Raw genomic sequence first — 231269 nt, 5'->3', positions numbered from 1 at the left:
TATATTTCAGGAATAAAAAAAAGTCATTTCAACTTAAAAAATGACGAAGTATCTAGTGCTATTTAACATCATCACCCACATACATTGAGGGTAAATATGGAGAAGTGCGCTCTTGTCTTCTGATTCTGAAATACTTTTGGTTTAGGGTGAACCAGTCATTGGTTTAATATGTTATACAGGGTGACCACTGACCACTTATAAAATGTGTTCAATGTGCTGCCCATTGTGATGGATTGCCAATGCAACCCTCTTCTCCCACTCTTCACACACTGATAGCAACACAACAGGAGAAATGCCAGCACAGGCTTCCAGTATCCGTAGTTTCAGGTGCTGCACATCTCGTATCTTCACACCATAGACAATTGCCTTCAGATGACTCCAAAGATAAAAGTCTAAGGGGGTCACATCGGGAGACCTTGGGGGCCATTCAACTGGCCCACGACGACCAATCCACTTTTCAGGAAACTGTTCATCTAGGAATGCTCGGACCTGACACCCATAATGTGGTGGTGCACCATCTTGCTGGAAAAACTCAGGGAACGTGCCAGCTTCAGTGCATAAAGAGGGAAACACATCATCATGTAGCAATTTCAAATATCCAGTGGCCTTGAGGTTTCCATTGATGAAGAATGGCCCCACTATCTTTGTACCCCATATACCACACCATACCATCACTTTTTTTGTTCCAACAGTCTTGGAGGGATCTATCCAATGTGGGTTAGTGTCAGACCAATAGCGGTGGTTTTGTTTGTTAACTTCACCATTCACATAAAAGTTTGCCTCATCACTGAACAAAATCTTCTGCGTGAACTGAGGGTCCTGTTCCAATTTTTGTTTTGCCCATTCTGCAAATTGTGTGCGCCGATCTGGGTCATCCTCGTTGAGATGCTGCAGTAGCTGGAGTTTGTAAGGGTGCCATTTGTGAGTAGCCTATATCCGCCGAAGGGATGTTCGACTAATGCCACTCTCCAGTGACATGCGGCGAGTGCTACGCTGTGGGCTCTTGCTGAATGAAGCTAGGACAGCCACTTATGTTTGTTAGTGACAGTTTTCATGCGTCCACATTTTGGCAAATCCAACACTGAACCAGTTTCACGAAACTTAGCAAGCAGTTTGCTAACTGTAGCATGGGAGATGGGTGGTCTCGTATGGTGTCTTGCATTGAAATCTGCTGCAATGACCCAGTTACTGCGTTCACCAGATATCAACACAATTTCGATCCGCTCATCACGTGTTAACCTCTTCGACATGTCAATGGCTGTGAACAAAGAGAAACTTGTAAATAACTCATGAAAGAATAAAGTTACGTTAAAACCAAGCACACCATTGTTTTTCTTGTGAAATTCCCAATAAGTTTGATGTGTCACATGACCCTCTTCCTATTGAAAAAACAAAAGTTGGATCCAAGATGGCCGACTTCCAAATGGCCACCATGGTCACCACCCATCTTGAAAAGTTTGCCCCCTCACATATACTAATGTGCCACAAACAGGACGTTAATATCACCAACCATTCCCATTTTATTAAGGTGTATCCATATAAATGGCCCACCCTGTACATCAATGAAATGTTGTTTGATAATACTGTAGGACTGTAAACACTTTTACTTCACCAACTGAGTTAAAATGAACCCGGGTACACTTGTTTCACTGCCCTTTTCCACCGACAAAATATTCCCCCTTTTCATCTCCTCACCCCTCCCTTACTCCCTGCCCTCCCCCTCCAGTTTCCCATTAAGAGGGTTGAGCTGGTCCATGAGAATCTATTTTTGTCAGCTTCTCCTGTTGAAGCTGGTGGTATGGGCTGAATTGCCTGGGCGATGATGTAAATAGACACTCAAACACATGCTCTATGTCGTCCGATTTATCATGGCAGAGAGGGGACGGTGCTGAGGTCTACAGCATTATCACAGAAATGTAACTTTAAAATGACATTACATGCACTTTAACTTTTACCCTGCTGGAATACAGCCACATCTGTAACATTGTGATTTTAGTTGAGTACGCAAGTAAAGTACAAAAACTCTGTTGCTATTGAAAGCTACCCATTGTTCATATTCATTGTGCAAGACTTATCACTTATTGCTCCACTAACTGGTGTCACTTTGCAGAATAGAGACCATTTCCTTTTAGGTTCCACTGTCACTGGCAGCTGTCATGTTGGCTGGCTACTGGTATGCCACTATATTCATACTGTAATCATGTACTGTCTTGTCTAATAGAGGAACTGAGAAGCTGTTTCCCAACCCTCTTTCCCAACCCTATCACCCCTTCCTGTGTGTGTGAGGTACACATGCATGGCAGCTATAGTAACTTTACACGTGAATGATGTACATGCAAACTGCATCATCAGGTTATAAAATATAACATTTTTTAGACATGATTCAATAATGTTCACTTCAGTATTAAAATGCTGTATATGATTTAATGCAGCAGGAATTAAATTATTATTCATACTATAATATATATAATTATAACTGTATATATATATAATGCAATATTTACTTAAAGCCTACCCTTCATATTTGTGTTACATTTTGATTAAGATGATTTTTTTATGTGCTGTGTATCTACAAGTACATTCAATAAAGGAACATATATCAATGCATGAGTTTTGCAATATGTGCTTCACTCTCCATGAGCTGTCTAGTCACTGTCCAGCTAAAAACAGCAAAGATACTGACACTGAGTTAAGGGTCAACACGTGCCCAGTGGCTTGGGAGTCATAGCTCTATCCAAATACACAAAAATGGGCTGTTCAGGTATAAACAAATCCAAATGAACCACATACACATTTATATCTTGTTTTATCAGTATTTGTCAAACATGTTTCATACATGAAATTTAAACTTTTCTTATACCAAACCATTATTTTTGTTTTAATGAAAACAGTGCATCAAGTCTGTCTGTAAGTATGTACTTCTGACAGACTGACCAACACATAATAACGTAGAAAATATATCAAATTTTATATATAATAACAAATATTAGCCTGCATGGCAACACGACAGTTTGGTAGCCCCGTGCCAATTTATTATAGTGCAAGAAACTGTCTAAAGAGGCAAACATACTGGGATGAGTCTGACATCTGCTGGGGACAACCAGTAATGCGTTTTACCCAAACATGACTACAATTTGGGAATAAAAACAGTGTTAAACAAAAAAAAAAAAACAATAAACACCCCAACTCTAAATACTTATTAAAATAATACAATAAAAATATCTGCAATACATTCATAATGTATTATATGTAGCACATTTGATATGCTATTGATAATGGAAACTTTCCATAAACCTAACATAAAAAAAAATAATAAGCGGCACAATCGACGTCACTTATTAATGATTAACATTTATTGGTCGTTCCTCGCACTAATGTCGCAGCGGAATTGGTGATGTATACCTTTTTAATCTTTTATCCAGTCAGGTGATCATGAATCGTTTTTTTTCCCTTGACGCCGCCTTAGTCATCGCTCTGGCTTGTGATTGGATGCTGTGAGCAGCGGGCTGTTGCAGCAGCCAATCACATGTTTCGTTGCCCACTCCCCAGTGCATCAAATGACGTTACGTCTAACGAACGCAGATTTCCAGAGAAGAGAGTGTCGGTCATTGCAGAAAAGAAACAATTAAAACGGAAGATAGAAAGAGTTATTTTTATAAACAGACGTCGCTGCTACTTACAACAGGTCGGATTACTCTTCATTTTAAGGTAAGTGGTCCAAAGGTGCCCTTAATATTTGTTTTTTATGTGTTTAGGAGCCTAGTCATCGTGAAGTGAGGGGGCTGGAAAAATGAACAGTGCAAAGAGCGGCCTGCGGATTGCAGGTGCCGCATCTATTTGGCATATGTTAGTAGTTTAAAATATTCCTGAAACACTATATTGACAGTCTAACCTAGTGACTCATAGTAATTCATACCCATGCTACTATCAGTCCTAATATTAATAGGCTCCTAATGTTTTTACCATATTTTTTAAAATTAAATCAATCTTTATTTATATAACGTTAGGAGTTATAAATAACAAAGGGTCAGTTGAAGTCCTTTGCAGGCTCCAAGATTAAAAACATAAGAGTAATCATTAATTGACATAAACACAAAGAACAATTACAACTAACAAAAAGTAAAACAACTCCTATTAGACAAAAAACGCGTTTGAGAATATGTACGCGCTTTTACCCGCTAAGCGGGTATAGAAAATGGATGGATGGATGGATGGATGGAGAATAAGTAGGTCTTTACTTTTGATTTAAAAGAGGCGAGCTCAGTAATGCAGTGTAACTCGAGTGGGAGGGAATCCCATAAATCAAGAGCAGCAACATAAACAGCACAGTCGCCCCATGGCCCATCCTGATCTAGGAACCCCTAGAAGTGACAGACTAGCAGACAGAAGTGTCCTATCAAGGACGAAAATGTAAACGATACAGTAGCTAGCTGGGACCTAGGCCGTTAAAAGCTTGAAAAACAAAAAAGTTTAAAACACCGAAAGCCATTGAAGGGAGTAATGGACGAGGGTGATGTACTCATGCTTCCATTTATTTGTTAAAAGATGAGCAACATTTTGGACAAGGTGAAGATAATTAAGAGAGTTGTGACTCCAGATAGAGCACATTGCAGTGATCCAGTATAGAGCTAATAAAAGCATGAACAGCCTTCTCAAAATCACAACACTGAGAAAAGGTTTTACTTTGTGGCCAACATGGTAATTTGAAAAACGCTTGTCCTGTCAACAGAAATGACTTGTCTGTCAGTTTTCATGTCTTTATTAAACAACACAACAAGATTCCTGATAGCTGAATTTAATTGAGAGATTATAGGCCCAAAGTTTAAATCTGCATTAAGATTAAATATGTGGAGCGGGGGATTTGCAAATTGTCTGCATAGCAACAACTGTATCAATAATTGACCCTAAAGGCAACATGTACAGAGAAAAAGGCAGGACCAAGAATGGAACCTTGTGGCACACCCCAGGAGAGAAGAGCACAGAAAGAAACATCAGGTTTAATAGAAAAGCTCCTATTGGACAAACAAGATCTAACCCAGGCAAGAGCAGTATTCCCATAGACTTGTTGAGTCCAGAATTAAGAACAAAATGGTTGACAGTGCAGCTGTGAGATCCAGGATATTACATGATAAATGTTAGCTTATTTGCCTAGTTATTAATTATGAATGTGTGGTTTCTAAATTCTTGGTATATGACTGTTATGACCAGTTTTAGTTCATATGTTTATGTGTGAGATAGCCTAACTGTGGCTTGTGATTTCTGATTCTTTCTAATTGGGTCCAGTGGGGTGTCTCCATATACACCCAGGCTCTTAGCATTTTGATGTCACTAGGCATATAGAAAGTAAACACAGGCTCCCAGGCAACAGAGCTGCTGTGTAACATCGATAACTTTATATAAACATATATGTGTGTGTGTGTGTTTAAGCATAGTTCGAATTAAACAAAGTTCTGTTTTTTATAAAGTAAGCCAACATGATATTTAGGTCCATAATTTTAGAGATAAAACCAAGAAGTGTGTGTTTAAATCTAAAATCAAATATAAAGAAAAGATGGATTTCTTTATTTTTGTACATCTACAGTACCCTGTTAGATCAGTGTCCTTGTATTTTATAACCAGAAAATGGTCATTTATGTCAGCTTAGCAGCTGATATCAGCAGTCATGGATGTATTTAGATAATGTGTTTTAGATTTATTAGATCAGATACTTAGTTTTGTCCCTTCCTTAGTCTACAAAGGTATTGTTTTGATATAGGTTACTCCCTTTTAGCTAAGTGCTTTGTAATACATTGTTAAATGCTGCAATTAGAAATAACACATTTGTTAGTGAACTGACTATGCCTGCTTATTCTTTTGTCAGTATGTACAAGGCCATTAGGTACAAAAGGATTTAATGGATTCAAAAATGCATTACCTTGCCCACAAACATCTGAGACTGTACGTGATTTTATCATCATGTTGTGCAAACATTGTGTGAGCTCACTGACCTTTTCTTGAAATGAACAGTGGAAAAACAAATCACATGTAAATGAAAAAAAACCTCTCATACAACAAACATAACACACAAACAGAAGCTTGTTCAGTTCTCAGCCAATCTTCATTTGAAAGACTACTGGAAATTTATAAAGGTAATAAAGGCAAGATGGCCTTTGCTGTGTCAAAAAACAGTTTGTTTTTAAGGTCCTTTGAAAGAAACCCTTTCTCAGCCTTTAGCCAGTAATGACTCTCTCATTCACACATTACTTATGTATGAGCAGTTACAATGGTCATCGAAACCTCCCTGTTAATTTGGGGGAGGAGAAATCTGAAAACTGTGTAGTTTTACTACTCCAGGCTGCCTCCAGGTACAACAAAAACAACTCACTGGGGATTATTCTGTTCCTCCCCAGAGCATGGTAACCATAGTTACAAAAGCCTTGCCATCTGTCAGTACACTTTGATTTTAAAGCAATAACATAAACTGGAATATCTAATATTGTGGCGCCAAACAGATATGCTATAATACAGTACAATTCAACAACAGATTATATAGTGCAAAAATTACTGTACAAAATACTGTTAAAATAAAAACCTCTCTTAAATAGTTTTGACAAAGACTATACATTATAACCTTCTTGGAGATAACATTTATTACAGGGCTTTTGTTAGATTGCTTTAATTTTAGCAAGGTGTATCTAATGAACTGCCAAATGTGGAGTCCTGAGAGACAGAGTTTCAGTTTTCACTCTGACCTACTTTTCTTTGTTGGGGTTGTTCTACATTAGCAAAACCAGGGAAGAAGGTTAGCATGAAGGTTGTGATGGACCCGGATCTGCCTTATCAGAAGCCCTGAGCAGTTTGCTGGGAAATGCACTTCCTTCTGTAAGTCTAAAGTGGAACAATAACCTTTAGACATTAACCTGATAACAAACATTTATTGTAGCCTACTTTTCAGAATGGCTCAGAGATTAAAACAGATCCTCCACAGGCAACAGCAAAAGAAATAGTTTCTTAAATTGTATTCTCCTGGCACTGGCTTAGTTTCACATATCTTACAGAAACACAATGTGAACGTGTGATCTTGCTAATATGAGATGTCACATTAGCGTCACGTTTATGTGTTTCTGAGTAAAGAGGAAAACCAAGTGTGAAGCTACAATACAGGCCTGTACGGTTATTTTTTTTTTTCCTATGGTTCCCTTGCTTCGTCTCACCCTGCAACAGTGTGAACCATTTGAAAAGCCGATGGTATGAACAGTAAGATACGGTAAGGCTTATCTCTAGAAGGGCCGATGGAAGTTGTGACTGACCATTCATTTATTCAAGATACCCTCAGCAAACTGTAAAATAATATACAAACACTCCTGTTTGGCTTTGAAGACCATGGTTGTTTGCCATAGGAGTTTGCAAGAGCGCAAAATGGCTGAAGATGGGTTTATACATTATGTACTTCCAAGTTCTGGAAAATGGTTGCATCATTTTTGTACCTGTTTAAAAATGTTGTGGTCTTATACCAGGGATCTGGGAAAATTCCTGCCTAATGTGACTCTAGAGACTGAATTACATACACATGTAGCAATGCATAAACACATTTTTACACAATCCATACAATACTACACATTGATGTGATCTGCCATTTTTATTAAAAGTAGAATTAAGATATATTTACATCTATAAATATGAATAGAACTGCAATAATGATTAATTGCTTTTTGTTTTTTTCCTCTGTATAGTGATAGTTATTTAATAATCCCAACATTTGTATACTCCTATTATAAATTATGATCTATTATATAGTATAGAATGTTACAACAACATATATAAAATTAAAGATTTACTCATTTTAATATTATTATTGTTTGTATTTTTGAAAGACCTACTTCTGGAGTGTCTACATAAAGATAAATATGACATGTGGTACCTGGCTGTGACCTGTAGTATTTTGTATTCACCTCTGTAGTACTCGGCATCGTCTCCCAGCTGTCTGTAGCGTGTCTGCAGACACATTAAAATGAATCACTCTGTTTCTTGAGATTCAGGTGACAGTTCAATCCAAAGATGAATTTTGAGCAGCCTCCTCCATACCCGGGAAGTGGCCCCACTGCTCCAGGCTACCCGGTCCAGGGCCCACCTCCACAAGGTTATCCACCTCAGGCTTATCCTCAACAGGGATACCCTGTGAACATGGAACAGCCTAATCCTGCATACCCTAGCTACCCTGCTGGACCAACATGTGGTGGAGGTCCTTATCCTGGTCCAGGACAGCCTCCTTACCATGGGTACCCTGGACAACCACAGTTTGGTTGGCAGGGGGGACCCCCTCCTGGGCCTATGTATGGGGAAGCTCCCAAAAACACAGGTAAGTGGTTAACAGGGCTACATCTAGAGAGTTTTGACAGACACTATGTTCAAACAAGATAGCAGTAACACTAGTGAGCCAATCTGCTATTTTACTGCTTGCTGACAAGTAATAGCAGACTTTGAGCTTGATCGTGTTTTATATGATTTTTATATTTTAAAAATATTACAACAGATTACTGAAGTTGACAGCATGTGGTGGTAAGTGTTTTGCTATGTGACAGACCCACACATTAAAGAATCTAAGTGAAAATTGGAAAATGTGATTAAAATGGAACTTAATTTATCCATCCATCATCTATACCCGCTTATTCCTTAACCAGGGTTACAGGGATCTGCTGGAGCCTATCCCAGCTCTCTTTCGGTGAAAGGCAGGGGTCCACCCTGGACAGGTCACCAGTCCATCACAGGGCCACATAGAGACACACAACCTCACACACTCACACTCACTCCTATGGGCAATTTAGAGTCACCAATCAACCTGACATACATGTTTTTGGACTGTGGGAGGAAACCAGAGTACCTGGATAAAACCCACACAAGCACAGGGAGAACATGCAAACTCCACACAGAAAGGCCCCTGATGGGTTTCAAACCAGGAACCTTCTAGCTGTGAGGCAACAGTGTTAAACACTCAGCCACCATGCTGCCCTGAACTTAATTTATATTTATGAATATTCATAAAAGAAATGTTGTCTTGCTTTGAAGTGAGGCTGTGTACTGGTCTTCAGTGTGTCTCTCACAGTCAGGTTTAAATATTAAAGTGTTTGTGAAGTCACAGCTGTCTTCTCCACTCTTTCTGGAACTGTAAAATGCTAAAATGTTAGCATGCAGAGTAAGCAATCATGGATTGCAAAGTGTGAAATGAAGGCGGGTTTAAGATAAAAGGTGTATTAATGCGGTAGCACCTTGCAACTGAGCATCCAGAAAAAAAAAAATAGCACAAATTGTGAAACAAAACACATATTGTAAAATATTCATTATGAATATAATGAATATGCAGAGAGAACAAATCTAGAGGAGCACAGTTAACACCTCCAGGTTTTAAAGTAAGCAGTGAGATGAGGTGTTATTGCTCCAGAACCTGAGTTAAGATAAGGCTCCTTTTGGTTGATCAAAGGAGGATGTTCTATTATTGAGGTATTTGGATAGAGCCATATATTGCCCAAATATCGGCCAATCATTAACCAACCAGTATTATAAGTTGTCAGCTAGCCCCATTTTATCTGCTGACCAGGATCTGGTCACCTTGGATACACAGTCACCTATGTCATGAGTCGCTGCACCTGGCTGTTAAATGCTGGATGATGGTTTCCCTCCACATAAATGATTAATCACAAACACAAGAAAGGAGACATGCATCATGTATTTATTCAAGTCTGTTGTTAGACTTTTTTTGTCTGGAAAAGATTAGATAGCATATGAGTAGCATAATCTTTTTAACATGGCTAATTCAGATATATTGACCAAAGGTGAAATAAAGCCTCTGATGCAAATGTGGAGTAGAGGGAAGTGTCTTGTTGGAGAATACACATTTAGTCTTGAAAGCTCTCATTTCATCTCACCAACAAAACCTCCCTGGTGGTGTTACAGTTGCTCAGGTGGACCACTGTCTGATCGTGGCTCTGTCCTGCTATTGTACCATGGATATGTGCCTCCCATTATGAATTTAGAGAAAAATCACAGCAGCCATGGTTCCAATTGAACTCATCGCTGAGGACCTGACAGCATGATTTGGTTCCATGCAGTTTTAGAAAAGAAATCACCAATTGCTTTTCATTATTTTGCCTTCTCTGTCTCGCCTTGTCAACCCTTCCCTTCTCTTTTGGTCTTTCCTCCTGCACTTCTCTCTCTCTCTTTCTCTGCAGTGTACGTGGTGGAGGACAGGAGAAGAGACGACACAGCAGACACATGTCTGACAGCCTGCTGGACTGCTCTGTGTTGCTGCTGTCTTTGGGACATGCTGACATAACCCCATTCCTCAAATGTTCACCCCCATTCTGCCCTTCACCTTCTCCCCCATCTGCCTTATACCTCATATACCCTACAATCACTCCTCCATTTCCTCTAAAAATCGTTTGCTTGTCTATAAATAATAAAGGCTCCAGTCCCATATGGAAGTCCCCTTCCAGCGCCACTTAACTCTGCCTTGATGTGAAGCCCTCAGCACAGACTGATTTGACCCTTTCCAGGGGCTACATTGTAGCAGCTTGTAACTTACGTTTCTAAACATAACATGAATCTCAGGCTCTTCAGTGTAATCACACACAGACAAAGTAGATATACAACAAAACATACACAGTATACTTGGATCTCAGGCTCATCTAGTGTGATGCTCTTCGGCACGTGATTACCTCTGTAAGATACCACTGCTTCCTAGCCTTTCAACCATCTCCAACCCTCCCTAACCCCCTTCAGCTATGCGCCGTACTGTGCTCAAGGACTATTCCACATCCTGGACCTCCCATAAGCCACTCCAACGGCTACTAAGACCCAGTCTGCCAATGAGCAGCAAGCAGGTGCCTGTGACATAACTCTTTGATTTGCACATGAGCTACTTTTGCTGACCTATGTCTTGAGGTGGAATGATATGAAAAAAAGTGAGGAATTTTTAGAGATGACAGCAATTTATGTTTGATTACTGTTATTGTTCGATGGCCGGACTTTTTATTTTTCATGGTGATGTTAATAATAAAAATAATTTCAATATTATATACATACAGGATCTTGGAGACAAAACTTTAAGAATGAAAAGCTGTGATTGCCTAACAAAAGAAACCAAATTGCCTGTTAAATGCCTTTTGCTTTAAGTAATATTCTTGCATTAAATAATTGATTCCCATGAAATAGAAAGCTTTGATTTGTGTTTATTTGGGGGACTGCAGCGGTTTATGTGTTGAGTGGTATGTAGAAGAATAATGTTTATTTTCAGGGTCATGTAATTTATTTAATGGCTCATCAAGAAAATGTTTATGGTATTATTCCATATATCAGCAGCAGCTTTTTTTATTTTCTGTCAATCAATCAATTTAGTTGGGCAACCCAATGGGATGTCAGACAGCTTGACGTTACAGCATGCTCTGTGGGCCTGAAAACCCCGAAGTGTGCAGGATATCTGGGTCATTGCACTCTGTTATAACAGAGTTTGGCTACACTTCTACTGTGATTATCTCCACAATAACCCCATCTAAGCCAAAAACTAAACTGCATGTTTGAGTTGGAGCTGAACACTGGAAACCAAGTTTGCAGTAGTGACTTTACATTACATTACATTACTGACTTAAGGCACATGAATCCTGTATGTCACTCATGTGTCCTTTACCACTTATAATCGGCTTATGGCAATTATTTTCCTGTCTTTGGATAGTGTTTCCCATAGTGCACCCCCTCCGTTGGAGTTGTGTCTTAGGTTCGGTGATTTTTAGGTGTAGCAGAGATATCTGGTTGGGGTCAAGTAAAGATAAGTGATAGGTATTAGGAATAAGGTTTGGGATGAGGTTAAAGTAAGAGGAAGTCCATATCACACTTCAAAATAAAACCAATAGGGATGGCATACAACAGTATGTAGGCAGACACTTGTATCTGTAGGAGAATTAGAGTGATAAACACACACAACACATCAATACACATACAACCACATACCATCAGCCACTTTACAGTCTCAGCACTACTGCATTACAGGTTATCATGATGATTATTCTTTGGTGTTAACACTGCTATCTCTATCTAGACAGTATCTACTGTCTATCTCAGTCCCAAACTTATGCATTATGCGTAAACATTTCAATCTGCAAACATACACTCAGTTTATTTTTGCCTTTTCAGGTACATCTATGAGAAATGACCTACATAGGCCAGTGAAGCGTTTGTTGTTTGTATCATATCAAAATACTGTAGTTAATACTGTAGGATATATTGTGATGTGTCAACACTGTAATGGTGTTTAAATGTCAAACAGAGAAAGGCATTGCGTTGCTTACAGTTACTATTTATGACTGATAGTAAAGGATCAATTGCAAAGTTCTTGTCATTTCTCTCATTCCTAGTCAGAATGTTTAATAATTGTGGATTTTTGACTCTTCAACATGCAGGAAGTTAATTTTACTTGTAAAACAGTGTAATTACATAAAACCTATGTGAAAAAATCCCCAATGAAAATCCAATTGTAAAACCACAGGAACCTTACTAAACTAACTTACTAAATTTAAAACACGAAAAAGCCATATCCTTAAAAATGAAGGAGATTGTTTCTAGCAACTTAAATCTGGGTATATATGTGGATATAGAGGGAGTAAAGACATAATGTACATGTACATAGTCTGGATCATGTAGTTCACTGGTGATAAATGTTTATTGTATGTTGGTTCAGCTGTTAGATTGGTGATTCTCTTAAATTTACCTTTTAAAATACAATGACAGAATACATTTCATTTCTAGATAATTCAGCCATAGCAACTGATATTTAAATATCCATTATTATTCAAAATCCATTTTCTCTAGGGACCACTAACAGTGTTAAAGTAGTCTGATAAATTATTAAAACATTATTACATTTGAACCATTTTTTCAGTTTATTTTGGTATTTGTAGTAATTGTAGTGGGAAAGACCTTTTTATGCGCATTAATTTGAACACTGAAACATACCCTTAACTTTCCATCACATTCTGCATCTTTTAGAAAACATAAAACTGCGTTTAGTTGAGGAGATATATGACTTCCAGGAAAACCAGTAACACACTGTGGCTATTATGAGTATATGTTTACCTCTGACATGTTATTTCTGTGCTTCAGATGTTGTTAGCAGAGGGATCATCTGGCATCAACATGGTGTAATGCAGGGCTCCTGCTGTTATGTACTGCAACAAAGAAACAAAAAAAAAGTTTCACAAGCTGTGGACTCTTCTCAAAACAAAAAGGTCTTGTCAGTGTTAATCACTTCACACATACTGTACTGTTTCTCACAGCTCATTGGCGTAGATGGTAGCAGGTAAGGAAAACTGGCCTTTTTATACTGTGAAAATACTGGAGCTGATCTACAATTGAAATACACTACCAGCCAAAGGTTTGTGGTCACCTCAATTTTCCAGTTGTTATTCAATGTTTTTTTTTATGTTGATTGATTTTATGCTTTTTTATGCTTTTATGTTAAGCGCTTTGTTCTTTTGATGAAAAGTGCTATATAAATAAAATTCATTATTATTATTAGTATTATTCAAATGTATTGCAGTTTACTGTAATGTCACAATATATTCTGAAATCATAAGACAAAGATTTAAAAATTAAAAAAAAAAAAAAAAAACAGTGGAATTTTTTGGTTAAACCAAATCTATTATTAAAATAAATTCAAGAAGCCTAACACACGTATGACACTCTTTCTGAAACTGAAGCCACTGTTCTCACTCCCTTTGTTAATTGCCTTTTCCTTACCATTATAATAGCAATAAACAGCATTACTTCTTGCTGTACTGTATTGTCTAAATAATGCTTCAGAGGGTGTAACACAGTCATTTCTAACACTGTCATACAGAGATTGTTTTAAATACTTAAAAAAGTTGAACACCTGTAGGAGAGAGACAGGGAGTGAAATAAAGCAAGAGAAAGGAGAGGAGAGGAAAGGTGGCTGGCAGAAATAAACAAGTTTAGGGGATTGTTCTACTTTGCACCTGTTTATATGTTGAGTGTGAGTGTGTGTGAGTGTGTGTGTTTGTGTGTGGCTATGTTCTTGAACACAAGAAGAGCCTCTTCATGAATTAGTGTATTAAGTAACATAATCGTTGCAGCTCTGAAAAAACAACAATTGATATTTTAAGATGATTTAGAATGGCAGCATTTTAAAACATGCCATAGATTATATGTTGATAAACCTATATTAATAATGTATGTTCAAAGTATACTGTTCTTGTTATAGGGAGAAATTTCTGTTTCAATATTTTACATTTAACTCCTTTAATCTCTAGCTGTTTTTATTACAGTAGTAATAAATATATTAGAAAATATAGGTATATATATATATATATATTGATTCAATTATATATATATATATATATTATAGATATTAAATATCTATGAATAGTGGCATTTATATATTAGACTCAGTAGTGTGACGATGAAAGCAGAGTCCCCTAGAGATGATTACAAACTTAAATTTTTCTCTTTAGTTTTGTAATATTCATAGAAGACAGTTTTGTTAATATATCATATATCATGTATATTTATGTCATATATTTATGTATATTTGATGTATTTAAATAATGTGTTTAGATGAATGACATATTGACAAGATGCATTTGGATGTCACAGAAATTTTGCCTTACTACAGTGGTGAAATCTATGCCTCAGGCTGATGATGACTGATGAGAATATTCAACATCAGATTCTTCACCAGCTGACTGTTCGAGTTTCCCTTCAAAACGTGCTTTTTGTAAATTAATGTAAGCCACACTTCCGCTCACATGGTTTCTCCAAATTCTCATTTAAGTTGAAATATTTAGGCAGGAATGTCTACAGTTGACACACTGAGACAGTATTGATTAAATGTTAGTTTTTCAGTGTTGAAAGCATGAACAAGTGTTGATTCAATTATTATTTTATATATTTTTTATTAACTAGTAATCACCAACTGTACAGCTACAAGGAACCCTTAACGCAGTATGCAAGTCTCTGCTCAGAACTGCAAGGTAAGGCACAAGACTCTGGTCACAACTGCAAGGTAAGGCACAAGACTCTGGACACAAGTCCAAGTCAAGTTACAAGTCTCTGGTCACAAGACTCTGGTCACAAATCCAAGTCAAGTCTCTGGTGACAACTGTCTAGGCAAGTCACAAGTCTCATGGTTTCATTGAACAATGCTTGTTGCATGCTATGAAGACAAAGCCATGTTCATGACAATATCTCAATTTACTGCAAGGCACCCCACGAATGGTTTGGGCTCACTACCAATAGGGGGCAGCAACAAGCTGGGCTGTGTCCATTCTCATTCACCTGAAGAAGAAAATAGCAAACACACTGCTTGTCAGAAATCTGTTAATAAAATAAAATAAAATAAATAAATAAAATAAAAATAGACAATATAAACACTGTTCACGAGTCCCAAACATAAAATCTGAGTCAAGTCTCAGGTCGAGTTAGTTTGTGTGTGACTCCAGTCTCCATTCTGCTGCTGGCACAGATCAGTTTAAATCCACAGTTTTCCCTAAAAGGAGGAAATCCTTTAGTGACATGCCGACATTTTGGGGGTCTGAATCCTTTGACTGGGCAGCGAGGCTGGACCTACCTGTCCTCCATTAGCAACATACTGTGATGTTTGGCCTAAACAAAGTCATGTCAGAGAGAGAGAGAGAGAGAGAGAGAGAGAGAGAGAATTCCTTTTGCGCCTCTCGCACCTCACACACAGCGTGACTACAACAAACAGGTTTCATTAGCTTCCCTTTTTAACAAAACAACAGCTTCCATGAGCCGCAGGTATTGAAACAGCATGGAAAGCTCAGTCATGGTGGCAAAGTTCCAGCAGTCCTCCACCTGCCCCACTTAGACACACACTCTAACTGGAAATAACACAGGAACGTCATTTTAGACAAGTCATCTAGCTTACTGAGCGCACAAATGACCAAATTATCAGCTACAATACCGACAAGCCTGACGACGACTCGATATAGCTGTAAAAAAAGGTCTTACTTCGGACTGGATCCATGAACTCTGATTCTTGTTGCCTGCTCGTCTTCTCTTCCTCAAACTCGGGTCTTTGTCTTAAAAGGAAACATTTTAACGTGTTCACCTTAGTTTTACAACCAACGTCCAGCTCAGTGTGAGTGAGACAAAGTCACAGAAAGCATCCACTGTGCCTTTTCAAAGAAAAGTAGGGAGTATAGATCAGTAAAAGTGTAGCTGTCGGGGCCTTGATTGGATCAGTTCAGTTATTTTCAGTCCACCTGCCGGTGCAGGTTGTTGCAACATTGCTGCAACAATATGTTTCATAAAGCTAAAGGAAAACACGGGAGAGACTATTTCACAAAATGACTAAATATGTCATGGCTCCTAACGCATGGTAAAGGCAGTAGTGGCAAATAGGCTAGATTTAACAAAGCATTTTGGTGTACTTGTACTTTACATGAGTATTTCCATTTTATGCTACTTTTATGATAGAATTGTACGTACAAAATATGCATCTTTATAGATTTAACAGTATATGAAGAAGTTAAAAAATGGAGTCAACCAGCTATACTGTTGAAGTACTGCTTAGTTTTTTAACAGGGGCCATTCTGCATAAGGAGCAGTTTAGACACTTGTATACAAGTGAAATTAATGGATAGTGTTGTATAGAGCTGTAGAATCTGATGTTAATTGGCCACCTGGGGACAGTGGAAACAAACTGTGAACACAACATTGACACATTATCACCTTCTGATATGGCAAATGTGTTAGCAAGCTGTTGCAATTCCAAATCCAGAAAACATGTGGCAAAATTAGCGTTCATTTGGACTCCTATTTGTTCCACTTGGAGCATCCACCTTTTTTTTGGTCTCTACATCAAATGCTTTAGTGGCTAAATGTTTACTATGACCAAAAGCTGGCTAACTGTGGGTCAAGCTGTAGGTTACAGTGAATTTTTTCAAGGAAAAATGTTGCTGAAAACAAAAAGGATGAATGCTGCCTCACAGCAAAAAGGTTCCTGGTTTGAAACCCAGCAGGCGCCTTTCTGTGTGGAGTTTGCATGTTCTCCCTGAGCTTGTGTGGGTTTTCTCCAGGTACTCTGGTTTCCTCCCACAGTCCAAAAACATGTATGTCAGGTTGATTGGTGACTCTAAATTGCCCATAGGAGTGAGTGTGAGTGTGTGAGGTTGTTTGTCTCTATGTGGCCCTGTGATGGACTGGTGACCTGTCCAGGGTGGACCCCTGCCTTTCACCGAAAGAGAGCTGGGATAGGCTCCAGCAGATCCCTGTGACCCTGGTTAGGAATAAGTGGGTATAGATGATGGATGGATGGATGTTTATACACACTTAATCACTTCCACCACAGCTAAACTGGATTAAGAATTCAAAATTCAAATAGTAAGATTGTCCTAGGTAATAACTTGGCTACTTAAAAGGACGTCAGAATCGATGAACAGTCAGCATCAAAAATATTGGTCTTTCCATATGTGGCCATACAAATCAATACCTCTGGAATAAGAAAAACAGTAGTTGTGCATGGTTGTTTGCTGGTGTGCCATTACGACATCTCTGTATTTATTAAAAAAAAACATCTGGAGAAAAAATGTAACTTATCAGTGAAGTTGATGCACGATTACAAAGAAAAAAATATCTTGCCTGTTAAGTGGAGCTTCAGTATTGGCTGCCACAACGCTCCAAAGATTGCTTTGAAATTCAACCATTGTGAATGTGTGTCATTCTAGTCTGGTGGAACATAAATAGTCTTCCAACACAAAAATGAGATGAAAGCGAAGTACACAATGCTCAGTTGAAGTAAACAATTATGTTTTATTGATAAGGTTCTCAGAAGAGTCTCGTTTCAGCGAATGTATAAGAATCATCCTTTGATAATACTGATTTGGTACATTATGACATCCAGCACGAGTCTCTTCACAGTGAGAAGGATCCATTACTGCTACTGCTGTTGGGATCTAGGACAGAAATATCTCTGCTTCCAAACAAAAACAGTCAAAAACAACAAACTGGGAATTGATATTGTAGATATGGAATATTAGAGTGCCACAAAACTCTAAAGTAGTAAGACCAGCTAAAGATTTTGCACATTACAAGCCACTTCGTTTTAGAAATATAAAACTTGATATTCTGAACAATATTCTACTGTGCTGCATAAAGGTAGGTCTATACACTGTACATCGAAATATATTTCGAAAAAACAGATTTCACAGTTTTAAAGACTTTATTTAAAGTATAAACCGTTTTTTAAAACACTTTATTACATAAATTATTCTTTTTGAGAGTGACTATTATTTGCCCTGGCAGCAAACTGAACATAATACAAAAAACAAAATTAACATTCCTTACATATTTTACAAAAGAAAATAAACATGTTCCTTAATGTTCACTTTGAATAGAACTGGTGACTCATTCATGATTGTCATATAGTACTAAGAATAAATAAATAAAAAAGAATAAAATAAAATAAATACTAAACATGTTTTCCAGACTGTGAGTGGTGTATTTGATCGTTCTGTACAGAAGTGCCTTGGTGAAAGTCTCACAATTCTATCGCGACTGAAACGTACAAAACTACGGCATCTACAGTATACGCAACATCCTGAAATTTAGTGTAGTCGGACACATATGTAGTAATATGATTCTTCTCCCCGTTTCAAAATAAACAATGCTGTGTGATACCACTGTCCACAAATATAGCCATCACTTTTTTTTAACTTAGTTGTTTTTTTTTTTAAAGTTTATTTTCTTGTCCATTAACAGCTTGGATTTGTTGAAGGATGCCATTAACTTGTGTGTTGCTTGGTTGGATGTGCGCTGTCTAAGCAGCAAAGGACCGGTCTGTGGTGGATGATGGGAGGCCTGAGACAGGGAGACAACTCATAGTATTGGATGATCTTTCACCTTGCCTTTTCTGTTGCTGTTTTATGATGTCCTCCGATGATGTGTAGTTGTAATGGCTGATCTCTGGAGCGGCTTTGTCTCCACTTTGGTCCCTCTGCCTTCAGTGTCTATTAGAGACAGACAAGCCTTCACTGCAGATGCCAGCACAGTACAACTGCACCATGTGTTCAATAGCCGTCATGGCCACTCTCAGTGTGACCCAAAAAATATGGGCGAAAATATCTATCTTTTGTAAAAAGGGGAATCTTCTTATTCATTAAGCAACATTTCTTAAAGTTCTTCAGTGCTTTTTCAGTTGTTCAAAGTTTTTTCAGAGAAGAAGAACCGTCTGACTAAACTTTTAATTTTTTGCCTGTGGCAGTAAAATTAATAATAATGTGTTTTGTGATAAGTCATTCTTTTCAAAAGTCCCTGCAGCGTTCCGTGAGTAACCCCATTTGTTGGTTAATTCTCCATGGGTTTTGAGAAGAATAGGGTTGAGGAGGCTGGGTAGGAATAAGGACCAGGATTTAGAGAAGCTGAACTGGGGAAAAGAGAGGAGTCTACCCTTTAAGTTCAGGTGGGCTGTTACCTCTTGCCCATCTCGTTCTGTCTGAGGAACTGGATGTTGTTGCTGCTGTCAGCCAGTTCTGGATACTGCTCCACAGGCAGTACGTAGTACCCATCGTAGCCCTGTACTCTACCTGCTGTTAGGAGCTGCTGTCTCTCCCCCTCAGTCCAAAGGCGACTGCCGCCCTTCCCATCCCTGGCCCTCTGCTGTTCCTTGGCCCAGGCCCCAGCTAAGGCTCTTTGCCTGGCCAGTTCCAATAGTCTTACCTTCTCTTCATCCACCACATCCACAGCCAGCCCATACCGAACACTCAGTACTAATGATGGAACTGCAAACTCCACAGTCACTCCTCTCCTTGATCGGCCACTCACTGTCACGTTGATACCACTCTCCAGTGACTTTCGCCCGTTTGTAAGACCCAGGGCTAACAGGTCACTGTCAGCAGAGCCTACTTTCACAAAGTAGTGACAGTCCTTCCCTTCCTGGGTGTAATGGGTGCCTTCAAGGTACTGGGCGCCATTGAGCACCAGAGCCACTTTGCGGCTATCATCACTGGCCAAAGACGATACGCCAGCCACCACTCGGTCCTCCTTCAATGCCAGCATTACTCCTCGACCTATTATGGGGGTGCTGGTGCCAAACCAGTGACCTGGCTTGTCCTTCCGTCTACGACGTTCCTTGTTGAGGAGACGACCCTCCAGGGCCATGAAAGCCTGGTTGTGACGCTCTGCTGCCTGTTGCACGCCAGTGATGAGCTTTATGGAAAAGTTAGAGAAATTGTTAACGTAAATATTTATGACAGAATATAAATCACTATAATAGGGTTACAGCTGCATTTGATTAAGATGTTGGCTGTACATTTTACTCAGTTGTCTGTACCTGTCCGTTCTCACAGTGCTGGGTGGCCTGCAGCTCATATGGCGGCTCCACAAAGTAGAGCGAGTGTCGAGGGAATCCTGGGATTATGTTACTGAGCTGGAAGCCAAACATCACCAGCCAGCTCTTCACATCTACAGTAGCAGACAGGAGGGACATGACTTTGCTGAATGACACAGCAGAAAATTAAGTTTTTGTGTTATAAAAAAGTAAAACCGTGTTTGCATCTGTGACTCATGCTGTTATGCAAAGCCAACAACTACTGTGCCATCTGTAGTACATTGTTACTATACTTGCATAACAATCTGTTTCTCCTGAATACTAGCTATAGTGACAATGTAGAGCACATTCCTGAGTGATATATATATTTATAACACAAATATATAATTTTATATTTATGCCATTGTTTTACATTATGTGTGCAGATTGTTGTGTTTCTAATATGCTGAAATAAAATAGACAATTTTGAATCCATTACAGCAAACCATCATTCAGACAGCACAAAAATGGCCTAATTAAGTTGAAATATTCATACAACAGATTTAATTTCATAATATTAATAAATATGAATCCTTTACCTGTTACATAGTTCTTGACATCCAGCATGTCACTGAGGGGATTGTTGTTCTTGAACATATACAGATTAAATGGAGAGGGATCCTTTCCTATCTTGGGCCAGATGCTGTAGTCAGGTGAGGTCCAGCGTCCGGCCAAGACATCATAGTCCCGCTGGGTAAAGTGGACCAGCTTAGTCAAGGGATCGTAGAGACCTCCATGGAAGCCAACCACCAGCTGGAACTCTGGATTAGAGTCCAAATACACTTCTCCATAGGCTGTATACTGCACCTGGATGACACAAGCACATGAATTTGCTTTTGGTGATTATTCATACTTCTGATGGGATGGAGCAGGAGCTGATAATGATTTATACTTTGGGCATGTCAGATGCCAGAAACATTTTCCATATAAAGATTTTTTGTTTTTACCTGTTTATTCATGAAAAATGAGCAACAATGCACTTTTTTGTAGGAAAATTCAATTAATTGTGTATTACCTGTTTGATCATCTGTCCATTGCTGCTGAAGACAGCCAGTGGTGTGCCTGTGTTGTCAGAAGCTATGTAGTATTCTTCCCCACTGCTCACCTCCATGGCGAACAAATGTCCCTGAACAGTCAAAAATTCAAGTAACAAGTTTCTTTCTCAGTATTATTCAAACTATGTTAATATGATGAATTACATAAACTGGGTATTGGTGGTAACGGCACATATCTGTACATCCAGCCTACCTGCAGGTCATAATAGAGTGATGAGATGTCTGAGCTGGAGTGGTTGAAGATGTGTGTGACCCTGGTTGGATGGTTGAGGTCAGCATAGAAGAACTGAAGGTGTTGTCCCAGGCTGTTCCTTGTGGACACCCTGCGACCAAGCCCGTCATAATGATACACAACACTCCAGCCCCCGGGGCCTCGATTGTAGGCCCTGACTAGCTGGCCTTTGGAGTTATAGTCAAAAACATCTGAACCACGCTGGCTGAGGAAGCCATCTTCATCTAGACGGTACTGGACATCCCCCAGGCGCGTGATGCGGTCTCTGAGATCATATCGGAGCGGCAAGATCCGGGCGCTGTTCCCAGGATTCAGCAGATGGAGGTTACCGTTCAGGTCATAGCTGTATCGCCAGGTAGACCAGTCATTCACCTGGATAGAACAATGGCACTTATAAATGGGATATAACCAGTTTTTGCCTCTGTTCGAATCATAACTATACTGTGATAATAGGAAAGCTGGATCAAAATAGATGTAGTTGACACCTAAGCGTCTAAAGATAAAATGATTCCTATAATTCCACTCTATTCACGCTTAATATTCACCTTGACCCCACTGAGCTGTCCGTCGCCGTCATAATCATAGCGGTACTGAGTGGTGTTGGCGTATGGCCCGATTTTGAGCTCTCTCTTCACCACCCGTCCCATGCTGTCGTACTGCACTGTCATCCAGTACATAAGTGAACGGAAAATTTCATACTGGACCTCCTTGATGCGACCGTGAGTGTCGAAATGCTTACTCAGTGTCATAACGGCTGTGGTGATGATCTGATTAATGTCATAGTAAATGACCCCAAACTTTCCAAAGTGCTCCACCTATAGAGGAGAGGGAAAAGTTAGGACAAAAGGTAAGTCCTGTCCATCCAAGGAAGGTACATTTACAGACAAAGATAATTTTGTAAATGCACATAACTTGTCAAGACAAAATTTAGCTTAGAACCAAATTTCTGAACCTTTCCGGAGATCTCGTCATATCTGTAGAGGTCAACTGGCAGTGGAGTCTCACTGATGACTGGCTTCATGCTGGCGATACGGAAGCTGTTGTCATGGTAGGTGTAGTCAAACCTTGCATTGACCATTCCCTCCTCACTAAAGCGGTAGATCTGCTTGTCGATAAGCGGGCCCATTTTGCGATATCGAATGGTACACGAGAACCCCCCACTCTGCAGATTGACCATCTTCAGCACACCAGCCGTCTCATCATAACCAAAAGTGACGGCAGTGCTGTCGTACACAATCTCTGACAGCTTTGCCAACTTGCCGTACTTGTAAAGAACACGGCGGCCAGTGCCCAAGTAATGCGTGGCCTGGGGTCTGCCGTCCTCACTGAAGTCGTGGATGATGGAGGCATTGCTCTCTGGGGGGTTGTAGGTGTTGCGAATGTAGCCGACAGACACGTGTGTGAACATGGTGTGGCGGGCCACACTGGGCATGGTGACAGCTGTGACACGACCTGAGGCGTCAAACTCAAAGACATACTGTCTTTGGCTTTGCAGCAGCAGCACCATAGACTGTAAAAAGAGAGGGAAGCAAAATACAGATTAATTTAATAGCATTATCAATGGGTGACTTCCCTCCTGTGAAATAGCACTAGGACTAATTTTCTCTCTGCTGACAAATTTGAATCTTCAAAACCATAAAAATGATGTATTATTTCACTCAGTTCTGCAATCCAACTTAGTGTTCTTTCTTCTTTCTTGCTATTGCCTTGCTTTGGCATTATCTGAGTCTTAGATGATAATGTTAAAGATATTTGTACTTACTTTGTCAAGGTAGCTGTAGCTCCACACCTTCCCGTCCACAAAAGAGCGAGACAGGATGCGGCCCTGGGGGTCAAACTCGGTCCTTTCACTCATGCTCCCCCTCTGCAATCCAACAAGCTGTCCAGTAGTTGAATAGGACACATTGACCACTGCCAAGCTGCTGCTGGGCAACCACATAGCTGGCCGTCCCTGAGCGTCATACATGATGCGCAGCGTGAACTTGCGGTGATCATCATAAATCTTCTCTGTGCGTGTGTTGCGGTCAAAATCAATTGAGAGAAGGTTGCGCCCATGAGCCTATAGAAGAGAAAAATGTTTTTTGGGTTATATTTAAAGTTTAAAGATGGAAGGTTTAGGATCTAGATGTAAATGAGACTATAACTGACTCAGTAACAACAACTCACTCTCAGCTTCCTGCCAAACACGGTGACCTTGCCCTTGGTCTGTTCCTTGCGTAGACGCCACTCAATGGAATTGAGGCCATTGTCGGTGGGCAGGGTGATGTTCCTGCGACCAATTGTAGGGCTGACAGAACCTGCCAAGATATGGGGCTCTGTGTGAAAGCTGATGCCCATTCCATTAGCGTACATCACTCTCAGGGTACCATTGTTGCACAGCTGGTAGCTGTTCCTCACCTGATCTGTGGGGTGAGACAAATAAGCATACTATAAGATGACAAAAATCAGAAAGGCAAGGAACTAAAAATGAGACTTCTGGTCTTTGTATTTAAATCTGGCCTATTTTCAGAAGAAATGTCAGACCTAAAATGTAGCAAATCTATAAACAAAAGCATGGGATTAGGTTCAGACATAAGGTTGCCTAAATGCTGCCTCAATTTATGGAAAAAATCTTGTACCATAAAAGTATCCTTTATCAAGGAAGGATTCTTATTGATAAGGTATGAAATTGATTTAAACAAAAATAGGAGCTGGGATTGTAATATGCTGTGTAAATAGTGGCTAGTTAGTACATTTTCAGTTAGGTTTTGAGGACATTTGAACAGAAATCAAAAGAGATCACAGAAGTGTTTGCCTATCACTCTGACCATAATGATTTTATAGCAAAATTTAGGTTAAATCAAAAGCTTGTAGCACTGTCACTATCGTTATCCGGCATTATTTTTTCTGAAATAATGATTCAGCTTCTGTAAGACATGGCAAACTACAGTTAAGGCAGAGGGGACATGCCCAGATGTTTGCCCCAGCTTCTATCACATGGAATCTAAGTTTAAACCAATGCAGCCAATCAGGGACCACCAAGGCGAATCTTGTAAAACAGCCAATCCAACTTGTCTACCAGCATCTGTCACAATGCCCATGTTGTAGAAAAGCAGTTAAAATTACAAAATTGAAAATGTGTAATTTGTGAAGGATTGGTCCCCAATTTCTTTTACCCATCTACAAGAATATGTTGACTGCTACAAGTTCTGAATAAAAGTAATCAGGCTAAACTGACATCTCTCTACAATTTAATGAGTCCCTCTCAATCACAAGAATGGAAACAGGTAAACCCATGCCTAATGCTGAGGCTACGTTTCTCCTCTGATGTCTAAAAAACAGGTGGCTTGATCACAGTAAAGTGAAAGGTAAGATAAAATTGTTTTCAGCTCAGAAAAAACTGGCAGATTCAGAGGGGAAAGCTGTTTTTATTTCATTTAAAGAAGGTGAGCGGATCAGATGGCGTCTCCCTTTGAAGCCCCGCCATAAATGACAGTAATCCATAAGGCCAATTTGTAATAAAGCTCCAGGCACATTTTAACAATGCCTCAAACAGACAAGTGAAGCTTTTTCCATTGACTTGGCAGCAACAGCCTTTAGATAAATCTTCTCTGCTTGCTCTCTCGCTCTCTGTCTGAACAACCTCGTAATAAAACAGAAGCAAGGGAGAGGGAAAGAGAGAGAGAAATGAGAGCTTGAGGGCCATGGAGAATTCACTGTGTACAAGTTAATGAAGAGAGCGAGAAAGAGCAGAAAGAGAGCGGGATGGTTAAGTGAGTATGTCAGCAGAGGGCTGTGCTGAAACTCTCACAGTGTGGTGGAAACCTTAAATCACTTGCAGTGCTGTGAACAACCCTCCCCTTCTTCTCCTGCAACGCAGGTGAATCACTGAACACATCTACAACTTTTCTCTCTATATATAGTCCACAGTCCATGGCCCACATTTATACATCTGTCACACCACTCGCTGTGGTCAAGGAAAGGGAAGCAATTATTCTCATTCTCCTTCTTCTTCTCTAAACAGACCAAATAAGCTCAGGGATCATGGGAACTAGTTGAGAGCTGTATTTGTATGATGGTGTGTGTGCGCGTGTGTGTAAGAAGAAAGCTTGAGGGACGAGGGGGATTCACTCTACATGAGTTAATGAATTTTGCTGTGATGATATTCAAAAGCAGGATGATCTCAGTTGGGATTAACAGCTATATATTGGTAATTTTACTCTATGAGAGGGAGAGCGAAAGTGTCGGTTGTGGGCACAGAAAGAAAATAATCTCCTGGAGCATGCACATAACTGAGTGAAAATCACAAGACTTTCAATTAGAGTTGGCAAGCCATTGTACATTCAGAGGGTGGCTGGTGTTTGAATACAAAGACAAAGTGATGTATCTCATCAATGCGTGGATGTATATAAATGCACCCATTTTAACTTAATCATATATAGGTTAAATATCGTGAAAAAATATCATTAAGGAGCAGCATTCTAATTTTCACTTCTCTTACTTTATGTGTATGTGTATCTCTCATCCTTTGTGCCACACATTCTGCAGTTTCACAAGTATTTAAAAATTAATTATCAGCATTTTCCCCACTGTTTGTCCTGAAACGTGCTGAGTGGGACTCTACCTTGCACCACAGTGTACGAGGCTTCCACAGAGGACAGGTTGGTGATGACAGTCACATCGTCATCTCTGCTGGAGCTCTCAATGTCAATGTTGATGGAGCGTTCAATCTCTCGGTGGAGACTCATCACCATGCCCGTGGGGTATGTCATGTTGGTCAAACGACCCTCACTGTCGTACCTAGGAGATGGGAGAGGGAGATTTCCATGATGATGACTAGTAAGCCAAGGACAAGTTCCGACTTGTACTGCATATATACTGAAATGTGTGTGCACACTGGGGCAAAAAAGTGCCAGAGAGACATAACAGATCATCTGACAGCAATTAGTTGTAGTTATTAATGCTAACACAGGGGGGCAGTAGTGCACTGTGTGGGGTTGCCAGAAAAAAAACTGCGAATGCAATAGTGAGGAAAAGAAAACCTGCAATACACATTAATTTTGTGTTTCATATATAGAGAAATGCAGTGGAAACACACAAGCAATCAGACAACTTGCTCTATGCTTGTTTTACTTACTGGTAAAATGTGGTCCAGCCTGTCTCATCAGCTTTAGTAGCCAGGAGGCCTGTGTTGCCACTGTAACCCATTAGAGCCACCTCCTGGCCCAGGGCCGACACACTACGTAGCCCTCCAGTGGGGTCCAGTCCCAGGGTCACCACTTGATTCTCTGGCAACAGTACCAGTCTGAGCAGGCCAGCTCCTCCTCCTTGGCCCAAGCTGTCCCTCTTCACTTTAACTGTATTGTTACAGTTGTCAACCAGCATGGCGAGCTCTCCATCAGGACCATAGGTGAAATTGTAAAGTGGCTCCCCAGTTACTAAGCTAATTGTCTGGATGTGAAGCCCCTCACCATTAAAGACATACAGCTCCTGTTCCCTTGGTGATGCAACTTCATACTGTGCAGATCCTGCGTACCCCACACTTGAGACAGCAGGGCCGGGCCGATTGGCTCGTACAGCTCTGATGCGTATATTGTTGAGGTCTGCAATGAAGACTGTCCCATCAGGGGACACAGCCAAGGAAGTGGGCGAGTTCAAGCCAGCATCGGGAGCGTAGCCATCATCACCGTAGAAGCAGTTGCAGTTGACGTCATTCTTGCAATCGCAGTCGGAGGCAACACCAGCCAGGAGAGAGATTTCACCATTAGTGCTCACCTAAAACAAAATAAGATGAAAGATTAAGGAGGACAGCAAGTTAATAATGAAATTGGAAAAAAGGTCACCACTCAATGAAAGCAAATGTATTACCAAAAATAAAGCTACCAAAAGAGAGGACTGGATAATATGTAGAGTCTGGAAATGTGAAACAGTCTCAGATTGTCTTAAAACACACCCACACAGCCTGACCAGATGTGCTCTCCATTTTACTAGCCAAGAAAATAACTTCAGTCTAATAAATATATTCTACAACAACCACACAGCAAACTGTCTACAGTATATCTCCATCTTGTACCTGTCTCACTCTGTTGATCTTTTTCTCATCTGTCTCTGCAATGTAGAGGATACCGGTGTGGGACAGGGCGATGGCTGTGGCACTCTCCAGAGCTGCATGTATGGCCAGCTTACTGAGGCTGTAGTCAATGCCTGGCACTTGACAGTGCATGGGTCGACCTGCGATAATGCTCACCTGTAGGCAGCAGCAGAAAATGGCACAGCTTTGATCAAACAGTGCTTTGCTATTGAAATAGTGCCGCTAACTCCCCATAATAAAGTAAGAGTCCACAAAGTAGAATATTCTCAGTTAATTAATCGTTAATGTTGCCACCACTGCAAAACTTTGGAAACTGTGTTAGAATTTGAACTTTTAAATTGGCTTAAGAAAACCTAATTGGGAATAAATCCTGTCAAAACCCTATAGTGAGTGTTCACCCTAAGGAGTTTGCAGTTGTGATCCTTTTACATGGTACAGACCTGGTGGTTCTCAGTGATGCGTAGGATGACATTGTTTTCAAGGACATATAGAGAGTTGTCCATGGGGTTCACTGCTAAGTCCGTGGGCCACTCCAGACGCACCTGGTTGGCAGAAAAAGAAGATATTCATGAAATCATATCTATTCTGAGTGAGGTGTTTTGAAATGATGCCAAGGTTTAGACAAGTCTCTTCATTTTTTTAAATGACTGCAGTTGTCACTTTCTTTTGATCCATTCATTTATCCATGGAGTCTATAATCCCTCCCTAAATCAGTCTCTCCCTGACCTCTTGGCTGGCTCATTTCCACCCAATTGTCATAGCTCAGCACTCAAAGGACTGGTCGATCAACATCTATCATGCCATCACCTCTTCTCTTCTTCACTTCTTCCTACCTGGCTGACGTCCATGCTGGTGTCACAGCTCAGTGGCCGTACGGCGGTCAGATCATTGGCCCCCAGCAAAGTGGAGATGATGCCGTTCTGGTCCACCTTACGGATCATGGTGGCATCCACAAAGTACATCAGTCCATTTTTATCCACAGCGATACCTGTCAAAGTGGAGGTGAACACCATGAGTGATGATTCATAATAACCCATAGACATTTTAAGTCAATTAAACTTCACTCTTTCCACTGGCTGAAAACGGATAGGAGTCCTGACAGCTGAATTGCTCAATGCTTCATTGAATGAGAGGGAACAGAGTGATGAAACAGTCACTGAAGTGTTAGAGAAGTGTTAGTTTTGGGATGAGTCATCGTGATGCAGAGCTGAGCTCCTACTCCTCCCAGAGGGCAATTGTAGACTGCAAGCAGATTCTTTAGAAAGGAAAGTGATCTGGTGCTCTCTACTTCCTTCCTTGGTTTTTCATCGCAGCTTCTTTTTTTTTTTTTTGCACATCATTACATTACATTTCCTCTATTTCTACCTTTTTCTGTTTTATCATTTACCAGTGAAGCAGTGTCAGCCATGTTGGTCTAACAGGCAGCAGGCATTTAGGCAGGTGCATTTGTTCGAGGCAACTGTGCCCCAAAATAATGCATGGAGACACACGACAACAGATGGAGGATACAGTGAAGGGCACAGTGTAAATGAGAGACCAAAGAGAGAGAGAGAGAGAGAGCACGAGAAACAGAAGAGAAGGGGAGAAGTAGTGGAAGGTGCTGCGAAAAAGAAGGAGAAACAGGCAGCGAGGGTGAGCTGATGTGCGTTAGCTGACTTTGCCTGTGACAGGTAAGAGGGAATCAGTAGTTCATTGCCCTCTATCTCTTCCATCTTCTCTTACAAGCAACCACACACACACACACACAGTGTATGTATATACTAGCATTTGTGCTCTCGGTGGACACGCTTGTGTAACTGACAGGAAATGTGACAGTGTGACATTCTTGACAGTTTGGTGTCACAGTGTTCTAAGATCCAGTGATCCACAAAAATAATTCCATTAATAAGTCTAACATTAACCTGGTTTATAACCTCCTTCTGTCTCTGTCCTGCTTTAGCTGAGACACAGGATGGCGACATCATTAAAAAAAAAAACACTATATTCTGTTTAAAGGAGTTTTAAGGGGCTTTCAATTGACATCTGCTTATATCTCTATATCTGTGGTAAACTGAGAAAAACATTTATAACAGAAAATTACAAAAGTAATTTTTCCTCATTAAATTAACATAAGTAATGAGTAAGATACTAATGGCAATAGTGATTCTGTAATCATGACTAAATTTAATGGAATTTCTGTTACAATGACATAAAACTGAAAAGCAGAAATCCTCATATTTTAGAGGTGAATCCAGCAAATGCCAACATTTTTGCTCGATAATGGACAAATATTCAATTTGACAAAAATATTCAATCATTAAAAAGTGTTTTTCTAGGCTTGTTGTCAGCAGCTCACCTTTGGGGCTCATGAGTGTAGCTTCAGTGGCTTTGCCACCATCGCCACAGCGTTCGTCAAAGGGCAAACACTGCTCCCCTGTCCCAGCCACCACCTCAGCATTGTCCGATAGCAGGCGACCTCCCGTTAATGAGCGAACACGGTAAATTCGTCGGGAGTTTGTGTCTGAGATGAACAATGCCCCAGACACCGGATCCACTGCCAGGAAGTACTTATGGGTTGGGTTATTACTAAGGTGATAGAAAAAATAAAAAATGTCTGTGAATAGACTAATTGTATATTTTCTATGGAGCTGATATCAGGTACTTTTACTGTTGCTGTTGACATGAACTAGAAACTTTGAATTTAGTTATTACCTGTGTCTGAAATCTTTGTTCCTTTAAGGGAGAAAGCAAAATAAAAGCACAACAAAACAAATGTTAATTTACACGTTCTATGGAGGGCAACTTACAGACAACAGATGTGTGATATGAACAGCAACATTTAAACATTGATTAAAAATCTTGCCATCTCTAGTAGTAGTAGTTCTAAATTATTTTACTTGAATGTAATTAACCCTTATTTTTTGTATCAGCAAATTTCTGTGACATATAAAATACCCTCTCTAACTCCCAACCTGCTTTGGGTTTTGGATTTACCTTAATTCCAGGATGCCAGTTGTGTTCATAGATGGAAAAACCCTACGCACAAAGTTGAGATCCCCAACATAGAGGCTGCCATCAGTGCCCATTGCTAGGGCCACTGGTGCCAGCAGCTTGTTGCCGTCCGCGAGGCCATTACAGCTGGGGCAGGAGATACTGCGCCTGCGGCCATTTCCCATGATGCTGGTGATTACTGGGGGCTGCTCTGTCACAAAGATGTTCTCGCCACTTCCTTTGTGAAGGATGCCTGGACAGGTGAGAAAACAGAGAGAAACATAGGGCGAGCAGGATCAAGGTTAATTGTTGCCATCTGCAGTTATTTGGTAAACTTACATGGCCCACCTGATAAATTCACTCATCAAATCAATATAGAGATCGTCATTTTGCTGCAGGGCCGGACAGGGAGGATTTTTAGTAATATTTCACAAGAGTTGTAAATGAAGTTGATGTATTATATAACAGTTTTTTAGCCACACCGTCAGCAAGTACACCTTGTTGGTTAAAAACTGTATTGGTGGTATTGATAGTTTGGTAAAATGCTCCATAGATATATACAGTACACTGGCACATGGAGGCTTCATGGCACTATCAGGGATTTAGTTGTGTTGCTATCAAAAGGAATCCATATATTCCATGTTGACAGTCAACTACCTAAACCTAGATGTTCACTGAAGAACTACACCTGTATCAGTGTCTTCCAACAATGAGACTGAATCCAGGTGCAGATTTCATTAATTATTATAACTTAATCTTACATATTTTATAATTATTAGTGTTAAAATCTATAAAAGATTAAGTGTTTTGGAATAAAAATCCACTTTTTTAATATAACCAACTATCCCATAATGTAAACACTGTTCTGACATTTGCCACAAACCAAACTGCTGTAAAATCAGCTGTAAATTCAGTATGTTATCATTGCTTTGTTATTTTAATTGTGGACTCCTGCCTTCATACACATACAGTACATGCATTAGGAGGCAAGATCTTGTCAGCAGCTGCTCAGGTGGTATCTAAATGTATATATCTATCACAATGCACAGACACAATCAGAATAGTTTACTGGCATAATTTCCACTTCCTTTCATCAGTGCAGTTCACAAAACGATGATGTTGGTGACGTTTTCTTATTGTGCCATAACAGTCTTTTTGATGGGAAAAGTAAAACAGTCTACTATTGGATCATAGTCAGGAAAAACATGACCCTGCTGTACAGCTGGGGAACATCAGGTGCTGGGGACGAGAAAGGCGTGAATGCATTCCCCTACTTCTAAAAATACTTCTGTATGCCACTGGTTCTTCCGTCCGTTCCAATACTACACTGATTGTCACAGTAGGCGACACCAGCTCCTTTATATTCTTGTGCTTTTTAGCTGCACAGAGTGTAGATAATGGTATAGTAGCTGATGCAATAAGAATGATTCTCAGTCGCCCACTGCTATAGAGATCCTGAACAAGTTTTTGGAAAAACTGCCTTTGCTTTCTGAACCCCTGCCTCTGTTTTAGTAGATATTGCTGATTGGTTGGTGCACATTTACTCAGTAGGGCAGGCACGGATGGATGAGGGAGTCAAACTAGGTGAAACAACATGAGCCCTTCCTGTGAAAATCCTCACTGCCAAGTATAAAGAGAAACCTGGCAACTCCACGTGAACCACAGGAAGCTCAGCATGTCCTACACCCTCCTCCCCAAAACAATAGCAAGTTTGGTGAGATATGCAGTACTGCAAACCTGCTACACACAGGGAATAGGCTAAATAAAAACAGGGAAAAACTGTGTTCAATATACTTACCATTGCGTGTGTTAAGTATATGGTGCTTGTCAAGTGACCAGCCACCCAGATTGGTAGGTTCCAGTTCATAGCCTTGCAGAATGGCAGTCCTCTTCTCCCAGAGAATGAGACTAGCACAGGACTCATACTCATAGCCCACGGACACTACATATAAAAAAGAGTCGAGGCAGGAAAAATACAGAATCAAAACATGGCACACGGAAAGTGAGGGAAATAAAAGATCAGAGGCAACAAAAGCTGATACAAACAAGAGACGAAGAGATGCTATGTAAAACTTCAGAGCATAACCCTCCAAGTTCATTTAAGTTGTGAAATCTGTGATACACAGAGAAGCTAGTTAGCACCTGTACCAAAATCTGCACTTACACCTAACTAACACTTCCACATGCTGTTAAATCAATTAAAAACATTGCTAATTGGACAGATTGCCCAGTGGGCCTTTAAACTGCCAGGCTATGGCATTTGCCAAGGTTAAAACACTGCCGGTGAAAACATTATGTCCCAGACATACACATCTGCTTGCCATAGTCTTTGTTGATTTGGACAAATGTACTAGTAAATAAAATGAGCTGGGATGAGGAAAATGCTATATGTTGAGGTGAGGCTACTCCAGAAACTATTAATGCACTCATCCATTTGCCACAGGTGGATTGCAATCAAGTTCTAGACACATCTTAGGGACAATTAAAGAAAACACGATGAAACAGAAAATAATGTCACAGCAAAGCACCTAAATACTTATCTAAATGAGAGATTTCATTTTTTGATGGGCAAAAATGGAAGTATGTCCTTTCAAATAGAATCTAAAACATAATAAAGTGTTCAAAAAAGTGAAGGTGTTTGAACACTTTCAGGCACCACTCTATATATGGTTCCTGCACATGCATGTATGTGCTATTGTGTTCCTACTTGTTAAAAGGAAGTGTGTGTTGACACATCAACTCCCACTTGAGCCACGGTGAGAGTGCTGTTACTAGCACCTTTTCACCTTCACGGCAAAGAAAAACGTAGTATACCTGCATCTGTACTCACTGTTGTCAAAACATAACCTAATCAGAAACCATGCATGAGCTTTATTTCATTTCCAAATAAAATCGCAGTTGCCCTAGAGAACTTTTGGGATCTTTGAGTAAATGTAATTTCCCAAACAGTATGACAGTATGCCCCTCCTGATTGTAGTCCATGCTGAAGTCCCAGATGTCCACTGCATCTGTGGCCTGACAGGTGTGTTTGGCTGAGAGCATCTGTGAGCGACTGTGACAGTAGAATATAATAGCACTGAGGCTGCCCTGGACCTGTGCTTGCTGCTCCAGTAGCTAACTGCTAACTCACCCTAATGGCTAATAACCCTTCACCACAGTTACGGCTGGCTGATTGAACCACACGCAGCCTCAATGAAAAATAGACATCTAAAAAAAAAAAAAAAAAGCACTTAAACGTGGTTATACTGCACAGCGAATGGAGGTTGGGTTTATAGTGTATTAACGCTCCTTAAAGCTTTCTAATTAGTACTCTGTCCCTCTGGTAAAGTTTTCATTTATGCAGGAAGCGCAGGCCTGGAAAAAAATACCCCACCGCCCAAACACAGCTCCTCCATCGATGCCTTCAACTCACCAACAGCTTCAGACAGTCCATAGACCCTTTGCCCATATGCATCAGTCTTATCCCAGATATACGTGTAGGCCAAGTTAGGTGAGGCATGGAACCACTTCTGGAAGAGATGGCCTTCCACTGCCACCATGAGGTGAACCTTCAACAGGCCCATGGACACTATGGCCGGAGTCATGGTCACCTTGAGCAGGGAGCGGTAGCCCTGTGTCCTGGAGCTTAGGTAGCACAGCTTTAGACTTGTGCCAGGCACCTCAATCTGCTCATGCAGCACCTGGAAGACAAAGAGAGGAGATGACAGAAGAGAGGGATTAGAGCGGATTAGACAGTGAGGGAGTAATGGGGGTCACGCTTCCACTGAAGGCTGAAGGACGAAAAAAGAAAAAAGAAAAACAATGGAATAAATAAAGAAATAGAGAAAGAGGGAACAAATGGAGGGATGGCTATAGAAGCGAAAGCAGAAAGAGAGCAATAAGATATACAGGCATACAGGATTGTGGGAAGAGAGCTAGGGAACCAGAAGAAAGATTAGCCGGCTGCCAGAGGTCAGTGGTACTGCACCTGTGTCTCCGGTATGATGGGTTTCTCCCCTGGCTTGGAGCTGAAGAAGGAGGAGAGAGGGGATGCAATCACAAGAGGGTCAGGCCTGACGAAGCCGCTCAGGTCACATCCCGGGATCGTGTTCTCTTCTGTCTTAAGCACCAGAGTGTCCATAGCATAAAACTGGCTCCAGGGCAGCCACACAGTGCGCTCCTGGCTCAGGAAGGGGGCACGCTCGAACCGCAGAGTCAGTGATGCACCACCATTAGCTATCAGGTCAAACCTGGAGAGGTTTGCAAGAAGAGGATGGGAATGAGGTACAGGTGGGGCGTGCTGTGGTGGACGGACTGTTATTTGGACTGTTGGACTCAGTGTTTCTCTTCTTCTAATTTAATATTTACTCCACTGCTTTAGGAGGAATTCAACAACAAAAACACCTGGAATAAATATTTCAACATTACCTCATTATGGTACAACAAACATTTACAATACACTTGTCTAGACAGTCTAGACAACAGTTAAAGGTCTGAAAAATTAATATCAGAGTGTTAGAAAACTGGTCTCAGTATAGACGTGACTTCTTTACAGCATAGGTTCCCCCTTGGTCACTAAAATATGGCTAACAGCTGTAGGGTAATAATTAGTATAGAAAAAGGTCACATTCACATGTTTGTCATTTTCTTCTTTGCAAGTGTCTGGAACGGCTGTGGCCAAGAGCTTCTAACAACTGTAAGAAAATAGCACTCATCAAAACTAAACAAAGTCAGGTAGGGATATTAGAACATGTTCATTCATGTCACAAGTCTGTGAAACTGGTGAGTAACTGCCCCTGAAATACAAGGTAAATTAAATGTTACCAGAAGTTTAGATGTTTCAGTGTCAGCGGGGCCTAAGTGAAACAAAATTCAGCAAAGAAACAATTGATAAAAGGAGGAGAAGAAGGCTTAAAGAACCTGAGACAGGAAACAGAAATTGCAAATTTAATGAGCGGAGGTCAGTCGGAAGAACCAATGAATCAAATTTTAAAATTACATGTTACGGATGTCAGCCAGACTTAAATTCAATAGGTTGGGGAAATTGGATAGAAGAGCCAAATTAAAGTAGCCTAGCAACTCCCAGAAACTTGAATTCCTGTAGAAGATATAGAGAGACATGTCAGGTGAATTAACCAAATGAGTTTGGAAAGTGGCTATTAAAGAAAACGATTTAGGTACTTTAAACACTCACAGTTTCAAGGTTGTTTTTCCTGTAAAACTTTTGCTGACGGCCATCATTTTTGATTTCACATGTAACAATTTGAATTAAACTTCTACTGTCATACTGTGTAAGATCACATGACCTAAAAAAATCTGTTCATTTATGAAAACAACCCTTATATCTAGCAGTTGTTCAACGTTCGACTTGTATGATTATGTATGTATGCATTATTTACAGTTTTCACATTTCACATTTTTGCATTGTTTTCATTGTAATGCAAATGTTTTCACTTTAGCTGTATAATACTTTCACTTAGGAAATGTGTAGTGTTTTAATTCTCAGTTGTGATGTTTTTGTGAAATATGTTAACACTGCTCCTGTTTGAAATCCCCTCTTTACGCTGTGTGTAATTATTTCTGGATTCAACAGTTTAGTTTGCTGTTGGGATAATTAAAGTTCTCTAATCTAATCTAATCTAATCTAATCTAATCTAATCTAATCTAATCTAATCTAATCTAATCTAATCTAATCGAACAGGCTATGTGGTGAGGTAGTTTCAGTTCAGCAAGGCATGCTGGGAAACTGTTGTACATACATTCCATCCTGCCGTGTCAGCGTGTATCCGTAGTGGGGGTAGTTGACAAAAGACACGTTCACCCCAACCAAAGGGGTTCCATCTGTAGTCAACACTTGACCCCGGATAAGAGATGCCAAACTGGAAGAAGATAGAAGAGAGAGCGACAGTCAATCTATCAACCCAATCTTCCTAACCATCAATCATCTGGTTTGATTAATCTCTCCATCTTTCAATCATCCAATTTGCCAATTCATTTATGGCTCTGGTCTTCCATCACTCATTAATTAGAAACAATCAGCAACCCCCGCCATCTAGATTAGCTCATGTCAATCATGTAAACAAACCATGACAATGGCGACAGATATGTGTGAGTGGCTGGTCCTGGAAAGCTGACACACATAGAATAACACTTAAACATTATAGTGCATCAGCACTTTGATGAGTTATTTATGATTAAAATGTCTGATGTCTGTGTGTGTAAATATATGCAGACTGGAATCAGCAGCACCATGGAGCTTCACAGCCCTGCAAAACTCTACGGGAGGATCTTGGCTTGCTCTGCCTTTGGCTCTGGGATTTGTTAAGGTCTTGGCTGGCTCTGAATCATTGTGAAGTCTATTTGAAATCTGTGTTATTAAATCTAAAGTTAGTATAATTTTCAAGGCATATATTTATTTGCATAAGCGCATCAAAGTGGTAATATTCCCTAACAGTCAATCTCACAGACATGTATAATCATTTCTTTTAACATTACTGACAAACATGTACTTTGTGCTTAAAGGATGAAAATTCAAGCAAAAAAGATTCAAAGTTGTTGTCCTGCATTAATTGCTATCTTTTGGTATATGTCCAGTGGTTGTTTAGGATACAACTGGTGGCGTAGATTAATCTGTGTATTGTACGCCTTTGCATATAAGCTTTCCTGCAATACCTGGAGTTGAAAGGGTTTTCTCCAGGGATGATGTGGGTGCTGTCCCGTCCCACAAGCATCTTGACGCGGTCGTAGAAAGAGCGAACGTGTGGCTGTGACATTGGGCTCTGCTGAATGACTTGCAGAGGGTCCCGGGAGCCACGGCACAGTGGGCTGTTCTGACAGGGACTCTGGATGCAGCAGTCCGGGTCCATACAGTCTGTTAGCCCATCTAAAAGACAGGAAAGAGCACCAATGACGAGGTGATCAGTGAAGAATGCAAAAAAGCTACCCTTCTTTGTCGATATAATATTCTGATAATATTTTGGTTCTTTCACCAAGGAGGGTTTAATTTTGGTTTTCCTCTCCTGAGACCACTATCTTAATTCTATTTCTTGTTCTAATTCATTATTTTTTCTCTCTTGTCCTCTGTTTCATCTAAAAGCAATTTCATTTGCAAGAGGCATCTTTAAGTAAAGGCTGCAAAACAAAATTTCTCCTGCTCGCCTTATCTTACCTCCTTCATTGTCCTTGTTGTCAGCGCAGGAGGTCTCCATGGCAACACTACAGCCGGGGCCCCTCCAGCCTGTCTGGCATTCACAGTGCCAGCTCTGCTGTCCCATGGTGCACTGGCCATTCCCATTACACAAGTTAGGACAGCCGTCTGAGAGAAGAGGACAGGAGGAGAGAGGGGGAGGGAAGTGAGGAGGAAGGAAAAGGGGAGAGATGATGGGAGGGTGATGCTTGTTTGTTTTGTCATCAGTGATAAACAGATGAACACAGTGTTACATACACACACACACACACACACACCCGATCACACACATACACACACAAGCTCATATGGTTATGATAAACCAAAGAGCTTCACTCAATTTAATAACCACACAGAAGCATACTCGAAGCATTGATTGTTCAAGAATCAATTTAATTCAGCAGGTAATTTTCATGCACACCTTCCATTTGGTTAGTCTCTACACCTGCGGGATGATTGCTAATGTGTGTGTGTGTGTGTACGTGTGGACATAGGTGGATAGATCACTTGATTCACTTACTTGACAGAGACCCACCCGATCATCGCTCTCTCTTGCAGCCTCACTCTCTCTCTCTCTCTTTCTCTCCCTTACTTATGATTCAGTGTAGGTAATGGGATTCTGATGGCCTGAGTAATGCTTTCTCATGAGAGAATGAGATTATGTTCGACAGTATGTGTGTGTGTGTGTGTGTGTGTATGTGTGCATGTGTAAGTGTGTATGTGTGTGACTGTAGTGGCAGTCTATGAACTAATAAACCTTCACTTCAGCTTATGCAAAAGTCCTACCAGACTCTAAGGCCCTGGAGCCAGGTAAGTTCTGTATCTAGCATAGCGAAGGGAACCCTCAGCTCGGTGACTTTAAGGCAGGGAAAAGCAGACATTTTAGTGCACTCTGGATAAAGAAATTTCCAATTATAGAGCTCAGTACCATTTTTTCAAAGTAACATTTTCTGATAACTTTTCATTGCACAGTGGAGAAAATTTGAAGGAATATTTCAACATTTGAGAAATATGCTGACTTATTTTAATTTCAAGAGTTAGATAAAAAGGTTGATATCCTCTTTCACATTTACTCATTCAGCTACTGGAGCCAGCACTCAGCTAACTTAGCCTAGCATAGAGGTTAGAAACCAGGGGAAACACTAGCCTGGCTCTGTGTGATGGTAATAACATCCAGCTACCATCGCCCTAAAGCACACTCATTAGCATAATATATTTAATTTGTTGAATCTTTGCAAAAACCTGTGTAGAAACTTCAGTTTTGTGGTTTTATGTGAGTTATGGTCAAGACTATTTCTTGGCTGTGAGCTGTGACTTCCTAGAGTCTTGGTGTTGGGTGCCAAGATTGTCAGGCAACCAACACCAAAAACTCAAAGTATTTATTGTGCGCAGCCAAGAAAAATACACACAATTTGTCATTTTTACACTTTGGACAGAATTACGCTAGTCCCCCCGTTTCTGGTCTTTATGCTAAGCTAAGATAAACACCTGCTGGCACAAGCTTTTATATTGAATGGACAGATTTGAGAGTGGTATCAATCTACTCATTTATCTGTCATCAAGAAGGTTAATAAGGATATTTCCTAAAATGTCAAGCTATTCTTTCACCATTACTCCTATATTATCCTCCTACTACTATCCTGTCCTCCTATTTCACTATCTTGGGTCCTAAATGTCAAAAATCTGTATACCTGCTCAGAAAACTTTGCCCATCGATAGCTTTTTTGAAAAGGTCTTTAACTTCTGGACTGCCTCACCATTTTTCTGTATCACCCTAAAATCGCACCTTTCTAGCTCTGGCATGATACCGTGCGTTTGCCACATTATAATCTATCAGGGAGAGGGAAAAAAAGGCATGACGACACACAATGACAATGTTTTCAGCAGCACAAAGAGCCCCAAACAAACTTGTCACAGTGATTTCCTCCTCAATAAATGAAGGAGCGGGATGTGACACTCTTAAGTCTACCCACGGGAGATGGAGGAAAAGACATGGTTGACTGATAAAACAATATGTGCATGCACGCAATGGCGCTTACTTACAAACACGTACGCACACACACACGCTCACACACAGCACGACGCACCCTGGAGATATGACCTGACATTTCCCACTCAGTGGTAGTGTGCCGACAGAGTGAGGAAGGACAAAATAACCCAGTAAGAGATTATGAATATGAAATGCTTTTCATCGAGTCCTGCTCAGTAGATTAATGAACATATTTTCGCTCAAGTTGCACTGTAGGACTTTACCCTCTAACAAATCGCTGCATCAATAAAGCCATGCATTATGAATACAAATAGTGCAATCTAAACCATGGCAGCAGCTAAATTAACAGGCATTTCACCCCGATTGGCATTTTATCATATGGCTCAACCACCAGGCGATGAGGGAAAGTCAACAAAGGACTTTGAGAAAGATGGTGCACCATCTTGTTTCAACTCCCAAGAAGAGGGGACGGAGGGGAGACAGGAGCCTAACCATGTTTACAGCTCAACAAGAGGAATCAAATCAAAGGTTTTTATCTTTAATTATTACCATTTTCTGCATCAGGGGACTGCTCATGACGCTGTATTAACAGTCAGGCTGAAATAGATTGTCCCCAAGTATTGAGCACAGGGAACAAAAGCAGTTAGCAGTGATTGCCTGTTAAATGGAGTTGCATTTAAAGCAGCCAACTACTTATGAAGCACCCAGACAGGACAATCCATAGTGGGCATTGATCGGTTTGCCTGGTCAAACTGGCACGAGGCTCCTCTCTCTTTAATGCCAGGGCCTAGTCGATACCCTCTTTTACTAACTAGAATAAAGTGGGATTTCAGAAACTATTAAGTCCACCCACCCCACTAATGTAGTTGGACTCAGATGAAATCCCCTTAAAAAGGAGAAGAAATTGCCTTGGGTTATGGGTCAGCACACACCCGTGTGAGTTGCAGTGTGTGTGTGGTGGATGTCAGGGTATATGACTGGATAGAGAAAGATACCGTGTAAGACTCCAAGGAAGGAATGAGAAACTGAAAGCGAGAGACAGACAGAGAAATAGAGAAAAAATGAGAACAAAGTATAGAAAAGAAAAGAAGTCAGGACAGTATGTGAAACAGTTCCACCATTCTCTCGATTCCCCTTGATTCCAGCTCTGTCTCCTCTAAAGGTCATAAAGTAAAGGGCACCACCATAAATCCAAGACTGCTGCTTATAGATAAACCACATAATTCTGCACTTTTTCAGAAAACCTCCACTCACCTGCTCCTCTATTTCCTAATAAGCTACCGTAGAAAACACTGATTGTGCTACCCCACATGTTCGTTAACCTGTCTATCTGCTTCCCTTTCTCTCCATCTACTCTTCTTTACTCTCCTCTGTCTCTTGCTCCCTCTTTAACCCTACGATTTACCTTTTCTCTGTGCTGGCTCTTCATAAAACAATGAGAGCTATTCCATTAAGTGTAGAGGGTGAGAGGACACTCTTAACAGTGCTCCGGGGACCTGTACTGTCAGGTAATCTGTGCCGCTCTGTGTAACCTGACAGAGGTTCAGCTGCAGGGCTATCTATTAAGCATTCTTGCAGTGCATGTGAGACAACTCACCCTAGACCTGCACCCTTCTCTGTTTGCATCAATGTGTTAACCTTAGCCATGATTCTATTTATCTTTGTGTGATCTGACTGATCTGTTTCTGTTTCCTTTTCTTAGCCTAGTTTGAAGGGGATGGGTTTGATTAAAGGATAGAAAATCTGGAATTAATACTATATGATGGCTGGTTCGTACACACACAAACACACGCACACACATATGCGCACAAAATAAATTTATTAGCCACTGTACCATGGCCGCAACTGTTGCCACAAATACCCAAATGTAAACACACACACACACTCAACAGCTCTGTATTTTTTGACACCACATTAAGGCCTCGCATCAGTGGCGTATGAAATTCACCAATTACCTCAAAAGTTCTTTACGGCTTTCCTCATTTTCTCCTTGTGTGAAGCAGATGTACATGACTAGAATACCTGAGCAGAGTTATGTGTTTGTGTTTCCACATTAGAAATATGAAGAACACGCACACACGCATGCACATCCACACATTCACAGCACAGCCCCTCAACACTGCTGATGCCACACTAGGCTCTACAGTACCCCACAAAACATCTAGGCTCAATGACAGCTAACCCCTGCTGTAGTGCACCACTGTAAATGAGCGTGCGCTACATGTAGGGAGTTATCATTGAGGCTGGCACCCTAATCTATGAACAGATAGCACCACAGAATCTACAGAGCCAAGCCAGGCCAAAACCCACAAATGCAACAGCTAGCTTCTACCACCACAGGCTAAGAAACAAAACACCAGATTCAGATACGGTACCTGCTTTGTCAACCATGCTCCCATGGTCTGCAGTGGGAGAAAATGTGCAAAAGGTAAGAGATGGGGAGAGTATTTTAAGTAAATGCAAGCAACATCATGCAAAGCTGAAATGAACAACAGGCAGGCTGAGATAAGCTAACACAGAGCATCTGGTGCTAGTGAAGTGTGCTTTGTGCCAAGCTGAGGCCTGACAACTCTTTCATCTTGGGCTGATGCTGCAGTCAAAGCTGCCCTACTTTCTGATGGGGGAAATGGGGAGATCATAAACTGTTTTTCCCCTGTGACTATGTAGCCTATGTGTTGGCATGCATGTGTATGTGAATATAGGTGCTGCTTGGCGTGTGTTTTGTTTCTTTGTGTGTGTATCAGATTGCAATCACAGTGTGGGTGATGACAAGGAAATGAGACTTTGTGTCTAACAGCACTGCGGTTGAATCAAAGGAATCTGGCACTCATCCGTCCAAAGTGACAGTGATGTCAATATGAAACAGTGATTGACTGACACAGAAAGGCACACACACACACACACACACGCACACACACACACACACACACACACACACACACCAGCACAACTATGTGCATGCATACACCCAATGTGAGAGAGGTATATTTTGATCACAGTGAGGTGAAGAGTTTTACCTTTTTACCTTTCATCACATAACTTTGGTGTTTCAAAGGCTGTGGAAACTAAGACTCCTGGGGTCTGCAGTTGAGAGGCAACCTAAAAACGGCTAAATCCTGCTCTTTTGTAATCCTCCCACCCCCACTTCTAAGAAGTTCTCCTCTCTGTTCGCCCACCTCCTACTCAGCCCCCTTCTTCAATTCCCTAAGGTCTCCCTTTTTGCCTCCATTTCTCAATTCCAAATTCTTTTAACAGCGTGGAAAGAAGCTGCCAGTTTAGACTGACTGGGTGCTGGTGTTTCTGTGCACACCCACGTGTTGACACGCAGACGTACATCAAACATACAAACACGCTCCCACACACAAATACACAGAAGTGCTTACCAATGGTGCAGTGCTCTCCATTCCAGCCCTGATGACACTGGCACTTCCCATCCTTGCAGGTGCCGTGTTTGATGCAGAGTGGGTTGCACACACGCTGGTCACAGCTTGTGCCAGTCCAGCCCTCCTCACAGCGACAAGCTCCGCCCATACACACTCCGTGGGTCCCACAGTCAACTGAGCACACCTCTGTAGGAAGCAAGAAAAATGTTGCTCAAAAAAGGAATACTAGACCTAAAGGTTGAGATTTTTTTTTTCTAGCTTTATGCTTCACCAAAGAACAGAAAGAGCTGATTTGCTGACTTGCAGGTCAACAGATGACTAGATGAGCTTTTCAGATGTCTAGGCTACATACAGTATATCTGTTGTTTCAAGAGCATCAAATTGACCATATTTCACTGTGAAGCCAGCTCTGACTACATGTTAGAACTGGAGTCACTAAAATGCCAATCAAACAGGTGTGACATGTAACCAGACATGTACAAACTTTCACAGTTTGAACCTGCAAATCATACAATCAGTGCTTTGTCTGACTTCATCCCATGTGACAATGAGTAACAATGTCAAATTGCCCAGGCAAGTGCACAAAAAGGGCTAGCATCCAAACCTGCAAAACAATAAAAAAACAATCAGACCAGCATTACACTAAATACAATTCTCCACCATGCACCTTAATTTAAAATCAGTGATTATAGTTGTGTACAGACAGGGCTTATTTTCTAAGCCTCCATTATAGTCACTGTTTGGGAGGATCAGATGTTGCAGGCAAAGACAGTGCATGTGGTGAGAAGCGACAATTCTGCTCGTGTGTTCAGGACCCCCGTTGTGCGGGGAATGTAGTATGTACAGATGTTTTGATACACACTCGCTGAGGGATCCTGCAGTGTGGAACAATGTTGTCTTTATTAAAGTTAAGTATTGCTTCTTTCATAGCAAATGCTGGATCCCTGTTTGTGATCCTCAGATGGGAAGCATTCTCAGGCTGGCATACTGGAGTTTGCTGTTTTTCCTGCAGTGGTAGCTTAGCGACTTTATTTTATTGAGATAAAGAACTGTGGAAGTTGAGTATTTTATTATGAAAGGCATTTAGACATGAACTCAGCTAGTTTTATATGCAATATATATTATCATTTTTACTCCATCTGAGGGTGCAGCAGCTTAGAATTATCAGCGTCATGCACAGACTCTAGGCACCCTCCATTTTCCTCAGCGTCCTCCTATACAGGCATTTTTCCATCTTTGGTTAACTGTAAGTGTCACTATCCCCAGTGCAAAAACACCTCCAACATTACATGTACTCCTTGAATTTGCATTTCACATTTCATTATCTCTCCTATGATACAATCACTTCATTACCCTTCAGGACAATACAGAATGAATTTTAAAACTCTAATAATGATCTATAAAGACCATAACAGTTAGGCTCCACCAGTGCATTTTCACACGTTTAATGATTGCTGGCCAGTCACACCTCTCAGGTCATCATGTAATTGTCCTCCAACTGTATCTACAAGAGTCATAGGTAGTGAGTAGCCCTTTACTTTGACTTTGCTCTCTCTGATGTGATCCTGATATCTGTGCAAAAAATGTTTTAAAAGTAAAATTAAAACTTTTCCAGTTTTCAGCCTTATTATTAGTTGTGTGCCTGTGTGTGGATATGTGTTTGCATTTTGTCTCTGTGGGCTGGGTGCGGGGGTTTGTCATGTCTTTTTGTGGGTGTTTTTTTTCTTCATATTTTTCTTTTGTTGTTGTTGCTGCTTTTTATTGTATTTTATCTATTATATTCTGTTATGCATGTGTTGTGCTGTTACAGTTATCTAAAGTCCATTGTAATGAAATGTGCCATATAAATAAAAGTACCTTGCCCTGCCCATTTTGGGCTTTGAGCACTACCCTGATAATCATAAAAAGCTGTCATAACCATACTGTCACCAGCAGTCTACTGAGGGAGATTTTATATAGCATGACAGTAAAACACTTGCCACTTTTTTATTCCTTCTGATTCCAATTTGGCTTAGATAATACAGTTGCTACATCCTATTTCTGAGCAACTTTATGTTGTTTATAGATTTCATCCAAGCACAGTTTGAAACCCAGATCAGTATGAAATAAATTAATTAGCCATGCACCCTTGAGGAACACAAAATATGTTTGGACCATGAGTAGTCAACAACCCACCTCCCAATGATGACACCTCAAACTTCATCTTTCCTGCGTGTACTCTCTCTTGCAAGTGAACCACCAGCTGTGAAGTCATACTCACCCATTGAGCAGTCAGGCCCCATCCAGTTGGGGTCACAGCTGCACAGCCCAGTGTCTGGTATGAAGGCCCCGTGGCCATGGCACTGGTCTGGGCACTGGGCCCTGGGCAGCTCGCAGTGGAGCCCTCCCCAGCCTGGCTTACAGTGGCACTCCCCATTCACACAGATGCCATTGTTGGAACACGTCGGATCCAGGCAATCCACTGAATTAAACAAAAGATACACCAATGTAAAAAAAAAAACACAAGAGAGAGAAAAAAATCAAAATGAACACAAACTAACACAACAACTGATGCTAGAAGCAAATTAAATATTATGAGTTTTTAAAGAAAGAGATGTGACAGAAGACACATTTGTATTCTTTGTGTACACAAAAAGATAATGAGAAATAAAAGAAAACATTAGCAGACATATTACTAAGGCAATTAAAGCACACAATAATGAATAGTGGAGTCTATAATTGGGGCATAGCAGCAAATGTGTTCCACTCTTAAAGAGCAGCAAGTCTCGCTGACACATTATTCTGTGTGTGTTTGCCTGAATACATGAGCATCTGTATGCATTTGTGTGTATGTGTTAATACATGGGGGAAAATCTAACACTGTCAGTCTGCCAGGTTGACAGGCAGCTCTGAGTCCGAGCAGTGAGTGAAAACCAATTTGACAAATTACCTCCTCCTAGCAAAGCGCCCACCCACCCCTCCTCTGGCCTTCTCTTGTTGCTCTGTCCAGGTCGCTCCCTCTCACTCTCTCTCCCTCTGTCTCTCTCCTCATCCTCTTTGTCTGACAAGTCTCTCAACCCCCCAGGCATGATTGACCCTGCCGCACCTCTTCTCACACACACACAGACACACACACAAAGGCACAAGCTTGCACGTAACCTCGGCCCTCCATTTTTGTTCGCCTGGCAGAAACGGCAGATCAAAGTTATTGATTTTCATGTCGCTGGCACTCCAGGTAAATTGTTTGAGGGACTCTGCTGTGATGAATATCAGATTTGAGACCAGAGGAGAAGGAAAAAAAAAATTGGATGAGAGGAAGATGGCGAGAAAAAGAAAAAGAGCAGGAGAGAAAATGCTGACCTTGTTCTCTGGCCCTGTGTCTTGACTTCTTCTTACTGTCACTCTACTCCTTTCTTCCTTATATCTTTTTTCCTCTCTTCATCCACACACTTGGCAATCTCTTTTTGCTCTTCTTTTTCAGTTCTCTCCTTCTTTATACATATTCATCTCACTGTTGCTCTGACTCACCCGCCATCTCTTATCTCTCTTTTTCTCTCCTGCTTTCTATCTTTCTGATGACCAAGAATGTGGCAGGCTGATCCTTCTTAACAAGGATCAATAATAAAATCTCTGATGTGTTTTAGCTGCAGCGCCATACTTCATCTGTAAAAATGGGGGGAACAGACAGTCAGTCATTGTAAGATTGTGCTATAATGAGCTGACTGGAGTTAGGAGGTGAGTGTGTGTATATCTGAATGTGTGAAATGTGTTTTGCTGTGCTCTAAGCATCAATGTTTACTTTAAAAATAATCACTCTGACACACTGAAACCTGCACATAGATTAAAAACAGCTGAAGGACATCAACCCATCACACACCCTTGAGGATCCCCACACCATTAACTCCTCTCACCCTCTGCACAGTTCTGCCCTTTGTAGCCAATGGAGCACACACAGTTGCCATCAGTGCAGGTGCCATGGCCGCTGCAAAGAGGGTCGATGCACTGCGTGACAGGAACATCACACTCGGGTCCCTTCCAACCGCTGTAACACACACAGGAGCCCTTGTCGTATTGGCCGTTGCCACTGCACAACACCGGGCACGCCGCTGAAGGAACGGACAAAAAGGGGAAACATTAAACCCTGTGCATGAAAAAAGAAAAACAATTAGCAGGCTTTTTGGAGATGCTGAAAGGAGGGAAAAGCCAAGCTGCCCACCCACATACACTCACACACCCACCCAACCCCACCAACACTTCACTGTGCGGGAGGGTGAATAGAGTGGTTAAGGGGCTGGAGAGTGGCGATGACATGAAGAGTAATTACAGACAGAGGTAACTAAACTATTCATCAAAGCTGTCTATCTCAGGTGAGAGCAGAGCCAGGAAGGCGTTAGCTGGCAGAACTGCCATTCATCATCACTCATCTTGTCGGCTCCACCTAAGGCCATTCGCCATCTTACTGCTCTTAATCCTCTCTGCTTTCTGCCTGGAAGTGAAATGGGCCTGCTTGTCTGATTAGGTGGTAGAAAAGGCAGAATTTTCTGATGGAAGAAACACATTTGTAAGGGGCTAATACCTTTGGAGCAGTCCATGCCGTGGAATCCTGGGAAGCAGTGGCACACACCAGAATTACACTCTCCGTTACCATGGCAATTGCGCGGGCACTCTTGCACTGAATCTGTGAAGAAGACAAAGTGAGACAGACAGAGAAACAGGGGAGGGGTGAGAGAGCAAGCATCAAAGTGTTTGATTAAATCATTGGCATCATTCATTCTTTAAGATACTTCAAATTAAATCAAGGTGCTCAGAGTCTCACACAGACATCTAAAACAACAAGAGTCCATGCATTTCTTTTTCAGTGCATTTTTCATAGTGTGGGGACAATGCATTTTGAATCAGCCATTCCTCGAGACACTATCCACTACCCATCCGCCACCTTTCTGTGCACTGTATCAGAAAAAACATTCCCCTGCTTTAAACCAGCATCCTTACATTTTTTCTTCTCTACAATCTGGCCCTCTAGTTTACTCCTCACTGTGGTCACACCAAGGTCATTAATACTTCATCCAGTTGTGGCTGTTTGGTGCAACTTGCCAGATTTTAGATGGACTCTGTGTGTGACTACAGTGCTCCATCCAGCTTTTAGTGCCTCTTAACCCACTTAAAAGAGGAGAACAGTTTGGTGGGAAGAAACAAGGTCGATTCGAATGATAAAGAGGCATTTTGGACTTTTATCCATTCTTTCCTTATTCCCTCAAGCTTTTTCCTGCTTCCACTTTTGCCCAAAGCATTACTCAGCCTATCCAGACCGCTTCTACTTCTAACACTTCCTCTCTCTGTCCTCAGCCATTTCCCCCAAATCTCAGCCCCTTGTCTCCCTCTTACCCTAATGCCACCCTCCCTTTCACTCCGCTCTTCAATTCCTCCTCCTCCCGTCCTTCACTCCACTTCATTCCATTCTGGCTTTGCCCCCACCATTATGTCTTTCCTCCAGCTCCCCCTTCCAACTACTCACTCTAATTCTGCCCTCGACGCCTCTGCCTCTCCTTCTCTCTACTTCTCCTACCGCTGAAAGCTCTACCGCCCGATATTGACAGTGAAGGATTCTTTCAATCTGCTTGACTCTTTCTATCCACCCCCCTTGTTCTCACACTTGTGCCTCAAACACAACTCAAATTATTTGCAGCACTGGTTCAGATCCTAAAAACATCCAGTTTACAGGTAACTTTCTGTTTTAGATCTGGTGTTTACCCTCTTCACACATACATACACACAATGGATACAAATTCTAAGCTCTTTGGTGTAATAAGTGGTGCTTTGTTTCTGATTGCACATTATCCAGTTATCATACTACTTTTTGGCTAACACATATTTTAACGCACTAAGTGGCACTGCCTACTTGACAATGTTGCTATAAATCTTTGTCGTGACAACATTGTGCACATGCTGCTGGTGAATGTTTTTGCACCTTGCAGATGTGTAAACATTTAGGGGGGAAAAAAATTTTTAAGTTAAATGCTATTATAGAGTAAAACTGTATGGGGAGTAATACTGCATATGGTAAAAGAAGGGAAAACGTTTCAACAAGGAAGAAGGATGCAACAGATAAAAACTCTGATTCTGCTGCACTGATTCTGATAATTCTGTCCACTGTGTGCCAAGCAGTGTTATAAGTACAATACTAAATATGTCACTGGTAGCGATTAGCTTGGTGTAGCTACTCTTTCCATGTTCTGAATGCTGGTGCTGAATCTCATCGTACCTCTAAACTTGCCCTGCTCTCACCTACATCTTACAAATTCTGACTCACCCATGACATTTGTGCTGAAGGAAACTGTCTCTCTCTCCCGACCATCATTGTAGAAGGCCAGGTGCCAGGCACCGGCGTCCAGGTACTGGACAAACACCGCCTCATTTAGGACCACAGTTTGGATGCTCCTCCTCTCTCGTGGAGACTCCACCACACTCCACTTCTCTTTCCCATCCAGGCGCTCCATGTAGTCATACTGCAGGAGAGTGACAGAAAGAGAAAGTTGAATGGAAGTGAGAATGACACAAGATATCTTTGATTTCACTCTGAAGTGCTGTGATGGCCCCTTTTTAGTCTACAGAAAAATGACCCAAAGTTCTGTATGCAGGAAGACTAAAAGAGAGGGCTGGAAATTGCCAACGAGGCATGAAAAATACAGTAGAGAGAGATCACTGAGGGCTATCATTCTCTGTGGGTTTCTGGAAACACTGCAAGTGTTTTTACTGGCATGCTGAATCAACAAGCTTCCAAATATTCACTTTTTTTAAACCAGTGTAAGCAAGGTCAGCCTGTTATCTGGATGCAATTAATCCATTCCACAAATCAAATCTGCTGTTAACTGAGTAGTTTTTAATTAATAAGCGGCAGTAAAAGTTACATTACTGTGAAATTTAATTAAGTGTAAATCTTAGCCTAAATTAGTTTTTTCAAACAACCATTATAATCAATCACAAATGAATTTTAAAAATCTCCCACGACATAGGGAAGTACATTTAATGTACTCTTCATTTGGCTGATCAATATGAAGATAGAGAGTTACTAATGAATGGAATGATAATTCTGTGAATAGCCCATTCCCCTGCAGGTATAGAATCTAGACTTGCTTGTACTTTGTGTCAGATTTTACCTGTGCGTGTGAGGGAGGCAGGCCCTTGCGAATGTACACTCCGAAGAGGGCGTCCTTGCCAAGGGAAATGTTGAACTTGAGAAATTGGGGTTGGTTCAGGTGGAGCAGGGACCTCCAAAACACTCCTGGAGGAACTTCTTGGGTCACCCGCCTCCCGACCTCGATGTTGCCCGTGTCTATGCTGCTGTTACGACCTGCCCACGGACCTGGAGCGAGGGGAAAAGAAACTGCATAATCTGTGATTAGAGGCATCGATTGTGAGAGTCAATAGTTAATCATTAGTGGAAATAATCCTCTATTAAAATTCATGGACATTGAATAACAGCGGACAAGCACCATTAGCTTTGCAAACTGTGTGCCCACAGTTTATGTTAAAATGAGCATTGTTACATGTGATGTTGGGATGCCTAAGCCTGCAAGACTGTGGACTTTGTTGTCTGGGCTTAAACAAGAGAGAGCCAACAGAACTGCAGGCAGAGCTTCCAAAGCAGATGTGCAAAAACACACAGCATCCGCCAGTCAGTCATCTAACAGCAGCGTGTTGGGGCCCTGACTGAAAAGGTGTTAGAGTGTATGTGTGTATGTGTGCAGAGTAGCGAAGAAATAAAAGTAACAATGAGAAGAACAATGGTAGCATCTGGCCGTGGCGGCTGGGGAACACAACACACCAGTCCTCTCATTAATCCAGAATACAGGCACAGAGCAGCAGCCCACACATACCTATAGTACATGCTGTGCGTGCTACAGATCGAGATTAAGGGAGTGAAAGAAGAATAGATAGAAAACCACATGGGGGCTTTAAAAGAGAGAAGGAAGGAGGGGGGTTGTGCAGTTGCTGTTTTACCTCTGTGCAGAGTGAGATGATAAACTTAGCTTGACACAACTCAGTGGAATGGTTAAACACCATATACTAATAACACGGCTAGTACTGCTTCATATATTATACAAACACTTTAGTTGGTATGAGCCTGTTTGGGCACCAAAAAATCTATTGGTCTGTTTTAGAATGTTTACACGGCAGAAACAAGATTAAAAAATCTTAAAGGACACAGCTGGCACTTTTCTATAGCTTTCTTGCTTGCATCATGTAACACTCAGCATCAAGCCACAGTTTGTTCCTGCTGAAGACATAAATATTCCAAAATAAATGGGTCAAAAATATATCATTTTATTTTAAAATAGTGCTTTTGTTGGGAACTATTTTCAGCTGTGTATTGATACACAATTGGCCAGGTAGGAGTGTTTACAGTAACAGGGTGGTATGTGAACATCCAGTATGTGGGAGTTGACTCGTAATAAACTACAGTACCCATGATTGTCATAATAAAGGAACTTGTCACCCAGTGTGGCTCATTAAGGTGTTTTTAATAAGAATTAAGCTCAGTGGCATCGGGGAAATCGCTACAGTCTGTGACTGCACAGGAAACATGTTTGTTGGTTAAATTCATTTGCTGGTTTAAATATTTTTATGACATAAAAATATATTATAATTTAAAAAAAATATGTAGGCCTATCCTCAGCCTTATTCTTTAAGTTCAACAGTTAGATTTAATATCCCTGCTACGGGCTGTGTAATTCTTAATGTGGGGGGGGGGGGGTGCGCCGTTGTTCATACCTCTGCCTCCAGAGGGCAACGTGGCCACATCGCTGTTGACAGGCAAACCAGTTCCCAGTCCGTTGTTTAACACAGGGCCGTCGGATGGCTTCAGCTGCCATGTCAAACCCAGCAAGTTGATGGCTACACACAAAGGGATGGAGAGGAAGAGAAAAAAAAAGGTAGGGAGAGAGAGAGTGTGAGAGGACACGTGACATGAACAGTGGATTGTCTACAAGTCCAGGATAAAATAAATGAATAAATATATAAATAAATCCACACTTGAAAGCTCATCAAGCCAAAGAAATACAGGAGGCCAACCCTCTAAGCCTGATCTGTCATTTATACGCCAACTACTGCGGCTTTTATAGAATGTTGCTTTTACACTTGTCTTATCAATCAAACACCCTGTTAACAAAGCGGTAGCTAACCTACAGCACAGAAACTGAAGCAAAACAGATATTAAAAAACATATAGATCCTTAAGTTTTTTTTTTTCTGCTTTCTTTACCTCAACCTCTCACAAGCTTCTTTCATCCTGACAGCATCTCTCGCTTTTATTTGGAAGCCTTTACACCAACTCACAGAGAGCAAGTGACAGATTGCTCTCTGAAGAGCTTGCTCTATGACTCTCTTTTCCCTTCTCCTTTTCTTTTGTCCTCTGTTGTGTTATTGTATGCTGGTGGTATAAGACTGCTTGAGTGTGTTCGCTCTTCACTTTGTCAGCTCTTTACTCTTGCCTTGTCTCTTCCCTCCTTAGCTTGCTGCCCCCACCCCCTTCAAAAAAAAAAAAAAAAGAAACCCAAAACAAAACAAAACAAAACAGGAGCAAAGAAACAGAACAGAACCACTGAACAGTAACAAAACAGCCTGTTCCCTTACTGTACAGGAAATTACAGTCATCCTTTTTTCTGGCGGCAGGAATGTTTCTGAGTATGATGGTTTTAAGTCTCTTTCTTGCGTCAAAATGATCTCCTGAGAAGAACAACTGGAGATGCATTGTTTGATTATTTCAAACAGTGTTGCATGGAAAGCATAATGCACCTGGAGTGTAGGATGTATACATGCATGCTGTGATGTGAGGTTTGAGGATGCACGGACATGCAGTGGGTGCATGATTATGTAGCTGCTGTTGCGTGCCTCTCAGCGTTGGCCTCACCTCCACCACATGAGCCTATAACACCTGCATCTAAAGCCTGGGAATCAATTTTCTTCTTGTCAAATTCTATCTCCACATGCCCAGGATTTGCACACGTGGGGATGAGTGTAAAAGTTGCAGGAGTAGGGAATATAGTTTTAGGATTTGCTGCCGGGACACACTCATTCTCACCCATCTTGCCCCCCACACTCCCACCCCTTTCTGTTTCTTTGTTTCTTCCTTTTTATGTCCGCCCGTCCTAGTCAAAGGAAAGCGCTGACACCTCGGCTACTGCCCGGCCTCCACTGTCAGCTGTTTTATATTTTTCATGGGATGGTGGTGGTGGTGGTGTGGGGGAGGGCTAGTATAAAGAACAGGAGAGACAGAGCGAGAGAGAAAACGAAAAGCAGAGGAACTACAGCTTCCTCCCTCCCCAGTCTCTATTCTCTTCTCTCCACCTCTTGCCCTCTCCTCTCTCATTGCGCTGACCTTCATTCCTCTCCCTCTTTTCCTTTTAATTCCCCTTTTTCTTCCTTCTTTTCTTCTTATCTGTGCCTGTCCTTGCTTGTAGATAACGTAGACATGCATCCACGCACACATGCAGGCGCACGGACACGCAAAGATGGTATCACACTGGGAGCAGTCGATGGAAAGATTACCTATTGAATCAGCTGGAGACAGTAAGCAATCGTTACTCTATTGTGACGCCACTCTCAATCTAGGTCATCCCCAAGAACACATCAGACAGCCCTATAGTTAGCTCATTGTGTATGCCTGTTCATTGTACGTGTGTGTGTTGATGAGGGTCGGTGCACATGTGTGGTTTTCCCGAATGACTTTTTTCTTTCCTCCTCTGTTTCCTTTTTTCTGTGGGTAGCTGTGAAAGATTGACCAATAGATGGCACTCTTACTCCTCGGCGACAAGAGCACAAAAGCCAGTGCTTTGTCAACAGGTTTCTTTGCAGCAAGAAACAGAACAGGAGAGATATAGAGAGAAAGAAAGGCAGAGACAAAGAGAGACACTTGTTATCATTCTCTTTACAAGTACCACCCCTCATTTTAACAACACGTCTAACTTTGTTAGGGTGTAATTTTAGCCAAAATGAAACTGCTGAAATTGATGTATTTAGCTTTGTGTTGCCATAATTTTAAGCATTTTCTTTCCGGATCATAATTGCCATAATTACTGTTTTCAAGCTGCATTGGAAGCCTTTATTAAATGCCATGTCAATAAAGTCTATCTGAACTGAATTCAGCTGACAGACAAGGGGAGAACAAGAGAGATAGTCTGACTTAGGCTGTGTTCCTTGTTAATCCTTGTCTTCTCACTCATGTTCACTCACTCACACACACACACACACACAAAAACATGCATATACACACATGGAAAGATCACAGAGAAGCAGGTTTAACAAGCAAACGGATTAAATTAAAAATAGATCAGTTGCTTCATGAGGTTTTTATGTAATCTCGATGCATAATTCAGAGAGGCAAAGTGCTTGCTGGTATCATCATCTCGAAAAGGCAGCATCTTTAAAAGCAGCAGCGCACGTGGTCCTGTGACAAAAAAAAAAAAGGAAAGAAAAGGCCAGACTGAGGCAAGAGAACGGGGGAGATGAAAAGGTGGCCAGGCGCGGAGAGGGTGCAACAGTCAGGAGCTCTTGAAGAATTGGTGACGGACCTCGGCACAGTGGAGGAGAGGAACAGAGAGAATGCTGGAGGACAGCAAGAACTGAGAGAATATTAAACAACACATAAAATCCCCTGAGGATAAAAAGGAGCAGGAAAACAGGCTACAGATGAGGTTGCAGAGAGGAGGTGGAGGGGTGAATAAGCAGCCCCATGGATGAAATGAGGAAAGGAGGAAAAGATGTGGAGATGTGGCAAGAAGAGAGGAATGATTTAAGGGATGAGTGGCCCTGTATTCATTGACTGGTTGGGTAAGAAAAGCTGGTTATGATTCATCCTCTGACAGTAAGTGGTTCACAACACAGGCAATCAGATAAGAAATACAATGCTCATGTGTGTTTTGAGAAATATTTATACATCTTAGAGTTAAAGGGTGTAAATGGATTTCTGTATGAGAAGAAAAAAGAGAGAAGCAGAGATGGAGAAAGGTGACTTTGTGGCAGACTGTGCACTGAGTGTCCTCTGAATGGAAAATATTGTATCATCATCATTCTATTCTCTGGAACATGTTCCAGCTGTTCATCCCCCCCACCACCCACCATGCATATGTCCCTCACCCTTTTCTGTCTCATCTCAACCTTATCATTGTCGATTTAAATAGCAGCATCTCCCACTGAACCAACTGCACTGCTCCTAATTGCACCAGAGGAAGAGAACGGCCTCTTGCATCTCTCGCATGTTTTTGTATTAAATCACTTATAATTTGACCAAAATTACACCAAGAACTCAAGTCTACACACACACACACACACAGGCAAAGCACTTTTCTTTGCATCCCCTGGCCATCCTGATAAACGCATATTAACTGTTCTAATTCACCACTAAATTAACAACTCTGACCTCAATTAGGGCAGTAATTGTAGTGCAGACCAGCCCCCCCATCCTTGGCCTGGCTGCTAAGTGGTTTAGGAAGTCTTTTCCCTGCCTCTCTACGTTTTGTAGCCCCCGCCCCCCCCAAATCCAAAGTGCTCATTTAGCAAGCAAACAGACATTTCGGTGTCCAAAATAAACACAAATGTGCAAAAATCAACCACCTCTAGAAATGACGGTTTCTTTCTGTGCCACTCACACCTTTCTCTCTATTTATGTGACACAGGGGTGCAATGCTAATATTGGTGAGTCTGAGGAAAGAACAGTGTGCTGCCTCAGGTTCTCAATATTCAGGCCATTTGGGATATTTCTTAGAATTTACCACACAATATCTACTTATGTTGTCTATAAATAAAACAGCTAAGTTTTGAAGGCGCTGCTTGTTGAGATCATTTAGACTCTCAGACAGAGGGACGGGGGCGGCGGTTGGCTGCTGCCCTTGGGGGTCATATACACTGAGAGAGACAATTTGTATCCCTCTGAGTGTGTGTGTGTGTGTGTATATATACATATGCATGCTTAAAACCACCTGGTATTAACAACAAGAGAGCATGCACACGGGCATACACACTGCAACCTCCGACGGGACCTCCTCACCCAGCTGATGCAACTAAACTGTAATTGACTGCAACACAAAAGGTTATGTGAGTTGCTCACAGCTCCTACCTGCAAAACAGTGTCTAACGGACACAAGCGGCAACTGACTCAATCATACAGCAGAAATGGCACTGAAATATTGAGACTACCCGTCATGTGCACGTGTGCATGTGTGTGATGGGCTAAATGAAAGGAGATGTGAATCTGAGTGATGTTCTCCTTTCTGAATCCTCATTTCCTCTTCAGATATCTCTACCGTGACCCTCCCACCACTCCCTCACTCCACCTTCTCTTCTCCACATCAACCCACTCTGTCTCGTCTCATCCCTTCCTACCTCGGTCCTTTCCCTCTCATCGATCTGTATTAGAAACAGGATATGAGGAACTATGCTATCTTATCAGAGATCAGAGAGTGAGAGAGGATGAGTGAGGAAGAAAGAAAAGTGAGTTCTGGAGGCCAAGAGACAGAGAAAATGAAAGAAAATGAGATGGAGAAGAGAGGACACCGATTTCTTTCAATTTGCCTTCATACATCTCCTGTTTTGAACACAGGAGTAGTGAAGCACCGTGGGCCTAATTGGACTAACGATCAGACCCAGATAAGCCCCACGCTAATGAATAAATGAATGAGGAAATAAATGAATGAAATGAGCTCATGCACGCTAATGCAGGCTCAGCAATGATGTCAGTGTCAGTGTGGCTGCAACTTCACATCAGCACATTTAATATTTCCTCCATAGTATGTATAGAAACTCCAGGCAGACAACAGAAAGCCAAAGGATGAACATCGTTGTTACCACCAGGTACCGTTTGAATAAGTGTGCACCCTGCTTTGTATTACCTGACCAGCGCAGATGACCCATTTATCCCTCTGGTGCAGATGGTATAGCACCTTGTGCCTGGTCCTGGCCATGCCCTGCCCTTTTCCTGGACTGGCAGCAAGTGGTAAGATCCTAACCTTTATCAGTACGACAGACCCCGCTGCTAAGGACACACGCTCCACGTCTGATCCTTATGCCCAAGTTCCTGAATTCACCATATGTCCAATCATGCCTTCACCTCCTCACAAATGCACCTACACACACACACCAAATATATATGTACATACACCCCCACACTGGCATGAGCGACACATCCTGACCTCTAGCTGTTCCACCTCGGATCGGCAGAAGGGCAGCCACATGCAGAGTGAGAGGGGACTTTGGGGTCAAGGAGCTGGGTTTGGAAAGCAGCCACATTGTGAGACCTGCAGGTCTGACACAACTCAACCAGACAGGCCAAGGGCTCACTATCTTTGTTTATTACATTTAAAAGCTCTGTAATTTGTTTTGTAAAATGGAGAATTATAAAAGAAAATACTTCAAAAATTTTTCAATCTTATTTTGAAACAAAAGTGGCACATAATCAGCAGCCTATCTACATTTTCTTTTCATTTTCTATTACTACTTTACAAGTGTTCCTGCCCACGTAGATGGGCAGTTAATTTCTGCTACATTAAAAAAAAATATAATATTACTCTGCTATTTTATCTAAAATAATGAACTGTTTCACTTCATCATGTATCCAAAACTATTAAAATTAAACAGTCCAATAATGGAACATGGTTAAACTGTCTGTAACCTGTGCAAGTAGATATTGCTTCAGTTAAAAGAGGCCAAAAACAAAAATGGTGGCATGTCACAACAAGACTGTTTACTATAAACTGACATGACTGGTGCCTTGAAATCATGGCTACATAAACTTCGAGAGATAATTGTTTTAAAGTGATCTAGAAAAAATCGGGATGGCACGGTTTTGCGGTGGTTAGCACTGTTGAAAGAAAGGCCCTGAGTCTGAATCCTGTTGGACCCTGGGGTCTTTCTGTGTGCATTTTGCATGTTATCCCTGTTTCTCTGTGGGTTTCCTCTCGCAGTCCAAAGACTTGCAGTTTGTCGAAATTGACTGTAGGTGTCAATGTGGGTGTGAGTGTTTGTCTCGGTGTGCAAGCCCTGTGATAGACCGGTGATCTGTCTAGTGTGTAGTGTACTCCTGCCTCTTGTACAGTGTCAGCTGGGATTGGCTCCCCCCACACCAAAGTTTTAGTTCATTAAATACTGTATGTTAACATGGATAAATTTATACGATGTAATTATATCAAATGTACAGTACTAAATAACTTTTAATTTATTGCTTATCTCCCTACATTCTGATGGCTGACAAAAATATTCAAACATTTTGAAGAAAATGAAAACCACTTTGTTCACCTAGTATTTTTAGCTAAGCTGTATATCTTTGAACAGAGAAAATCATTAACATATTGTTCTGTAAGGAAACAGTGATATGAATGCGCTCAAGTGAGACACTTATAACTGGAAAGAATGGGCAGTAAGTGATTGTGATCAGTCTGGAACAGCAAGACAGCAATGATGGATGGAAAGTGGTCGGCTTAGAGGCATGAAGGTCACACTCGATGACGGTGTGTGTGTCTGCGACTGTGTGAGTACGTGTGGGTCTGTTTAATCAACAGACAGGGGAGTTGAGAGTAAGACTAAAAATACATTGTATCTGTGTGTGTACGTGCATGTGAGTGTGTGTGTGTGTGCTCTCATTCATCAGTGGTGACAATACCATGCGGAGTGTGCCACTGTGCCCGACAAATTCGGCCATCACACACACACACACATTCACACGAAACACCCCTGCAAAGGTGACACATGTGCCCGCTAGCAAGTTTATTCATTGCAGTCAAGGGCACTCCTCTGTGTGTGTGTGTGTGTTTGTGTGTGTGAAAACAGCACCTGAACACAACCAGTCTGATGTGTCCTCGATCTTCCATCTATGTATCAAACTAGCCTCTCCTCTCATTTCTAACCATCCAGTCCATCTATTTTCCTGTCTGGTTTTCTGTCTGTATATTTTCTGTCCTCTGCTCCTGACGTTCTGCTCCTCTTTTCATCCGTTCTAACTTCTTTCACCACAACCCCTCCACGTTCTCAGTCGTTTTTCTTTGTCCCCTCTTCTTCTCTGTCACAGTCCCTCTGTTGTCTGCTCGCTGTGATCAATTAGGAAACATTAGTCCCACAGATATTCCAGGTGACAGAACCTCAGGGGGCCATACTCTCCTTCATCTCTCCCCTTTCTGCCTCTCCTCAGTTTCTCCTCTGTGCACCTGGTTGTCTTGTCACTCCAGCTCCTCCTCCCAGTCAGCTCACCTTCTTTTTCTCTGCAGAGAAAACAACAGACTCTGCTCCTTTCCTGCCCCCCCACCCCACCACCCCCCATACCCACGAACAATCTTGAGCTGTCATCCCTTATGCTGCTGACAGTGACATATCAGACTCAGCCCTTCTCTCCTCCATCCCTTCAGTCATCTATCCTCCTTTTCCTCTCTCCTTTATGCTCTGGCTACATGCTGACAGTGACACATCTCCCTTCTTCCCCTCTGCCCTCTGTGCTCCAACTCTATTTCACCCCTTTCTTTTTTCCCCCTCTCCCTTTGCCGTCCTCTATCTTGCTCTCTCCAGGCTGCCGTTCACAATGACGGACCTCTCTTTCCTCTTGTATGCCAGCCGTTCACCTGTATCCTAGCAACCACCTCTCCTTTGGCTCCGGTGCTCCATGCGGAGCAAGCAAACAAGACGCTGAGGGAATGAAGAACAAGCACTGCCGTTTATCCTCCTTCCTCCATCCGTTCAGTCATTCCTTCACACGTAAAGAGTAGGCCATAATCTACCAGAGTTGGAAGCCAAACATTTAACCAAAATGTGACTATCTGTCCTCCATACAAATAAACTCTCTCAAACACATATACAGGTATAGATATACACAGGCACACAGCTGCATGTTTTTTTTCCATTTTGTGTATCTGTGTGTTCGTGTTTATCGCGTCCCCATGTCGCCATTGTAACAGTAGGACATAATGAATAAGCTTCAAAGAGATATTGTCTACCATGCTCCTGAAGCATGCTGAGTCCTGCCTTTTTAAAAGGTTCTCAGTGGGCATGCATACGTGTTTGTGTTTCTGGAAGATTGTCAAGCAATTTCTGAAGCTTTATTTACAGTCTTAAAAAAAAGAAAAAAAAATATCATTTGAAAGGAGCCTTCAAAGCCACACAATCAGACACACACATTGTACTCACATGGATCTTATAGGTTGTTCTAAGGGAAGAAGTACTTACACAAACACACACACACCCTCACACACACACACACACACACACACACACACACACACACACACACACACACACACACAGAAAAGTGCTGTTCAGGCACATGTGTCCTGGTGTAATTTATGAGTGGGCTCTTGGGCGGACGCCTCGGAGGGGTCCTCTTCACGCTGCATGGCTCTGGGTGCTCTGCACAATCCCCCTAGTGAGCGCCGGCCTCTCTCTCAAACACGTGCACACACACACACACATAAGACACACAACACACACAAGTAAGGTACTACAAAATCCCCCCTATGAGCAGTGAACTCTTCCGACTGAAACTCGCTGCACGATTAACGCTACAAAAAGCTAGGTAAACACAAGGGTTTCAGGCTTGGCAGCATTGCTACAGCTCTGTTCAGCACAGACAGAACACCAGAGCAAAACATTTCCTTACAACAGCTGAAAAAGGGCCTTACTGTTAGCAAAAGTAATGATAACAATAAAGTACCATTTCAGCCTTGTTCCGCTTACTGAATTACAGCCAGTTGGACAATTAAGTTTGGTGGTAAAACACTGACATTTGGCATATTATAAAACAGTAGGAGTAAAGAAAATGGAGTTTAAAGGAAAATGTATTAGCGACTCTTGCTCCTTATTCAGTGAATTCCACTTAAAAAATTACTGCATAGTCACACTGTGTTTGGAGTAGCATGCCTGGTAGTCTTTTTCTTGCTATACAACACCTACAATATGAAGAAAGTAATTTCATAATATATTTAGAGATTATGCTACCATTTATTAAAATAAATGGGCATTATTGTTCTAAGTTGTATGTATATAGCAAGTACCAAGATGGTACACTGATGTATATAAGGCAGCAATTATGTTTTCATAATTAGACCAAACTCTTGCATTTCTCCCTAATTGAATCTGTATTTAACATTCAGTAATTGTATGTTCTTATTAAAACAAATAATTGCGTCATTAAAGCCCCAGGTGATCTCTACGTGGCTAATAACACGAAAAGATGGTTAAACTGATGGATTGGCTAATGCTCCACTTCATCTATGTCCTCTAGTATCTTTGTGGAGGTGCTACGAACTCTGTGTTGGTTGTGGCCTCCCTTCCCCTCCCCACTCTGGCTTTGTGGCTCCATATGTGGCTGTCCAACCCTAGTGTGACCATGTAAAGCTCAGGAGAGGATGGATCTGTCTGTGCGCCCCAGGCAAGAGGCCTTGATGTGCTCTGGAGGACACACACCAATCTCAAGGGCACTCCGAGGTGATGCACACACAAACATGGACTCATGCACACAGGCACAGACCTGCGTGCACACTTGCAATTTGGACACATCCATGCGAGCAAGCTAAGGTGCGTAAAGCCCGCACACACAGATACACACTGGCTGTGGATGAGTAGATTGATGGTGATTTATATATAAATATATATATTTATAAATAATGTAAAATTATATTAATAATGTATGCAGAGGTGATGAGTGGGTTGTTCTTTCTGCTGATGCCACTGCTTCCTAAGATCCCCCCATCTGTTGACTCTGGTCTCTGGGGTAAGAGGCCAATCAAGGGCTCAGTGACACATCTGCCTCCACACACACACACACACACACACACACACACACACACACACACCAATACATATGCTACAGTAAATGAGACACACAAATTCAGACATACATGCATTTTTTTTTGTTCTTCCTCTTTCTATTGTCCAGGTCTCTCACACACATACGCACAGACTTGCATTCTCTTGTCCACTGAAGGAGGTCAAGAAGGAATAAAATCCACACCCACACACCCTCCCACACACTTTGAGCAGTGCTTTTTCTCGCGTCCTGCAGACCCACCAGCAGACAGCCATTAGAATCTGTTCCTGAGGTGCTTGGTAAGTGCTCTCCTCTGTGTATCTGCCATTCATTTAAGTATGACTATCGCTCATTGGCTTCAGATCAGTGAAAAACATCCACTTCCCTTGCTGGGTCTGTTAGGATTCCTACCTTGACTGATACCTGTTCACAGAGACAGCCCCAGTATGCTGTGATTTATGTATCTTTCTGTCTGTCTGCCTGGCTGTTTATGGATGCTGAGGGGAGGCCAGGGCTCCCTCTGAATCTGATTTTGACAGTGCAGCCCAGTGCTACTGTGACAAAGCTCACACCTTGAGAATTTGCTTTGTGCTTATAACGAGCCTTTAGCTTGGCACTTTTTTGTCGTGGTGTGAGATGAATACTAATACTAAAGCAAATTTTGTGTATTGTGGGGCAGCATGAAATAAACAGGATTAACTCACCATAGATAAAATATATTATATGTGACTAAGCATGTGTTTATTCAGAAAAAAAAAAAAAAGTGCCAATTCATCTTTTCAAATAAATTTTCCAACATTTTATTGGCTATATATAAGGTGCGATTCTTTGGCATAACTCCTATAATTAAAACATGAAATGTAATTAGTCCTCTTCATGAATAATAATAATACTTGGTGCGTGTTCACTTACCGATGAAGTAGGACAGTAGGATAGCCAGTAGAGCAGCAGCTGCGATGGCTGTGACTGCGGCACATTTCCAGCTGCAGTACTTGGATGGTTTCTTTAGTTTAAAGGCTGAGCGGGAGAAGGTGTTTCTGGGTAGCAGGCGAGGGGGCGGAGAATACACTGTTCCCGAAGTTAGAGGGTAACCAGGGGAGGAGCTACTGAAGAGAGGGGTGGTCCCAGACGACGTTTTGAACAGGAAATGCCTGAAAAAAAAAAAGAAAAAAAAAAAGGACAAGAGAGAGAAAAGGTCATTCTATGGGTAGAAAAAGATGTTATGATACTAGTTGATTCTGTTCAAAGGCACATCAATCCACCACCCATTCAGAGTCCAGATGATGGGGTCACATATGTGCAAGCTTCTGTTCAATTTCTCTTTCCGATGAACCATTCCTGCCATATGGGTTTGAACATCCTTGAACTGATTGTGTCTCCAATTTAGCTCGTTCCAGTCCAAGGTCTCTTTTTAACTTCCACCTGCTGCACCCTCCTTTTTCCCTCCATCCCTTCACTTCACTCACCTCGTTTCTGCTCTCAGTGGCTGCGGTGGATCATTGCCATTTCCCTTTCCTGTCCTCATTGCCCTGGTGGGGTCAGGGCTCAGGAAGAGGATAAAAGAGGGATTTGAACCATCATCCCTTTACTCATATTACCCATTATCCTTTGCTACCGCTGCACCTGCTCACAGTGCATCCCCTTTGCTACTCTACCTCACCACTTTTTCCCATCCTCCATGCTATAATCTTTCTTCAGCCTACTGCTCCTCCACTCTATCTGACGTGCATTTATATTGCCCATATTCCAGTTATTTAGCATCTCCTTTCTCTTTTTCTTTATCATGTTTTCCATCGTTCACTCATTCTTTCAGATTTCTTTTCTGATGTGGCCTTGAAGGAACCTTGTTGCCGGGGTAAGAAAATAAAACACTGCACTTGAAGAAACTTTCAAGGACACAGTAAGAACCTTCGTGACACCTTTGTGACATCTTTCGACACACACTCACAGCACACACATGGAGCGAGGAGCTGCCTGTACACAGACCCCTGGTGGTACAACAGAAGAAAGCCCTCAGGTGAGTGTGACAGATCAGAGGAGGCAAGGTCACTCTATTACCTCATTGATAAGTGAGGAGAGGGAGTCTTTGTCTGCTCTTTTTGTGGAGTTTGCTTCTCTGTATCTTTGTGAGTGTCCGTCTAGATGCACATGCTCGGACACAGAGGGCATTTCTGCAAGCATTACAAACATTGTGTCTGTTTTTTTGTCTATGCCGTCAGTGTGAGGCATGTTGTAGTGATTAAAGGAAACATCTGCTGTATTACAAATTGATCATTGCTGAGATCTGGAACAGTCTGAGTGAAAAAAAAAAAAACACATCTCAGATATTGAGTCAGATATTACAAAATCCAACAGCTACTCTGGGTTATCTAAATCATTTTATTTAGAAAATAGAGCAGATGTTTCCAGATGTGACCACATTGCTCATTGCAGAGGAATGCTGGAATGGATGTTTAAAGTGCACTGTTTGCATAATTATTTTACTCACTGTAGGTTAACTCTCTACACCATACACTGTCAAATGGTGGGATAAAGTCACTGCTTTGGAAATTGTAAGTGTTGCTGTAAAGACTCCTGAAAACCCGTATTGAGCCAGGTACAGTGGGTACGGAAAGTATTCAGACCCCTTTAAATTTTTCACTCTTTGTGTCATTTCAGCCATTTGCCAAAATCAAAAAAGTTCATTTTATTTGTCATTAATGTACACTCAGCACCCCATCTTGACAGAAAAAAACAGAAATGTAGAAATTTTTGCAAATTTATTAAAAAAGAAAAACTGAAATATCACACGGTCATAAGTATTCAGACCCTTTGCAGTGACACTCATATTTAACTCACATGCTGTCCATTTCTTCTGATCCTCCTTGAGATGGTTCTGCTCCTTCATTGGAGTCCAGCTGTGTTTAATTAAACTGATTGGACTCGATTAGGAAAGGCACACACCTGTCTACATAAGACCTTACAGCTCACAGTGCATGTCAGAGCAAATGAGAATCATGAGGTCGAAGGAACTGCCCAAGGAGCTCAGAGACAGAATTGTGGCAAGGCACAGATCTGGCCAAGGTTACAAAAGAATTTCTGCAGCACTCAAGGTTCCTAAAAGCACAGTGGCCTCCATAATCCTCAAATGGAAAAAGTTTGGGATGACCAGAACTCTTCCTAGACCTGGCCGTCCAGCCAAACTGAGCAATCGTGGGAGAAGAGCCTTGGTGAGAGAGGTAAAGAAGAACCCAAAGATCACTGTGGCTGAGCTCCAGAGATGCAGTAGGGAGATGGGAGAAAGTTCCACAAAGTCAACTATCACTACAGCCCTCCACCAGTCGGGGCTTTATGGCAGAGTGGCCCAATGGAAGCCTCTCCTCAGTGCAAGACACATGAAAGCCTGCATAGAGTTTGCCAAAAAACACATGAAGGACTCCCAGACTATGAGAAATAAGATTCTCTGGTCTGATGAGACCAAGATTGAACTTTTTGGCGTTAATTCTAAGCGGTATGTGTGGAGAAAACCAGGCACTGCTCATCACCTGCCCAATACAATCCCTACAGTGAAACATGGTGGTGGGAGCATCATGTTGTGGGGGTGTTTTTCAGCTGCAGGGACAGGACGACTGGTTGCAATTGAAGGAAAGATGAATGTGGCCAAGTACAGAGATATCCTGGAAGAAAACCTCTTCCAGAGTGCTCAGGACCTCCAACTGGGCCGAAGGTTCACCTTTCAACAGGACAATGACCCTAAGCACACAGCTAAAATAACAAAGGAGTGGCTTCGGAACAACTCTGTGACCGTTCTTGACTGGCCCAGCCAGAGCCCTGACCTAAACCCAATTGAGCATCTCTGGAGAGACCTGAAAATGGCTGTCCACCAACGTTCATCATCCAACCTGACAGAACTGGAGAGGATCTGCAAGGAAGAATGGCAGAGGATCCCCAAATCCAGGTGTGAAAAACTTGTTGCATCATTCCCAAGAAGACTCATGGCTGTACTAGCTTAAAAGGGTGCTTCTACTCAATACTGAGTACAGGGTCTGAATACTTATGACCATGTGATATTTCAGTTTTTCTTTTTTAATAAATTTGCAAAAATTTCTGTTTTTTTCTGTCAAGATGGGGTGCTGAGTGTACATTAATGAGAAATAAAATGAACTTTTTTGATTTTGGCAAATGGCTGCAATGACACAAAGAGTGAAAATTTTAAAGGGGTCTGAATACTTTCCGTACCCACTGTATGTATGAAGTCAGTGATCCATCCTAAACAAATCATTATGCAACAGCAGACTAACTTTGTTGCTATGTATCTATCAAAAATATAGAGAGCCTTAGCCTTAGCCTTTGCAAATGTATTTTAAAAGAAAATGATTAAGGCTTACAAAACTGGACACATATTTTGTTACCTTGCTAAGCAGGATTCATTGATCCTGGCTTTTGGAGTCATTGATGCTACTTTTAGTGTTACAGTCAAGTTTCTTTGGAGTCAAATGGAGGCCTGAGTCACAGGATTTATGACTTGTTTGTCTTGAGTCCAAGACGTGTGACTCACCTTTGGCAGTATGTCAGATAGAGTCCTCAGAAGTACAGTAATATAAAGAGGCTGGTGTGCAGAGATGTGTGTCAGTGCCCACTGTCTCTTTCATTCAGACTAGGCTCATAGGACCAGTAATAACCCAATGCTGTAGCTGAAGCTGGTGATTGCTATTTGGTAAAGTGATAAAGGCTTTTGCTGTGTGGTCTCCAATCCTTTTGATGTCTTTATTCTTACCAGTATGTCTGTACATGCATCTGCTTGTCTAAAACAGTTTGGTGAAAGCAGGTGATGTGCTCCAAGCATAAAGATTTGGGAGCTCTGATCCACTCTTTATCAATTATTCAGTCTGTTCTCTGTCTGTCTCTCTCTTTTTCTCTCTCATCATCTCAAGCGACTGATTGGTGGATAGAAACCTTGCTGCATTCTCCTCTTTTTCTCCATCTTCCACCTATTCTCTTCTCCTTGCTGTCAAGTACGCTGTGTGACTCCAAGGAAAATATGGGAAAGCGATTGGGTGTGGGGAGAATCCTCTAGACAAATAGGGGCAGAAGTAGTGCAAGGAGATGGCATGCAAAGAAATATGAGGTTATTGCCTAAAAATACCAGCCTCTCTATGTCACAGCCATCAATTTTAATATGCATGCATCAACCTACATGCTCCCAAATGCAAAAATACACATGGCAAGCAGGTGTATAAGCACACACAACCCCACAGTCCAAGGTCAGCCAGTGCGTTCTTGCTTCTACTCATTTTCACAGCTGTTGATGCATTTTGTTATGGCAATGACAGAAGTAATTAATTACAATACCTCTATTGTGTGTGTGAGCTGGTGAGTTACTTGCATTCCATGCAACACAATATATGTGATTTAAGGTACTGGTATGTATTTGAACGCATGCCCTGAAATCATTTCCCTCCCTGGCTTTGTTTTGTGTGTGTACAGAAGCTCCACTGTGAGCTTGGAGTGGGATGGGAATATGTCTATGGGCCATACTAATTATGAGTAGGAATGGAAAGTGTCTAATGTGCTCTGGGGAGGTAATTGACATTGATTTATGTTGCGGAGGACTATGGAAGGGTTCTATCATAGCAGGCAGCCGGCAATCACAACTCTGTATCATTAGGCTCTAGTGTGTGTTTGCTTGTATTTGTGTCTGTGTATTTGCGTGTGAATATTGTGGGTTTTCTGACAGTAGTCCAGCATAGAAACGTCACACATAATTAGAGAGCTGACAGAGACCCCCCCCCTTCATCCTACTTCTTCTGAGTTGCCAGCAGCACCAGCCCCCCCGTCCCTCAAGTCTAACCACTGCTACCTCACTGTCATGCATCCTGTCTTACATATGCAACACACACACACACACACACACACACACACACACACACAAAGTACAAGGAGGCACTAACTCACATACTGACACACATTTGCACAGACTACCTCCCACACAGAAACAATGAAAATTTATGTGGGTTTTCTTTCACAAGGTTGCCCTGTATGTGCTGCCAAACATTTAATTTGCATCCACTCAGAGCAAAAAGTGACATAAGAGAAGGATGAAGGATGAAGTGGGAGGCTATAGATTAGAGGACAGAGAGTAAAGGAGGAGGTGTTTTCACTCCTTTCCAACCCTGTTCTCCATTGAGAGAAAAGAGGACCTGGACAATTAACCACAAAACAGAGAGCATGCTGGGTAATTAGCAGGAAGTCAAAGCTCGCATTCCCCTTGAGCGAATGGGCACACGCTTTCACGGGCACACACGCACACACTCATCATTTTCTCAGCTCTCACAAACATGTGGTTGCTTAGGGTAGCACTCTGAGAATCATCATCAGAGGTAGAGAACAATTAACGAAGGTCGACAGTACGGGGGGGTGACTGAAAAACGGTCAGATCTGAGAATGAAACAAAAGGCTCAAGGATGGCATCATGAGAATTGTTCTCTGCTACAATAATAGGAAACAATAAGGGGCAGATGGATGCAGCATAATGGGCATTCATTCTCTGAGTGTTGCTTTGAAGAAGAACATGTACAAATTAGGAAGCTGGATGATGTTTGTAAAAAAGGCATCAAATCTAGTACTGAATAAAAGATACTACATGGATTTTTGATTTATTGTGATTTTGATATACAGGAACTGACCATTTGCATATTGTGTTCCATCTTTACATATCATGAGGATATTTACTGTATAACTGTTCTGCAAACTGTTTCTCACATTGTTTTAGGGTGAAATCACTCCAACTTACCTGATATAAAAAATGCCTCACTGATATAAGAAGATTAATTAAATTTTTTAACTAACAATATTTGGATTATTAAGATTCAGCGAAAACAAACAGTAGTGCTACATCACCTGGCGAAACTCGTGTATTGAATGAGCAGGGTGACTATTTAAACCATCATGAAATAGATGAGATGGATCTGTCAGATTCAACTCACCAAGTAACTGATCGATTGATCACATTGTGCTTTTCCTTTGCAGTATTTAATCAGTGCAGCATGTTGCAACGTTGGCTAAATTTAGCTTGATTATCCCCAGTTGAACACATTTTTCCTTGATTGTGCTGTGTGTCTGTGGATCTTCCTCTCTCTCTGCCATTGTTTGCAAGAGTGCATTTTAAGTTCATGTAAAGATAAAATTTTAAGAGATGAAATCTGTTGTTGCAGGCGGTTTCTGGGCACTGGGAGGAGGGGAGTCTCTTTTCATGTTGTGTAAGGGTGTCCCCTAGGCCAGAGTGAACACTTTTTATTCACTGAAGTCCAACTTTTTCAATCATGCATTTATAACATTCATAGAAGTCTCCCCATAAATGATATGCATGAATAAACTTTTTTTGGAGATTTTAAAATGAATTACTGATACAAGTAAAAGTGCAGTAATGGTTCTACATAACAAAATTATGTTAATTTTTTCATGTATTTTATGTTCACAGTCTATACTCTGTGAAGGGAAAGTCAAATCATTAATAAACCTTGCATGTGAATCTTTTCTCTGTGCTTTTCTTCTTCTTCACACTCTGTAGTTCCCACAGATATAGAAACTTTGAATGTGTCCCCATTGTAATGCATTGGAGAGGAAACTATGCAGGGTAGTCGCCCTCCACTGCACCCTCTCTGCACTGCTCCTTTCAGATAAATTGAGATGCTGCATCCTTCTCAGTGATCTTATTTCTTCCCTAAGGCTGTGGCCCACAGCAGAGTGAGCAGGAGGTGTATGGGAATGTCCTGAGATCACAGAGACAGATTGAAACTGGCATCAACTATCCAAAAGGCTCCCAGGGACCAATTGGAAATCAGCTGCTTTCTAGCAAAATGCCATAATGCATGTACATACATGAGCACTTGCACCCATGCAGAGAAATGCATTATTTCGCTCAGTTTCTTGCTCGCATTCACACACACATAAATACAGATACAAGGAATGGCACTAGCCATCTACAGTCATTTATCTCACACTGGTAAATGTATCCATGTTCTACGGGCCCCAATCTCCCTCTCTGCCTTTCTATCTTCTCTCACACACACACTCCCCAAAACAATCTCCCTCAATCACCACCTTGCTCCATTTCTCTTCCTCTCTCTCCCTCTTTATCTCTCCCTCCTCTACTGTAAACCATTTCTTTCCATTTCCCCCATCTCTTGCTCTCCCGACTTATATTTCTCTATGCTATATCAGTGCCCCTAACACCACCCTCCACCCCACCCCTGTCTGTTTCTATCTCTCTTTTTCTCTGCCAGTCATCTAAGCCCTGGGGTGTTCTGAGGTGATCAGTCTTCATCCTCTCAGCTCTGTCACACTATTGGGTTAAGCCAAAACACACACACTCCTGCACACACATTTATTATATGGAGTGGACAACAAATGCCAAGATTTACATATGATTACAGTGGGGAACAGTTACAGTCAAGGAAAACACATATTGTCGAATGCAAACATGCACACAATCACACGCTCCCCCTATTGCATGCACACATGCGCTCATCATCATCATCACCTAGCTGTGGGCTATAATGAGATGGAGGATGGGCTCTGCCAGCGCAGGGATGGTGTGACTCTCTGGCTCTGCCCGCCTGGCTCAAACCCAGTCACAAGCTCCAGCAGTACCAGCCAGCCTACCCAGCCTCTGCCATCACCAGGAGCAGAGAGGAGGGCTCAAGCTGAGCTTGAGGGTGGAGCTGGAAAACTATGTGTGCTGCTCTGGGGTCCATTCACTGCGGCAGGCTCTGAGCCATGCCCAACCCCAACCTAAACATCACCAAACACTGGCATTGCAGAGTACACAACAGTGTGTGTTGTTTCATTTAAATATGTGAAGATGGCAACCACAGCAGATAACCTCTGAGGAAAGAGAAATCCTCTTTTCCCCTTTATTTTTTGTATCATAAAACATCACCGCATCATTTGCAACTGCAGAAATCACAAAAATCTCCTCTCTCCTCAATATGTCATGGTATATGCATCACCATGGCAACAGAGGTCTAAAACAATTGTGACTCAAAATAGTTTGTGTTTAAAGCTGTGGATATTCTTGTTCAGCATCATGCTTCCTCTTACCAATAATGCATACCTGTGTGATGCAGCACCGGTTGAACCTAACCTGAGATCAGTGCGACTGAATTAAACATGGTCAGGTCTCATAAATACTGCACAGGACTGGCACACTGGGGAGCTTATCTGAGACCATCAGAGCTGGAAGCCCCAGTACTCAGCAGGAGAAACACAAGTACAGCTTGCAGAGTTATTGCTCACAGGGTGAGTCTGCGAAAGCTAGCGAGCATGTAAGCACTGTCCCTCTCACTGCATGTCTCATGAATAGTAATACCCTGCATGAATGCCCTCTTTGCCTGGTAAATGTTCTTTGTATACTGACAAAAGCACATGTGTAAGGTGGTAAATGGTGTGTATTTTCTGCTCCCTCACGCCAAGATACATGTATAACAGCTTTGACACGTGGCAACTTTTTGTATGTGTTGCACTTGGAGATGAGGGCGAGACTGCATTTGAAAAATTAATCAATAAATAAGAGTAATTGTCTTTGTGGTTTGAAGGGTGTATGATGTATGTATGATGTAGGAGCAGCAAACTAATAGTCTAAGTTTTGTCTATTAGATAAACAAATATGTGTAAAAATATACTAGCGTTAAGTGAAAAATATGATAAGTAGACAAGGTATTCTGTGTGGAGCTTTAAGTTTAACTAAGGTCAAATTTATATCTGAATCTATGCTGTTGGACAGTCCTCTGCAGTCATTGCCAATGCATCATACTTTATTCATGCTTAATTCACTTTTTTTTTGCCTGTCTGCCTTTTTATTCACGTCTGGTGAACAACACTTTGTGTACTGGAATAGAGTTGTGCCATGTGTTTTAATTTTGATGGCCCTGCACTGCGGTTAATCCAAATCCATCCAATTTTAGAGCAGTTTGTATCAGAGATTAAACTGCTCCACAGATGTGGCATTGTTTGCTGTCAGTCCTGAGACAGGAGTCAGTGGTACAAAAACATCTCTTGAATACACTTTTATTCTTCTTCCCTGGGGAACGGTTAACTCATTGTCCTTACAGTTACAAAACTACCTAGGCTTGCAAATTGTGGTTAGCAAGTCAGCGAGCTTAGCAGGACATGCAGTCATTTTCTGACTGACCCAGGTACTAAATCCTAATTTTTAGATCAGCAACAATAATGTGTTCCTAACCAAAAAAAAAAAAGCTTTTCTTCTTGTTTGTGTATTGTATGTTTTTGTAACAAATATAATTCCAGCCTGAGTGTGTGAACAGTTCTGTCTCAGCATTACTTCTCGGCCCTTTTTTTCTTCCCTTGTAGTTCTGTGTGACACCATCACTCTGTGCTCATGGGAATGATGTTGAAGCAGCATGGCTCTGACCTTTCCTTCCTTACTATTGATTATTTGAGGACAATTCCACTGCTGTGCTTACTGTAAGTGGCTCCAGATATCAGCATCAGGCTAGACCAGTCAATACAAAGAAATGCTAAGGAAATGTATTCCCGCTGACCTGGTCTCCAGTGGGACGTTACTATTGAGGACCCAGCTGTCTTGTAGTTGGACTGACTCCGGGGTGGTCGGCCCATCCCCGGTGCCTGGAGCTGGGGCATGAATGGGGTTGCGTCCCCCTCTCAGGGTGTTTCTGTTCAGGCTGTTGGCAGACTGGTGGGATACGGTGTGGTGATTGTGTGGAGGAGGCAGCGGAGGTCGTAGCGTGGACTGACTGTGATGGTTAGCAGCCCCTGGAAGAAAGACAAGTAGAGAGAACAATTTAAGATTTACAGATTTACTCTCTAAAGGAAATTAAAGAGAGATCCAGATGAAGCGAATTAAGGATCCCAAAATGCTACAAATCCAGGAATGCTATTTGATATCGGACATTTATTGGTATACCAAAGGAGTAATGCTTCTTGCTACCAAAAAAACATTATTAACATAGCATTATGTGTGGGGAATCAGTTTGTACAATGAAGGTGTCATATTTTCCAAACATTCAATAAATGATTTTAAAGGATAGCTAATATGAAAGATGGACTTCATTTTGTCCATCTTATTTTCAGCCAGATCTGCTATTTATATTCCTCTTTTTGTTTTTCATAACTAAGAGCAAGTGTGTGTGTGTGTCTGTGTGTGTTTGTGCACCTAGTATTATTGATAATGTGGGAACCCAAACTTACTTACACACTAACACTGAGTGGTCTCAATGTTATGGGAACCAAATGTAAATCAATGAATTTTTTGGTGATGGCTTGGTTTATGGTTAGTGGTTATGATATGGTTAGTGAAAAGTTAGGGTTAGGTTAGTGTAATAGTTAGGGTCAGGGCAGCCAGGAGATAAATGTAAGTCTACATTCTGTACTCAGCACAGCATGCATGCTCATTTCTTGTTCTCACAAGGGGGGGGGGGGGACACGTCAGCTAGAATCCAATACCAGTCCTTCCAGCACTGAACTAATGGACTGTTGAGTGAGATAGCTGAAAAACAAACCTGGATGACTCAGACAAGAGCACCCATTCACACATCACCTTTCTTTCTCTGTCTCTCTCTGTGAATCAGTGGGGGGATTCGAGCCTGTTTTAGCATGTGTGTCAGTCTGTAGGTTTATACAGAAAAATCAATAAACCACATACAATACAATAGAGAAGAGGTTGCCACAGTTGTATCACTTCTTGTGCATTAGCATATTTTTTGTGCAGATCGGTGTGTGTACTCAGTGCATCGCTACACAGAAAGAAGTGAAAAACAATACATTAAAAACAAACTCACATCACGACATAACTGTCCACAGATTTATTCTAATGATGTCTAAATTCACATAAAGTCACTGATATTACATTTAGTTTTATAACATAGTTTGCTTTTCCTTTCATCACTACTACATATTGCACTTTCATCATTATTTTACACATCTAAGAGTGGAATGTGTTATAATGATTGATTTGTTTGCACATTGGCTTCTTTATGCTGATCAAAAGGACAGAGTAAGTGCACATATACGCACATACAACGGGGGGTGAGAACAACAAAAGCAACTGCTTTGTCAAGCTGTTCGATCACGCTTAGCTCTTCTCTATCCTGATTGTTTAGAGCAGATAGAGGGCAGCAAGCTCCGTGGCAACTTCAGCTGTAATGGCAACCAGTTTATAAGGTGACCTGATTCCTCCACGCTGCCACCGGAACACAGGTGTCACCCACATGGCCCCCGAAGAACAGATGCACGTGAAAAAAGAGACGAGGGGAAGGAGATGAGAAAAAGATGGAGGGGCCTGACCTTGGAGTCACAAAACATCTGTTTGCACATGCAAGGATGCTCCTGGGAGAAACAGACCTACATGCACACACTCATGCATACACTTACATATGCAAACATACACTTTATGCAATTACGCACCTGCAGGAAAAGCCAAACTCTTGCATCAAAATCTTGCAGAGTAAATTTACATGCAGTGTAAATTGATGTTTAACTATGCAGAGAATTTTATTTCTAGTACTCCCCTCCTCCTTCTCCTTTCTATTCAGCCTCATTTCTTCTTGAGGCTTGTTTGACTCTTTCATCTAGATTTTATTTGCATTTTGTTTGTTTCCTTTCCTGATGTGAAGCACTTTGTGTTAAAAGTACTTTATAAATTGACTTGACTTCAACCTGCAATGTCCCTTTAAATGTGAAAAAGCTCCCACTATGCTTGATCTGCATAAATACCTTAATCAAGCTTAAGCATAGCAACAATACGCACAACACAGTGTCAAATGCTGGGGAACAAAATAAACTTGCGCACACACATGCAGACATAGATATACAGTCCAATAGAAAAACAAAGATAGGTACTCTCATGTTCAAGGAGTACTTCAATGTCTCTACTGCATGCCTTCTGCCTTTGTTCAGGTTCCTGCCATAAATATTCAATATTCATTTAAATTCAGATGGATAATCAAAGTTACACTTTGTATGAAACTGGAATGCATATTTTTGAGCGTCTGTTTTCCATGAACTGCTGTGGCCTTAGTAGGTGCGAATCTCTTGAGGTTTTGTCGCTGTGTCTGACTGTGTGCATATGTACCTGACATCACCGGCAAAACAGTTTTCAACAATCCAGCCATTATACTGTTACACAGGGACTGAGTCATAACCTGCACTGCACAGAGATTCACGTCTGCAACGTTTTGTACTAAAGATTTTAACATTTCCTTTCAAAGAAAATGATGAAAATCCTATTATCTATCATCTAGTAGCAAATGCTATTACATGTCACCAGATGTCAGGAAAATGTAAATGCTGAGAAAAGTACTGCCTGTAATTCTATGCATTTACTCTCTTTATAACCTCCTGACACCACCAGAATTGCTATCTACTGTCAGGTTAACTGACCTGAATTGATAGAAAATGATTGTTTCTTTATTCTTCAATCAATATTTGCAGGATAAAGTACAAAAATGAGTCATTACTAATCTTTACACATGTTATTGTAGAAACATACAGCTGTATAAAATAACTGGTTTAAAAAAGTAAATCACTTTCATTCTTCCCAAAGTCACACAAGAAGGTGTGCAAAAAAGTCTTTTATTCTGCACAAGAGGGACAAGAGAAAGATGTCAGAGAAACTCGTTATTACGTATACTTCAAATTTATATTAAAAAAAAAATTCTCAGAGCTCACCAGTGAAAACAAACACTTAGAGAAGTGGGGTCTGTTTGAGCAGCAAGGTCCAGGTACAAGGTCACTGTATTTTTTTTTTTTTATAAACAGAGAAAAGAAGAAAACTGCAGATTGTTTTGGTCACAGACACAGAAATCTGACTAACCACTGGAACAGAGACAGCACACAGTAACAAGTAGGCTGCAGGTAAATGGGTTCAATAAATTAAGATAGAGGACCTAGTCTGATGAATTGTCCGGTTGCTAAAGTGCAACCCGCAGGTAGGCTAATAGGAACAACCGTTTTACCAGGAACCCAGTCTGATAAAAGACAAAACACGTGGCGAGAAAATAGAGCAATTAAGGAGCAGCCAAGCAGATCACATTTTATTCCACTTTATCTTTCCCCTTCCTTCCTTTCCTCTCACTTTCGCTCATCAGTGTGAGCAAACAGCGATCATGGAAAGATTTTCTCAACAGCTCTCTGTTTTGTTTTCACAGACGCTTTTTGTACAGAAGCTCAGAGCCCGTCTGACTCTTGCTGAAGCCTGACCCAGTTTATTCTGTCCTTGGTCCCCTGCGCCTGGAGAGGGGGGACTATAGCTGTAAGCTGGTGGGTTTGGCTCAGGCTAATCCCTGGAAGTTCATTATGCCGGCCAATTCAAAGCAGCCTCATTCAGCAGAGAGGCATTAGCTTGTCTGCTAACCTGCCGTCCCTGTAAAGCACACTGCGCACACACATCAGAGAGAGGGGCAGGGGCCCGCCACACCGTATTAATCTCAGTGTGTGTGTGTGTGTGTGTGTGTGTGTGTGTGTGTGTGTGTGTGTGTGTGTGTGTGTGTGTGTGTGTGTGTGTGTGAGGCCAACTGGCAGCAGGAACCAAGCAAGGCAGTTTGTTTTGCAGCCCTGGATGGGCAAACTGTTTATTGACATTTTCTGTGGTTAACAGGGAAAAGTCGCAGGGCAGGATGTGCATCTATATGTGTGTGTGTATGTGTGTGCAAGACAGAAATGCCCATTCAGCAGTTAAAAAGGGATCATTGCAGTGCTCCCCCCCCCCCCCGGCCTTCTCCCTCCCTCCCTCTGTCTCTTCATCTCTTTATTTCACGCCCGTGTCTCCACTGCTTCTTTTTTAAAAACCGCCAACTGCCAAGCCACCCTTAATTGTTTTTTCACGCGCTTTCTCTCTGAGCTAATTGCTATGCTTCTCATGTTTTAAGGTGGTATAGGCTATTCCCACGTGCTTCACATGTCCTCCCTCTATGAATGTCACATGCTCCTCATTTGTCATTCTTCTCTGAGCTCGGAGACTGAGCACAATGGAAGGAGAGCTCGAGGTGACACAGAGTCAACACATATGCTGACAAATAGGCTTTATTAAACACGAGCATGCCCACAAACACATATGGGCACAAAAAAGTTTTAAATGTATACATTTACACATGCAGGCATACACACTAATACAAACACACACACATGCATTCACTGCCTCTGCCTTGGCTAGTCATCTCTGTCTAATTAGGAGGCAATAATCCACTAGAGAAGAGTCATCAAATTCAGCCAAAAACAAACAGTCTCCATGAGCAGAAATGCATGTGTGCATTTCACCCACATGTGCACACACACACGCACACACACACGTACACACAAAATTATCCTACTGTTACGCAAATGTCACCCTTACATAAGCACCATTAGGAAGCATAACATTGGTGGAGCAGGCATTGTTGTGCCTTTGTTTCTGTAGATTTGTTTCAACAAAGCCATTAAACATTCATTGCTTCAGCAGTGACTTGAGGTGGCTTCCCTGGCAGCAGATAGCTATAGCCACTTTAGAAGGGGCCCGGGCTAAAAATAGATTAGCGTTCCCTATGCATAATGAATGGCCAGAGACAGCACTAACGCTAGCTCTTTCCAGGAGCGATCTGCTATGCTCCGTTTGGCTGTCTCAGCTCTCCCGGCGTTCCCAGACAGGTGCTCCGAGCCAGACTGTATTCCCATATAAACATCCAACAGAGCCAATTCCCAGCCAATCCTCTGCAACAACGTTCCGTTCCCATTCACCTGTCATGCTTCAGTAAGAACACAAGTCATGTCTGTCCACCTGTTAGCTTAGGTAATGGTGGACCACTTTACAGGAACACATAAACTCAAACACACAGACACAAACAGCATGCAGCTTCCTGAGGATTATCTCGCTGTGGTCAGTTTCTGCCTGGCTTGGTAGGGCTCATTTCCTGCCCAGCGTCCACTCTCTACAGGACCACACAAACACACACATCCAAACTGACATGCACAATCATAAACCGTCGCCGGTTATAGGTGTTTTATTTCCACGCAACCAATGCTGTGAGTTCCTACATGCCAGGGTGTGTTTATGCAGTGCCAGACTGCCACTCTAAACTCATTTAGGTCGGTTTTAATGGACACCCAAAGCCAAGGACTCTCTCTGCACCCATTAGATCAGCAGTCCTGGCTGGAAAATGTGGTAATTTGCAGTTTCATCTCAATGTTGTTCTCCCTCTATCCAAATATCCCTCTTTCACCCTCTAAACACTCATCAGCCCTCTTTTTCCTTTTGTCTCTGACACCCTGTGTCTCTTGGTCTCCATCTTCCATTCAGATGCTTTCTCCATCTATTTTTATTCGTGGGCTTTGGATATCTTTTTTTCCCCCCTTTTGATTTTTTTATGCAAGATGTCTCATTAAACAACTTCAAAAGTCAAAGTTTGCCTTTCTCTCTCTGTGCTCCCATTTGCCTTTTTGCGCCTCTTTTCCCTGCTTCTCATTCATTTCTCTTTTTGTCTCTCCCGCTCGCTGTCTCTGTGTGTACATGCTCAGCAGAGACTGAAAGAAGCCTCAGAACAAAAAAGTGTGGGTGTATGCGAACAAGAATGAGAGAAAGAGAGAGTCTGCCTGTGAGCCTCACTCTACCTCTTTGCCAGTGTCTGCCATTAGGGTGTCAGTGGCAGAGTGAATTTATTTGCTGTGCGGTTACCGGGCTAATGATTGATGTTGCCCCAGCAAACAGTAAACCAATTAGAAGGCTGATGTAACGTCATTTTAAAAGCCTCCTAATCACGTTGCTCTTGAACCTGGGACCCGGGCCTTTCCTAATGAAGATTTATACTGGATCAAAGGAGAGCCTAACGCCATTAACAATAGATTGTATTCCACCAAAAATCACATTAGGACTTCTCTGCCCACCCCGCTCCCTCCCATCAGGCCTCTGCTAAATATATCTGCTGATTACAAGTGCAGATGCACAGAGGAATGGAGAAACAAGGGAAGAGCGGGAAAGAGAGAGGCAGGGAGGGACGGAGAGGCAGAGTGAGCCGGGCCATGGTAGCTAATTGTTGAGAATAAATGTGTATGCTGATGAATAAACTCATCACTGCAAATATGAGCGTGTGTTTATGTGTGTGCTTGCGTGCATATGGGGGAGACAAATAGTTGCGAGGTGCTGATATAAGCACATGGGGCCTCTAACAGCTAACAAGAGAATGTCCAATGATGAAAGAGAAAGCTCAGAGCCAGGGAAACTAACTAGTTTGCCTTTGCTACACTGATCCTCCTGCTGGCACTTAAAATTCATCACCCCCTTACCTTTCACTTTCTGGTGGATTATTAATGTCATATGGAAAATAAGTACAAACACACCTACTCACTAGAAACGAATCTGCACTTTGCACAGTGTAGGGGTTGCTTTTACTTGCATCATTGTTTTGTAATAACAGTCGATAAAGGTGGGAGGTTACATTTAAAATGTAATCCATTAACAAATCACCAGTTGTCTGCAAAAATTAGCTTTTTATGTAGCCACAAAAGAAGTCAAGTTCTGGAAGTGTCTTCTTTTGTTTTTTTTTATTGAATATGCATCTTTGAAAAATAATTTTTGCCACCTACTTTACATGCAATAATCACAGTATACTGTCATTTCTGATTGTTAAATCTACATGAGATTTGTAAACTTATTAATGAATAACAACAATAAAGAATAAAAAATATTTCTCCTCTACTGACACTATACATATTATAACCTGCCATGCATTTAGTCAAAGCCTAACTTAAATATTTAACTGTATGTTTTAAATTTTCTTATTCTTTTCATAATGCAAGCAGTAATTGCTGCAATTCCTTTCGTTTGATTCCCAGTCCTGCAAACAAATGCTGACTTTGAAAGAATGCAAAAAAGCAGAAACAAAATGGACAAAAGAACAAGATGTGACACTGAATTAAAGCAGAGGATTGCTTGGCATTTTACTGAGCAAAGACTAAATCAGATCAGGAAATAGACATATGATGAGGTAATGCAGTGACCCAGGTGATGGATGACACTGATGTATAAAACAAACACACAAACAGAAAGAGTGGATGAATGGAGAGTTCTCTTACCCGTGGAGGGGGGTTGGGCCCGGAGCAAGTATGAGTCATCCGGGTGGGGCTCCAGGTGAGAGTGGGTGGAGTTTTTCTCCAGCAGGGGCATCTGGCATTCCCTGATCGGTGGAGAAGGGCCAGGGGAGGGGTGGTGGGGGGCGGACGAGGAGGACGGAAGGGACGGAGGGAGCAGGGAGGAGGAAGAGGTTGGAGGGAGTGGGCGACCTGGAGGATGGAGGGAGAGAAAGAGGGTAGAGAAGGAGGGAGGAGGGGGGCGTTAGACTTAACAGATGGCAATGACTGACAGTGATACCATGGCCTGTTCCATAAAGCAGGCTAACTGAGATATCTGGATAACTTTGATGAGTAAAACCCAGAATGCCTTAAATGCTCATTTGACCCAACCCATGTTTTTCTCATTGACCTCTGGTGTCTGTGGTCATGCAGATTAGTTTCGGTTTAAAGATAACTTTCTGAGGTGAATGAAAAGGCATGGAAATGAACTGCCGACAGTTTTAACTGGAACTGCTTTCTTTTAAGGAAACGGCTCCTTTGAACACTGCGCACAGCGTCTTCTGTTGAGCATTCAGAATAAATGAGACCTTGTTTCTGGAAAATAATTGCAAAAAAGGATTTACGATGTAAGACTTCAGTGCTGTGAGTAAAAATTTTACATTTTAGGTTAAAAAAAATCTAAACAGTAACTAAAAGTACGTAAATGGCTGCATGTGCGTGAGAAAATGTGTAGGTTTTTTGCATGAATTGACAATATGAAATGATGAAAAAAACAACCCTGCTACAGGTCGTACTCAGAGTTATCCAGTTAACTCATAAGTAAGCCTGTTTCATGAACCAGCCCACTGCTAGCTCCAACGCAAAGCAGCATGGGTACCCAAATACAAAAACTTGAGCATATTGGAGAAACTCAGTAAAGATACATTCACACAAACAGCACATATTTAGCCTACATTGGTTCTTGACCAAAAAAAGATTCAGCTATTTGCAGCACTAAGAATAGATGCTTGACAATCTCTACCACTGTCACCGCACTCATTCAAATATCTATCTAAAATTTAAATAAGCCACCAAAACTTACTGGTCACATCAGACCAAACAAATGCTGTAACAACAAAATTTCTTTAACATCAGTTGTTCTAATGCATTATGGCTCTGGTGCATTTTATTGCTTATGAATTACAATTTTCAGACAAAGACAAAGAAGATTTTATTTCTTTTTCTATTTCCTGCTTTAAATCAAACACTGCGATACGAGTTTTGGGAGGACCTACATCCATTGTTCGATTGTCCTCTACATGGATAAGACAAAAAAAGTTAACAGCCAAGTCTTTAAATAGTAGGAGCCATGGGACATGTGGACACAATCAGGTTGTCCCATACACCAGAGAGACAAGAGAGGGATAGAGAGAATTCACTCTACTCTCCAAAGGTTTGGAATCAAGGACAAAGACAAATCTAATAAATTCTATTTAGAGACGGCTCAAAATATAGAATAATTATGTCTGCCATATTTGCAGCTCAATCAATCAACAATATGGTAAGAATGAGGCCACTGAGTCCAGCCAAACCACTGAAGGACTCGGGTTATTACAATTACTAATTAGAGAGTCAATGAAAGACATTTTGACACACTGATAATCACTTATTTTCTACTGATCCCACATTCAAAATGATAGCCCCAGGCGCCAGCTATGTTTGTCTTTAAGCAGCTTTATAAATATTTTTAAAAATTATTTCTCAGTCACCTCTTGTGCTTCATTTCCCAAAGCTGAAATGTAAAGGGATGGAGAAAAATAGGCTAACCTGCCCCTAGTTTTACAAACTTCACTCTTTCTTTTGCCACTGAAAACTTGAAAATGGAAATGTTTCAACGCTCAGCATTTCGGGTTCTTTCATTGGTCTTCTCTCCTTTTTCACACAGAACCAAAAAGCAGGCATGAACCGAAGAAGAGAAAGAAAGAAAAACTGTGAGACCTTGCAGAAAAAAATCAGATTGCTCATCATGTTTTTTTTCTCTTCTTACTGATAGTTAATCAAAATACAAATGTGGTGTGATTGTAATTCGACAATCTTCACCCTGCCATCACAGAGTATTGATAGAAATCAAACAGGAAAAGACCATGATAGATAGAGGACATTTTTAGGTGTTGGTGATGGCGATGTTGCTTGCATCAGGGAAACGGTACCTGGGTGAGGGAGGATTAATGGAGGTATCACTTAAAAGACAAAGTGGTTGGAAATAGTTGTTGCCTAACTTGGCCATGTTTGCTGTCTCAAAATGAAGCCCATTAATCATGTAAAATACACATTGTAGTGCAGGTACCACCGTGGCTTTGTAGATATATATTTGATAGAAAGAGAGGCAGAGTCATGCCTCTGTCCTGCTGTCCAAACTGCTGCAGCTTACTGCTTTGCGTCATGGAAACCAGAGCTAGGATCGATCCACAGCCCCACGTTAACTACACCCCAGAGAGATGCCAGCCTTGTCTGCTGTTTAGGTATGTGTGTGCTTCTGTGTGTGTGTGCGTGTGTGTGTGTGTGTGTGCGTGTGTGTGTGTGTGTGTGCGTCCGGTCAATCTCATCAGAGCAAACACAGAAAAATGGATAAACAATGGCAAAGCAAACACTGTGACCAACAGGATGAAAAACAAGCGAGGCAGGGAGGGGCAGGAAGAGATGGACGGAGAGCTGGGGGAAGCAACGAGGTCACGGGGGTAACCAGGGGAATGGAGAGTGAGGGAAATGAATGAAGGGAGCAGAGGATGGAGGAAAGAGGACGATCCAGAAGCTATGAGCTGACAAAACTTATTGCCAATAAAAAATGAAAAAAAGGGGAAGAAAGTGATAGAGAAAGGTAATTAGGAGGAGAGGAGGCAATAAGAGGTGAACGAACAGTGGAAGATTGAAGACAGGAAAAGGGAATGAAGCAGTAAAGAGGGAATAAGCCACAGACAGAGGCAAAAAAATCCATTGATCTAAATGAATCGATCACTCACCTCAACTGATGGCAGGAATGGATCTAGATATTTGCATATTTTACAACACCTTTAACAAGGCTGTTCGTGACAACCCGCAATGAGAAATGTCACTGTGTGTGTGTGCCTGTATGTGTCTGTGTGGCAGCATACCTTTAAGATTGTTTTATCACTGTTGCAAGTTTTTATTGCATGTGTACACAATGATGTGGGTGCGAACTCATGCACATAAGGTTATGTGTATGCGAGTGTAGTTATTAATATTTTAAATCACTTTAATTACAAAAAAGGAAAAATTGCACTAGTTGGCCAAAAGCAATTAAGGGAACTCTAATCTCCTTAGCAATTATGCTGTGGGGCATCCTTAACTCAGTCATTTCTGCCCGCTACATTTCTAGAAAGGTCAGTGGAAATTACTTTGTGTTATTAGAACAAAGACTTGGCAATGAGCTCACGTGGTTCTCTTGACGATTTGCTTGTTGCCATCCTTCAGCCGCCTCCCCGGCCATCTGTATACATCTCTCAATCCTTCTCCCTGTGCCTGTCTCTCACTCGTAGAATCTACAGTTCTCTCACAAGTGTTGATTAGTGTGAAAAATAAGTGTATCATGGGGGGGGGGGGGGGGACTAGGCGTCCAAGGACTGTAGAACTGTATTAAAGGCATTAGTGGAGTCCCCGGATGATTTCATTACAATGTAAAAAGAAACATGATCATTATTACTTTGTTGTGAGAGGCTTTGACTTGCTTATATGAGTCATAAAAGTGTATGAGCTGTTGCTGCGTTACTGTCTCTAGTGAATCTTCTCAATATAAGTTTTGTTTAATCTATTGTTTCTCCATGAAGCTGTTCTTTACTGTGCAATGGCATTATTCAACACACACATTTCTGTTCGTTGACTGCTCAATTACTTTTCTTCTCCTCTTCTTTTTTCCTCGTCCTTGTCTCTATTTCTGTCCCTCCTCCCCTCCTCCTCCCTCCTGCCTTGCTCCGTCCATCCGTCCACCCATCTGGCTGAGGTGAGGAGTGGTAGGCTGAGGAGAGTGGAGTGGAGCGAGGGATGGAGCGACAGCTGGAGCCCAGTCAGACAAGGAGAGACAAATTACCCCTCTAACGAGAGCAATTCATCATCTCCTCATCTCTCCCTTCTTTTATCCCTCTCTTCCTCCACACCTCTATTTGAAAACAGTGCACCTGGATGACAACTCCAGAGGGGGAAGTTTTCATCTACCACACAACTTTACACTTTATGTGGTTCTCAGTTAGTTGCTACTCATGTGGCTCGTGCTGCTAAGGCAGTCAGCACGCATTTCTATTAAAATTATAGAAAATAATGAAGGGGGGGGGGGTGTTCAACAAGATAACGGAGACGTGAAATGATTGAATGAGTGGTATGAGGGGAAGAGAGAGGAAAAAGAAGCGACACACCCATGCTGGCACATGCAGAGACTCATTACCATGGCTGCTGTCAGCACAGATGTTGGACTGAGGGGGAGCTGTCAGTCAGTGTGTTTGCGTGTGTAAGTATGCACATATCTGTGTGTGTGCGTGTGTGTGTGTGTGTGTGATAATGTCTGACAGTGATCTGAGGGCTATTTAGTGATGACAGCTGCTGACACAATGGACCCCTTTCTCTATTTATCTATACAGTACTGTCTGTCTCTTCCACCTCTTCCTGTCCCCCGTCTCCTTTCTCAAAATCCTCGCCTCCTCTTTGCTCTTATTCACTCCTTTTTTAATATTTCACATTTAGCCCAGCTGTGGCTAAATGCACACCTGTTGTTGTCTGTATGTGTGAGCAACAAATGGATGTCACAGCCAATCCAGGAATGGTCTGAGTTCATCTGCTTCCAACTCTGAAATCCTCCCCCTCTCACCCGTTCTACCGCAGAAAATGAGTGATAAAATGTGCAAAGGGAGAGGGAGAGATGAGAGGATGATTCAATAGACGTGTGTTTTAATTAATAAAGTTGGGCTTTCACTGCCTAAAGAGATGATTGTATCACAGGCTCTTTCTTTGATGTGTTGCAGAGTGTCTGGGTTCTTCTCTGGCCTAAAGCTCACTCTCAGTTCTTCTTTTTCATCTCGCCTGCATCATTCCATTGCTCCACAACTATGGGGGCCCTCTTCCCAAACTGGCATATGAGCCACACACATTGAACATTTAAAGGGACATAAACTAGGTTCAATGAGTGGTCTATTAGCAGAAATGGAATATACTGTTCATGAATATGTTGTCATGTGTGTAATCCCCAGAACAATACCAGCTGTTGCATTTTCTTAATCTTAGGATGAGACTTTTAAATCTGGGAGCGGGTCTCCTTTCATGGAGGCAGCCATGTAGCACTGCCATATTTCTACAGCAGCTCAGAACAGACAAACCAAACACTGGCTCTAGACAGGGAACTGTGTTTTGTTGTAAACATGATGGCCATCATACGGATGCTCAAAATATTTAATTCTGCAATCTGACCACTAGACTTTTAATAAAAAATAAAAATAAATAAGTTAAAAACTTTTGGAAATCGTATCAAGTAGCTTGTAGCTATTTCAACAATTTATCCATTAGCTAATTATCTAGATTAATCTAATTATCTTTCTAGCTTGCTAACTATTCACTGACTCTCAGTTTCAACTCGTGGCATTACAGATAATGCAGTGTGCTAGTATTTTTAAAATCTGATCAATTTCTGAAACCATTGTGTTTAGTAAACAAAAAGAGAAGAAAGAAAAAGAAGAGAATAGAAATGCAAATCATCAAACTCTCTATTAACTTGCTTATTCCAACACTGGCCTTAAACATGCAAGACAATTTTTTTTAAAAACTGATTTTCATCAACCACTTCTCTAGTCCTTTTCTTACAGCCAGTTCAACAGGATGTGCACATAAAGAGTGCTCTGAAACTGAATTCTTTGAAAAGGAAAAAGATGGACGTGTAGTTGGAATGAAATGAAATGATGAAGGCCTCAAAAAACCTGATTCCATCTTTTCAATCATGTATTAAACCCATCTCAACTGAAGATGGTAGTGACTATGAGGCCATTCATAACTAATAGGTTCTGATGAGTGTTGTCTCTTAATAATATCTTCTGACCTTCATATAATGTGCTGTGTATAGGAATAATGGAGACGAATTATATACTAATACGAACAAATCTTTGAAAAGAAAGGCAAAGAGATGATGACGTGAATAACAGTGTTGTTAGTTTCATCTAAACATTATATAGAACACTGACAAGATCATGGCTTTTCTATAAAAGACATAGACAGAAACCTCAAAACTCCTGTAGGACTGTGTATGACCAGACCTACTAAGACGCTATGTGTTGCTGCAGTGAAAAAAACCCTATGACATAAATTCCAATAAAACCATCATCTGAGTAATTCTAATAGTTGGCTCAAGAGGTCATTCCTCACTCATATCCTCAGTCAAGAGGCTGTTTTTTTTTTTTTTTTGGAGAACAGCAGAGTTGAAGAAGACAGACACGAGTGGGCAATGGGCAATACGTTCACCCTTCTGACCCAGACACACAAATACAGCCCAGCACCTATCTGCCTCTGCTAATTGAAACATGACTCGCCGTTGCTGGGAAGTGCAAGTGTGTGTGCTTGTGTGCAGCAATACATAAGATTAGGATGCTACAGCATACCCATGCTGTCCATTGTCTGAGATGTCCACTGCGTAACATGGGGCAACCATGGAGGCTGCATTACCATATAAATTACATCCATGTTATTGCTGCTGTGGATTGATTGTATTGTTATGGATTCTATGCATTGGACACTCATTGAAACAATTAAAATAAATAGCCCCCTCCTCCCACATAAATGCAATTGCATGCATGGATGCATGATCCCACACACTTAGTTGTTAATGCACACATAAAGAAGCATCTGCATGTGAAAAATACACAACACACCTGAATCCGCAACCCCAGGTGCAGATTGACAGACACCCATCTTCTCAGTCTTCAATTACCTCTAAACCTGGTTTGTAGTGGCTGATATGCAAAAGTGGAAATAACTGTGTGTGTGTGTGTGTGTGTGTGTGTGTGTGTGTGTGTTCACAATGAAAGTCTCAAAGCCAGTAATAATACATAAGCTCTCTGTATCTACTATGTTCAATAAGCTGAAGGGAAAAAAAAACAAAGTCATTTTAAACATCAGAGCTGAAAACATAAAATATAAATCATCACCACCACAACAACAACAACAACAACAACAATAATAATAATAATAATAATAATGATAATAATGATAATAATAATAATAATAATGATAATAATAATAATAATAATGATAATAATAATAATATAAACGTGGTGGTATAAAATATAGTAATGCAGTAACAACAGCCATTAAAAATGAAGTCATTTCTTGACACATGCTGGAGCTTAAAAATGCCACCCAATTATTTCCAAATGTATTATTCAAATTATTAAATGCAGTGACAGCAGCTTTACTGTGTTGAGCAATCCTTTAATACACTTAAGAGCAGACGAAAAAAACATTTTGCTGTATTAAATCCAAGTGTTTCACAAAGTTGGAAGTAGATTTTGTGATACTAGCAAGGCTGCTTCCACATTTTCTCACTTGAGAGAAGGGTTGAGAGTGACATATGGACAAGCTCTTTGATGACTGGAGATAGCACTTGGACTTGGCACTTAGCGGAGACACTAACAAAACAACAGAAACCTGCTTGCAGCTTTGAAAAGACCTTGGATTTATATTGTATCTGTTAGACCAATATCTGTGTGTTTGTTATCTCAACTGGAGAAAGCTGTTAGGTGTTGCAGTGCAAAAATCAGCAGGGTGAGATGCTGGAAAGAGCTTTTCCTCCGATCTGCCATGTTGCTGAATCACTTGCAGAAAGTTTAGTGACATGAGCACAAATTGTGAGCTACAGATAATGTGATACGGACATGAGTTAGGAGAAGATTGCAATCTTTCCACGCCAGATAATTTTCACACTGACGTCTTGTGTAAAAAGGTTAATTACAGTTGAATTTAAGTTTAAAAACTCACTTTGATTAAAGCTCTAATTAATGTTTACTAACAGATTAAGCGAAGACAAACAAACTGTCCTCCAAAAGATCAAGGTAAGGGTTGGGAAAGTAAATAGCAGCGATGAAAAACTAAATTCACCTTTCAAAATATCTTCATTAATTAGCACTTAAATATCACTCGTCGAAGCTTAAATTAAATGTTAACACCTATTCATGACACCCTAAATTTCCAGTCTGATAGTTTCATCTACTGCCTGGTTAAAATCATGTCCCCAGCACACAATTATTTTAGGGTGAATGCATAACATTTTACTTGCAATGAACTGTATTTGCATTTCAGGATTAGACTAATTTCAGGAAGTTTTGGGAGACGGTGGTTCTGCAGAAACCACTGTACATCGCAAACACATGAGTGAAATGGACACACTTTCGTACTGGCACAATTACAGGTGCCTACACAAATACCTATTGAACACAGGGCTTCACTAAAACAACCAGCAATTGCCGAGGTTGCTATGACAATGTAGCTCTGGAAAAAGAACAAAAAAGAACAGAGAAAAAAAAACTGAAAAGCAAAAAGGAAAAAATAAACAAAAGAAAAAGATTTCAGAGAGAAAATAGACCATGGGGAGCAGAGGAAGAGGAGTTCTGCGTTAAACAGGAGATGGTAAGCGATCTGGATTTGTTTGGCGCACGGATCTGCCGGTTTGCGACCTTGTGCAGTCAGAGATAGCGTGTTGTTTTGTAATCTCATGAATAAACTCACTTTTAGCGAAGTCTTTTTTTTTTCTCCTCTCCTGACGTGAAATATGTGTGTGCATGAGAGACAGTGAGCTTGCAACACAGAGAGTCAGCATGGTCTCCTTTGACGATTAGCGAGCACATGCAGGCACAAACACACACACACACACACACACACACACACGCACACACACACACACACACACACACACACAAGGAGAGTCCCTGGTATCCTCTACATTGGGCTCAGCCAAAAGAGGGGTAATGTATTTAGAGCCAGTGGATAATGACTGTACTGTGGCCTGTTGCTGAGAGAAACCTCTTTTCTCTTTGATGTTCTGCATCCTCTATTTATAGTAACAACAGAAAAAAAGGAGAGAGCTTTAAAAACACAGAAAGCCACATTATGTTCCCTCTAACTAGTTTACTGTTCAGGATTGCTCCCTCTTTCTCTCTTAAGGTGAACGGGTTGAAATCTCCACCCTCTGGGCCAAATTTACTGAGACTTTTGAGCCTCGGTCCAGATGCATTTTGCACCTCAGAAATGTGTGTGTTGTTTATCAGAGCATCACGAAGGCGCTGTCCCCTGATGTGCACCTCTTTGTGCCGCTCGCTTTTCTGTTCATGCATTTGATAGAGCACAAACAATAGGAGGAGATATAATGACTGTTGATTTCACTACATTTACCAAGGTTTTTTCAATTTGTGCTGGCTATTGTTGCGGGTATAATTTTCACCTTTAAACAGAACTACTACAAAGAAAAGTTAATCAATCTGTATTATATAGACGTTTCAATGACAGCAAAGTGAAAGGGCACCACAAACAAGTGTGAAGTGGAGCTGACTTCAGTTTGTTCAGGCACAAAAAAGATTGAAGCAGCCAAGAATAAATTAACAGAACATCTGACTTTTATAACTCAATTTTTGTGAGTGCTTTCTTTTGTTGAGGCATCCACACTGTGGTACCTTGTAAAGCAAGCTTTCTTTTGTGCAATTTTAATGCTAAAAATTAACTCTGTGCGTTATTTTCTTCAAAAGTTGGTTTAAATTTAACTGCCTTACTTTTATAAACTGTTCTATAATTAGGTTATTATTACAATTTGATCATAATAGACATCCAATTTATATTCCCATTTAGGATTTAATTGTGGGCTCAGTTAATGGAATTGACATTTCAAGATTTATTTCAATTTTTTTGCCTACTGAACTGTACCTTTTGAGCTCTTCATCAATTGCAGAATGTGCTTAGGAGGCGACCCTAATCACTGATTGCAGTATTAGCTGCTGCCTTAGTAAATCAGATGTTAATAACATGTAGATTGCAAGCTCAAACAAAATGAAGTGCAGCGTAAACCTGTGCGGCACTTTCATGGATGCCACATAAATCTGGCCCACTATCTCCGGGACTTCCTTTTCCTTGAGGTGTGTTTGTGTTTATGATTGTGCAGAGGAGAGCGGAGGGAGGTGATTGGAGATTACCATGCATGTCTAGGCCCTTTGAAGTAGCTGCTGCTTTGGTCATGGATGGCTGAGTGGATATGTGTGTGTGTGTGTGTGTGTGTGTGTGTGTGATGAGGATGAAGCCTCTGAGGCCCACTTCAGCAAAAGAGTTGTTTGATGCAGTTTTGTGCTACATCTCTTTCTCTCTCTCCTCCCTCTATCCATTTATCCATCTTTTTCTGGAAGAACACGCAATCGTCATACAGTCTTACAATTAGCACAGCTTGCATCAGCTGACATCAGCTGACTCAGAGGAATATGGAAGTCCCCGTGCTGATGGACTTCACATACAGTTGTGCATCTAGGTGTATGCCTGAGTGTGTACTTCAATGTGCTTGTTTGTGTGCCCTTTTTGCACAAACACTCTCTTGCAAACGTGATGCAACTCTCCAAGGCACAACCTGCAAAACCATTCCACTCATAAACAGTTGTGCTCAGCCAAGCAAAGGCAAAAGACTTTATTAGGCACTGGAGGAGACAGACAGCCCAGTCAAATGTTTAACATTAGGCTATTAGTCTCAGCCCCTCACTATGAACTACAGACCTCAGAGACAAATAATAAATGCTAATCTTTGTGGGATGAAGCCAAGTCAGTCAGTCTAAGCTGAGAGCGTTGAATGAGATTTTTAATTACTGCATGACCTGGGGTATATTAGCGCATATTAATGAGGATCATTAACCTAGAGGTAACTAAGACCCCTCCTCCTTAACTACAACTGATAGCACCTCTACTGTCTCACAATGAACTATCAGTATGTGCATGTGCCGGTGTGTGCATGTGAATATTTTTGAAAAAAAAAAAATCTTACGATGGCTCATTCTATCCTTTGTAATAAACTGCATGTCTATGGTAAAAGTAAATAACTGGAGTCAGTCTCTTTTTACATCTGAGGAATTATACAGCTGAAAATCTGAACTCTGGGCCAAAAACACCCAGTACTGAATACACAGCCTTGGCTTGTAACTTTAATGTTTCCATTTGTTGCAGAAAGATGGCAAGGGCAGGGATTGTAGAAGAAAATATCTTTTTTTAAAATTTTTTTTAATGCAGCCTCACACATACACACGCACACACACACACACACACACACACACAAATTTCAATGGGCAGCAAGTAGCTACTGTACAGATCAGAATGTAAGGTAAGGACGAGGAAAGAGCTATTTCAATTGACATATTCAAAGGTCAATGTAATTTCAATTGATAAAGGAGAAAAAAGGAGAAAGTTTCTGCTCGTCTCTTCACCTAGATGTAATGTAATGTAGTTGAGGTAGAACAGAGGGCCTATTTTCCACCTCCTGCAGTGTAAATGCCAGGGACGATATTGACGTCATCCAACCATCATTTCTCTAACACCGCCTCCCCATCCGTTTCTCCAACCATGTGTCAGATTGGGTCTTGTAGTGCCATTAGGGCGCAGTCTCAGTGGTATAGAGGCAGACGCTTTTATCTCAGAGGAGGGCGGACCATTCGAATTTGGCTTGTAACATTTGCTAAGCGCATACACACACATGCACGCTTGTGTAAAGACAACTTATGCGCACACAGTTCTTTATCTCTTACTCTGTCCATTTCTCCCCACTCTCCTGTCTCAGCAGTTTATCCTTTCATCTTTACATAACTGTGCGGTCCCTCTGCAACCTGCACTAAAAGTAGTTGTTCCACAGTATACACATGCAACAGCGCTAATCCGCAGTGCAGGGACCATTCCACCTGAGCCTTGTATCCCACTCCAACTTTATCTCATATCTCTACTCATGTCAATACACCAACTGGAATAAAAATATCAATAAGATAATGAGCACAGGGCCAGTGCGAGGGATATACACATAGGGCTTATAGACGGAATATAGGGCAACACAGCAGAGGGAACAGAAGGGCTCCTTTGTGCCGGGAATAAAAAGAAAGAATGAGAGCCATGTTGTTGAGAGTTCTGGTTGGTTACATGCACAATGGAGGCAATCACTTGAGCAGCGTGCTATTCTATCTGGTGCTGGTATGGAATAATGGAGCATAATACTGCTCTCGGGTAGCCATTTACATTATACAAACGGATGGTAAGTGCACTATGGCTGAATGCACCATATACTGTTTGAACTGTGCTTGAATTTAGGCTATAGCAAGTGGAGCTGTGGTACATATTGCTATATGTAAATTCTGTGTCTAAATGTGTGTGTGCATGCATCCTCCTTCAGTACATCATGCATTAATTGCCATTCCCAGTGGTCGTCAAGAGAGCGCAGGACTCCTGTGGGATATCTGCACCTTCATTAGACTCTACTGATCATCACGCTGCAGCACCAAGAGAGTGCCTGTTCCTATCTTTCATCACTTCTTCTTTGCTTCACTACTCCCTTGCCTCTCTCCCATTCTGCCACCCCTCTGCCACCATTTTTTATATGTTGTGTTATCTCTCCACCAGACCCTGCAGTGTCGTTCTCTTTAAACATTATCTTCATGGCACTTCTGGGTTTATTAGGCTGGGGCAGAGAAGAAAGAAAGGATTGAAAAAAGTGAGGCGAGATGTATCAGAAAGTTCTCGTCTAGCTGGACTTGAAAACAGCAACTCCATGCTTGCCCTCTAAACGGCTGCTCCACAGTATATCACGCTGCCTCAATTTGTAATAGCTTATGATTTTACTGGCTCCCTTCTCATCCTTCAACATTTCTGTCACTTTACCCCCCTTCACCCCTTTCCACTTCCTCTCTGCCCTCATCTTGCACGTTCTTTTGCATTTTCATTCCCATCAGTCTTCCTTTCGTCATTATCTCTCAGTTAATATTTCTCACTGTCTCGATCCCCCACGCAAGTGGTTCTTACCCCAGGGGGTAGGCTCGCTAGCACTCCACAGACCCCTACAGACATGTAATGCACGCCATGCCCACCATCTCCCTCCTCTCTCCCCCTACTTCTCCAACTCAGCCCTCCTCACTCTCTTTTCTCCCTCTCTCCCCTCCTTCCTCTGCAGTGGATGAGAGATGCCAGCTGGAGGAAACAGAGAGAAATGGGCCCAATTACAGCATTGGGAACTGAAAGTTGGCTAATTAACTCTAATTCGCTAACAAACTGCTTTTTCACCAAGAATCATTTCTCTCTGTCACATGGCACACACATGCATGAGCATCTGCATTTTCATGCCCTGCCAAATAGAAAAAATGCACACATTCGCATCCACACAACTGCAGGTACACATGCATACAAAAACATACCCTCACTCCCTACCCATCTACACACACACACACACACACACACACACGCACACATCCACACACATGCCCACAAAAAGCGCACGGACCCACTTGCTCAGCTGTATTTACCGCAAGGGCAATATGTTGATTACGTTAGAGTGGCTGATTATTGCACAGTGACAGTAAAGGAAACAAATGTCTTTCATAGGCAGGCATCTATCTCGGTGAGAGGGCTTCTAGCTATAGACTAAAGCAGCAAATGACTGCGCTGTATCTAGTTATGACAGACAAAAGAAAGAGAGCAGGAAGAGGAGGAAAGGGGGAAGAATAAAAAGAAAAGAGTGATTGAACAAATGAGGTTCAGGGAGAACAAAAAAAGTTAGAGGAGCACCAGATGGAGAAGGGAAAACAGATGAATAAAGGATGAAATAAAAAAGTGGATAGATGGAGAGAGGAAACGAGATGGAATGAAGCGATGGATAAGCAGCGATTCTCTGGGTTTTGTACTAAGGCTGTAACAGTTTTCGCCTACAACGGGATAATGCTGGTTTGGGGCTAGAACAATAGGTTTATCCAGAGAAAAGATGCTATCTGGGGTTAAACACCCAAATACATGTCACAGAACCTCAAAGTCACACACTTTCAGACTGTAGGATATTTCATTACTTGTGTGTTTCATACTGTATAGGGAATTATAGCCAAGGCTGCACTTGCTTGTCAGTGTTGAACGTTTTTAGAACAGGTGTGCAGTGCGTACATCCTCTCTGAAAAGATGTACTCACTGTGTTCCTTAAAAACCACAGTGAGTGAGTGTTGATTTTGAACATGCGCGCACACACACACACACACACACACACACACCCTCACACACACGCACACACACACACACACACACACACACACACAGAGGGTATATACATATAAGAATTGGAAGGGGCCTTGCATCTGTTAAGCTACTATTAGTGAGGCAGAATATCCTCTCATCATACTACACATGGTAGGAAGATTCTTACATATGTATGTGATAATACACAGGTATGTTGGAATTCACAGACAGTCACAGTCAACACCTGACCAACAGAACAGATGGTCTTAGAGGGAAAAACAGCTACTTCTCACTTCTGTACCTTTCACTTGCACTTTTCCTGCTTTTCTCTGTCCCTCACTTCTTCCTCCCTTATCAGTTCTCACTCTTTTCTCTTCCAATAAATTTCCTCTCACAGACTCTACCTTACCTCTTCGACTCTACCTTTTTCACTGATGCCCGCGGAACGAGATGGATAGCTACTCCTCTTTCTCTCACGCACTGTTTCTCTGAACCACCTCCTTTTTCGTCTTCCACTTGCTCCATCTCTGTCTTTCTCTTACACCTCATTAGGGATGCTAATACTCCAAGTAATAGAGGACACCATTCACTAAGTGTGTGTCTGTTGGAGTATGTGTGTGTCTGTGTGACCACACACTTTGGAAGGGACTGTGTCTGGGAAGGGGAGATGAGTTTTCCCCTATGATCCCATTTCTCTGTCTGGGCCCCACTCTCCTTCTCGCCGGGAGAAAATCCGATGGAAATGCAATCACAATCAGTTAGGGTCGAGACGAGGATGGACACACACACACACACACACACACACACACACACACGCACACACACACACACGCATACACTCTATTCCACTACCGCAAGGGAGCCATGCAGAAAATTGTTTTGGACACGGTGATGAGGAGAGGGGGGTCCGGGTGTGGTGAGAGGGGGACTTTTTAATTTACATTTTTAATGTAAAATATCATTCAAAGAGGGAAATTTAGGCATCTCATTATACCACTTCTTTATTGCACGCAAGGCACATCAGTCTTAGGGTACTGTGTCCTGAAAAATATGCACACACAAACACGTGTGAACAACCTGCTGAGCCCTCCAGTCATAATCACCAAGTTAGAAATGGGGCTCTTCCTCACACACCATAAATCTGGACACGTATAATCTATCCTGTCCTCCAGATATCATCAATCTTGAATAATCTACATCTTTGGACTTCCCCCATCTACTCACATTCATCCAAGATGGGTAACTTTGAAGAAAACCTTTTAGGGAAACTATGAACTGTTCATATCAGACAGGAAGTCTGCATGGTGACTGTGACTTTTTGCAGTACTCATGAGATAACAGCAAGAGGTCATACCAAAAACAGACCTCTTTAACGTGACAAAAATGAATCATATCAGGTTTTTTGGATGTGGTTTAGTTAATTTTAGAGCAATAGACCTTCTTGGTGAAGGCTAATAAAAAGACGTGGACATAGTGAAAAGAAACAAACCAAAAAAAAAAAAAAAAAAAAAAGCATTAATTGCAGCATGCAGATCTGATGGGAATCGGTGCACTGTGCTACAGTATAACAACGTGTCACTACTTCTGCCTGCAAGAAAAAATTTTCCTGACCACAAGAAGCTGCTTGTCAGGAAAATGCAAATATGTATTATATTTAAACAAAAAACATGGACTTCTGGATCATTGCTAATTCTAAACATGTTGACAGTTAAGAGAAGAAGCTTTAAAGCAATGGTACTTTCTTTTTTGGTCAATCAGAAGCAGAACTCCAGGAAAAGCGATACGTTGCACATGTGTTAAACATAGAAGTGTTGTTAAACAAGTAAACATTGACCAGACAAGCTCAATAGTGGGTCGAGTAGTGAGGCTGAACCAAAACATAATAACTGTGGTCCGTAACATCACAACGACAAGCTAAAACATCCTGTAGAGCTGTGAGGAGTGGGTGGTTGATTTATCAATATGAACTGCTCATTTTTTTTAAAAAAAAGGTGCTTTTCACTTCATTAAGTTTTCAGTGTGATTTTGTAGTTAAAATAAAATAATCAAGCAGTCAAGAAAAATGACGAAATATGATTGCTTCTCAAGTGATGAGAGGATGAACGCCAGCAAAGAAGCTGTTTTTCAGAAGACAGGTGGCTTTGGTTTCACTTAAACCACCACATTTGTTTAATGCGAGATGTTGATTTCCACAACAGCACAAATACAATAAATGGTTCACAGTGGTAAATCATAATCTGTATTTCTAAACTCGTGCTCTGCTCAATCAAATGAGACACTTCCCGCCGTTAGCGTTGCCCCGCCTCTGAGGTCACAGCAAGTGATGTCATGCCAAAATGAGACTGTGTGGCTCTCCGAGGCCCCTGGGGCTCCTCGTGGCCTGCCTGTGTCGTAAACAATCAGTGTCAGGCCATCAGTCTGACATATGGGCTGCCGAGAGGATCAACCACCTGCAGGAACACCACTGGTGATGCCTCTAATGGTCTCTGAATTTTTGTGAAACCATCTGCACTCTGCACTATCAAGTCTGCGCCATCAGGCTGGCTCATGGGTTTTTTGCCCCACATGTATGTATGTACCTACATTATCAACATCTGCGTGTGTTTGTGTGGACATCTGCCCATGTCAGCAGTGATTTGAATGTTCTCTAAACAGAAGTGCGCGTTGACACACTGTTAATAAATTGTCCATCTGACAGCTGCATTTGATTGATGCCGAATCATATAAACAATGTTATAGGTCTATTTAAAACTTCCCTGAGCTGCAGTACCTGTTTGCTTATCATATTGAAAGTAAATTTAAATCAGGTGGATTTGTGTCAGTACTCTGATAATCATCCTGCAAAGACATTCTTGTCAAAAAGTGTAGTTTCACAAAGTAATGCAAACACACGGTTGGAAAGTGAACCCAACACTGCCCTCCCTCTCCTTTCTCCTTTTTTCTCTCTCCTTTCATGCTGTTTTTTGTCCTCTACAAGTCTCCTGCAGTTCTTAAAGGCTGAGACGGCACTGTGGGAGTCTGATCACTACTGAGTCCACATGCACACACACACATGGACGCAAACAGTGAGTTGCCTTTGTGCTACAGAAAAAAAACCTGCACCTTTAGAAGGGTGTCTGTCAAAATGAAAGTGCTGGCTGCATTACAAGCCTTTGAAGGTATTGAAAACTCATTTTTACAATCACCCTACAGGCAGGTGCAGAGACGTCTGTGAGAGTGTTAGACAGTTTCCCCCAGGTGGATTGGGCAATATTATCTGTTCTTTTAGTCAGTTTGCAGTTGATTATTATCGTCTCAGCTACAGTTTTTCGCTGAGCTTGTTGTTGTCGCTCAGCTTTCCACCCACCCACCGCATCTTTGCTTGGATAATCCTTACCTCTTTCTTCACTTCGAACTCTAAGCAAAGTCATTTCTCTCTCAGACCCCCCACTGGGGGGAAACAAACTTTCAAAGCTAGCCAAACAATGAGTCACACATACACACATTACTCTGTGAAAAGACACTCCCGCGGAGCAATATCAAGAAGCACAGAATGGACATAATGGCTGTCTGATAATTATTCATAAAGGTGACTTTTGTGTGAGTGCCACTAAGTGCTCGAGCTCAGCAGCATGGAATGAGCCTGGAGTTAGTCACAACATGGGCAGATGACCAACATTATGGTGCGGCAGCACACACACACTGACACACGCACACACACTGACACACACACACACACACACACACACACACACACACACAGAAGGTCTATCAGCTGAGGCACACACATATCCGTGTCACATACGTGACTTGGCCTCACTATAACGTTTCAATTAGCCGCAGAGGAGAGTCTGGCCGCACACTGACAGCCATGGCTTCCATCTGGGGTGACTGCAGTCAAACAGGCGGGTGGACAGACAGAATGATGGACAGGCTTATGGCCCTCCATACTGATTAATTCAGTGACATGAAGAGGGCAGGGTGAAATCAGAACAGTGATGGGAATAATCAGAAAAGGTGTACTTTACTCGGAATAACAATATGATCATATAGTTGTAGTGTTTTTCAGTTTCTCTACACTTGTATGAGTCGTACTCCTTTCTTTGAAAACACATTTCACCCTTTCCCTTCTGTATTCTGCTTGAACCTGCATTTGTTTGCATCTCTTGGGACATGAGTAGCACCCATGTCTGTGCTGCAACATCCACAACAACAACAACTGTCCCAAAGGACCAGGAGTGAGGAGGACTGCATTGCCTCTCCATGATCTCTCCCTTGAGAGCCAGCCCCTCTTCCCCCTGCATAATATCTATGAAGCTCTGGTTTCCAGAGTGATATGCTTTATTGTTCCCGTACGGAAGTAGTTACTGAATAATTGTGGGGAAAAAAAGATCAATGAGAAACTGCAAGGACGAACTAGATTTCTCTGTGTATCTGCTCACCTTTCTGTCCAGACCCCTCCTCATCTCTCTCATCCTCCCTCCATTTCTTTCTCTCCATCACCCTCTCTCTAGTGGAGGATAGTAATCCCATTAGGATCAATATTCCAGGCGAGTGAGCATCCTTTCACTGCAGCAATTACAAACCTTTAGAGACATAAAGGAGAGCATTTCTTCACAGCTAAGATCATCAATCAACTATTTAGCTTCAGAGGAAAAGGATGTGTGCATATGTGTTCGTGCGCGCAAGTGTTTCTGAATTCTGCACTATCGTTCCGTCTGCATTACTGAAGTGACTGTTGGGATTTTTGTCTTATAGATCCTATTACGGGTGTATGAATACATGAGAGAGCTTTTTAATGCACACTTCCCATCTGGCAGTGCAACAGGCCCTATCATCTCCCTTGTGAATGCATGTATTAGCATTGTCCACAGTGGGATTTCACAGGCAGCTAAGCTTGGGTGTTTAGTCAGGGGTTAATATTTCATTCATTCCTCCCAACACCACCCCACCCTCTTCCCTCCTTTACTTCCAGCCTGTGCCCCAATGCTTTGCCTCTGCATCATCACTTCATTGCTATGCCAGTGTGCCAAACACACAATATCCTAATTTAACAATCTTTGAAATAGGTTCCTTTACAGCTGTGGAGCTTTCCTAGGATAGGACTTCTACTAAGTAATTGGTTTTTACTAAAATAAATACTACTGCTCGAACCCTCTCTCTCGCCAACTTCCTCTGAATACTCTCTCTTTCCTTTTCTCTCTCTCTAATGAGGTGGTGTGACTGACAGGAATGTTGAGGGCATATCATTTCTCATCTTGTCAGCTCTGCGGCCACTTGTGCCCCTCAATGTCACAGGGTTTCTCTTTGCCTGGAGGATCCTGGCTTCCATCTATCCAACTGCTCCACAACCCCCATCTGGCACGTTTTGCCCCAAGACAGAGGCAGCCTCGGTTGGGTCACATCTGGAGGCACCCTCAGTGGCAGGCTGTGGAGCACACTATGGATACAACAATGCTAAGGGAAGAGGAAAACGCACTTCATCAAAGAGCTACATATACATTTTCGGCAGTGGAAATTTAATCTGTGTCTGGGTTAAAATTTGTTAGAGAGTATAACAATTTAATCAGTTCTTTAGTGGAGTGGAAAATAGAAAACACTATACTGTAGATCGGATGCAGCAGTGTGGCTGATAGTGGATCTTAAAACAACAAATACTGAATATTAAGCCAAAAAAAAACAAAACAAAAAAAAAAAACAAAACAGGAAATGACAGATCCAAATGGCTCGCTATTTTTATCGACGATTCAGAGCTGCATCATAGCCTGTGGCTCACACTGTCAAAATGATCGTTCTAATTCTTTGCCATGAAAAAATTCAATTAGACTATCATTAGACCAGGCTGATGATGAGGTTCTGTTTATCGTTAACTGCACATTATTCGATTCTTCATTTAACAGGCAGCGCCTCATTTACTGATGATCCATTTAACAAATGCTTTTCTAAAAGTTTCTTTTAGCTGTAAATGTGGAGTTTTTCAAAGTGTTTTTTTTACAGCGTGGCACAGAAAATCAGAGTAAATTTTCATGTTTGTATGTTTGACACGTACTATCTGCTTTATGTAGTGCAATGACAAGTTTGCTTTCCTGCCAATTCCACTCAGAATATGAGAAAAACAAAAGGAGTGGCAAACTGTTGGGTTGCTTCAGTGAAAAGTGTGCATGCATGTATGGAAGAGTGTTAGTGAAAGCAGCAGAAGGGGCTTGATCACACTTGTGGTAGTGGATTAACTGTTACATCCCTAACAGAAAGTGATAGCAGGAGAGAAGAGGGCTGAGTCTAAAGCCGAGCCCTCTTTTTGTGAGGGATTTTTTTTCAACAATAGAGCGGCGAACAGATTGACTCCTATAGGGCCAGCACTGTCTGTTCCTCTCTTCCTTCATCCCATTTCTATAAATCTCCAAATTCACTCCTAAAAAGGAATCTATGTAATTTGAGCTGCAGTTAGACCCATGCTGGCTGTGCACCCTTGTCCTTGCTGGTGAATATGCCAGATACAACTACTGCACATGCCTTCCTTTCCTTTTCCATTACTTTCATCCTGCACATATTCTCACACATAGTCACACAAATCCATGGACACACACCAATCACCCAGGACCCCATACGATCACCCCCTTGTTCCTCTCAAAACCCTTGAGATTGAGAATCGAAGCTAACAAGAGACAAGGGGATGAAAACAGAGCACTGGAGAAAAGTGGCAGGGTGGAGGACATCTTTCAAACTGTGCATATTTTCATCTTTGCTCATAGACCAACTCCCACAGGACATCAGTATGCCAAACCAAAGGCCTGCTGCGTCTGTTTACTCTGTGCTTCAAGAGAGGAGACTGAATCAAACTCATTTCAGTAAAGAGAAATTATATCTCCTTTGATACCACTGTGTTTGAAGGCAAACTCTGCTATCAAAGCTTCCTCATCGAACAGCTAAGCCTTGTTCCAATACCTTCGAGGAGCTAAACGACGACTTGAAAAATACGAATGCTCTTTTCATATAATACTACAGTCAAATATAGCAGGAGGTGGTAAAAACATGGTCAAAGTCAAGTACAATAAATGAGAGATGAGATTTATGATTTTATCCAAACAATGTAAAAATTGAGTACACACTGTGATGGCTCTTACTGAGAGTGTCCTTGCAGCATTAGAGTTTGTTTACAGGCAATATTGATTCTATGGTGGCCTTGGAAAAACAGTCAACCACCATGATTTCTAAAAGATAAGATCTACAATATCACATGCACTGGAGCTTGGAACACAAACAATAGCTTTAAAGTATGTTTATCTCCTCAGACACCTTCCCAATTATAATGTCACGAGAATCGCATCTGCAAATCAACAAACAATTTTCGTTTTGGGGACAGGCCTGCAAGACATATTTAGAAGAAATGAATGCATGGAAATTCAAATGGAACTCAGTAATATAAACACATTCAAGGCTTTGTTTGTGTTATGGCCATTTCTTTCCTGTTTTTCCTGCACTTTACTGCATGTTAAGTGTGTGCATGTGTGTATGTTATTGAATAGATATGTGCTGACAGTCTGGCAGCCTCCATCAGATCCCCACATCTCTGTCAGACCGCAGGCTGAGTGATGAGGAGAGGAGCAGCAAAGTGGAAAATGAGAGGAGAGGATCAAGAGAAAGAGGAGGAGGAGGAGAAGGTGTGAAGGAGGAACAGGATGGAGGGAGGGCAGAATGGAGGAGAGGATCTGAGAAAGGTGAATACAACTGGCATGAAGGGAGGATGAGGGACAAAAACATGTGGCTATGATTGTGCTGCCAATGTGTTGACAGAGCAGAGATGAGAGGGGAGGAGACTGTAGCCATCAAAGGATGCATGAAGGAAGGAAAAGGGGAGCGGTGACTCACCTACAAAAAGAGCTAAAAAAGAAGAGGCTGTTTTAATAGCTACTGTATGTGTGTGTGTCCGTGCGTGGGTGTGCGGGTGTCCATGTTTGTGTTGCATGTGTGTGTGAGCAGGAACTGGTGTAGGTGAGTGGCAGGGTGTAATAAGAAATGTGACCTATTGATTGGCTGTAGAAAGATGTCAGAGCTCAGTGTAGGAATTGGAGGGAGGAGGGTGATAGCAATGGTGCTGGGACAACACCACACGACAAAATGGCTTCCTTCCTCTTCTTCCCCTCCTTGTATTTATATCATCTTCATTTACTTTGGATGACTTTTATCCACTTGCCAGCAGATCTTTAGTATCTAATGCAGGGCCTGGCTCAGCGACAGATAAAATCTGATTATTTTATGATTATGATGTGTGGTTAAGGTAACAGCGCCTGAGGGCTGCAGCGTGTTATTATGTGAGGGTGTTAAACAGAAGAGGAAGTGGGCTTTCCCAGATTGACAATCCAATTAAATGACTGTGTGGTACGATAAGAGCGGCTACAGACCACCAAGGGAAACAACAAATAATACTACATTTTTGGCCTACATACACACTTAGATTCAACGGGGCAAAAAAGCATTAAACCATAACACACATATACAGTACAGTTTATATCATAACCTTGCTATCTCTGCTCCTCCAGGCTATCATATATGAAAGGTGTGAATGGATCCTGCAAGCAAGGCAGGGAGGATGAAAGAGCTTGACTTGACCTTGATGCTGTTGCTGTTACTCTAGCAGTGTCGACAACAGCAATAGCAAGCGGCCAGAATGTTCACTGTAGTCAATCTGAAGGACTTGGAAATCAGACGATAAGTACACAGGAAGCCGATAAACTGACCAAACAATTCAAATGTCATGAAGGTGATTGATTACCTGACCTGACCTGGACTGCGTTCAATGAGATGGATCATGAAAGAGCATCAAAGGGAGGACGTATTTGTGTGTGCGCGTGTGTGTATGTTGCGTGTGTGTGTGTGTGTGTGTGTGTGTGTGTGTGTGTGTGTGTGTGTGGGGGGGGTGTCAGGTTCCTAATGCTGGTATAAAAGGGTGTTTCATAGCTGATCAACTGCCAGACTCTCCATCAATTATTGATGATATTGAATGGAAGGAGAGGTGAAGAGGGGTGACCTAAATTTTGCTCATCTCTGGCATCTTTGCAGAATACCTCTCAATTCTCTATCAGCCCTTTCCCCACCCACTCCTGTGTCACCTTTTTAAAACCTATGTGCAATTTATTTTTGATTCTTGTCTGTTTCTGATCTCCAGTTATTGTACAATTTAGTCTGTGCCAGGGAAGGAAGTCTTTTAGCTCCTTTACTTAAAACTAATTCTAGCTCCTTTACTTAAAACTAATTCCAAAGTAAAAATATTCTATAATAATTATCCTGTGTTATTAAATCCTTCATTTAAATCCTTCCTCATTAAGTAAAAAGGAAGAAGTAAAGGTTATAGCAAAATCTACTCAAAGTATCAAAACTGAGAGTACTTATATGTACAGTAAGTAACATTTAAGTGTTGTAGCTGTTCGTGGTGGGTTTAGTTTTACTTATTTTAGATCACAGGTTCCCAAATGAGGACTCAGGACTCTAATATAATCTAATGCTAGCTGTTATATAGTAGCATAAAATGGAAATACACAAAATTCAAGTACTGTAGAAGTGCACTGAAGTAAATATTAAATAGTCAGTGGTTAGTGGTGCAAAAAACTAATGTTTGTGCCTCTGTAGGAGATTTTCAAATTCTAAAAAATAACTGTGATGATGTTGGAGCGATGTTGTCAGTTGTATCTGAGCATGGACAGTACCAGGTTACAAAAAATTTTATTATAAACTGGCAGCATTGAAAGATGTGGGCATGCCCCAGGTAGAGAGGAGACTAATGAAGAAATGCAGTCGAGTGTCATGTAGGGTTAAGCATCTTTAGATCTTTACTACTAGAGACTAAAAATTAGGATCTCTCACTGTCAGCTGCAAAGATTCTGATCATTCTTTTAAAACTCTGTCTCTTGTGAGCTGTGCAGCTTCTCAAAGTGGCATACTACAGTAAATTGCTGGAGTACTTCTTTTAAATTTGCATGAACGCTTTGGAGTGGTTGTTTCACAGTCACAGAAATCTACTGATTTGACAGTGAATGTGATGTAAGGTCCTCCTGAAATATCACCACCCTTTGAACCAGATGAAGCCACAGAGGCAAAATATGGTGGGTGTGAAAAAGAACAGATTTTATTTGCATAGAACGGAGTCAAGTTCCTTGTTTCCTGTAAGCTGCATGTTGTACCACATATCACATGCAATGTGCATGTTCCCTTTTATCTGTGTTTTGAGTTTATGTTCCTCCCCGCCTTGTTCCTTCCAATATCTGCCTGGCTGCAACCAAACCGTGTCAACCAATTTATGTGGAGATACATTGTCCCATACGGGGCCCATCTAGACAATCAAGGCTACCTGATGAGACCCTGGGGGAGATGAGGGGGAGGAAGGAAGAATGGGAGGGGTGGGGGGGGCTGGGAGCACATACAGCAGTTGGGAGTGGGAGGAAGATGAGGGTGGGAAACAGGCGCCGAAAAACAATGAGGCAAAATCTGAAGATAAACGAGGCGCTATTTCAGTGGCAGGATTTATGTACTGTCAACATTACCCTCGCTATTAGGGGGAATCCAATTACTCTGTGCCTCTCCTCTCCTTTCTCTCTGGGAGGGAGGGAATAAGGGAGCAAAAGAGTGAAAGATGAAAAGAAAATGGATACAGATAGAGAACAAGAACACCTGCATGATTTATCCAGTTTCCAACACATATTTAGATATTAAGGAGAGGGAGCAAGTGAGGCGAGGCAGAATGGACTCAAAATCTGAGTGAAGGAGACAGGAAGAGGCAGGATGCACAATGGTGCAGTGTAAAGGTATAACACAGAGTAAAATGATGTGACTGAAAGCTCCTGTGCATGTGAGAGAGGGCATGGAATAATGAATGGGAGAGAGGAAGGAGAGATTTGGAAGAGAGAAGCTCCCTCTAGATTTAATTGCATGCACCTCAGCTTTTAAACGGCTGATAAATTATACATGAAGGATGCTAAGACAATAATTATAAGCTGTTTTAGCGCAGAACAGAGGGATGAGGACAGACAGACAATGGCAGAGGAGTGGAAGGCTCGGGTCGGCCAAGAAATTCTCCACAGTAAAATCTCTGGAGCGAGTGCAGGGTCCAGAAGCGGAGGAAACACACTGCATTACGACGATATTAGTAGTAGTAGTGGCTATAGTTTTAATGAAACATCCAGACACACACACGCACACACACGCGCACACACACACACACAAACACACGCACACACACACAAACGTATAACTCAGTATGTTTACTTTTATCCCATCGTACTTTTTCTCAGTTACATCGATTTCCTGGAGACCTAGCCTAACCTTAATCATAGCTACTACTTACCTAACCCTGAACCCATCCTTAAATCATATCTTTACCCTAAAATGTAATAATTTCTTTACATTATTTACATTGTGCACAAAGAGAGTGAGTCCCTACAATGTGAGGCACACGGTCATATAGCATAAGTGAAGTATTGCACCTAGACATGCAGAGGATTTCTTAACACACTGCCCTTGGGTTACAGCCCCAGCAGCTCTGGCCTCGGCTTTGTTGTGTGACCTAGCCTGTAGCGCACAGACACACCAAGGATCCGTGCATCTATGGTGCTCTGTCAATACGTCCCCAAAGTGTGTTTCACTGAAGTCCACTTTTTTTTCTCCTTTCATCCATGCTCTGTACCAGGAGATTTTGAAGCATTGACAATACATTCTTCCCCAGTCTCCTGATAATCATTATAAATCTCTATTAAATCCCCACCTTCTGGATAGATGGGGAGTGTCAGCCCACATCTGGCACTTTATGTGAGTGTCTGCGTGTAGATGTGTGCGTTAAGGTTTTGAAATCCATAAATGAAACTAGAGGAAATGAGAAAAATACAAATTGACGATCCAGCAAAAACAAAGGGTTGACAGAAAATCAAACATCTCCTCTCCGCTCTTCTCCATTCACTCTTCAGCTGTGTGGGTGTGTGTGTTTTCATGAGCCCTCTATCTTGTTTCATAGGGCTTGTTCCAAAGCTGTACGGGAGCAGCCAGCGATCGCAGCAGTGCTGTTGTGCCCTCAAGCACAGCCACTTAACCCAGTCTAACTCACTCACTCAATACACTCAATACCCAGTCGGGCAAAAATGGAAAGCCCTCAATGACATGTTGCTTAGCATAAAAGCTATGAAAAAGACACAGAGTCTCGCTAACGCTGTGTCCACAGTCTATGTACTTAGTCATATCTGCTGTGGCTGACGGTGGACAGCTGTGTGTGCCTGTCTGTACATGTCTGTGTGTGTGTGTGTGTGTGAGAGAGAGAGATCCTTAGTGGTTAGCTGGCGGCACTGCCACATGGGATGGCACCATCAGCTCTGAGGCAGATAGCGATTTAGCTCTAACTGCATCCCTCTGCTTGGTGTACAGACATACACACACACACACATTGAAATGAAAGGTCAATTTCTTGCCACACCACTGGTCTGCCCAAGAAACCTGAATTGATTGATTTGACTCGATTCTACCGCAGGGTGAGAGAGGGAGAGACAGACGTGAGAGTTGGTGAAAAAGAAATAAGACAGCACGGGTTGAGAGAGAGATAAGACAGAGATAGGAACAAGGGTTGAGAGGCTGAGAGAAAGTAAGGAGGAGGAAAATATGTTTTCCTGAGTGCTTCCTACTGTAAATCTAAAAGAGCAACACCTGAAAATGTGAATTACAAGCCAACAATTCTGTCATTATCCATTATCATCACTGCCACACACACACATATACACCTTGGTGTGAAGCTGGCGTGGTACAACTGTGTGAGGAGAGGTGTGATTGGATCACTCTATTCTAGACATGGTGTCGGAGGGGGGAGATTTTGTGTGAACAGATGGTGTTTACCTAGTAGCAGGTTGGTTGGATCACCTAACCACCCCCCTCTGCCGACCATACCATTTTAGCAACAGAAACCATATAACAAACACTCACATTGAATGTGCACACGCTGACAGCAAAGCACACACTAATGCAAAAAAAGAAAGAAAAAACAGACCTTCACACACAACGCTCCTCTCATCTGAATGAGGGGTGATAACTCACCAAGCCGCTGTCAGGGAAAGGATAGAGATAAACGAGGGGTGACGAAATGAGAGAGGAAGAGAGCAGCTAGAGAGGGAGCAGCAGAGATAGAGAGAATGAGTGGAAGACAGGAGAGGAGAATTGGGCCGTTGGTGTTTTTTTTCTGGTTTGTAGTTATGTAGGTCACTTTTTCCTCAGACTTGGGAGTGGGGAATTTGTAAATCTGACATAATAAGGCATTTGGCCTGCAGTGACGCTTCTGAAGACATTCTGTCTTTCCTGCTTATTTTTGTTGCCCCATTGCACAGCTAGCCAATTGCTACTGTACCTGGTGATTTGAGGAGTCAAAATGGAGCGAGAGAGAGGAGGAAGATGAATGGAATGAGGATGGCTGATTAGTTTTTTGCCGGGGGAGGGAGGAGTGAGACAAATGAAGAATATTTAAATGGAAATGAAAATGGACTCCACACACTTACACACACTTACACACACACACACACACACACACACACACAAAGTGGATTGCAAACTACAAAAGACACAAATTCCTTGATTCAGAACCAGAAAATGTTTGGTATTTCATGCTTGCCTTCCTTCTGAGACTTTTCTTGCTCTTCTTCACTTCTTTCATGTAAGAGCCAGTGGAAGATCTGAGGTACAGGAACAATTCCCTATCTCGTAAATAATTCACCTGTAGTTGTGACCAATCCAAAACAGAAGAAAGAAAAATGCTGGAAATTCCAAACACCTTGTGGGAATGTTTTCTTCATGACATTGCACGTCTTGTCAATCTTGTAAAATGTGCACATATTGTACATTCAAGTGCAGAATCACACAAATACGCAGGGCCAGACGGTGCAGTGTATGAGGTCTGACAGTACTCTCCAAGGGCCAGCTTGCATTGCTAAAATAAGGCTGTGTCTGGAAAGAGGTGGATTCCCCTTGAGTGGGGCACCAAAGAGCACTAAAAGCTAAGTGGTGATGAAAAAATAGCCTCTAGAACTGGAGGGGAGAGTGATAGTATGAGGGAGAAGGAGAGAAGGTGAAGGGCAGGACAGAGATGGAAACAAAATCAAGGTCAGAAGATGAAAGGTGAGGAAATGAAAGGGAAGGCATGCACAATACTTTATAATTTAAAAGTATAGTTACAATATGTATTTGTAAATATACACCAAAAGGTGCCTACACCTGCATATTACGTAACTGACAATTTTACAATTTCACTCCAGAATTCAGACTTATATAGGGTTATGTGATGGTAGACAGTAGTGCAATAATACAAATACTAAAACTGGGCATGATGAATAGATACCTCCAGACATGACGGATATCAGGCTCAAATCAGCAAACTCCTCCACACATACGTACTGTACTGAATATTCCTGGCAACAGTTTGAATGTGATGTAAATGTAATAACCAGAAAGGGAAAAAGACTGTCCTGACAACTTCCTGAAACAACAAACATGTTTTGAACATCATTGAAGCTGAACTCATTAGTCCATGTCGCTTGACAGAGAATTAATTGGCAACAGTTTTGATAATCTAATGGCTGCGTAAGTCATTAATCAGGCAAAGTGCCAAAAAATGCCTGGTTCTAGCTTGTCAAATCTTAGAAATGTTGCCAGGACACCCCAAAGCACATACAAGTGTAAATGGTGCAACACAACTTAGAGAAACATTAATTCAAGCAATACATTTTCTATGTCCCACTTATACATGTGCAGATGCATTGTTATGTACTTAGTATCAATTAATAATTTCTGGTTTCACTGGACAACATATACAATTTTTAAAATGTCATGTTGGGTTCTGGGAAATGTTGATCTACATTATTCACACTTTTATGGCCATAAACGACAAAAAAAAAGTGGCATATCGATAAATATGAATGTATACGTGTGCGAACATAAAACTAGGGTACACATGCCAACGGTGAGTTGGTGTTTTAGTTAAGTTTTTTATGAATCAGAGTAGAAACTGTGGATAAACACATGGAACAAGGGTGTTACATTGGCAGCATGGCTGAGAGCTTTTTACTCTGGTCTCCGCTCCACCATATGACACTGTGCATCCCCCTCCTGTTTCTATCCTTCTCTTTCTGCATGGATCTTTCCCTCTCTTTTTTGCCCGTGTGCCTCTATGTCTCTCACCCTCTTTCTCTCTCTGCATCTCCATCTGTGTAGGTACATTCCTTCTCCATTAGCTGCTTTTGTTGCTGCACTAGTGGATCAAGACTAGCAACGGGTCCGCAGAAATGAATGAGAAATGACAGGAAATGAGATGTGGCTGGATGCAGCACCTTGTGCATGTACCAACACTCATAAACAAGGAGCTAGATAATTACAGGGTTTAGGGGAGATTGTATAGAGAACAAGAGCCAAACACAGCTCAACCAGGAACCTAATAACACAATCACTTTGCAGATTGGCAGCATCACAGCACTGTCTTTAAGTGGGATTGAGTTGTGCATCTGTAATTTTTTCATGCATGTGTGTGCCTATCCATTGTTTTCAAGAAAACATGAGGCTTTTGTGGGCTTGATGCTGGCTGAGGCTAGAGAACAGATTCAGTTAAATAACCAGCTTTTTAAGACATCCTTGGAAAAACAACACCTTTGATACATGTCACTCGACCGTCACTCTGGCCTATGTTGATGTCCCACTTTATTTTTTCCATGTCCAATTTTCTTGTTCAAAAAAGATGAGTTTACAGGCCCTGGAATTGAAAAGTGGCGCTTTAATTTTGCGCAGCCTTGATCAGGTCATGCAGCTAACAAAAGAGACAGAGGGCCGCGACGCTCAGTCAGAAAGCCTGAGCTGTGTTTTAAAATATTCTTGAGGTAGTGTCTTTCATCAGGAGCCTTTGGTGTCAAAGTCATCTTGTTATGGCTGGCTATTCTAATTGTGACCAGGATACAATGAAGTGACAAGTCTTCCTCTCTGATGCCGATGCAGCCTGGGTAATATCCTTGCGGTGTCCCCAGCGTGCCGTTTCAATCTCACCCAGTCGGTGTGAGCATGATAGAGCGAGATATGAGTGTGCGAGCGCCGGGGAGGAAAGGGGGGAGAAAAAGTGGCTGTAAACAACCTCAACCTGTTCTCTGAGCGCTCCTCTGTCTATGTGTGCGTGGAGAGCGGTGAGAGACCGAGAGATAGGGATGAGACGAGCTGTGTGTTTGAGCAGAAGCGCTCCTACTGTCCTCCGTCTTCTCCTTTTTCTCTCTGCAATCCCTCTTTCCCTGTGAGCCAGTGTGTGTTTGAGTGGGTGAAACACTGCCACGGTCCTATAGCCTCCCGTGAGACATTACTTCAAACAGACTGGAGAAGTACTGCCAAGGGTTCACTTGCTGGATCTGTGTGTGTCTGTGTGTACACCAGCTACTATATGCGTGAGCATACTATATGGACAGACGCTCACTATGCCTCCTTGTCCTTTTGCTCTCTCGTCTACTCTTATAGTTGTTTAAATTCATTACATTACATATGCAGAGATTCCAATAACAAACTGTTAAAGTGGCACTTGAATATTCAAACACCCCTGAGTTTGGGTCTCTTTCCTAAACACACATGACATTCACAAACACCCACCCCCCAAACACAGACACACAGAGACATAATTAAACAAATCCATAGTGTCTATTAAGTGTGAAAGCCTCCCTGCTGTGAGAGACATATTAAAACCAAGATTAGTCCAAAACCATTAGAAAATGCTACAGATAGACCCTGGACCTTGGGATGGTGCTGTAAGTGTGCGCTTGTGTGAGATCGCCTCTGTCACCTCATGTGGGCTTTAAACTGGGAACATGGGCTCCTCTGCTCACATCGCTCTTCCATCTTATGTTTTATTTAATACTTGGAAATTGTTGGTGAGCAAAGACAGCAGGGGCCTTGAAACAGTATGCCGCACTAAATAAAAACCACTCTGAACAGTGCAATGGCATAGACTCAAGTCTCATCATATTTGAATATGTGCCATTACACTTGAACAGTGATGTGTGCAGTTAACAATGTTAAGAGCTCTTACAAAAAGAGCAAAGACAGATTTACTGACACAAATAGACAAACACACAAGGTGGAGGAATGATTTGCTCCCATTACTGGATCTGAAAATTTAATATTTTGTGCTTCACCTAGAAAGTACAAAACCATTTTTCCTCCACTATTGCCTGTCCCACTCTGTCAACCCTTTTATTCTCCTTTTCACAATCCTTCCCTCTTCTCTTCTGTTCTTTCCCTTAGACTCCCTCATTCCATGGAGCACAGCGATATTTGTGCCACCGCCAGTTGTATTTGCATATTTGCATTCTTCTTCTCTTTGCTGAACAGTTCTACACCAGGTCTTCAGAACAGTGCACTGGCTTCCAGCTTCCCAGAGAATAGAAACGTCTTGTCTATAAATCATTAAATGGCTTAGCCCCAAGATACATCACTGACTTGCTTGTATAATAAAAACTACTAGCGCACACAGATCATCTGGTGCTGGTTTGTTTGCGGTTCCTGGAGTAAGAGCAAAGATTAGTGGATCTTCATGTAGCTACTATGCACTTGTGGAAATGAGGCGCAAATTTCCATGTATGTATAATATTTTCTTTCATGTGAATAACTTTAAAAAGCAAATATATCTCATGAATACTTCATTTTTAATTTTTTAAAGAATTTACTGTATGTGAAATAATTAACGAGCTACCTCAGTGTATAAATGACGTTATATAAATAAACTTTGCATCTTTCTCCCGTCTCTTCTCTCTCCTTTACTTCGCTTCCTCCTCGTCGCTGCCTCTCCATCTTCTCCTGGCAGAAGAAGTGGGAAGTCTACCTGCTGGATAATCCTGCATTACATCCTTAATCCCCTCAACGTGTTCACACACACACATACTAACGGACACACACCTACTCATACATGCGCACACACACGTCTAAACAATAGATGCAGCTGCTACTGGGATCTGTACACCTGCATGTACAGCACATTGTTTTGTTTTGTTTTTTTCAAAGACTAAATGTGGATATATGATTTTTTTGATTATGGCAAAAACATACTTTGGATATGGAAACACAGATTTCCCTCACAGATGAGATAAGCAGGGGCACTGCTAGTGAACTTTCTGACAATGGGCTAAGAATATTATATGGAAAAAAATCTCTTGTGGGCAAAGGGCAAGGGGTGACAGAAATAAGAGCTATAGAAAATAAAAATAGTGTGAGAGATGCAAACAGATAAACTAACAGACGGAGGAATGTAGTGGAGACAGAGGGAGTGTGGCGCTCTCTGAGCAGTGGTTCTCATTAAAAACTGGCTCCAGGGCCCAGTCACTTGGCATTGATTTGTTTAAAATCCAAAGCTCAGCCATTGACAGGCCTTGTGTCCTCAAGTCCTTGTCAAAGCCAACTAGTGCACACAGCGCACAGGGCAGTCTAACAACCAATCACAAGTCACATCACTGAGACTTTTTTTGCTATTTGTAAATAAGCACAGCAACAGCAGCAAACATAAGACTTGATGCTAATGTCAGTCATGTTAGTAACAGGCATTTTTTATTTATCATGAAAATAAATGAAACATTTAAGCAGATGATTGGCTCAAGTCAAATGGATACGACAAAATCCTTGTAAGTCCTTCCATGAACCCAGGCAAAAATCAGAGCTCCTCAAAACACTTTAGTGTGTGTCTGTTTTCACATATTATAGGACACAAACCAGTGTGTGTATGTGTATGTGTGTGGGCGCGCTTCTAGCTGAATAGCCTATGAATAGAGGCCATAGTCAATCAATAGTAATCTACGGCCAGCCTCGCAATGCTAATGGAACTGTGCAAAAGCTGGCAGCTGGCCAGTGCCATCACTGTGGCATCAGTCTGAACCCCCCCCCTCACACACACACACACATTCACACACAGACATGCACACACACAAGCACAAACGCTAAAGAGACAACAGGTGAGAGTCACAGTGTGTGTCAATATGAGAGACAGGAGACAGAGAGAGGGAGGGACACACATACAGAGAGATCAATGTGCTGTGTGACATTGTTTAGGTGATCGAGAATGATCGATGGAATCATTTCACTGCCCTCTCCGTGCCCTGCTGCATGGTCCATCTCCCCTCATCTCCTCCTTAAGCACCAGTCATTAGTAACACACACATGGACACACATGCAAAGACTGAGTTTTTACTTTGTCATCATCCCTAAGGCAAGGTCACAGTGCCCCGTCTCCTTAAAACACAACTTTTGTACAGTGGGGCAGCTGGAGCCTCTGTCTGGTGAGCTAGTGTTTGTATGTGTGTGTGAGTTACAAAATCAAGTGACAACTTATTTGTGTATCACAACTACAATGACCTTTACAAGTCATTTCAGAGCCGACAGTTCAAAGTGAATATACTATAGTATCTACTGAGTAAATCCCTCCTGAGCTGTAAATAGACCTACGCTGTGACTGAATAATGAAATGGGGAAAAAAAAGAAGCCTTGATGTTTCTCCGTTTAATCATCTCTGTGGTGGAGTGAGCACATTATGTCGAGTTAATTGAGGGAAAAGTGAAAAAAGAAACAGTTTAGTTGAATGTGTCATCCACCTCACAAAATTGATGGACGGCTAATGTATCCTTTTCAGAAAAGACATTTCAGTGTGCTCATCAAAGTAATTCAAGAGTAATAAAACTAACTGTATAATGCATTGCTGTCTGCATGAAGACAGGCTTGAAGTCCTTGCTGTGATTTAAAGGACACATGTAATCAATAATATCTTTTTTAAAAATGAAATGTGACAGCGGCACACTGAGGGAATGACTAACACAATTGTTCCCAAACTTTTTTGTCTGATGTAACCCCAAAGCCTTGTCAAATTAGATTTCAATCTGATGTGGTTCGATGTGTCTATCGCAACCCTTCTGTTAGATATCTATATCACTATGCATACATTGCTTTTAGCTATTTATACCATTTATGCATTTCTAAATAGTTATTCAGCTTCTCAGTTGCAACAAAGTAGATTTCTAGCGTAACATTAAAATCCAGATTGTATTTTTCCATGTTATCTGGGCTTCAGTCCTTCCACTTACATCGTCATAACTAAATTCTATATTGTAGGATGTGCAGTACGGGTACCAGTGGGTGGGAATCACTGCTGTAAGGTCTGCCCTGACACAACAAAGGCAGATGTAGAATTGCATGAGGACAGGCGCTCAACTTACAAGAGCAGACTGGTTCCCACTGTTTCTTAGCAGAAACAACTTCCCTTCTGTGCTTATGAAACAATCCTATATTTGACCTATTTTTCCTCCAGAAGCAGCACAGCAAATTACCTAACTGTCTTTAGCTGAAGCATGGCTCTTTGAAACTGCTGGATGTAACTCCCAAGCGCACGAGCCATTGTCCTCACCCCATCCCTTAAAATCGGTTTCACATCTGTCGCGACGTGACAGTCAGGGAGGCAGCTGGTAGCTGGCGGGTGGAGTGACTCACAGTCTGGGCTCGAGGAAAGGTAGTCTCTCCGCCTTTTTTATGTTAATAACAGAGACCTGAGGAGAGTGTTCTGGAGAAGGGAGGAAGAGATGCAGGAGCGAGAACAAAAGAAGGGGTGAAGAGTTCAGGAGGCTGCAGTCAGTGCTTTGGGGAGAAGGATATTAAAGATGAAGGGAGGTGCTGAGAAGAAAACGTGGATGGGAGTTAGTGGCAGCAAAGAGACAGAGATAGCAGAGAAATAGGGAACATTAGATAAGATGAAGAATGGAATGGAGAATAGTTACTTGGGTTTTGAGTTTACAAATAACAGTGTGATGAGTCAATGTGTCACTGCTGTTGCTGCTACCTCAGAAGGTATAATGAGGCTGTGTACATGAACGATGGCACATATAAGACAAAAACTCCTTTCCAGCACAAATGCTGGGATCAGTTTGTCACTTCAGCATGACTGTAATTGTGACACTTTCATCTCTCACATAGTTAGCTCTGGCATGGTTCGATCACTTAGAGCGTTAGTGTTGCATAGCTAACAAATTGGTACTACATCCTACACAGTTACCCCAATCGAGGAAATGATGGTTTCTTTTTTAGATGAAAATTAAAAGGTGAATGAAGCTAATGGAAAACTGTGTAAAAAATATTCTTTATTAATATGCGGCGTAAAATAAGTGAAAGGATTTAAATTAACTGTGTCAGATTTTGTTTTGTTTTTCTTTTTATAAATGAGAGATAAAGGACAATGATTAGACAATGCCAGGGGTTGTTGGAGGGACGGTTAGAGATATGATAGGAGTGGGATGTGTTGGAGTATAGGTGACACACATGGCCACGCCACATGCAGATGGTACACATGGATGAACAGCCAGGGTAGTGAAGCATAAAACCAGCCAGCTCGCTGATCAGACACACACACACACACACGCACACGCTCGAAAGCATTGCTGAGAACACCAGTTAGCTTGCCAGCCCTTTACTCACCCAAATCACCACTGTGAAAATTAATACCTCCAACCATCCATACTAACACCAGCCACACGCACGCACACGTGCACATGCACACTAGAAATCAATAAATGCATAAAATATTTACATAGAAAAATGTATAAAACTTATAAGAAACATTTTTGAAACATTTTATTTTTAAAGCGGGTTCAATAAAAACAGTCTAAGATCCTAATGTTTTAATATCAGCCATGTAATCTTAATGATTTATTTTCATTCTCTATCTTCCTTTCTTTAAAACTGGCTTGAAAACTGAGATTGACTGCTGGCTGACTGTTTTTCCATCAGTGTGACACACACACACACACACACACGCACACACACACACATATGCACACGCACACACACACGCACACACAACCACTCACAAGTGCTTACCTGATGAGAGATGGGATAGACTGAGCAGTACAAAAAACACAAACCCCTTTTCCCATGATTTCAAACATGCACACAAAGCCATCAAACTGCAAGTATTATATACATGCGCACAAGCGCTGACGGCCATACACACAATAAAGCATAGTGCATGAGGGAGGACACATGGGGCTAAAAGCAATCTTCCAACTGACCTTGAGTGGGGAGGACAAAAATGTGATGGAGAAAAAAAAAACAGTATAGGGAAAAGGAGTGAAATACATAATCTAGCTCTACTGGTGGAGGAAAACAAATGCTTTCACTGTGATTGAGGACACATCGCCCTCACATATCGCCACGCATACACCCAGACACACACACATTTAGGCTTAAAGAACACTGCATGTAAAGCTGAAAGCAGAGGAAAAACTCATTTCTCTAAAGCATAAAGAGTGGAACAGAGAGAGGACTGGAGAAAGTGACACAAAGAAAGACAATGACAGAGAAAGAAGGAGAGAAGCCGTGGGTGCAGAAAATAGAGGAGTCAGTAAAGAGGCCAAAATAGGTGGCAACAAAGAGGGAGAGGGAGTGAAGCAGACAGAGACAGATGGACAGAGTAAAGAGAGAAAGAGAAGAGAAAGAGCGATGCCTGCTAGTGACCGGCCTTTGTAGATGACTGTCATTGCTCACTTTTGAGTGAGCTTCACTGAGTCAAAGTCTTAATGACTCACGGCCCAATACTCCGCATAATCAAGCTGTGTATGTGTGGGTCTGTGTGTGTTGGCGTGTGTGCGTGCGTACGAGCCGTTAGTCTTGTAACAGAGAACTTTATTACCATCTGTTCACACACATGCTTATTTGTTTAGCCGTGACATGCATGTCTTCTTCAATCGCTTTGCTATTTTTTCTCTTTCCCACTTTCCTGCCTCTTCCAATCACCTCTCCTTTTGTGTCCTCTCCTCCCCTCTGCCTCGCTCTCCCACGTAGAGGGGTTGTGTTCCAATAAATAGCGTCCGACCAAAAACAGCAAGGCCATTATCTCAGTGGCTTTCTAACTACCTTGCTCGTCGTGGTGAAATGGAATCGCGCTGCAGCCATTTTAATCAAAGCGTGTGTGTGCGTGTCAGCCGGTGTCAGTGTGTGTCTGAATGTGAGTGTGTGTGTGTGTGTGTGTGTGTGTGTGTGTGTGTGTGGGTGTGCATTTGTCCGCCTCAGTACCTGCAGAGGCCATTAGGTGGAGCTGGTGCCTGTGTGAGAGGCAGACAGAGAGAGAAAGAAAGGCAGGATGGATAGCTGAATGAAATGGGAGAGAAGGCTCGCTCTCCCCTACCTGTTATCACCAGATTCTCCAGCGGGGTGTTTTTAAGGTGTCCAACAGTGTGATGTAGGCTGAAGTGCTTGTGCCCAGCAGCATGAATTATTTATTATACTGCGCATATCATTTGGCAGAAGTAGTATGGAATTGGTGGTAACAACTACAAAAATCTAAAAAAAGAGAAAATCCCATTTGTACCTCTGTGAGTAGGATGCATAGTATAAAACACAAGTGAGTACACTCCTGTGCAGCATCAGTAAAATGTCAAATTTTTCAAAATTGTACCATCTTGCGATGCAAACAAATCATTTCAAAATAACAAGATATCTTGAATTGAAAACGCAGGCCTCAAAGTGCATCAGTATGTGACTGAAAATAAAATGAAGCTATTGCAGCAGTGGTTGGGACACACAGGAACAGCATAATAATAATAATAATAATAATAATAATAATTGTTATTATTATTATTATAAGTTGTTGTGAAAATTCAGCCACACACAACTTGTGTTTTATGCTTCTTTGAAAAATAATTAAGTTCTTTTAACCTGACACAAGAATCATCTGTGGAAACTGGTGAACTTATCAGACTGTGTGAAGGACCTTGGTCAACCTCTATGGACAACTTTCAAGAAGAAAACCATTGCTCACAAAATGCCTCAAGATTAAACTTTGCCAAAGATCATAAAAAAGACCCTGATGAATATTGGCATAGTGACTGCATGATGCAGACTGTGAAGCACGGAGATGGGAGTATGCTCACATGAGACTTGGTTAAGACGCAAAAGGTGCGGGGGACATTTTAGATGGCCCTGTGAATGCAAGGTTGCATATATAAATTCTGACAAAAAGAGTAGCTAAAGAAGAAAAAGTTAAACCGATGAAATGGTTAATTAAATCGTCTGACTTGAATTTACCAGTACACCATTGATTTAAAAGCAAAAGGTAAAGCAAAAGAAACCTACCAGGGATGGCAGAATCCAGCATTAAAAATGAAGGCAGGTATAAAAAAAATTTTAAAAAATGAAATCGTAGACATCTCATTATATTTAGGTCAAACCTAAGTTATGGGCTTCATTCAAAACAGACATTTTTTCATGTCATAAATTTTAATTAGTCATAGCATGAAAGCTGTAGTTGATCAAATAACAGTATCTCAGTACCAATGAACAAACATGTTCGTAGCACTGGAACACTTTAAGTCACCTCAGCCATTGATGACATTATGAAATAAACCTTTTACTGTTATGATGTGTCAAAATGCTTCCAGTGAAAAACAGCAACAACTGAAGCCACAGATCTCACGGTCTAAAAGTTCATACCAAATGAGAGGTGAGAGGACACGATCATTTACATTCACACATTATTCAGCGTGAACCCTTTTGATTTTTTTGTCAATGTGCCTCAAATCAGCCAGACACCCAGGGAAATTTTTCACAACACATTTCAGACGTTTCAAAAACACACAGACCATCCCCGGCTTTGTGAAAATAACACACAGAGACATGCGCACCTGTGCAACCACAGATCTTGTTGGCAGTTCAGAGAAAAAGGGACGGTAGCCTGGAGGAAGGGCAGGTGTCCACAGATGGAGCGCTCTCTGTGTCTCTCTTTCCCCCTCTCTGTCTTTCTTTGCCACAGATGGACCCAATCACACCTATTTCTCTCTCACATGCCTTTTAGCAATAATCTGTGTGTGTGTGTGTGTGTGTGTGTGTGCATCTGACTTGTTTTTCTCGCTTAAAAGTGAATGAGTCTACAAATGCATAGTGCATGTCTATAGTGGGTTAAAGCTACAGCATGTGGTGTTGACTGTGTGGCTACTACAATTTGAAAATACTAGATTCAGATTTCATTCCAACCGTAGCACATGTTACAGTAAAAGCGTGTGTTCAGTGAGATGTGCATTCCCTAAAACACACACCGGTGTTTCAGAGTGTAGGATGTTGGCTCAGAATATTGTTTAATTTTCTTTCATATTTGCATGTTTGGTGACAGCTGAACACGTGTGAGGTGGCCTGCAGAGTTTCTGTCTGTCTCAGACAGCAGGGGGTCCCACTAGCCAATGGGACCACCCGCTCTGTAAAGCAGGAAGTGAACCACTGATCTGTCATCTGTCTTCATAAACCCACCAGTCAGGACCCTCCTAATTAGTCACCATGGAAACCATGGCTAATTTCCTGGTCTGTCTTGCCAATCACGTCCTGTCTGTGGAAGCAATCAGAAAGGCACATTTATCCACCGCTGGGCCGGATCCTTGTAACAGTATGTGTGTGTGTGTTTGAGTAAGTAAGTGTTTGTGGGTGTCTTTGAGTGTGTGTGTGTGTGTGTGGGTGGCTCGGGGAGCTTGTATGTGTGAGTGAGCTTGTGAAAACCTTGTATTTTATTAAACAATGTTGCCTTTATCTTTTAGAGGAAAAAAAAAAAGCCCATTATGCCTGTCCAGCTTGTAAATTCATGATGTTTGCTCAGATAGGAGGCAGATGTGTCGGAGCTGCTGAGAGGGGTGTGTGCCACGTTGTGATTGTCTGTGGGAACTGTTTGATTAGCTTGACGAGTGCTAGCAATCCCCTCACACCCACAAGGCAATCAAACAACTATTATATGTCTCGCACGCAAACGCAAACACACACACACACACACACACACACACACACACACACGCAGAGATATACTGTAGATACACTTAACCTTTTCTCCCCTGAGGTCAAACTGTGCTGTCAAACAGCACAAATGTACAAAATATAGCACCTGCTGTTTTCAGAGAACCTGCACATTCACACACAGAGTTCACAACAAATTAGACCAGTCTGCTTTTTGAAATTAAATTGACATCATGTTTTAATATTCAGTCAGTTAATCGGCATTGAATTACAAAGGCAAATACCTAGAAATCACCTTGTAAATATTGAGGACCATGCACAAATAAAATATAGATTGTTGTGGAGCAGGGACAACCCGTGTCCTGTCTGTTTCTCGCCATCAGCTGCCTGTCAATCACTATAATTACCATCAATTGGAATGTGCTAACCAGAAAACCGGAGGGCGACACACAAGGGCGCACTTGCATATGCACCAACTTCGAATCAATGACCAAACACACACACACAGATCTGAACAGCACATACTGGCATTCACGGATGCCAATCATAACTTCAAGCGCACATCAAAGCCAAGTTCTATTCAGATGTATGCCGTTTGATCACTGCTTCCCCCGTGTACAGACACACTCACACACATGCTTAGTCATATGCATTGGTAGACTAGATTACTGCAAGGTATTAAAATCTATAATGTATAGTTGAAAAAAATTACAAAAGATTCACAGTCTTTTAGTTTTTTGTTTGAACGTATATGTGTGTGTGTCCATCCACAGCAAAAGAAACACAGGGACTGGCTACTGTCAAGTTACAGCGAGACTCTATTCTTCCGTGTGCTGTGGTCTGGAGAGAATATATGAATATATGGTACAGTGCCATCTGACCACTGCCATGACAAAGAAGCATCCGAGGGTCTTACCTGTCTCATGAGAGAGGGTCTTGGTTCTTCCTGTGTTGCCTGAGTGATGCATTGCTCCGTACTTGTCTCTCTTTCTGATTAACCCTCTACCCTTATCTCCTCTCCTCCACACTCCACTCCTCTCCGCTCCCTGAAGAGTCCTTTTTTCTTGAATCTCAATGTTTTGTGCCCTGTTTTCTTCCTTTTCTCCTTTTTTCTCAAAGTCCTTGCCTCGTACTCTCCCCTCACTGTTGTTCTTCTTCACTCTTGTTTCCCTTTCTTCTCCCCTCTCCGTCTCTTTGCAGTGAGCTCTGTGAAGCACGATCCGCTAGATGAGCGCCGGAGAACCGCACAGGAGGAGAGAGGGAGAGATAGAGCACAAGCCCGGAGAGAGAGTCAGACACACACACACACAGTTGTGCAGTCTGGATTGAATACACTTGCACACGTGTAGCTGTTGCACTGCAGAGATGAATGCTACAGACCAAAACACCAGAGGGGAAAAAAGATGAGTGCAATGCCCTGCACTGCTTTCTCCCTTTTCCAGGAGACTGCTGGTCTTTTATTTTTTTCTGTCTCCCTCCTGTTTCGAGTCCTCAGTCCTCTTTTTTGCTGAATCCGTCACAGATCAAAGGCAGCTTGGGCATAAGGGAACGGATGGATGAGGACACACTGACAGTGAAAAAGAGAATGCCTTTCAGCCTGTGGCAGGCAGAGCAGAAGAGAAGGAGAGATGTGGCTGCGGCTCCATCCTCCATCTGCCCACAGCTGAGACTGAGAGCAGACTCAACACACACCCGCGTGCTCTCTCTCTCTCTCCCTCTCTCTCCCTCTCTCTCTGTCTTTCCTCCTTCTCCTCTCTCTCCTAGCAGCATCGCACCACAGAGATGTAGGGGGAGGAAGGATGACGGCAGGAGCTAACAAATGAGCCAAACGGAGAGAGCAAAAGGTTGGGGGTGAGACAGTAAAGGAGTGAAAAGAAGGAGGAGAATGTGGCAATGAGGGCAGGGGGCATGCAATGGAGCCCATGAGCGCAAGAGAATGAAAAAGTGACAGAATCATGGGAATGAGACAAAGCTTTCACATCAAAGGTGAAGGGGAAGGAGAGAAAAATGATAAGATGAGATATAGGAGACACAAGGGAATGGGTGGTGCGAGTAGAGGAAGAGATGAGGCAAAGTGGAAGGGCAGAGGAGACTGTGGCGATGAAGCCAGTAATATGTCAGAACTCACATGGGCGTGCTCACATTCACATCATGTCCCTCAAGAGGAAAAGAACTAGGTAGGAGGATGGCAGCCAAAGAAACAGTGCAGACAAAACTCTTACCTTCAGTCTAATCAGCATCTTCACAAAATACAAAATGATAAAAAAATAGAAAGCGCGAAATCACTTTCATTTTACATAAGTGATAAATAATCTTGTTCACACATGCGTTAGATGTGTACACACTGGCTCTATCAAACCAACAAAAAATATAGCTACTAAAAAACAAGAGTGTTACCTTCTCTACTCCCTCACAAACTGCAGCCACCAGCTCAGGTGGCAGCTTGACAGGTGAGTGAAGGTCCTCACAATGCCCAGCAGAGGGCAGACATCTTGTCCCATATCTACCAAGAGGGTCATCTGTACCTCATCTTCATGTTACATTAACATAATCCTACATTACCCAAGACATTGATCACAGTCAGTATGTATCCAGACACATCGCTACTGTTGCTTATTAGACATTATGCAGCCCTGCATAATCAAAGCTGTTCATCATTTAATGTACATTTAGAGATAACTCAACGGATAAGATGAATGATATCTAAGCTTGACTGAATGATCACCTGTTGTTTAAAATGATCCATCCAATGTGGATGGCAACCTTTGCCAAAGAAAAATTAATGACACACAAAGAGAGGCTGCCAGTGATCTGAGAGTAGAAGAGAACATTCACACACATTACAGAGCAGTATAGAAGTGCTACTGAGAAGAAAAGACATACAGTCAACACAAAGCCGGTGTGTGTAACGTGCACTGTAGCAAAGAGGGAGGAGGAGACGATCAGTAAAAGGCCAACCCCTGAGCCACCACTCCAGAGCTGTCAGCGTCATTTTCTACCTCTCCAGGTGACATTCTCAGACGCCATCTATCACGCTCAAAGACTCTGAGATGCATGCAATGTGCCAAAGCACCCTAGTGGGCACATACGTGTGTGAGCATGTGCGTATGTGCATGCGCAGATTAAGAGAGGTACACACAGGGGCAGGTACGCTTTCTTGATACACACTCTTGTAATCACAGGTGTTGAGACTTGATTTTACAGCAGAGAGGTTGAGAGCGAGGGGTGGGGGTTGCTTCGTGGCTATGACTTCATCATATTAAAGTTGAAAGTGTGGCCCTGGTAGAATCAGTGAGATCGAGGGAGGAGACGCTGGATTTCTAGATGAGGTTCACGTCGATTTGTCATGATAAAAACCCATCTGAGACAGAAACAAATTGCTTTCTTGACAACACCTTGTAATACTCCATCATACACACTTGTACATACACACACATGTGAAAGCAAAGTGATACATTTTCTTTTGCAGGTTATTCATCATTGCCATTCAGAAACATTATACCTGCCATACCTGTATAACCTTCTACGTTAGGTGTACACGTGGGCTACACAGAAGCTCCCACTGAGCGTGATCCACAAGGGAGTCCATTCACCCTGCAGTACTTCAGTATGAAGGGCACGTGGCAGCACAGGAAGGATGTCGAGAAGAAGAAGAATATGGAAAAGCCATACTCGAGGAAGGTGAGGAATGATTATGTAATGGAAAAAGAAAAATACTGTACCATTAGGCCTGTTATGCAGATTTACTCTCCCTCTATTTCTTTAACTCACTTTTACACTCTTAGGTTAACACTGGGTTCCTAAACCTAAAACTGAATTGTTGATTTATTCACTCCTAGCATGTTATTTTGTATTTTTTCATTCTTTTGGTGTGTCTGAGCCTCACAATTCCTTTCTTCCCTCATTGACACTCTGTTCTTTTCCCTTTACCTTTGCCTGTTCCTATCCACCCACCTCCTCTTGTTTCTCCTCCTCCTACCTTTCTCCTGAATCGAAACACCAAGGGAGAAAGAGAGGGAGTGTGAGCAAAGAGAGTGAGGGAGAGGAATAGATGGAGAGGGAAGGTGCGCTGTAAGGTGCCCCCATGGGTTGAACATGGTCATTTGTCATGAGGCTGATAGCTTAAGAAAAGACTAGTTAACCTTTACAGCGGATCCCCGTGAGACACAGGAAAAAAACACAGCCCAGCAAAACACCTCCATGAGAAGGCGGACAGAATGTGCACATACATGCACAAGCACATGCATGACTGGCCCCAGCAGCAGGCTTCAAAATCCAAAATAGATAGAGGTAAGCACGTTTCACGAGAAGTGAGGGGAAGTCACCATTTTTTCACCACTTCCCCCTCCCCGACTCTCGCTCTTTTCCCTCAGTGAAAAGCCTTGTTGTCTCTATGGTCCTTTTCCTTCCTCCTTCATTCCCCCATCCTTGTCATCCCCACACCCTGCCAGAGTAATTAATCACCTTGTGCTAATGAGCTATTAACTAATGACAGATTGACATGCCTCTGCCTGTGTGCGCATGTCTGAGTCTGTATCGGTGTGTGTATGTGTGAGCAAGCTTGTGTGGGCGTCACCAGAGGCCAATAACACAATAATGTGATTAATAAGGTTAAGGTCTTATTAGGGAAGGAGCACAAGGATTATATGCACATGCACCTGTACACACAGAAGCTAACATGCATGCACACAAATACAACGACAGCACAAATTCCTTTCTTCCACAGGGCAAAGAATGACTAGTGTCGGCCTGCTTTAATTCTCAGTATAAATAAAACTAGGGCACAGAAAAAAAAAAAATCACATCAAATGCTTTATACCTTTCACCATATATTCTCATTATCCAGAGGCTGACTCTGCTATTCACTAATCACATCTCAGGGAAAAAGAGGAATGCATTGGAGTAATGCACATCACTACAACTGAGCTGAAAATGTGCTTTTAACCAAAATGTACGAGTCCCCATTTTCTCTTTTTTGTTTTTTCTTTGTCGACATTTGTTTTGTTTCTCATTCAGTTGAAGACTCGTTTAAACCCATGGAGATCAACGGAGCATGTGCATTTCTTGTTCTCTGTGAAAAATAAAATCACAGTAGTCATCAGACACAACAACAGACACACACACACACACACACACAAACACTGTCCTCCCCTCACCTTGAAGACTGGTTTCAGCACCATGGACAGCTACACAAATGAGCCACTTTATGAACAAATTTGTAGTGTCCGTAGAACAACGTCCTCATCTGGTGTGACACTCTCCTTCTTCGTAATAACACTCATCCTAATAGACTGTGTACCAAACAATTACAGCGTAAAATAGAGGCATTATATCAAGCTGGAACACAAATAGCGAAAGTGTTGCTTGAGACAGGTAGCTACAGTAGAAGACTCTACTTTGAGTCTCTTTAATCAGATGCTTTGGACTCTGCCTCTGCTTTCCAATTTCAAGAGAAATGTAGTTACAGCAGGATCATTTGATACTCGAGAGAATCCTTGCACTACATAATAGGGATCCTAACCTAGCTGCATGTGTGTGCATACATGCGTGTGTGTGTGTGTGTGTGTGCATTTGCCAGTGCATGTACCATACTGTATGTACTTGTCTATGTGTCTGACCTAACACTATGTCCCTCTGGAGAAGTTTTGGCATACTAAGACTAATTTGCATGCTCACAGCTCTTTCATTTTTTTTCAGTGGCTTTAGAAGTGAACAGCTGCTTAATGGTCATAGCTCTTCAGAGACAGGACATTGGGAAGCACCGAGGGGGTTAGCCAGGGTTTCTGCACTGCCAAACACATACACACACACATGCACACACACTGAGGCACGCACCAGGTAAAACCCGGTACAGCTATGGTTCTGAGAGCGAGATGTGACCATTTAACAGATGTTTTCTTCCCAAAAGTGACTTTGGAGGCTTTTCACACTGTTGAATTTAACTACAATGGGAAAACAAAGCTAGCCACACATGCATTCAGCTGTAGCTGATGTGAAAACAAAAGAGAAAAATCCTTTGGCAAAAACAATACAGATTTTTTTGTACTGATTTTTATACAGTCAATTTACAGTATGTTGAGAGTATGCACCATATTGGCATAGCTCTGTTCCAAGCAACTGATTAGGGGCATAATGTCTTCTCTGTAAGCCACTGAAATCGATGAAATCTTGTATTTTTAGAGAGTTGATTGATGGATGGATGGGCGGAGCAGTGGAGGATGTTTGTAAAACCTGATTTAAAAAGCAAAAGAGAGGATTAAGGCTGGATTTTTGAGGTTGCAGGGATGTTGAGTTCTTTCTCTAATTTTTATGGAGCTTAAAAATTCAAAAATGCTACTTGAACACTGTACCACGGACACACATCCAAGCACAACTACCAAATCAATGGACTTCATCTCCATGCTCATTTTGACTGACTTGAGTGAGCAGCGCAGACACACACAGATGGGCCATGTTTCATGAGATGCCAAAAGAAGGGATTTGGTGAAATAAAATGAGAAGAGAGACAAGGTTATCGCCTCACAGTGGGACGGGTGAAGAGGCACCTTCCTTCTACAGTGTTCTTCTCAGCGGGGAACCTCACGTCTTGACCTTTACATCTCCGAGATTACTAAAATGTCCTTTTTGACAGTGAGCATTGTCAAAAGCAGGTCAGTGCTGCACGTCCAAGCACACGCACACAAAAAGCAACTGATTGATGAATTGACAGGTTTATTGACCCACAAATCATAGTTGTTTGATTAATAGACCTAAAAATAAGTCTAAAATCCTAAAATACATTTGCTCTAATATTAAAAAATACTAAAAAGAAACAAACACATTAATTAAATATGGCCATTTTGACATAACTAGGTTAAAAACACTAGAAAACTTTAGAACAAATTGTCGAATTATTGATTTAAAATGATTTGTTTTGGTTGTGTGTGGAAAAACTGCTAAATTAACCCTTTGCTCTGCTGTTCCAATGAGGATCCCATTAGTCCACATGACTTCCCCTAATTGAATTAATGATGGAATTAATACATTTAATGAGAATTGCATATGAACTTGAATGAGTTTTGAACTTAGATTATGTTTCAAAAGCCAGCTACAGAAAAAAATACACATTGCTTCTGCTTGGGATCGTGTTTAAATATAATAAATTCTATGACTTTGACAGTAATTTTCATGCAATACTAGCCCTCCTAAATAACTGATGCCTTTTTGTTCTTGGGAGTTTCAACAAGTCTATTGGAGAGTTAAGACCTCTCTGTATTCAAACTGACCCCAAACATTAGTAAAGTCACTAGAATCAATATATATAGTGCATTAACATTTCAAATGATTAAAGAGACCTCTCTGATATGATATAATTACTTGAACAAAAATTAAATAAAGCAACTACAGGAGGCACAATGACACTAAAAACATAAAATTCAGCTTACAGTGTGTAAAATTTAAAAAACAGAAGCTAATCCAATCACATAACTGGTGTTCCTGCTCAAATCCCCTGTCATGATGAAGTCAGCACAACTTTTTGTAGCAGTCACTCATAGGAACTAGACTGAGGTAAGTTGGCCAAATTTTTAAAACTAAACTTTGTAGATTAAGTAAATTCCAGTCTTCTCCTTCTTTCCCATAAATAAACTAAACTTTGGTACGTATGGCTATTACCTGTTTATAAAGCAGCATTTCCTGTACAGAACCCTTGAATAGCCACTGAAAGGCTCAAAAACAAAATGTCTAACGACCATGGTCAAACTGTTATATGTGACCTGACATTAACTTTATTGGGTGTGTATTTATAAAAAACACTGGCTTTCACTTGTTGTTTTCAAAAGACTGTGATGAATGGTACCCTCCTGGTTTTCTTGAGGTGGAGTTTAATGCTTTCCTCATGGGCTCGGCGTGCCACTTTTTTCAGATGCTAACTTTGCAGTGGCATTCACAAAGTAACAAGAAAAGATGGGTGCAGTCAGACGGGGCCAATAGAGACATGTATTTATGTAAATACCCCTACTGAAAACACAAAAGAAGAACACAAACACAAAAGATACCAGCCTGCCAAATCTCAGATGCTCACATATCTGAATGATGATGAGAAGCTGGGAGAGTTTGGAGGAGCCAGATAGGACAAGCGGGGGACAGGACAGCTCTAACATAGAGACAAATGACCTCCCAACATCACAGACATGGTGGGCCTGAGGAGACCGCAGTGAATAAAAGCCTGGATACATAGAATATAGAAGGCAAAAGACACAGAGGGAGAAGAGGAGAGTTATATCAAACATGAGGATTGATGGGCTTGTAATTTTCTCTTTTCTGCCTGCTAAAGATGATGAATCCCTCTATTGGGAATTTAATCAGACTCCAACACACAGAATACACACAAGCACCGCTGCAACAAACCTTTCATGGGTAAGCAAACAGCACAATACAAATAATTACAAAGCTTGTGTGCATCCCCCACGTCACAGAAAAGCACACATATAAATTCACAAATTCTGAGCTCGAGGAAAAGTTTTAGTGTCCACCCCTAAACAAACATTATAGTTGATAATTTCACTTTATTTGTGAGGACAGAAAATTAAACACTAAGATGCTCACAGTGACATGAGGGACTGATTTCCAACTGGAAAATGAATGTGCATATGCTCTGGCCTGGGCATGGATGCTGCCTCTTTACCAGACTGAGTCGATTACATTGGCTATGCCACGCAGATCAATACACACAAGCTATGGCCAAATTAATTGCTTGTGACAACGCAAGGAAGACCACAAAACATGTGAGAGGAGAAATCAGTCTGGGAGTGTGTGTGTGTGTGTCGGGGTGTGTGTATGTGTGTGTGAGCTCATTGTCTGAGTGAAATGTGCAAACTTAAAATAGTTATTGTTAGTCAATAAGCAATTTCTTGCTTGCACAGTGCACACTCAGTTTATTCATTTACAGTAGAAGCCCTTGAAATTCTTAATAAAAATGAGGAATACAATGTGCATAAAAATGGAGATATGGAAAGAGAGCGAGGAGGAGAGGGAGAGGAAAAAGGGAAAATAAGTGAGTTTGGGGATTTCTGTCATTATGATGGATAGATCAAGAGAATAGGGGATCCCAGAAGGAGAGGTGTAAAAATAGGATAGCACCTTTCCCTTGACACCTCTACTCTCTGCCCATTTATCCAACCACAAGTCTCCTCTGCCTCTTGTTCCCTCCTTCCACTCTCCTTTAACCTGTGATTCCCCCTGCTCTTCCTCCTCCTCTCAGTACTTTTGTTCTCCACTGTTCTCCAGACATGATCTCCCACCATCCTTCCTCCTTTGTGTCCATGTACTCCTCCATTTACAAATACACCCAACACAGACAAAAGATAAACCCTCTCCATCCTGCTGGGATTCCTCCTCAGCTGTAGAGATTTTAATATTTTTACTGTGCTGATCCCTGTTGACAAACTTACAGACTACATGTTGACTTCTTCTTCTATGTAAAACCTATATTTACACCCAGGGATTGCCTCGTGTCCTTTTATCTTAGCTGCCTCACCCTGCTTTGCATTCATGCCGCTGCACAGATTCAACACATTCAAACTAGTGGTCTATGAGGGATACTAATGGAAGCTGTTCAGAACACCACTTATTGTCCTGTGTGCCTCAAATGCTCAACAAGCCAAACAGCACTGAGACCACTAAGGCGGGAATAGAAACAGTCCTCCAACACTTTGCTCCAAGTTTTTCACCCAAGTCTCACTTCCATTCTTCTTCTGTCCACTCCGATATCTATCACTTTCTCATTCATTAACCACACCCCCCTCGCCATCCCTCCATTCCTCGTCCTCTCTCTGGAGAGGAAAAGCAAACAGCTGTCAGGGTCAGGCTTGCAGATGAATTTCAAATGACTTTGAAGGGCAGAGGGGCTGACCAACTTTCTCTAGAGGAGAGGCCAGTTACAAGCACGTGTGCACATGAATGAAAACAAGCACACAAACAGCATCAAATAAACATGGCTGACTACTTGATCCACACACACACACACACACACACACACAGCGTGCAGCTTGTCTTTGAATCAATACTGGATCTTAAGTCAGCCTACTGTCAAGGTGAAGGCAGACTGTGTATGGAAAGTGGATCTATGGGTAGTTACACACACATGATGCACGCGCCAAACTGTGTGTGCACAAGAAGCTGGAGCTCACTGCCGTGTGATGACAAAGATGCCGTAAAAGCTTTATGAAACAGAAATGCATTGTACACAGGTTTGCTCACTTCCTTTCATTCTGATTTATTTCCTGAGAATCTAGTCCTCAAAACTTTCTAAAGTCAATTTCACCTTCGCTGGCTCACCACCCATGGCTCAATTTGCAGCTCTCGCTCAGTCAAGATGAGTCGATGAATCATTTTTCATCTTATCAATCATAGCTACGAGATATCTCTCCATCATGTCTGTTGTCTGGGGCCACTCTTTATCACTGTCTGTTACCATTCATCCATCATGAATAGGAGACACCTCTACATTATTTAGTGGTGCTCAGCAAAGGTTTAATCAAGACCTTTACATCACTCTTAATTCTTTTCTGTCGTTTTCCCTTTAATGAAGTCGATACTAAAGTGTAATTTGACTAATCAACAAAGAAATATAAATGAATCAATTTTGATTGAAACACTCGTACAGAGTTACTTATCTAACAGGCAGGTGACAAATTCATGGAAAAAACAACATAGAGTCTCTCAGATTTGCACTTATGTTCACTTGGTCAGGATAAACAAAAGATACACTGCTGCTTTTTTAAGCTCTTTTATTACAAATAAATGAGACTGCAACTTGACCTCATGTTGTGAATAATAACGAGCATGGAGAAAATAAGGTGTCTTATAATATATCTGATGTTATAATATGTGTTACCATGGTTACCAGATAATCGTGGGTAATTAAAATGACTGCCTGTACAAATTACTTTCTTGAGATTTTCAGGAGAACAGTGTAATAGTAGTTTAACTTTGGATTCTAAAAAACACACAGTCCAGTGGGTGGCCTGCTTTGCTTTCACACCACAAATGAAACACACCAAAGTCCAATTGGAACCACTTTCGTGTCTGAACTGTACCAAACAGGTTAGGTGTGAAAGTTGCCTTAGTGAAGTGTCTGGTCTCTACAAAGCAACAGAAGAGGTTCAGTGTTCCTACGAATAAACTCTCCAAGAACCTCTCCTGGGGTGACAAACACAATTCTTTCAGAAAGTATTCCCTCATTGGCTGTTTTGACATTGGTGGTAATAGAACACCCTTCTGTACATATTATAAAAGCTCCTTTGATTATTTTCTGTGCATTTTATTTTTAAGCAGCATGTGCTTGCTTCTCATGTTTGTATTCCTGTGTGTCTCCCTATGGCTGTAGATAAGATCATGACGCTTGAGTGGATTTAGTCTTACGAAGAAAAACTGATTTTCAGGCCACATGTAAATCTTGTACTTACGGCTCAAAGAGTAGTTTTCAGCAGAGACTGACGAAATTTAATTCAAGACTTTTTAGTGATCAAGTATATGTCAGTGTGTATGTGCCTGCTCTTGTGTATGTTAGTTCTTACAAGTCTTCGAATTTTGGCAGCAAGATCAGACGAAATTTTCGTTGTTGTGTTTGTGTGTGCAATAGTGATGGCGTGTGTGTGTGTGTGTGTGTGAGTGAGTGTGTGCGACTGAAAGAGAGAGAGAGAGAGAGTAAGCATGAAAGTGAGATTCTGCTCTGAGACGTTTGATGTCGAAGAACAGCGTCTGCTGTCTGTCTGCCAACTGCCAACTCTCTATCATCATCCCAACACATGGCCTCCGCAAAGTGTGCGCATGTGTGTATGTGTGCGTGTGTGTGTGTGTGTGTGTGTGTGTATATGTGTAAGTGGCCTGATTAGGCAGGGACTTGGCTATGTGACACTGCTACAGAGCTAGTTAGACTCAGAATGTGAACCTCACTGTGTCACAGCATAAATGTGTGGGCCTGAGAACGCAAAATAGGATTTTGTTTTTAATCACATGACAGAGACAGGGTGAGAGATGAGGGAAAGAGGTGAGTGCACGTATGTGTGTGTGTGTGTGTGTGTGTGTTTGTGCGTTTGTGATTGTGTGGGTGTATTGGAAACGATGAATAATCTCTCACTTTTCATCCCTCTCATCCCACACCACCAATCTTTGGATAGGTCCTTAACAGACAAAGTCATGCACACTTAAGGCTAATTGTTAACTGATGTAGTGTGTGGCTGTGTTCTGAACATTTCTGGGTGTGTGTCTTTAATTAACTGTAATGCAAAGTTTGGTCAAGAACATGGGATGTTAGAAACATGCTAATCCAGTTTTTCATTAACTCCAAATTTAAGTCTAAATGAGCACAGAATATATGTAAGAGAAATCATGAAAGAAAAAATGAGCTGAAAAGCAAATGAAAGATGCCACTGTCTATATTTGGCCTCAGAAGGCCATTGGATGCTTTCATGATGAATTTTAGTTAGGTGGGAAAAGATGCAGCATTTGTGTGAAGAACTGAAAGACGCGGGAACAAAAGCAATGAAAGAAAGTCTAGAGAAGAAAGGCAGAAATGAGATCTGTTCAAAAAGTCAAACAGTCGTCTTTGACTCACACTTGCAGACATGCAAGCCTACGCAAACTTAGGCATGAGCAAACAAAACAAAAACAGTGATTGAGGTACTAGCACACGTGCATGTAGATAACATCCTGAGTTATTGGCAGAGCAAAAGGCTCAAAGATCAGGTGAATCTACTTACACACATCTTTCTTTTGCACACTTCTTGACATTTTCCTTCTGATAGAGCCAGATATAGCTTTTCAGCCTCCTCACTGCTCACAAGAACACACACAAACGTGCACACTGTGAGAATGAATAGTGGATGGCCGAGGGGGAGGGAGTTATTTTGGAGGAAAAAACAAAATAGAATATGGTAAAAAAGCAAACACTAGCCAGGCAGTGGAAATGTCCTGCGGCAACAGACAAATAAGTGCTGCTGCTGGACTGATCTCAGCATCCAGGTTGACTACATTGATGAGAAAATCCACAATACGGTTTACCCCCAAAAGGATGGAGAGACAGAAGAAGTAAAAGAAGAAAGAGAGGGATGTCAGGAATCATAAGTAAGTAAAATCAATATCTAGCCTCCTGACAAAATTCGAAAGGACTTGAGACTGACAATTAGCTTACACTGAATAGATAATGAAATGACGTGAAGATTTTTCTCCATGTTTTTTCCTTAGCAATGCTATGTCCCCTCTTTCTTTGGATAGAAATGGAGAGGCAGTAGCCATCCACTGACTGGTGAATTCATTTCCAATAGGTTCACAGGGCTGGGTTGCATTAATTACACCCATGAGCATACTATATTGATCTGGGTGGATGGTTTTTATTTGGTCCGTTGCTGAGGTCTACAGTGAAATGTTACCTGATGGCAGAGGGACAAGAAGTGTTGATATCATCAGAGCTGATCAGTATAAGACTGTTTCTCTAAAATCCTGTTTCACTTTGACAGCAATTGGTGCTTTGAACACCAAGGCTCTAATGTGAATTATCTGCTAATTTGCTAAATTGTATATACAAACAGTGCATGTTGGACTCCAGCAGGACTGCCCTTTGTCACCGGTTCTGTTCATTATTTTTATGGACAGAATTTCTAGGCGCAGTTTGGGGACCACAGGATCTCATCTCTTCTTTTTGCAGACAATGTTGTCCTGTTGGCTCCATCGAGCCAGGACCTCCAGCGTGCGTTGGAACAGTTTGCAACCGAATGTGAAGCGACTGGGATGAAAATCAGCACCTCCAAGTCCAAGGCCATGATTCTCAACCAGAAAAAGGTGGCTTGCCATCTCCAGGCCAGGGGAGAGATCCTGCCTCAGGTGGAGGAGTTTAAGTATCTTGGGATCTTGCTAATGAGTGAAGGAAGGATGGAACGCGAGATTGACAGACAGATCGAAGCATCGGCTGCAGTAATGCGGTCGGTGTACCGGTCCGTCGTGATGAAGAAGGAGCTCAGCCGAAAGGGGAAGCTCTCGATTTACTGGTCACTCTACCTTCCTACTCTCACCTATTGTCATGAGCTTTTGACCGGAAGGACAAGGTCTCGGATACAAGTGGCTGAAATGAGCTTCCTTCGCAGGGTGGCAGGGTGCTCCCTTAGAGATAGGGTGAGGAGCTCAGTCACCCAAAAGGAGCTTGGAGTAGAGTCGCTGCTCCTCCACATTGAGAGGAGTCAGTTGAGGTGGCTCGGGCATCTGTTCTGGATCCCTCCTGGGCGCCTCCCTGGGGAGGCGTTCCTGGAGGAGGCCCCGGGGAAGACAAAGGACACGCTGGAGGAACTATGTCTTTCGGCTGGCCTGGGAACGCCTCTGTCACCGCCCCCCGGAAGAGCTGGAGGAAGTGTCCAGGGCAAAGGAAGTCTGGGTACCCCTGCTTTGGCTACTGCCCCTGCGACCCGGCCCCACATAAGCGGAAGAACATGGATGGATGGATGTATATACAAACCTTATGAAACGTGTCGATTCACAAAACTGGCTAAAACCCATTTTAATCAATTCCTGTTGTCCAGCAGCTACATTAGATGTTTGAGATCTGTATTCTGAAGTGTCGTAGGTTCTATGATGTATGGTACCTGGGTAGATTCAAGCATATTATGTATGGGTCTTATGGCAATAATTAGTCAGGTCTTTAGACACCAAACATAAATATACATTTATTAGATTTGCAAATTATTATTAATATTATTATATTATTATTAATAATAATATTATTATTGAAAATAATAAGAGCAGCAGCAGGGTGTGTTGTTTTTTTCCATGTATTGTTTGCATGTTTGTCTAATTTCACATAAGTGTATGATTTATGTAAATGTGGTTTCTGACTCTGGATCTGTATAAGTAAAAAGGAAGAGTACTGCACAAAATATTACGATTTTTATCCTAAACTTTTTTGGGCATGTTCATCAATCTATATCCTACACATACAGTAAAGCTGGCTAACATTAATTTTGTTTAGTCCAATGTGCTGCATTAGAAAGAAATACTGAATATAGTGTATCTGTGTTATTTCTTCTTATTAATAATTTGAATTTTAATCAAATATTTCCTTCTCCCTAAGTTTTTTTCCTTTCTTTTGTGTGGTTAATTGTTTCAGCTTTTCTGAGCAGAGGAGTTTGAGTGTGGAAGTATTGTGGCAGAAAGGTATAAACAGGACTTGGACAGCCTCTCTTTATCCCCAGCATGAGTTTTCTACCAACAGCAGCACTTCAGCGGTGTGGTAATCCTCCAAAATGTTGCAGAAATAGATACAAAGCCAGCAATTGTTGTAATCCAAAGCTGTTCTGCTTGCTTTGCCCACTGATGCAGGCTTCCTGGGAGTAACTTTTATGCTTTTTCTGTAATTTATGTGATTCTGTCACTCCACAGTTCATACACTCGCACTATACAACTTACAGTGTTTCAATAGCTACAGTTACAGTTTGTTTCTTTTTTTTATAGGGGTCTAAATGGTGTACACCACCTATTTGTCTTTATATAGTCCATACCAATCCATTAAACTGCTTTGATTGGCCCTGGAACTGATCAAAGAGAACAGCTCAAAACTTATGTATGCATTGTTATTGATTACAGTGACTTGCTGCTGTCTGGCCTAGAATAGATAGTTATGACTTTGCAAAGAGGCCACTGGGGACAGAGGCTGGGGTAGTAGTCCAGGCTGACCCATTGATTAGGTGTAAAGGTGACCAGGGTGTACTATTGATTGTAACTGGTGGAACAGGTACATCATTGCATAAAGTGGTCTAAGCTTTCAGTGCAACAATCTGAAGAGAGACAGAGAGAGGGAGGAGTGACTAACTAAAACACTTCTCGTGGACCTACTTGCAAAGTCAAGACAACAAGAAAATGGCAAAATCAAAACAGATGATAAAGATCCAGAAAGTCACATCCCTTTGTTTCTAGATCTGAGCTCCACTACTTGTGTAAGTGATACTTAGCTTAGCCATGGAAAGGGTTCAGACAGGGAGATTTGGAACCAGCTGAGATACCAGCCGAGACAACAGCCTTTCTCCAAGCTCAGTTAAGAAGGAGGATAAAGTCAGATACTTGTGTGATGATTAGCCAGCTCTGACTATTAAGTGGCAAAACAAAAGGACTTGCACAATCAGAGTTTAGAGACTCTGATATAGATTTATTCATCTATTCTCTTTTCTCCTATTTGACTCCCCATAAAACAAAGCCAACCTATTAAAGCAAGTATTGAGTGGAGAAGAAATGGTTTTAGCAGAAATATTGACAGTGCTGCTGCATTTTTTTTCTGCTGAAGTGTGCTTTTAATCAGGGTCTGTTTCTTCGCTTATCCATACTGTGCCTGAGTACATGGTTAGGTTCATGAATGCACACAATTGCAATCAATAAATACTTAACAAGCGCTGGTTTGCATTTCATACACACTGTGAACACTGACCTCTGATAAGCTAAGAAGATGGATAGGTCATGTGCCATTGCTGGTGGTAAATTTTTAATTTTCCATCATTCTTTCAACATAGGGAAGCTGAGAAAGGTTTAGCTATGCAAATGTACCCTGACATCTAGGAAAGGGCCGATTGTGCTTGCTTTGATTCCCTCAGGAAACTGAGGCACAGCTGTTTTCAACTTAACCTAACTACACAGAAGTACTTCAGCTAAAATGAGGGAAAACACAATCATCACGGTCAGTGGCTTCCCCATTCATTGTGATCTAATTTTAACAAGGTACCAAGGCTTGAAGAAGAAAAACAATACAGGGAAAGAACTACTCTGTCATGTGCCAATATAGTGGAGAAAATAACTCTCCAATCAAACCTAATTAAATGAATTAGGTACTAAATGCTTAACACAGTCAAAGCCTTTAGACTCCTGAGAGGAAAGAGAGGGTCTGCTACTAACAACCTAACAACGGCATTCTACAGTTGTGTTCTACATGTGCTTAAAAAGACCTAGCTGTGTCCTTTAGTAAAGATATTTCATTTTGCTACTACAGTGTATCTATGTATCAAATACTGTTTTGTTCACTTTCTGTTCCACACATAAACAAACGCTGGCCAGCAGAAACTTGCAGGGTAACACCACGCCATGCCTCGCCATGCTGTGTGGTGCCCTGCAGCGCTGCTCTCCATCCGATGAGACAGCATGAAGCACTAATCAATATGGATTAAAACTCTGTAAGAAGCTGTCCACTGACTTATTATTGTGTACTGAAGGAAAAAAAAAATATCCACTTATCATGCTGGATTCCAGATTTTAGTCAGAGAGGAAAAGGAAAAAGGAGAAGATAAACCAGCTCTGGACTAAGGGGCATCATGACATGGAAGAAAAACGCCTGTGCCACGCACTCCTTGGCCCACCCGTAGGGCATATCCATCAAGCTGCTTAGGGCTCTGCGTGGTAGGGGGGCTGGAATCAGCACCTCATTCCACCTGCCACACCTAGACTGAGAGTCATACACAAGCACACACACATACACACACAGTGGCAGGCATGGTGGTAGGCGTCAGCCCCCATGGCAGTGGTGGGACTTCCCACAGGGCTCTGCAGGACACCAGAGATTATCCTGGTGCTCACAGACAGTCACAGAATGTTAATCCCCAGCCGTCTCTTCTACTGTACTGTTAAATCTGGATCTTTCCTCTCAATCGCTCCTCCTTCTTAGCTTCCCTCTTTCTTTATCCATCATGTTCCATCCTCTACTGCAATCCACTAAAATCTCCCCCATATCCCCAGTGCTGTCCTCTTTTTTTCATCTGTTTTTAACTCCATCCTCTCCTCCCCTGAAATCTCTTGATCCCTGTTTCCTACTCGAAAGCGACAAGGCCTCATCCCCTTTCTCTTATCCTTTCTCTGCTCTCCCGGCCCAACCCTCCCTATCAGCCCCGCATTGATCTTCTCATCCCGAAGAAAACAAAACACCAATCAGCCTGTCATAATCACTCTGCTGGAGGAGGAAGCACTGAACGCCAAGCACAGCTGCTACATGTTGATGTAGAGACTAACAGGGTAGCAAAGGGTATCTTAGTTTTTTAGGATGAACATGTGCTGGATGTGCTTGATTTAAAAAACATGTTTAAAAAAAAAGGAAGTGAATGATTATTAACTACACACTGTTGGCACTATTCATTTAATGATGATACTGTTTCTCATTTCTTTTTGTATTTTCTTATTTGTGTGCCAGAACAATAAAGTGACAGCTGCTGCAGCCGTTCCATCTAAAAATTACAAAAAAAACATCTGAATGATATCTGGTCTCCCACAGCTTCCCGCCTCTATTCACTCCGATTTACTCATAAAAATCGCCCTCTACTTTTCATCACAGCTCATACTTTTTTTACTACTTGTACCACTGGATTTTTCTTCAGGATGCTATGGCTGCTAACTGAACAATAAATGCAGTGTGTGATCTGTCAGCAGACTCCAGACTGTTGCCTCTCTCATACTGTGGGTTGTTATCATGCAAAACACACAGATTTCAAACTTTATGTGTTCACGTACCTCAGCATCTTTCCAACACAGGCAATCTGGCAGATTTAATAAAACGCTAGCTGAAAAATTTGCTGTGATGCATTTAAACCTTAGACCAGCCACTTGAACCATAAATTCTACCCTTAAGTTTCTCCTTAAATAGCTTTAAAGTTGTAGCACTTTGTTCTGCACTGTTTGATGCCACTGCACTTACAGTCGATATCTGCACGTCCCAGATATTCATTCAAACAAACACAAATTGGGTAAAATATTCACATCTAAGATGCCATCATTTATGGCTACATCATGAGACCAATTGAAAACTTTTCAGACTGGACAGTTTATTTCAGTGATGATGCACACACTGAAGCTTCTGCAGGAATTGATGTTTTTTTTGTTTTTTTTTCATGGAACTGAATTAATATGCTTAATACATATTAATATACTAGATTTAAGCCGGAAAACAAAATGAAGTAGTACGCAAACTGTGCTGCAAATCACCTAACTTCTTTAGACAATATTAATTAAGATCATTTGGACTGTCCATTGTATCTCTGACATCTGTATGTAATGGTAATTTTTTTTTTTTATTGTCTTGATAATAAAATGGGTAAAGGAAAAAACAAAAACCCTATCATACACACTATCTCTATGAGATCTCTAAACTAGATAGATTAAACAGTGATGTTTGCAAGCAGAATGGAAGAGAAATACACTAAAGGTGTTTGCCCAAAGGATGTTTCCTTTCTGTTTTTTTTTTCTTCAATTACAAAATTTGAAGACTAAGGTAATTTTGATATAGATACATAATACATTCATTTTGTGTCAGTGGTTTAAGACTCTATATAGCAGGCCTGTGTGGTGCCTATAGGTTTCATGTGTAAACATGCTAATATGTGTAAAAATACACCAAACGTTGCACACGCAGATGTAAAACCCTTAATGACTCTATCAAAAATAAATAAATAAATAAATAAAAAATACTGTCAACCTGGTTTTCATCCTCTGGACATGTGACATTCACTTCTGTATGTATGCAGGACTTGGCTAATAGCTCAGAAATGATGAATCAGATGAAATCACATTTTGTATTTCAGTAAATGTCATTGGTGTGCAGAAAGTTAGTTACTTCATAAGAGCATGACAATAGTATTTCATTGTGTAGGCAGGATCTTTCTTCTTTTTAGAAGAATGTATTCATTATTTCAATTTTGGAATAAATCTTTGAAATAAATTTAGAAAGCCTGTGGTGAGAGCTGGGGTAGCTCTTGTTGGAAATTGAATGCTGCTGAAGAGCAGAAAAGTTGAAATGTATCAGAATGAAATACTGCCTTAATAATTGCAGAAGTGGCGGTGAAAGAATGAGAGTTTTGTAAGAGAATGAGAGATCTGTAGAGTTGTCCGATTTTAGCTATTGATAGTTCTGTATCATCTACACCAGTATCGGTAAAGAACTGTCAGGTCATGTAATTGGATAGTTTCATCACACGCATCCTAAGGAAAATAGCTTTTTTCTATCAATTGTAGCGCTTTAATTTAAAAGCTGATTTGATATCACTTCATATTTATACTTTAAAGAAATGCATTTGAATTTAATAAGGGTTAAGATGTTGCCCTTCCCAGTTATTGTTCGCCGCATGTACCATATGATAAATAAAATACATCTCAAGACTTTCATTTCTAAGGACGTTGTGAATATTTACTCACCAGAAACCAGGGAGACTGCAGAGCAAATAGTATATTTCTGATATATTTCCACAGACAGAAAGTAATAAAATAAAGCATAGAGGGAAATTAACATCTGTAAATATCAGCTGATAACTTTGCCTCATATTTAATTTAACCAGAAGTGTAAAGTATGTGAATTATGAATAGAAATGTCAGTGTCATTACACTCCATTACTCATTTACTGTATACATGTAGACCAGAATTAAACTGATTAATCTGCATAGTTGTCGGTATTATCCACTGTATGCATGTGTGATTTCACCTATACTCCAAATGTGTCCCCATGAGTGTGCAGCAATACATGAATTCACCTCTTTCTATCAGTTCAAACATGCTTCAAGAAGATTAACCTTTAGATGATCCTGAGCAGACAACCTGTGCTCCATTATCTCCTCACCTCTTTCCTTCTATGTGCATGAATGTCTTCCTTTCTATTCACTTAAAGGTTGTGACCTTAAGTATTAAATCTAACCTGTAAGTAATGTGGGCAAAAATCCCTTTACTAAAACCTCATGGCATTAAAGAATAACCTTCACCTACTAACGCACACAAAGCCTTATTTTCTTTCTTTTCAGCTGCACTCTCACTCGCTCCCACCACTCTGATTTTACTAATGAAAACAGATGAAAACTCCACAGCCCAATACCACAAACATTAACACTAATTCACGTTCATAGAGACAAACAATCTCAGAGACAGGAGTAAATACGGCTGACTTTCCAGTGGTGGAGGAGGAAAACGAAAAGCACCCTCTGGGAAATTTTCTCTGATCAAGTGCAAAGAGATTAACCAGTTGGACCAGTGTGCTAATGAACAGGAGATCATAATGAAAGGAGCTCGTAAATGTAGATGAGGCATGTGAAAAAGAACAATGGCCTCGCCTTGTATCAGATGAAACACAAGAGTAATGCACAGAAACCAATTATTTCCCTCTTTTTCTATAACACCAACATTCTGGCAGCATTCAACAATGGACTGTAGAAAACGTAATGTTTCAATTACAGAGAATGTGAATATTGTGGCGATTACAGCGATATGTGATATCATACTTTAAAAAGCTGGAGCCCAGATAGAAGCTATTACAATGTGTGCAACAGCCTCTAACAAAACAAAACATTAACTAATAGACAAAACAGCACATACAAAGGAGACAAATGCACATCAAACACAATCACACACAAGCACATGTAGGCCTAAAGTGGGTTGAATATTCTAAGGCTACAGTCTGATGTGACTTACTGATTACATAGTCTCCAAACGGATCCTCATCCTCCTCATTATCTAGGTAAGCTGGAGGACAAGGGGTGAATAAAAGAAAGAAAAGGCAAGAGAAAAACAAAAACAAATATGATAAATCAAGAAAGAAAGCAAATTAGAACAATCAAACACAAACTAGATGAAAAAAAAAAAAAAAAAACACAGCCACGGTTTAACTAAAGTAAAACTTCTACAAAGAAATGGTTGAAAAAAAATGAAGCAAAAGCGGCCTTCCACCCTCCCAATCATCCACCTTTTTTTTCCTCATTCTTACTCTCAATCTGATACCTCCAGCCTTCATTAGGAGGCAAAGCGCTGACCATTAAACTACAAAAGTAGTTTCAGCACCATGCAGAGGAAAATATGATCACTCATAATTGGCTAGAGAATTCTCAATTTGCTCTCAGTGCTCCTTCTCCCTTTCTCTCTCTCTTTCCTCTCTATTTCTTTGGCAGGTCTGAAGATGGCATGAGAGGCCATTATGGCTCACTAAATTCCCTATTAGGGTGGCAGGATGGACGTCAGCAAGTTACAAGTCCAATGCCAGTGATATTTCACTGGTGTTGTGACTCTTTTACCTGATAATAGTACTGTTAGTATGGGTGTGCCCTCACTGCAGATGCAAGTGTTGTGTGCTTTTATCCCTAACTGCACTCAATAACACATTTTTTGAATACCTTCATTGTCTGCTTTATGCAAAAAGCTGTCCCTCGTCTTTCCATTTATTCATCGTTTATATTTTCCTCTTCTTCTTCTGTTCCTTCTATTACTCCAGGCTACCTCCCTTTAATGTGAGTTAGCATCCATCTACTGTGATCAATATCCCAGGGCTTTTATTAAACACTGCTCTTATGCATCTATGTGAGTGTGTGCCTGTGTGTTTCTGTCTTTGTGTGTGTTTTTCAAATGGCCTTCACTTCAATATCAGCATTGGTTCTGATGGGTTTTTTTAAAAAATTTTGGCACTGTTTGTGCGACCGTGTGAGCATGTATGGGAGCTCTGTTCAGTATGTTGAATAGACCAATGCTTATTGATCTCAAATGCTAGGATTAAACCAAAGACTAACACATGCTGCATAGGCATGTGAGTGTGTCCATCACTGCTTTGATAATTCCAGCATGTGTAGCTCTCACTGCATGGACAAAAAGTCCTTGAACCAGTGGGTGAAGTATGTAGGCGTACATGTGCTTGTGTGCACGCACACACGCACACATACACTCACCCTCTCACAGCCGTGTGTGTTTGTGAAAGCGAGCTGTCAGTGCTGCTCTCACACACCATTCATCACAAGCTACTAATTCTGTTAGACCATTGTCGAGCCTTTCGCACCCCACGTTGCTCTCTGAAAACTCAATCAGAGGCTAATGCCCCCAACCTTCCTCACACACGTAGCAGCTCTCACTCTGTTTCTTACTCACACACACTTGCAGAGACCCTGAGGGGACAGCAGTGGTCTTGGTGGACCCCACCAGTCCACCTCTATAAATGTTGCTTGAATTTGATAGACAGAAGCTGTGTGGACAAAGTGACTGGTGTCAAGAATGGCTGCATTAGAAGGAAATCACTCTGTGACATATAATTATAATCTATACTCCAAAGCATGGACCACTTTTTTTTGTTGAAAATTAAAATGACCATAATTAAACATTATCTTAATCTACCTTGATTGTAAGACTAGACTTTTAGAACCCCACTTCCAAGTATTCTCTGAAGATAAAAAAAAAAAAAAAGACTTGATTTGGTCTGATTTATGGTGGGATTTGTGTGGTACACTAAAAAAGAATAAATAGGACACAGCGGATGCAGGCACTCTACCACCTGTGCTAGTAGATTTGATTAGTTAATCAGGAATCACTTTTCCCCAACTCTGCTCTTATAAGGCATAATTACGGCCACATCCATAACAAAAAATAATAAAAATAAAGAAACTGTTTACTGCAGATGTTTTAAGGGGCAAAGTTCTTTTGCTTTGTCAAAAAGGATAATCAACATAAAGTTTAAGCTACATAAACATGGTAACACAGAACAGCTTCCAAGAGGTAAAATAGAGTGAGTCTGTGAGGAAAACCAGGCAGTTGAGCATGCCCAGATAGGGGGGCAGGGTTAGGCAGAAAGGCCAGACTAAATTTAGCGCCACCTTTTCATTCTCTAATTATGAGATTAATACATCCTGTCACATATGTCACAATACTACCCTATGATTTATTATCCAGTCGACAAGATGGAGAGATTGCGCCCGACAAGAAGGGAGGAGTGGGAGATTGTCTGAAAGCAGCTAATCAGCATGCATGTGTGATTGGGCTGGGCCTTGACAGTGCAGTGTGCGGCCAGTGTGTGTCTCTGTTTATAAAGTCAGCAGTATGACTAAAGCCAAGATTTATTGATGGAAAACAATGTTGAAGTAGAATTAGATTCTGCCTGATTCCTTAACAGGCGGTATGTAATGAGAGGGAAATTCAGAGCCATATGTGCCCACACACACACACACACACACACACACACACACACACACACACACACGCACAGGAATATGTAGAGCCCTGGCCTATGGATTGTGGTCGTAAAGTCTGCCCTGGGCTTCAGGTTTAAATCAATGTCAGAGCCTGATCTTATTTCATCTAATGCATGTTTTAATCATTCTCCCTTCTGATCAATGCAGTCTGCATGCGGCCATCAGGCGCTGCTGCAGGGATTTACAAGCACTTCTATTCTCCTTCCTGTGTTTCCAGACGGACGTTTTATGAGGCAGTGCACAGTGTGACAGTAAATCTCTTCCTCCACTTTGCCAAAATGAAATCTCCTAGTGTTGCTCGCTATGCCCATATTTGTTTGTCTCACTGTGTTGCTTGTGCAAACTGAGCTCGTATTGGCTCTGCCAAGTCAACGTTCTAGTCTCTTTATTTTAATAGTGTCTGGAAGGGGCAATAAAAGTGAAGTGTCTTTATTCAATACTCGACAATAAAGCTGGATGTAGGGAAACTTTGAAATCCCTGAGTTGCATTTAGGAAACTAATTTAACAGGCTTTACATACTTGTCGGTAATTGGAATTTAGCAGTAAATGAAAAAACAAATGAAAAAATAATCACGTTGTTTGAGTTTTGAAACTGATTTACCCAGTGCCAGGGGTCTGCAGAGAAACTTCTTCAGAGGTGAACCATATTTCTGAATGAGGAAATTGCACACTCATACACTACAGTAAGGTGCCACTGCACAAAAAGAGGTTCTGTGGAAAAGCATTTTCTGGGAATTTACTTTTAAACTCAGTCTCTGTCTGTATAGGCATATCTACACTGAACAAACGTTCACTATTATTGTTTAATGAATTTCAGTGTGAGGGCAGCACAGTGGATGAGTGGTTAACACTGTCATCTCTCAGCAAGAAGGTTCCTGGTTCCAAACCCATCAGGGGCCTTTCTGTGTGGAGTTTGCACATTCTCCCTGTGCTTGTGTGGGTTTTCTCCAGGTACTCTGGTTCCTCCCACAGTCCAAAAACATGTATGTCAGGTTGATTGGTGACTCTAAATTGCCCATAGGAGTGAGTGTGAGTGTGTGAGGTTGTTTGTCTCTATGTGGCCCTGTGATGGACTGGTGACCTGTCCAGGGTGTACCCCTGCCTTTCACCCAAATAGAGCTGGGATAGGCTCCAGCAGGTCCCTGGGACCCTGAAAAGGAACAAGCGGGTATAGATAATGAATTAATGACTTTCAGTGTAATCATATTGGAATCATGGTGTCATGTTGTATTATTTAGCAAAACTCCAAATTGCTGATTCAAAACAGCTTGTTTATGTAAACTATCAAAAATAATCTCAATAGTAACTGCACAAATGTGGACACAAAAGCCCAAAAATACCTACATGGACACTGGTTTAGTTTTTTGTTTTTGTCAAACAATCAGAGCATTGCAATTCCAAGACAGTCTGAAATTAGGCAAATTGTTGTTCTACGCATGCAGTCATGCATACATTTGCAATATATAAATAATGATATTGAAAAACAACATGCTTATTGATTTTATAATATTGATTTCAGTCATGTTACCCACTCCTAGGGCACGTGTATGTAAGTGTGTGTGTGTGTGAATCCGAAATGAGTTAACTATATATTTATACTGTATGTATAATAGAAAAAAATCTTCATTTCTAATCTAATAAAAAGTACATTTCCCACAGTGAGGGGGAGACATGTTTTAATGCCTCTCCTTCACTCTCTATTTTTATATATCTCTCCCTGTGCACAGGCACAGACACACACAGACTCACATATAAACATACAAAAGCACCGCTGAATGTAAATCCATGCAAAATTTCTACTTATAAAAACAGACAGATGTTTCAAAGTTCTCCATACAAGTTATGTGAGTTCTGGTTGTTTACATGAGGCATATATGTAGGACTAATTGTGTTGAGACTAGCAAAGACACCTGACAACTGCTATCTATTGGAACGATCACACTCTTTAATTAGTTATTGACTCAAGTTGTGCTTGGTTTGTCACTTTCAAAATCAAACATTTAAAAATAGTTTAGTTAGGCAACCTGAAAAATCAGGTCAAGAAATCAAGAAAGTCTTCCTAATTTGTAACTTATTTTGTTATTTTCAGTTCATTATTTTAGTATCATTCAACAACAATAAAGATTAAATATATGAAGCAGGAAAAAAGAGGTGTAGTCAATGTATTCAGCACTTACGCTGCAACTAACTGTCCTGCTGAAAAAACTCACACCAGTAAACACAAATAGTACTTTTCCCTCAGGTTTGTGATATCTGTCACCAGTTTTTCTGGGCTTTCTATTTTGGTAGTAAATTCTGCAATAGGGCACATGCACACATTCATCCACATGCACGATCCTGCCCTGAAGGGGAACCAAGACCCTTAAACTGACACCTGTCAGTCAAGCTGGCAAGTGCTACTGTCAGGAACATAACGAGCGATGGTGAAAGGTGCAGCGTGAGTGAGGAGAAGACAGAAGACGCTTGGAAAATGAAGAAAAAGGTGGGAGAAGAGGGAGATGAAGAGGAGGAGGGAAGCGAGTGGAGGTGAGACTTCTGAAGCTTGTTAGAGAAGCAGCGAGATGAGAGTGGTGCGGTGTGCCGTTTGGTGTTTTAGCACGTCACTGTCTTTTTGATTTGTTAGCATGTGTTTATGATGTTGTTTCTCTGTCTGCCTCTGTCAATCTCTATTATTAGACCCTCAGATCCTCCTCCTGCTGTTTTGACACTCCCGTTGCTCCTATTTCACACTTCTACACAAGTGCACAGTTTGGGCTCATACACACTCTCACACCCGTAGACAGACAAAATAGCATATAGCAAGACAATGACAGTAACATAAACATGCAAATTCAGCACCCACGCTGCTTGGGACACACACGCTGGTTAGGTCTGGTGGGAGTGAAATCTTTGAGGTGCGATATGCCTTCAGCATAAGATGTTCTGTTTGGTGAAAGATAGAAGAGCAGAGGTTGAGAGTTCTCTCATTCAGAGCAGATACGTAACAAACGGATTGACTTGATCAGACATACACACACACACACACCTGGTCTTTTTATCAGGGTGCCGTGTCACAGCTGATCTCTTCATGCTGGCAGATGCAGCAACGCTGAAGATTGATCTAAATCTCTGGTCTGTGAGTCCATGAGACAAGCCTGAAGGCGTGAGCCCGTGGTTCATTTGAACGCCACTTTAGAAAGTGAGCTTTTAAAATCTTGCATTTAATTTAATTGACTTTGATCTGACACATGCTCTGTATAATCATCAGTATGAATTTCTCCAAAAGACAAGCGCATGTTCAGACTCTGTAGGTGTACATAAATACCCATGAATAAAACTTTATGACAAAGTTTCTTTTTGGAAACCAGAAAGAAAACAACTTCTGATCTTCTCAACAATCAACACTCAGTGACATCATACTGCAGGCAAATGATTATCACAGTATAGAGCTGGATTAACAAGCTAATTTTACAAGGTCTGTAAATGCGGCAACAGAGTGCTCAATGGCGCTCTCCTGGCCCTGAGATAGAGAGAGTGAGAGCAGTGTCTGCGGCTGATATCTGCGGCTGCGAGATTAGCTTGGTAATTAACCACAAAGCAATTATCGGCTGGTGGGATGAGAGACGAATCTCTGAGAAGGTGTTTCTTGACGTGTTTAATAGGTGTTGAGTAGTTTGATCAGTCACCAGAAGTTGTCTCTGTTTCGGAGGCCCAGAGTCCAACGGAGGTTGATCCACAACTGATATGTGTGGTTGCTGAGAATTCAATTAATTAGACTGTTGCTTTTCCTTCCATCCACTTTTCATTAACCTCCATTGACACCTCGGCGAAGCCTGCATGCAGGTTTATGACTGCGTCAGGATTAACAAGGAAATGGGAAGTTGGCAATAAACAAAGTTGCCAGAGAAAGGAGATTCCATCTGGGAACATCACACTCTCACAGATTCAAAGGAAGGATGCACTTGAGAAGTAAATATTAGCTTTTCTCTCACTGCATCTCAGTTTTGGATTACAAAAGTTTAAATGCTCCAGTGTCAGTTGCCATCTCCATAACAACAACAAAAAAAAAAAATCCATTGGTGAGATCTCTACAGATAAACATATAGGAGGGTAGAGTTAGAGGACTTTGGCTAAGTGCTATTGATGAAAATAAGGATGGCTCTCTGGGGCAGTGGGGGCCCAACAACTGTTCTTCAGATCAGAAACAGACTGAATCAATAAATCCAACTCACCCACAATTTATATAATAGCTGTCTGTTTGAGAGGTGGTCTAAAGATTTTAACAGTATCGATAAACTTGTGTAAGATACACATTCTCACTCACGATCCCTTTTAAACATTGACTATCATGCTATATCAGTCCCACATATCCTTGCCAATTTGTTCTCACTCCCCCATCAAGGCTGACTCACACGCTTACTCACTTTTTCAAATCAGTGGGCCTATACTTTGATACCATCTTGACCGAACTTTCAAGAGTTCTTTGTCCTACCTGACTCATCATCAGACTTGTCATTCTCTGAGTCTGTCAGGGTGAGGGCCGAGTTCTCGCGACTGGACACTCCTGAGCTGCGACGGGACTTTACTCCTCCCCGTCCGGCCCACAGCTGGATGGCTCGCTCTGGAGACAGCGGCCCCTCTGGATCAGAGTCAGCATCAGAGCCAGCACTGAGGGAATACCCCCTCTGGAGGAGGCTCAGGTCGGGACAGTAGGGAACAGCAGCAGGGTGTGGAGGGGGAGTTGGCTCACATACTCCCAGCTCAGCCAGGGTGAAGTTACCCCCTAGAAGGGAGAATGAGGAGTTACCCAGGTGGATGGTAGAGAGTAATGTAAGTTAAAGCAGCAAATTGAGACACTCACACAAACAAATGCTTGCATTAGCAAACGCACACGCATATCTAGCAAACAAACCCACAATCACACGCAGAGAAGCACACTAATTATGAAACTACGGAGGCGGAGGCTGAAAATTGGGCTTTGTTGTTGCAGGCAGGAGGGGGAGAGATGACGCAGCATGAATCAGGCACAAACTACAAACTAGCTGCTGGAAGGAATATGTACCGGCCTGCAGGCCTGTTAAGACTGGCTTAGAAGTCTGCCTCCCTCGCTTTACTGTGCTGCATTGGCATTCATGAGGTGTTGATGTGAGATCAAAGAGCTGTTCACGTGAGGCCTCTCAGACTGTAGTGGAGCTGTTTTGCTGCCTTCTGGGTTTGATCATCTCCCTACTCTAGTTGCTATCACATGCTGGACCCCGGGCTTACTGAACATACTGCAGTCTGCTGCAGTACCAGGCCTGCTGCCTAACACTCTCCCCCTCAAGACAAACTGACTCGTCACGTCCAAAATAAATATATAAAATTATCCAAATTAAAGCACATCAAAGGAGATCAATAAACAGTGCTGCAGCCCAATTAAATCCAAGCTGAGGAAAAAGCAATTAAGGAAAAAGGCATGCTCAACCAATTTATTCTCTATACTAATTAAAAGAGTATTGTGGATGCAATCGCTCACCATCAGCTGGTGGGGTAAAGGGATCGGGGGAAAAACAGTTGTGATTCACTTCATTAGCAGTTTGTGAGGGAGGGGAAAGGAAGAGGTGAATGAAGAGAGGTTGGCATTGTGGCGGCACACCGTACGAATCACTGTGCCGGGAATCACAGCTGTGTGACTGGGTTAACTGTGACTCATCAGGCGTACGGACGCAATCAGAGAGAGGAATTAAACAGATGAATATCGTCTGCTGGATCTTCACAGCTCCTCTTCACAACCTCGCTGAAACTCAAGAGTTGCACTGAGAAGGGGTGGTGAAAATCTCGGTACTTCTATTACGACAAACAGCTGAACTAGACTAGAGGGTAGAGGCAAGTGAATTGCTCCACAGGAGGACTCAAAGACTAGGCTACAACTTGCGTGCAACCAACCAACTACCGTACAAAGGTGAAGACAGCAGGGAATATTACCATTCCTTGTCTTCTTTGCTTCATTGTCTTTTCCTCCCACTTATCACAGAGGATGAGAAAAGGAGCCTTCTTTACTATACATGACACAAGGGACCTTTGCAATCTGTTGGTAATTTACACTACAGTATATACACACAGGATCTAACTCTACTCATTGAACCCGTACCTGAGATGAAGTATCGTAGGAGGACAGGAGAGAACTCCAGGAGGCCTGAGAGAGTAAAGCACATGGGTTCTTTAACATCCGTCAGCAAATCATCCTGAATTGAACTGCTCGCTAGAAAATTGTCTACTCCACAATCACAGTTGGGATTAGTCTTTATGTAAATTATCCCATCCAACTACAATGACGATAATTAGACACAAACACACAAACACATCTTCTATTCTAAACAAATGTTTCAGAATGTTATACACAATGACAGTGTGCGTGCGTGTTCATCACACGTGCTACTCACACATACTGTATCTAATGTTATATCCCACAGTCCGCCATTCTGTACAATTAACATCCCATAACCAGTGATTACGCATGCAAATCCATTCGCTCTTATCACCATCAGACACAGCCCGATGCCTTAGCAATCTACATGGACTCAAAGAAAGATGGATTGACACGAGGGGTTGAAGCCGACATGAAAATCTATCTCAGTTATCCCACAAATAGAAAACCGATCGCATGTTTGTTACATGATATTATGACAGATGTGGGGGCAAATGTGACACTACATTAAGATCAGATCAATGCCTTTCTCTCAGCTGACGTTGCAACTGTCATTCACACACTTACAGTGCACGTTAATGTGTGTTTTAAGTGTTGTGCAGCTTTGGTAGCTGCCTTGGGCTAAGCAAATCTGTGTCTGTTCTTTGTATACATGTCGACATGTACATTTACTTGACAGTCCTCTGTGCATTCAACAAGGAGGTGTTGTACATTAGACTACACTATAGGGTGAATTCAGAATGCTTTGCTGAATGCTTTTAATTAAAAGAGGGGAAAACAGTGAAAGGCAGAGCAGAACACAGAGAAACAAAACAGATTTGAAAAGGAGTCCATTGTATGATGTGTATGTGACAAAGAGGAAGAGGAACGATGAATAGTGGGTTACTGAGTTAGTTTGAAGTGTGTTTAAATGTGCATCAAAACAGATTATGATCTATATAATATGGGCCTACATCAATTTATTAATATATTAAATGAAATAATAATACAAGAAAAAAAAAATCAATCACACATCATGGTCTGGTAGAACCAAAGTGGGTTATGTATGTATTTGTAGACATCTGCATTAGACTCTGCTACAGGGCATAAACAGTGTGATCTAGAATGAACACTGTTCGCTAAAGGAGCAAACAACAGAGCAGAAAGCAGGGAGAGAGACAAAGACTGTAAAAGTGTGAACTGTATGAGGAGAGAAACAGAGTTGTGGGTTAGTGAGTTACTAAGTTACACAGTCTTCCCAAGAGAATGCAAGCCTGTTTTTCAGCGTGATTGGAAACAGCTAGGGCCTCAATCAGCATGCATGCTCAATCCAATCTAAATGAAAATGGGGCTATATTAAGTGAAATAGGATTAACAGGGAAAAAAAAAGCAGAACAGAAGCAGAACTAACAAGACGGTTATTATACTGCGTTTAGAACAACTTTAGCCCTGCATGAAAAAACACACCTTATTTATTTAAATGAAGCGGGTTCGACACAACAGTTCCTCCAAATGAAACGGCAACACATGGTGTTTGTCCATACTCTCCACAGAAACTTACACAAAAGCACTTCTAGACCTAAGGCTTGGTTATGTTTTGGCAGAACTTAAAATTTTGGTGTCAAGGGAGAGAAATTAAGGGAGAGACCAAAGTTTGGTCTAATTGGTCTAAGTTTGGTTCTAATATATAAGTTAAGATTAGGGAAAATTGGATTAAAATTAGTACAACACTTTGCTAAGGTTATGAGAGCTCTGGTTACAATAATAAACACTCATTTAAGGTTAGGAAATAGCCATGGTTATGCTTATAAACTGTTGATTGGAAACAGGAAATGAATATTGGTTTATAATAACATGACCCAACGTCCTCCCTTTCCATAATTACAACTGATGAACCTTCAAACTCATACATCTATTATTTCAACTGAGGATCATGCAGTATATTATTATTTCACGGATATCTGGAATAAAGTTCAGTCACCAATGGAGCCTTCAGCATTTTTAAAGGAACACTAGACAACATACCAAATCTTATGTATTATTATCTACTGAATTACAAGATCCAATCTATTTTAAAAAAGAAACAAAAAACAAAAAACACTGCATGGTTGGAGATTTAGTTCCACTTGTTTCTTTCCCAGTAAGGATTTAGTTTCCTGCCTGTGAGATAAATAAGCATTTAGAGAATGTGTACACTACATGTTCTGTCTTAGAAAAATAGGTGACACAGGAAAAAGGACCATCGTGTTGGAACTTGAATACCATAGTGTGAGCGGGAATGGCATTTGCAGTGATCCATTAAACCAAATGTAATTCCCTTGATAAAACTCATTATGATTGTGTGTGGGAGAGAATGTGTGCGCTGTGTATGAGTGTGTGTGACTGTTTGTGAGTAGACAGCTTTGTGGGATAAAGGGGCCTATCATTAAAAAATCATTTGCGCTTGTTAGCAGTTTGACAGGCAAAGTATAGGCAGCAGGACTCTGCATTATGCTGGTTGACTTTCCCTCACCCCACCGTGTAATTCTGTAAAGGATGTAAAGCAGGCAGAACCTGTGGGCTTCAATGCCTGCAATTATGCTGCTTTTCCCAGATCCTGTAGTTTACAGTCCAGGCCACCCTTGGACATGCCATTTTGAGCTTTGGAGGGAGCGCTAGTTCAGAACACGTTCTGATTTGCCCTGAAGTGCTGAACTAGTGAACTGATTTGCTTCTGGGGGGAGGATGCATCAAAATCAGGAGGCAAATGCAACTATGCTCTGCAGGTTCCCCAACAATCCCTTGAAATAGCTGAAATTACTGTTAATAACAGTAAAAGCCTTATTTTCTTTGTCACAGCTAAGAAAATGCTAGAATTTGTGGCTAATAGCAGGCAAATGTGTCATTTTGTAATATTTTCCATTTTCATTTGCATCCAATTCAAAATTCATCTGCAACTGCACTTTGGTATCCCCGAAGAAAATGAACTTCTCTTTCCTGTTTTCTTTTTGGTGAATTATCAAGCAATAAAATATACATATATATTCCTTAGCAATAATAGAGCTTAAGTGAAGAGATGGTTCAACAGACACAGGAGGAAAAAAGAGGAAGGAAAATCAGCAAATACAGTGAAAATGACAAAGTAGAGACAATACAGCAGTTAGGACTCAACTTTCAGCAGACACATAATCCTGCTCCCCGAAGATCAAACCCCAGCTGCAGTTGCTCTACTGGGTCTCACATAATCTGTCACAATGTCTCTCCTCCTAGTGCTAAGTAAAAGAGAAATGTTTTTTTTTTTTTTTTAAAGTTGGTTGCTATTGGAAAGTGAAGCAGAGCAAAAGAGACAATGGGGAACATTACCGTCTTTAACTGGCATTTGACTTATCTGTTTGAAAACTGTCTTTAGACACATTACAACTAACAAAATACTTCATTGTGCTATATGACACTAGTATCCCAGCAAAAGGGGTCATGTAAGAATTGTCATGAAAACACCAACGGCATGTAGTATTGAGTTACATAACATTTTGTGAACAAAAAAAACACCGGAAATTTACAAATAAATTGTTATACAGAATAATGGATGAGGAAAGTTGCGGTGTGCTTCAATATGTTGTAATTTAGCTACAAAATACAAAAACATGACATAGCGAAAATCCTGGTTCTGTCATATAAAACATGTAGATACACACTATGAAAGTGTAGAAATGAATAATAATAGCTCTAAGCTCATCTGAGGCTACAGTACAGATGGTCTCCCTCTCAGTCGTCTCGTCTCCCACCACACACACACACACACACAGTCCTCACACTCTCACGGTCACTATTCATCTTGTATCAGACACTTGTCTATCTCTGCCCATGTTTATGTAAATCACCTTTTCCAGCATTCTCCCCTCTTTCTGCAGATAGTAATGAAATTAGAAAAAGAAAATGAGTATTTAAACATATGCAAAACGGGCTGTAGATACAGTCCAGAGACAATTACTGAGAGTTTGAGATTGGAAATTCATGAATTCATGAATTTTGAAAGAAGTGGTCATTGAATTCATTTTGTGTCAAAGCAATGAAAAATGATCTACAGTTAGGTTCACACAGGCTGCTGCTGTGCTGCACTATGTGAAGAGGAGATAAATGTACTTTTTCTTAAGTTGACAAGGGGAGAAAAATAGCGAGCGAAATAGAGAGTGAGGCGAGCTGATGACGAAAAAGGGGATCATAAGCTGATGTAGTGAAGAATGATGAAATCCTCAGTCATGGTAAACAGTTTCTGCATTGAAAGAGAGAGAAAAGCAGACGGAGACAGAGCAGTAATATGTATGCCTGAATAATATGCCAACATGGTGGATTTAATGAAAGCACCTGAACAGAGAGATGTGTGCAAAGGAGAGCAGTTTGGCTTTGATTTGAAAACATGTTGTACATGGGTCAAGGTGACTGCTGTCTGGATGGGGTTTGTGGGATTGTTGTGCAGCTACTTTTATTTCACTATTATTACTCTCTCACACACACACACCTTGCCTCACCACACATTGGAGAATACTAATAAACATCTTTACAAATCAGAGTTACCATGGTGATGAGGTGAAGTAGTGTATAAAATTAAGTGAATGTTTTATGGGGATGTAAACACATCAGAGGTGGATGCTAATGAACAAAACCTCAACAGATGATGATAATGAGATCACAATCTTTGGTATAATAGTATTGATGTTTTGACACACAGGTAATGGTTATGGTATATACGTATATCTGTGTGTATAACAGTTATGTAGTCCATGAAAACACCAGACTTGTATATTTATATTATATTTATATTGGATGATTCTGTAGTTCACAAACTACATTCAATGCCAACATTTAGTGTAAATATAGGATGAAGGGATAGGAAGAATGTAGGGATAGGGGTGGAGAATAAGCATGTAGCACATCAAGTTTTCATTTCAACCCACAATTAATATTTCATCCTTCCCTGCCCACAAAATTGCAAAAATCATTAGTTTTATATTAACAATTGATCAAGAATATGTCTAATGTGAACAGGGTTGCTTGTACTGACAACACCTCACAAATATATCTCCTCAGCTCTGTGGAGCATTTTAGTGTTTTTCAACTTACTGTTTTGGTTTTACAGACAACCTTCAACTTTACTCCTTTTGATTAGACTGTGTACTCTCATTAACATAATTTATTGATGGAGCAGGTAGCTGTTTTATGTTTTAAGCATTTTTACTTAAGCTTTAAGTAAACATAAAGCTCCAATAAAGCAAGTATATGCTAACTGCCCAGCACCAAACAGCAGGCAAGTGACGTCAGTGACCAGAAGATGCAGTTTTTTGCAGCAAAAGAGTGAGTTTGTCATAATATTCTACTCATGTCTTAATATAATGGTTTTCTGTTCATATCTTGCTCTGTTCACACCAAGTGACCCCAAAAAAGCATAAAGTAACTACTGTACAGTATATGGTATCACAATATTTCCCAAAATGTAACCACAATCGCTTTGCCCTTTGCATATATTTATTCTGTTGCTTTAAAGAATCTGTTTGATTGTCTGGTGATAGGGTCAGGACCTACACTGAGCTTACCCATTGTGACCACCCACTGCATGGTAGCTGGCAGATAGGTTGTTCCAACAATCTGAAGATATTTTTTCACGATAATTTTTTTTTTGTTTTTTTTCTGACATACAGCTCCATGCTCATTTCAAAATGTACTACACCTCTTTATTTAGATTATTAAAAGGATTTCAGAGTATTGGTGGTGTCTATTTTTTCCCTGTTTGACTAAATATCTTAAGTCAGTCATCACCCTTATGAACATCAGATAAAATGCCTCATCCCTCAAAAGTAAGATTATTCTTTGACTCTTATTTTGCCGGGATTAAAATCAAAGTGGTTTGTTGCAGTTGATACTGTCAAGATTAAAATGCTTTATCTTGACATCTGGAAACTAAACATGTGCATTTTGCTGTAACAAGTAAACAAAGCATTTGCACACATGCTGTTACTTCAAACATTGGCATTCTTCTTAATGGGCACATCCCAACTCTAGGGAAGATTAGTTTGATATATTTGAAATTAGAATGTTTTATGTAGAAATAGAAATAATAAATCTGAAATAACTGTCATAGCTCATGTTAAATATGGTTATGAATATTATTGTTTCATTATGCGCCTGCTGTTACACCTTTTTATTTTGTTTTGTTGAGTCCCTTTTCACAGTGAATGAGTGGCAGCAGCAGGGATGTATTACAACATTACCTTCCCTGTCTGACTGACATGTCATGGTAGGATTACAGGGCACAGTGACAGTCAACCTTGTAAAGCTTGGTGCTGATTATCAAAAATTCACACACACCATACAGTGCATACGTGCACACACACATACATGCCCTATAGCATGTGACATGTCATTAACGCCGCCATTAGCAGTGCAGTAACAACCTAACAGATATGCCCAAATACGAGTGTCATGGTCAAACACTTCCCACACGTCCCAGATGACATCCGAACTTTTTGCTCCTGCCTCAGCCACGGGGGCTCTTGCACCTCCTAATGAGGAGACCAAAATAGGTGTAAAAAATGTCATCCATTGCTGGGCTAGTTCTACTCCTACCCAGAGGACAGCAGTCTGGGTTGGACAGGACATGACAGGACATGACACAACACTATGCACTCTGGAGGAGGTTTTGTCACTGAAAGAGGTCACACTAAGCTCTCATCCATGAATAGTAGGCCAAAGTTGATGAGACAGGGACACACATCTCACTGTTGCCTTTAAGATCTGTATACGCCACTAACACAGACGAAGAGTTATCAGGGACATGGAAAAGTTCAGGAAAAGTTAATGCAGTAGAAACTGTGTATGCGTGTACAGTAAATATACATTTCAAAAGATGGATATTTAAATATTCATAATTAGTCTGGGATTTTGGAACATGCCATGAAAGCTAATCATTTTTCTTGTTGAGATATGTAAGCCCCAACTTATGAAGAGACTCTATGGTGCATGCACTGCTTAGAAATATATAGATCATTTGGACTAGTCATTCAGAAATACCAATATGTTACATGTCCTATTGAAAATAGGATATGAAAGTTTCATTTTACAATTAGCATGCCATTTTTTAAAAAAATATTCAAGTGTAATTGTCTTTTTTTTATTATTTGATCCTGCACCTTCCGTTGCAGCCCATCAATACTTTTTTCCCTTCAAGGTCATTTTCAGTTGCCATTGTAACAGACTACAGTCTACATTGCTACACCCATCCACTCAATTTGGCCTGGGAACACCAAAATTGGATCATCTTTTTTTTTTTTTCACTGTAATAACTTTATTTCATTTTGATAATGAGAGTTTTTTTTTTAACCATACGCTACTTAATGTCAACAAAGCACCAAAACAGCGTGCGTCAGTTGGCATTTGTACTGGTATCATTTTTGTGACTAAAGCAAGGACAGAACCCGCATTCAAACAGACATAGAGGCGCATAAGAATTGTGGCATACATCCGCACACACAAACACATATTTAAATTCTGTGGCTGTGGAGCATGTTTAATTACAGCCCAGGAAGCAAGCGACTCGGCTGAGAAAGAAAAAAAAAAACACTTGATAACAGTGACATTTACAATCTGCCTCATTTATCAAAAGCTGCCAAAGCAGAGTCAAAGAGGGTCATTACATAGTAAACATAGATTAACTCAACTCTCACAAAACCCACACAACATTGTCTGATAAATGATTTTTATTCTAAGAAAATTGCAGATGTCAGCATGCATTTCCCCAGACTCTGTCAATTAATTGTCTTGTTTGTTACCCAATATATGTGTGTGTGTCTGGATGTGCAAGTAAGAGCCAGCATTGGTGCTAAATAGCTGGCACCTTCAACATGCATTTCCCCGGCCTCTTCCTATTATTTGTCTCATTTGTTACAGGGTGTTTGCACGCGTGTGTGCGTGCACCTGTGCCAACATCAGGGTGCTTCTACTTTCATAGCACAGACAGGATTTGATAAACTAAACAGGTGTACATTGAAGTATGTGGACAATGTTTTAGAGTGAATCCCAAGGGCACATCAGATTCTGATAGAGTGTTTCTTGGTGCCAGTCATCCTATTTGGTCTCAAAACAACTATTAATCACTCTCGCTCAGAATTCGCTCACAGACGCATCCATGACGCCAGGGAAAACAGATGATGTCAGTCTGTAAACTGACATACAGTATACAGTACAGTACGCTGTATGTGTCTGTGACTGCCAAATACCAAACCAGCTCAGGTCCCCCTTTAAAGACTTCCTTGCATGTGTAGGGGCCACAACACACAAACCACATAAACAGTTTCCTGTCTATAAAGGAGTACACAGCATCTTGGAAATGGAGTGAGTGTGAGTGCACCGAGGACTGGAGGAGTGGAGCAGAGTCGGCCCCAGGATATTCTTCAGCGATCCTCTACTCTATGGCTGCAGCTACGGGATGCTTTAGAGTGTCAGCAGCTGGCAGAGGCACAGAATGCCAGGGAGAAGACAAAGAGGAATCGGAGGAAGAGGGGAGGGATTGTATTTAATCTCACTGCCATTCATTTTTAATAGTATGCAGCTGCTTTGTTCTCTCCTTGATCATCAGCGGTCCAGGTTGAATGTAACCCAGTGGAACGCATGAACACACAGGCATACAGAAGCATACAAACCCATATTCGCTTTTATTTTATTTTTGTGTATTTTGGCCCTTTGTTCACTCCCAATTTTCTATGTCCACTTCCCTATACAGTGCAGCCCCTGTCTCAGTCAACCATACTGTTGGCCTGTGGAGAGCTGTAAACAGACATGTGCTACTTCTGTGACACATGGTGTCACCAGCCGCTGCAAGCAATAAGCTTCAACAGGAGGCGTAACATGTGGTGGGTAGATGCAATCCCCCTAATTCAACCCACCACTGTGCAAGAGATCTAACCAAGCAGAAGTTGCTAGTAAAGAGACAAGGACAGAAACCCTCACTGGATTCTCACCAGCAAATGCAGCCGGTTGTTCTTGAAGCCAGTGGCCCTTGTTGCTGCAAGGGCCAGAAGCACAACTACCAAGGCTTATACACTGGGTTTTCGCAGTGGTGGATCAATCGACTTGTCTTGGAAATTAGTTCTACTGCAGCAACTTAAAAACAATGTCCATCATGAGTCTGATAGTGTTATATTACTGTCCATCATTGTCTGACAATGTTGTATGAGTGTAATGCTAAATCACTGGACTACCCTTTGTAAAGACATCTCTTAGTAAGTACTGATCTGAGGTGGTCAAGGACTAGATAAATCACATTAATCTCCATGTCATGCAGGTTCCTTTCATCCTATCAGAGGGGATTCTTTACACATTGCTACATAGGAGACTGTTCTCTTGAGGGACACCTGAGGTTAGTCCCTGAATCTCGCTGAACAGGGCACATTACGGGAGTGTGCTGCTGCTGCTGCTGCTGCTGTTCTTGTACACACTTCTACTTTCAGTCTGGCTTTCCTCAGAGAATGGAGAGAACAGAAAGCGCAGAGGATGCTTCTCCAGTGTGAAGCCTCATCCCAGCCACTCAGCACCACATATTCCCAGCCATTTGGCCTTGAACAGAGGGAGTGAAGGCAATTATTCCATGATGTGAGTGGCAGAGTTTGGAAGATTTCTTGGCCAAAGCAATCCTTGGCTACTGTAGCTATTTCACACAGCAGAATTGATGGAGAAAAGGGAATGCAAAATGAGGTAAATATGACCATGGTGTGAGTGGGCTCTTTCTGATTATATCAGCATATATGTGCACATTTCTGTGCACCAGTGATGGAGTAAGGTCAAGCCTATAGAACTCAAGAGTGGGTAAAGCCTGTGTTTAATTGAACAAAAAGAAATAGTGTCTCATTCTCAAAGCCATAGACAGAGCCTCAACATAACAAATGTGTGATATGACCACTAAAGCAACAATACAGGAACAGCAAGGGTGAGAAAAATGGGGGAAAAGGAATATGAAAGAGAAATCAGGCATGAAATGTGTGACAAAAGAGCAAAAGAGGACATATAAGAAAGTGAGAACAAAGTGAGAGAATAAAAGATAGCCCATCGGAGAGTAAGACCCAGAGACAGAACAAGTAGGACAGTAGATGATGTTTAGTGTTGTCCAGGCAGTAAAGCAGGCAGGTGGGTGGTGAATTCTCTGTGTGGTTTCCGGCCCTGGGGGCAAAGTAGCAGAGAAGAATGTAGAGGAGTTCATTTAGATCCTTCTAAAAGGAAAGGCCAAAGCTTCTAGAGGCTGCAGTGGCTGTGATAATGCCTGCTGTCTAGAGGTGGACCTGCAGGGACGACACACCCCTGGGATGTGCTGAATAGGAGCTGCAGAGAAGGACTGGGAGAGATCGGGAGATGGGCAGCATGGGTTGAAAGATCAGAGAGAGAGAGAGAGGTGAAAGCAGACAGACAGACTGCAGTAGGCGAGTAGGGAGAACTGTTCACTGCTCATAGTGGAATATTACACATTTGTCATATTTTTAATGGGATTATCTGTTTAGCAGTTTAGCATCCAGTTTAACCCAATTTAACCTACTAAAAAATATGACAGAAAACCACTTCCAATTTTATGAGTAAAATAAAGCAAACACTTGTGTGTCTGATATGTCTGGTTATATGTGACTAAGCCTTATACCTTATTGGGGTCACTGATGTTTTCAAATATGTTGCTTTGTGGTGTTAAATAGTGAACACTTGTAATGAGCTTTCCAGGCTGCTGCATGTTATGGTGAGGAAAGAATGTGTTATTTCGCTGTGGTTATCCAAGAGACAAGGTAATAAGTGTGTAATGGGGAAGCAGTGGAGTTGAGATCCAATGAAAGCAGGGGGTCTGTTGGAAGACACAACCGAACCTGCTTTATCAAAATCTGAGAAAAGCCATTTGGGACAGCTAGTGTTCAAAGACTGAAAATAAACTGTAATGAATAAGGATTTCAGTGAGATACATGTGCTAAGATAATAGGTTCATCCTATTATGGCATGGGTAGATACATTGAATTAGGGATTTCAACATTATACAACAATATACTGCACAATATAACAGTACTTCCTTTGTCGTCAGATAATAAGACAGAATTGATATTGTTTATTTTTACTTATCATTTATTGTTGCTATTTTGAATGAACGTGGCAAGATAGCTTGTGTTGGAAAATTATGTCCTAATTCTCAAACCAAATTAATTGGTGATTGGTCATTTGTTCCTGACTGGGGGAAATAGCTTTCAGTAGACACAAAACCAGTGTTATCTAGCCCCACGTAGGGCTAGAATTTGAGAATGTAACCCCTATGTTATACATACATCAGAGGGAAAATATGTTTTGTAATAGCCAGTTTGTTTTGTGTTGTTTGGTCTTTCATGCAGATCTACGGTGAGCACAATGCTATCTTTTGCTTTGTTAAGAAAACACAGCACAGATACAAAGAAAGTTGTAACTCCATTAAAAAAAAAGCACTGCAATTAGAAACACAAGCACTAACGTGTTCAACATATTCAAAATTTTTGAAACAGGACAAATATTTGGGATGTAGTAGGAATGAATACATTATCAGCATGTTGACTTGAGATGCGCCTAAATAAAGGTCAGTTTTCAATATCTTTTAACATGGCAAAATGTTTTCCTAATGTAATGGGAGGTAAGTCCACAGAAATTACAGTGGTCAAAAAATAAATCTCCAAACATGCTCAAACATGATTCCAAAGGAATATTATGTTTCTTGTTGAATTTACACTTCAGGACACACACATTCTAGTCATACTTTCATGCATAATGATGTGAGATAAGTTATTTTTAGAAGGTAATGATATATTTGGAGTAAGACTACAACTACAGTAATCCTTAGTAGAACTCCCTACATCTAGAAAACCGGTATTTGTTAAAGCTGTTTTCATGATAGCAACAATTGGGATATACTGATTATACCTGCTTGGAATAAAACTGATGAAAAGTGTCTGTGGTTGAGTTTCCCATTCCAAGATTCTTGATCTTGTTCCTAAGTAGCCTTTTAGTATGGAGGAAAAGGAGCCCTAAGCAGCAAAAATAGTAAAAATCAGCAAGATAAATATAAGTGGTGCATGAACATTTGTCCAGCTACTGCAGGTCAGTCAATAAGTTACTCAAGAATATAAAACTCAGGACAGGATGTATTTTGTTTGCCTGTATACTGTAAGTGCACATGCTCACTAGGTGCTCCAGTCCCACCTGTGCATGACTCACACCTTTTTGTCTCACACATGAATATAATGACAGCTGTAAGGGCAAGTCAATATGCATTAACACAACCACAGACCTGTGAATTGGTTGTGCAACACATAACCATTTAAGCAAAATTACAGTCTGAGAATAGCTTTGGATGACCTCAAAACTTCTCAGCAAGAAACAGAAACACCATGATGGTTCCCCAACTGAAAGAACAACATCATTATAATTTAATCAAAGTTAATTATATTTCCTAATGTGGCCTCATCAGCACATGAATTACTGATATCGCAGGTCAGTTCAGATAGTAAACCTCCCCTTCAAACTGTTTGTTGAATATTCAATGAAAGAACACAGATAAGATCTGAATTCAGTCCAATTTTAGTAGTGAAGAAAAAAAAGTTTCTCTCTACTTGTACAGTACCATCTTGCCTCTAAACTACAAGCTGTTCAAAAGAAGAACACATTGTTTCAGTCCCTCACTCTGTCATGTACTAGTTATAAAAATATCTGAAAAAAAGATGAAGAAAACTGTTTTTCGGCTGCCTCTCTTGCTCTGTCTTTCTCACTCTAACTCCTTTTCTTTCTCCCTCCTTTCAGCCTTTCTCCTTCTCCTGTGGTGTCACAGTCCATATGGTGCTGCAACACTGTTGGTCTCCTGTGGCCACACTTCCCACGATGCATCTGTGGCTCTGGGCTTTCGAGGGAGCTGATAGGCTGGGAGGACTGTGGTATCGACCAGCTATCTTCTGGTGTGAGGTCAGCTAAGTGCAGCAGTGGAGTGTGTCCGAACAGCACACACCACTGACTTCCAGTCTTTCATCCATCCATGCCAATCAATCCTCCATTTTCTCTCGTTACATCTGTCTCCATAGAACAAAGTATGCTGTCCTGTTGTAGTCTTTTTTTTTAAACATTTTCTCAGTGCAATTGCACATTTTTCTGTTATTACTTCTGTCAGACTGATCTATTTCTCTTATCTATGGAAACCAGCAGTCCAGCTACCTTTTGAAGCTATAATGCAGATGTTTCATATATATATATAGTGATTAATGTACACTGTGCATTGATTTAAGCGCAACTACTTGCTACTTGGTTATGTCATACACACACACACACACACACACACACATATATTACACATACATACATACATATATATTTTATATGTATTTATACATACATATACGTTGAGATTTTTATCTTTATATTTTCTGCATTACTGTGTTGAATTGCTCTAGGCCCTCCCTCTCTCCTGCCTATGCCCATGTAGAGAAAACAGAGCTTAGCACAGATCAATCCCATTGAGTCTGACTCCTTTCACCAGCCAGGGATCAATACCGCCTGTTTCATGTCCCTCTGTAATATACAAACGTGCACACATGCACACACATACAAAGACACAAAGACACACACTCAGTTTAAAGATATGTCTATGGGAGCAGGCCCAACCCTTTAGAGATGACCTATCGGCCTATCGGCTGACTTGCTCACCAGGGGATACAGAAGTTCATTATGACAGGCTTGCCAGTGCTAAAGGTCTGCTTTGGTCCTCTGCTGCGAACTGCAGCATTTACACCATCTGATTACATTAACAGTTTGCCACAGAAGCACCAATTATAATGTTGTCTTGCTATTCCATTGCATCCATTCACTTTATAGTTATAGCTCAGTAGGTCCCTCGTCGCCTACTGGAAGGTACATTAGGTAGGTATCACCTCATAGATCTTTATTACATAAGTTGCATACTTATGTTTATGCACAACTATTCCATTATGTTTTGGCATTAAAACATCTTAGCTAGCTTTAGCCACCATGGGTCACAAGGTAGTGTTGGTGTATATTAATCAAATGTAACAATCTCTTCAAGTATATTTATGTCAGTGCTAATGCTGCTAATCGCCACTGACTGTAGTAGAGCCCTACTGACCTTATTCATTAATAAGACAACAGTCAAATCGACTGACAGATTCCTTACAAGAGAAATACAGTGATTATAAGCGATATAGAGCTGAAAAAACTTTACATGTGCAACAGTGTGGCTGTTGTAAATGTGTAATAGCACATGCAAGAATCACGTAACAAGACTGGGCTCTTAAAGTATTAAGCTATACATGGCTCAACCATATGCAGAAAAGGGAAGAAACTTGCTTATTGAAGCTGCAAGCTGAAGAGCAGAAATAATTGGTAACATATTGACAGGAAATTGCTACATCCTTGAGTTTCTAGTTTTGCTTTTTCAATTAGCAGTCTTGATGATCTATTACAGCTAGAAACATATTTAAAACACTGTAAAATCTTAAATTCATTTTTAGGAAACTTGCAAAAACATCACTTCTGTGCTTAATTATATATGCCTCGTGTTTTATGCAAATTAACATTTTAGCAAATACATTTATTGACTCTTTTTGAAAACAGTGAGAAATATGTGAAATTTGAAGTTGCAGAAAGTAATTTGTTAGCTTAGCACAAGGACTAAAAACTGATAGATTGGTTCTATACAAAAGGTGCTAAACTAACCTATTGTTGGCTGTAGGAGCATAGTTAGTGAGGAGGGTATCAGTATATTAGCTTAGTGTCCAAAATGTCAAAGTATTCCTATAAGGTCATAAAATTTACTTGCTTTTTTGATGTAATGCCTCCAGCCAAGCACTGACTGAATCAAGGCAAATACAGCTGTGTAAAGACCCAGACAATGCAAACCCACCTTGCCTGGAGTATTCATCAGCCTCATGGTGCACCAGGTCAGTGACACAGCCGCCATAATGCAGCCTCTGCTCATGGTCGAAGGCCTTAAGTGTCTCACTGGAGCTGTAGGACTTTTGGGTAGGCACACGACATTCATCCGTATCCAGGGAAGAGGTGTTGTACTGGGAGTCTTTGGAACAGCGACTCCTAGTCAGGGAACGGTGCCTACGATCCTTCAGATCCATGCTGGTGGGGGAGGCAAGGATGCAGAGAGGAGAGACTGAAGCAAAGGAGGATGAAGAGGAGGTGGAGGGGGTGGAGGGGCCTCCTAGCGGGCCTCCGTAATGTCAATCTCCACTTCAGTCACCTGGAAAACAGAGATAGAGAGAGGGAGAGATGGAGAGAGTGGAAAAGACTGTGAAAGGCTGGTATAAAATTAATGGATGCACTGCTGTGACTCACTCTTGCTTTGCACTCCCCAGAGAACCTATAGGGAAAGTTAGGTAAGAGGGAGCACAGCGAATGGACATTTGAGCAACCAGGCAAATATACAACACATCGGAGTGCTGATGCAAGATAAATAAGGCTATTGTAGATGGAAACAGAGCTGCCAATGCTGTGGTCCACAGAGATAGTCAACTATCGACTGGGCTGATGAAAAATGGTCAGCCGGCATTTAAATCTATGACATAATAACGGAGAGTGACTCAAACATTGTCCAGTCATCCTAACTTGATGTCAGCAATGCATAAATACAGACATACAAAGGGAATACAATGATGACATTATGGGGAAAGCTGAGAGAAAAGACAATGATAGAAAAAGAGACACAGATTATCTAGACTGAAAAAAGGTAAAGGGCGAGGAACAAAGAAAAGCAGCCGGATGCAACAGGAAGGATGGAAGAAGAGGAGAAATGACTTGAGGGCATTGCTAGTCTCTCCCTCATTATCAGAGTGAGAATGAATCCTGCTCCCTTAGAGGCTGTAAGGGATAATCAAACACACCCAGATGCAGATACACACACACACACACACACGCACACGCACACACACACACAAACAAACACGAATGCATAAACACACACATAAATGCACAAGCACACACACAACATCATAAACACACTCAACTGCACATATACAGTATAGAGCCACCTGTGCTGGGAAACAAGTGTTACCTGTACTCGGCACAGCTTGTATTATCCTGGAACACAACTAAACATCTACATCAACACGTCACTTCCTTTATGCCAATGACAGATCTGTCCATTTCTATTGCATCACAACCAGTCCACATTTAATCTATTTAAATCATATACTTGTGAATGCAGATTATACATGATTCTGATGCTAATACAGCATAATACTAGTGCAGCAGCCTTGAGCAATGCATTACATTAGCAGCTAAAGATCAAAGTACAACGATACAACAACCAGCAGTAATTGACAGGAACGCTTCCAGCAGCTGCCTGTATGGGATATTTATGGTAATAAATAGGTCATGCATGTTTCTGTTGCTCCAGGCCAGTGAAAATTGGGTCCACCCACTGCATTACAGTGCAGCATTGCATTTTCATCAAAATATCTCTCAGACTAGACAGTATTTATCAATATCAGTGTGAGCAGGTCCATTTCTAAAGAGCTGGCATCATTTGATTCAGAATACGTGACAGAGCTGACTGCATGCTGGGACAGAGGAAGAATGGGAATGGAGAAAAAGAAAGAGAACGATACAGAATGTGAGCCAATCTATTCAATGAGAGCTCATTTTAAAATGCTTAGAAGGTGGTATTGAAAAGTGCCCTGCTATGTCCATTGATTAACAGTAGGTATTAAGTCTCATAAAGAGCTCATTATGCTCCAGCATCCATCACACAGGCTATTAGGAGTTCAACCTTAATGTGTTTGTACCTTGAATGGAGGGTGAGGGAACAGAGCAGGATACTGGCTCGAACAATGTGGGGACATTCTGATTGGCATTATGCAAACAATCAGCAATCACAGACAAGGCTTTGTGAGTGTGTAGTGGCGGAGGGTATGTGTCTGTTGAGTTCATATGATTAAGAGCTATGAATAGATTAAAATTTGGGGAAATACGCATATTCACTTTGTTCACAAGATGAGAAGACTGACTTCTCACTCTCATGTCTGTGTGCTAAGGAAGGAGGAGTTAGTCCCAGTATATGTAAAGGTAAAACAATCTAATGTAGTAATTTAATGTCATTTACATTAGAAGTGAGTTTTGGAAGATACAGAAATCAAGAAAAACTGCCTTGCAGCTGCAGATTTCATCTTCTCTGGCAAATTATGGTAATGACATTTTGTTAAATTCACAAACATTTCCGATGACTAAAGGTTTAGAATGGCTTATTGCCCATTTACCTTAGAATATGGAAAGTAAATCCCCAGGAAACTCTTTTACCTTTCCAGAGAGACAGATGATTATAGAAAAGCTGCTCACCAAAAAAGAGTCATGGTGCGTCACTATAACCTAAAACACCCTGCTGTAGTTTTTATGCTAAGCTAGACCAATTGGCTCCTGGATAAACAAGCATATTTCCCAAAAATGTTGAAATTACTCCTTTCAGCAAAGTGTCAAACTCTGCAAGTTAGTGGTCAACAGGTGTGTATGTAGCCTCACTAAAAGGAAAGGAGCGGTTTGTATGTGCTTTGTGAGTTGAGCAGGAGGAAGAGAAAGGACACAGAATGACACAGAGATGGATAAAGTGGGGAAAGCAGAGGGGGGTCAATTGTATCGCATATCAATCATGTTCCACCCATGCAGGTGTTTTCCACAAGGTCGTTGAAGTGCACACCTTCGCCCACATGTGCACACCAAACTTTTTCTTGTTAATTACTCCGCTGACAGCAGCTCAACCTCCCCTGATCATCACAGTGAGGTGGATTATCTCATTTATAAGAAGTATAATGACTTACTGGTACCATACCCTGATTTCATGCTATGTGACCACTCAGGTCCACAGATACATGAAATATATGCATATTCATTTACACCCAGACGGACAAACCGACACACGAATGCAAAACTGTGCAAACATCCGCAACAGCCTCCAAGCAAATGCGTTTTTTTTTTTTTTTGGACAGGCAAGAAAGGGTGGTTAGATGAAGGAGAAAAGAGACACGTGTGTGACCGTGAAGTGACCATGAAATCTGGGCAGAATGAGAAATGTAATTGGAAGACGAGAGAGACGGTGGAGAATTCATTTTCAAAATTACAGAGGTGAAGTTCGGTACTGAAGATGGCATTTTCCCTGCAAATAAGTGCCTGGGATAAAAATATGGAGAATGGCACAATGTAAATCCATTGAAACTCAAAATCACAGCCAGTTAATAGGACACTAATGATATCAGTGGATCTCTGGGCATCAAACAAGACGGTTTCCCAATTTAACATAGCACCTCTGAAGAGAACAGAATCCACATATCAAAGAAGTGAGCAATATAAACTCTTAAAACACAAACAAGGCTTTAAATACAGATGGTGATATTTTAAGAAACTGCTTTCATACCCTCCCAAATCTTATGTGTAATCACATGCCTCAAGAGTGTTTCTTACACATAGAAAATAAGCATCTGATTTTCTTAACCTGTCAAACTCGAAATACATCTGACACATTCTGTCACAATAAGTTATGTACAGCTTAAAACTGTAAACAAGCCTATGTTTTTCCCTCCAAATGCTTGTTGTATTCTTGCTGATGTGACTAATTCAGTCAGTCCACAAATAAAAAACACTATAAAAAAATATATTTTTCCCTAACAGGCCACTCTACAAAAAGCCATCAGTCAGCAGTGGGTCAGCAATGTTTCAGCAAAAGGCGCATTAGTGCGTTTATGGTTTAAAACTGCCTCAGGTATTTTGTGTTTTGTTGTATTATGCCTTGAAGAAAATGCTGCAGAGACAACCCGGCCCTGGAAACATGCTGATTGCAATCGACCCGACTCAGCTTCACGTATTATTTGAGTGCATTTGTTACATGTTCATTGACTAGATACCTGAAGACAATTAGCTGCAAAGATTCTCTGAAGCCGCTGATCTCATTTATCAAACAAATAAGGATGGAGGCGCTGTGTGAGTTTTAGTATAGATGCTGTTTAGGGTCATCACACTGTGGGAGGCTTCCTGTCCAGATGATTCCTACTGCAACCAACTGAGAGGGTGCACAAACAGGCCATGTTTACCCTGTGCAAGACACAAACTACCCTGACAGTTTTTTTACTATGTAAATCAGTACATAGTATGTAACTTTATGCTCTGAATACTTTTAGTTTTTGAACCCAACAACCAATTAGTGATTACATTATTTTCAAATAATTATTCTCATGGTCTATAAAATTTCACCTAGTCAGTGCTGAGAAACTTAAACTCAAGAATGTTTAATATTTTTGGAAGAACAAATAAAATGAATGGCTAAAAAAATATCAGTCGATTCTGTCAATCAACCAATTGATTAACTGATTATTTGTTTTAGCTCTCTATACTTTATACCACTACTTCTATAAATATATAGCTCTATAAGCAGTATGCATCCTGACCTGATAAATGTGATAGACACAGCATATAATTATAATTTTGACCCTAATTTTAACTCTTTGTAACCGTTTCACTCATGTTAAGCAAAAACAGTATTTCATGTTTGTAAAAAGTTTTACTTCTACTACTTTACTATTTTTACATTCATTAAATGCTATAATACATTGATTGTGATATGAATTATTAACTATTTATTTTAACATGAAATCTTTAATTATTTTTTCATTTGTATTGTTAATCTCTTTTACTTCATTGTTCTTAGTGTTGGAATAGGCGCGCCTGTAAAGAAGCCATTACCTGGCTCATTTAATTCAATTGTAACCAAACCAAACGCAACAATCAGCCAACAAGACTGGCAGCTAAAAGCCTGATAAAACACAGCATGGAGTCTTTCCATCAGAACATTCATCCACTCTTCCAGCACTCTTTTCAACAGGAAATGAAGTTGTTCATTTGGTCTTTTTCTTTCTCACTTTTTTTTTTTTTTTAAATTTGAAAGGGATTTGAATAGCAAAAGATGGCCTGTTGAAAACACAGGGCCCTGTTATCACAAAAGACAAAATTGTGCCTATAAAGCATTTGGCTTCAATTTTCAGCTGTTATTGTGCTGCTGCTCAAATTAAGTTGTTTACACAGTTTGTTCACAAAGACAAAGAGAGGAAGGCACAGAGTGACTGAGAAACAAAATACTAGATGGGGAAGAGAGCATCTTGTATAAGCTTGTACTCAGGTACACACTACTGAAAACCCGATCTCAGAAAGAGTATGGTTAAGATTAAAATACTATATTTGCAGTTCATTAAAGTATCCAATTACATGTTCAGAGTTCCCTAAGACCAGCTTATACTTGACATCAGATCTTCAAATATAAATCCTTATTATTTTTATGTTTATTTTCACCCTGAAATATTTTCTGAGGAGGCATAAGTGAATCAGTGTAATTAGTCTTAACAATGCATCATAATGAACAGCTTTTTGAACAAATACCTCATTATTTACAATATACATAAATTTAACTGCATGGATAGAAATTTAAGCTACATAGAAAAATGTATGTGTGTGTGTATAAAAGTTGTATTCACATTTATTATCATGGAACAATATTCTTGTATGTATCCACATTTATACACACACCATGGCCTCTGTCATTCCCTCTCACATACATACACACATGCGCACACACGCCTACACATACACACACAAGTCTCCCTTATGTGAGCTTTGGATGTGGCTCTGACTGAGTGTCTCCTCACCATGAAGAGTCATTAATCATGTCATGGATCTTGGGGTGGCATTGAAAGTGAACGCATGCATGAAAAGAAACACACACAAACACGTCCTCACAAAAATACATCTTATACACAGATATACACTCAAGGCAAAAATCATGGTTGGGGCTGCTTGCATGGCTCCAGTTCAGCTGGAAACTGTGGTCCATTTTGGATCCAAGATGATCTGTGAGCCAACAGCTGAGGGGCGTGCAGGACAGGAAACATTTCATCACTCTCTCCCACATATCTCGCCCCATTACCTCCAACACCTCTATGAGCCAAACGGGAAAAAATTACTTGCTTATTAAGTGTGATTGGTCATGGTGTGCACTAGTTCTGTCACTATTTGTTGAAATGTTTTTTTTGTCAGTGACAGTGTTGTGATATTGATGCAATGAAGTCATTTTTTACAATCAGCTTTTATACAATAATAGCACATTGACAAGAATACAAAAATAATGCATGAAGCCATCAATTCCACTTGATAATTTTCATGAGGCCAGCATTTGACTATTGTGTTTCTTTTGCATTTAAATGCCCTACAAACTAGCTTTTGAATGCAATGATGTTGCATTGATACAGTGCACAGCAAGTGCTCATATCTCAGATGCTGGAGCTCCTCATTAGCAAGTGAGCACACAATAAGTCAATGGTAGACTTTACAAATTGGGCTGCCTTTCATCTGCACTGCCACAGAACAATAAGGTCACTTACAAAAATAAAACAAGATATATTCTCTGTAATTGAACCTAGTTCTATCAGGTTTCAAATCTCTGCAGGATGATTTTCATGCCACACTGAATGGAAAGTAAAACCAAGCAGTCTGCAATTTTAATATATGCACTAGAAAAGTGGTGCAGAGAAGATTTGATTTTTAGTGGACTAACAGTTGTTTACCTCTTAGGTTCCTTTTGTTAATATGAAATGCTTGCTCTGTGAAAATTTTTTGGTATCAAATTTGAATGAGGGCACAGTCCTTGTAAACAGCCTGCCTTAATATAATAATTATGAAGTACTGTTGAGGTCATACAAAATACGAGACAAGAACTACATAACCCCAGGTCTGCATGTATAACTCACAGTTGTGGCTTGTGCAGGGGATGAGATGGATGGAAGTTTTCAGGGACAGTGCAGAGACCCCATGCACCTTCCTTTTTCTCCTCCAGGTCTCGTCTCTCATCCTCTCATTTGTCAGGATGCAAATAAAGGGGGTGGGGTGGGGGTGTAACAATCCACCCCTCTCTCTTCCTTGCTCTCGGTGCCTGTGTAATCTCCACACTGGGCTGCAGAGTGCCACAGAGCCTCTGTTTATTAGACTAATCCTTAAATCCACATTCTGCAGGCCTCGCAAACGCCTCGCAAAGCTCTAATCTGACTCAAAACAAAGGGATTAGAGATGACAAGGTCCCTCTCTCTGTCTCTCCATGTCTGCCAGAGTGGGCTCAGGGTGAAACACACATGTGCTGAGAAACACACTAGCACTGTTGCATAGCTCTTGCCTGTCACACCCATGTTTGCTAAAGACTGATTGGCGCATACGCACATGCTTCCTGTGAACACAAGCTGGCTGAGAGACGACAGGCAGTTAGAGCTATGGTGCAAACAAACTAGGTATTTACACATAGCTCAGAAACTCATGGGAGAAATGATGGACAAGATGAGAATGAGCTGTGGGAATGAGACATGGCAACAGTGGGGAGGATATAATCAGAATAACTAAACAAACCTGGCTTATACCATAGACTTTACAGTTGCATAAACAAAAGAGCAGTAGACTTTTTTACACACTAGTAGCGGATGCCAGGAGTCCACTTTGGGGGCCACAGGCTTGTTACAGAGAAGATAAAGAACCAACAAATCAATATTTGTCCAGTATTTATCTGCATTAAAAGGGCCTTCACATCCACAACAGACTCCATCACATCATGAGAATATGCTCCAACTTTACAAGTCTGTTGACTCTCTCCACAAAACCACGGCCCTTTTCAGCCAGATGCCATAGTTGTGACAGGAAAACTAGAAATTTTCTCTTCTTCACACGGTTTCAATCACAATTTAATTCTTCTTACTCAATATGGCAAATGAATAATGCAAAAAAACCCTGAAATTGCATTCACTCAGTTAATTTTACAGTGTAATCTTTAAGTAACAGTGAGTCAGTTTAGCAAATGTACCATGTAATAATGTTGACAAGTGGGCTCAGTTTATTTTCTGGCTACTTTCACACATTTACCAGGTTTACTAGGTTGTCTCTTTTTGGGAAACCATTTAAGATACTTTACTTTTTTATCAGATACAATAACTTGGAATTTAACCAAGTACAAACAGTGAGCTTTAACATTATTGGAAACATTTTTAATCAGTTTTGCTAGCAATTACAAGGTGTTTGGTCTGAATGATTCCTGCACATAGCCTAATAGACATTTTACCACGGTCTCCTCGCAGACATTTACCTCTCTCTAGTGCACCTTTGTATAAATCTTCTTCAACATGGGCTGCTGCCACAGCTTCTGCCACACAATCTGCCTTTGTTTGATTATCTGCTGATCAGGATCCAGTCTAACACCTGCCAGCAGAACTTAATTTAACCAGGTCTCCCTGCCCTTGTTGCTACGACTATGCAGCAACAAAAACAAGGCCAAATCTGAAATCCTCCTGATTCTCCCATGTGTCTTTTTACAGCTAACATATTCTTTTTTAAGGATTGTTGTTGAGTTCATGATGACCTCAAAATCTTCTAAATCATTCAACCAGTTTTCTGTTGCTACAATAAAAATGTCAAGTACCTTCTCAATAGTTTCTGTCAGAATGAAATCCTCTCCAGAAGAGTATGTGAAAATTAACAAAAGTATACTGTAAACATTGAAAGTGAGGAATGGCCTGACATTACAAAACTACACATGATGCTAACCCTCGTTCTTCTTAAGCACTTGATACTGAGGAGTAGTCAGACATTTAAACAATTAATTAATGAATCCACTGATTCTACTCCATTTTTGTTCTGTAGGTGTAATGTATAAGGTGATTTTTGGCAAAGTCAATCTTTATATTGACATATGTTATCAAGCCTTCGTACATTTTATTTTGAAATTAATTTCCATTTGGGCTTTCTATATTGTTACTATGGCCTTTCTGATTTTATTGCTACACATTTCATTGTGATGATAGTATGCATTAGCAGTATCAGATGTCTGGAGCGTTGCCTTTCTTCTATCCCAACACCTAACTCATCATTCAAGTGTCTGTGTTTGTCTTTTTATTTCAACACCCTGGGAAACTTTCTAGCTGAAACACAGTGTCAGCCATGTACTATTAAAGGCTTTATCGTTATACATCAAACTTCAGAGTGCCTTGGACTTTTTTCCTTTTGTATTCAGTCATTACGACCTTTGAGTCCAAAGAGCACTTTTGCCATCAGATTGTGATTTAAAGAATAAATAAATAAAAAACCTTATCTCACTAAGCAAAGACAAACTACTAATTTTTTGCTGCCTCATTTTGTTTGCAACAACAGGAGACTGAACGCTCACAGTACAGTAGGTGAAACAGTGTAAGGCAGATTTGACCTCAGTGTGACACTGGTATCATATCCTAAGGTTATGGAGGACATCCATGGTGGGCGGTGCATCTGACAGAAGTGTCAGCACAGGTGAAGGTCATCTGCGATATAGAAAAGCATGGCAGTGTGCAGACAGATGATGTCAGTAGAGGGTTCACAGAGCCATGTTACCTGTTCTTTTATTCAGTGAGGGAATACCTGCTCATCCTGATGCAGTTTCATCACACCAATGTCGCTATGAGTGTATATGTGTGTGACCATGTGCAAGTGCACCTCTGCCCTCGGAACTAGCTGCTGCACAGGGAGTCGGGGCAAACTTTGCTGCGGTACTGCCAGCAAGTTATTAAAACAATCGAGTGCTGACAAGCCCTGCGTTCTGTCGCCAAGGGAGAGGGTTAGGGCTTAATAACTCAGTGTCACGCCTTGACATTCTTACCATCTGTCTGGGTAAAATATTCAAATGTGCAATAAATGTCACTGGGGACAGACGGTGACACTGTCTAATTAACACTATGACAGAGGTGACACACTGAGGACTTTGGCTGGCTTTTACTGTACAACATGCATCGCCTGTATGTGTGCGTCTGTGCAAGTGCATGCCATAACTCCATGCAGAGGTGAAATGCTGAGGAATAATGTATCCATCTTTGTGGCTATTACATCTATTGGTATTATGTCTTTAGAGGAAAGTCTGCTATTGTTTAACTAAATAGAAAAGTATAGCAGTAACAAACACATTAAAATGTTGAAATGACAGCAGCTATAGGGCTGTGCAACCCCAGAGCAGTGAATAAATGCCAGGGAAGAGTCATTTCCTCAGGCTGAAATGTCAAATAGGGGGAGAGCAAGGAGGAGACCAGATTGTCAGCCATGTATGGCTGTGTCACTTCAACCAAGGTAGATTTATGTAGGTCAGAACCAAGCTACAGCAATTTGTTCAGTAACTTTAGTAAAACTATTGCTAGTGATGTCTTTTTCCTTTCCTTCCATGCCTCATCTGTGCCTATATGATAACAATCTTCAGAGATGGGGAATGTAAAATTGTTCATGGTAATTACATATTAAGCAGAAAGAAAGCTGAGTGGATCCTGCTAGGCAGACTTACAGATCATGCAAGCATCTCCTCTATTATGTTTTTTTGCAATCTACCTAAACACTGCAGAGCAGGAACACCTAACTAGTTGCTCTAACCCAGGCACCGAGTTATCACAGTTTGGCCCTGGTCACATCCTCACACTTGCCTGTTTTTCTTGCTTCTAACACTTCAACACTGAGGACTGAATGTTCACTTGCTGCCTAATAACCGCAGACACTGACAGGTGTCATTGTAACGGCAATCAATGTTCACTTTACCTGTCAGTTGTCATAATGTTATGGCTGATCGTTGTATGTATCTAACCAAAACATCCAGATCTATATAGTTTTTTTTTTATTCTAAATATCTTTGATAATATGTTATAGGTAATAAACATAAACTGCAGATTTACTTCTTTTGAAAATAAACACTAAAAATAGATGTTAATTAAAAAGAACCCAGGCACTGCAGTGATTCACAAACATTACTCAAACAGAAGCACATTGAGGATTTTCAGAGACTATTTTCAGCTGTAGATTCTGTGCTAATATTTACTGTATGTATTAGCATTAGTGGGTATTTAGGGCAGTAACATGATAAATGTTGTTATAAGCTCAAAATAAAGTACAGTGCCCATGTTCATAGTGATGCCATCCAGTGCAAAGGTGTATTCATATTCAATATAATACAGTTTACACCCTCTCACTTGATATCACTTAAAAATATGGTTTGGCCTTGCTGCTGAGTGAGGTTGTTAGTATCAGTTCATTCTTAGTTAGTGAAGCTAAGCCTAGTAGTGATAGAGCATTTTTATACTGTAATCCTCTACAAATGACAGGCATAGACACTCTTCGTGATATTCATCCATGTTTAAATTTGTACAATTTTAAGCTACATGTACTCAATAAGCAAATACAGTGTTAGTGCTGTATGTTTTAATATCTAAAATAACATAAAATGAACCTGGGTTTAAAATATATGCTTCTACCTGCCAAAATGCACTTTAACTTTGCACACCTAACAAATACATGGCTCTCCTGCTTTCTGTCTCCCTCTCAGTCTGTGCTGCTCTCACTTCCCTCTCTGTATTCTGTGAGAGGCTGTTGTATGAAGCACCTTTAATGGGTTTGTGAGGGATATATTGGACTTCAGTAGGAGATTTGACACACTGTGTGTGCGAGCTTGTCTGTGTGTACTTCTAAGTGTGTGTATTTTTTGGATTGTCATGTAGGGTCCTATATTACTGTGCTTTTCCACTTGTGTTACTGTGTGCACTCACACTCCAAAGCCATTAGATTCTATATGAAATCCTGAAGCTGAGAACTTTGAAGCTGAGAGCGGTGCAATCGACAGGCTGGTATCCTGCAGAGCACGTCTCTCTGCTCTTGATCTCTGGTACAGTACCGGTCTCGACTGCAGCTACAGTTGCTCTTTCACACACACATGTTGACTCTGTTACTTTATCTGTTCTCTCCAACCCACACATGAGCTACTCTGTCTCTGGGTGCATTTATGCCACCGATATTTCGGAGGTACCACAGGTAAGTGCTCGCCTGTTTTGGTCTGTACTCTGAATGCTTCTATAGTCACTGACTCATCATCTTGGTGTGGTGTTTGTGCCTCTGGGGCCAGTATAAGACAGCTATGGCCACTCCAGCACCAATGACATAGCTGGCTGGACTCATTTTGCATGCTAGATTTAGCTTCATTAGAGGGGTTGTGGCTGGGAAGGCACACAGAAGAAATGAAATGAGGGGTAAGAGGAGGAGACAGGAGAACGCCAGCTATGTTGTTGCAGGGGCCACTTTGCGATAGAGCTGGACATAAAGCTAAAGCCGTCTCATAAAAATTGTTTATAAATCAGCCATATCCATAATTGCTACCCAACAGAGTGAAATGGATTAATGCAGCAGTTGGAGTTAAATTAAAAGCGCACCACACTGAGCCAGATTATGTCACACACTGCTATCAGCAAGAAGTTTTACATAGGTTTCCATGCAATGTACCTTTGAGCACAGTGAATCATAATGTTGCAAAAACAGTGTGGGAATATGCATTTTACAATAGAGAAAAAATTGTGAAAATTAATTAAAAAGACTGACACTCCTAAAAATAATTTTACATTTTATATTCAATCCCTCAAAAATGTATTAACCACAAATAAAGACATAAACATTCTACCCAATGGCTTGATATATATGTAGATGTACTGTATTACATAATCACTCATGCAACAATTGCTGTGACTGGTGATCCTTTAAAACTGTCTTCATTCAAAAAATGTCCCACTTTTGTATGACAGAAACAAATGAGCTATCACATCCAATCGGCAGCTTTGTTTCAATTCTATTATGAAAATAAGCCAGTGAAATTGAAAGTAAGAATAAATGACTTGTCAAGTTGGATACTGTTTGCAGTGATGGGGCAGAGAGAGGATGTGGAGATTAATGTGTGGCTATTTGAGAGATTATCTAGAACAGCATGAGGATGGTAGCTCGGGTGATATCTAGTGATATGAGCAGCACAGTGGAAAAATGGATGGGACAGGCTATTCCAAGGTCATGTGTAAATTGGGAGGGCAGGCACAAGTTACCATTTAACCTTAATATCAAACAAACATGCAACCACATACACATAAAGAGAAAGTCACATCAGAGTGCATGAGGGAAGTATACAAACACGATAAGGCTGCATGTGATGGACTGGTGACCTGTCCAGGGTGGACCCCTGCCTTTCACCCAAAGAGAGCTGGGATAGGCTCCAGCAGATCCCCGTGACCCTGGTTAGGAATAAATGGGTATAGATAATGGATGGATGGATGGATAAGGCTGCAGATGTGTGTGTGTGTGTGTGTGTTCCTATTCTCTGTGTGGTCTCATGGAGCACATATCTTGTAGAAACACAAGCAAACCACACCGGATCATCAAAGTCACCCTGCAACTAATGATGTGAGGTCATCACACTTAGCCCTGGACCATGCTCTAGGTCATTGTCACTACAACTGCCAGTGATAAATGGGTTTCTATGGTAACCTACCATTTTTATGGGGGGGTTAGGTGGGGTTGTTTTTTCAACAAATCAGAGAGGCAAAAGGAATCCTCTAGGCGTGCACGTCTTGCAGCACCCAGACCCCTGGTGATTTATCGTTCATGGCTCCTGTACCACACTAAACCATTAGGACACAGTGATAAGAGATAAACAGGGTCTGGGACAGAGTTGGTGCTGGAGATAGGAGAAAACACAGCCTCCTCAGTGCCATGTGAAATCCCATATAGTGATCATGCCTGAAGGTGACAGCAGTATCCAACATCATAATTTTGAGCTGCTAATAACAGATTCTGCTGCCTGGGAAACCACTGATTTTGTGGTGGTCACTGTGATTGCAATAGACATTATAATATGTAAAGGCAACAGTGGGAGAAGTTGCCTTTTTTGTCCCACGCCTACACTGGCACTTTAGAAAACCCTGCTAATGATAAATGTTCTGTAGGCTTCCATTAAAGCAACGCCAAAAACAGTGGTACAAAACCCTGTATGAGTGGGTGAAATGTTTGAAATCAGCAACATCAAAGGACATTTTTTAAGATCCACCTGAGATTAGAAACACATGTTTAACAACCACCCAAGTTTCTTGCTCTGATTAGCTGAAGAGATTGATTACAGCTCTGTAGGGAACTCCTGTAACCAAAGATCCCTTGCAGAACAATCCCTTTATTCTGTGTAGTAAGAGAAACAGCAGTAGCTGCAGCAGCGGTAGTATCATATGTGGTATGAGGCAGTCTAAATAATAGTGGTCGTGTTTTGGTGGCAGCAGCCGCACCAGTCTTGTATAGTGCTATACTGATGAAGATTGGAGTGGAGTGTTCCCCCTCCTCCTCCACCATGCACAGGCCTATATTGGATTTCACGCTGGCTGCCCATTCACCAGACATTGCACTGCATTCCTAACCAAAGTCCTGGAGGCAATACGGTTGCTTTATTTGTTTATAATGTTTAGGCTTCCCGCAAATGGCTTGCGCTGCAGTCCCAATAACTGTGCATAGTTACATTTAGGCAATCGACTGGGCTCGTTTCGACATGTGCGCCACAGCTCAATTCATTTAGAATGGACTAAAAATCCAATAGAGTTGTCTAAGTGGGAGGAGGAAAATGGAGAGGAGGAGAAAACTATGGAGGTAAGGAAATGGAGAAAGAAAGAGAAAAGGGACGAGGGAGGATGGGTGTTGCTGATGCTGTAATTCAAAAGGGATAACATGCGCTGATATACCTCTGTAAAGAAAGCAGTCCAATGAAAGATAAAAAGAAATCATGTTCACTTTCTCACCACCTCACTCCCTCTCTCTTCTTCTCCTGCACTTGAATATGAACACCAGATAAAATATAGATGCCCTCCCACTGCTCTTAGTTACTAAACAGCCCTCTCCAGCATCCCTCCATCTGGGACTATATCTGAACGGACCTCCCTCAGAAGTATGTGCATCCCTCTGGCTATAGCAGCACCCATAAAATCTGAAAAGAGCCAACTGCCAACTTTCACAACTTCAGTTCCATTAAGAGATATGACTACATCCAACACAAACTCCCTGGAAACACTTGCTGGAGTGAAACTCTAATTTACTGAACTGATGACAGACGACGACACTTGGGTGACAACGCAGGAGAAATCAAGTTAGCAGTGTTGCAGTAGGTTGTCTCAAAGATGACACACAAATGACAGTGTCTGGTAAGTAAACTGGAGTGAGTCATGTCGCTTTATGCTTGTACAGCTAGCCTGAATCATCACTGCTTGTGTGTGTGTGTGTGTGCATGTGTGTGTGTGTGCGTGTGCGTGCGGGTGTGTGTGAACCTCACATCTTCTTCACTAGCCTACTCCTCGTCCTCTGCCAGCTGCTCAGCTTCTCACTCCATTTGCTCCAGACTTCATACACATCTGCCCACAAAATCTATCTCTCACTTCTCTCTCTCACACACACACACACACACACACACACATTATACTATACATGAGCCACTGACCAAGGCAAAACGCAGTGTTCATTTAAATGTGACACGTAGCTACTAAACACTTATCCCTTGCCTGTGACAAGAACAAACTGAACAACAATGGCCCACTCTAACCAAGGTTGGCAAAAAAAGGAAAAACAGTCTACCTTTTCCTCCTTAATTACTTTTGCCTTTTCTCCTCTGAGTTCACTCCTCATTCTTTCTGTGTGAAATGGAACGTCCTTGCAAACTTTAGAAGATGTTTCAGAAATTCCTTCTCGACGTGGTTGTAGCAAATAAAAAATCTGAAGCCTCCCAAAGGCTCCTGTGAAGTGAAGGATGAAAGCCAGTGAGTGGGAGAGTGGGTAGAAAGCTAGAGTGAGGGGTTTGATGCAGTCTCCTGAGTGAGGGGAAGAAGGAGACGGGGGAAAAAAATGCAGAAAAAGTGTCCTCTGAAAAAAAAAAAAAATAGCTCATTGATGCAACCATTTCCTCTTACTCTCAAACGGCAAGCTTCTAAGCTAAGAGGGGCAGAAACTGGGGAGCTTTCTTGAAAAAGAAAAGGAGGAAAAAGGCATCCGTCCTTTGCCTTTTCTCCTCCTCCACCACCCTCTTTCCTCCCCTTTTCTTTAGGGTCTTTGAGCAGGAGCGGGAGCATCTCTCAGAGAAATGACAGTTCTTATACAGGAATTTGGTTCTGTAATTAACCTGCTCATTTGCTAATTTGACTGTAATCAAGCCTCTCATCTTTCCCAGCGGGGTGCCAGAGCTCTTTGAGCAGACAAGGCAGGAGACAGTAGCAGTGAGCTCAGTGATGAGTTGCATCAAGGGCCTCCTCCTCTCCTTTACTTCACCTTTCGAAAAAACTGCGTGCTCAGGAATGAGCAAATGAGTTCAGGTAAAATGCACAGCAGAGGCTGACACATGGTGTAGTGCAAAAAGACGAGGCTTTCTTCTGGGCTGGCTGGGATGTCTTCTGTAGTTCTGCTGTTTCTCTCAGCCTCCACAGCACACACGCACACATTTCAACAAAGAAGGGAAGCATAGGCCTAGGTATTCTCCATTCAAGACCATTCAAACCAAACTATCCAGCTGACATTTACATCTGTCAAGACCCAGCATGTGTCCTTTTCTTCTCCCTGACTGATCAGAATCCAGTATCTCTCTTTTGATTCTCTCTGTATAATGCTTTTATTCTTGCTCTTTTGCTGAGTTTGTGTCTATCTCCTCTCTCGCTCGCATTCAAACACGGTGACAGACTCTCTACACAGAGTGCGACTCCATCGGTTGCCAGGGGCAACAAAAGCGCTGGGTAGTGGCATCAGACCGGCTGTTAGTTTTGATGTGAACTTCATAGTTAACAATTATGAGTGCACAAGAGCGACAGAGCCACTGGGACAACATTTACAAGCTGACTGTTAATCCATTAAAGAGACTGACCGAGCTGCACTCCAAATGCAACACTTCAGCTGGAGTAACCTGAACAGCCTCCAGTCGAGCTCAGATTGGGTGGGAGCTCAGCCGCTTTAGCCTACTTAAAATCTGTTCATTGGACGAATTTTAGTGTAATTCTGTAGCTCCAAGTCATTGGCGATTACATCAGACAGCCCGGACTCATTAATCTATAAGAAATATCTGCAGCTATGAAAAAAAAAAATTAGCATTTTCAAAGGAATGTTGGTATTTAATAACAGATTCTGGGTGAAAATTAAATTCATCATTATGATTTATGCTGAAAATCAACCTCGCATACAAAGATGGCTGTACTAAGTACACTTCTTGATCTTCCAGTTAGTGTAACAGACTGATATGATAAAAAGTAGTGTAATCCAATTAGGTGGTCAGCTGCTCCACAGCTTTAAAGAACTGCCATGGACTTGTAAACTACTTTAAATAAAATACTTTGATTGAATTAGATCATTCTGTTGTTTCAGTGTTTAATTAGCAGAAGTAGTTGGAGGAAAAAGAGCTGCAGGGAGGCAGAGATGAGGAAGAAGTTATTTAAGAATAGAGAGGGTCTGACTCAGAAATGAGATGCCTGACAGTCGGTTTCAAGAGAGAGGAAAAATATCTTTGACACATGGAGTGTGACTGAAGAAGTTCTACTCATCCCATCCTTTCCTATGTCATTCTCTTTATGTCTAATAGTTTTTATATATAATTCATAAGCCAGCTGCTTCCCCAACTCTGTTTTTTTCTTTCCTCTTTCCTGTCCTCTTCTTCCATTTAGTTCGTTTTTTTCAGCACTGATCTGTGCTGATTCCTGCTCTCCAGATGACACCACAGCAGGTGCTGTGATCGGCTGGGATCAGCTCATCTCAGTCCAATCAGATGCTTGAAGAAGTGTCCAGGAACGGGAGTAATCCCTTAATGAGACTACCACACTGACATACATGTATCACACTTAAATAAGGTGTCACACAGACAGACACATGCGTGAGATACAGCATGTGCCATAGATACATTGACAGAGACTTAGTTATCAAGGCTAGGTGTGTGTCAAGCTACTGTACAAAGAAACTGTGTGTGTACCAAAGGACACAAAAGAATCAGTCCCAAAAAGGTAAGAATGCAGCCTGTGGACTAATGACGGGTGCATTTTGCTGTGTTGTGTGAGGCATCTCCATGCAGTTGCCATCTCTCCGCAAAATGAGAATGGCACAAAATGAAAGTGGTTGGTTGGCATGACGACAGCAACGAGTCAAAGTCTAGAGAGGTAGTGATCCCAATTATTAATGTTTGGTCAAATGTGCATGTACAGTCACACATGCACACACAGTACACGCACAGATCAGACATGAACACTGCTAAGATCTCCCAGTGATGCACAAGTCATAAATATAAGATGTATCTTTCCAAAAAAAATAACCCTCTTTTAAAAAAAAACAAACAAAAAAAAAAAACATGTTAAATCTCACAGGTATGCCTTAAGCATCGTCCACAGTCCCACAACACATATCCCCTGGTGACATCATCATCAACATCTGGTTTTCGTACAAAAATGACCCCCGGATAGAACCAACCTGGAAATGACCTCTGCTAAAAGTTTTTTCAGGGTTTTTAAGTGTCAAGTGTTTTTGCATTTTTTCCCTCTAATAACTGCAAAAAGATATCTCAATGAAATTATGTTTGCAGTCTCCACCAACAATAGGGTTAAAAAAAGTATATGGGATTTAAAAAATAGAAATGGAAACTTGTGCTACTTTTGGTGCACTTAGATCTTCAGTAGTTTCCAGCAGAAGCTACTTGTGGGCCCCTGGCTTTACTGTTCTCTTTCTGCTTTCTTTACACTATACAGAGACATAACTCGCCTACTCTTCAAAAGGCTGAGCCGCATCAGGGCCGCATAAAAAATTCCCTGATGAAGCAAGATCCAAATGAGCTGTGTGTTGCAGTGAAGAAGAAGTCAATAAAAGTGGATGGATTTTCAACCTGGGAACAATTGTGTATTTTTGTTGTGGGATGATGTTTACTGCAGTATTTTTGTACAGTTTGTATGTGTGTCTTTTTTGTGTATGTATATGCGTCTATCTACAAATAGACAAATAGAATAGAGGTGTAACTCTCAAATCAGTAACAACAAGGTACGTCTCTGCACATAATTGGCCTGAGATGGGCGTGTGTTTGTACTGCTGGGTGTATTTGTGGGTGTTTGTACTGCTGGGTGTGTAAATGCACAAGAAACAATTTCTTAAATCGTTCACAACCTCCGCCCAACAGCCCTCCATCTCGAACCCCTCCAGGCGTGGCCAGAGGGGAGAAAGGATGGAAGGCACATACACTCTCCTCTCACACACACACACTCCTGTGGGATTATGACTATTTTTAGATAAGCGCCCCCTGGCTGTGCTGGAGTGCAGACATGTACCTGTGACTAATCCATAACACTCAGATGCAATCAAGCAGCACACACATAGACAAACTCTGCATGAGTGCATGCACACAGGTTTGCCCATGCATACTAATGAAAGGGATAACACTTGATACATTTTTAACATGGCACGTGTCACAATATTTCACATTTTTAAGTGACTATCACAGATAGTGAAATCCAATAAAGGTGTTCAAATGGAGTATTTTTCCTTTTATAGTCAGACTTCACACACACAACCTATGTGGTTTAGCTTTCAAACCTGTGACCCTCTCACCCCGAGACAAACCACAGTTGCCACACCAGCAGTGTCACCATCTAACCCTTCCTCCTCCACTCTCACCTCTACAGATAGAGGTCCCATCTAGGTTTCAAACCCTGTAAAATATTCATTAGCACCAAAAAAGGAAAACTTTTAATACACATGAAACAAGACCCTTCTGCCTTTGTTGTTGCTCCCTATCTCTTGCTCCCTCTCTGTTCTCCCTTCCTCCCTCTTGCCTGGTCCCTCTCTGTGGTTCTCATGAATAATGAAGGCCTATAGAATCCAGTGGCTCAGATTGTCCCAGCAGTCGGATACAGCTCTCCTGTATTGATCAAATAAGGCTCCTTAAATAATTAACCAAGCCTTTGTCATGCAAATGAGTGGCCGCGGCAGCAAATGAGTGTCTGTGTGCTTGTGCGGCTGTGACTTCAAAACATTGGAAGTTGCTAAAGGTTCATGTTGGGGTCTGCAAACAAGTTGCACCTCACTGTGAAACTCAAATGCAGAATGTAAATACATTCTGGTGTGGACATGCGCATGCAACCACACACGTATGCACAGGTCAAGCAAACAATCCTGCAGTGAGAAAGCTAGAGATAAAGCAACAGTGGCAGACAGAACAGAAAAAAAACATCATTTATGCTGGCATCTCCGCCAAGTCTCTGGTTTATTGAAAGTTTACAAACTGTGAGAAAAAGGAGATGAGATAACTTTCACTCATTGTGCTTCTCATCCATCCCCACTCTTCAATAGATCTGGCAACAAACAGGTGCTTGGAAAGAGAACCTGCCATACAATTTTGTCTCTTTCTTCCAGGCTCTTTTGTAATGCAACAGTTCATTGTGAGAAACAGCTCATTTACATTCAAACCCATTTTTTTATTTTGTAACTTCTGTGTGATAAAAGTAGGTGTCTATTCAGCATCCTCTTACCTTTTAGTTATCTTTCTTTTTTAAAGGGAAAAGTTTGGCTTTTGACATTCACCGCCATTAACTGAATTAAGCAGCATGTACTGTAATAAATCGCCAGAAATGGAAAGCAAGTATAAGGTGTCTTATAGAATACATATCAGTGCATTGTATTACCTCTGATTGTCTGACTGGCAACAAAAACTATGAATGATACTTTTACTTTTAATATACCCATGTAACTTATCAGTTTGATTCTACATTAAAGCCAAGCCAGGATCTTAGCTAACTGAATGTTGTAACTAAATGTTGTAAAATACTATTATACTATATTATATATATTATATTATTTATACTGTTAGGACTCTAACATGAAACAATTGAAATGAAATGCAAAATCACAGTATTAAATACAGTAAAGTATGTTTTCACTCCACATTATCAAACAGTAAGCTGACCAATTTTCACAGGATGTTTTTCATGTCCAGCTGTAACAATCAACATGGAACGTGTGAAAGCTACTCAAGAATACGACCACACTTGTTTAAAACTTTCAAGTATAAATTTGTTTTAGTGGCATACCTGGAGAGCAAGTTTGCCAGCTAAATACCAAATAGGGTAATATTACTGAGGCAGTATAACCGATAATACTAAAATATTTATTTATAGTAAAAAATGTATCAAAAAACAGGCATGACTGTGGATTTCCAGGGTCGTGACTAATTCATTTGTTCTATTAAACTGTAAGAAAAATATGTACCAGCTGCCCAGCTCTGTGTCCCATTTAATCCCATGTTTAGTAGTAAAACTGTAATTAAGGCCCCCTGACTTATTGTTTAAGTTCAATATTTTATGTCTTTTCAACATTATCAACTTAACATGAGAAGGAGCTGGTCTTGTTTTGAGGTGATGTGGAGCTCAGTGGTTTTGTGTTTATCTCCCTTTTTAAGGGTTTCATTCATACTTGTTATTACGGAAATTGCCAACTACAGTTTCACATTGTACAGGTGGTTAGTACATTTGGTAAGTAACTTTATACTTTCCTCAATACTCTTCCCTAAACTCAAGATATGGTTGAATGACAATCAGTGGTCCGACTTTTACTGCCATCTCTTCAACTAATTTTTCATTTCCATGGCAACTGGTAGGACATCCTCTGTTCTCTTTTAATCCTTTATTTTCCCCATCATGCTAATTAAGACCAGCTCATAAGGATCACACCAATAAGTGCTCTCTTCTCTATTTTCTTCTCTGCAGCTCCTCTTCCCCTCTGTGCTTTACTCTGCTCATTTAATCACGATAGCTCACATTTAGGAGCATAAAAACACAGTTTTAACCCTGCTGCCACTGATGTACTGTTCACATTGAATAGTGTTAAAAGCTGCTTTCATAGTAAATTAAATGTTACTTTCACCTGCAGCACTAATTTGTGATTTAGTACAAATATACAGGTGTGGAAGTGACTGCATGCCTGTCTATATGGTAACTGTATGGCCTTGTGTGTGTGAAAACGTGCTGTGTTTGCATGCTTGTGTGCCTGCAAGTATATACGCCATAACTACATCCTAAATGTTTATGTGCGTTTCATGGGATATTAAAGAAGCATAAGTCTCTGGCAACTTTACAGTTTTCACAGGACAACCTCTGGAGAAACACAAGCGTTGCCTCAGCACTCTACTTTGATCAGCAGAAGGCAATGTCTTGCTTTTGTTATGTATTGCTGAGGTTATTGTCAGTTTATGTTCGTTCTTAGTCATGACATAATATCGCAGCTTTCAGCTTTGGTCATATCACTCTGTAATCAGAAAGATACAAAATTCACTAAACATTGTGATGTCTCATCTGTCTCCAGGCCGAATAAGCTTCCTGTGGGTGTTTCTCTCTTTCCTTGTCTCTAACCATCAGTAGCCAAAGGAGAGCTTTCTTACTAACTCTACAGAACAGATGGACACCAAAAGAGGCAAAAGAAGAGAACGGAGATTGCCAGTGGGAAGGAGTCATGGCAGGCTGGGAAAGAAAGACATCAGAACTCTCTGAAGAAGCAAGGTGTGCTCACATGTTTATCTCACTGCCAAAATGCTGGGGTTTTTCAGTGACTCTGCTTTTCCCTCTAACTTTACAGCCCCCAAATGAGCTGTTTAGCTTGACATCATTGGTAAATTACATTAAATTGGAATGGACTGGGGCTGTCGACATTTGCATAGATTTTTGTCAATGAGAATCCTCACCCCTGGATGCCCCATGTTTAACAGCAGCAGACCTTGATTTAATTACTACTCTAGAGCCACATCTCTCCACTGTCACTCACAAACCATAACACAAATGCCAAAGAGACAGGGGAAGCATTGGGTGGGTGGGGGGATCATCGGGGGAAGAGTTGAAAATGCCATCATCTTTGTCTTTTTCATAACTACAAAATAGCAGACCAATCTGTGGAAGGTGTACTTTTCATGAAAAGGTGACATGATGACATGAGATAGCAAAAAATAACTCTATGTACCACAGTATAATTATGCAAAATTCACCAGAAATCTAATAATTAAAAATGTCACTGAATTATCAACTTCAAATCCCAAGTTATTTCACCCTTGCTGGTTTTTTATTAAAGCAATTTCATTCATATAATTCAAATTTACTAAAACTATATGGCACTATTCATATCTTATTTTTCATGCACATTTTTTTTTTGTTGTTAACATATGGTGTAATACAGTTATCCAAATTCTATGTTTACCACAGAAGTTGTGAATCAGCTTACTCACTGAATATCCTATCTGTTTGCAACTCACGCATGCCCACAGGGACCAGAGGCATTCATTCCCTCAGCTATTCTTAACATGCTCACTTGCTGGCTTTAATACACACACAACCATCCCCAAACACACACACACACACACACACACACCCTCACACACACACACACCGAAGTGACTTGCCAGGGGAAGGCAGAAAAACTTCCCCCCAATGCAGTGACATCTCCCCAGGACAGGAAAAGTAAATGAACAAGAGTGATTTGTGTGCAAGTGTGGAAATGAACACACAATGTGTTTTGCTGTAAAGCTTTTTTTTGTCAGCTCTGCAGGCTCTGAGTGCACACAGCCCATACAAATAGGCTGCCCCAGGGCCCGTTTCCTCTAATATGCCACAACTATCAGCAACAGATGACAGAACAGGGAGGTGTGGCCAGCCTTCTGTCTTCCTCTGTTAGGGGTGATCTGACAGAGGAAGACAGAGGACTGGCTTGAAGTAAAGAGAGAAATAAGAGAAAGAGCAAAAAATGACACAAGTGGCAAAGAAGCAGAAAAGTTTAGAAAATTGGAGAGGTTGAAAAAAAGAAAATTAAAATTTATGTCTAAACAAAGGGATGAAACTCAGCAGTGCGTGTTCACCCTGATAGGTCACATACGTATTATAGGTTGCTGGGAAAAGCAGTGTTTAATTATGATATGTTATGAAAGCAACATAAACTAACATAGGAAGGCAGAGAGACTAAGCCAGAAAAAAGGGAGAAATGAAGGCAACAGATATCCAAGCTGAATGACTGACAGAATGAAACACAGAGGTACATAAAGGAAGGAGGAGATGGAAAAACAGAGAGACAGAGGATGGGGGAGAGAGACATTGCTGGAGACTTTGCTATGACAACCTTTACAGAACTCAGCATGCTCCCAAACGTACAGCTGAAATGTCACCAGCAATAAGCAACAGAAAGTGCTTCACACACAGAGAGACATATCTGCGCCACACAGGCAATACAGCTGACAAAACCAAATCATCTTTTAAGTACACTGGGATGACTGAAAATGTGGTCAGTTCTGTGTCAAAATAACATTCATATCTTTACAATGTGAAGACATTTCATCCTCTGTTTTGCCAAAACTCTTATTCAGTCTGCTCTTTTCTTGTCAGCCTGCTCTATTTGATCCATTCTGTGTCAGTACAGCTGCTGAATAATGTGTCTTACTCAATCCTGATGTCATGTCATTTCTAACCAGAATTTCTATCAAAAGAGTGCAAGACAAATCAGGATCATAAGCAACATGAGTTTAATTTCACATGTTTAATACAAATGTTTAATACAAGCCTTGTATGACTTGGATTGCCTGTTTAAACTGTGTGTGTGTGTGTGTGTGTGTGTGTGTGTGTGTGTGTTGTACTGCTTGTGATGAAGTTAAGAAGTGCCCCACCTGTTTGAGCACCTTTTAATGATTATTGATGAAGTTGCTCAGTTAAAGAGAAAAACAATTAAGACCCTGCCAGTGCATAGTCCACAGTGCTAATGAGTAGTAGCGTGCCTGGGCCTGTTCTCTGTACTGCTGACTAGTGTGTAAAAGCTAATGGAAGAAACACTTGTTTTAACTGCACCTGAATCCTAAAGACTCAAAGTAGCTGTCACTGTCAGTGTCTTTACTGGACATGGAGCTAAAGCAACAGCAGATGAGCGAGGGTTTCAGTAGCAGCAACACATAATGAGTCCTTGACTGTCCAGCTCTCTGGAGCACGGGGCAATGGGCGTGTTCAGGATGTTTGCTGTTTACACATGGGCAACCTGACCCTTCCTCTCTCCCACAGGCACCCCAAACACCCAAGAAAATCATCAAACCTCTGCTCAAGATAACTACCTTCACCTCCCTCCTAATTTAAGAGCTTCACTTTTCTCAGTTGCCCTTTTCCCTGTCATCTCCTCCCTGCTGTCTTGTCTCCATTCTGCCAAGTCTCCTATCTTTACCAACTCTTCTTCTTCCTCATGCTCTATCCTCACCTCCCTTGTTACTTGCGCTACACCAAGCTGATTCTAAGTATCCAACAGCAGCTTTATAATTTACAGTAGAACCACTGGCTGGCTGACCTTTTTCCACCTCCAGCTGTTTCCGCCTCATTCTGACTTCACTCTTCTCATCCTCTCTCTTATGTTCTTTCAAATAAGTCCTCCAATCTAAGCTACTATATATATCGCTTGTCCCCACCCTCGGATACACCAAAAAAGACTGTCTCCTAGAATAGCACTCCTACGATGGCAGGAAGACCAGAACCTCATTGTATTGGTTACACTAATAAACAGGGCAGCATAGTGGTCCAGTGGTCAGCACTGTTGCCTCTCAGCAAGAATGCTCCAGGTTCAAACCCCTTATTACTCCCACAGGCCAGAGACATGCAGCTTAGGGCAGACACACATCAAGCCAACACCAAAGATCTACTGTAGTAGTTTTGAGTCACCACACATTGCCTATGTCTGGGCAAAAGTGGCACTCGAACACACTGCACAGACAACACCTAATGGCCAACAAATAGGTACGTTCTGCACCTGCATGACAGGAAATAACTCTTCATACCAAGAAGAAGAAAAGATGACTATACTGAGTCTCTAAGCTGAACAGCCAATCAGAGTTAGGATATCTGATAGGAATACAGGATGGATGGACAATAAAAAACACATGATTAAGTGACTGCTCACTGTTTGGTTAGTTTTAAGAACAAAAAACTTTAGTTGCAAAAGAAAAAAAGAGCATGTTGAGATCAGAAGAACTTTGTTGTTTTGTTTAAAATAATAACATACATGGTCATAGTTAAAAGAAACAGCAATGGTCAGTTTGAAATTGAAAATGAATAGCAGCCTCCCTTGTCCCATGCATTGTCACTTACTCATTTACCCCAATGGTCTTTACACAAGACAACTGACTTTCTGTTATTATTATTATTATTATTATTAGTAGTAGTAGTATGTTCTAGAATGGCACCTGCTAGGTGGAAGCCAGTTACAGAAGCTCCTCTGTTTGTTTTTTGTTTTTTGCAAGTTTTGACAATTTTTTTACTGAATTATCTTCTGTTAATCCAAGTCAAGTCAAGATCTATGCTTTTCGCTCAGATATGAGTTGGGATCTTCTAATTCCTGTGGAGAGACATATGAAGATTGTGGAAACTACATCAGAAAATATGTTTCTGTGGCAACAGCATCTATACAAGGGAACAATTGTTAGCTGTCAAGGGAACAAGTCTTCTTCTTGGTATAAAACCTGAAATCCCCCAAGACCTGAGGAGGCGTAGGAGGGGCTGCAGAGCAGGAGTGAAGCATCGAGAAACGTAGGAGATTTAAACCATTTCTCCCAACAATTATTATGGGGAATGTGAGGTCACGCCGCACCAAAGTGGATGAACTTTCTGCTTTTTCTAGCAGCCAGTGAGAGTACAGAGAGTGTAGCTTGCTTTGCTTCACCAAGACCTGGCTGAATGAAAATATACCGGACAGCTCGCTTGAATTGCCTGGGTTCTCACTAGTGTGAGCGGACAGAGGGAAACAGAGCGGCAAGAAAAGAGTAGGTGGTCTTGCTGTTTTTGTTAACTCCAAATGGTACAAACTCTGACCAACTTCAAACAGTATGTAGACTGTGAAACACGAGAAAATAAGATTCTTGATCTCCTTTATGCCAATGTGAAGGAGGCATACAGCTGTTCAGCCCTTTCTCCGCTTGGTGGATCAGACCACAAATTTAGTCTATATCTAGTACCAACATACAAGCTCATAGTAAGACAACAGTCAGCTACCAAGAGGTATATGAAGGTTTGATCAAAGGATGCTGAGGAGGCCCTGCAGGAGTGCTTCAGGATTACAAACTGGAAGCTTTTCATGGATGCTCATGGTCAGGACATTGACGACATGTCTCACTGTATCACAGACTGTATCTGCTTCTGTGAGGACAATGTTGTTCCATCCAAAAAAGTTCGTTGTTTCCCCACTAATAAGCCATGGATAAATAAGGACATTAAATGGCTCCTCAACAAGAAGAAGAGGGTGTTCATGGCAAGAGACAAGGAGGACCTCCAGGCTGTGCAGAAGGAACTCAAGAGAAAGCTGAGGGAGGCAAAGCAGCTCTGTAGAGAGAGTAGAGCACAAGTTGAGACAGAATAATATCAAAGAAGTGTTGAATGCGATGAAAATAATTACTGGCTATAAGAAGTCACATGCTGCTGTGGAAGGAGACTCAAAATTTCTAATGAACTTAACCTGTTCTTTAATAGATTTGACACCACCTCTGCTTCTTACTCTGACCCAGTGTCCTCACACACCATCCCTCCTCCTTCCACCACCTTAGCTGATGCCATGGGGTCTCTTCACATCCCTCCACCCAACATCTCTGCCAATGCTGCCTCCCCATTGTCCACTGATGCCATCTCCTCTATCAGCAGCCATACAACATTGAAGTATACCTCACCTCCAATACCTCCTCCCCTGCCCTCGCCATCCGACTCCTCCTATAGACTCCAACACAATACACAGGCCCAGCCTTTGCCACAGAGCAGGTGAGGAAGGAACTATCCAAACTAAAGACCAACAAAGCAAAAGGACCAGATGAGATCAGCCCTAGAGTACTTAAGGTGTGTGCTGGACAGCTTGCAGAGGTTTTTCAGCAGCTCTTCAACCTCTCTGAGGCTCAAAAATGTGCCTAGGTTAGGTAGGGCAACACTGTGAGAGTCATGTTCTTTGACTTTTCAAGTGCTTTCAAAACTATTCAGCCCCACCTGCTAAGTGCAAAGATGCAGAATATGGAAGTTCCTGCAGACATGGTGGAGTGGATAAAAGACTTTAGGAGGAGCAGGAATACCCCAGTCCCTGCCTCCATCCTTGGAGAGGAAGTAGAGATTGTGGACTCCTACAAATATCTTGGAGTCCACATTAACAACAAATGTGGTCAAACAATACAGCTGCACTCTTCAAGAAAGGACAGAGGAGACTGTTCTTCCTCAGGAGACTTTGTTCCTTTGGTGTGTGCAACAAGCTACTGAAGATGTAGTTTGTTGCAGACTAAACAAGTTGATCAGGAAGGCAAAATCTGTTGTTGGACTGGAACTGGACAGTCTGGAGGCTGTGGCAGAGAGGAGGATGGTGGACAAAATCAACTCCATACTGGACAATACTGCCCACCCACTTCATGATGAACTGTGGCGAATGGGAAGTTCATTCAGCCACAGACTAATTCCCCCTAAAGCCAAGACTGAGAGATTCAGGAAGTCTTTTGTGTCCACGGCCATAAGTCTCTATAATTCCATAATATAAACAATAACGCACACACACAAACACCACATGCACACACACACCACGTACACACACACAAGCTCATGCACGCACGCACACACACACCCACACACACACACACACACACACACACAATCCACCCCCCCCCCCCACAAAAAACAAAAAAGTGCTGTAACAATTCAATTTCCCCTTGGGGATTAATAAAGTACCCTTCTTCTTCTTCTTCTTCTTTGTTCATATCATAATTACCATGGCCACCAGAGATGCAATAAAATGTAACCATGGGTTGTAATAAGCTACTTCCACAGACACCCAACACGGCCATTTTTTTAGGAAGGGACTGTCATTGCCACGTGTTTGTTTGCAAAAAATAAATAAATAAATAAAATAAAAGTGTGAGGAATAGTGCCTGGACGGACAAGCGAGACAGAGCAAATAATATTGTCCTCCAAAGAGCTGTATGTGAGAAACATTAGCTCTTCCTCTGTGTATGTGTGTGTTAGAGCGTGTGTGTGACATAGACAACACCAAGACTGACTGGGGGATTAACGGAGCTCATATGTGGGATTCACCCTATCCCCAAACACACACACATACACACACGCACAGTCACAATCCTCAGCTGGATTCCTGTGCATCATTCTGTCTTTCTTACCCAATCTCATCTAGGAGAGGATTTATGAGGGGGCGCACCTCATCCCTCCAACGCAACACAATCTCAATTGGACTGAGTACAGCCTTATTCCAAACCAGACATCCATTAAACCAAGGTATTACTGTAATACAACTATCGGACAACTCTATCTCTTTCTATCTCCTTCTGTCTTTCTCATTCAGGCTGAACATAAGCAAGAGTGATGTTATTAATATAGATTCTGCTATAGTGTGCAGATGTTTCATTTTGTACATATATCAGATTAAAATGCCTTACAGCCAAGATGTTATATATTTAAATAGAAAGAGCTCTTTTGCCACTAGGGGATCTACAGTAGGTTAGTGCTTGGATGATGATTAGGTTTGGTCCTTGTTTAGGCTCTCTGTTGAATTCTATCAACTAAATGAGTTGGTAATATAGTGCATAGATAGCTCCTCTTAGCTGATAGGCTCAGGAGGAAAAAATTTTAGTGATCTTGTCTCCTCATCTCTCCCACCCCCAAAGAGTCTCCGATCCAATTACCAGTTTGGCACTGCTCGGCTCAGCACAGACATTGCCAGTCTGGGTAACCTATTCTGTCTCTTCTCTTCTGTCTACCTTACTTTGCCTTCAGTCACTCTACCTTTATCTTTAGTTCACTCTTTGCTTACCCCCCTATGTGCCTCCGTCACGCTCTGTCAAGCCTGCAGTGTTTTGTTTTTTTTTGCATTGTAATATTGTGTGGTTGTGTATGTGTGTTAGCTGTGTGCTGAGAGGGAGTTTCAGGCTGATTAAAGAGATGATTTATAGGAGTGTGATGTTGGAGGAACTCCCTGATCGCTCCTCAAATCGCATCTTCTCAAATGAGCTCTTTCCACTCAACCACAGTCAACCGCAGAAGAAGCTCGCCCCCAAGACACATGCATACATAATACATACATACACATGCACACATGTACATATACACACAGAAATTTGTCTTCACACATCTCACTCTATATGCACACACTGAGAGGCAACTCAGATTTTGCCTACAAATCAATGCCCCTATATTTCTGAGTCACTGAGTGAAAATGTCAATTCCTCACAAAGCCTCAGACTTGATTACTTTGGTATTTTTGGACTTTACAGGATCACATTGGGGTAGCAAAAAATGCCACTGGTCGTACCTCTAAAATCTTTAGCTCTATCTCCAACCTTATTAAAATCTGAAACAAAACAGATTTACCTTTACCTGATCTTCCAGACATGATATAACCAAGACTTTTTTCCCTTTTCATCATGTTAAAATCCATGAAAACATATTAGTCAGCTTCTTAGTCAGAGTAAAGAAATCCAACATGAACAATATATTTTCTGCCAAAGTTTCAGGAGTTGTGGAGAGCATTTGTGGATCTTTCTATGAATCTGAAAATGTGTCTCCTATGGTTTCAAGTTCCCCTGCAATTCAGAATCAGAACATTTAAACAAGCCTACTCCCTTAAAGCTCATGTAAAGGATTTGAACCTGCTGTTCTGAGATTCCGCAATAAAACCACAACTTAATACATATTGAGTTTAGGGTATTTAAATAATATAGGTCAGTACATAGTTTTCTGCCCTTGTCTCACTGTAACTTATTTTGTTTTGTACTAGTACTCACACCAGTCTAAAATCACGATAACATGAAAATTAGTTAAATGTAGCAGCAAAAGCTGCTCTTCATATAACATGAACTTGATTATACTCTCAGCATACTGTGAACCATGCATACTGTATATATATATTTTTTTTATATATTACCGTGAATAGCACTTTTATATACAAAATAGCAATAGCCTTAATTGGGGTAAAGGGCAGATTGAACTGAATACAATACTGTAATACTGTTTAGTGTGTGAGCCAGAGCTGTAAACAAGCAGTAAATGAACGTGAAAAAAGATCACTCTATAATGAGAAAATCCACTCTCAGATACTTTTACCAACCTGTGATGCTAAGCATTCAACAAGTTGTTTGTGATTCAAGTGTGCAAATTTCCATTCTTCCTGGCTTTCTCTTAGTCATCCTCAATCTACTCACGTTTCAGTTCATGATTTCCCAGGATGCTTTTCAACATGCTCCAGAAATGTGCCTGGGTTGGTTACATTCAACTGGATAATATGTGAAACCAGAGAAAGTAGTGCCAATAGCAATACTGATAACCTTAGTCTTATATGAGCAGGAAAGCAAAGAAAACCTTCATTCAAAATGCATCATCTCATTATGCTGCAGCTACAGTACAATACTGACTATATATAATATTCTATAGACTAAAAAAACTGGCATGAAATTTTGATTGTAGAAGAAAAACAGAATATTTGACTTTGAGCGGGCAATTTCAGCACTGAAAATATATCAGCTTTCAGTGTCTGAGCACAGACCACACACACTACCAAACAAATAAATTAACCTTACGGTAATACTTATTACCACTTACTTTATTACTATTGGTTTCTTAACAATATTTTATTTATTTGAAAAATTACAGTATGCACATCCCAGAAACCCACATTTAATCTTTCCATTGTTAAAAGTCAATGTAAGGACCCATATCTCACCTGAAACACAAGGGGACATTAACTGGTTTGTAGTCAGCTGCAGGCCTTACAGACCACACAGAGGGGCAAACTTGAAAAGTATGTCTTTGGAATGCAGAAGCAAAACAATGGACAGTAAGGAAATTGCAAGCTGCCAATGTACCATGTAATCTCTGCTCTGTTTCCTTCTTCTTCATCTTCAAATAGCTGTTCTATCAGTTTGACATCCATCGAGCAGAGGAACCCCACTCATTGCTGTAGGGCTAATTTGCCAGTAATATGCGATCAATAGCCACTGTCTTGTTGTGCTGAATAACCACTATAAGCAAATTATGTGTTTGATGGAAAATATAGATAAGCTGTGTGGGTTTCTTAAATGCCCCCAGTAACTTCAGGTAATTTTGTTCTATTGGAAGACCAGTTTGATTTCGGACACACTGGGAGTCTGTTTTCTGTTTTCTTTTCTAACCCCCTTTTCCAGCCTGCAGAGAGGCTGAGAATAGTGATGAGCGTGTGCTGTAATATAACGTCAGTTCAGTTGAGAGATTCATTAAAAAACTCACACTCATCGCAGGGGTTTTGGCTGATGTTAAAAAACATTATCCTCTCTCAAGGTTATGCTTTCACTCACTTCCCCAGATACCTCTGTTTCTTCTTGAAAGTAATTGTTTTGCGCTATGGCTGTATTCAGGCTATGTGAGTTATTAGCTGAATCCTCCGGCAGGAGTGTGGGCTAAATGGAACGGTGTCAAGAGGCTGGCTGCCCTGCTGCTGCCGTGTGTGTGGGAGGATGACTGGGAGTTAAGTAACAATGCAGCCGAGTGAACGCTGTGTGATTTTTTAGTTTTTGTGCATCTGCACATGTGTCTACAATGGGCACTATCTCCAGATCAACAGTCCAAATGTCAAATTCCCGTATACGACACAACTGTTTGTGATGCTACACAAATCGCAATGTATTTTTGGTCAGTGAAAGCATGCTGTTTTGAAATAAGTGTGAATGTATATATATATATATATATATATATATATATATGTATGCATATTTGTGTGGGATGGCAGGGGTATGATGTTAAAGGAGAGACGTCTGCGTTGACAGCAGGAATACCTGCAGGGTGTAAAATGAAGAAAATAAAAACAGGTACATATTGCAGCATTTTGCCTGAGATACAGGAGCAGAAACAGGAGCTAGGGGTGACTACACATACACAAACAAGATATAAATAAAGAGCATGAACACATGGAGGAATACAAAATTAGACACCTTGATAGTGTTGGTAAGTTACATTGGTTGACAATGTGAGCAATTTCTGTCTCAAAAAGAAATCTTTTTTTAAACTAATCATACTGTAACACTTTTAAGCAATGGATGTCCTTCCCAGAGTATATGTTGGTTTGTAGCTACAACAGTAATTTGACTCCCATCCCCAGGAATGATTAGGAACACTGTAAAATCATTTAGCTCTTCACCTCCCCACCCCAAACATCATGCATGTATTGTATTTTAATGATGAAAGATTCTAGCCTGGCTAGCCAGACCCACTCCTTTCTTGGAGTTTCCTTCATCTGGCCTGGACCCCCTGCCATAGGGAGTCCTTTCCTCCGGGCTAGTCACAGCCATTTATCTGCAATGGGGCGGACTTTACGCATGAGTTGTTCATAACGTTTCTCAACGTTGCCAGTCCCAAGTCTGCAAATCTTTCTACAACTGGCTTTTGCTGTCACTTTCCTCGTGTCATATCATTCGTTTCTCTGATTGGTTTATTCTGCGTCCATTCACCCACCCCCTTTGTATAGAATAGGAAAAGAGTTAGTTTGGCTGGCCAGGCTAGAAAGATACACTGTCGATAAGTACCATCACAAATAAGAAATGTTACCTGAATATAACTGACCCTAGATTATGCTTTTAAACTTGAAACATGTCAGCACAGGTCTTAGGAGTTAGACTGAATGAACATTTTTTTATTTGTTATTTAATTAATGGTATTCTGTCTGGGGCTCAGAGATTTTTCACTCATTTTTCAACTTTTGAAAGTTATGGGGAGATGAAACTTTAAATACTACTACACTGATTTAGCATTCCACTTCTGAAGAGTTTGTATTAATGTTGAAGCAGAACAAAAATATCAACTTTTATATTTCATTCTTCTCTCTCATATTATCTACAATGCAACTCAACTGCTGACCATTTAGCTGACGACTTAGGTGTGTTATGCTAGTTGTAGTTAATAACCTGAAGTACAGATGAGGAGGGGTCTACAGAGGTCTAGGGAACTCACTTCTTTCAACCTCCAAAATTCTAGATTTCTTTAATTTTCCAATGTGTATTAGTCTTCAGGCCCAGTTGACTCAGGTTACTTGAGGCAATTTTTATTTTATGTTTTTCCACATGTGTGCTAGCTCTCCCTGAGACCTGTAAACAGACTTTGATATGCAAAATCAGTGCAGTTCTCCTCTAAGGGAATGTCATGTGCAACAGGAATAGTGATTTAATTTATATTGTGATAATGATACTGACTGATGAAATTATTATGGTAAAATTTGCTGCCATATTGCCCAGCACCAGGTTGCTGTCATCTTTGAAGTCCCACACTTGCAACCTGCTGTTGTTTTCCTTCAAGGCACAAAAAAAGAGACAAAGTCCCATTGATGTTCACACTCCCACTCTTCTCGTTCTGTCTCTCTCTAATTCACTCTCTCACACACACAGACAAGCTGCCCTATTAAAAGCCGTAGAAAAAAAAAAACATGCCACCTTTGTCCTCTTACCGTGGAGTGAAGCTGATGTTAGTGAAGTTGGCAGCCATGGATGACTGGGAGCCACCAAAGCCTTGGTCAGCCGACATTGTCTTGCCCCTCGAATGTTAGCCAGCCTTGCAGTGGTGTCTGCCTGTGTCTGTTTGTGCCTGTTATTGTATTTGTCCTTGTCCAAATGTAACTTATGGGTAGAGCGGGCTTTCGTTGACAGGTGGATGAGAGAGAGAGGACAAAAAATGGTGAGACAGGGAGAGACGGAGCGATGGAGCGACAAAGAAGGTGGTAATCTGAGTGGATCTGAGTGCTGATCCTCTTTGGCTCTCGTAGTATGTGTAGGAGGTCACATCGAGCTTGAGCTCTGGGATAAGATGGTGAGGAAAACAGAGGATATTTGGATGGGAGCTAAAGTCACCAACAGCAGATTGAAAGGGATCAGTGCTAAAGAAGCGAAGAAAAATATGGAAAAATAAGTTATCTGAGTTACCTCGCTGTATTCTTAATATCTGTGGGTAGGTGGGGATATGGCTGATCTACCACACCACATCTACCACAGGATTTCAAACGCTAAATCTTAATCGCTAATCTCTATTGTGTCAATGACAATTAAAATGTTGCATCAGTTGTAATGCTGTAGGTCTGAATTGAGTAAAAGCAGTGGAGAGGAGCTTTCAGGGTTCCAACTGTACTCCAGGGATGAGACTGCGCCCTGGCAAACACTCCAGATGGGTCAGCAGCACAGACCCAAACTCCTTCTTAACCCACTGGATCAGGGAATTAGCCGTACTTCTCAGCTTTGAGGGAGAGATCACACACAATCTCTACCTGCATGCAGACACATTCAGACCACATGTAGCCAATCAGATAACTTCAAAAACTCTAATCACAATGCTGAAATGAAAGGTAATAAAACTCAGCTCACTATTTTGGGTGAAATACTGCTGTAAAATACCTACCAGTGTGCATTATAGATTGAACCTCATAAAAAGATCAATTTGTTTCTTTGGGCATAAGCAATAATACAGTGCATTTAATATTCCTTTTTACAGACTTGTTTATTTTCATGTAGACTGGAGCATTACAGATGCCATTATAAGGATGGCTAAATTGGTCCACTGAGGCTTGGTCTAGCCCGTAACAGAGATTTTAAAACATTTATGCAACATCAGCCAACATTACAGCTTTTAGTATGTGCTATGGAGATTTGTTTAGTTCATATTGATGATCAAGAAAGTTGTAAATGCATAATTCTTCCTTCCAATGCTTGTCATACACTGCATAAAGAAAACCCATTTCGCACCGCTCTTTTCCCCCTGAAAACATCTATTAACTTGTTTTGGCTTTTCATAGTTTATCACTAATTAATGCAGAATTAGCAGGCTGATTGTCCTGAAAACTTCCAAAATTGTTCGGAGTTGTCAGGAAGAGGTTTTGAAAATAGCTCTCTCACACCCGTCTCTAAATGTGTGATTATGCATATCAGCTGCAGCTCTGCTTTGCTGCACTGAGGACGAGCTGGAGCAGGAAGGAAAAAGGAAGGGAATGTGTGCACATACATTGTTAGCAATTATTTTTTTCTCAGTATAATCGTCTGGCAACTGTGGGGCACAGCGGAAAAATAAGAACATAAGTCGGGTTTAGGGCACATTGTTATCACAGCTGTGCCAGTGCTGTGACTGTGAAATGGAGAATACAGTTTCGCTGCTCTCAAAAATCACTCTCGCCCACTGGGCTAGTGTTCCTCAAGTTCAGCTTCACCCAGTGTGGTGTCCTCTTGCCGATGGTGAGTGCAGCGTTCATACACTGAATTTGACTCCTTACCATATTCCTTATGCTCTTTCTTGGCTTGAGCTAAGTAATGCCAACACATTCTTCTACACAACTGTAATGTTACACTGAGTTTTTATAGCACTCCTACCACTCCTACCCCACAGACACCCCTGATTTCTAATAAAACAGAACGGATACAAAAATGATGAATATAGGAAGGAGGGAAAGACAAATTCCCAATCCTATCTCTTTTTGGGGTAGAAACATAAAATAACCAATCCATTATGCGAGCACCACCCCTGCTGTGTTCCCCTGATTCCTTCTAGCTATTAGCAGCTTAGGACACAAATAGATCACACAAGATATTAAAAAGCAGCGGGAATCAACAGTTTAAAAGCCCCACCATAATCCTTGTTGTGGAACAAAAACATGTCTTTTTTTCTACTTTTTTTGTTCTATTTATTTTCTTCTTTTTTATGACTGTAATTTAGTATTCATATTGTATGGTACATGTTTTTATCAGAGATGTGAGGCAACACAGGTCATAAGCCAGGGTTAAACTCTTCAGCTAACATCCACAAGGACAGTGACAGATCCTCGTTCTCCATGTTAATATAACTTTATTTCATTTTGTTTTTTTCCCCCACATACATATGGCTTGACTGAACTGGCAGCAGGCTGCATTTGAGCTAAAGATATTGAAGTATTTGGTCATACAGTAGCAGTGTAGGGGCAGATTCAATAATGAAAACTCAGGAGATAAATGTAATGTTGTCCATAACAACAAAAATGTACAGATATATCACTGTAGTGGATTTCAAAGCTTTGCCTTTAGCACCTCAGCCATTTGTTAGTTCCTGCATGACAGAAAATAAAACATTTTGTCAGAACTAGTCAAAGAATCAAGTACTGACTGAGGTTGATGATAACAGTGGTTGGCGTCATTTAGATGACAGCACCTGAGTGTGTTACAAAAACTACCATCAGCACTTGTCTTGTGACACAATAAAAAATTGGTTGAATTGTAAATTTTGGCACACGTGTTTTGTTTGGGATTAATCTTGTACGTGAGCAAAGCGCTTCTTTCAATTATGTGGGCATTTATGTGATTTTTTTCTGATAGAAATATTGAATGAATATGAATGATGACACAGCAATTATAAAATGCACCAAAAAAGAAAGCTGCTGGAAAGAAGAGGATAATATGAGTCTCTGCATGTGAGTGAAAAGTGGAGACATCAGAGATGCAGAAAGGAGTGAAAATGTCCTTGAGATCTTTAATGCACTGTATTCTCTCCTTTGTCCATGAATCCACAGGGTCCTACCATCCGTTCTCCTGTACCCCCCGCCCCCATTTAATGACTCCTTTCCTGTTCTGCCTTAAACTCTCACAGGATTTAGGTCTTTTCTGGGCTGCAAAATCCATGTTGAAAAAAATGAAATACTGGCAGACATAATAAACATGAAGACAGTTTAAGTGATTATATTGGGGTGCCTTCACAAACTAAATCCATGAAAATCCATGAAGCTAAATCCACGAAAATAGCAAAGGATGTGACTGTTTGCTCTAAGATGTAGTCTGAGTGCAGGGCTGCAAAGGCCTAATTTTTACACCAAAATTGCACTTAAGACTTATTACATATCACACTGACCTCACAGCAGATGATGTTTGAAGCGATTTAAGTTTTAGGCAAATTTCCAATTTAGAGTCTATTTACAGAGTTGTGAGCTGCTGTCACAGCCCTAGCGAGGTATGACTCAGTCAGAGCTAATGTAATACCATCTTTTTTTCATTTTGACCATCTTGACAAACTGGAGCATGTTTGATATAACAAGAATTACATTTGACTCAAAAGATACACGATGATCAATTATAAAATATGTCATTTTTACACTAAAGACCGCCAGTACTGTAGGTGTGTTCAGCAGTACTGTCTTACCAACAAACTCTACCAAACATAGGTTTAGGGGTGACCACACTGGGATAAATTTATGGAAATTCATGTTTTTTTCAAACACCACATTTGTAGAAACTTGTGCAAAATACAAAATCATAACCAAATATTTCTGGCTGCAAATCAATTAAACTTTTTGACAGTTCAGTGTTTGAAAAAAGGAAGATTTGATTATATTAGAAGTGTCACGTCACCCAGTGTTTACTTTCCCAGATTTTAAATTACTTGAGAAAAAGAAAAGCCTTCAACTGCCACCAGGTAGCACTAGGACTAATAACTGTTTATTAAGCACATAATTTGGCTGCAACATAGCTGACTCTCAAGTCGAATAACATAATCAATTGATACTGTAGCGAGTTAGCAACATAATTATTTCAAGTGCTGTGACAGATTGCCTAATCAGTCAGTTTTTGACCATTTCAATTACTGGTATATTAGTAGTAATAAAGCTGTATATTTCATGTTTTAGTTCCATTGGTGTCCCGAAGGATAAGCTGCAAATTCAGTCCTTGATCAATGTAGTCACCCTAAACACAATTAATTAAATCAGCATGGTGAAAAGCCAAACAAGCTAAAAAAAATGGCCGTGAATAAACCATTAATCAAGCAAAGGTAAATCCTCAATATGAACATCAAATAGAAAAAACTTGAAAAGGACCAATTCAAACATGAAAGATCTAGATAACTTCACAGTGTGAATAAAACACATCCTTAGCAAAGCCATCCGTACTCCTTATCAGACCTCCCTACTCAATTACAGACATATTCTTAAATAGAAGACAGAAGACGGCTAGTGTCTAGGCCACTCTGCTTAGATACACATGCACACTCTGATGTGACATGCCCTTATTATCTACAACGTCACATCATACTAGTAGCCCAATCAGGAGCTGACACTTATACAAACAGACAGAAATCTTAAGGAGAGACGACACCTGGCCATAATTAAAATCTGGGGAATTAAGTACAGACTTTTCTGGCCAGAAATTACAATATAACTCATACTGACTCTCTCAATATCTCTCTCTCTCACACACACACATCAGGGTGCACATTAAAGCACAATAACATCCACTCACATTATTACTATTTGTCATCTTTTGGTAAACATCAAATATGAATGGTGTAGACAAGCCATTTTGTGTGTATGTGTCTACATGTGTGTGTATAATGTGTATATGTGTGTGACGAGATTGGAATCAACCAGGACATTCATCTATTCTGTAGCTGGTGAAGGGATTGAGTGGGGTTGGGTGATACGATGGCACTTTCACAAAGGATTACATTACCCTCTCTCTCTCTCTCTCTCCCTCCTCACATTTGATAATGGACACAGCCTATGCTGTGAATTGAGCTGGTGCAAGATAAAGGATTAACACCCGTAGAGATGGAGCTATGTGCACACAAGCATATGTGAATGTATGCGTATGTTAGATATGACTTACTGAACTGAACGCTCCCTTTGCCCACTGGTATTCATCCTCCACCGCTATCTCTATGGCCTGATCTATGTTAGAACAGAAGTGCAGTATGTTCAGCTAATTGTGCAGTTTAGTCAGATTCATTTTTGTTATACTTTGCTATTTCAAAGCAGCTGTCCTGTCCAATCAGAAAGCCACCTCACACTGGGTGTGGCAAAAGTCCCCAGTAGGAGCAGTATGAATGTAGCCAAGACTAAAACATGCTCAGTACTATCTGTGCATCATAGTAGCAATGATTAAATTTATATTTAAATACCTAGCGTATTGTAGAAATAAAGATAAGGATAACAAGTAGTTAATGAAATAGGCTGCAATCTAATCCCAGCTGTTGGCCATATAATAGCAGTTAGCAACATTAAGGATATATGTATGGAAAGGCAGTTTAAACAGACTGCTCTCTTACTGTATGCTAATGTTGTGTGTGGGCTTTAGCTTGTTTTGATCTCAGTTGACAATTAGTGGATTTTTTTAAGGTCTAATAATATAATCTGAGATCTGCCTGGCTTTTGATATACATGGTCAGCTTTTTCAGCAATAACTGAAGCCACATTGTCTTTCCTCATTAATGGATTCTCAGGAAAGGATTTATATATCTAATCCCTATCAGCCAAACAATCTACTGTTCACTTCGAATACAGTATTCCATTTGTAGCTGTTTCACAGTAAAAGCAGCAATGGCTTTTATTGTGAAGCTTTCGTAGGAAATAATTATTGCTTTCAATCATTTTTGATTTCTTTAGTAAAATGTGAAATTGTTAGGCTGCACTCAAAATGGATAGAATAGTTGTTCTGCTTTTCTGACAAAACAGCTGCTCAAGGAGTATTTGTTGTACTTGTAAGCCACACTTTGTGTTACCATCAATGGCACAGGTGTACGGATACAACTTAAATAAATAAATGTAGAGCATATTTTACCTGAAGAAAATAGGATAGCAAATTTAGCCTACATGCAGTGTGTATTGAGATATTAAAAACTGTATTATTACTGCAAAGCTCATATTAACCATTTTGATTTTAAAATGATTAATATAGTGATAAAATAAAAAACAGAATGTGTACTCAACTTAAATCTATAATAATTGTTTTTCAAAATATTTCTGTTTTACTAGCACATTTCTCAGTCATAAATCATCGGGCCTAACAAAAAAAAAAAAAAAGTCGCAACCGTTGTAAAAAATCCCACTCTCAAGAGAGAGAGAAGGTCAATGTGCCCACAGGCTAAAACTGGTCACCAGAGAGATAGAGTGACATAGTGAGAAAGCGAGAGCAGGCTCAATAAAGAGACAGGAACGCTGTAATGACAAAAGCATTGGAATCTGAGCTACAGTTGACTGTAAATGCTCTCCATTACAATAAATGACTTCATTACAATAAAGATGTGTTCAGCCACCCTCTGTGTTTCAATGAGTATAACTGTGGAACAATTCGTTGAAGTGCTCTCAAGTAATAGAGCTTCAGATGCGGCCTGTGGTATTTACACTTATCCGCTCAATGCGTCAGCCCAGGACTGCCAAAGAGCATTCGTACCTGCCTGCAGCACCTGACTATGCACACACACACACACACACACACACAAAACTGTGTCACACAGATACGGCCAGGGCCTGCCTTTCTCTGTACTTATTAAGACATTAAAGCTTTTAGCACCTAGCAGCACTAATCCTATAGCCTTATGCTCCCTGGTACAGGAGCCAAATGGCGATATACAGAGGCTCTCTCACTCGCTCTCCCTCCCTATCTCATTTTCTGTTCCTGTGTGAGAGTATTAGCATCTGTGACTGTTTGTGATGAATGGACAAGGCGAAAGAGGAGAGGGGTGAATGTGAGACATTGCACCACTGAGGTCAGTGAGGAGGGAGAAAAAAAAAGAGAGAATGAACAAGGGCGGCAGAGACGAAATGGGGAGATGGGTGTGGGTGGGGTGCGTTGTATGTATGTGTAAGTGGGGGGTGGGGTGGTTGCACATGAATTGCATACAAAAGCATATACATGCACTCTGCCCCTGCATTTATGTCCTCTTTCTCAGGCATGCTGAGTGTGTGTGCACTTACGTGTGTATTTGTGTGTGCACTGACGTGTGTGCGTACACGTGTGTGCAAGGCCGAGGTAGGTTAAACTTGTACTCGTGAAGTGTTCCCAGAAGAGATTAATCATCCTGTGCAGGAATGCAGCATCGCGGTCATAAATCATCACCTGACCCCTCTCTCTCACTCACTCACTCTCTCTCTCTCTCTCTCACTCACTCACTCTCTCTCTCTCTCTGTCTCACATGTAGCGATGGAGTCAGGGTAAAAGGAGCATCATTGCTTATCTGCAGTAAACAAACAGCGAACAGCCTTGACAGAACTGTGCAAGGTAGGAAACAGAGCTAATTATCAAACACCAGTGACCAATATAATGATCTTTCAAATGCTGTAGAAGATTGTAGTAAAATCTCAACTATACTGCCAGACAGAGCATGGACAATTGTAACTTTGCCATGGTTTATATTTAACATTCCCTAGTCAGTGTTTGTTAATGATTTGTACGAGCTAACTGCCTGTCAGATAGCTTCAGATTAGATGGAAAGAATGTTATATTCTAAGCTACTAGGAATCACTTAGATTTATCCTGAAGGTTGTGCTGGCAGTAATTCAATATTTTGAAACAGTGGAACACAAATCATAGCTTCGAAAGTCAGCTAATTTATTTTATATATAACTGTGCCTATATATTTATTATATTGTGATACTGATATAAAAAATATTCCTTTCACTCTGAATAAACTCAAACATTGGAGAACCTCATAAAAGCACATATTTTAAAGTGCGTATCAAATTTGAATTTCACACCAAATTGAATCTGTATCAGCACACACTCAGATGTTGACTTGCAGATTCACTGGTGCCTGAATTTTAATTGTGCTTTTTGTCCTCATACTTTTATTATTAATGAACAAGGACATGCAGCTATTCATGTGAGGTAGTTGCTATTCCACTTGCCGAGCAATGACTGTGATTAGGACAACCTATATTTACAGCTGCTACTCAAATGCGCAAGGGCAGGGCAAGTAGGAGCCAGGGGATGCTGTTGAACAAATGTTTTGATCAAGCCTTTACACATCCCCACTGTGGGAACAAGATGGTCGGAAGTCAATGCTTTGCAATAAAAGAGCCTTCCTTGGTTATGTTCAAGTAGAGGAAATTGATTCTTTAATATTAAAAATTCAACTGCTGAGTTTCATTACTTTTCTGAGCCGATTCCCTTTTCCTTGTGGAGTGGGAAAATATCACAGTTTATTAAATTACTTCTCTGAAAAGTCTCTGGGGATGCCATCTTAACTCCCGTCCTCCTTCACAAGGCCATTTTAGACTGTAACTAGGCATATCTGCTTAGAAAGAGTCACAGAGAAAGAGAAAGGGGATAAGCAATAGAAGGATAGAAGGTACACAAAATTTTCAAGAATTCATTGGCTGCTGCACAGAGTTTGTGGTTATTCCATTGGCTGTGAAACGCATGGAATTGAATGATCACACAATTCAAGGGTAAGGGAGTACAGTAAATAGGAAAGTTGTGGTAATTCCTTGCTGATATTGTAAGTGTGGGCTGCATATCTGTGTGTGCTTAGATGCATACTGTATGTACTTTGGTGCCTACGCAGATAGTGTATGTTGTCAACTACTCAAGGTTAGAGAAGACCCTCAGTTGAATGGTACTTAGAAATGCAAGAGGCCAAGCTATTAAGTATGTTCACTGGCACAGAGGTTCCTCAAGCATCACCAGTGATTGCTCTAACTCCACCTTCTGTCCGAAGGAGCAAAGGGGTCAGTGTCTGACTGGGTTCATAGATATGACCACGACCAGGCAGTCTCACTGGGCATGACTCAACCGGGCAGAACTTCCGCTTATGGGCAGCAGAGGACAAATCCATTTCTCACTGCACAGTTAAGAGACAAGAGAAAGAAGCAGGGGAATTTGTAATTTGTAGAGGAGGCTGCTCACCTCTCCACAAAAAAGGGAACTAGTTTAACAAGAAAATCCTGCACTGCGATAACACGATGAAGGCTCTTTGTGGCTACTTGTAAAGGTTAGCTTCACAAAGTCAGCCAAGAAATTCTGTTTGATTCATTGCTGGCACGGCTCCTCAGACATTTTGCTTGCTTTCGCATCTTCACTGAGGCCAAAATGACTTTATAATGGGATCAGGCTAGAAGCGTATAGCAGGTGTAATTTTAACTGAAAGATGATGAGCCCTTAACTGAACATTATTTTTATTACTGATTAATCTGCTGATTATTTTCTCAATTAATCATATAAAATTTCTCAGAAACTAACTAGCTGAAACCAGAAAATATGCGACAGCTCTGAAAGATATCAAATACTCACTGATTTATTTTCTGCTGACTGACTAGGAGGTTAACTAAACTTTTATAAAACAATTTAACACCCTGTTGTAGCTTGAAGACGGCACCATCACAAATGAAAAAAAATGCATTTGAAACCTGACACACACCACCAGTGCAACCCCACCCAACTCAGGGTACCCCACTATCAATCACACTCCCACACCTCTCACTCCATCAGATCATTTTTCCAATCTTCCTCTATATTTCCCCATGTCTAAACCAATATGTTTCAGACATTTTTATTGCCTTCATATAACATCTGACAGCCATGATCTTCACAAGATCAGGCGTACGTCTCTTAACGTCTTCAAAGGTCGCTATTGGCTCATTTCACACATTTGACCCAAAACATCATTCTGAAAAGGGGGTATGTGAAAGCAGTGAGTAACTTCACTCCATCCTGAGTCCCCACCTTCACTGATGAGCAAGACTGGTTCAGATCTGTCTGAACTGTTATCTTAAAGGGCTAAAGACTAACGTTTTGTATTTGTTGCCCTTAGCTTCACAATTATACATTTCATGCTGTCTGCAGTCATCCCAACGGACCGGGAACAGACAGTACAGTTTGGGTTATGTTATGTTCAGGTCTTTTTCTTTATGATTATTTGAGATTTAGTGAAAAACAGCTACAACATCCATCCATTATCTATATATATCAACAATGACGCAGTACAGAGGACTGACGCAGGACTTCGTGGACTGGTGTCAGCAGAACCACCTCCTCATAAATGCGGGGAAGACCAAGGAGATGGTGGTGGACTTCCGCAGATGCCGGTCTACTCTCCCCTTGCCAGTGAACATCCAGGGAATGAACACTGAGAGAGTGGAGTCTTATACCCAGGTACTTATAAGAACCTGGGTCTGCTAGAGCAGCAAAATCACGGAGAGGGAGAGGAAGCTGGACAAGGTCCTCACAAAGTAAAGCTCTGTACTGGGCTCAGTGAGGGAGGTGGGGGACAGAAGGGTCCTGGCTAAACTAACATCTATGCTGGACCATGAGTCTCACCCCTTGCAGGATGCCCTGTCTGCCCTGGGGAGCAGCTTCAGTGACAGACTGATCCACCCTCGCTGTGTGACGGAGATATTCCGCAGGTCTTTTCTTCTGCTGCTGTCAGGCTCTACAATGAAGATGACTAACACTGTACGTTTGTCATCCATCTGCTGTAATCATGTGCACATACTGTATTATAAGGTGAATCACCATCAGTGCAATATACTGTAGTCACTTTATCTGGTATTTATTTATTTATCCATCGATGTCCATATACTGTACATACCCATAGGCACATATTGTACACACTTATAGCTTTTGTAGCTTTATAGTTTTATCCCACTTAGTATTTTTTTTATATATTTTTGATTTCTTATTTATCTTACATCTTTGCTACTATTGGCACTCTGTTGTGTACTTGAACTATGCTGATGCAATTTCCCCATTGTGGGACAAATAAAGGTTTTCTTATCTTATCTTATTTAGGGTCCCAGGGATCTGCTGGAGCCTATCCCAGCTCTCTGTGGGTGAAAGGCAGGGGTCCACCCTGGACAGGTCACCAGTCCATCACAGGGCCACATAGAGACAAACAACCTCACACACTCACACTCACTCCTATGGGCAATTTAGAGTCACCAATCAACCTGACATACATGTTTTTGGACTGTGGGAGGAAACCAGAGTACCTGGAGAAAACCCACACAAGCACAGGGAGAACATGCAGACTCCACACACAAAGGTCCCTGATGGGTTTCGAACCAGAAAACTTCTTGCTGTGAGGCAACAGTGTAACCACTAATGCACTGTGCCGCCCCCTCTTTCACAACATGCAACGTTGAATTTAATTATAATCTCTACCTCTTCACTGCCGCCATTTGCCACTGCCTGGCACTGAAATGCTGAGAGGAGGGGAGCTGTGGTCTCCACACACTTATCGCAACATAAGTTGTGCTTCAACACACTGTGTTTTTTAGTGTCTCAGCACAGAACGTCGGTGCACCAACTGCATATGCAATGTTGCCAGCCATGCCTGGGCCTCATTCTTTACATTATATGTAATTGCCACAACACAATAGGAGCTGTGTGAGCCAATCTTTACACAAGGAATACATTTTTTGCTTTTTTTTAAAATTTGCCTCTGTCTCTGTTTTACAGTCTGATTCCATTTTGATGTCCAATGCTGGGTCATGGTTAGGAATCTAACCAGCTGGGACAGAAGCTGCTATATTCATTAATGTATAAAAAACAGCTACAAAGAGATTCAACTGTGAAACTGCAAAGTGCCGACCAAAATATAAAGAACCTCACATAAAAAAAACAAAAAACAAAAAACACACAAACAAAACAAATAAATGACTATGAAGAGATCCAAAATGAGTCAGAATAGGCACAAAATTGGTAAAAAAAAAAAAAAAAAACTGCAAAGAGACATAGTAACCACAAAAACACACAAACTGATGACAAATCACATGGCTGCACCTAAAAATGTAGGAAATATAGGGCCGCCTTAAATCTCTGTGCTCAGGGGCCCAATTTCTCACGATCCATCCTTGCCTAGCAAGGATGTGCAAAGGCAGTGCAGAAATCACACAATAAGGGATAATAATGAAGAAGACAGAAGGTGTAAAACTGATCATGAACCTTTTGCCATTTTTAGTTGCTCACCCACAATCGTTCATAAACCACACTATCTACACTGCTGACAATTGACAGCTCTATTTATATACTGGGGAGTGGGGTGGCGGTCTGGGCTGATGTCCCAGGAGTGGCCCAGGATATGCCATAGATTTCTCAAATCATTTTTGTTGGCCAAAAGGACTGAACTACTGGCTTTTCTCTGGACATAATCTGTTGCAATGAACAGTATAAAACAGTACCATAAAGTGACTATACATGTACTGTAATTTACCAATTGAAGAAAGTAGGATTTTGCAAGTGTTTAAGCAGTAACTGTTATCTTTGTTTCAAGGTGAGAAGATTTTCTCCTAAATTGTTCACTGACACACACTGGGTCTATCCATTATCTATGGCTGCAGCCTCTTAAGTCAGTTTCTTTACCTCTGCTCAACTCTAACCAGGAAGCTCACAGCAAAATGCCATGAGCATGTGAGAAGGATGAGTTAAAACCAGTCGGTCAGCTGTCAGGCAGATGCAGTAAATATCATCCCACTCTGCCATCGCTTCCAACAAGAAAAAACAAAAAAAAAAACAAAAACAAAAACACAAGATCCATGGGATGTAAGATGAAGGCTGCTCTCTACAAGTATCACTTTCTCTAAAGCACAGCTAATGTCAGCTGTCACACACACAAACAAACACATGCATACAGTCACTACATTATAGTGAACAGTGTGATCTGAGCTACATCGAACATTTTCAGCCATATAAAGGTCACATAGGGTATTGTAAGGGAGTGCTGGAAGGAATAGGCTCATAGGCTTCAGATTTCATACACATCTAAGGAAGTTCAGTCATTACCAGTCCTCAAAAGTAATGACTCTGAAAGCTAAAGCCAATGATGAAATGACACACAACACCAGCACTGTTTGCTTGATTCTAGCTCCAAAAAACACTGATCATTATATATTTGAAAGTCTCAACTTATCTCTTGAACTACCTCATCTATAATTGTTTTCACATTAAGTCTGGGTCTTGATGGCTAATTTCACTTCTTATAATACGTGTCTTGGCAGCAATTCTGAGAATCATTGTAATAATGATCTCCCAATAATGAGATATCAAGGGCTCTATTTTAGTGGCAGAGCAGTACACACTATGGTCTTCTCTACTTCTGCTTTCATTAAATAATGTGAAACCAAGACCAGGCAGCCAAAAAACAACCACATCAACTTATACTGATTCTCTCTGCTCTTATCACAGCAGCTGTATGTACCATGGAGTGTATATTAGATTTGATGCGATGTGTAAATGTGATCAAGGAACAAGTCATTTAAACAAAAGTATTACGTACTGTCAAATAGGGTAACCAATAAAAAAAAGATTTAAACTAACAAACTTTTTTTAATCTACATTTTTTGCTGCAGTGGTCTTAAAATGATGTGTAAAAATTTACCAAATTTAACTGAATTCAGCCTTACAATCACTTAAGAAAAAAAAAATCTATAAAAGCCTTAAGTCTTAAAACGTCTTTCCAGCAAGGCAGACTTTTTTCATACTCTGTGGTTTCTACTGATCTAACGTCCAATTAATCAGTTACTACAATTAATGTAATTAGCTACTTCATCATCAAGTCTTTGTAATTTTAGCCTCTTGAAAAACCACAGCATGCTATTCCTACATATGCCTTGGCAAGCTCCCCGAAGGAGCAAATTAAATCTGAGAGTTGAAATGTTGAAATATGAAACAGAGAGGACAATGGAGCATGAATGGATCAAACTGAGGACTAGACAGCCAGAGCGGCAAAATGTGAAGGGGGACAGTAAGCAGTGCGCAGCTAGATGGATGCTGTAGAAATGAAGGGGAAAACCAAGTTGGTCCTTCGTCATCATTGCCTTTCTGGCACGGTTGTATCTCATACCACCCAAAAGCTACTCTGCAGGAGGCCAAACCAGGGCAATATAATAGGAATGGAACCATTCCTAGAGCAGTTTTTCTATCTAGCTGTGGATTTATGACACTGCGTTGATTGTATTTCTGGCTTCGAAAAAGTCATGAGCTTGTGAAATAGTTGAGGGAGTAGTAGGATGGACTGAACACACTAATAGAGATATACCAGAAAGCATAGCATTGTCTGTTTACCTACATGTCCTGACAATTACAGCAGCAGTATAAACAATATTATCTTATCTTCATATTCTGTCACAAAGACCATCATTTTCACCCACCTCACCAATCTCTAAAGGTCAGCGTTCTTAGTTAATCAGTGGTGACAAAAGGTTGTCTCTGCCTCCATTACCACCTATGCTGTTTTGCCCCAAATGATGAGGTGCTAAGGTTTAATGTACCATACAACAGTAGTATTTCCTCTATTTCAAAAATGATTTTACCTGATAAAATAACAATCATGTCCCCACCTCTATTTAGCTCGGAACCATTTGAAAACAGAACATTACATATATATATATATATATATATATATATATACATATATATATACATATATATAAATGATAGGCTGCTTTGCTTTATCCTTACATATGGAAAAAAAAAAAATCTGAACTTGGCTCCCACAACTAGATCTGGTGGTTTTAAGGTATTTTAAAACTGGCTAATGTTGCTATGGTTGCACTGTCAGCAGCAACAGGGCTTAGTGTTCCCCGCCTTATTAAAATGTCCAGGTAAAGGAAAAATGTTGAACATGGTGCAGCAAATACCCATTTCCATAACCAAACCAGTCAACAGATGAACATCCCATAAACAGGGGTCACAGTACTGCCTCTCGGGTAATTATACCTGAAAGACATATAAGCAGCTTTTCAATATGACATTATTCATATGCTGTAATGTAGCTGTCATTGACAGAATTTAAGCCCGCAAACACAATGGCACTTATTTTGCGTTTGAAAGAGACTTTTGGCTCCAAATCGACAACAAAATTGCACTGGCCAAGGCACAAACATTTAGCCCACTGTGCGGGTTCATTATCTAACACTGAGTAGGTTCTGAATTGGTTGGGAAGGACAAAACACATTAACTAAGCTCTCAGTACCAATACGGGTCACGCCTGTAGTGTGAAAATGGCATTAGTGAGATTAGGCCCTTGAGGTTTTCTAATGTTATTTTCCATCTGTTTGCCTGTGTGATTGTGAATAGTCCAATGTGCACAACGGAGGACTACACAAAGCAGAGGGGTCACACTGGATACTACTGACCTCTGATCAGCCCCACAGTGTGTGTGTGTTTGATGTGCTTGTGTCTGTGTACACGTTTGCCACCGTGCACATGCATTAGGGTTATTGTGTGAAGCCTTCAGTCTTTAATCCTCTAATCTGCTGAAACCTGGAAATCACTGCAGTCATCTGTCAGCCGGGTCAGAGCGGGCAACAGGGCTCAACACAAGCACACACGTAAACACACAGCCAAACACACAGCCAAACACACACACTTAGTGAGAGTCATTTATTCAACAGGGCCAGCCTCATTTCAGTCTAATGAAGATTGATGCGCCTCTTTCCAGGCCTCACAGGTGTTGCAGTAAAATGTATGTATAAATACGTAACCCACATAGAGGAAGATAAAGAGGAAAAAAGAAGATAGATTCGAAGAAAGAGATTCATTCTCTGATCATATGCACCTGTAAATGAACTAATGTCCTGCATGTGCATAAATGTTTGCATGCGTACAAGTCAATTTACAGTGTATCTCCATGGTAACAGCATAAAGTTAATCTTGTTGAATAGATGTGAAGGTCCAACAAGGACATGGACTCAGAGTGCCCATAGTGCTCAGACCCTTGAGTCAAATCTAAACCTCTCAAGCCTGTTTGTGTTTGTGCTTGTGTGTGTGTGTGTGTGTGTGTGTGTGTGTCCATGCCAAATGGGACACTCTGAGGGCTTGTCTGGAGATTGCGGTTGACACGGCCTGCTGCTGTCCAGTGTGAGCACCTATTAGCACTTAAGACTTTGGTTCACTACACATGTGCACACACACACACACACACACACACACCCTCACACACACACACACACACACACTGGTCACAAATGATTATGCCTGGCAAGTCACAGACTCACAGAGAAAGGCAGCTGAGCGTGTGCACTTCTCTGTGTGAGTAAAACAGACATAGTTTAAGTGCCCAATGTGCGCTTGTTTCCATATGCACACGTGTCAGTAATGATCACAAGACAATCTGAGGGATTTGAGCTCCTTTTGATTTATATACCCCTGTCAAAAGCTCAAGATAGTGAAATGGAAAGCGGGAGAGAGATCAAAGAGCGTGAGAGATCACATGGCCACGGGCAGGTTTGACGAGCGCTAAAGGTGGAGGAGGAGATAGAAGGACCACAGAGAGAAAGTGTACCGGTTAGACTGAAGTGTGAATTTCACCAGGACGCCTCATCATCAAGATCTGTGTGGCATCTGTGTGTTTCTTCATGTCATAAGGTGCTGACGCCTGCCAGGCTCTGGGATCTACAGCTGGTGTGTGGGCCTTATCCCTTGACACCCTTCTTGATACACAACTGACTCCAAAAGTTTTTCTAATGCAACATTAAACTTTGCACATGCATATGGCATTAAATCCCTAACTACTAGTCCCACTTATGCCCAGTAATGAATATTCATTCCTGAATGATTGCGTCCTGCAGTGTTATGGTCCTCACTGCAGCTTGAGGGGAGCCAGCTGGGCCGTGGCTTTCAGCCTCTCTGTCACCAAAAAACACAGAGCATGGCAGCAGAGGAAAGATATTAAAATTCAGCACAACACTCAAGCAGACACACACTGCCTGGACCTTTGATTTAGCTCTCCATAAAGCACAACACCATGCATTATTTGTAATCCAGTCTATGAGAGCATGTAAGAAAGGAGGTAAGCTATTAAGGAATGCCAAGACCGCAGAAAATATAAAGTGCAGTGGAATAATTGGTGCTTTTGAACAGATTAACTCATAAAACGTTCAGAGGCAGGATGAGGCGGCAGCTGACGCACCGCGGCGACGAAGCGATGTGGCCGTCCTGAGAAGACGAGCGGTAATTACAGGTCAAGCAGCCAATTAAAGCCCAGCGCTAACTCCATCTTTGTCATGATGTACTGAAAGCATCATTTTCATTTGTGTGTGTGTGTGTGTTTTTTTTTTAAAGGTAAACTCACTTTCTCGCGCATGTACGGAGAGCGATGAGCTGAGGGTGCTGCGCTGCGGTAACCATAAGCGCGCCGGAGAGGAAGGTTAGCCGAGCTCCTGCCCCCTGAACACGACAGGTCTAACGTTGCACCTTGACCCTCTAAAGACAGAGGAGCTCCACTCAGCGTAGACACGCGTGATCATCGGGGATCTCACAGAGATGTTTGTGTTTGGCATGCCGTGCACATGTGTTGTTTGCAAACCTCTCCAACCACAAACTCCACCGCGAATTCTCATAAGGTCATGTCTGCCCAGGAACTATTAACCAGACAGCTTGACAAATAATACGCAAACGACAGTGCAGACACACGGAGGGAGCGCTGTGTGAACAATGTCAGCCAAGTGCGGGCACACATGAGGACCATAAATGTTATTTCGATAAAAGACACCTCAATGTCATCGCTTTGCGCTGCCCTCCCTACTTGCCATAACAACTGACTGCGTACACACATGTACTGTTTGTGGTCACAGACGCTGGTGTGTAAACAACAGGAGCGTGTAAAGCATTGTTGCCTTTGGGGTATATATATTTTTTAAAATATCACGTACCTGTTTCCAGCTATGTGCGGCGCTCACTGCATAATCCTCCTTCTTCAACTTGAACTTTTCCTTCCCTCGAATCGAACAGCCCGGAGCTACTTGTCACTTGTTTATTGCATACTTTTCTTTGCCCTGTCTGTCCTGACAAGCCGCTATTACATACAGAGTGAGATGAGAGCACGGGGGGTGAGCTGATGTAGGGGGCAGGCTATAACCCTCCAGTGCAACATCTCAACAAATACTTAAACGGAGCAATCCATTCCGCGCTGATAGTCGTTACATGGGATCTTTGCTGACTGGCAGAAGATGGACGGAAACCGGACGAACGCAGCTGGGCGCAACCGGCGCGTCTTCCGCTGATTCTCTTCAGACCGGCTACGAACGTAAGCAGCTGGGGATCAGTGAAGGCTGCGCGCAGCGGCACCCGGAGAGCGACCGTCCACACACAGTACAGAGGGGATGACCGAGGATCGTGGAGCGCGCGTTCACGGCTAAGCCAAGTCAGTGGTCATTGTCAGCGCATGTGGAAAGCAATCCGCTGTGGACAGTTGGCTGCAGCTGTACTATCCCTACAGGGCGACATGCAGAGTTCAGCGGTGACAGCAATTACAGTTTAAAGTGTAATCAGTCTTTACAGTGCTTATATCTTTACAGTAATTTAAATCAATGAACATGTAGGCCAGTATATCACAGTTATATATATTTATAATGAGTTCTTAAATATGACATAATGTAGCCTATTCTACTGTACTTTTTATACCACGCTGTGACACCACTCTGCACATTATTATATGACTACTTTACGTGTTTTAAGGAAATAAAAGGTCAGTTCCATTATGCCAAATAGGCGACAGCAGGCACATTAGCACATATATTTACAGCCTAACAGGCGGAGATAAGTTTCATTGTATTTTTCATGGCTTGAACATGTCTGCTTTGGGTCTTAGTTCCCTCCTTCCGCGGCATATAGTGTTCATTACAGTGGTCCTCATGCATCTCTTTTTAAGCAGTGCACCCACTGCACTGCAGGCTACTGTTCACATTAGCCCACTGCCTAATGGGCTTTCTCTGTATTAGCAGCAATAGAAAGGTGCAATAACAGAAGCATGCAATTATGCACCATAACTAGGGAAAACATTGTTAACAGTTACCCTATTGCCTCTCACTCTCTGAGCAGTAAATGCATATTTCCCAATGGAGGTATGATAATAACGCCTGCTTATTTGAAAGCACCTTGTAAGGAGAACCTTGTGGCTCTTTTGATAAAGATTTCATTTCAGAGGCATTTTTATGCATAACTGGGGATAGGCAGGGGACATAAACCTCCCACTTTTTTTTTTACTGTTTCATTTGGCATTTTTGTTTAGCAACACATTACCCTGCTTGCCACTGATATACAGATTGAGACAAATAAAGGTGTTAGCTTATAGGATAAGTAAAATATCAAATTTGAATTCACAGATGGCGTGGTTAAATCCAGAGCGAAGGTTGAAGGGGAAGAGGAGGGAGTCATTGGATCTCTAGTGGGTAACACAGGTGCAGTACAAGATGAAAAATGCAGATGAGGGTAGGATGGCGTACTGAATCATTTTAAAGTCCCCAAGTGATAACCTAAAAAAAAAAAAAAAAAAGCAAGGCTTTGACTTGGGCCGATACCCATTCTTAATCATGCAAGTGCAGCTTGTCCACAGCTGTATAGTTTCCTCAGACTGTCTATTGTGGAGCCTTCTTGAAGCAGATCATATGAGTATAGCTCTTTTAAGATATAAGGTTGTTGACAAAATGTATCATCATTTCCATTAGTTAGTTTATTATATGTATGTGATAATAATATGATAAAGAATTTGTATTAGAAACAAGCAGCTCCCCCTCCCTAACCTCCTAATCTCCCAGAACGTTAGTGCGGATTTGGAAGTAATGATGTCAGCAGTATTAAATCTGCCCTTTCCATTCGTCTGCACTTAAGTCCTTGCATATGGACACACCTAGAGATTAGCCTTAATATGTCCTATAACAGGCCAACATGCTGGCAATAAGCATAGATGTGGAGATCTGCCAATGAGCAAACCCAGATTAGACCACCCAGAAACTGATGCCTATTGGTGACTGACAATTTTGCCCATCGGTTTAAAATCAAGCTCTGCATAGACAGCCACCAGCTTCTGCCTACAGGCTGCCCATGGGCCTCCTTCTGCTGTAATGCAGGATCAGTTGTGGCAATCCTCCATCCTGTCTTTTACCACATTAGGGAAAACCAAGGGCCTCTAGTGATATCTGAAATACCACTGGCAATTCACCTTGTATTTTTTTTTTTTAGGTAAAAAAAGTTAATGTTAGGCAAATTGATTTTCTCTTATAAATCAAACAAAGAAAATCTCTTGCCAGGTTTTTTTTTTTTTTTTTTTTTTTTTTATAAATGTACCTAGTATTTCTAGTCTGTCCATTCACCAAGTGCCATAACTACAAAGAAACTGCTCTTTCAAAATGTGATGGAGTGTGATAAAAAGTGACCATTGAATAAATGTGTTACTCAAAACATGTTGAGGAAAAAAATAACACAAGCCAAGTTTTTAGGTGCTATACATCCAGATGCCTGAGCTGAACTTTCTTTATCACTAGCCAATATTAACATAAGCCATTATAACTTATCAATGCCTGATACATATAGTTAATGCTCAGAGGTCTTTGAGCACTCGGCACTCTGGTTGTGAACTGTTTTCCCTGCTATTTCCACCTTTACAGAAGAGTCAGTGTCAGGGTTCTGTTTAACCTAGTCCAATGAGTTCTCTTCCATACGTCTATCACTGCCAATCATATCCCCAAGGGTTAACCCTCCATACAGTGTGTATCTGTAGGTGTATGTGTGCCCTGACTACACCAAAAAGATGCATTGTGCTGTTAATTACATAATCAATTTTATTAATTCTCAAAATGCAAATTAGCTAATTAAAGGACCTGAACTTATAGAATTACCACTGATTAGCTGGCTAAGCACTCTCGCTGCCTTCTGGATACACGCTTATTAAGCTATTATTAACTGTACTTTTTTCACTAGGCCAGCACTATATCGTAATATAAAAATTATAGCTATTCAAAATATAAAAAGAATAAAAGGAAACCTAACACATAATGGACTTCCAGTCATGCAAGACAAGCAAAAGGCAGCAATAATATTAATTTCAGCATAATGGGTGTTAAGCAGACAGTATCTCTAGACAATATGTGCTCACACTAACCTTTGCTGCCCAAAATGAAGCTGGTTATTTAAGGCCATATTAACTGGCCTGCGGGCATTTCGTTTAGCCTGTTTTTCTCCGTCTGTCTGCTTATTTGTCTTTATAGTACACGAAGCTTTGACTTTGTATTTCTGCTCCCCTCATTTTTCATTTCTTTCCTCTCCCCCTCAGTCCCCTGCTATAGTGGGAGCTGGCTGATGTAAGGCAGTAACAGGTACGTCAGGGAGTAGGAGCGAGTGGTAGAAGAGAAGGGGAGCTGGCTTGGCTTGGCACACAAGTCTGCCCAAATTACATCAAGCAATGGGGGGCAAATGAGCATTTACAGTATATTTGAGAGGCAGGCTATGTGTGTGTGCACGATCACATGTGTGCGGTGTGTTTTCAGGGGAAATATTAGATCCATCGGCATGAGTCTAGAAGCTTACAGGCAGCTTACAGAGCAGCAGGGGGTTTGGGGCAGGGGGTATTGGAGAAGGAGAAAATGGGAGACATGAGAGGAGGGGGGTGGGGAATGCTGGAGGGCTTACAGAGGAATAGGGCACAGCTGGTTTTTAATTGAGTCTCCCCCCTCCCACTACAACGTCTGTATGTGTGTACACAGAAACACACACACACACACACTTATTTTTACTCAGCAATTTCCCAGCTGATGGCTCAGAGGAACTAAACACTTCTGTATGGCAGCAGCCTTTATATGAAACCCTCCACTCACTCCCTCTGTTTTGGTCGGATGACTGATAAAGCCCTCCACCAATCAAGGCCGCTGACAGCTGCGTGTGCCCATGAATTTTAGTGCTCAGTCTCAACACGAGCTGCAGCAGCATGCCTCCTGTCTTACCTCATCTCAGATGGGAAGACTGGCATGGGCACACAATTCAAACTCTCCTTGTCTGGATTTTATGGCTAATTATGAGCTATGACTCAGCATAACACTCATTTTCAGAACCAATTTTCCAAGAAAAGCTATTTGATCATTTAGGTCACTTTTTTGTAACTTTGGTAGATTAAGTGATTTAGCTTTGTTCTAATCAGATAGCTTAATATCACCAACACCAGCCAACCAATAACAAATATGTATATAAAGGCTCAATCGGTAACTTTTCCAATAGATAAGAGACCTTTTGGAAATTAATTTACACCATGCAAAATCTGTAGTAGTTATACTACAGTGCTTAAAAAAAATAAAATATAAAATAAATCACACTAACTTGCATTAACAGCAGGCGAGTCACATTGAGTGAAAACTAGCTGGTGAGATTGTTATTTTGGCCTAAAGACAAATTTGACATACTGATATTATTCCAGCTGTTATTTGTCATTGATATATATTAATTTTGATAAACCAACATCATTGCAATTCTTTTTTATTATTACTTTGTTTAACTAAATTGAGGCAGCAGCTTAAACCAGTCATAACAGGAAAATTTAAAAAAGCCAAAGTCCTGCTAAAGATATGTATCTTACTCCAATTTAGATGCAGAATAAAAACCTAGTTAAACTCCTGCTAGATGAACTTAGAAGGGTACCATCCATCCATCCATCCATCCATCCATCCATCCATCCATCCATCCATCATCTATACCCTCCTATTCCTAATCAGGGTCACAGGGATCTGCTGGAAGAAGGGTAGCAGTAGGGCACATTTTGTTAAGACTGTTTTCTCTTTGCATCCCCTGAAGATTATCTAAAGCTAGAGTGCAGTATCTGCATTTTTACATATTACAAGTAAAGCAGTGAGTCCAATAAAACCTTACAACCTTTAAATGTTTCACAGTTTTTGAGGCCAACGTGAATTTTTTTTTTCTTCACTGCTTCTGTAATTAATGGATTTGCTCTGCCTTTCTATGGCAGTAGACAGCCTATACCATATATTAAATATATATTTTGTGTGTTTCTCTAGTTACTTTAAACACATATATAAGCCTTCTCCATGGAAACCAGCATATAGTGCTAAAGCATCGGAAAACATTAATATCTTACGTTTAGTTTTTTTTTTAGCGTTGGTCTGTGTAATAAAAAGACCTGTCAATCCATATGGGAGTAACAGCAAGTTCCAATATGTTGTTTTGATTTTTGCCAATGAGATTACTTTTTGTTTACATTAAAACATTGCACATTTAACACTTAATTAGCAAGATATTATGGTAGCAATTCCTCTACTAGTATATGGCATGATATGATGTTGCAACATGTACTGTGCAGAGTATTCGGAAGTCTAAAAGCATTGCAGCGTGATAGCAATATCCACAATTCAAATCCACAGCACAGCTACGACATAAACTGAAAGAGTCAGAAATTGCAGTAAATATTGCCCCACAAAATAAAAGATTTTCTGTTCTCAATGCAAACAGCTTGAGTTCTTATTTCCATTATGCATCCCAAGAACAAACAGGCAAACAAATAACAAGAAGGTTTCTTTGTTTTAACGAGTTGTGAGGAAAATATGTATGATGTACATTTTGAAAAGAATGTGTAGAGGGATCGTAGCGGTGAGTAGAGCATTGCTTTTTCTAGATTGTTTCAAGAAAGTGGGAAAAAAATTTTTTGTTCCAGATACATAAATATATAACAAGCTTGCCATATGCTTAAATCTCACTTGTGTTTGGATGCTTAATCCCAAATGAATAATGATACTATGATGTAGACAATTATATTTGCTTTCTGTGAAAACACAGTGCATTTTTCCCCGCACATAGTAATTGCTGACTTCCTATACAAACAACTTCAGTGCTATGGTTTTTACTTCTTAGGCATCACTGTAAAAGCTATTAGCAGTGTATGGGTACACATAGCAACAGTGCTTAAAATCCAGTTGGTGCATTAGCTGACTAATATGCTCTTGGTCCATGGTGTACTACTTGGTTATTCTTGACCTCATCTGAATACTGTCAGGAGCCCCTTTTGAGCTCTGCCCATGATATGCCAATTTCCATAGACACACACAAATGAGTGCGTGCACACACAAGCACGTGGACCCACACAGATTAGATGAGCCCATTCCGCTTCGTCTACACTGCTCCTTCATGGCGGAGCTGACACCACATGACTGCCACCTCATTAGAGGCTTTAGCCCGTGAGCTAACAGGCCACAGAGACAGTGGGCCATGCCACATTTGCTAATTATAATAATAACAATAACACTGCCTTAGGATGCTACTTGCTTTTCTTTTCAATTAATTTTATCAGATGCACTAGAGGGGAAAGTAGTGGGAGAGGCAGAGGGAGGGGGCAGCCACCACTCACTGGCCCTATAGAAGGAAAATGTGTTTATTCTACATACTTGGCCAGATGACAGGCTGTGTAACTGCTGCTGAATTACAATGGTTAACCTTAATATCAGTTAAAGTTATTAAGGTATTCCAATATTGTTGATATTCCAAACTCTACCACCAGGTTCGGATACATACTTGCGGTAATATTCCAGTATACTTCCATTTTTATATCACAGTGTGTAGGTGACATGGGGAATTTCTTTTTGCCCTTAAAAGGGCTGATGTTTGTCTGAGATTGTGAGGTCTTGTTGAGGCATGCTTAAGTGACAGCACTAGAGAGGGGAAGCCATAAACAGATGTTTCTGAATGGAAGATGTGGCCATCTGTGAGCTATTGCTTTTGATATTCTTCAACCTTCCTCTGGATCAGAGTTCAGCCTCTGCTATTTCATCTTATTATGTTTGGAATAGATAGCAGTCATCCACAGGTGCCTCCTCAACACAGATACTGTGCAGCTCCTAAATCTGTACATCAGCATAAAAATACACACTGACTCATAGCCAGATTGCGTTGTGATAATGTATTCAGATATGATATGTATTTCTTGGAGAAATCTATAATTTATTTTGACACTGTTGTCAGCAGTATTACCATTTCCATGCACATATTTTAACAAACATGGTAGAAAACTATTCTCACTCTGCTGGGGTGAGATTTTAAAATGACAGCAACAGCTCCAGGAGCGTATGCTCTATGCATTGTCTTATTGTATATAAGTTGGCTTAAAGAAATATCAGAAAATGCAAAGTTGATTAATGCAGTGGGAAAGATCACTAGGACAAAATTCGACAAATTACACGTACAAAATTACAAAAATTAGTAGGAATCTGATATAAAAACAGTTCTGGGTGAGTAACCTAAGTTATGTAATGAAATACTCTTTACAAATTATACATCAGTGTAAAACAACCTATGACTCTGAACAAATCCAGCTGATTCCTGAATTTAGACCTACCAATGGCAAATTTTAGCAAGCCAACAAAAATTGCACAACATAACACAACTCTGGAGTTACCATTAGTGAGGGTGTCACTTATGTTTTCCCCCCAGTCTCTGCCCCTGAAACAAACTAACACGGACAGCAACCTGAAACTTAGTTGTATTCATACATTATGAGATTATTACTCATGTGTAAACATTAAAAATAGGTGCACTGACCATTAATAAATTAATTCTCAACAACATAAAACACACAACTAACAGGGTTGTCTGAAATTTTACAGGGTCAGGAACAGGGCCAGTTTGAAGCAATTAATCCAGTAATATATTCAGTGTGAGCCTAAAGACCAGTAGGAGACCCATGTGTCAGTTGTACACAGTAGATGGCTTTGGGGAAACACTGTCTCTGCTCTTGTATAATACTGTCCAGCCAAAAGAGCCAATGATAGTAAAGGATGACTATCAAAGGTACATTAGCTCCTCTAACAAGTATCTTAATGTAAAAAAACAAAAAAATAATGTATCCAATACTTTTAACAAGAACATAAAGATGATGCTGATTAATGGAAAGCAAAGATAACACATCCCTCTTACTGAGCCATACAGTAAATAAGAAAGAGGGCTTAAAAATACTGTAAGGAACAAAAGTCTGTAATTAAGTAAATTAAGCCCTGTCTCATTTGCATGACCTCAATTAATGTGCAGTCCATGTAGCTGCAACATGCACACAGCAGAAATCAAATTAGCAGAGAGGAGACGGCATCTGTCTTTGGCTCCCATGTCCCTCAGGATGGGCAAGGATGGCAGAGCTGGCTCCAAATAGCCCATTGTTTTCACAAGAGCTTGATGAATGAGTGGGTGACAGCACACTATATGTCAGTCACAGAGACAAACTTACTGTGTTTGAATGCAGGATGGCAGACATATTGGAGAACAATATGGGGATTTAATTAACTGACAAACTATCACTTATTGTACATAGATTTGATATAGGCTTAAAAGACAGCGGGTGAGGTCTTAAAGAAAGAAATGTCATTTTCACCCTCTAAGCTATTTCAGAGCTCTTGGGTTATAATATCTGTCATTCCTGTAAAACAAACATTTGTAATTGGTTTACTTTATAAATTGATAAGCATTTGTCATTCTGTATTATATGCCTTCGTGACAGCAGACATTTTGATTTGTCTAGCTGTATAAATGTTATTCATTCATTTTATATGGCAGAATTTTTTCATCTACTGCCATTCAATTTGTCAGCATTCACTTGCTTTAAACATGTGCACACATTTCTATTACCATGAATGAAACTTAGGCACGACACTCTGTATGGCAAGGTACATTCCTGTCTTTCAGGAAGAAAAAAATTGTAGATGCAAATCTAAAAATCGTAATTTCTAAACCTGTGGCTTTTTAGCAACTTTTGACTGACAGGCATCTCTGACACATTTATTTGAAGAGCTGTAAAGTGAAACAGATGGAGTTACAGAAAGGTGTTTGTGCTGATATTTGTGTATGTGTGAATGTGCCTGTAGCTACATATGTATCTTACGACTAGTCATTGAAAATTGTTGTATAAGGAGGGAAATATACATTTATTTACCTAAACAATTGTGTGACCCTGTGTATGCTCCCATTAACTGTCCATGTGTGTGTACATAGGTATATTAGGTATATTTTTATGCATGTGTAAACAAGCACACTGGTTGTTTGTATGTCTGTGTGACCAGTGTTGAATTTAGCAGATCTCCCCTCTAAGGAAATAGGCCAATTTTCTCTGTGAGGTGTCTTGTGACTGCTTTGGAAGAGAAGATGGAGATTCTTTCTAGTTCCAGCTTGGCCAGTAAATGGTGCATGTCTCCTCCCATCAATCACAGAGCTGCACCAACAGACAGCTGGCTGCCTAATATACACCTCCATTAGGAGTCTATGCTCCTCACTGAAAATCACTGGCATCTCAACAGATACTCCATGTATATAGAGGACTTGTCCTGAGGCAGATTTGCCTGCCTCTTCCAGCTGAATGTGTGAATGAGTGTCAAGATTTCAGTTAAGGCTTCAACCTTAAACACACACAACAAGCGAGCACAACAAATCAGTGGCAGCAGGGAATTACATTGCTGCCAATGATTGGCTGAAGACCAATTAATCCAGGAGCTGAAAAATAGAATTTTAGTTTAATATTAGATTTAGAGCAAAAAAAAAATTTTTTGGTAAATTTATTAGTTAGATTAACATAAGTAGGGCAAGTCATTTAAATTCCATAGTTCCTCAGTAAATATTTAAAATATACAGTACAGCTTTTGGTTTGAGAGATACTTCTTTCTTTTGTTTAATGAGTTCTGTGATGACCCCAGACTATGTTTGTGTGTGCTTTGCTGTGTTTGCCTTGCAGGTTGCTAGAAGGCAAAGTTGGGTGTGTGAAACATGCTATGTCTAACACTGTAGCTTAAAAAAAGACTGTCTTTCCAGGGCAGTAAAAATCGCTTTGCTGCCTTCTGAACAGTCTCCTGAGCATACATTCTATTTATTCTGCTTGCCACAACACACAGCACTCAGTACAGTTTTACTTATCTATACATCAAATAAACACTGATATGTGTTATTTTATGTTTTTGTATCTTACTTTGCTGTTATTACTAAAATTCATAATATAGGCAAACTGTGTGTGCGCTCTACTGTATAAGGCTTGAGATGATTGCAGGGGAAATGTATGAATTTGTAAGAATGTGCAGTCTATCGCATGTATCCTAGTAAACAGAGAGAGTAGATTGGTCCTGGGACCAGTCAGGAAGCTGAGCCCTGGGAGGAGGCCATGTATTGCCTCCTCTGGTGACCCCTTCTTCCTCTACCTTTCTCCTTCAGCTGAACACAAACACGTAGGGCCTTGGGGGGCAGATGGACGGAGGGAGGTTGATGGCTGCCCTAAGGCGGCTCTGCCCTCTGCCTACCTTCTTGAATGTCTGTCTCACAATTTTAAATGCATATTAGACATGGAGGGCATAAGGAGGAGTGTGGCAGATCTCCACTGTCAGCCAGCAGTAGGGGATCTGCGCCACAGCTGCCTCCTCATTTTAATTGCACCTTAGGTCATGATGCACCTCACATTCACATCACAACACACAATAGACACAACACTCTACATGGCATTTCATGCACCCAACAAAACAAAAGTACAAATCCCTGAGCGGTTAGGGGATGGGGTTGGGGATTTGGTGCTGGTGCTGGTGGTTAGGGGGCCACCAGCACCATTGCTCTGGTGATGGGAGTTCGGCTGCCATGGGGAAAGCAGTGGGGAAAGCGGTGGGCTCTCTTTGGGGGGCTGTCAACCCTTCTTCAGTGGCCAGTTCTCCCTGGACTGGGGGGGATCCCCAGGGATTGGGCTGGGGACCTGCTGTGGTCCAGCCTTTGGGCTGAGCCCTGTGAATTTGGGCTCAATATTTGGGGATCAGCAAATGTGTGTGTAACTGGGGGCGAGGGGGTACATCTCACCCATGCACTATCCTCTGGTGCCTGCACCCATGATGTTTGCCTCTTGCTGGGACCGTGGTCTTTCGGTCCTGCTCCCTGTGGCCTTCTCAAGCGGGGGGGCTTTCTCCACTGTTTCCTGCCTGTCCTGCTGATGTGCCATGGTTCCTGGAGCTCCATGGCCCATGCTCTTGGGGTGGGTGCAGGCCTCTTTGGCAGGGGTTGGCCATTGCTCCTATTGCGTCTGGGTGGTGGGTCTCTTGAGTGGGTGGGGTCTGCCTGTCTGGTCTTCTGGGGGTCTTGGTCTTTGGCTATAGGGGGTCCCTCTGTGGTGTCCTGTCCCTGTACATGTTGTCTCTTTGGGGGAGTGTGGCCTTGGGCTTTTGTCCTCCATGGGGGCAGGGGGCCCTGCTGTTGGGGTACACACCTATCTGCAGCTGGGGCCAGGGTGGCGGTGTGGTGGAATAGTGATCTTTCTGTGTATAACGTGTTGTCCTTATAGTCATTATTATTACTATAATTATTAACAATATAGCATTGCAGTGTTATTACTAACAACAGTAATGCCTCACATTGTATTGCTGACATAGTATAAGCACTGATATTGTTTTTTATATTGCATATGCATCACTGCAGTTGTTGTTTTCTGTTATCTGTCTTTCTCTCTTTTCTGTATGTCTTTCTCTATCCCTGTCCCTTCTGCTCCCCCCACCCCCCACCTCCTGAACTGTCTGGTAGCTGGCATCATTAAAATAAACAAGATCTATTCAACAAGAGGAGCTGGTTCAACACCTCTTGGAAAAGCAACTCTGTTTGCTCAAAAAGGCATCCAGAACCTCAGTACTGGATGCCAAGCAGTTGGACAGGACAGGTTTAAAAAAAAAAAAAAAAAAAAGATGATGTTTTAAACAACCTGATACAAGCCTTGTTCTCTTTGATACGTCAACCACAGGACACATGGCACACAACAGTCATATAAATCATTTTAATCATCTCATAATTAACTTTCAATAAGATCAACATCCGTCAAGACAGGGTTTAAATTATTTTGCAGTGTAGTCTACATGGTGACTCCAACTTAGTTTGTCACGCCAACTTGTGTTGGTGAAAATCTTGTCTAACCCAACCTCTTGATTTAATTTAAAATGCTGCAACCTGTTTATCGAAAACCTAAAAACCAACTGGACAACAACACTTGACATATGCATGTGTATCAATTTTGGAATCAAGATCTGTGAAATGTTTTTAAAGCAGAACTAAAATCATAATTACAGTGTCTTTACTGACTGGCCCTGACTGGCTTTGTCAGGGAAGAAGAAAACTTGATCTAGTTTGTCAAGAACCTGTGATTAGTGGGTCAAAAAGAAACAAGAGATGTATTGTGCAGGAGAGCTAGATGGTGGATTCACTGTCACACATCAGCAATGTCAAACAACCATTATTACTCTTTCACGTAAAATAAAGACACAGAAAGGAAGCAAACAGCAATTTCATTGCTGTTATTATGAAGTGTGCAATCTGTGAGAAGACACAATGAACACTCAGCTAATCAATACTTCCCCTTTCTACCTGCTGTCTCTCAGTAATATATTGGAAATGGAGTTAGAAAGATTGATTCTGTACACAGTGCTACAGGCCAAAGGAAAATTAAATGAAAATGTAAATGAAGACTGCTGTGTTTGGTGTGTTTTCTCCCTCAACTTGTTACCCTTCTCTGAGGCCTTTGCCACAGTCATTTGGAATTTGGTTGATTTGCTATTTCACTCCATGAATACATTCACAGAGAGAGAAAGAAAGACAGAGATGGGGGGGGGCAAGAACGCAGGGGGCAGGATGGTTAGATTGAGATTGTAATTATTATTAAACATTATTAATGCATAACATCAGCTATGCTGCTGTTAGGAAGAGAGCACAAGTAACATCCATCGATTTAGTAGAGGAGGATATGGCTGACAGCACAAAATAGGAGAAAAACTTCATGGAAAGGTCAGAAAGCTATTTCAGAAACTGACAAAAAAGCATGCATCTGCCACGGAAACTTGCACAGTCTCTCTCTCTCTCTCTCTCTCTCTCTCTCACACACACGCACACAGTTCAAGGCATACACACATACACATAGATACAGAGGCAAACAAATACAGTCACCTTTCCTCGGGGTGAAAAGGAAACTGTGCACAGCCACTCAAGTTGTTGGAAATGGCTCTGGGCTAAGAATAAAAAAACTTTAAAACCAGGGAACCTTTTTGTTGTATCACAGAGGTTAATGTGTGATCCATACAAACTGTGAAATGGCTGAAGATTCTTAGAACATTTTCTTTTGACTAAAGAGTTAAATTTTTCACTTGCAATGAATTTCTCTCTACATCAGTATGACAAAATATTATGTCTAAGTTCTGGGACATTGATGATGATGATGGCAGGAAGATTTTCTGTGCTCCCAGAAACTCTAAAAGCCCCACCCCCTCCCCAATTTCAAGAGGCTCTTGTGCCCTTGAAGCAATCAAGCCAGCGATTTCTCAAAACCTGCATTACATAATACTGGATTTTGAATGTTCTGTAATAAAACACCTCCATTCAATAACTATGCTGTTTAGGGTCATTGGGGGCTAAACCCCTCTCATGCAATTATCTGGTTGACATTAGGCGAGAGGTGGTGTACACCCGGACAGATTGACAGTCTTTCAAAGAGCTTACACACAGAGACAAACATTCATGCTCATGGTCTCATCTATGAGCAAGCTACACTCACAAATTAACCCAACGTACATGTATCTGAACTCCAGCAGTAAGCCGGAGTACCTGGAGAAAATCCATGCTGACTTTTCCTGTTAGCATGCTAACGTTTCCAAATTTGCTTAAATACAAAGTACGAAAGAAAGGAATGTCATTGATTTTGTAGGTAT

General features: G+C 41.2%; 2 protein-coding genes across 5 annotated transcripts; one reads left to right on the top strand and one right to left on the bottom strand.

Annotated features, from left to right (window-relative positions):
- Window positions 1–3558: 3558 nt before the first annotated feature.
- Window positions 3559–11190, top strand: zgc:165573 (cysteine-rich and transmembrane domain-containing protein 1). 3 transcript variants are annotated; one of them, XM_026330767.1, is made up of 4 exons: window positions 3559–3708; window positions 6765–6861; window positions 8019–8338; window positions 10206–11190. In XM_026330767.1, the coding sequence occupies exons 3-4, from the start codon at window positions 8038–8040 to the stop codon at window positions 10307–10309; spliced, it is 405 nt and encodes a 134-aa protein (XP_026186552.1). In that variant the 5' UTR covers window positions 3559–3708; window positions 6765–6861; window positions 8019–8037; the 3' UTR covers window positions 10310–11190. The 3 variants fall into 3 exon arrangements, with proteins under 3 accessions (XP_026186552.1, XP_026186550.1, XP_026186551.1); XM_026330765.1 differs by lacking the exon at window positions 6765–6861; XM_026330766.1 differs by lacking the exon at window positions 6765–6861 and having other exon boundaries at window positions 8013–8338.
- A 6739-nt stretch (window positions 11191–17929) lies between these two features.
- Window positions 17930–217769, bottom strand: tenm2a (teneurin transmembrane protein 2a). 2 transcript variants are annotated; one of them, XM_026330623.2, is made up of 35 exons: window positions 217464–217769; window positions 165091–165438; window positions 80053–80259; window positions 72534–72765; window positions 62905–63143; window positions 51985–52107; window positions 50370–50575; window positions 49523–49718; window positions 47789–47890; window positions 47124–47318; window positions 45494–45694; window positions 43234–43419; window positions 37843–37989; window positions 37347–37557; window positions 36434–36553; window positions 34663–34924; window positions 34108–34375; window positions 32494–32637; window positions 30699–30948; window positions 30417–30437; window positions 30061–30290; window positions 28559–28713; window positions 28166–28267; window positions 27708–27881; window positions 26772–27409; window positions 26259–26434; window positions 23822–24057; window positions 23418–23714; window positions 22608–23165; window positions 22201–22470; window positions 21617–22027; window positions 21384–21494; window positions 20908–21175; window positions 20333–20463; window positions 17930–20208 (listed from the first exon to the last, which is right to left on the bottom strand). In XM_026330623.2, the coding sequence occupies exons 2-35, from the start codon at window positions 165314–165316 to the stop codon at window positions 19471–19473; spliced, it is 8031 nt and encodes a 2676-aa protein (XP_026186408.2). In that variant the 5' UTR covers window positions 165317–165438; window positions 217464–217769; the 3' UTR covers window positions 17930–19470. The 2 variants fall into 2 exon arrangements, with proteins under 2 accessions (XP_026186408.2, XP_026186407.1); XM_026330622.2 differs by lacking the exons at window positions 165091–165438; window positions 217464–217769 and having other exon boundaries at window positions 19471–20208; window positions 50370–50596; window positions 80053–80173.
- Window positions 217770–231269: the final 13500 nt, after the last annotated feature.

This window comes from Mastacembelus armatus, chromosome 10 (assembly GCF_900324485.2).
Source record: "Mastacembelus armatus chromosome 10, fMasArm1.2, whole genome shotgun sequence".
Classification (NCBI taxonomy): Eukaryota; Metazoa; Chordata; class Actinopteri; order Synbranchiformes; family Mastacembelidae; genus Mastacembelus; species Mastacembelus armatus.
The sequence above is the reverse complement of the archived record's forward strand: the minus strand, read 5'-3'. Positions and strand labels throughout refer to the sequence as shown.

Coding starts and splice junctions, on each gene's coding strand:
- zgc:165573 (XM_026330765.1), top strand. CDS start 8,038: ATGAATTTTGAGCAGCCTCCTCCATACCCGGGAAGTGGCCCCACTGCT. Junction 8,339..10,205: donor GGAAGCTCCCAAAAACACAG/GTAAGTGGTTAA, acceptor CTTTCTCTGCAG/TGTACGTGGTGGAGGACAGG.
- tenm2a (XM_026330623.2), bottom strand. CDS start 165,316: ATGGATCTGAAGGATCGTAGGCACCGTTCCCTGACTAGGAGTCGCTGT. Junction 80,260..165,090: donor TGATGAATACTCCAGGCAAG/GTGGGTTTGCAT, acceptor TCCATCCTCCAG/GTCGCCCACTCCCTCCAACC. Junction 23,166..23,417: donor GCTACAGCTACCTTGACAAA/GTAAGTACAAAT, acceptor CTCTTTTTACAG/TCTATGGTGCTGCTGCTGCA.